The sequence below is a fragment of the Dermacentor andersoni genome, chromosome 5, assembly GCF_023375885.2.
Source record: "Dermacentor andersoni chromosome 5, qqDerAnde1_hic_scaffold, whole genome shotgun sequence".
In the NCBI taxonomy this organism is placed as follows: Eukaryota; Metazoa; Arthropoda; class Arachnida; order Ixodida; family Ixodidae; genus Dermacentor; species Dermacentor andersoni.
This window is the reverse complement of record NC_092818.1, coordinates 10065175-10353532: the sequence shown is the minus strand read 5'-3', so window position 1 is coordinate 10353532 and position 288358 is coordinate 10065175. Positions and strand designations below refer to the sequence as shown.

Genomic DNA, 288358 nt, shown 5'->3' with positions numbered 1-288358 from the left:
ACGTGTTTTTTCTGAAATTAACAGAAAGTGTCCGGGTGCGGTTTGGAAAGTAATAAATAGCGTCTTAGGTCGTGAAACTAAAAGCAAAATATTCAAATAGATAACTGATAATAATTGTGAACTTAGCGGTAAAGCGCTGGCTGACCACTTTAATAATAATTTTGTGAACGCAGGCCTGTAATACTCATTGAATGAATAAGGCAACTTCCGTTCACCACTGAATTTCCTGCGCAGGGCAATATCAGGTTTTTAGACTTGCGTTTGCTTTTCAAAGCTGAACATGGATGTTGGGTATATGAGCCCAGAGCTAATAAGCCACACTTGAGGTACAGTTCTGCATATTCAAAACTCATAAAAAGAAGTATCGTACGTTCTTTCTTGTCATGCACTCTCTCTAAGTCATGTGCTCACTTGCTGGATGAAGGCCTTAGTAAGCAGGTGGCTCATCTGGAAGCAGCGAACTATCCCAGACATATCATTATCTCGGTTGCTAAAAGCCTGCATCGTCGAAGGAAGCTAACTTCACGCATGAGCGATGAGGAGAGAGCGGATGACGAAAGAAAGAACAAAGCGACAAACGAATGGTGGCTGCAATTCCCTACTTTCATAAGGTTTCCCACAACCTAAAAAATTTACGCCAATGGTCTGGTGTAAACGTTGTTTTTACAGCTCCTGACAAACTCTTGAGGTTGAGTGTGTTGAGTTGTCCCATGAATAAACGAAAGCCAGGTTGCGCTACCACGCACAAGGATCCTTGTGTTACATGCACTCGTAACGTAGTGTATAAGATGCCACCTTCGTGTGGGAAGTACTACGTGGGCCAGACGGGCAGATGTTTAAACGTGCGTCTGGCGGAGCATAGTAATAAAGTGGAGAGCATCGCAATAGATGGGCATCTGGCTGCCCATTGTAGAAAATGTGACGTAAAGGTACCATGCTACCCTGTCTTAAAAGAAACTGTAGTTGTCTATCGCCACAGGAATAAGATAACGACGGAAATTGTCGAAGCAGCTGAGAGAGCTAGAGCTGGTAAAGATTGTGTTAGCACGCCGTCTATTCTTTTATCTAAGAAGGAGCTTGAATTTTTCGGCATAGTAGTCACATGACTGCTTTTCCTTTTCTTCCTTCCTTCAGTGTGTCTGTTGCAGTGGCTTCCCATTGAGTATATATATGCTTACCAGCTGCAATAAGTAATTTGTTGAAAGTTAGCGCTCGTCCCGTGTTCCTGCTTCGTCCTTGTGTCGTTCTTGCTCTATGTATCCCAGTTTACGACTGAACTACCAATACGCCCAAACTTCTTCCCTGCTAAATTGCTAATGCTATATTTATGGAACCAACAAATGAACATGAGGTGTTTACAAAAATAATGAATTTAAATAACAGCAAAGCATTAGATATCGATAATTTACAAATAAAAAAATTAAATTAGGGGGTTTTACGTGCCAAAACCACTTTCTGATTGTGAGGCACGCCATAGTGGAGGGCTCCGGGACTGTCGACCACCTGGGGTTCTTTAACGTGCACCTAAATCTAAGTACACGGGTGTTTTCGCATTTCGCCGCCATCAATTTACAAATCAAGCCAATGAAATACGTCATGGAACACTTGCCCTTCACTCGCGCGTTGGTTCACATATTCAATTTAGCAATAGAGTCGGCTACTTTCCCAGGTCGTATGAAACGCGCTAGAATATCGGTGTTATTCCAACACGGTGATGTAAATAAAGCCTCGAATTACCGGCCAATATCTGTACTACCAATTTTTTCCGAAGCACTAGAAAAAATGGCTGTGGCTTAGCTAAGGTTAAGCCCAGGATGCGAAGCATACTAGCCTTTATTTTAGTTGTTGAACCACTGTTTAGCCTGGTGAACTGCTGTTGCTTGGCTATATTTGGTTCGGCTAGACGAAGAAACAACTCATGCGTTACTCTGCTTCGCCTTCAAGAGTGCAACGCGACAGCGTTCCCGTCGACCCGCCAAGGGGTGTAAGACAATGGGCTACGGCGCAGCGACTACGCGCCCCGCATTGGACGCGGTGAGCGTCGAGCAACGCAGCGTTCGGCGCGGCAACGAAATGTGCGCCTGAGCAAGCGACGCACGCCTGAGCCTTAGAAACAGCTCGTTTCTAAGGCAACACCGCATTCACTAGAGGCGCTTTTGTACCGCTTTGAAGCATCGTACTCGTGGCTCAGTGGTAGCGTCTGCGTCTCACACTCCGGAGACCCGGGTTCGATTCCCACCCAGCCCATCTTGCAAGAGTTGAGCCAAAGCCACCTAGAAAATCAGTCTCTGTAGCGCGCCGCAACCTTCGCTTCTCATTCCAACGAGCAGCTCTGTCTCCAGGAGGCATCTCACCTCGTGAGTGTCTAGCATAGGCAAGCGCAGCTGCTTATATACCGCCGTGACGCCGCGAGCGACGGCGCGAGTTGGAGCCCCGTTTCTCCTCTGTCGTGACGTCACGGTGTCACGTGGTATTAAAGGCGACACCGCCGCGCCTGAGGAGCTGGGTTGAGCTCTCGTAATATGCTTCGCATAAAATTATTTCTACACGCCCAAAAAAATTTCTAGCCAAACATGACGTCATAACAAATTCGCAATTTGGCTTTAGAAAGGGAAGATCTACGAAGACAGCTCTTCTATCCTTGAAAGACAATATTGTGTTAGCTATAGACGATAGGAATTTCGCCCTCGAGATTTTCGTTGACTTCGGCAAGGTGTTTGATTGCCTCAATCATGACATTCTTATGTCTAAACTTCCGATGTATGGAGTTCGCGGCGGTCCCCTTGCCTTGGTGAAGTCATACTTGAAAAATAGGATTCAATGTGTATGTATCGATACTTTCCAATCTTCTTTCTTCTCAATTAAAAACGGGTGCCACAAAGAAGTGTTTTGGGCCCACTATTATTTAACTTATACGTTAATGACTTAGTAAATATTGATGCTACAGTTGATTTCTTTATATATGCAGATAGTAGCACTTGAGCCTTTACTGGAATGGATGCGAACGAACTAATTATTAGGTGTAATGCCCTGCTACGTAATCTGTCTGAGTGGTCACAGTTAAATGGAATCTGAACTAATCCTCTTAAGACGAAAGCTGTTCTTTTTAGAGCAAGAAATAAAAGTTTTGAACTGGAACATTCGATAACTTATTTAGATAATAATATTGTGCCAACCCAAATAAAATAATTGGTACACCTTTTTTCTTTCATTTAAATTGGGATGCTCATTTTAATCAACTTCGCAGTAAATTTTCCGCAGTAGCCGGGGTGCTGGATCGCTGTAGAGCTCTCATGCCGGTAAAAACCGAGTTAGAGATTTATCACGCAATGTTTACCTCCCCATTTATTTATTGTAGTTTAGTATGGGGGACCACAGCACAAACAAACGTAGATAAAATAATTACATTACAAAAGGCGCTCCTCCGGCACATTGCCAGTACTTACTGTGTGCGCATGTGAGGAGCGCATTCGGATTACGTTGTCTTTAGACACGCATTCAGAGAACGGCGTCTTGTAGACAATCAGTTCGGATGCCATGAACGGTCATAATTCACCCACGCGGTCAGTTTGAGTGGAGCTGCGGTACGCGGCGTTGAAGTCCTGGCTTACGAGACATTTGCGGGGTAGAGACGCCACCTAGGTTTGAAACGGCCTAGAAACGCCATCAGGGTTTGAGACGGCCTAGCGATAAATTGTGCAGGCATGGCATGTGTTGCTGAGGCCGTCACTGACTACTCAGAAATGAGAGTGGAACGGAGTTCTAGGAAGAAGGAAAACAGTTTTGTTTTCCAATATCTTTACTTTTAGGAGTAAGCCAAGCCCTTTGGGTTTCGGCTTAACAACCCTTTAATTCTCATTGACGATTGCATCTGTTGGACGGACCGACAGCCCTACCACCCTTTTTCTTTGTCTGTTTCAGCTATGATAATCGGGACGATATGTTATCCCTCAGACTGGGCTGAGATCAGGATTGCTGAAAGATCAGTGAGGCTCCGTACCATTTTCTTTAAAACGAGTCTGGGCTCTAACAGTCATTGAGACAGTCGAAGAGTGAAACTTTGTTTCTCAATTGTTCAAGTTGTAATGCATTTGTTTTATCTGCCATGTATATAGAAAAGCAAACCTGTACATATTTCTTGTACATCTGATCTCCATCGCTTCCTGTCTGCATTCGATCAACAATTCCCGATCATCGTCCGAGAAACTTGACGTTCTAACGGAGAAACGAGGACATCAGACCAACGAAACTTTACTCAAGGTGTGCGAGAACATTGTGCGCGCTCCCGAGTAGATTTGTGAGCGTTGGTGGCATCACGCTCGGTTTCCTGGAATCATCAGGAATAAAAACAACTGCCTCGAGGAAAGCATTGAATATTTACACTATTTTATAACGTATGGATCAGCGCGGATATGTACGTTAGAACAAGAAGTACTGAAATATTAGGATGAAGTTTTGGCTGTTTATTCATTAAAACTTCTTCATGGGTGAGTTGGTGCATACTTGATTTGGAAATTATAACAGCGCTAACACATGCATCCACAAAGGAACAAGGACGAGACAAGCGCTTGTGTCTCGTCCTTGTTCCTTTGTGGAAGCATGTGTTAGCGCTGCTATAATTTTCAAATCACATTTGCTGCATATATTTTGGATGTCTAATGTGAAGATCTGAAGAAAAACATTTTGTGATTTTGTTACGATGAATGCTGACATGAAATATGAGCTCCAACACAGTACCCGTGGTGGAACTGGCCCCTGGACTACAGCACTACATTGAACCCCGAAATGCTGGTTTGATAAATACCAGTAATTGGAAAGCGTTTACCTTTTGAATTTTTGGTATGTCGGCGCCACTGCGCAGTCTTGGGGGCCCTTTTTATCACGAGCACTATGTTTAAGCTAATTTTCAAAGCTACTCTACACATTTTTGGAGGGGAGTAAGCTTTTTTAACGTCTAACCACTCTTCCAAAGTTATCGGTTAGCTCAAGACGTGCCTGCATGTGTTTCTAATATCCAGTATGTTGTCACGGATTGATTTGCGAAAGAGCATTATCTTATCAGATTGCGCGCGTGAAGCGAATACTGGCGTTTGTTCTACATCACATTTGAGGACCCGAGATCGCGCTGCAATGAACAAGCATTCCAATCTGATGAACCGATGCCTTGATCCCCAGATCAGATTCAGAGGAAGCTCTACTTTGCGCGCAGCCATCGTTGTGCTTTCAGTGTTTTCTTTTCCAGCGCAAGCTCACCTTATAATGAGTTAAATTCGTGACTCACTCTTTTGGAAGTGCCTTGTTCTTCACACCACTACAACTTGACAGTATAGACATGCTATATCTTCATTGAGTGAATACTGGGAAATGGACTAGGCCTTTTTTTTGCGCGTGTGCGTTTACACTTTTACCTCAATAATTTATTTTTCATAGTTACTTTTTAATTTAGTAGGCTGTAAAAGACAGCTACCTTATATTAACAGGAAGTCTTAATAATAAAAAAAATTTAAATGCTTATTAGTCGGTTTTCACCTCTCGGTAAGGAATTTCAATAAAGATATCCGTACGATAATTAAAAGCCTGTCCGCTTGACAACGCTTCATCTGAGTTGCCCCTTTGCAAGCTGATATTGACTTGAAGGTGGTTCGTGTCGTGGGCCCTTGAAATATGTCCAACGGTCAAACACGGGTTATTCCGAACGTTTCACTTTACGAAGGCGCATTAACCTCCTGTTTTTCACTCCCGTTCGCAAACGCGCATAAGACGAAAGTGATGCGTGAAGAGCGTCGTTAGTCCAAACCCACGAGCTACCGTAACTTACCTCGCCTACATCGCTGTCCTTTAGGCTTAGACAAGATATGTATATCTTAAATCGACGCATCACGAATCCGAAAAGAGCTGCCCGCGACCAGCCTAGCTAGATTTCTTTCATTTCGTACTTAATCCTAGCGGCTAATAGTAGCTCACGGAGCAGAGCGCTAAGTTTGGAAGTGGCAAAGAAGGTGCTCTATACTGTCTCGTCACCCACCGAAAATTGCACGCCGCGCTGCTGGCCATTCCTACAAAACTGTATATGTGACGCACAGCCAGTTGCAACACAACATCATTGTTTTGCGATGGGGAAATCCAGGTGAGAGGCAGGGTGGTTACAGAAATGAAGATGCGCTGTTTTCTGCAGCGATTTAGCCATAATTCATTGAGAAAAGGAAGAGCAAGCATCGGTGGAAGCACGTCTCAGCACATTGGGAAAACAGCGGGGGACAAAGAGTCCGGGTGGCAGGCGATGTCGCAGTTTAGGGTCGAGGGAATGTAAATGCAAGTTGATGAAACCAGTTGAATTCCAGTGTGGATGTGTGATGTGGCGAGTAAAAGATTGGAGTGACCGCCAAGGCATCCGTCCTTTGCGGAAGTATCAGCACCCACCGTTCTAGGTAATAAACGTTTGCTGAAGACCAATCTTGGCAATTACTTATTCATCGGTCATACCTCGCCGCGTATTCGTTAGTGACAGGGCCTCATAGCGTAATGGTTAGCATGCCCAGCTCCAAAATGCAGAATGTTGCGAATACATGCGCTTGAATCCCGGTGGTTTGTTTGTGAAGACACCTTTCTGTGCTCTCTTGTGACGGCGAAGCTCAGAATGATGCGGCAACCTGACAACAATGGTCGCTGTCAGCGTAACAGAATAAGCGGGCGTATAAGGTCACACCCAAAGCCGAAAGTTTATTCAAAGAAAATACAGTATGCTCCTGTCGACAAAAAAAAAAAAAGATGAATAACGAGCGCCGTTGTCAAGAAAGACAGGACCACGTTTCTATCCCGGTGATGAGCGGAAATGTACATTGATGGCATGTCAACTAGCGTATAAATGATACTTCATTAAGGTCGTTACGTGTTTGTGTTATGTCTAGCACGAGCAAGTAGTGTAAGAGATAACACTGGAGAGAAAGCAGTGAGCGAAGTACGCGAGAAGTACTTCAGGATAGGCATATTGAATGTCAACGCCGTGTTGAAGTCGCCAGGAAGGCTTGAGTGGTAGCATACCGTTGGGCGTATTTGGTAGCTACAGCGATAGACACACACGTTGCGGAAATAAACAGAGGAAAGGCGTCCAGTGAGTTGGACGATCTTTTCGAGCTCTGGCATAGTTTGAAAAATGAATGTGGTAAAGTATAACGCAGAACATAGTATAAAAAATTATGGGGTTTTACGTGCCAAAACCACTTTCTGATTATGAGGCACGCCGTAGTCGAGGACTCCGGAAATTTTGACCACCTGGGGTTTTTTAACGTGCACCTAAATCTAAGTGCACGAGTGTTTTCGCATTTCGCCCACATTGAAATGCGACTGCCGGGGCCGGGATTCGATCCCGCGACCTCGTGCTCAGCAGCCCAACACCATAGCCACTGAGCAACCACTGCGTACACGCAAAATAGTGTATACCCACCCAAATGAATCAGCATGGTCCTACTTGCGCGACACGCCATGGTGGCCTGCCACGAGGACACCATGGAATTGCGGCGATGACAGTTGATATTGGGTGCTTGTTGGGTGCTTGTACCTTATGCTTGTTCAAGCAGACAAAGAAACAGGGTTTGTTGTTCTACCAAAGGGAATGTTCAATGAAAAAGCGCAAGTGGCAATCAATAAGAATTTTGAGCCCATTAAGAAGAGTGCCGTTAGGGTCAAGACCAAGTTTATTAACTTCTGCAGGGAATTAAATCTTGACAAACTTGCGAGGGATATTGCTAATAGCAGAGGTAGTAGCCTAAACGCATTTTTTACAGCCAAGACCCACAAACCAGATATTCCATTCCGGACTATCGTTAGTGAAGAAGGTTCGTGGCAAATTAACGTTAGTCGGTTTCTGCAAAAGCATCTCAAAACGCTTGCTTTGGATGATCCGTTCTTAACAAAGAAATCTACGGATGTCGCGCTGTTTCTTGAGAGCACAGACAGCATTGGCTTTGGTTTTTCCGTAGATGTACAGGACTTGTTTTATTCTGTGCCTCAAGATCAGCTTTTGTTGGCTGTTAGAGAATGCGTAGAAACAAACGGCGAAGTGTCATTCCGGAATTCAACAGGCTTGTCAGTAGATAATTTTATATCGTTATTGCAGTCTTACCTCAAATCTACTTTTATTGTTTATGACAACCTGCCTTTTTTGCAGCGCAACGGTATCTGCATTGGGTCCTGCGTGGCTCCAATTCTTTGCGATATTTTTTTAGCAAAGGTAGATAGATTTTTAGATAGGTCTTTTTTGGGGGGGTTCGTTTTAAAGGTTTTTAGATACGTAGATGACTTTTTAGTGCTTTTAAAAAAGCAGACGGCCTTCACCTACCTCTCTACAGTAGGTGAAGTTTTAAACGCATTTGACAAGCATGCACTTGGGCTAAATTTTACCCACGAACTACCTGACGCAAACGCCTTACAGTTTTTAGACCTGAGACTAACCTTTGATGAAGAGCACGTTTGCTGGGGCTACTTCCCTCGCGCAAAAAAGGACTTGCTGCCATATGATTCAGCGCATTCCAAAACTGTAAAAAGAGCTATAGCGTCGCACTGTTTGGAATCGTCTCTTCAGAAGTCGTGCCCGCACCTGATGCAGACAAGTTTTGAGAATCAGGCCAGCCGACTTGTGGCGGCGGGGTTCCCCCATTCGGTTTTGATTGCGGTGGCTGAGACCCTCTTCCAGAAGCTAAAACTGGGAACACGAGTAAAAGATGACCGTCGGAAGACCGACAAGCCTTTGGTTGTGCCGTACCTGCACAAAACTTCGCACAGTCTTAAGAAGGTAGCCAACAGGCATGGTGTTTCCGTTGTTTTTTCTGCACCCAACAAGCTGGCACAGTTGTGCCCACGCATCTGCAACTCTAAAAAAAGAGGTTGCCAGCTAAAACATGAGAAGCCGTTCATCAAGTGTGCCACAGGAGTGGTCTACGCCATTCCCTTGAAGTGTGGAAAGGCTTATGTCGGCCAAACCGGCCACTGCATTAATGAACGCTTGGGGGAACATGCCCGAATTTTAAGCAACTTAAAGGACAAGTACGCACATTTGGTCGCGCATGTAATTGGATGCACAGGATGCGAGGCTCGTTTGAGAGAGACAAAGATTCTCGGCAAAAGTGCCGACGCGACGGCGCGCGTCAGTTTGGAAGCGTTCTACATACACAAATATGGCAGCAAGTGCGTAAGCACCCCTTCTGTATCGCTTTTTGCGGCAGAGCTTAATTTTTTGGAAGCGGCTGCTTACTGATTTCATTGTATCTTAGTATCCCTCGCCTTTTGTTAGTGTTTGTCTACTTTTTTTTTCGTTTTCTTGTTTCTTCGCGTCTGAATGCGTTGAATGCTGGCACGTTCGTTCATCGATGCGCATCGTCATTTTCCCCGATTGTATCACTCCCTTCCCCCTTCACTTCTGCCTTTCCCCTTATATAAGGCACCCGTCTTCCGTTAATAAAAGTTAGTTGACAGTCAGCGCTTGTGTCCTGTCCCTTATACTTTGTGGTTGCATGTGTTTGCGCTGTAAACAGTTTTCTTGTCAAGTATGCACCAACTCGCCCAGAAAGAAGTTTTAATTTTAACTAAGATGTCCGAGGGACATTTCTGCGGTATAAGAGCACATCCCCCCCCCCCCCCCCCCCCCTTAGAACACAAGTAATCTTGCGAATAGGGGCATCATAAGATCGAGTACTACGACGCTTGTTGATCTTGTTCAAGATGACGTCAACGTTTCATTCAGCGTTTATTTCTGAGAAAATGAGTTCAAGTTACGTTTATTTGCATCAGTATGGAGGGCGTAATCAGGCAAAAATTGACAACATTTCATTAGTTGGTGCCTGAGCACTCTGCGTAGATTACGTACGACAGTGATAGAAAAGAAATACAACATTATTAAAGAGTATAATTCAGAAGCAAGCTGACGATTTATAGCAGTGTAATAAAAAGGAAGTAGTACCTCCACAGTATAGCTGTGGAGCGCGCAAATAATGAACAGGCTAAAAAACCGGTCTTGTAGGTGTGTAACTGGATAGACCGTTCGCGCCTTGGCAATAGGATAAGGTTGCTGCTGAAGGCAGAAAGTCTAGTGGGCAATTAAGTCGGCCTGTCGGCTCTCGTCACTTATAAATCCCGATAAGGATGCGTTGACGCCACGACGACAGGAGACTGTACGCCAACAAATAAATGCTTTTTTAAAGTGGAGCTTCCTTTGCTTCTTCCTTCGACTTTTCCACTGGTGCTGTTGCTGTCTTGCACGCCGTGTCGGAGGGAGGTTCAGAGCGTGCATATACATAGAAGGAGCGTCGAAAAGAAGTAAAGCGGCGCAAGAAACTCGTTTGGACCTTTCCATCGCGTCACATGCGCATAGTGCCCTCTGGAACGCCCTGGGTGTCGTCACATTAGTCTCTTGACAGCTGTAATTATCCGCGACTCCCCGCAATAAGCATTGCCAAAACTGCAGCGCTTATTCTGCCAAAACTGCAGCGCAACATGCAGGTCCTGAAGAGAGGTAGATAGAATGGTAAGAGAGGGGGCAGGGGGAAGAGGCGGAGAATGGGTAGAAACGGGTGTTGTATTTAGTTTCGTTATTCATTTGAGTTCTTTATTTCCCAGAGGCCGCGCTTTTATTCTTCATTACATATATATATATATATCTATATATATATATATATATATATATATGTATATATAAACGAGAAGACAGCGGGTTAACCGAGGGGCACGATTCTTATTAGTCATATTATGAGAAGCCAACAAGCACTGACACCAAGGACAACATAGGGGAAATTACTTGTGCTTAACAAATGGAATCTTGAAACGATAAGTTAATGGAAATTAAAGTGGATGAAAAAACAACTTGCCCCAGGTGGGAACCGAACCCACAATCTTCGCATTTCGCGTGCGATGCTCTACCAATTGAGCTACCGCGGCGCTGTTTTTCCATCCACTTCCTTGGTTATTTATGTGTACTAGTAGAACCCTGGGAGTGTTAGCCAGCGCCACCACTCACGGACCTTGGCGGCGGACTTGGAACGTCCTTGTTGCCGCAGGCGTCATGAGAACGTGATCTTTTTGGGTCAAGGCAACTGGTCAATAAACCCACATATGCTACCTTAAGGTACCAATGTTGCCGGATTCGAGACCCTCGTTATGTAATAAACGAGAAGAAAGGGGGTTAACCGAGGGGCACTATTTTTATTAGTCATATTATAAGAAGCCAGCAAGCACTGACACCAAGGACAACATAGGGGAAATTACTTGTGCTTAATAAATGGAATGTAGAAACGACAACTTAATGGAAATTAAAGTGGATGAAAAAACAACTTGCCGCAGGTGGGAACCGAACCCACAACCTTCGCGAAATGCGAAATATATATATATATATATATATATATATATATATGGTTTTACACGTTCAATAAACGGTTTTTTCCATCGGGACAGCTGGAGCCTGACTTCCACTTTCGGTCAGTACCACATTGGCGACGAGGATCGAGGATGTTGTGAACGTACCCCCAGCCCCGCTGCGCCATCCGGATTCGCCCACCATGAGCTTCACCGGGCTTGCTCCGCCACCGTTTTTCCTTCCGATGCCCGGCCGTCCGTCATTGCCATGGGAGCAGTGGGAGCAGATGTTCAACGTGTACTTGCTGGCATCCGGAGCCGCCGCATTCAAGCCGGAGCAACGCAAGGCCATTCTTTTGCATTGTTTGGGGGCGTAGGGCCAGCGTATTAATCAGACGCTACATGCAGGGACCAGCGCCGCAGCACCGGCAGCGCCAAGTGCAGCAGCACTGGCCGATCACAAGTCTGTCGTGGCCCCTCCTGACGAATACGACTCTGCACTCGCCGCATTACGGCACCAGTTTCCGACGTCATGCAACGTTATCGTCGAGCGTCATCGCTTTCACCGCCACAGCCAAAACACAGGGGCAGTCTCCCTTGAAACGAACGGATGGGTTTTCGGGCAAATAGAACGTTTCAAACGCACATTGAAAAATTTCTTTCGACTCTCACTCCTCGAAAGACGACCACTCCGGCAAGCTGTCACAGAATACCTTGCCATTTACTGCTGTACTCAGCACGCCACCACTGGTGTCGCCCCAGCAGTTCTGCTGCATGGTAGGATGCCCCGAACCAGGCTGGATGTCGTGGGTTTCTCAGCACCAGCATTTGCGGAAGACCCAGTCAAGGAGTTGGCGCGACTTCGTCAAAGGGTTCGGCGTCAACAGCAGAGGAGCAAGCACTACACGGACAAAAGGAGAGCCGCCAAGAAGAGGAAGATAGCCGTAGGCGATTTTGTCCGCATCAAAAAACAGTCCGTTCATTTCAAGGGAGAGTGCGCCTTTTCTTCACCAACTAAGTGATCGAGAGCAGGGGACCAGCTTCTTTCCAACTTGGAGACGGCCGTACGTGGAATGCATCCAAGCTTTCCAGGGTTCCGGAGAGGGGCACTTGGGAACCAGGCCAAGCTGCCACGCCGCAGCCGCGGTCTCCTGATGCGCTGCAGCCCACCACGCCACAGCTTCCTGATGTGCTGCAGTCCGCCACGCCGCAGCCGCGGTCCCCTGATGTGCTGCAACCTACCGTGCTACAGTCGCCTTCTCACAGGACGCAGGTGCGGTCTCCTGGCATACTACAGCAGTAGTCTACAAGCCCGTTGCCTTCGTCGCGAGTGCGACGTCCAACGCGGCCGATCCGAGAGCGCCGGCCACCGGCCTGGCTCCAAGATTATCAGACCGACTAGTTGGCGGTCTGACGTTGTGTACACAGTTTGTAAATATGTGTATATAAGTACAGTGTGCATGCCTTGGGGTTTTCCTTACTAATACTTACTAACAACTAATCACTAAATATAAGGGAGGGAGTATGTTGTATTTAGTTTCCTCATTCATTTGAGTTCTGTATTCCCCAGGGGGCGCTTCTGTTCTTCATTAAATATATATATTATAATACCGAGACCGACCAAGTTGTCCAGCGCTGTTTATTCCAAAAAAAGGCAACGCCCGCAGCTCACGCGCGAAGAAGTCGAAGAAGAGGGAAGATGATGATGGCTATGTACAAATGAAAACGACGAAGTACGTTAATAGTGCTTACACTAACTTCCCCCCGTCATGGAAGCGGCCAGCCTGGCCGCAGATTAGAGATTATCTAAACGGGGAGTGAAGGGCTTCATCCGCGACACCTGAACAATTTCGGCATTCCGGCGGCGCCGGTCAGTGACGGAGTGTACTGGGCGGACGAGATAGTTCACTGCAGATGTTTGCTGCACAACGGTGTATGGACCAATATAGCGTGGAAGGAACTTCTCACAGAGGCCTGGGGTTCGGACTGGAGTCCAAAGCAGGACTTGGTCTCCTGGGTGAAAACGTAGGTCACGGCGTTTGTTGTCGCAGTAACGCTTGCGTTCAGCTTGGGTAGCTTCTGTGCTTTGCCGGGCGATTTGACGGCAATGTGCAACTCGGGCAGCAAAATCTTCTGGAAACGACGCGTCAGGCGAAGAAGGTGCGAAAAATAGTTCTCTGTCGAATATGGTGGAAGGAGATCGTCCATACACAAGGAAGAAAGGGCTGTAGCCGGTAGTCCGTTGAATAGCAGTATTATATGCGAATGTCACAAAAGGAAGAATTTTATCCCAGTCAGTGTGGTCAGGACGGATGTACATGGCAATCATGTCAGACAGCGTACGGTGGAAGCGCTCAGTAAGGCCATTGGTTTGCGGATGATAAGTAGAAGTAGATTTGTGGACGGTATTAGTGGCTCGAAGAACTTCCTCGAGAACTTGTGAAATGAACGCCTTGCCACGGTCACTGAGAAGAACGCGAGGAGCCCCGTGGCGCAAGACGATGGCGCGCAAGAAAAAGTCGGCGACCTCAGAAGCGGTGCCGGATCGCAGAGGGGCAGTCTCGGCATATCTTGTTAAATGGTCGACTGAAGTGACAATCCAACGGTGACCGGAGGGTGTCAACGGCAAGGGACCATATATATCAATGCCAACAAATTCAAAAGGTGCGTCCGGGCAAGGGAGAGGTTGTAGTAAACCGGCAGGAGGGGATGTCGAGCGTTTGCGGTGCTGACATGACGCACAAGAGGCAATGTATTTGGCCACCGTTGTGGATAGGCCAGGCCAGAAGCAGCGGGTCTTTATGCGGTCGTAAGTCTTGTGGAAGCCTAAGTGGCCAGCCGATACATCGTCGTGAAGTGCCTCTAATACCCGCAAGCGAAGGCAGCGAGGTAGAACTGGGACCCACCGGTGACCTGTTGGGTGGTAAACGTAGCGGTGTAGCACGCCACCTTGAAGGCGGAATTGTCGAAGTTGGCGTCGCAAGCGGCTGTTGGGTGGTTCGGTGAACCCACTAAGGCAATCCATGAGAGCTCGACAGTAGGAGTCGGCCCGCTGAAGCGAGACGAAATCAGAGCGTGATGAAAGCGTAACTTGGTCCAGGGGCGTTATCGAGAGCTGGTGGGAGGCAAGCGTAGCATCGGAACGACGTGGTTGGGAAGACGACGGCGCGTTACCGGGAGAGAGTGAGAGTGGGCAGCGAGACAATGCGTCTGCATCATGATGGCGTTTTCCAGACTTGTATGTTATAGTGAAGTCATATTCCTGCAATCGCAGTATCCAGCGTCCTAAGCGTCCTGACATGTTTTTCATTGATGACAGCCAACACAGAGCATGATGGTCGGTGACGATGGTGAAGTGGCGGCCGTAAAGGTATGGGCGAAATTTCTGAATCGACCAAACGATAGCCAGGCACTCTTGCTCTGTAATGGTGTAGTTCCGCTCAGCTGGAGAAAGTGTTCGGCTGGCATATGCTATGACTTGCTCTTTAGATTCTGTATTACGTTGCAGAAGTACTGCGCCAATACCTTGTGAACTTGCGTCAGTATGGAGTATGGTGGGGGCACGATTATCGAAGTGGCGAAGCACTGGTCCAGAAGTAAGATGCCGCTTAAGAGCTTGAAAAGCCGACTCGCAGTCGCTAGTCCACGTGAAAGAGGCACCGGTAACCAGTATCTTGTGTAGAGGAGCTGCTATTGCTGCGAAGTTGCGTATAAATCTACGAAAATATGACGCCAAGCCGAGGAAACTACGTAGATCTTTCTGTTGCTGGGGGCGAGGAAACTGAAGAACGGCACTAATCTTTTCGGGGTCAGGCTGGATGCCAGCTTTTGAGACGACGTGACCCAATACTTTTATTGTTTTGCTTGCAAATTTGCATTTTTTTGTATTGATTTGGAGACCAGCATTCGCAAGGCACTTGAGAACTTCGTCTAATCGATGAAGATGTTGGCTGAAGTCAGACGAAAAGATGACAATATCGTCCAGATAACAGAGGCATGTCTTCCATTTTAGACCACGAAGGACGTTGTCTATCGTGCGCTCAAATGTGGCAGGAGCATTACAAAGGCCAAAAGGCATCACGTTAAATTCATAAAGGCCATCCGGTGTAGCGAATGCGGTCTTTTCTTTGTCAGTCTCGTTCATCGGAATTTGCCAATATCCTGACCGAAGATCAAGGCTGGAGAAATACTCCGCCCCTTGTAGTGTGTCCAAAGCGTCGTCAATTCGAGGTATTGGATATACGTCCTTGCGTGTGATCTTATTGAGCGCTCGATAATCCACGCAAAAGCGAACTGAGCGATCTTTTTTCTTTACCAGGACCACGGGAGACGCCCATGGGCTAGATGAAGGTCGTATTATCTTCCGCGCAAGCATGTCAGCAACCTGTTGTTCAATGACCTTTCGTTCGGACGGCGATACACGATAGGGGCGTCGTCGTATAATAGCGGAACCATCGGTTTCGATGCGGTGTGTAGCCGCAGGAGTTTGGCTCAACACAGGGGAACAGCTATCGAAACAGGCTTTGTGTTTTGCCAAGACCACCATTAGGGCTTCGGACTGCGCGGCTGTTAGGACAGAACCAAGAACGGCTGGAGGAGGGAAAGAATCATCCAAACCTGAGGTTGGGGCTGGCGATGAAAAAGGGCAAAGCGCGACTAGAGAGATAGGTTGAGTGTCGGCGAGGGTTGCCACAGTCATCCCTTTGGGCAGCATCACAGGATCTGGGGTCGTGTTGCAAGCAGACAGAAGGGCGCGGCCGCGTGAAAACCGGACGAGACAGGTGGCAATGAGAATTCCGCGAGAAGTACAGCGGGAAGAAGGGGCGACTAGGGCGTCTCCGTCGGCGATCTGACTGGATGTTACGGCTACAACGTCTTCGTGACCAGGACGCAGGACGTAGTCGGCAGCGATGGTCAGGTTCACGCATGAAAGTGAAGAGTTCGCAACAGGTTCAAGCTCTGTATCCGTGATGTGGACAACTTCCTCTCTACATGAAATGACGGCTGAAGCAGAATGTAGGAAGTCCCAACCCAGTATAAGTTCATGGATACACGTTGGAAGGATGATAAACTCGATGTGGTGGCGTATGCCGTCGATGAGAACACGAGCAGTACACTGTCCGTCAGGGTGAATGAATGCATTATTAGCACCACGCAAAATAGGTCCAACATAAGGCGTTTTTACTTTAGGGAGCCGCGAACACAGATCACTCCGAAGAACAGAAACGGCGGCACCGGTATCGATGAGAGCTGACGCGGGAACACCTTCGACAGTCACAGAAAGCATGTTGGCCGGGCGAACAGGAGGAATTTTTGAAGACCGATAAGAAGCAGTTTCCCCTCCAAAAACTGCAACAGTTAGTTTTCCGAGTGCTGGTCGACAAAATGGGAAGTGGGGCGAAGCGGTGATGTAGAGCGCCGGTAAGGGGATGGGGAACGACGTCTGGCCGAACGGGAACTATGAGGCAGATTGGGAGCAGCTGGTGGAGACGGAGAACGCTGTTGCGGGGACGAGTACGGTCCGGGATAGTAGTCGTCTGATCGGCGAGTGCGGTCTCTTTCGTGCTCAGCATAGCCTCGCCTTTCATCCTGCTGGCGCCGGCGACAGAAGCGAGATATATGGCCGCGTATACCGCAGTAAAAACAAACTGGACGAGGTGGACGCCACTGAGGGTACGATGGCGCAGCAAGTGCTCTGGTTCCCATCGAAGCCAAATGGTCATAGGAAGCGCCAGTAGGCACGGAAGGCACGGTAGGGGTGGGTAGCGAAACAACATCCGCGTAGGTAGGTGTGGAGCGCGCTACCGGAGCAAGATGCGTCATGGGTGTAGTCATCGCTGTCAACTCCTGCTTTACGATCTCGCGCAAGTCAAAGGCGGGGGTTGGGGCGCAGGCAGCTGGTGGACGCCTGAGGTCTTGTAGTTGAAGCTCTTCGCGGATGATGGTGCGGATAAGAGCACGTAGATCTGGAGAATGGGGAACCTGAGGATCGCTGCAGTCATGTGGAAGGCGAATAGACTGCAGCTCGTCGAGGCGTTGACACGTTGAAGTGATGTCTTGGACAGAAGCCGGATTTTGCACGATTAAGGCGTTGAATGCGACAGGCCCAATGCCTTTTAAGATGTGGCGAACGCGTTCGGCTTCCGTCATGCTAGGATTCGCACGGCGGCACAGAGCCAAGACATCCTCTATGTATGAGGTGTAAGACTCTTGGGGAAGTTGGCGCCGCGTTCCCAGCTTCTGTTTGGCGACTTCTGCACGGCCAGACGAGGAAGCGAAGATTTGCCGCAGCTTCGAGGTAAACGTGGACCAATCCGCAATGTCGGATTCGTGGTTGAAATACCACGTCTTTGCAACACCGGTCAAGTAGAAGGCGACGTGCCTCAATTTCTGGGTGTCGTTCCACTTGTTGCAAGAACTCACGCGGTCGTAGTGGTCGATTCAATCGTCTACGTCATCACCGCGGAGTCCCGCGAAGACAGGGGGATCGCGCTGAGGGCTCGTCACAGTCCAAGAGGGCGCCGCAGGCGGGGTCGTCGGTGTGGTAGGGTTAGAGGCGCCGGAAGGGCCGGGGTTGGAAGTGTCCATTGTTGTAGGGGTAGCTGGGTGCAGGCGGCGACCGGAACGGAGCTCCAGGGAGGACGGGAACGCGAGAGGACGTCGGGATCTTGACGTACCTCCACCACTTTATAATACCGAGACCGATCAAGTTGTCCAGCGCTGTTTATTCCAAAAAAAGGCAACGCCCGCAGCTCACGCGCGAAGAAGTCGAAGAAGAGGGAAGATGATGATGGCTATGTACAAATGAAAACGACCAAGTACGTTAATAGTGCTTACAATATATATATATATATATATATATATATATATATATATATATATATATATATATATATATATATATTGTTCTGAAGGCACTGGGCACTGGGCAGTGGGCATGGTGCTGGTGTGCTGGTGCAAGAGAAGAAGACGACGAGGAGTGCTTGCTTCCAGTTACGATATAGCGACGACCTGTTTAGGCCTAGCGCTACAACCTATAACTAGTGCTGCTAGGCGAACACCCCCGTTGCATTTGGTGGAGCTGCTGGGTTTCTCTTCGACATCCTGGAACTCCGCAGTCGAACGCTACCACCAGCTGGTGCAATGGATGAACCGGGACCGTCCCAGGCTGCTGCTCCCATGGCCCCCGCCATCGTCTGTTCTGGCGTCATCCGGCAGCGCGACCCGGCTATATTTAGCGGCACAGACGACCACGACGTGGAAGACTGGCCCGCCGAATATGACCGCGTAAGCGCCTATAACAAGTGGGACGACCGGGCCAAGCTCGCAAATGTCATCTTTTACTTGACCGACGTGGTAAACCTATGGTTCCGCAATCATGAAGCCGAATTTACCACCTGATCGGCTTTCACGACAACTTTGGCAGAGGACTTTGGCCGTCCCGCCTTTCGCCGGCTTCGCGCTGAGCAACGCTTGTGTGGTCGAGTTCAATGCCAGGAGGAGACCTTCACCAGAGACATTGAAGACGTGCTCTCGCTATGCAAGCGCGTCAACTCATCTACGGACGAAGCTGACAAGATCAAGCACGTCATGAAAGGCATCGATGACCATGCCTTCCAGATGCTCGTCGCGAAGAGTCCGGGGATGATTGCCGAGGTCGTACAGCTTTGTCAGCAGTACGACGAGCTGCGCAAGCAGCGTGCATCAACACGCGCTGCTCAGCAGGACACCGCGGATCTATCTCCGTTGGATTTCGGCCGCGACGCTGCCGACATCTCTGCTTTAATGCCTGAGATAAAGCAGTTCATACGTCAGGAAATCGCGCGCCAACTCTCTCTGGCGAACAGCACACCCTAGCCGTCGACAACCTTGGCTCCTTCGCTTCGCCACGTCATTCAGACGGCGTGGCAGCGTCATTCAGATGGCAGATGGCATCGCCGCGTCATTGCTGCGGCGCTGCCATCTGCCCCTCCTCCGCAGCCTGCAGATTGACCGCTAACGCACGCTGACGTTGTCGCCCGGCCTTACGCTCCTCCGGCTCCTGATGCCTATCGGGCCCCTGGCACCTTCCATGTGCCGCCGCCCCCTTCACGCCCAATTGTCGTCCCTTACTCGGCCTCTGGAGCCCCTGTCGTCAACCCGTGGCGTACACCTGACAACCAACCAATATCCTATTTCTGCCATTTTCCGGGCCACGTAGCACGATTCTGCCGCCGTCGCAGCCCCCGTTTACCTGACAGTGGGGGCGCCTCAAGCTACAGGCCTACTCGAATTCCGCGTCAGGACCCATCTAACCTTCCTCCGGACTCATCTTACAGTCGCCTCCCTTTCGATGCACGCCGGTCACCTTCCCCACGTCACCGATCCATTTCTCCGATAGCTCGCCGACCCAGCCCAGCCCGAGAGGAAAACTAACAGTCGCAGTTCCAGAGGCAAGAACTGCGTTCACGTCGAACATTTCAAGGCCTCATTCTGCCCCAGCGAACGAAATTGAACGGTTCGTGGACGGCGTCACCCTACACGCAGTTATCGACACCGGAGCCGCCGTTTCTATTATTAGTGAGAAGCTTTGCCGCAATTTGAACAAAGTGACCATTCCCCTTACCTATCTTTCTCTGCGTACGGCAACCTCTCATCGACTTCAGCCTTCAGCGTCGTGCACAGCTCGGGTTGTCATTCAAAGCGTTATGTATGTTATAGAATTTGTCGTCCTATCTCGTTCCTCACACGACGTTATTCTTGGATGGAATTTCCTATCTGTCAATCAAGCTCTTATCGACTGCGCTCGTGCCGAACGTACGTTATCAGTGCCGTCCTTCGACCCTGACGACCATTCTTCTCCTAAAGGTGTTGCCGCCTCTGACATCGATATCGGATCTTTCTCCGCCACTCTCGTTCCTGTGTCATGTAACTCTGCTGCGAACTCATCTGTACTGTTTACACCGTCGGCCACTTGTGCGCGCCGTCGGAACTTTCTGCTTCCGTTTGCTGTCGTCACTTTTTGCGACGGTTCTGCTGCCCTTTACGTGTGCAATCCGTCCGCCTGCCCATCATCCCTACTCCTCGGCTAGTGCCTGAGTACCGCTAAAGCTTTCGATAGCGTTCTCCCGGCCACCATGTTTGGTGATACGGCATCACTTCCGATTTGTGCCGTAGCTCCTCCCGCCGTGACCGATGCACCTGTAGACGTCTTCGCTCGTGCCGTCGATGCAGAACTCACACCTGCGCAGCACACCGAAATCATCAAGCTCCTCCGGCGTTTTCGTGCCTCATTTGACATTGGCCAACCATCCTTGGGCCGGGCGTCCGCAGTCGGTCACCGTATCGACACCGGCCAACAAACACCATTGCGCCAGCGTCCGTATCGTGTGTCGGCCGCTGAACGCCGTGTCATCGACCAGCACGTTGACGACATGCTGGAGCGTGGCATCATCCAGCCCTCTAACAGTCCCTGGGCATCTCCGGTTGTCCTTGTTAAAAAAAAAGATGGCTCCATCCGGTTATGCGTCGACTATCGCCGCCTTAACCGAATAACGCGTAATGATGTCTATCCTTTGCCGCGCATCGACGATGCCTTGGACAGTCTGCAGGGAGCGGAATTTTTTTCCTCGCTGGATCTACGCTCCCGGTACTGGCAAGTGACAATGGCAGAGGCCGATCGCCAAAAGACAGTCTTGTAACTCCTGATGGGCTATATGAATTCACCGTCATGGCGTTCGGCCTCTGCAACGCGCCTGCCACTTTCGAGCGAATGATGGAAAGCATTCTTCGAGGGCTGAAGTGGAAAACGTGCCTCTGTTATTTGGATGATATTGTGGTTTTTTTCCACCGACTTTGCGTCGCACCACAGCCGCCTCGAGCAAGTCCTTGCGTGCCTCCTGACTGCACGACTGCAACTTAATTTGAAGAAATGCCACTTCGGCGCTCGCACGCTTACTATTCTCGGCCATGTAGTTTCCAAAGACGGTATTCTCCCGGACCCCACGAAACTTAGCGCCCTAACCGAGTTCCCTAAGCCAATCACCATGAAAGAGCTTCGCAGTTTCATCGGCTTGTGCTCATATTTCCGGCGCTTCATCCGTAACTTTGCCTCTATCATCACCCCCTTGAAGCAGCTTCTCACCGGCAGTTCTGACCTCTCAGCCTAGTCCCCGGCGTGCCACGACGCATTCCAAGAACTGCGACGCGTTCTCGCTTCGCCTCCAGTACTCCCACACTTCGATCCCTCTGCTCCAACTGAGATCCATACGGACGCTAGTGGTGTCGGGCTCGGCGCTGTTCTTGCACAACGCAAGGATGGCTTCGAAGAGTACGTCGTCGCGTATGCCAGCCGCACCCTTACCAAAGCCGAGGCGAACTACTCGGTTACTGAGAAAGAATGTCTGGCCATCATTTGGGCTATCGGCAAATTTCGTCCTTATGTGTATGGGCGTCCATTTGACACCGTGACCGACCATCATGCCCTATGCTAGTTATCTTCACTAAAAGATCCAACTGATCGGCTTGCCCGTTGGGCATTGCGCCTACAAGAGTACGACATCTGCGTTGTTTATCGCTCAGGCCGAAAGCATTTAGACGCAGACGCTCTATCCCAGTCACCCGTGTCCTCTGGTCCTGTCCACTCGTCTATTTCCACCTGCGGTGCCTTCGCCCTCAACATTTCCGACATGCCATCAGAGCAGCGCAAAGACCCATGGATCTCTTCGCTTATTGACTTCCTGTCTAGCCAGTCGCCAGCACCGATCTCTCGGTCACTTCGCCGCCAAGCCGCGCACTTCATCATTCGGGATGACCTGCTGTACCGCCGCAACTACACTTCGAGCGGCCGCAAGTGGCTGCTTATTATACCCCGACGCCTCCGCTCCGACATCTGTGCCACGTTACACGATGACCCACAATGCGGCCACGCTGGTGTATTAAAGACATACTCTCGCCTCCAGCTTCGGTACTACAGGCGCGGTATGTACCGTTTCGTTCGTCAGTATGTCCGGTCATGCCACATATGTCAACGACGCAAGACGCCACCTCAACATTCCACCGGTCCCTTGCAACCTTTGCCATGCCCCGCGCGCGCTTTCGACCGCGTCGGCATTGACCTATACGGTCCGCTTCCCAACACTCCAAGCGGCAACCGCTGGGTTATTGTTGATATTGACCACCTCACGCGGTGCGCTGAAACTTCAGCCCTAGCATCTGCCACAGCAAAAGACGTCGCCAGTTTTATCCTACAAAACCTGATTTTACGCCATGGAGCACCTCGAGAATTACTGAGTGACCGCGGTCGCGCTTTCCTCTTTGACGTCCTTTCAGCATTGCTAAAGGAGTGTCGAATCATTCATCGCACTACCACAGCATGTCATCCTCAAACTAATGCGATGACAGAACGTTTCAACCACACCCTTGGTGACATATTGGCCATGTCTGCTTCATCTGACCACTCGAATTGGGATCGCATTCTACCTTTGTCACCTACGCTTACAATACCGCCACGCAAAACACCACTGGGTTCTCTCCTTTCTTTCTCCTTTACGGGCAGAAACCTTCATCCACTATCGACATGATTCTACCTTACCGGCCAGATGCTTCGGAGTGGACGACTGTTTCTAGAGCGGCTGCTTACCCCGAAGAATGTCGCAAGCTCGCTCGTTCATTCACATCCCAGGACTAGTGTCGCCAAAAGCTTCGCCACGATTCATCCACTACGGCTACGTGCTTTGCGCCTGGCTCGCTAGTCTGGTTGTGGGTGCCCTCTACTCCTCCAGGCCTTTCCTCCAAGCTGCTCTCAAAGTACCACGGTCCTTATCGGGTACTGAAACAAACATCCGCGGTCAACTACCTCATCGAGCCAATCGAAACGCCCTCCGACCAGCGTCGTCGGGGCCAGGAAATTGTCCACGTCTCCAGGCTCAAGCAATGCCATGACCCCCCGTGTTCTCCTGTCCTTAGGTCGCCAGGATGGCTACTCTTTCGGCGGGGAGTGATTGTACTGAAGGCACTGGGCAGTGGGCATGGTGCTTGAGTGCTGGTGCAAGAGAAGGCGACGAGGAGTGCTTGCTTCCAGTTACGATATAGCGACAACCTGTTTAGGTCTAGCGCTACAACCTATAGCTAGTGCTGCTAGGCGAACACCCCCGTTGCAATAAATATATATATATATATATTGTAAAGGAGATTTATTAGGGTTCGTAGCGACCGCCGGTTCTACGATGCACCGAGCAGTTCCCGAGCTAGAGCTTCTGCTGCGCGCTTGATGCTGCCGATGCTGCTGACCCAGTGCGCACGTTCGTTATCTTCCTTACAATGGCCCCGCGGAAATAAAGGAGCCATCCTGGCGACTTAGGTTTCTGGAAGGACGGTAGAATCGTGATACGGCTTGAGACGCTGAACGTGAACGACTTCGCAGTTACGACGTCGCATGTCGGATGGCGGCGTTAGCGGCTCAATCAGGTAATTCACGGGTGATGTTCTCTCGAGAACGCGGTATGGCCCGTCGTACTTCGGAAGGAGTTTTGAAGCGAGCCCAGGCGTGCGGTGTGGCACTAACAACTAGACGAGAGCGCCCGGGAGAAAAGTGGGAGTCGAGTTCTGGGCATCGTGAGCGGCTTTTTGGCGGTTCTAGTCGTCCGAGGTGAATCGGCGGGCCAGCTGGCGACATTCCTCGGCGTGTCTGGCGGCTTCCGAGATCAGCAGGCATTCGGATGGGTCTGGCCGGTAGGGCAGAATGGTGTCGATTGTGTGCGAAAGATGACGGCCGTAAAGAAGGTAAAAGGGTGAGAATCCGGTAGTGGCCTGAGTCGCGGTGTTGTAGGCATAGGTGACAAACGGAAGAACGAGGTCCCAATTAGAGTGATCTGGTGAAACATACATGGCGAGCGTGTCACCAAGAGTTCGATTAAAGCGTTCCATGGTACCGTTAGTCTGTGGGTGATAAGCAGTGCATTTACGATGAACAATAGCGCATTCAGCAAGCAGTCATTCGATGACTTCAGATAAGAAGGCGCGGCCTCTGTCGCTTAAAAGTTCACGTGGACCTCCATGACGAAGGAGAAAACGGTGAAGTATGAAATTGGCGACCTCTTGTTCTGTAGCATTTGGTAGAGCAGCGGTCTCCGCATAACGGGTTAAGTGGTCTACCGCAACGATTATCCACCTGTTGCCGGTAGGAGTCAAAGGAAGTGGCCCGTAGAGATCTATGCCCACGCGATCGAAGAGTTGGAATGGGCATTGCAGAGGCTGGAGTTCACCGGCGGAGTTGTGTGGTGGCGCTTTACGGCGTTGGCACTCACGACAAGAGCGGACGAACGTTCGAACGAAATTGTACATTCCCCGCCAGTAATAGCGGTGTCGAAGTCTTTCGTAGGTTTTGAAGACTCCCGCGTGGCCACACTGAGGGTCGACGTGGAACGAGGAGCAGAGCTCTGATCGCAAGGGTCTCGGAATGACGAGTAACCAGGTGCGTCCCTCTGGGGCATAGTTGCGTCAATATAGTAGCTGGTCTCGAATCGCAAAATGAGGAAGTTGGCGCCGAAGCGTACGTGACGCTGGAACTTTCGACGTATCCGAGAGAAGGTCGAGCAGAGATGCAGTCCAGGGATCATTACGCGGTGCAGCAGCGATAGTGTCAACTTCCAGAGAGGATAATGTACACTCGTAGGCGGAGTCGTCACGGGCCTTCGGGGGAAGCGGCGATCGGGATAGCGCGTCAGCATCAGAGTGCTTTCGCCCGGAACGGTAAACCACGCGGATGTCATATTCTTGGATTCGCAATGCCCAGCGGGCAAGGCGGCCGGATGGATCTTTGAGCGTTGACAGCCAACATAGTGCGTGGTGGTCGGTCACTACGTCAAACGATCGGCAGTATAAATATGGACGAAACTTGCCAAGCGCCAACACAATGGCCAAACACTCCTTTTCTATAACGCTGTAATTGGTTTCCGCCTTGGTTAACGTGCGACTCGCGTACGCGACGACGTATTCTGTGTGGCCAGGTTGACGCTGTGCCAACACAGCGCCAAGGCCTACACCGCTTGCATCGGTATGGATTTCGGTTGGCGCTTGAGGGTCAAAATGGCGAAGAATGGGTGGCGTCGTGAGAAGACGGCGCAAGGTTGCGAAGGCGTCATCACACTCTGGAGACCATGATGAGAGATCTCTAGCGCCACCAAGCATATGCGTGAGAGGCGATATAATTGACGCAAAGTTTCGAACGAATCGTCGGAAGTAGGAGCAGAGGCCGATAAAACTGCGTAGCTCTTTCATAGTGGTAGGTTTTGGGAACGCAGTAACAGCACGTAGCTTCTCGGGATCCGGGCGAATGCCCTCTTTTGACACGACATGGCCTAAAATTGTGAGCTGACGAACAGCAAATCTACACTTCGTCAGGTTAAGTTGCAACCCGGCGTTGGTCAAGCAAGTGAGTACGTGCTGGAGACGGAGCAGATGCGTTGCGAAATCAGGGGCGAACACCACATTATCGTCAAGATAGCAAAGACAGATTTTCCATTTGAGGCCACGTAGAACATTATCCATCATCCTTTCGAACGTAGTAGGAGCGTTGCAAAGTCCAAAAGGCATGACGGTGAATTCATACAAGCCGTCTGGTGTAACAAAGGCAGTTTTCGGGCGATCGGCCTCTGCCATCGGAACCTGCCAGTAGCCTGACCACAAATCCAGCGAAGAAAAGAACTCGGCTCCCTGTAAACAGTCCAGAGCATCATCGATGCGTGGTAATGGGTAGACGTCCTTCAGCGTGACCTTGTTCAAGCGTCGAAAATCAACACAGAAGCGGATGGAACCGTCTTTTTTGGGACGAGGACCACGGGAGAGACCCATGGGCTTTGGGAAGGTTGAGTGACGCCTCGACGGAGCATGTCATCGACCTGGTCTGCAATGACGCGACGTTCCGTAGCAGACACGCGATATGGTCTTTGTCGCAGCGGTGAGTGAGAGCCAGTGTCGATGTAATACTCCACCGTCGATGCGCGGCCAAGAGATGGTTGCGCAACGTCGAAAGAACGGCGGAAGTGCTGAAGGATTGCGACAAGTTGAGATCGCTGCGAAGGCGTCAGATCTTCGGCGATGAATGGGCTGAACACACCAGTGCATGTTGAGTCAGGTACGGAGAGGGCACTCAGTTCATGGACGGCAGTAGCAGCCGCTTCGTCGAGGACGGAGACAATTCGTGTTGAATCGACCGACTCGACGTAACCAAGGCATTCGCGACGGAGCAGTGATAGCGGCGATGAAAGATGATTGTAAATGGGCATCGTGCTGACACCGGCGGCAAAATCAAGAGCTGCAAAGGGAAAAGGAAGCGCTTTTCGGGTAACAAAGTGATGAGAGGGCATGAAGAAGGCCGTCCCGTCGGATATGATACTACAAAAGACTGGTACGAATGCTGAAGAGCGCGGAGGAATACAGGTGTCTTCTTTCACGACAATTTTAGCGGCAGGATGAGCATCGACGGAGGCCAGGTCACCAAGTTGGAAAAGTTCAATCTCAGCCCGAGTGCAATTGATGATGGCGTTGTGGCGTGAGGGAAAATCCCATCCTAGAATAACGGCGTGGGAGCACGATGAAAGAACTATGAATTCAATCGTGTACAAAACGTCCTGTATGGTCACAGGGGCAGTACAAGCAGCGGTAGGGCGAATGGATTGAGCACTTGCCGTTCGGAGCGACAATCCAGACAGAGACGTCGTCACTTTACAAAGCTAACGGCAAAATCTTGCATCCATAACTGAAATAGCGGCACCGGTATCGACGAGGGCGACTGTAGCGACATCTTCGATAAACACATCAATGACATTAGCAGGTAGAGGAGGAGGACTTCGGCATGTCGACACTTGCGCAGTTCTTGCCTCGGGAACTGCGTCGTGTAGTTTCCCTCTTCGTTAGAGACGGGCCGTCGACGCATAGGGGAAAGCGATCGGCGACGTGGGGACGGTGACCGGAGGTGTTCGAAGCGAGGACGGCGATCAGTCTGGGAGCGAGCTGGTGATGGGTCGAAGGATCCGTAAGGCGCAGGTGGATCAGGCGGCACATAGGGCGCGCGGCGATCGCCATCGAACGCCTGCGATCGGCGGCGGCAGAACCTTGCGACATGACCGGGATACCTACAGGCGAAGCATGTAGGGCAATTGTCCGGCGTGCGCCACGGGTTAGTGACGGCAGTGGTGGTCCAGGGGACGGGAGGGGGAGGGCGGTGCACAGGCTGCTGGAAGCGACGCACGGGCACAGTGCTAGGGGCCATTGCAGCAACCGTAGCATAAGTCAGTGGTGTAGTCACGACATCTTGCTGGTGAACAGCCGGCAGTGCTTCCGCGACCTCTTCATAGATCACGTTACGGAGATGAGACGGCAAAGTGCTGGCAGACTCCTCAGTAACGGACACCAGAGATAGCTGTCGTGCAACTTCTTCGCGGACGAAATTCTTGATTTGGGTTATCAGGGAGGCTTGTTCTGGGCCGGTGGTCAGGCTGCAGAGTGACGTCGCATTTGGTGTGGGATGTCGCCTTGTCAGAGCTCGCTGCTTACGCAACTCATCATAGCTCTGGCACAAGCTGATGACGTCGCCAAAAGTGCGTGGGTCCTTGGCCAGAAGCATCTGGAACGCGTCATCATCGATTCCCTTCATGACGTGCTTGATCTCTTCCGCTTCCGTCATGGCAGCGTTCACGCGCCTGTACAAATCTAGAACGTCTTCTATATAGCTAGTGAATGTCTCACCCGTGTCCTGTGCGCGTGTACGCAAACGCAGCTTGGCTCGGAGTTTCCTGACGGCGGGTCGATCAAATACTTCGGTAATCGAAGTCTTGAACACCGACCATGTTCGGATATCCCTCTCATGATTTCTGAACCAGAGACTGGCCACGCCCGCGAGATAGAATGATACGTAAGCCACTTTATCTGAGTCATTCCATTTGTTATGAACGCTCACCCGCTCGTAGGACGACAGCCACTCTTCAACGTCGTTGTCGTCGGTTCCGCTGAAGATGGGAGGCTCCCGTTGGCGAACGGTACCAGGGCAAGGGACGGGTGGCGGTGGAAGAGTCTGCTGGTCGGCGTCCGGCATGGCAGAGGGATAGCGTCCGAGAACGGAGTTCCAGGATGGTAGAGTGGAACGTTACCCAGCACGGCTCCACCACTTGTAAAGGAGATTTATTGGGGTTCGTAGCGACCGCCGGTTCTACGATGCACCGAGCAGTTGCCGAGCTCGAGCTCCTGCTGCGCGCTTGATGCTGCCGATGCTGCTGACCCAGTGCGCACGTTCGTTATCTTCCTTACAATATATATATATATATATATATTGTTACGTGTGGAAAGACACAGACGAAAGATGCTATTTACACGCTATTTACACTGGAGCCAGGCAGCCAGGCTGACACTCGCTGGTGCTGCCAAGGGCACCGACCAACTTCGTCGTTCTCGCGGCGGCTCGTCTCTTGAGCATCGCTCAATGATATCGTAATATTACCCCCCCGGCGGCAAAAGCACCGTCACGGAGCTGGTAAATATCCAAGGTGCATGGAGAGTTGTAGGGCTTGAGTCGGGCAACGTGGACTATGTCACTGGTTGTCACAGCGGAGGACGAAGTGGGCGTGGCTAGAACGATTTCATACGTGACATCGGTCACTTTGCGTATCACGCGATATGGGCCTGTGTAACAAGAAAGCAGTTTTTTCACAAAGCCGACTTTACGGGATGGTGACCAAAGCAATACGAGCGCGCCGGGCACAAAATGGACATCACGGTGACGGAGGTCGTAGCGTTGTTTCTGCTTGTCTTGAGACACGAGCACACGCAAGTTGGCGAGCATGGTCAGCATGGGCGATTGCATCACGGGCATCATCGCTAGTTGAAGCTGTGGCGGACGGAAGCACAGTCTCCAGTGGTAGCATCGGTTCGCGGCCATACAAGAGGTAAAAACGGGGAAAAGCCAGCAGTTTCGAGACGGGAGGAGTTGTATGCAAAGGTAATGTAAGGTAGAGCCAGGTCCCAGTCACGGTGGTCGTCTGAAACGTATTTGGATAGCATGTCTGTAAGGGTGCGGTTCAAACGCTCAGTGAGGGCGTTCGTTTGGGGGTGGTAGGAGGTGGTAAATTTATGCTGTATTGAGCAGGCACGCATGATGTCGTCAATGACTTTGGCCAAAAAGGTGCGGCCGTGGTCTGTAAGCAATTGACGCGGAGTACCATGAATCAGAATGATATCATGCAGGAGGAAGTCCGCAACATCAGTTGCGCAACTGGTCGGAAGAGCACGGGTTACGGCGTAGCGGATCGCGTAGTCCGCGCGACTGCAATCCACTTGTTTGCTGATGTGGATTCCGGAAATGGGCCGAGAAAGTCCAAGCCGACAGGATGGAAGGGTTTGGCAGGGATGTCGAGCGGCTGCAGGTAACCAGCGGGGAGCTGGGAAGGCTTGTTGCGTCGTTGGCAAAGTTCACAAGCGGCGACGTAATGTCGCACGGAACGGGCAAGGCCCGGCCAGAAAAAACGGCGACGTACATGGTCATAGGTTCGAGATACGCCGAGGTGTCCTGCCGTTGGTGCGTCGTGAAGCTCTTCTAGAGCGGTGGAACGGAGGTGTTTAGGTATTACAAGCAGGAACTCAGAGCCGTCCGGATGAAGGTTGCGACGGTACAGAGTACCGTCGCGGAGGACGAAGAGGCGTAGAGCAGCATCGGCCGGAGAGTGTTCAAAACGGTCGATGAGTGCTCTGATGTAGGCGTCATGGCGTTGCTCGTCGGCGAAATGAAGCAGCTGCGATACAGAGAATACGCAAGAAGCATTGGCAGTATTGGAGGCGTCAGAGTCGTCAACAGGGTAACGAGACAAACTGTCAGCGTCTTGGTGCAGGCGGCCAGACTTGTACACCACGGAATATGAATATTCCTGTAGCCTCAAAGCCCATCGACCAAGCCGGCCTGTAGGATCTTTTAGCGATGAGAGCCAGCAGAGAGCACGACGGCCAGTGACTACGGAAAAAGGGCGACCGTAAAGGTAAGGACGGAACTTCGCAACCGCCCAGACAACAGCAAGGCATTCGCGTTCCGTAATGGAATAGTTGCGCTCCGATGGTGCTAGGAGGCGGCTCGCATAAGCAATAACGCGATCCTTGCTACGCTGACGCTGGGCTATGACGGCACCTACGCCATGACCGCTGGCATCTGTACGTAATTCTGTAGGGGCGACAGGGTCGAAGTGGGCGAGAATGGGTGGTGAGATTAGAAGAGTGACGAGACGAGAGAAGGCGGCGGGTTCTGCAGTACCCCACGAGAATTGTACGCCTTTCTTCAAAAGATTAGTTAGGGGCCTAGCATTTGTCGCAAAACCTCGAACAAAACGACGAAAGTACGAGCACAATCCTACAAAACTTCAAACGTCTGCGGCTGTCTTCGGAACCGGAAACTCGGACAGCGCGAATTTTGTCGGGATCAGGCTGTACTCCGGAAGCGTCAACGAGATGGCCCAGAAGAGTAATTTGTCGGTGGCCAAAACGACATTTGGACGAGTTAAGTTGCAGCTTCGCCTTTCGAAATACATCAAGTATAGTTGTTAGACGCTCAAGGTGAGTGTCGAACGTTGCCGAGAAGACGATGACGTCGTCGAGGTAGCAGAGGCATGTGGACCATTTGAAACCTTGGAGCAAGGAGTCCATCATACGCTCAAGGGTGGCAGGGGCATTGCATAAGCCAAGCGGCATTACTTTAAATTGGTATAGGCCATCAGGTGTGATGAACCCAGTTTTTTCTATGTCCATATCGTCAACAGCAATCTGCAAATATCCCGAACGAAGATCGATAGACGAGAAATAGCTGGAACCGTGCAGGCAATCAAGGGCGTCGTCTATACGTGGGAGCCGGTAGACGTCCTTCTTTGTAATGCTGTTCAGATGACCGTAGTCTACACAGAAGCACCACGTGCCCTCCACATGCCGATGATAGGCACAGTACCGCCATCCGCAACGCGGACGACGCGTGCCGACGCTGAGGTGAGGAGCTTGTTCAGTCGTCGTCGGAAAGCAACTCATGATAGAAAGATGTGCTCCTGTATCGATGAGTGCCGTGACAGAATAGCCGTCAACGTCAACGTCAAAAAGGTTTCGGTTAGTAGGTAACGTGAGCAGAGGATTTGAGGGCAGGGTCGACAACGCAGCTTCACCTCTAGAAGCTGCAGTGCCTAGTTTTCCGGCTGGGTCCGGGAGGCGATAGGCAGCGAAGAGAAGTGGCGGGGTTGGGGCGAACGAGACCGGTGGCGTCGAGGTGAGGGCGAGCGGCTGTAGCGAAGGTTCGGAGCAGGGGCATCAGCGGTAGTGGGTTCAGGGCGGGTGGCATAGGGTACAGAAGGTCCAAAGGTGCGGGAACAAGTGGCGGCGTAAGCCCGAGGAGGTGGTGGCCATCGGTTTCGGCAGTGACGGGCGACGTGGCCGATGCGACAGCAGTGGAAGCAGATCGGCCTGTCATCAGCGGTACGCCATTCGGACGGGTTGCGGCGAGATGTGGCAGAAAAGGACTGCCGGGGACGAGCAGGGCCGCTAGATAACTGGGGAACGCTGGGTCGAGACGTGGAACACACGGTGTTCAGACCCATGTTTTCAAATTCCTGTCTGACGACAGCCTGAATCATCGCAATGGTGGTTGCTGGCGGATCGGGAGGCGCTGTGGAGAAGGCTGGCGAACAGACGGCCTCGAGTTCGTGGCGAACAATACGGGTGACGTCGTCGCAGGTGGTGGTCTGACGCGGTCCACCCTCACAAGTCCACATAGCAGCAGTGTTGGGTAGCTGCGCAATGTGGTGGGAGATACGGCGGCTCTTAGCCTGTTCAAGGCGACGGCATTCTTTTATAATGGCGTCGATAGTCGAGACGTTGCCGAAAACAAGCAGATTGAAAGCGTCGTCGGCGATGCCTTTTAGCACATGTGCCACTTTATCTGGTTCGACATATTATCGTCAGCTTTACGGCACAGAGCCAAAACGTCGAGGATGTAGGAAACGTACGGTATGCCGACCACTTCGGAGTTCCGTGGTGAGGACAGGGATCGCTGACCTCCTCCAGAAATGTTACGTGTGGAAAGACACAGACGAAAGACGCTATTTACACGCTATTTACATCGGAGCCAGGCAGCCAGGCTGACACTCGCTCGTGCCAAGGGCACCGACCAACTTCGTCGTTCTCGCTGTTGCTCGTCTCTTGAGCATCGCTCAATGATATCGTAATAATATATCTGTATATATATATATATATATATATATATATATATATATATATATATATATATATATATATATATATATGGTTGTATACGATGAATAAACGGTTTTTTACATCAGGACGGCTGGAGCCTGACTTCCACTTTCGCTCAATACCCAATACCACACCGGGGTATTCGCGAAACGAGTGAATACCCCGTCGGGTATTCACTCGTATTCACTCTCCTTGCCATTCTTCGCTTGCAGTTCTCATACGGGGCGGAGGGACGGGACAGGGAAAAGACGACGTGAGAAGAAAACGAAACTCTACTATTATAGACACGACAGCGGTTGTGGGTAAACTGAAGACACGGTACTGTACGTTTGTGCTATTTCTAAACAATAAACATCATGCAAATTTATCAAGTGGACAACTGACACAGGGCGTGCAGACCCAAAGCCGCAATTCATTACTGTAGGCTATAGGTGGTACCACTGAAGTGGTCACACGTGAAATCAACACTTATGTGCCCGCCGTGGTAGCTTGACGGCTGTGGCATTGCTCGAGGTCCCGGGTTCGATCGCCGCCGCGGCAGCCTGATTTCGACGGGAGCTAAATGCAAAAACAGTCCTGCACTTTGATATGGAAGTATGCCGCTACGGCGTGCCTCATAATTCTATTGTGTTTTGTCACGCAGAGTACCATAATTCTGCCAACGCATCTGCCTCGATGCGATGTGCCATGTGAAGCAATGAGAAAGCTCAACCCTTCCAGAGGCTACAAATAATGGAGCGCAACCACGCCTCAAGCAAACACAGCTCGCTCTATGTTGCGTACTACATAGACAATGAGCAGTAGTGCAGGCAAGGTAACATTTGCCATCAACTCGGTACTCTTGTGTTGCACTATGCGCTGAAGAATGAATGAATGAATGAATGTGTATTGTTTAGTGGCGCAAGGGCCAGGTATGGCCAAAGAGCGCCATGACTGATAATGTTGTGTTAAGCGCTGATTTGTGAGTTGCGATGGTGGGATGTAACATGGCTGTAAAGTGGCCTAAAATCAAACCTTATCATAGAAGCGGAAAATGATATATAGTATAAAATTATGATAGTTATACATATAGTCTATGGATATAGTACGCGTCATAAGTGATCATGAAGCTAAAATGCAAGAATATGGAATAAGCACCTATGCCTCCGGGAGGCCTTTGAGCCCAAAGGCTGGGAGGCAGGTGCTTTCTTTAATGCAGTTACCGCAGCAGAAACCTCAGTTAAGAGGCCGTGCTACGGATTTCCTGGTGATATGACATGAAAACTGCGTACATCTTTTAAAAATTTGAACAACGATTGATATTTAAAGAAAGGTTCTATACCTATGAACATTTGAGGATGGAGTGGAATTCGCTGCCGATGTGGTAGCGGAAAATGGTTTTTCCTATTTGTGTCTAATTCCCTGCATTCCATCAGGATGTGAAGCACGGTTAGTGGCCCACCACATTTATCACACGTGGGTGGATCGCCGCCGGACAAGAGGTATGCGTGTGTGCTGTATGTGTGTCCTATCCTGAGTCTGCAAAGTGTTATTTCTGTATGGCGGTTCTTTGATACTGGCGGCCAGTTGCCAAGATAAGGCTTGATAACATGTAATTTATTTGCTGTTTCTTTATCCCATAAGCGCTGCCAGAAATCTCTTAGCTTTTTTCTTATTGAGGGCTTGACGTCCAATACAGGGATATTCGTGGAAGTGTCTGCAGCGTTCGCGTGGACGGATGTGGCTAGCTGGTCAGCTAACACGTTTCCCTCAATCTCTCGGTGCCCCGGCACCCAGCATATGACGATATGCTGCTTAGACTCATAGGTGTTTAGCAATGCTGAGTAAAGAGAAATAATTACAGGGTTTTGACGTTTCTTGACAGTTTTCAAAGCATTTACCACGCTCAAAGAGTCTGTGTATATAACTGCCTTTGGGATATTAAATTCTTTAATGTGTTTAACAGCGGCCAATATCGCGTAGGCCTCTGCTGTGAAAATACTTGTGTTGGGGTGCAGAACACCAGCATCCGAAAAGGATGGACCGACCGCTGCGTAAGATACGCCAGAATTACACTTCGATGCGTCTGTAAAGAATTCAGGAGAAGAGTATTTGTGTTGTAATTCGAGGAAATACATTCGTATATGCGCGACAGGTGCGCGCTTTGTAACAGCTACGAAAGATATATCACAGTCTATTGGTTGCGACTGCCACGGCGGGGGCCGTATAGCTGGGGACATAAGGTGGTATTCAAGCAGTGGAACCCTTGTTTCTTCAGCCATGTCTCTGACACGCAGTGAGAAAGGCTTTGCCACTGTGGGCCGGTTGCGAAAAAGTTGACAACTGGACAAATCGTTTATGGTGGAAAACGCGGGCTGCTGACTGTTTGCGTTCACTCTCAGAAAATACATGAAAGACGAATATGCTCTCTGCAGATGAAGTGACCACTCATCCGATTCAACATAAAGGCTTTCCACTGGGCTTGTTCCAAAGGCGCCTGTGGACAAGCGAATGCCTAAGTGGTGGACAGGGTCTCGCATCTTCAGAGCAGTTGGAGTAGCCGACTGGTAAACTATGGCTCCATAGTCTAGTCGTGTGCGTATGAGGCTTTTATACAAGTTCATGAGACATTTTCTATCACTGCCCCAGGTTGTGCGTGAGAGCACCTTTAAGATATTCATTGTTTGCATGCACTTGTTTTTAAGATATTTTATGTGCTGTACAAAGGCTAGTTTCGCGTCTAAAATTATGCCTAAGAATTTATGTTCCCTGTTTAGGGCAGACGCTCACCATGCAACACAATTTCAGGACCGGGGTGCAGGTCTCTTTTTCTAGAGAAAATGACACAGCTGCTTTTTTGTGGGTTCAGTCTGAACCCGTTCTCATCAGCCCATTTGGAGACCCTGTTAAGACCAAGCTGGACCTGTGGCTCACAGACTGCAAGAGAACTTGATTGAAAACCTATCTGCAGATCGTCAACATAAGTTGAATAGAAGATGTTATGTGGTATGTGTAGACGAAGAGAATTCATTTTTACTATAAAGAGCGTGCAGCTGAGCACCCCACCTTGCGGCACTCCAGTTTCCTGTACAAATTTTTGTGACAGAACATTGCCCACTCGAACACGGAATGTCCGATTCGACAGATAACTTTCGATAACATTGAACATATTTCCGTGTATACCTAACTGTGACAGGTCTCTCAATATCCCAAACCGCCACGTTGTATCATAGGCTTTCTCCATATCTAAGAATACTGATAAGAAAAACTGCTTATGGACAAAAGCTTCACGGATACGTGCCTCGATACGTATTACATGGTCAGTGGTGGATCGACCCTCCCGAAACCCGCACTGGTATGGGTCCAGCAATTTGTTTGATTCTAGGATGTGTAGTAGGCGACAGTTAACCATTTTTTTCGAATACTTTGCAGAGGCAACTTGTTAATGCTATAGGTCTGTAACTTGATACAGAGGAAGGATCCTTTCCGTGCTTCAGTATTGGAATTATAATAGCCTCCTTCCAAGCAGAGGGGATCTCGCCGGAATACCATATAGCGTTGTAAAAGGAAAGGAGGGTTTTCTGTGTTTCGGATGGTAGTTGTTTTAACATCTCATATATTACGTGGTCTGAACCTCGGGCGGATGTATTACAGCAGTTCAGTGCTGCCTGCAGTTCTGCTATGCAGAATGGTTCATTGTACGGCACACTTTTTGCACATTTCCTTTCTAGCTTTTGCTTCTCTATTCGTGTTTTGTACTTCAGGAATGTTTCGGTGTAGTGTGAGGAGCTGGATACGTGTTCAAAGTGTGTGCCAAGAAAGTTGGCTTGATCTTCCAGGCTTTCTCCGTGGCTATTTACTAAAGGCAGGGAATACGTTTGTTGTCCATTAACTTTTTTCACTCTATTCCATACTTTTCTCTCATCTGTGTACGAGTTGATGCTTGATATAAACTTCGCCCAACTTTCTCGTCTTGCTTGTCGGCGCGTTCTCCTTGCCAGGGATTTGACATGTTTAAAGTTTTCCAGGTTTTCAGCTGTTGAAGAATCGAGAAATATCGCCCACGCTTTGTTCTGGTTCCTCCGTGCTTGCCTGCATGCATCGTTCCACCAGGGAACACGCCGTTTGGAACCTATGCCGCTCGCTTGAGTAATACATTTACACGCGGCATCAAGTATAAAAGCTGTAAAATATGCAACAGCGTCATCTATGGTTATACCGGACATCTCAGACCAGGTCATGTGTGTAAGAGTTCGGTACTGTTCCCAATCGGCTGAGTCAACCTTCCACCGAGGGACCTGCGGGGGAAGTTGATATTGTTTCGGCGTAATTACACACTAAGAAAAAAAGGAGTACCTCTTACTCTTTTCGGAGAGTCTGGACTCGCCACGTATACGACACACTTTGTGGGAGACACCCGAACTCTCTTTCGGAAGAGAGTCCCGAGACTATCTGTGCTCGATACAAGGTGGTTACGTGACTCCAAACCCAATAGTCATGCACACTCTCTTGTAGTAGTCTCCTAACCCTCTCAAAAGGGTTACACGACTAGTGCTGAGGGAGTCCGTTAACTATTCTGCATGAGTCAGACGACTCAAGATAAAGGGTCACATGACCACTGCTGAAGGATTAGGGTAACTATTCTTGATGAGTCTGATGACTCCAGCAGTGTGTGTCAAGTTACCCTTAGTGCGTGGTGCAGGACTCTTGCAGATAGAGTAAAATAACTAATCCATGTAAGTCGTTTGACTCTCGGATGGCAGTGTCGAGCCGCTTTTAAAAATGTGTCGCCAACTTTTGCTGTAAGTACACACGACTACGGCTAGTTCTCAAGATGACTACTGTAAAAAGACAACATATAATAAAGAACCCATAGCAAACTTGCCAAAAAGGACATGGCAGGTTAGCAACAAAACGTTAACATTTCATCACCCTTTGTCGTCTTCTGGAAAATTCAAATGCATTAGTCAGCACAGAATCACCATGAAAGCAAGACAGTTCTCATTACTATTAAACTGGAATCAATAGCCAACCATGCAAAACAGTCTTAAACATCCAATATGTAGCCTGCAGGTGCATATGCATGACACTGCAATGCAACTCAGAACCATAATGAGACCTCAAAATATTATGTAACTCATGTAGAAGTCCAATTCCGCACTGCTTAAGTCTCTAATGTCAAAACATTTATCAGTTAAACCTATTTCACTGTTCTTTGAGACGTGTTCTTATTTAGAACTTACGACTTAACATTTTAAGCAAGTAAGCTACACATAACAAATAAAAAAGGCTGCACTATGTACAAAGGAGACCCAGATAATCAAGTGCAATAAAAACAATATTCCAACTTAGATTACATAATCTATGCGTTATACTATGCTTGCTGAAAACAACTGGTTGGCAATTGATAATCCAATCTAACAGTAAAAACAGCTGTCTTACCTTACGGTACTCTTGTTTGCACTTTTCCCCCACAACTTGTGCGCGTTAGCGTCAGTTGAAAATTGATCTGAAAAATACCACATTAAAAAGTTGTGCATCAATTTTATTCTGTCATACAACATGCAACAGTGCATAAAAGCTTCACAACAGATAATATTACAAAAATAAGTACAGCAACATTTATACTAATTGTTTATTTATGTTGACAAACATACTTTTCCAAGACGAAGCATGATAGATGACAGACAATTTCACAGATTGCAAAAACCACTAATACAAAACTTGCCATAATGCAAACACGCTGACAAAATATGTAGCACAGGTAGCTGTATTTTCTTACGGCAAAGATAGCACATGAATAATGCGGACAAGGGAGGAAGCAGAACACATAAACAAACTATAGCCAGCTGCATGCACGCAGCTGTAACAATACACATGGCGCACCCAGATCCAAAAGAAATAAAGAGGAAGATGTGAGGAAGGCTTTTTTTACTCATCACAAGTTATCCTGTAAGAGCATATGCACTGGCTGTAATCTACCCTCAGCACATACGTAAATAAGTTACATTAGGTGCCACATTTACAAATCCCTCATATGATGTTCTTGTGATTGTCCTTATTCCGATTTTTAACTTGGAAAGCATGACTGAGTTACGTAAAGCCTCCCAACGGCTTGGCACATATACAGAAAGAAGTGTTTCTATAAACACTGGAGGTCACGGAAGGATGACTGACACATACCACTTTTAATTCTTTTGTCTTTGTTTTTATGATTATCTACCACAGTAGTCTTTTGTAGAGTGAAACACATCCAGATAATACACTGTAGGCAACAAAGTGTGAATACCTCTTCTTGATTTCTACCTTTCTCTGGTGTCCCGCTAAGGTAAGATTGGTGCAAAAAATTGTCTTCCCAATGTATGCGTTCCCACAAAATAAAACAGGAGCAGATGATAAGCCACATTAATGGTGTGCGAAATAAAACATCTGTTCTTAACTTACCACTGCCATTCCAATCTAGTGCGATTTTCTGCTTTGTTGTGTACTCTAGCACAGGTGCTACGCAGTTCACTTGGTGCCCAAAGCAACTCTCACACCATAGCAGGATGTCAATTTTTGGTTTTCAAATTCTAAGCGAAACTCTGGTGATGGGGGACAACTGCAAACTTATAGTTTTGCTTTGTATCTTCATTATGTTGTAGAGCAGGGTGGAAAGCAAGAACAGATATTCATAATTTGGGTTCCCACTGTGCATTGCATGGATATATTTCAATGAATGATAAAACTATTTGGTAGATAAACATGAAAGATAAGAGAATTAAGCTCGAAGTCTACCATATTAGTAACTGGGAATATTATGTGTAATTGAAATTTTGCGATTCCCAGTGAAGAAACAGTTTTGACAATATGTGCCAAGGCAACTAAGTCACTCATGCTCACAAAGGAAACAAAATAAAAACAAGCAAGATTACAAGAAGTTCGAACTTGCAACCTGAGGTGAGACACCTCACATGACTGATTTATGTATTTACCGAGCATAAGTTACATCTGGCGCATAATCTGCTTTTACAAGATGACAAACAATAAGTTACTCTTGCTTTCTCTCTGGGGCATTTGGATCTTCTGAACACCTGCACATTGTGTGGCACAGCTGCGTGGATGTAGCTGGGCACAGGTGTTATTCAGCATCAATCTGTTTTTATGGTCCTGTACTATTATTGTTGTAATATATAATTAGCAAATAGCCAAACTATTGGGTTGATCAGCTCCATTTTAAACAAAACATACTGACAGATTTCCCTGTTTATCGCTAACAAAGAGATGGGTACATCATTTCAGATTCCAAGAAACAGCTGTGGAACAGAACAAATGCTGAAGACAGAAAATCTACAGACCATTACCTTTTTTATTAAATGCCATGTACTAGCCCTTTCTGCAATTAATACCATTATTACCAAAAATTGTAGCCTGAAAAAATAACTGGGAAATATTAACAAGAAAGTGCGCATAAAAATATTTTGCCACTATGTCGGACATAACTAAAAAACACCAGCTATACAAAAACCAATGACAATTCAAATCTACATAAAACTCCCTATGAATGGCAGTATATTCAAACCTCTAGTACAAATAATTAAAAAAAGTTGTTTCGAGAAGCATTTCCCTTAATAAGTGGGTGTTAGTGTTTCCACAAAAGGGTTAGAAAATGCCTTCAGGCATACCATAGGGAGTTTTATAAATAGCACATGCACGCATCTGCCTAAAAAGCCCCACGCCCTGCTTGTATTCCTTAGTCATTTTTCTGCATTCTGTTGTGTCATCGTTTGGATCCCTTAACACTGAGTGCGCAAAGCCAAAAAACAGCCTATTAATACACTGAATTTTTAGCCTGTAAAGGGGTTGTGTGGCAATGGGGGCAGCCAACTCAAGTGTGAGAACAAACAAATATTTGTTCTCGCGTTAGTGAAACCAGTCAAAATATAATCTCACAAATTTGGAAATGAATGCACAAAGAACCTTGCTGATTGTCACATTATTGTCCCGAACAAGATCTTTTGGTGTTTACAATTCCTAGTTTAATTCACTTTCCTCTAGTAAATGGGCTCTGACCTAGAATACTCAGTGTAGGAGACTAACCCAGACCTGGAAGCCAATGTTTAAATCTGAAATAAAGACATTCATCCCCCAACCACATGGCACTGCTTCGTCATCAGAAGCATGCATCCATGGACATATAGTCCGTAAAATTATTTATACATGATCTGTAGCGTTAATCTTGCATTAACAAATTCTGAAAATTAGGAAATACATCTGCTATTTAAAGCACTGCTGTAAACCTGTGTGTTTGAGAAATGCAATATTCAAAAGGTGTAATACAACCAATGAGTGCATGAAACCTATGCTGTCTTTGACATTCGTCAGTGTGGCAAATAAGCACTGAGAAATGCCAAGGGTATCATAGCTTTTATGTCTCAAACCTTGTATGTGAGTACCACTGGTATCTTTGCAGCGAAAAAAAGTCACATTATTACCAGACTTATGAGTGAAACCCATGTTTCTCTAGTTTAATATTTTCTTTCTTGTGCTCTTATATTCTTGAGTTTTTCCAAAATGATGGGTGCTTGAAATAAGTACTCTATATTGCTCTTAAATTTATCCTGCACCAGAGCCCGTGTTATGTCAAATTTCCTGAACACATTGCAGCGCTGTAGGTTATCAAAGGACGGAAAAATACCGTAAGTTTGCATTTTAGCCTTCTGTACAACAAGAATTAAGAACCTATCAATTACATCAACAAGTACAAAAGAACTATGAGAAACGGGGCATAAAGACAGGTATACATTGTAATAGCAGGAGTTGATGGTCAGAACTCTTGGAGAAAGGAACTATTAAAAACTAGGTACTAAAGAAACATATGAATTATAATAATAGAAATATTTGCAAAGAATTTGAAGAGACAAATAGAATGTCTGTTCAAATCACTCCACCCCAACATTCATCCATGGTTCGATAAGTGATCGATAAGATAAGAAACAGCTGGTGATGCTGTTTGGATAGATGGAACACGTAGAGGGGTCACCAAGTGTTGCGCGATGGTTGCACAGCAGGTTTCCTTGATCTCCGGACTCACTCAACAGTGATGCGTTGAGCCTGGTTATACGTGGTTCGCAAGAGGCCTGGCCCGAGTATGTGGCATGGCTTGGGTAAAATTTCAAGGCAACCTGAAAAACACAGATCCAAATATATAAGCACCAAAATATTCTGCACCATAGGGCAAATCTGAAGTTTACCATCTGCACATAGCAGATGATGAAAACAGACACAAGTCACCAGACTCAAGGTATATAAATGTGCAAAAGTGTAAATGAATGTGAAAAGCTGCTTGTAGGATGAAATCCTTCATTTTGTCTTTTCTAGATCAATTATAGTATCTTAACATAAAATCAAGTGTACACGACCCTCCCTATTTGTGTCAGTAGGCTATTCCATGCCAGCTGTTCCAACCTGGCATATGGCCACTTGGAATTTCCTTTTGAAAACTGGGGGCCCTTCAATATAGAACAAATCTCAATTTCACACAATACTTAAAGCAAAAAAAAATTTACTGGAGTAAACACTATGTCACATTTTGTGTAACGCACCAATATGCATCATAAAATGGCATAGCCAAAAAAATTGGTTCCTTCGTTAAGAAGGCCAAATTTTTAATGACAATGAAGAGAGGCCTTACACCAAAAACTTAACTGCTTATTAGCCACTGCTCACTTTATTATGGCCGATTAAAAATGGACCAAATGGCTTATTAACTTTATTTTCACAAAAGTGACCTAGAGCAAAAGCAGTAAATTTATGTAATCCATGTGTTTAGGACTTGTGCTGTGAGCAAGAACTGGTTTCAGAACGATAAAATATGCAGCAGAGCAGAGAGAGGAGGATGAACTTGGAAAAAAAGTCAGTTTTGGTGTACGTTTATCGGCCTACTTACCATTGAGGCAGCCCTAGTAAATTTATGCCAAATACCGTGTATGAGAGTACACTGTATTGTTTTTAAATTGGTAAAGCTTTATCAAAGTAGTTTTTGTGTTACGCAAGAAAACAATTTTACATTGGTCTCTTATAGTTTCAAAATTTGCATCGCGTTTCGTCTAATACACACAGCCTCTTGGAAGCTAAGACAAAATGCATAGACTTGAGCATCCCTGCACAGACAGAAGGGAGTCTAAACTGCTTCGAAGTTACTTCTTTCATTGCTGAGTGGCTACAAGCCACTTCACTCAAGAAGACGCCGCTTAATTACAGGTATTTACCTGAATATTTCTGTCTGCTGTCAGCCTGCTTGGCATCATCACTAAGGCTGCCAACTCCCTAGTGGACGTGGTCGGGACATGGTGGTGGCAGGATGCAGTGGCAGAAGCCGCCAAAGGCTTTTAACTCCCTAGTGGACGTAGTCGGGACAGGGTGGTGGTAGGACGCAGGGGTAGGAGCCGCCAGAGTGTACCTGCAACAAATTTGCACAAATGTTCTTAGTTCTACCACGTCACGATTTACAATAAAAATTTAGCTGTCTGTGTAACATGCCTACCAATACAAATAAAGGCAAACAGTTAGGTCCTACTACACAACTAGAACCCCGCCAAAAAGGAAACGGTACTTAAAGGGACACTAACGTGAAACAATAAATCAATTTAGACTAATGAAGCATTGTTTGAGAACCCTGCAGGCAGTCATTTCAAAAAATAGTTTGATTATTAGATGAGAAAATGAAGGCCCAAGTATCAGTATTTGAATTTCGTGCCGAAACCCCAGCGCCGGTACGTCAGCGTGACGTCAGGGATTCTAAAGTATGTTTTCGCATTTGGGCTGTGTTGGCTGAATAAATGTTCCCGAAACTTCCCATGTTTGTTATTTGGTTCCTTTAGAACACAATGTAGTCAATCTGTACCGCTATATAATTAGTAGGCCCTAGAAGATGCCATCAAAATCCAAGACATCACAGCCCCCAGGTGCGGGAACTTAAGTAGGCGTCTACACCCGTATTTAGTTCCTGCGCTTTTCGTGGCTTGCCAAACGTCTTATCGTTGTAAGAGTGGTGTTTTTGGTGTTGTAGAATGGTAATTCACTGATGCAGAAGAAATTATTTTTCACTTTAGTGTCCCTTTAAGTTTATGAAAATCCAAACAATGAAAAAAAAATGTGCAACCGATTTGTGCATGGAAGCTCGGTTGAAACTTGAGCTCATACCATCAAGTGACCTGCTAGTCAACTGCAAGCCTGCCACCTTAAAATGTTATTGTAAATTTCTTTACATGCATTATGTAAGCTGCATTAATACAAGTACAAAATCTCTTAACATAAGTAAATCACCAAGCTAATTCAATTAACGAATTCCAGTGGTCATTAATGCAACAAAGTGCAAGCTCGGAATGAAGCTGGCCAAACTGGGTAGTGAAAAATAACAATGTGGTTCTCTACATCTTGTTTTTCTGGCTTTCACTCTAGCGTTGGAATATACAAGAATTTTGACATTCCTGATATTTCACCCTGCTAATCTCTATTCTATAATGCATAATACTTGAGCAAGAGCAATACTGCTTTCTTTTAACCGTAAATAGTGGTAGAACAAGAAAATTCACTGGACCCAACGTTTTGAGAAAAATCTCTTTGTCGAAACATTGGCTCCAGCGATGCTCCTTGTTCTACGGCTCTTCATCACGTCAAGTCTCTGTCTTCCTGTGTACCTCTGTACTTTCAATGTTATGTCAATTGTAATTGTAATAATTGTAATTGTAATAATTGTAATAGCAGATCATTAGTAAATGTAGCTGATGAGGAATTTGGGCTTGTTGGTAGATAACGACAGAGTAACTGCGCAACATAGAGATACGGACAAAGGAGGCTTGTGTGTGTTGTCTTCTCCAGCCATGTCTCCCCTTTGGGCGATTACTCTGTCTCAATGTAAAACAATTACCCTTTGCACAATAATACTAAAATGCATAAAGGCAGGAAAGTGGACACAAAAATTACAACAGATAGCATCATATGCTAATGAGAATTGCAAAAGTGCCTGCTACAATTTGTCTCACCCATAACGTGCTGGATAAGATGGCGACTTCTGGCTGTTGCCATTTCTTGAATACCTAAAATAAAATACATATCAGAATTATAAAAATACACAGGACAACAACAGTAGCCGAGGACATATCGCATTGTTTAGTACAAGAAGGTAAACTAATCTCTGATACACGGCAGACGAAATTTCCTTTATTAAGTTAGTAGAAAAATATACCACACTTCATTTCATTCAATACTGTCAGCATTTCTTGGTACAAGAAAAAAGGTATTTCTGCATGGAAGCAGCAAAATAATAAATGGCCTTCTACATTTACAAAATATGCTGCAGCGACTAAGCTAACTACAGCTGTATACACTTAAAATTGTTGTATGCACATTACAATAGCCAAGACAGGATAAACTTGGGTTCATATGCAGCTCACTGGAAGGTACAACTTTGCAATCAACTCATTTCTGCTTGGCAAATATACGCACTAACATAAAACTACAAATAAGAGGATCCTTTTTTTTCATAAAACGCCGGACTCAATATAAAAAACCCAGTAGCAATATTAAAATTTCACCACATAACACAGCCAGGTTTTGTAAGCCTAGTAGGATTTACTATATAAATGCTGCAGCAAGTTCATGCTTTTAAATATTTACAACTGTGAAAATAAAGATTACGTAAAAATAATACATTATATATATAGGCTTAAATTGTAAGTTAATGTGTTTTCTACTTACAGCCAAATGCACATAAAATTTGTTCAGTTTCAGCGCTTTTAAAGCGGTGTGTCTGTTCGCTTGAGCAGGCAGCCGCTTTACCGCTCTTAAAATATCTGTGCTCCCACATCGCCTGACACTGCCATACAGCGTTGTTGCGCTTTCATTATTTGCCGTAATATACCCAAAGCGCTAGTAAATCTTCAGAATACACAAGCTGTCTTTTCGACTACCTGTCTTCGCCAGCGAGAGTCACACTGGTGCGAGTATTGTATCTACACTTCAAGTTACGCAGTACTTGATATTCTACGGATTTTTCGATGCGACAGGCCACTCGTCACTAGAGTCGTTAAGAACGGTGTTTCTCCTGGCAGTACAGCTTTGCAATAATCTCAGATGCTCTCCTGAGGCTTCCGTCTGCCAGTAGTATTTTCGCATACATACGCGCACGCATGCCTAAGAAACGTCTGTGAACTGCCAAGAGAAACGTGGCGCGAAATGTAGCCATACCGGAAGGGCCGAGTACGCGCCGTTTGCAAACTCGGAACAAAGCTGATATCCTTACCTGAGACGTTAAGAGAAATATGGCACAGGTCACTCCCCGCTGGTAGTCGTTCGTATGCATCTGGTCGTCTCTGTCCTTTGCGATCTCCCATATCACAATGAAAGATGCAGTGCAAACCGCAGCACTTCGGGCGCTTGTGACGGTCCGGCGAGCTGCACTTGCTCGATGTCGGCAAAGACGAAATCGGCGACACGCTGCTGCTGGCGGCGGTCCCCCTCGTCGCAATCCCACAGCACGGACAGAAGCTCCCACCATAACTTGCCGCAACGCCTGGTTGCAGTCGCCCCTAACGCAGCGATTTCAGAACCACTCAACCGCAACGTACTCGCGCGTGATGCAGCGCAACTGTAAAATGGCGTCATGCTATTGACGGCTTCGGCTTTGGATCATTTTCTATCTGCACAACGGAGCAAAACAGTTGCGCTTGTTTCGGTTTTGTTTCCTCGCGTTGAGATAAATCTGTTTTGCTCACTGATAATTTTACGTCACTTAAGTAATGTTCATGAATGAAACAGCCATGAATTTAACACGCGTCTTGAAATACCCGCTACGTTCACTTGGCAGAAGCAAAATTTGCTCGTCCGAGTGTGGTTGCGTTTGAAATATCTATCGTTGGGCTGTCGGAGCGTGCTCGAAGTGTGAAGACGCGGCGTAATTGTCCTTAATTTGCTTAGCTATTACGGTGCGGCTGCCCTTGATTTCTGTCGAGTGCAGTTTGCTCTGATGTAAGGTAGAACTACAAAGCCGCCCATGTTACTGAATGGTCTAGTGCACCTGAAGCTGCCAGAACTCCGGTATTTCCTCCACAAGTTCTTGCGACTGTGTGCCGCTGTCACCAAATGCGAGCGTATTCATTTGGCGGCGATTTAGCAACACATTTTCTAGAACTATAGTTCACCGCTCTATCACGACATGGAGAAGCAGCGTGGTTGGTACTTAGTAACATTTTCTATTTATTGCGAATTTTGCGATAGCAATTATGTGGACACAACCGCCGAAATATATCTGTCGGTGTTGCCGTGAGCTTACGTATATAGTCAAGTGCGATAAGATCCTATCCTGCACCGTTGGCTGTGCGCGTTAAAGGAAGTGTACGAGGGTGAGCCGAGACGTATAGTGCGTGGATGGGTGTCGCAAGTATCTATAGGTGGTCACGTGATAAAACGCGCGCAAGCCGGGGAAAGGAGGCGCTGGTTTAGCAAGCTCCTCCTCCGGCCGTTGCTCTAGCCCGGTCTGACGCCACTCTCGCTCTGTCTTGGCGATAATTTCCGATGGGTGCAAAGCGGGGGGAGGGGGGGTGGAGAGGGAAAGGCGCTTTTATAGCGCCATTTCAAGTTTCGGAGACGCTTTGAAGTACGAGGCAGCAGAAGCGTTCTGTCCGCTCTGTTCGCGCCCTTCATCCCGCCGACGCTGTGACAGCGAGTGTTCGCGGTCATTGAGTGAGATTTGTTCATGTTTGCACGTGCGCGCGTGACCCCGTGCTTGCTAATTTACGGAGTAAGCGATTGTTTACTGCACATTATTCAGGCGATGAAACTACGAACCTTCGTTCGTGCAGTTGTTCGTGCAGTGGTTCATGCAGCATTGGGGGGAAACTGCTGCATTTTTGTTTTTACATTTCTAGGGGGTTCAAAAGCAGTGCTGCGTACGCTAATGTTTGTTTCTGGTCGCGGAACGCAACGCACTGCGGTAGCCCAGTGGTTTTGGTGTTGCGCTGCTGAGCTCGAGGTCACGGGTCCAATCAAACCGCAGCAGTCGCATTCCAATGGGGGCAGAATGCGAAAAGTGCATTCCGTGCACTTTAAATAACCCGAACTGCTGAAAATAAATCTGCAGTTTTCCATTACCGTGCGCCTCATAACAAGATCTTGATTTTGGAACCTAAATCCTCAAAATTTAATTTTACGTAGCGCAATTACATATACAATTGACACGGTTGAGTGCGCCTCCTGAACTTGTTATCTCGTTGCAGTGCTCTCTTTAGTAGCCAATGCTTTTTTTTTAGATTTACTTATGGTCAGAATCCAGTGTGACAAATCCGGGTCTTCCTTAGTATAGAAGCCAGCTATCACTTAACCGTGTGAGATATTAACAAACATGTTCAAGGAAAATCGATATTTGGAGTTCGATGTAATTGCAGAACATGACAAGTTCGAAAGAATGATACACCGCATTACAACCAGGACAGGAACCCGAGGGCCTGCCTACAACAGAAGACGTTATCTGGTATTTCTTCTCCTGCATTTTATTCTTTCTCTCGCCAGACTCATCTCGAATATCAGAGGAGTCGCGATCTTCCACGACGACTCTTCGCGTGCTATTAAGAATCAAACGACCCATACACAAATGTTGACTCTTGTTTTGTGACTCTACCCGCGCGAAAATGGGTCTTCGTAAGAAAAAAGAGAGTCAAGTTGCCGTGACTCACTTTTTACTCTCTTTTTTCTTAGAGTGTAGGATTATTAGGAAGTGGTCACTCCCATACGGGTTCTTAAGCACATTCCATTTAAAATAGGGTAAAAGCGTCGGCGATAAAATGCTAAGATCTATGGCAGAGTATGACTTGTTGGGCAGGTTAAAATATGTGGGCTCCTTTGTGTTCAAGACACATGTTCCAGAGGAAAAAAGCACCTGTTCAATGACGCGACCTCACGCATCACAGCGTGAATCGCCCCACAAAGTACTGTGTGCATTAATATCACCAAGAATAAAATAGGGGTCCGGGAGCTCATCTATTAATGACTCTAAGTCGCGTCTGTGAAGGTGATAATGTGGTGGTATATGCAGAGAACAGATTGTAATGAGTTTATTTAAAAGCACGGCTCGAACGGCCACGGCCTCAAGGGCCGTTTGGAGCTTTAAATGCTGACACGCTACGCTTCTGTCAGCAATAATGGCTACACCGCCAGATGATGCGACAGCATCCTCGCGGTCTTTGCGAAACGTAACATACTTTCGGAGAAAGTTTGTGTGTTTAGGTTTTAAGTGTGTTTCCTGTAAACACAGCACTTTTGGATTGTGTTTTTGGATGAGTTCCTGCACATCATCAAGGTTTCTAAGGAGACCTCGGATGTTCCATTGAATTATCTGTGTATCCATGTTGGTAGTAAATATGTGCTGTGCGTACAGAAACAGAGGTAGTTATTATGGAAATTGCAGAGATTAAATTACAGAGCCCTTTCGAGGCCCCGTTATCGGGGTTTCGCCCTTTCTGGAGCGTTCGAGGGAGCCTCGCCGCTCCTTAGGCGTTTGGTGCGCCTTCAGGACAGGTGTAGTGTCCATTGCCTCTAGTGAGGCTCCGGACACGTGCTCTTGCGAGCGAGAGGTTACCAGAGAGAGTCCCGCCTTGGAGGGCAAGACCCCTGCGCCCACCAACCCGGAGGTCGACGGGGCTCCCTGAGGGATTTGACTGCGCCGGCTGTTGCCAGCGCTGGAAGTGGCCGGGGAGGTTGGGGCAGCCTCGGCTGCACCCACCTTCGGGGTCTGCTGTGTTGGCGTAGCAGCGCCAGCTGCAGCCGCTGGGGGGAGGGGGGGGGGCGGATGGCGTCACTGCCGCCTCACTGGGTATGGGTCGGTCAGCCGCCGGAGACCGTTGTGGCGCTGCCCCCTGACGCGCCACGTCGGCAAAAGTGTGCTTTTGCAGGAAGGATACCCGCCTGCGTGCCTCTTTGAAACTTATGTTTTCTTTTACTTTGATTGTAACTATTTCCTTTTCTTTCTTCCAAGATGGGCACGACCGCGAGTATGCAGCGGGCTCGCCTTCACAGTTTACGCAGTGGAGAGGGTTTTCACAAGATTCAGAAGTGTGCTCATTAGCACTGCATTTAGCGCAGGTTTGGCGGCCTCGGCAGCTCTGTGAGCTGTGACCGAAACGCTGGCATTTGAAGCAACGCAGGGGATTTGGAACAGATGGGCGGACACGGAGCTTGATATACCCGGCCTCGATGGACTCGGGCAGGACACTTGTGCCAAAAGTAAGTATCAGGTGTTTGGTCTGTATTTCCTTATTATCCTGCCTCATCTTAATTCGCTTAACATTGATGACATTCTGCTCACTGAAGCCCTCCAAAAGCTCAGCCTCGGTCAGCTCCAAGAGATCATCATCGGAGACTACGCCACGGGTTGTATTCATAGTACGATGCGGAGTTACTGTTACTTTGGCGTCGCCAAATGATACTAGATTGGCTAGCTTTTCATATTGCTTCAGGTTGCGGAGCTCCAAGAGGAGATCACCGCTTGCCATTCTGGATGCTTTGTAACCTGTACCAAAAACTTGGGTCAGAGACTTGGACACGAGGAATGGAGAGATTGTTCGCACGGGTTTGCCCGGTGTTTCGGAGTGCACTACATGGAAACGAGGAAAAGTTTCTTTTTGACGGGCAAAAAATTCGAAGACATCATCGGTGCGCCCCCTCTTCTGGGAGCGATCAGGTAGTGGTGGAAAGGAAGTAGCCATAAAAGATTGTAGTTTCGGCAGTAACGCCAGCCACCCACCGTGGAGTCCTACAAGGGGACGCTGCAGGGCGTGTGAAACACGGCCTGCAAACGCCAGCTGTACATTACCACTATAACCAAATATGAAATAACCTAGGTGGGCTATTCACACAAGGTTAACCCTTGCTGCCTGAAAAAATTGGAAGTAAACGGAAGCTAGGAGAAGACAGGAAAGATGAAAAGTAAGAGAAAGACGAAGATTGGAGGGAGAGAAAGACAGGTAAAGGCAACTACCGATTTCCCCCGGGTGGATCAGTCCGGGGGTGCCGTCTATATGAAGCAGAGGCCAAAGGGGTGTGTTGCCTCCGCCGGGGGCCTTTAAAGGTCCAAACACCCAGCATCAGCTCAACCCCCAGGATCCCCCTTTCCCCAGACACGGCTAGGCCGCGCACGGCTACACGCGGGAGGGTCCAACCCTCGTGTGCTCGGGTATGTGGTGTCGCAACACGCCAAACGCCTGCTGACGCAGACGCCCCTGCGGGGCGCTGAAGAAATCACACATTCGCAGTCAGCATTACCACTAATTAACGTCAATGAAAAGGAACAACACAGAAAGCTTCGTTACATCGATTCGCGCAGTGCGTGGAATGCACATAATTCTTTAGAATATATGAATTGATATGCTTAAGAATGGCTCTCATTAATGCAATATTTTCATTTGCAGTGAGCAAAAGCGGCTATCATGTCCGTGGTAGAATTGATTTAAACGGATTAAAGCCCATGCCCGTTATTGCCAACTTCCGCAGGATCGTTGTCGTCAAAATGGGATACAAGTGACAGGGAAATCAGGATGTTGATGAATGGCAAGAAGGCAGAAGCTTGCACAAGAGCTCAGGTATAATAAAATGACTTTTTATGCAGCGTGTTCAGGGGGCCATGTTATGGTTTCACCGTCTATTGAAAATGCGGGCATAGTGGGAAATGTGAAACCGCTGGAAAGAAGAGAATTAGCTTAAATATAAAAGATGACCTAAAATAAGAAACCATAACGTAGATAGGAAGGAGTTAAGTTGGCTGACATAATCAGCCTTGTATGCACTGAACGCAGCCACATTGGAAACCGGCAACCACATGCATGACACTCGCGCAGCTTGTTTTCTTTCGCAACCGGCGTTTGTTTGTGTTCTTAGAATGGCCCCACTCGTAGAGACACGGACCACTGCGCGATTTTGCCTCGGCGCCCAAGATATATGGAAACTTTGCGCACAAGCGCATCCAACCAAAGACCAAGCGGCCGCCTTGCCGCGCGCATGTCGCTCAACGGTAATGACCCTAAATTTAGGGACATTAGATCAGCGAGATATAGGCGCGTTCTAGCCAGGGGTCGCGGTGGGGGAGACAGTGTTTACGCCTCCGAGCGTGCATATGTAACGAGAGAACTGGCGGCCACGCCGCGTGAGGGTACGATTGTGCGGCATTAAAGGGTTAGAGGCTCGCGGGGCGATTTACGTGTTTGCAGGACCTGCCAGTGCACCGTGTGGGCTGCACCAAGGTGCGTGGACAACACGCAAGAGGGCCACTGGCGTTCGTTTGTGTCATGTTGATCTTTGTGTTCCGAAAACCGGAGTAGTAAAGGGGGGCGGGCCCAGTGCATTGATGATGGTCCCGCCTACGATAAAATGAAGCTTATTGGTCGAATGAGAGCAAGGAGGCCTGCAGAGCGTGCAGAGAGTAGAGGGGGAGGCGAGCGAGCCGAAAATCAGCCGCCGCTAGTCGATGTATGCGGCTTTGTCCTAAAAACCATGTATTTCTAGGTTGGCCTCACTGAGTGCAATGTGTCGCCGGACGGCAGCGATCACTCCTTGAAGATTCGTCTGCCTACAAGACCTGGCGAAGAAGAAACCTAACTGGTGGCTAAATTTTGGCACAAATAAATTCACTGTTGAAGCAGTTCAGCTAAAACCCGATGGTGCGAAATAAGCCGAGAATGTCGGCAAATGTTGATGAGAGGTCAAGTACGTAGGTCCTGTGGCCGACGCCAGCGCCCGGAAGCTGTCAGGCGACTGCACGTATAAGCGACATGCCTGGTCGTCAGTCGTTACAGGGTGATTCAGGTCAGAAACATTGGACGCAGACTCCAACACACCAAATACAGTGCACTCTACGGTGTCATTCTTTGACGGCTGGTACCTATTCTCGGGCAGTGAGGATGGGAACAAATTGTCTCACGTGCCGACTGTCACCTTCCTCGAACTGCCAACGTTCCTTACCCGCCGTAACTGCTTAGTTTTTATTGGATTATGCTGCTAATCCCCAGGTCGCGGGATCGAATCCCAGCCACGGCAGCCGTATTTGGATGGGTGTGAAATGCGAAAACACCCGTGTACATAGGGTTAGGCGCTCGTTAAAGAACCCCAAGTGGTGCGAATTATTCCGGAATCCTGCAGTACGGCGTGCCTCATAATGAGATCGTGGTTTTGGCACGTAAAAACCCAGAATTTATTACGTAACATTTGTTAAGGATGTCATTGGCAGTCGCGCAACTCTTGAATACAAGTAAATACCAGGAGTTGTGCGCGAGGTCCTTGAGTATTTGCGTAGCCTTTATGGCGTTCGATACCTGCTAGTCTACATTGGGGCTATATTATAAAAGTGTAACGGCACGATGGTAGACAATATGGAGAACAGACAAAGCCCGCATATATTACTGCACAATAACTTTAAATAGCGGTCTTCCTTCCGGCATGTGCATAACCGTGACAAGAGACTGCTTTGGGAACTAAGTGCAAGCACTCTATATGTCATACCCAAGATTGTACCTGGCCCGGTGACCAGTAAATGGCGCGAAATATTTCGAGCAGTTTCGGCCATAGCATGCTAACGGACGACGACACAGACACAGCTTGCTCAATTCTTGTGTCGTGACCTTAGCGCCAAGGGGCAAAACCAACATATCCATGTGTCTTAATACTTAAGAGGAAGCTTTAGCTCGGTTGCTCCTATCTAAACACATGTAAAAGGAGAATTCGTTTTTCTCGGCAACCACTGCACCAAATTTGACGAGGTTTGTTGCGTTTGAAATAAAGACTTAACATCTAGTGACTGTTTGTTTTGAATTCTTGATTGAGCTTCTTAATTCTTTATTAAAAATTCGCAAAAGTCGAAAATTTTCAGAATACGAAACTGTCATGTTTAGAACTCTGTAACTCAGAAACGATAACCGATAATACATTTCCGTGAATTGTATCTACTAGTGCATCTAAAGCGGACAAAATTCATATGCTATACATAACTCTGCAGAAATTTAGTAATATGGAAATACAGCTTTTGCAGAACCTTTGTAAACAACGTAACGAATTCATTACATATTACATTCATTACATTGTATTACATTACAAATTACATATTGAATTTGTCCGCTTGCAATGGTAAGAGATGCCGTTTACAGAACTGCGATATCTTTTTTTGATGCTGAGTTATGATTTTGTAAACCTCGTTCTTCTATTTATTTCGAACTTTCGAATTTTTGAAAAATCTAACAAAATTCATGAACTAAATCGAAATTCCGCTTCCAACAGTCATTAGAATTTAATTTTGTCCCTCAAATGCAACAAATTTCATTAAAATCCGTGCAGGGGTTATCTCAGAAAAATGTTTTTGCGTTTTACATGCATTTGAATAGGCCGCGTCGGAGTTGGGCCCGAGCTAAAACTTCCTCTTAAGCAGATCTCGATATGGAGCTGATGCGATAGCCCATGAGTGCGGATATCAAAGCTGCTAGGGAAATAATTCGGGGCGCCTTAACGAAATCGATAGGTCAAAATCACGGTGTAGTGAAAATCAAAAGCCGTCCACGACGGCGTCTCTCGTAGACGCTGTGCGATGTTCGGACGGTAAGAATGTGTGCCGACTGAAGAAAGACTGCCATGGAGTGCTTCTCACGGTTAGCCTAGCTTGTTTACTCCATAACATCAAAAAGAAAAAAAGTGAAAGAATAAAATGAACCGTATCAAAAGCCCAGAATCAATCAGCGTTCGTGGCGACTAAACGCTCTTAGGATGATAAGTCATTTCCAGGCAACGAGCGGCTACGGTTCATCAAGAACACTCATAACGCCGGCGGGACAAACATTGTGGCGAAGTTAAATGCGTTGTGATAGCTTTCAATTATTTTATTTTTGATTGGTTAACGCAATCACCGCGTTAACGCGGGAAGATTGAAAAGTTGAAGGTCCGTACGCCAAGTGGTGGCACTCACTAAAGGCGTCTGCAATCTAAGGATATCTGATGCACAACATCTGAAGTGAATTCGGTGTATTTGGTGCAGTGATTAGTATGCAATTGCAAGCGCTCTGGTGCATGTTTTGAGGGTTACACACTGCTGACAATTTACAAGGCACTGGAAAAAACTAGACTAACATTTTGTCGGTTTGCGATGTCATGCAATGTCATACTAATCACCGGAAGAATTACACCGAATGCGCTTCAGACGTTGTGTATCAGAGACCCTTTATGGACGCGTTTATATGGGACAAACCGGCCAGTGCTTCAATGACAGCAGAGCACAATAATTACGTTAGAAACGGATACGGTAGTCACTTCGCCGAACACTGCAAAAAGTGCGCATGCACACTCATGTTTAGTGACGCAACTTTCCTGAGGAAAGAAAACAAAAACAGAAAGCGATATTGTTGAAGCATATTTGATAAGAAAATCAGGCGACAAATGGGTCAGCTGTCCGTCCTTGGTTTTGCAAGAAAAAGAAGTGGCATTTTTTCAAGATATCAAGGCTGTGGGATTCTCATCCATGCTCTTGGGACAAAGGAACGACAACACAGTAGCGCAAACAATCACAAGGGCATTTATTGCACCTCTCATAGATCAATGCCTGCTAGCCGAGTTGCTACCCACAAAACATACCGATGGGCGCGCGACAAATCTAGGAAGTCCGAGTCACCGCGACCGGATAACGAGCGAACATGTTTGCCCCATGCTGGATCCAAACGCCTGGTCGTTCGCGCGTACGGTCACAAGAACGGCGGCGCGTTCGCACGAGGCCTCACGAGACGGTCTTGCAGAAGTATGGATCGGCGCGCGCGCGGCACGTCCGCGCTGCTTGCCGTGCCCGAAACAAAGAGGAAGCGCCTTCTCCGTACCGCGCCTAAGTAACCCCGCCGTGGGGCGGCGTCAGCAGCTCAATACTCGCTCCATCTATCCTAGTGGGCTTCAACCACACCGACCACCACGGGCCCCAGGCCACTCGGCGAAGCTGGAAAACAAGAGACGGGAGCTATGCGGGAAAACAACGTATCAAGGGATGCGTGAGAGTTGCGCATCCCCCCAACTTTAAATCCCTACATATTTCGGCGGAACATGTCACACGGTCTAACATCAATGCGTGCTTCGCGAACAAGGTAGTACATGCAACAGTGGCCGCGCCGAGGAAATATCCACACGCTGTCCATAACATACGTGCCGACATTGCCCTTGGGTACACACCGCTAGCCTACTGGACCCGGCAGCAGCTCTGCAGACTCGACGGCACGATTCCAGGCCAGGAGTCCGGAAACGGCGACACAGTAGTCGGCACGAGTCGGTCGGTCGGTCAGTGCTTTAAAGCGACAGCGTTAAGGAGCTCGTGTCGCAGAACAGCCGGTGTTGTCGGTGTCGCCGTCCGCACCGTTGGTCGTGAGCGAAAAATCCCGGCAGGCAACTCATAAATAAAAACAACTTGCAACATGGGCTGCGTGGCAATCGAGCCAGGGTCTCCGGAGTGTGAGGAGGAGACGCTACCACTCAGCCACGAGTTCGATGCTCCAAAGCGGTACAAAAGCGCCTCTACTGAATGCGGTGTTGTCTTAGAAACGTGCCGTAGAAAGTTATACTGTGGTGTATATCGGTAATTATGAGCATGTCTCTTCCAGAAGTTGCAGTTACACGAGTAACGAAGTACGTTTCCGCTACATTTCTTCTGCGCTATCCGCGCACGCAGAGCCATCTTGCAGCAAACACAGAGATCCCCTCCTCTCAATGTACGGCGCTGCCCCGACAGGTGGCACGCCACGCGCGCATTGGGGCTGTGCGGGGACCGGTGCGAGGCGCGTCGCCGCCCCGACTCCCTCTCCCCTGACGACGCTTCGCCGTGCTCTCTCACGGGTTGCAGAATGAAGCGTCCTTCCTTTCTTTAGATCACTATCTATATATCTCTCTGCCCGTGCCGATCACGACGTTTGGCTGGCGTGGATCGTTTCCCCCTCCGAGACACCGAGTTCTTTGGTTCGTTCCCCTTGCTCAGGCGCACGTTTCGTTGCCGCGCCGAACGCTGCGTTGCTCGACGCTCACCGCGTGATTGGTGGGTGCAAAGTCCGATGCGGGGCGCCTCGTAAGTGATCGCTGCGCCGTAGCGCATTGTCTTACACCACTTGGCGGGTCGACGGGAACGCTGTCCCGTTTAACTCTTGAAGGCGAAGCTGAAGCGTCCTCCAATTTTTATTTTCACCAACCAAAAACATCTTTGAAATAGGGGAGACGGCGAAAAAGCTGCGGATACTGCATGCAGCTTGACTAAGCACCGTCCACTGTGTAGGAGCAATGACAGGGTAAATATACAAGCAAAAAGAGAATTATGCAAGCAAAAAGTGAATAATTAAAGAAACAGGGTAAACACACAAGCGAAAGCAAATAATTACTATACACCAGTACGAAAAATAGTACTTATAGGATCATTTTTGCACATAATAAAGCAAGAGAAGACGAATTGGCATCGTACTTCTATGCTTAGTGAAAACAATGATATTGTCACGTGGTGGTGACGGTGAAGAACACAGTAGCAATACCGTGAAAGACAAAGCTAACTTTTTTTGGGCGAACCGGTGCCCACAATAAAGGCTACACTTATAGCACAACGATAGCGGCGAACATGGTCGGCGATCGTCGAAAATCTGATCAACGGGTCAAGCCCGTCGGCTTTTGTACATCAATCGTCGAGCGTTCCAGACTAATCGTTGGGACCCGCGTGCCTTCCACACAGTTCTACACCATTCGCGTCAGGTGATGAAATCAGATAACATAAGGTTCGGCGACAACAGACAGCCGATAGAAGCATCGATAACTTTCCAGAAACTTCGGATACATGCAGGCGCGTCCCGCGCTGTGCGATAACATTTGTCAGGCGGCGAAACGTGGCCGCCCGATAAAGATAAGTCGTTGTGATGTGAACCTCTCCTCTTGTTCATTGTGTCTTTGACTGGTTTTTTCGTTCAAAGTACACGTGTCATTACCTCCCTCTTAAAAAGCACCGACCCGATGCTGCAAACAAACGAAAGTAATAAAGAAAAGCACTCGTAGCAAACAAATCAACAAAATAAGGAAGTTCGTCAGCGTCCATAAAATGGTTTAAGGCGCACCATGTGGACCACTTCAGATCGTGCGCGGCGCCGCTGTGAATGCGAAATGCCGTCTGGCACCATTTCAAGTCAAGTGCGCCAATACATCGGATGACCTTCTGGGTCCGAAATAGCGTCGCAGTAGTCTTTCACTGAGTCCTCGTCGGCGTATCGGGGTCCATACCCAAACACGGTCGCCGGGCTGGTCGTCGGAGGTTGTAGCGTCGGCTGCCGGTACGCTGCTGGTTTTCGATCCGTAGGCGGGCGAGCTGTCGGGCTTTTTAGGCGCGCTGGAGGTAGCTAGCGACGTCAAGATTCTCCTCGTCAGTGACTTGCGGCAGTATGGCGTCGAGCGTCGTCGTCGGTTTCCTGCCGTAAACCAACTTGAACGGCGTGATCTGTGTTGTTTCTTGCACCGCCGTGTTGTAAGCGAAGGTTACATACGGCAGGACGGCGTCCCACGTCTTGTGCTCGACGTCGACGTACATTGCTAGCATGTCGGCGAGGGTCTTGTTCAGGCGCTCCATGAGATCATTCGTTTGCGGATGGTATGCAGTTGTCCTCCTGTGGCATGTCCGGCTGTATTGCAGAAAGGCTTGGGTGAGCTCTGCTGTAAAAGCCGTTCCTCTGTCGGTGATGAGGACTTCTGTGGGGCACCATGTCGGAGCAGGATGTTCTCGACGAAAAAGTTTGCCAGTTCGGCTGCGCTGCCTTTTGGTAGAGCTTTAGTTTCAGCGAAGCGGGTGTGAGAGTCTGTAGCCACGACGATCCACTTATTCCCGGATGTTGATGTCGGAAACGGCCCCAACAAATCCTCCGAATCTGCTGGAATGGTCGGCGAGGAGGTTCGATCGGCTGTAGTAATCCTGCTGGCCTTGTCGGTGGTGTCTTGCGTCGCTGACAGTCTCGGCATGTCTTGACGTAACGGGTGATGTCGGCGGTCAGACGCGGCCAGTAATACCTTTCCTGTATCCTCGACAGCGTCCGGGAGAATCCGAGGTGGCCAGCGGCTGGATCGTCGTGTAGGGCGTGCAGTTTTTCTGGACGTAGTGCTGATGGTACAACAAGAAGGTAGCTGGCGCGGGCTGGTGAGAAGTTCTTCTTTACGAGCAGGTTGTTTTGTAGCGTGAACGAAGACAACCCGCGCTTAAATGCCTTAGGGACAACGTCGGTGTTCCCTTCCAAATACTCGACGAGGCCTTTTAGCTCCGGGTCTGCTCGTTGCTGTTTAGTGAAGTCTTCCGCGCTTATTATTCCAAGGAAGGCGTCGTCGTCCTCGTCGTCTTGCGGCGGGGCATCGATGGGGGCGCGTGATAGGCAGTCGGTGTCAGCGTGTTTTCTCCGGACTTCTGCACAATACCTTCAGTGAACTAAGAGAAGCACTACTATGCTCTCAGGCACGCAGGTTGATGCAGACCCCCACGGGAAGGGTGCTCCTGCGAAGATATGGCGGCGGCAACATGATCCAAGAGATCGAACGTACCGAGGCCATTCCGGACAAGTATCGCAGTACACTGCGAGTCGCACCGACACCCAAGAATATGGACCGGAACCTGCACAAGGCGCGTAGAGAAGCAAGAGCGGAGTACGTTCAGAGAACCTTGGCGAACAAGGACAACACAAGGTATACGAACGCGGCAACGTTCGTGAAAGACGGAAGACACAACAGCAGAGCAGTGGCGTCGGTGGTTAATTCCGACCTCAAGGAGATCACCAGCGCATCACTACAGGACTGCACGGTAGTCGAGGCCGAAGAGGCAGCTGTGGGTCTGGCAGCACTGGAGGGCTATCGATATGGCAGGTCCCTAACAATAATAACAGACCCTCAAGCAGCATGCCGTAATTATACAAACGGCAGAATTGGGCGCAGAGCACGCCACATACTCTGCTCATGCGACCCGGGAAACAAAATTCAGCATACCATAATCTGGGTACCAGGGTACACTGGCATAACAGGGAACCAAGAGGCGGATAGGATAGTTCGAGGGCATACCAACCGGGCGTCCGACACATCCAGCCTTGAGGAACCCGAGTCAGTACCCATGGGCTACTCAGATATTTTAAATTATTATAAAGGGGTCAGACTGAAGTACCCACCCCCGGATAAGGATCTAAGCAGAGAGGATGCTGTTGCATGGCGACAACTGCAGACGGGTACTTTCCCGAATCTAAACCTTCTGAATAAAATTTTCCCTACACAATATGAGGCTAAGTGCACATGGTGCGGAGAGAAACGAGATCTGTACCACATATCATGGGCCTGTCAAAATATTGAGTCCCCAACTATCTATAAAATTAAAAACTCGAGTGCGGAACAGTGGGAGAGTATGCTTTCCAGCGTAAGCTTGAACGGCCAAAAGCGCCTAGTAGAGCGAGCTCGCGGGTTGGCCATACTCAGTGGAGCCTTGGACTAGGGCACCAACCCTGTGATTGCAGACAGAAGAATCCATCAGAAGATGGAAGAGGCAGTCTGAAGCCGCGATCTCTTTTCTAGAACCCAATAAATATTTTCCGATCCGATTCCGGACTTGTATATTACGGTGACGTCATGTTCTTGCAGTGTGAGGCTCCACCGCGCCAGCCGTCCTGAAGGGTCCTTTAAGTTAGCTACCTAACACAATGCGTGATGGTCGTTGACGACTTTGAATGGCCTGCCATAGAGGTAAGGGCGGAATTTTGCTGTAGGCCAAATGATGGCGAGGCATTCCTTTTCAGTCGTAGAATATTTGCCTTCCGCTTTTGACAGCGACCGGCTAGCATAAGATATCACCCGTTCAAGTCCGTCTTTCCTCTGGACTAAGACGGCACCGAGGCCTAAGCAACTGGCGTCAGTGTGGATTTCGGTATCGGCGTCTTCGTCGTAGTGTGCAAGTGCCGGCGGCGGCTGCATGCGTCGTTTGAGTTCTTGAAATGCGCCGGCCTGTGGCGTTTCCCACTTGAACTCGACATAACATTTGGTTAGATGTGTTAGCGGCTCCGCGATACGTGAAAAGTCCTTGACAAAGCGCCTGTAGTAGGCGCAGATGCTAAGGAATCTACGCACTGCCTTCTTGTCGATTGGCTGCGGGAACTTTGCGATGGCAGCTGTCTTCTGGGGGTCGGGGCCTACTCCAGATTTGCTGATGACGTGGCCTAGGAAAGAAGCTCATCGTAAGCGAAGCGGCACTTTGCCGGCTTCAGAGTGAGCCCTGATGACTTGACGGCCTCTAATACTGTCGAAAGCCGGCTAAGGTGATCGTCGAAATTTCCGGCGAAGACAACGACGTCATCCAAATAAACAAGACACGTCTGCCACTTCAATCCTGCTAACACCGTGTCCATGACGCGCTGAAACGTTGCAGGCGCCGAGCACAGTCCGAATGGCATGAGCTCGAACTCGTAGAGGCCGTCTGGAGTGATGAAGGTGGTCTTTTCGCGCTCTCTCTCGTCGACTTCTATTGGCCAGTAGCCAAACTCGAGGTCCATCGACGAGAAGTATTTAGCGTTGCAGAGCCTATCCAATGTGTCCTCTATCCGTGGAAGGGGGTACACGTCCTTCTTGGTGATCTTGTTCAGTCGACGATAATCGACGCAGAAGCTTAGGGTTCCATCCTTTTTCTTCACCAGGACTACAGGAGATGCCCACGGGCTTTTCGACGGCTGGATGATGTCATCGTGCAGCATTTCGTCGACTTGTTGCCCAATGGCTTCACGTTCTCGCGTCGAACCTAGGTAAGGGCTCCGGCGGAGTGGTGGAGCGCACTCTTCGGTTATTATTGTGATGCTTTGCAGCTGGTGTTTGTCGAATCCTCGATGACGTGCAAAAGCAGTCCTTGTATCGTCGAAGAAGACTTTTGATCTGTTGCTGCTTAGTCATTGGAAGACTTGGATTTACGTGCAAGTCTCGTTCGGGGACTATGCTCATCGGGGTAGACGCCGCAGAATACGAGAGGGCAAAGGCATTGCTGGTTTCCACAATTTCCTCGATGTACGCGATTGTCGTGCCCTTGTTGATGTACTTGATCTCTTGGCTGAAGCTGGTTAGCATAACTTCCGCTTTCCCTCCGTGGAGTCGAGCGATCCCTCTTGCGACGCAAATGTGACGGTCGAGCAGTAGATGTTGGTCGCCTTCGATAAGGCCTTCTACGTCGGCAGGTGTTTCGGTACCGACGGAAATAATAATGCTGGAGCGCCGCGGATGCTCACTTGATCTTCGAGTACACTCAAGGTATGGTGACTACGAGAAATCTCCGGCGGTATCGCTTGATCTTCCGACAGCGTTATCGATTTCGACTTCAGGTCTATGATTGCGCCGTGTTGGTTCAGGAAGTCCATGCCGAGAATGCCGTCTCATGAACACTGTTGGAGGATAACGAAGGTGGCAGGGTAAGTCCGGTCATGAAAGGCAATTGTTGCCGTGCAGATTCCAGTCGGCGTAATGAGGTGTCCTCCTGCGGTTCGAATTTGAGGGTCTTCCCATGGAGTCTTAACTTTTTTCAACTGGGCGGCGATGTCTCCACTTATGACGGAGTAATCGGCCTCTGTGTCGACTTAGGCGGTAACCCCGTGGCCGTCGAGAAGCACGTCGAGGTCAGTGGTTCTTTGTCTGGCGTTGCCACATGCGGAGCATAAAGCAGCACGCGTGTGCTTAGCACGTTTTGGCAGAAAGGCCACGTGCACGCGCTGCCAAAAGCTACATGTGTATGCTTAGAACGTGGTTTGTTAGAACACAACGTGCGCGTGCTACCAAAAGCTGCATGTGCATGCTTAAGAAGTAGTTTGGCAGAAAACCATGTGCGCTCACTGAGAAGAGCAGCATGGGCGTGCTTAGCACGTGGTTTGGCAGAAAAGAACGTGCGCGCGCTACCAAAAGCTGCATGTGCATGCTTAACAAGTGGTTTGACAAAAAACGTGTGGAGCATCAAGCAGCATGCCGGTGCTTAAGCACGTTTTGGCAGAAAGGCCACGTGCACGCGCTGCCAAAAGCTACATGTGCATGCTTAGCACGTGGTTTAGTAGAACACAACGTGCGCGTGGTAACAAAACTGGATGTGCATGCTTAAGGGGTGGTTTGGCAGAAAACCAGGCGCGCGCGCTGAAAAGAGCAGCATGGGCGTGCTTAAGCCCGTGGTTTGGCAGAAATCCACGTGCGCGCTCTGCCAAAAGCCGCATGTGCATGCTTAGCACGTTGTTTGGCAGAATACAACGTGCGTGCGCTACCAAGTGCTGCATGTGCGTGCTTAGCATGTGGTTTGGCAGAAAACCACCTGCGGAGCATATAGCAGCATGCCTGTGCTTAAGCACGTGGTTTGGCAGAAATCCACGTGCGCGCTCTGCCAAAAGCTGCATGTTCATGCTCAGCACGTGGTTTGGCAGGAAACCACGTGCGGAGTAGAAAGCAGCATGTGTGCTTAGCACGTTTTGACAGAAAGGCCGCGTGCGAGCGCTGCCACAAGCTTTATGTGCATGCTTAGCACGTGGTTTGGCAGAGCACAACGTGCGCGCGCTACCAAAAGGTGCATGTGCATGCTTAACAAGTGGTTCGACAGAAAACGTGCGGAGCATAAAGCAGCATGGGCGTGCTTAAGCACGTGGTTTGGCAGAAAATAACGCGCGCGCTATTTCAAGCTTAGTTTACAGCAGGCTGCTTTAGGTCGGACTTGGACGGTTGAAGACAAAATAATCCAGCAACAGTGCGCTGCAGCCGAGGTGTGAGCGCCGGCGCACGTGAAAGCTTCTGTGCAGTGGTTGCATGCCTTTTTTTTCCAACCAACGCTAAGCAACGGGTTGGCTTGTCAGCGCGTGCCGAAGCGTGCCAAGGCATGCCAATAGTTGGGTCTTTACACTATTAAAGAAGCTTTCTTTGCGTCTTCGGTCGACTTTCCCACTGTTGCTGCTGCTCTGGCTGTCTTGCACGCCGCATGGAGGAGTGGTTCAGATCGTGTATATGTATGCCAGGAGCGTGACAGAGAGGAAAGGCGACGCGAGAAACTCATTTCGCACTTTCCGCCCCGTCGAATGTGCACAATGACCTCTGGAGCTCCCTGGGCGTCTCCGCAATAGCCTATTGACGGCCGTAATTATCCATGACACCCGCAAAGGCATTGCAGAAACAGCAGCTCTTACCTTTCTACTAACGTGCAACCAGCCAGAGGGGAAGTATATAGAATGAAGGGGAAGAGGGGGAGTGGGTGCAGAGAATCGGAAGAACCGACGCAGCCGCGAAACGAGTGAATAACAGCCTTGGGATTCTTCGCTGGCAACTCGCATACATGAGGGGAGGCTGACAGAGGGTAGGCGACGTGACAAGGCGAGAAAGCACTACTACTAGGAGGCCTCGATACGCGCGCCCCCGAGCCACCCTAACTACTACAATAAGGACATTGGTTGCGGACAAACTGAATAAATTTAAGTTAAAGTACGGTACGTTTCTGCAATTTCTATGTTTGTAAGCTGCCCCGGAACACGTGTACGTGCATAGAAACTAAAGTTGTTTGCAACGCTGACGCCAGTTTTGCTTCCACTGTAGTATACTATGGTTGTCGAGCATGTTCCGCGTGACCTGATGTCCATTTAACTGCGTTCAGAAGGTCCCCACCTTTCCATTACTTCCGTGCTAACAATACACAGAGCCCTGTTGCACGCCTTGCAGTGCGCCAAAAAGGGTTCTTTTTATTACATGCGCGTCAGAAAGGCTTTGCGTATTACCAACTAAAACAGTATGAGCGCACTGCCTTCAAGACAGATGTCGTTTATCTAGGGGGCGCCGCTTTTTCGCCCCCTTTTTCTTTTATTGACCTGTTTGCAAACTGCATGAACACAGGGATTAGGGTGACATCGGCCATGTTCTGATGCAAGAGTGCCGGCTCCTGCAATCGCTGAAGCTAAGAAGCGGTGATCTGAACTGGTACATGAGAGGGAGACCACTTCCAGTAACGCCGACAGATGATAACTCCGGCTGCCGCAGAATAGTTCAAATGTCAGCATTGTGCGAACAGTTACGGTAATGGTGGCGAGGGATGTCCCCTTCCCCCACCATAACAACAATTCTTCATCACCAGGAATGCACCAAAACTCAAGGACGACGAGCGGAAGCTGTCCACACAAAGGTCGGGGTATGCGGACGACGCCGCCGGAAAGCGCTCCTACTCTCTGTGTATGGTCTGCTTCTCTTCTCGCGAGCACGGAAGGTTGCCTTCTTCACTTTCGAAGGACTTTTCTTTTCTAATGTCCCACGAGCCGGCCGAATGGTTTTGGCCACTCGTCGGTGAGTCGAAGCATGCGAGCAAAGCCGTTGCAACACTTGTCATCAGTATGTGCAGTGCTCGGGCACCAGAATACAGATGTGATAAATAGCCGAGATTGTCTGTCTGTGCTACGACGTACGAAGTGCAGTCGGCAACTCTCCAGGACATGAAGTTACGTGATGAAATCGGGATTGTGAAACCTTTAGCAACCGAAATACAGGCTGGTTGTAACAATTCATGACGGTGCTGACAGCATTCATGTTCTTTTATTCTCATTTTATTCTCTTTTATATGTGTGATACTGCTTGTCACTTCATGACCCATGTAAGTTGGAACAAATGTTTCCAACGACAGGTACGAGGGGCTTTCAATAAATATTTCGCCTGACTAACTTCTATATATAGCAGGATGCTCAAACTGCGCATGGGTAATGACATAAGTTACTATAGGTCACGTGCCAATGCGCAACTCTGAACTAATAAGGGTCTTTCTTTTACAGGTGCTGAAGTGGTGTGAGGTGTGATAATGGATGCAGTGGAATACAGAACAGTCATCAAGTTCCTGTACTTGAAAAGCCCCACTCCAATGGAGACGTTCCATGAGATAAAAGAGGTTTACGGGGAGGATTCCACATCATATGGTTTAGTGAAGAACTGGCATCGTCAATTCAAATGTGGTTGGACCGATTGCAGAGCGACCCCTCTCCGCTATCGATGAACACATCATCCAGCAAGTGGAGACTGCCATTTTGGAAAATCACCGCGTAACCGTTCGAGACTTAGCCCAAAATGTCAAGATTAGTGTGGGGTCCGTGGAAAAAATCATTCAGGACCATCTTCATTTGCGTAAGATATCCGCTCACTGGGTTCCCCAGCTGCTCATCATCATCATCAGCAGTAGCAGCAGCAGCAGCAGCAGCCTGGTTACGCCCACTGCAGGGCAAAGGCCTCTCCCATACTACTCCAACTACCCCGGTCATGTACTAATTGTGGCCTTATCTTCCCAGCAAACTTCTTAATCTCATCCGCCCACCTAACTTCCTGCCGCCCCCTGCTAAGCTTCCCTTCCCTTGGAATCTAGTCCGTAACCCTTAATGACCATCGGTTATGTTCCCTCCTCATTACATGTCCTGCCCATGCGCATTTCGTTTTCTTGATTTCAACTAAGATGTCATTAACTCGCGTTTGTTCCCTAACCCAATCTGCTCTTTTCTTATCCCTTAATCTTACACCCATCATTCTTCTTTCCATAGCTCGTTGCGTCGTCCACAATTTAAGTAGAACCCTTTTCGTAAGCCTCCAGGTTTCTGCCCCGTATGTGAGGACTGGTAAGACACAACTGTTATACACTTTTCTCTTGAGGGATAATGGTGACCTGCAGTTCATGATCTGAGAATGTCTGCCAAACGCACCCCAGCCCATTCTTATTCTTCTAATTATTTCAGCCTCATGATCCGGATCCGCGGGCACTACCTGCCCTAAGTAGATGTACTCCCTTACTACTTCCAGTGCCTTGCTACTTATCGTAAACTGCTGTTCTCTACCGAGACTGTTAAACATTACTTTAGTTTCTCGTAGATTAATTATTAGACCCACCTTTCTGCTTTTCCTCTCCAGATCAGTGAGCCTGCACTGCAATTGGTCCCCTGAGTTACTAAGCAAGGCAATATCATAAGCGAATCGCAAGTTACTAAGGTATTCTTCATAAACTCTTATCCCCAATTCTTTCCAAACGAGGTCTCTGAATACCTCCTGTAAACATGCTGTGAATAGCATTGGAGAGATCGTATCTCCCTGCCTGACTCCTTTCTTTATTGGGATTTCGCTGCTTTGTTTGTGGAGGACTACGGTGGCTGTGGAGCCGCTATAGACATCTTTAAGTATGTTTACATACGGCTCGTCTACACCCTGATTCCGTAATGCCTCCATGACTGCTGAGGTTTCGACTGAATCAAACGCTTTCTCGTAATCAAATAATGTTATATATAATGGTTGGTTATATTCCGCACATTTCTCTATCACCTGATTGATATTGTGAATATGGTCTATTATCTAGCAGCCTTTACGGAATCCTGCCTGGTCCTTTGGTTGACAGAAGTCTAAGGTGTTCCTGATTCTATTTGCGATTACCTTAGTAAATACTTTGTGGGCAACGGACAGTAAGCTGATCGGTCTATAATTTTTCAAGTCTTTGGCGTCCCCTTTCTTATGGATTAGGATTATGTTAGCGTTCTTCCAAGATTCCGGTACGATCGAGGTCATGAGGCATTGCGTATACAGGGCGGCCAGTTTTTCTAGAACAATCTTTCCAACATCCTTCAACAAATCTGCTGTTACCTGATTCTCCCCAGCTGCCTTCCCCCTTTGCATAGCTCCCAAGGCTTTCCTTACTTCTTCCGGCATTACTTGTAGGATTTAGAATTCCTCTAGACTATTCTCTCTTCCATTATTGTCGTGGGTTCCACTCGTACTGTATAAATCTCTATAGAACTTCTCAGCCATTTGAACTATCTCATCCATATTAGTAATGATATTGCCGACTTTGTCTCTTAACGCATACATCTGATTCTTGCCAATTCCTAGTTTCTTCTTCTCTGCTTTTAGGCTTCCTCCGTTCCTGAGAGCTAGTTCAATTCTATCTATATTATACTTCCTTATGTCAGCTGTCTTACGCTTGTTGATTAACTTGGAAAGTTCTGCCAGTTCTATTCTAGCTGTAGGGTTAGAGGCTTTCATACATTGGCGTTTCTTGATGAGATCTTTCGTCTCCTGCGATAGCTTACTGGTATCCTGTCTAACAGAGTTACCGCCGACTTCTATTGCACACTCCTGAATGATGCCCACAAGACTGTCGTTCATTGCTTCAACACTAAGGTGCTCTTCCTGAGTTAAAGCCGAATACCTGTTCTGTAGCTTGATCTGGAATTCCTCTATTTTCCCTCTTACCGCTAAATCATTGATCGGCTTCTTATGTACCAGTTTCTTCCGTTCCCTCCTCAAGTCTAGGCTAATTCGAGTTCTTACCATCCTGTGGTCACTGCAGCGCACCTTACCGAGCACGTCCACGTCTTGTATGATGCCAGGGTTAGCGCAGAGTATGAGGTCTATTTCATTTTTAGTCTCGCCGTTCGGGCTGCTTCACGTCCACTTTCGGCTATCCCGCTTGCGGAAGAAGGTATTCATTATCCGCATATTATTCTGTTCCGCAAACTCTAATAATAACTCTCCCCTGCTATTCCTAGTGCCTATGCCATATTCCCCCACTGCCTTGCCTCCAGCCTGCTTCTTGCCTACCTTGGCATTGAAATCGCCCATCAGTATTGTGTATATTGTTTTCACTCTACCCATCGCCGATTCCACGTCTTCATAGAAGCTTTCGACTTCCTGGTCATCATGACTGGATGTAGGGGCGTAGACCTGTATAACCTTCATTTTGTACCTCTTATTAAGTTTCAGAACAAGACATGCCACCCTCTCGGTAATGCTATAGAGCTCGTGTACGTTACCAGCTATATTCTTATTAATCAGGAATCCGACTCCTAGTTCTCGTCTCTCCGCTAAGCCCCGGTAGCACAGGACGTGCCCGCTTCTGAGCACTGTATATGCTTCTTTTGGCCTCCTAACTTCACTGAGCCCTATTATATCCCATTTACTGCCCTCTAATTCTTCCAATAGCACTGCTAGACTCGCCTCACTAGATAACGTTCTAGCGTTAAACGTTGCCAGGTTCATATTCCAATGGCGGCCTGTCGCAGGTCTGACCGCCGCCGTGGTCAGTTGCTTCGCAGCTGCTGGGGACTGAGGGCCGGGGTTTGATTGTTGTGTTCATTCAGGAGGTTGTGGCCAAGTATTGCACTAGGGTGGCCAATCCTGCTCTGGTGAGGGAGTGCGTTACCGGTTCTGGTCACCGGGATCAGGCCACACTCCAGGCCTGTTTATACAATTTTATCAACACGCTAATTTTTTTTTTTAATCTGGTGGAAAATTGCGCGGCACCGGGATTCGAGCCACGGACCTCTTGCACGCGAGGCGGGTGTTCTACCTCTACGCCACCGCTGCACCCCCATTATGCAATATCAGTCATTAACTCTCACAGCCAGGTCGCTGCGGCCACCTCCATTCCTGGCTTTTCTTCGGAGGGGGCGGAGGAGGCCGCCATAGCCATGGCCCTCACAATCCCAAGTTAATCAGTGATCGTTAGCGACTCTAAAGCAGACATACATAACTTCTGAGTGGGCAGGGTCTCTAAGCCAGCTCTTTCCTACTCTTGGCCGATCCTTTCCATCAAACTGGAATTAATCTGCACTGCCGCGCATGCGGGCCTTGCCGGAAAGGAGTCGGCTCAAGCAAGTGCCCGAGGATTTACAGTCCGGGCTCAGGCATCACATGTTTCATTTCATTTCATTTCATTTATTTTAACCTTAAAGGTAATTTATTTTCACCTTAAAGGTGAGGTCCAACATGTGCTGGACCTCACCACGGAGGGGGCGCCGTTTATCTCAAGGGATCGGCTTATTACCTACCACGACATCTGCACACACTACCGATTAGACCGCTTAACCTTTCCGTCACTAGTGGTCAAATCCCCTTGCAGGTGTGAAGTTCTGTGGCGACAGCTGCAAACTCGCACCTTTCCCTCCCCTTACCCCCTCCACCACATTCATCCTTCCATTTATCGTTCTCCTTCTTGCAAATTCTGCGTCTCTCCCAAAGCAGACTTAAACCACAACATGTGGGGGTGCCCAAAGCACCCTTTCACCCCTTTCCTTAAGCAATTATTATCTAGTGAAGAGCAGTGGGAGGATCCCTTGCGCAGCTCGAAGCCCAACCTTCAGGAGGCCATCATGGAGTGGGCTGAGAGGGTAGAGGAGGCCTACTTCAAGTAGTTCCTCCCCTACCCTTTATTCCGTTGCCCGCTTTCCTTTAATGAGGAATAAAGTTTTTCATCATCATCTGTTATTGTTCGTTCCCATCACATTTGAAACACTTCAGAAACCTTGTTTTTAGGCACTCGATTTGCCAGGCGGCTGTAGTAATTCGCGGAAAACACGAGACAGCACCTTCTCCGAGAACAAGAATGAAATCGGAACGTAAGCGTGGCATATCTGGGGCGTAGTACACAGTCGCTGCATAATGCTGTCCCAACTGTCACCTCCTGCCCATCCACCTACTCACCCGTCCCATCCCCTTTTCTTTCGAATGATATTTTGCCATCTAGGCCACAAGGGAGAAGAGAATAGGTCGATGCTGCATTCCCTTCCGGCAGCACCTTTGTTATGTCGCATGCCTTTCTCGCGGTTTTATGGAAACTGCCAGTTGCGCCGAGAGTTCAGGCGACCTGAAGAGCGCCGGCCCCCTAGAAGTGCTCCCTCTCTCCTCCACTCTCCCTGAGGGCGCACTTTTCGTCGAGATAGCAGTGCGTTGCGCTACGCAACAGAATATGCGCTACGGTGCCGATAATGCAACTGCCTAACGCTGAAGCCGGGCGGCAGCAACCGTTGGACTGCCGGTCTTAGGACCAAATATCGTTTCCAACGGCTTGTGTTCAGTCAGTAAAGTGAACGGCCTTGCATAGACGTAATAATGAGTCAGTAAAGCGAAAGGTTGCACTTTGAGAGTCTGCTGACCATCGGCGCACTGTATTCTTGTTCTGGTTGCGTGCGATAAGGAGGTTGGGAGAAGCAACCCGGAAAATGAACCGGCATTCTGCAATTGTGGCAGATCGGTCGGTTGTCTGCAGTGCGCCAAGAGTTTGCGCATTGCGAGTGTGGCCCGAAAAGTGGCGTCGCTGGCATCTGAATTGCTGGTTGAAGGTTCAATACGAATAGCGGACGTGGCTTGTGATGGCATTCGCATACATCAGTGACGCCAGGAGTGTGGAGCTGACGCTAGGAGGGGGCGCGTGGCATACCCACAAGATATGATTGGTGCTCGGCCGGTCGCCGAAGTGTATCAGGGATCTTCTGGTGACCGTGGAGAAGTTGAAGGCGGGCTGGGGTTGTAAGGGTGCCTCTGTGTGCTTCACGGATGATAGTGCCTTGTTGATGTATGATATTGACACGTGTACTTATCTTTATCGGGCGACCACGTTTCGGTGCCGACCAAAATAACAATGCTGGAGCGAGGCGGGATGCTCACTTGATCTTCGAGCACACTCAAGGCGTGGTGACTACGAGGGCTCTCCGGCGGTATCGCTTGATCTTCCGACAGCGTTATTGACTTCGACTTCAGGTCGATGATTGCGCCGTGTTGGTTCAGGAAGTCCATGCCGAGAATGACGTCTCGTGAACACTATTGCAGGATAACGAAGGTGGCAGGGTAAGTCCGGTCATTAATGGTAATTCTTGCCGTGCAGATTCCACTCGGCGTGATGAGGTGTCCTCCAGCGGTCATTGTGTGATTGATCCCCCGCCGCAAGACGACGAGGCCGACGGCGCCTTCCTTGGGATAATATGCGCGGAAGACTTCACTAAACAGCAACGAGCTGACCCGGAGCTAAAAGGTCTCGTCGAGTATTTGGAAGGGAACACCGACGTTGTCCCTAGGGCATTTAAGCGCGGGTTGTCTTCGTTCACGCTACAAAACAACCTGCTCGTGAAGAACTTCTCACCAGTCCGCGCCAGCTACCTTCTTGTTGTACCGTCAGCGCTGCGTCCAGAAATACTGCACGCCCTACACGACGATCCAACCGCTGGGCACCTCGGATTCTCCCGGACGCTGTCGAGAATACAGGAAATGTATTACTGGCCGCGTCTGACCGCCGACGTCACCCGCTACGTCAAGACATGCCGAGACTGTCAACGACGCAAGACACCACCGACAAGGCCAGCAGGATTACTACAGCCGATCGAACCTCCCCGCCGACCATTCCAGCAGATTGGGATGGATTTGTTGGGGCCGTTTCCGATATCAACTTCCGGGAATAAGTGGATCGTCGTGGCGACAGACTATCTCACCCGTTTTGCTGAAACTAAAGCTCTACCAAAAGGCAGCGCTGCCGAAGTGGCGAAATTTTTCGTCTAGAACATCCTGCTGCGACATGGTGCCCCAGAAGTCCTCATCACCGACAGAGGAACGGCTTTTACAGCAGAGCTCACCCAATCCATTCTGCAGTACAGCCAGACAAGCCACAGGGGGACAACTGCCTACCATCCGCAGACGAATGGTCTTACGGAGCGCCTGAACAAGACCCTCGCCGACATGCTAGCAATGTAGGTCGACGTCGAACACAAGACATGGGACGCGGTCCTGCCGTACGTAACCTTTGCGTACAACACGGCGGTGCAAGAAACAACAATGGTCACGCCGTTTAAGCTGGTTTACGGCAGGAATTCGACGACGACGCTTGACGCCATGCTGCCGCACGTAACTGACGAAGAGAATGTTGACGTCGCTAGCTATCTCCAGCGCGCCGAAGAAGCCCGACAGCTCGCCCGCCTGCGAATCAAGAGCCAGCAGAGGACCGACAGCCGACACTACAACCTCCGACGACGCTTCGTCGAGTACCAGCCTGGCGACCGTGTTTGGGTCTGGACCCCGATACGCCGACGAGGACTCAGTGAGAAACTACTCCGACGCTATTTCGGACCCTACAAGGTTATCCGACGTATTGGCGCTCTGGACTACGAGGTCGTGCCAGACGGCATTTCGCATTCACAGCGGCGCCGCGCACGATCTGAACCACGTGGTGCGCCTTAAACCCTTTTACGGACGCAGACGAACTTCGTCATTTTTGTTCTTTTCTTTGCTACGAGTGCTCTTGTTTATTACCTTCGTTTGTTTGCAGCATCGGGTCGATGCTTTTTAAGAGGGGGGTATTGACACGTGTACTTATCTTTATCGGGCGACCACGTTTCGCCGCCTAACAAATGTAATCGCACAGCGCAGGACGCGCCTGCATGTATCCGAAGTTTCTGGAAAGTTATCGATGGTTCTATCCGGCTGTCTGTTGTCGCCGAACGTTGTGTTATCTGATTTCATCGCGTGACGCGAATGGTGTAGAACTTTGTGGGAGGCATGCGGGTCCGAATGATTAGTCTGGAACATTCGACGACTGCCGTATAAAAGCCGACGCGCTTGACCCGCTGATCAGATTTTCGACGATCGCCGACTGTGTTCGCCGCTCTAGTTGTGCTATAAGTGTAGCCTGTTTTGTGGGCACAGGTTCGCCCAATAAAATCTAGTTTTGTCGTTCACAGTATTGCTACTGTGTTCTTTGAAGTGACGACCACGTGACAATATGGCGGTTTAGGGCAGGGAATAAGCGGCATGAACGCTTGCATGGCTCGAGGGAAGGTAAGGCTGTGGTGCTCGTCTGCGTAAATCCAGGGATGAAGGGAGCCCGAAAAGAATTTCTAGAACGAACAGCTTAGCCCTTTCATCACCCGGCATACGCTGGCGACCTGGCATCCAGATGATTTCAGCTTTGTGACTGTAGGTCGCGTTGTATTTGTTGAGCGATGTCATGTGGGGGTGAGTTATGTATGAGACGCGGGCAAGGTTGCCCTGGAGTCCATGAATATGATGGCTACCGAGGTAGTGAATGCTGAAGGAGCGTGGGTGATGGCTGTGGCTATGGAGGGCGATTCTGCCGTGCATAGGTCCATGGAAGGAATAATGGCTGTGTGGATGGCATGCGAATGTTGATCGGTTACAGCTATGGCCGTATGTGTCCCAGACGTGCTGGTATCTGTGTAAAGATAATATCGGTGTGGATTGCGGGCAGTGTAGCGGATGTAGTATGCAGTACGTTGAGTGTGTCGGGTTGTATTTAGTAGTGGATGCATGTGCCGAGGCAGTGGTGATATGTAAAGTTGTGAGCGAGTAGCAGTGGGGAAAGTAGCTTCGCATGGAGAGGGGTGGGTGCAACAAGGCGGCTTAGTTGCGTCGGAATGTGCCGTTCCTGTCGTGTGAGAAGGCGGATTTCCTGACGGCGTCTGTAGATGGCCACAAGTTCATGAACCGTGTCGTGACAGCCCATTTCGCACAGGCGCTGGTTGCTGGCATTAAGGGGAAGCCCCATAGCCAACTTGGTGCCTTTACGTATCAAGGCGTCCCACTTGGTTTTCTGCTGCTGTGTAAGTCAAGGGTACGGGATTTGATAGCTGAGGCGGGATAATAATAGGGCACCGCAGAGTCTGAACATATCCATTTCGTTCAGCCCACGAGAAAAATTGAAAATACGACGGAGTATGCCGAGAACTTGCTCGCCCTGTTTTAGGTGATTGACAGTTGTAGAGCCACCACCACCTTGCTGGATGTGGAGTCCCAAAAGGCGAGTAGCTTTAGGCTGTGGTATAGGGAGGCCGTTATGTTCGAGTTTTATGCGTGGCGGTTGCGATCGCTGGTTATGGACTAGTAGTAGTTCTGTTTTGGTGGAGGAACATCTCAAGCCGATGTGAGTGGCATCGCTATGTATGCTGCTTAGAACATGTTGCATGGTGCCTGGTATTTGTCCTGCCAAGCCGCGATTCATCCAAAGGGTGATATTATCGGCGTATATAGTTTAGTGTAAATCTGGGATGGTATTTACTAAGGTAACCGCAAATAGAATCAGGAACACCTTAGATTTTTGTCAACTAAAGGACCAGGCAGGATTTCGTAAAGGCTACTCAACAATAGACCACATTCACACTATCAATCAGGTAATATGCTAATATGCGGAATATGACCGACCCTTATATATAGCTTTCATTGATTAGAAGAAAGCGTTTGATTCATTCGAAACCTCAGCAGTCATGCAGGCTTTACGGAATCAGGGTGTAGACAAGCCGTATGTAAAAATACTGAAAGATACTTATAGCGGCTCCACAGCCACCGTAGTCCTCCACAAAGAAAGCAAAAAAATCACAATAAAAAAAGGCGTCAGGCAGGGAGATACGATCTCGCCAATGCTATTCACAGCGTGTTTACAGGAAGTATTCAGAGACCTGGATTGGGAAGAACTGGGGATAAGAGTTAATGGAGAATACCTTAGTAACTTGCGATTCGCTGATGATATTGCCTTCCTTAGTAACTCAGGGGATCATTTGCAAAGCATGCTAAATGACTTGGAGAGGCAAAGCAGAAGGGTGGGTCTAAAATGAATCTGCAGAAAACTGAAGTAATGTTTAACAGTCTCGGAAGAGAACAGCAGCTTACGATTGGTAGCGAGGCACTGGAAGCGGTAATGCTATACACCTACTGACCGCGCATCCGGATCATGAGACTTAAATAATCAGAAGAATAAGAATGGGCTGGGGTGCGTTTGGCAGCCATTCTCAGATCATGAACAGCAGGTTACCATTATCCCTCAGGAGGAAAGCGTATAACAGCTGTGTCTTACCATTACTCACCTACGGGGCAGAAACGTGGAGGCTTACGAATATGGTTTTACTTAAATTGATGACTACGCAACGAGCTATAGAAAGAATGATAAGTGTAACGTTAAGGGATAAGAAAAGAGCAGATTGGGTGATGGAACAAACGCGAGTTGATGAGATCTTAGTTAAAATCAAGAAAAAAATGGGCATAGGCAGGACATGTAATGAGGAGGGAAGAAAACCGATGGTCATTAAGGCTTACGGACTAGATTCCAAGAGAAAAGAAGCGTAGCAGGGGGCGGCAGAAAGTTAGGTGGGTGGATGCTATTAAGAAGTTTGCAGGGACAACATGGCCACAATTAGTACATGACTGGGGTAGTTGGAGAAGTATGGGAGAGGCCTTTGCCTTGCAGTGGGCATAACCAGGTTTGGTGATGATGATGAAGAAGTCTGGAATGGAGACCAGCGCTCGATGTATGCGGCACATGGCGACGTTGAAAAGAGTGGGCGACAGTACAGAGCGCTGTGGAATCCCACGTTGGGGATGGTCGTAGTTTGGGGATGTGACGCCGCCTAAGCTCAGACAGTATGTGCGCCTGCGAAGAAAGCAACGGACGTAGTTGTATAGCCTGATTACACAGTTCGTTGCTTGGCGCTCCTCTAACATGCTGGCATGATGGACGCTATCAAAAGCCTTTTGGAGGTCGACTGCAAGAATTACCTTCAGTTAAGTGGTGCTGAGGGTGGCGAATATTGCTACCTTGAGTTGGAGAAGTGCGTCCTGGGTTGAAATGTGTTGTCTGTACCTACGAAGGGATTGTGGGCGGGGTTGCGCAGTGTTCAGGTGTTTGTGAATTCGGCGGAGGATTACTCACTCCAAAACCTTTCCCGCGCAAGAAGTTAGAGAAATGGGCCAAAGATTGTCAATGATATGCGGTTTGCCCGGCTTGGGGATGAAGGTGATTGTGGCCGTCTTCCATTCTCTAGGTAAAGTACCGGAATGCCAAGCACTATTCATCAGTTCAAGTAAGTTCTCGTAATCTTGGTCGGCTAGGTTGCGAAGTTGGTGCAGAGTGAGATTGTCGAGGCCCGAGGCCGTGTTTACATGGGTTTGTGCCACAGGCTGTGTGAGTTAGGCTAACGTGATGTCCACAACCAGGGAGGTGTCGTTAGGTTAGTATAGTCAGTGTAGTATTTGTACGCAGGTTACGTGGGAGTGGCGATATATTATGCCCGTAGGACACGGTAAAGGTGGTCTGGAGATGTGTATTTGTCCAGAATTTTGCTTACGGTGGGGCGCGCGGCGGTTTTAGTTTGACAGGATTAGGTAGTCCACGGACTAGATGCCACGCCGATGCAAGGTGCAGGGTGTAGTTGAATTTATTTCAAACTTCATCATTGAGGAAGGACACGCGTTTATGCTGGCGGCGGTTGCACTTGTTTCATTTCCACCTGCGAATAAGGCCTTGACGGGCCTCCCAAAGGTGGAGAAGATGGGCGTCCGCGGCCGCCGCATCCTCTGATTGCTTTAGGGCGGGGGTATGAAGCTGACTGCGATGATGCATTTGTTGCATCCAAGTGTCATAGTCGGTAGGGGTGGAAAGATTGTCTAAGTTGCAGTCCTTAAGAAATTTATTCCAGTCAGTACGTGAATAGAGGCAGACATATCCTCTATAGTTGGGAGCCTGGAGGGTGATCTTAATAAGTCTATGATCACTGCTGAACGCGTCGTGCATATTGGTCCATGCGGCCTTGGTTGGAACATTGAGGAGGGTGAGATCTTGTGCAGTGTCCCATCGCACAGAGTTTCCGTGAAGGGTGGGTGAGTCGGGATCGTCAAGAAGGATGAGTCGTTCTTCCTGGATGCCGGTTAAAATTTTGGTGCCTTTGTCACTATTTTTGTTGTATCCCCATGCTGTGTGAGGTGCACTGAAATCTCAGGCGATGAGGTGAGTGAAGATTCGTGAGGATCGGAGACATGTCGTTGCTTCAAGGGATTGAAGGCATTCTTTTGGTGGGCTGGCTCGCTGGGAGGATCACGTCCAGGGGAAATGGCGCTCTTGGCTCGTTGGCTGGGAACTGGCATTTAGCGATCAAATCCACACAGCGCCCGAGCAGCGACAAGGGAAGCCCACAACCCCTTCCGAGATATGCCAAGTAATCATACCCTCTGCCATAACTAATTCCGAGATTAGAACCAGCGAACGCTAGAAGGGCAGCCATAGAGGAGTACCGCGCAAACGACCCTAAACAAAGTTGAAATGGTAGCGTGCCTAACGTTATCATAAATTTGGTTTAAATCATGTCTCAAAGAAGGCGCAACTCTCAAAGCTCAGGCAATGGACAAACAAAGGGAGATCATCTAGAACACAACAATACAGTCAAATTCTGAGCCGAATGCGACACTATAGAACTTAAAAGTAATGCGTTGCTCATAACTAACAAAAATGCATCGCGGACTTATTACATACAACAAGAAAACAACCCATGGATGAGCCTAGTTCTACAATTACTTCTTAATGCGCGCTCGATTTGGTCGCCGACTCACAGACTTTGGGCCACGCAGAGCACAAGGGATGGAAGACCTAGATTGCCCTCTACCGTCATCTGCCACTCCGTGTGCTCGCGGCTAGCCGTCTCGTCCCCGGGGTGGAGGAGGCCCTATACGCGGGAACAGTATCCATTCTCCCTTCGTCCTCGAACTCGCGGCGCATTCGACCTCAGTGACTGTTCTACTCGCCCGGTTCGGAATCGCATGTCTCAGCCGAGTTGAACATTTCAGCCGCACCCTTACTCGCTGAGATGCGCCCTCTCCTGTCGTAATCTGCCTGTCGCGACGCATCCGTTTGCTGAATCACCACAATGAAACCTTTTCGGCTCTGCGCGATGGCCTGTTTCTCTGTTTCACGCACTGCAATGTGCCGTCTTCCGCAAGTTTTTGTTGCACCGAACACTTAGCTATTTTGGCCCTGTGCCGTCTGAACCAATTTTTCGCTGCCAGGTGGCAACTGAATGTTCCGCTAGAACCCCCGAGCATCGGGTTCCTGCCCTGCCTGGCCGCCATGGCATTCTCTTCTTTTGGCGATTCCAGAACGTAGCTCAAGTTCGGTGGTACGAGGAAAGATTTCAGCGCCTCCTTTATCTTGTTACGGCTACTGAGACAAACCTCGTCTCCGCAAGGAACGCCTTTCCGGATCGCCACTGCCTGTACTTCGCTCTCCATTTTCAGCAATGCCAAAGAGTCACTCAAGTGCTGAGGCACGAGCAAGGTGTCCAGCCCTGCACTGACCCTGATAGGGTTGCTGGAACAAACCTCGTCTCCACTCGGAAGTTTCTCGAATGTCATTGGCAGTTCTATCCGTCATCTGTTGCCAGCCAACTTCGCGTGATCTGAATGTATGCGCGCCGCGAGTGGTGCAGTACTTTCTGGAGGTCATGCAGACGATTCAGTCAATAAATAAATAAATAAATAAATAAATAAATAAATAAATAAATAAATAAATAAATAAATAAACAAATAAATAAATGAATTAATTAATGAAGTTTATTTTTCGCGCTATGTACAAGAATAAAAAGCGGGGTAGGAGAAAGAAGCTGCACTTTCGCAGCTTGACAAAGCTCCAGCCACCAGTACACAGCAGTGGTAGCGCGTGGAGAAGAAAAAATTCTTATACAACGTATAAAATATAGTAAAAACCCAAGTAAGCATACGATATTGTCACGTGGTCGTGACGTTAAGAACACAGTGGCGATACTGTGAAAGGCAAAACTAGATTTTATTGGGCGAACCTGTGCCCACAAAACAGGCTACACTTATAGCACAACGAAAGCGGCGAACACAGTCGGCGATCGTCGGAAATCTGATCAGCGGGTCAAGCGCGTCGGCTTTTATACAGAATCGTCGAATGTTCCAGACTAATCGTTGGGACCCGCGTGCCTTGCACAAAGTTCTACACCATTCGCGTCAGGCAAATAAATCAGATAACACAAGGTTCCGCGACAACAGACTGCGGATAGAAGCATCGATAACTTTCCAGAAACTTCGGATACATGCAAGCGCGTCCCGCGCTGTGCGATAAGATTTGTTAGACGGCGAAACGTGGTCGCCCGATAAATATAAGTACACGTGTCAATACCCCCCTCTTAAAAAGCATCGTCCCGATGCTACAAATATAAGAGCGAAACACAAAAGGACACTTATTAAACATAATTAACAAAACAACGAAAAGAAACCAAGTCCAAAGGTCAGTTACGCGAAGTCCCAAAGTTAGTCAACGCTGGTGGTACGGCTTGAGTCGCACAACGTGGACAACTTCAGGTCTTGAGCGGCGTCGCTGTGACAGCGAAATGCCGTCTGGCACGACCTCATAGTCTAGTGCGCCAATACGTCGGATGACCTTGTAGGGTCCGAAATAGCGTCGCAGCAGCTTCTCACTGAGTCCTCGCCGGCGTATCGGGGTCCATACCCAAACACGGTCGCCGGGCTGGTACTCGACGAAGCGTCGTCGGAGGTTGTAGTGTCGGCTGTCGGTCCTCTGCTTGTTCTTGATCCGCAGGCGGGCGAGCTGTCGGGCTTCTTCGGCGCGCTGGAGATAGCTAGCGACATCAAGATTTTCCTCGTCAGTGACGTGCGGCAGCATGGCGTCGAGCGTCGTCGTCGGATTCCTGCCGTAAACCAGCTTAAACGGCGTGATCTGTGTTGTTTCTTGCACCACCGTGTTGTAAGCGAATGTTACGTACGGCAGGACGGCATCCCAGGTCTTGTGTTCGACGTCGACGTACATTGCTAGCATGTCGGCGAGGGTCTTGTTCAGGCGCTCCGTGAGACCATTCGTCTGCGGATGGTAGGCAGTTGTCCTCCTGTGACTTGTCTGGCTGTACTGCAGAATGGCTTGGGTGAGCTCTGCTGTAAAAGCCGTTCCTCTGTCGGTGATGAGGATTTCTGGGGCACCATGTCGCAGCAGGATGTTCTCGACGAAAAATTTCGCCACTTCGGCTGCGCTGCCTTTCGGTAGAGCTTTAGTTTCAGCAAAGCGGGTGAGATAGTCCGTCGCCACGACGATCCACTTATTCCCGGATGTTGACGTCGGAAACGGCCCCAACAAATCCATCCCAATCTGCTGGAATGGTCGACGAGTAGGTACGATCGGCTGTAGTAACCCTGCTGGCCTTGTCGGTGGTGTCTTGCGCCGCTGACAGTCTCGGCATGTTTTGACGTAACGGGCGACGTCGGCGGTCAGACGCGGCCAGTAATACCTTTCCTGTATCCTCGACAGCGTCCGGGAGAATCCGAGGTGCCCAGCGGTTGGGTCGTCGTGTAGGGCGTGCAGTACTTCTGGACGCAGCGCTGACGGTACAACAAGAAGGTAGCTGGCGCGGACTGGTGAGAAGTTCTTCTTCACCAGCAGGTTGTTATGTAGCGTGAACGAAGACAACCCGCGCTTAAATGCCCTAGGGACAACGTCGGTGTTCCCTTCCAAGTATTCGACGAGGCCTTTTAACTCCGGGTCTGCTCGCTGCTGTTTAGTGAAGTCTTCCGCGCTTATTATTCCAAGGAAGGCGTCGTCGTCCTCGTCGTCTTGCGGCGGGGGATCGATGGGGGCACGTGATAAGCAGTCGGCGTCGGAGTGTTTTCTTCCGGACTTGTATATTACCGTGACGTCATATTCTTGTAGTCTGAGGTTCCACCGGGCCAGCCGTCCTGAAGGGTCCTTTAAGTTAGCTAACCAACACAACGCGTGATGGTCGCTGACGACTTTGAATGGCCTGCCATAGAGGTAAGGGCGGAATTTTGCTGTAGCCCAAATGATAGCGAGGCATTCCTTTTCAGTCGTAGAATAATTGCCTTCCGCTTTTGACAACGACCGGCTAGCGTAAGCTATCACGCGTTCATGACCATCTTTTCTCTGGACTAGCACGGCACCGAGGCCTAGGCTACTGGCGTCAGTGTGGATTTCGGTATCGGCGTGCTCGTCGAAGTGCGCAAGTACGGGCGGCGACTGCATGCGTCGTTTGAGTTCTTGAAATGCGTCGGCCTGCGGCGTTTCCCACTTGAACTCGACGTCACATTTAGTTAGCTGTGTCAGTGGCTCAGCGATACGTGAAAAGTCCTTGACAAAGCGCCTATAGTAGGCACACATGCCAAGGAATCTGCGCACTGCCTTCTTGTCGATTGGCTGCGGGAACTTTGCGATGGCAGCTGTCTTCTGTGGGTCGGGGCGTACTCCTTATTTGCTGATCACGTGGCCTAGGAACAAAAGCTCATCGTAAGCGAAGCGGCACTTTTCCGACTTCAGAGTGAGCCCTGATGACTTGATGGCCTCTAATACCGTCGCAAGCCGCTTAAGGTGATCGTCGAAATTTCCGGCGAAGACAACGACGTCATCCAAGTAAACAAGACACGTCTGCCACTTCAATCCTGCTAACACCGTGTCCATCACGCGCTGGAACGTTGCAGGCGCCGAGCACAGTCCAAATGGCATAACCTTGAATTCATAGAGGCCGTCTGGCGTGATGAAGGCGGTCTTTTCGCGATCCCTTTCGTCGACTTCTATTTGCCAGTAGCCAGACTTGAGGTCCATCGATGAGAAGTATTTAGCATTGCAGAGCCGATCCAATGCGTCGTCTATCCGTGGGAGGGGGTATACGTCTTTCTTCGTGATTTTGTTCAGTCGACGATAATCGACGCAGAAACGTAGGGTTCCGTCCTTTTTCTTCACTAAAACAACCGGAGACGCCCACGGGCTTTTCGACGGCTGGATGATGTCGTCGCGCAGCATTTCATCGACTTGTTGTCGTATAGCTTCGCGTTCTCGCGTCGAAACTCGGTAAGGGCTCTGGCGTAGTGGTCGAGCGCACTCTTCGGTTATTATGCGATGCTTTGCGACTGGTGTTTGTCGAATCCTCGATGACGTCGAAAAGCAGTCTTTGTATCGTCGAAGCAGACTTCTGAGCTGTTGCTGCTTAATCACGGGGAGACTTGGATTTATGTCGAAGTCTGGCTCGGGAACCACGGTCGTCGGGGTAGATGCAACAGAATCCGAGATGACAAAGGCATCGCTGGTTTCCTGAATTTCCTCGATGTATGCGATCGCCGTGCCCTTGTTGATGTGCTTGAACTCCTGGCTGAAGTTTGTCAGCAACACTTTCGTGTTTCCTCCGTGCAGTCGAGCGATCCCTCTTGCGACGCAAATTTCACGGTCGAGCAGCAAACGTTGGTCGCCTTCGATGACGCCTTCTACGTCAGTGGGTGTTTCGGTGCCGACCGAAATAACAATGCTGGAGCGAGGCGGGATGCTCACTTGATCTTCGAGCACACTCAAGGCGTGGTGACTACGAGGGCTCTCCGGCGGTATCGCTTGATCTTCCGACAGCGTTATTGACTTCGACTTCAGGTCGATGATTGCGCCGTGTTGGTTCAGGAAGTCCATGCCGAGAATGACGTCTCGTGAACACTGTTGGAGGATAACGAAGGTGGCAGGGTAAGTCCGGTCATGAATGGTAATTCTTGCCGTGCAGATCCCACTCGGCGTGATGAGGTGTCCTCCAGCGGTCCGAATTAACGGGCCTTCCCATGCAGTCTTAACTTTCTTCAATTGGGCTGCGATGGGTCCACTCATGACGGAGTAATCGGCTCCTGTGTCTACTAAGGCGGTAACTGCGTGGCCGTCGAGAAGCACGTCGAGGTCGGTGGTTCTTTGTCTTGCGTTACAGTTAGGCCTCAGCGTCGGATCACGGCTGCGTCGAGTTGACCTGTGGTTGGTACGTGGCGTCGTCAAGTGGTCTTTCGTCGGCGTGTTCTTTCCTGCCAGACTTCGTCGGGACGGCGGTGTGACGTCGTTGTTATGTCGTCGAGGTAGTCTTTTCGGCGTCTTCGTCGGCGGCGGAGGATCTTCGTCAGTTCGACGAACAGCAACCGCACCTCCATCGGTTGCTGCTTTTAGTTTTCCGGATATGGGCTGACGGACCGACCCCGGGCTGGGCCAGTGTATGGTCGGCGCTGTGGCGACAGGTAGCGGCCTGGTGACGGCGAACGGGACGGTCGTCGAGGGCTCCACTGAGTAGCGGCGAGGTAGTCGGCGATGTCACGAGGGCGTTGACCTTCCCGAGGGCGCGGTGCGTCGACGGCGAACCCTCGCAATCCCAGGTCGCGGTATGGGCATCGGCGGTACACATGGCCGGCTTCTCCGCAGTGATAGCAGAGCGGGCGGTGGTCGGGGGCTCGCCAAATGTCCGTCTTCCTCGCGTAGGTACGCTGGGCGACGGGTGGGCGTGCTGGCGGCGGCGGCGGCGGACGACGGAATTGCGTCGTTGCAGGGCCCTGGCGTGGTCGCGGAGGGGGACCTTGACGGCGTGCGACGGCGGCGTATGTCATCGCTTCTGGATGGGGCTGCGGTAATTGTGGTTGCAGCTCGGGAACTCCAAGCGATCGGTGCACCTCTTCTTTGACGATGTCGGCGATCGAAGCCACTTGGGGCTGCGACGAAGGCAGGATCTTGCGCAGTTCTTCGCGCACAATGGCCCTGATGGTCTCCTGAAGGTCGCCGGAATCCAGTCCTTGGATGGCGTACTGCGGCGTGAGCCCCTGGCGGTTATATTGCCGGGTGCGCATCTCCAGGGTTTTCTCGATCGTCGATGCCTCTGCCGAAAACTCAGCTACGGTCTTCGGCGGGTTACGAATAAGTCCTGCGAAAAGTTCTTGCTTGACGCCCCGCATCAGGAAGCGGACTTTTTTCTCTTCTGACATTTCCGGGTCGGCGTGCCGGAAAAGACGGGCCATCTCTTCCGTGAAGATCGCGATCGTCTCGTTTGGCAGCTGCACTCTGGTTTCTAGTAGTGCTTGGGCTCGCTCTTTTCGCACGACGCTTGTAAACGTTTGCAAGAAGCCGCTTCGGAACAGGTCCCACGTCGTTAAGGTGGCTTCTCGATTCTCGAACCAGGTCCTGGCGGCGTCTTCCAGTGCGAAATAGACATGCCGCAGCTTGTCGTCGCTGTCCCAACTGTTAAACCTAGCGACCCTCTCATACGTCTCGAGCCAGGTTTCCGGGTCCTCAAATGTTGATCCGCGGAACGTCGGAGGTTCCCTGGGCTGCTGCAGCACGATGGGGGACGCTGGGGCTGCCATTGGGGTTGCCTTGTCCACAATCTTCTTGGTCTTCTCAGGCAGAAGTCCGTGCTCCGGGGGCAGCTGTTGAAGACGGCGGCTTCCTCGATGCTCCGGGACTACGTTGGTGTTCTCTTTGGGGTCCGGGCTTGGATCACGGCTTGTCGGGGGCGTCCGGTACATGAACGAAAAGCACCTCCACCAGATGTCACGTGGTGGTGACGTTAAGAACACAGTGGCGATACTGTGAAAGGCAAAACTAGATTTTATTGGGCGAACCTGTGCCCACAAAACAGGCTACACTTATAGCACAACGAAAGCGGCGAACACAGTCGGCGATCGTCGGAAATCTGATCAGCGGGTCAAGCGCGTCGGCTTTTATACAGAATCGTCGAATGTTCCAGACTAATCGTTGGGACCCGCGTGCCTTCCACAAAGTTCTACACCATTCGCGTCAGGCAAATAAATCAGATAACACAAGGTTCCGCGACAACAGACTGCGGATAGAAGCATCGATAACTTTCCAGAAACTTCGGATACATGCAAGCGCGTCCCGCGCTGTGCGATAAGATTTGTTAGACGGCGAAACGTGGTCGCCCGATAAATATAAGTACACGTGTCAATATAGTCCAGCGGCAGTAGTTCATTATAAGCATTGATTTGAGCATATCGAATAAAATGCACAAGGCTTGCGCTTCGCCAATGCAATAATAAAAGGGTAAAAAAAGATATGCAGCAACTGCCGAAAATCAAACGCCGCGCACAAAAGAGATACCATAATACATGACACAAGCCTGCGGTCACTCGATTGAAATATACAAACGTGCAAGCAAACAAACAAATACGACTCGCAGGAAGAAGGCAGCAACATAAACCATGTACAGTAGACTCTCGTTAATTCAAACTCGAAGGGACCCCAGGATTTTGTTTGAATTACCAGGAAGTTTGAATTATCGGAAGTTCTCGCATATATGACTCTGAGCAAGATTACAGCGCACATTACAATTAATTATCCACTTAAATCATATTTTAAACATTTCGCTCTTTAATTACACAGTAAAAACAGAGCAGAGGTGGGATCCAGAACAAGTTTAATGGAAATCTGTGGCTGACTAGACCGTTTGAAGAAATCATGAATTATTGATTATTTTTTCTTTACATGTGCATTAAGAACAAAGTTCTCTATTCTATTAAGAGCAGCCAGTTGTTCTGGAGAATTTTCTTCTACAGTCAGAAATTTGCGGACCTCGGCAAGGTAGTGGAAGGCCTGTGCTGCTGTCACAGAGGATTGCTCTTCTGATTCCTCTTCACTTTCGCTGCTGTACTGTGCTGGCAGCACCTCGGCCACCAAGTCGTCCAGGCTGTCTTCCCTGCACACGCAGAGGTTATCATCGGCAGCCGCAAATTCACTGAGGTCAGCAGCTATGTTGTGTGCTTGGAGTGCAGAAAGCACTAGCCTTGCTTCATCGCTCTCCATTTGGAGGCAGTCTTCACCTTCATTTCGAGCGCAGTCAGGCAAGGTATCACTGGTGTGGCCTGGTATGCGGAAGGCATGCTGGAAGCAGTTCCGTATCGTTGCCGACGTTACTGCACTCCATGCGTCAGCTAGCATTCCCACAGACGACAGCAGTGTTACGCTGTACGACATGGAATTATCCATGCATATTAGCATCCTCTTAAGGAGTAGCTTTCTGTAGTTTATCTTCAGACATTTGATTACCCCCTGATCCAGAGGCTGGAGGACAGCTGTTGTGTTTGGAGGGAGGAATTCAAGACGAATTGCCTCCAGCCCCTCCACGTCACCGTGAGCGGGACAATTATCCACTATCATCAGCACTTTTCTTTTATCGTGCTTAAACCGCACGTCAAGTTTCCGCAGCCAATCCTCAAACAAAGATTGCGTCATCCATGCACGTGTATTTGCTGCATAAGAAACGGGAAGAGTTCGGACGCCTTTAAAGCATCTCGGACGCTTCGATTTGCCAACAACGAAAAGTTCGAGCTTGTGACTACCATCCATATTGGCACAAACCATGACTGTGAGCCGCTCCTTGCTCAGCTTTCCGCCGGTGCAACGTTCCCCCTTGCGACACAATGTTTGCTGAGGAAGGCACTTGAAGAACAGTCCCATTTCGTCAGCATTATAAATGTCAGCCGGGGAGTATTCAAGCAGTAGGCTCTCAAGACGCGTCTGCTGCCAGTCGGTAGTAACCACCTCATCGACCGCTGCCGCTTCTCCACTTACTGTTTTGAAAGTGAGGCCATGTCGCTCCTTGAATCGCGACACCCATCCATCACTACACTTGAAGTCTTCAATTCCAAAGCGCAAAGACAGTTGTTCGGCCTTCTCTCGCAGGATTGGTGCACTTACTGGTAGACTGCAGCTCCGAGCGCGCTTCAGCCAAAGAAAAACTGCCTTCTCAAGCTCCGGATGCGCCGCCTCCCTAAGCCTTTTTCTGTCGGGAGCGAAATGGCCTGCGTTGTTTCGCAGCTTGTCTTTCGCTTTCACAATCGTTGTCAGCGTACTTTTTGTGATTCCATACTTCAATGCCACAGAAGTCTTCTTCGCCCCAGCCTCAACTTCTTCTATGGCTGCCAATTTTTCTTTCACAGAAAGGGTTCGGTACTTCCCCCGCGGAGACATAATGCTACCAACGCGGGCGACCGACCAGGGAAAGAAAAGCGCGAGCGGTCACGTGATTCGGAATCGGCCGATGCTACTCCCGTCACTTTTGCACCTTTTTTTTTCCTTTTCTCGTGCTCTTTGTTTTTACGTCAGGTTTTACGTCAGTTTCGAGCGTTTTGACAAACGCAGGTGGACAGTCGTCACTTCCACAAGTTTTGAGGGTTATGTGTTTTAATTTCGAACTTCCTGCTTTGAACTGGCTAGCAAGCATGCTAGCAAGCCACGGAAAGTTGAGCAACAATGTGCCCTTCGGGAGGCTTTTGTTTCGATCATTTGTTTATTAGGCTCTTGTTCGCTTTCTTTTATTTTTTTAGGCCATAGTGCGCTTATTTTAACATTTTCCGCTGTTGTGGTGTTATAAGAAGTCAGATTTTTCACCAGTGGTAGCAACGATAGCCGATAATTTTCCGGTATGGACAAGCAAAAAGTACGAATTAACCGAATTGCGGTGTTTGAATTAAGCGGCCTTAAAATACATTGAAAACATGGAGAACCAACCAAAAGTTTGACCTTTGTTTGAATTAACCGAAAGTACGAATTATTAGAGTTTGAATTATCGCGAGTCTACTGATTTACAAACCTTTGAAATATTAAGCAGCCGGAACATTTTTTTCAACAGTCACATAAGCGCGCACGTTGTAACAAAAGAAGAGTTGACTGCGTGCTGATCAAGTCGATCACATGAACAATTCAAAAATAGTTTTACGAGATAGGGTTAAAACGTCGATGTGTCTTTGATCCATGTAAGTTAGTGCTGAGGGTAATATGTGCCGAATTTTTTTCTGTTCCGTGGGTTGTGCGCGACAAAGGTATGTGCCATGGCGATCTGTAGCAGAAAGGATACACATTGCTAGGTTCTATAAGATTAGCATGTTCTAGAAGCGTAAAAAGTTTTCCCTGGATGGTACTTTTGTAACTGCACAAAAGTCTGAATATGCATATATTTTGAGCCTTCATTATCGCGTGTTTTTGAAAGAGTGGTGCGGTGTGTTGTAGATGAGGTACGTTGTAGATAAGCGCGCTGGAACCTTCGGCGAGTCATGTATAAAAGCCGAGGCGCTTAAAGCCGAATTTGGAATCAGAATTTGGAAGATCGCCTACTGTGTCCGCAGCTATCGTTGTCTTTTGAGTGTCACTTGCTTTTAGGGGCATAAGTTCGCCAAATAAAAAGTTAATTTGGTCATTCACAGATTTGCTACATTGTTCTTGACCGTCACCACAATCTTACAATAAGTTTTCAAAAAAAAATTAATTGTAAGGTTGCACCTGCCACAACCACGATCTGATTATGAGGCATACCGCAGTGGGGGATTCCGGAATAATTTCCCTACATGGGATCCTTAACGTGCAACCAATGCACGGCACATGGGCGTTCTTGTACTTTACCTTCATCATATGTGGCCGCGGTGGCCGGGATTTCATTCCGCGAACTCGTGCTTAGCAGCGCAAAGCCGTAGCCGCCAAGGCGAGTTCACCACGATGGGTGCTCTGCATCTGCGGCAAACTCGACGATGGAAACTATTGAATCTAGCTGACCGAGTTCCTTCGAGCTCCGGCCTAAAGTGTTCCTTAAGTACGTGGACGGCTGCTTTTGCGTGCTGAAGAAAGGCGATGGTCAACGTTTTCTTGCCCATCAATAGAGTATGGAGCTTTCTATAAAATTCACCGTAGAAGAAGCCGGGGGAAGGATTCCTTTCTTCGACAACACCACTACGCCCTCAGACATTAGCCTAAAGTTTACCATCTACAGTAAGCCGACGCATTTTGCGAGGTACCTAAGCTTCCATTCCATGCACGTATCTTCTCGCAAGCGTTTAGTCTTTACGTCACTCGGGCTAGGGACACTTGCCCTACGGCTTTACATTTGAAGGAGGAGGTGGAGGTAGGCTACTGCATAATTTATTTATTGATTTACAAATGCTCCTGTAACAGCAGGAGCGGGTAAGTACATTAACACAATGTGCAATCAACATGTCACCAACATACCAGCGACGCTGTGGTATCTTTTACTTTGAATCCCTTGAATATTGTTCCCTCTCGAGCTCACTTAGATAGCTTCAAATTTTTTTCTTGCCTTTTACCATTGAATTGTCGAACAGGCTACATACTAATCTCCGAGAATTGCCACTTGAGCGTTTTGTAGACGAAGTTCGTTTACATGTGACATGTTGATTGTATGTTATCTTGATGTACTTACCCACTCCTGCTATGTCTCAATTTTGAGACAGCAGTATTTGTAAATAAATAAATAAGTAATAAATAATAACAAATAAATCGTCGCATCTATGTATATATAGGCATTATTATTATTATTATTATTATTATTATTATTATTATTATTATTATTATTATTATTATTATAAGCAGGAGGCTGTCCGTTTCCCTCCCGTAGAAGCCCATGTATTGATAGCAGACGGGAATTACACACTATTTACAAGTTCACTTGGAACTACATATTTACGAAAAGTAGATGAAACTCTGCGTAATGTTAGAGTCGTCTTAGCGGCTAATTGTGATACTATTTGTTTCGGGATAGCTTCGATAAAAGAAGAGTTACAGCCGTTTTCTGTAACTATGCTCCCTCCGTAGACGGGCATGTATTGACAGCAGGCGGGAATTCTGCAGCGTGTTCAACTTCAATGTGAATTAACTCATTCTGACAAGTAAAAGAAACTCGGCTTAACGACAGAGTCTTCTTGGTGACTAATTGCAGTACAATTTTTTCCAAGATATCTACATTACATAGGGAGCTGCAGAGCATTCGCGACAGAAAAAGATTTTTTTCGTGTAGACGCGATTCGCACACGGACGGCGGACATCGACCACCGCCGGATGCTGTTGGCTGCAAAACGCTTATGTGGCAGGTCTCAGAGATAGCCAATCCGCAATTTAAGGGAGAGATTGCTAAGCCATATCCATCGGAAGGGAACAACATGCAAATGGTCAGCTCTTCGGTTTCCACGCGCTGAGGAGCTCACACAGGCACGTCGACGCAAACAGAAGCACGTAGAATTTTGTGCAACATGCTAACCCTTTCCCGCGTGCGTCTATGTGCCAACTGCTCAAGCGATAACTGGCCAGCATGCATCGCGATCATATCGATTAGAAATAAAAATCACCACCCGAGCCCTCAATTGATGATTGTTAAATTATCACGGTGAAATGACGATAACAGCGTTACGACGACGACAAGAGAACAATGGGATGACGTCGAGTGTATGACGACAATGGCGCGACCACAACGGCATGACAACGATGGTATAACGAATTCATGATAGCAACTGTGTGAGGACGACGTAAGCTATGTTCGTACGCCGTGTTCGTTTGTTCGCGGAACATTTGAGAGCGCTGCAATCACGGCATTCAAGCAGACATGTCACGGGGTATGTTTTTTATTTATTTCGCGGGCATCTGCAGTAAGCGGAAAGACACCAATACCTCATAAATACAAAGTTAGAAACTGTTTAATCGGGCGTTTTGCCGAGCGCTCTACAACTATCTAATTGGAATTTTTCGCCTAACTTCGCAGCTTCTGAAGTTGGTCAATCAATCTTGATTAATTATGTAATTAAGCAGAATACAAGAATAGTGTGATTTACTCCACACGATAGTCAGCATATGCACTTGGTCGCGTCGTCTTAGAGTGCATCGACATACTTTTAAACGCTGGCTAAAATTACCAGGGATACCCTGTATATAGGCGATTTTTGTAGCTACTGGGGGCTCATTGTGAACACGGGATCGGTAGAAATCTCGAAATAATAAGCTTTATGTTTCGGACATTGCTCAATAACTTGCGATACTTACGAAGCAGAAACCTGAGGTAATTTTTTACGCCTCACGAAATTCCCGATCGTGTGTTACACCATCTCAATAACTCCAAATATACTATCTTTTGCAAACTGACACATTTTCTCATTACTATCAGCCGCTTTATAGTCAGTCAGAATGTTAGCACCATTTCTTGAGTTCCTTTTCAGCCGTCGGCTTCTGATTGGGCCAAATCTCCGTAGTGGGTAAGCGCCCAGTTGAGGAGCGAGCAAGAGGACGAAGAAGGCACCGCGGGGCGCAGCAGAGCCGACGGAGCTCAAGGTAAGTGCCCTTTCATCGTGGCCTCGCCCCCGAGGATTTCGCACATAGGCCGGCAGTGAGCCCTCACTGAGCTGTTCGCGTCAGCCGGGTAGACGCCATTCTATGGCTGCACAACACTCGTGCTTGCTCCGTCGCTACTCATGAAGGCGGCTGCCACTGCTTGGCCGTATATAACTCCCAACGCGGTTCGAGCCAGCTTCTGACAGTGTTCAGTGAGGGACTAGTGCAGCGAAGACAGAAGGAGTCTGGACTAGTCGGAGGCACGGATTCGGGACTATTAACAACCTGTTTGACCTTGGCACGCACGTAATCATAATCTGAACCAGTCATCATAAGTAGAAGAAGAAAAGGTTTACCAGAGATGCAACCTTACAAAGAATAAGGTTATAAACAAGGGCCGACAAAGAAAAACTACACGAGCACAAGTAAGTGTTGTCGAGGCACAAAGACTCTGCAGGAGAAAGCTTTCATTCACGAGTCCGGTGCCATGCGCGTCCTGACGCCGTCTGTGATGGTGCACAAGCTAGATTCATTATTTAGCCGCTAATCGTTAAGCTTTTTACACGTGTCTGTGCTGTTATATATTCCTGTTTCTGACAATAAGTTCGTTCCTAGTCTACGCTCGTGTCGTGTCTCGTTCTCGTCCCTTGTTTCTCACACTATCACTATGGAATACCAACTCGCGCAGCCTTGAGTACTGCATCCTGTTTGCTTCACTGGGCTACCACCTCCAGTCCGGCAATTTCCTAATAAAGTATACGTTACATTGACCTTCATCGTTGGTCTGCGACGTTAATTGTCCGACATAGCGAAACGAGAGATGCAAGGTCATGAATACTACGTGCAAGCTCCTTATGCGATGCAAACCTGCAAGCTGTGGGATGTCTTGGCCTTCTTTTAGCTTCGCTGAGCGCCGTCACAAAACTAGCTGCGCAGCCTTGTCGTTTGTTGAGTGTTTGTGCATCGCCCAATAATAGCGGGCCTTCGAGCACCCGGTCGCGGACTTCGCATGGTACAGTGTATAAGCTTATACACTCTACCATGGATTCTAACCAACTAGTCCGCCAACGTGTTTTAACCAAGGACTTTTTCAACAACAAAGATAAGGAATGGATGCCTATTGTCAACTTATTTCAATAGCGTGCCTATAGGAAAAGGAAAACAATGTTTCTCGCGGCGTCATCGCTCTGCGTACACTCTAAGAATTCCGGGGAAAACGGGAGCGCCCAGAAAGGGCGCTTTCGTCCCTCAAGGGAGTAACTGCATGGATGTGCGTGCCGTGTGCAAATTTTGGAGAGTAAGTGTTTAGTCCCTGGTCGGAAAGAGAGCAACGGGAGGACGAACGGCAACAGTTACTCCCCATGCTCTCCGCTGTTTTCCCCCGTGTCGTGCACTGATGCGGCAAAAACTGTATTGTCTATAAATCGTGAATAGTTCCAAGTTCGTGCACTGTCTATTGAACTACATGCAAAGCAGCACTTTGCCTCTTCGTGAGAAAATTGCGTGAAATTTAAAGTTGGAATGTGAAGAGCCATGCCCTTCGTGCGCACACCATAAGTGAGCGATACACATTAAACGCGCAAGTCATTGATAGACTGCCAGATTTTGCTGGTCAGTAGTACCTAAGTTCCTTCCATTCCAATGAGATTACGAACTTAACTGAAGTGATGCGTAGCTCAAACGGGACACACTAAGCGACCGAGCAATTGTCCGTCTCTGTCGTCTTAGGTGCCCCATTTGAGCTCGCTACGCGTTTACATCGCCCAGTGCCTCAGTTTAAAGCACCCTAAGAATACTCGGGCAGATTTCTTTTCGCACTCGCTTATGGTTACAAGTACACTCAATGCTATCAAAACGAAATCTCAAATCGAAGAGAAATAATCTAGCAGGAATTCGTCGAACATTACACATACATATTCAGCCTTAATACTCCGAACACTGACTACTTCAGAACAGAATTATTATCGCTGATGCCGAGATTAGACGATGACCTTGCGCACGCTCTAGAAGCCAGTATTACGGCTGAGGAAATTGAATCAGCGATTCTGGAGCTTAGTTCAAACAAGTCGCCTGGGCCAGACGGTCTCGGTTCATCTCTATATAAAGCCTTTAGAACAGAAATGGCAGTCGCACTTGAAAGGCTGATTAGCGAATTCTATGAAATGAAAGCAAGTCCTCCATCCTTCCGAGCGTCCCACGTAGTACTAATTCCTAAAACGAATGATCCGATTAAGCTACAGTCTGTTGAATCATACCGTCCCATCAGTCCAACAAACGTGGACTATAAGATATTCATGAAGATTTTAGCTCGACGCCTTCAAAGTGTTATTAAGTCACTTGTAGGGCCACGTCAGACATGCGGCATAAAAGGCAGGTCAATCTTTACCAATGTTCACACAGCTAGAACTGTCCTTGAATGCTGTGACGGAATGTATGGGCGCGTGGCCATGTTGCAATTAGATCTGCACAGGGCGTTCGATAAAGTCGTACACGAAGTTCTGTTCTCGATCCTAGACCATATCACTGTTGGAACTGTTATTATATAAGGTGTTAAAATGATGTACAATGGTTGTATAGCGAAGCTGATAATTAATAGGCAGTTAAGTGATGGTATTCCTGTGCAGTCGTCTGTGATACAAGGCTGCCCTTTATCTCGCCTGCTTTTCGCTCTCTACCTCGACCCCTTTTGTTTGCGGCTGCTGAAGAGCCCAAACATCCGGGGTTACACTTTTCATAAAACTGAAGTTCGAGATTTAGCATATGCTGATGATGTAGCAGTGTTTTGTACGGACCATGACAGTGTTAAAGCAGTTGTACAAGAGGCTTAAAATTTTGTACTGCAAGTGGAAGTGCTATTAACTGGAACAAGTGTCTTGGTTTTTGGCATGGGAATTGGCAATACAAGCCTGAGACTTTTTGTAACATGCAATGGGTGGTAACTCCAGGCACCTACCTAGATGTCCCCCTCGAACATTATCGAGATAGCAAAGAATATTGGGACAACAAAGTAGTGTGAATGAAAACCCAGACCGGCAAATGGGGAGGGCATAAATTTTCAATGTTTGCAAGAGCCACCGTGTGTAATTTGTTTTTAATCACTAAACGCTTTCATGTGATGCAAGCGTTATGTCTAACCGCTAATATCCGCTAATATCCTTGATCTCATTTTTACTACTACACCTGATCTGGTTTCCAAACTTACATATATCCCTGGTTTAAGTGACCACTTGATTATTCATTTCACTTTGCGTGCCCATGTTTCTACTAAAAAGAGCTTTAAGGTTGTTCGCGATTACAAGCACGCCGATACGGCTTCTATCACGGCAGAAATGGAATCATTCACAGCCGATTACATCCCCGGTTTTGACGAACGCTCAGTTGAGGATAACTGGCAACTTTTCAAAAATAAACTACTATCTTTAATTGACAATTATATACCTCAACGAAAGATACCCTCAGACACTAGATCACCATGGTTCAACAACTCCCTTAAACGCCTGCGCAACAAAAAGAAACGGTTATTCCGCCGGGCTAAGCAATCAAATCTCCCCGCTCATTGGTCAACGTACAGTCAAGTGGAAGCTGAGTACATCCAAATGTCTAGTAAAGCTAAAACTACCTCCTTGAATGTTACACTGCCCTCGTTTCTTCAAACGAGTCCGCGCAAGTTTTGGAGTGTTGTTAATGGCAGTAAAACAAACATTGTACTCTTAACTTACCCTGATGGCACCAGTGTTCCACCTAATCGATGTTGCAGCGTTTTGAATGAGGCATTTGTCTGTTTCCCTAATGCCAATATCATCGTCGATTTACCGAGTGCACCAAGTTCAAACTTCCCTGTGATGGATCCCATAATAATTGACTGGGTTGGTATTAGCCGGCTAATAAATAATCTGCAGATTTCGTCTGCCAGTGGGCCTGATAGTATTATTTCAAAAATATTGAAATGTACTGAGGTGTTTTCATCTGTTATTCTTTCTAAAATTTTTGCGCAGTCGTTGCAGTATTCTTTGGTCCCGCGTGACTGGAAGAAAGGAAAGGTGGTTCCAGTCCCAAAATCAGGCAATGCGCATGCTCCCGAGAACTACCGTCCCATTTCATTGACAAGCATCTCATGCAAACTTTTGGAACACATCATTTACTCTCACCTTGTTGAATTTTGGGAAACCAATTCATGTTTTCATTCCTGTCAACATGGCTTCAGAAAAATGTACTCGTGCGAAACCCAACTAGCTTGCTTTACTAATGATCTTTTTGCGGCATCTGACAATAACTTTGACGTTGACTGTATTTTCTCGGACTATGCTAAAGCCTTTGATACCGTAACACACGATCTACTAAACCTTAAACTCGATCAGCTTAACATTGATCCTTTAGTATTAGCCTGGATTAAGGACTTCCTTTCCAATCGAACTCAGTACGTAACTGCCAATAACGCTTCCTCTGCTTTTTCATCAGTTACATCAGGGGTCCCGCAGGGATCCGTCCTCGGGCCTCTGCTCTTTCTAATTTATATTAACGATCTCCCTGATTGCGTGAAATCGTCTTCAATTAACCTATTTGCTGATGACTGCGTAATATATCATAGGATTAGTGACCCCGCCGATTCCACTAAACTACAAGAAGACCTTAACAATTTATCTAAATGGTGCAATGCGTGGAACATGAAACTAAACGTAAATAAATGTAAATATATGCGCATATCACGCCGCTCTAACAATACTGACACGCGCATGTATTTTCTGAATAGCGCTCCTCTCAGTCAAGTTAATTTTTACAAGTATCTCGGCCTTTACATCACTCACGATCTATCATGGCACAAGCATGTTGAATTTATAACTTCTAACGCTAATCGCACGCTAGGCTACCTACGCAGAAACTTTTACGCCGTTCCTGCATCTTTAAAACTGACGCTTTACAAAACACTCGTTCGATCAAAATTAGAGTATGCCTCGGCCATCTGGGATCCCCCTCAAATATCACTAACCCTCTCCCTCGAAGCCATTCAGAACCGCGCGTGCCGCTTTATTCTATCTAATTACTCTCGTCATGCTAGCGTAACACTCATGAAGCAAACCCTTACTATACCGGAACTTTCAGTACGTCGTGCATACAGTCGCCTCTGCCTTTTCCACAAGATTTACCACAACCCGGTATTAAAAGCCCGGTATTAAAAGCAAAACTTCTTACTCGTCCTTCCTACTTTTCATCCCGCAGCGATCACCTTCATAAAGTTTTCGTGCCATCTTGTCGCACGAACGCGTACTATTACTCTATTTTACCTCGCACCTACAATGACTGGAACCACCTCCCCGCATCGGTCGCTACTATTGTAGACTCATCGGGGTTCAAGACTGCTGTTTTCTATGCCATCTAACAAATGTTTTATTCATTCATCTGCATTCTTTTTTCTATGTATATGTACCACTCCTTTCTGTAGCGCCTACGGGCCTTGAAAGTAATTAAAATAAAAAAAAATAAAAAAATAACGAGGATGTCTGTGCGAAAGCTGCATAGAGTATTTGCGATGTTTATTTGGGCCTCAACATGGGAACGTACAAGTCGTAGTAATTTGCTCTATAGAGTGTTGAATGGGGGGCGGGGGTTGTAACATTTGTTCCTCAAACAGATTGTAAGCAGGTTTCTTTTTTTGCGTGATCAAAAGGATGCTTTTCTGAGAACAATGATTCAAGCTAGACTGCGCGATTCATTGCCTGATTATGTAGTGTTGTCCATGTATACGGGGCCAATGCCTTTAAGTGCTTTTTTGCGTGAAGTGGTCGCGTCTTTCCCAATACTAAAAGCAAGATTTTCTAGTGAATATCTGGCCGCTGTTACTAGTAAGAAGTTGTACAAAGATGTTGTTGATGTATTCTTGCCTGTACCGTTGTATCGTGCAGTATTTGTTTTAGGTTCAGAACGAGATGTTCTTAAGAGAGTTAAACGAATGCCGGTAAGAGCTTCTGTTAAATCTTTCTTTTTTTCAACTACATACAGGCACTCTCCCAGTGAAACCGTGGCTGCAAAGCAAAGGCATTTTTGTACCTTGGTCTGTGAATTGCTTTATATGCAAAAAATCGGAGACGATTGAGCATATTTTTTTGGACTGTCATGATGCAGTGTTTTTGGGGGATATTCTAAAACGTAGCCTTAAAAAGGAATTGCCGTTAAGTGCTTTCGGGATACGCTTCCAGCCATGTGCGGAACCAGAGGGAGTGCCTGTCGATCTGTTAATGCTTCTGTGCATGCACAGTGTGTGGCGAACGCGTATGGATATTAGACATGAGAGCATTGTTCAGACCCCAGCACATGAATACTTCATTGAAAGTGTGTTATATATACGCGAATTTTTCTGTGCACAGAGTGATCCTCCTGATTGGCTAAGTGCTTTGGACAAAGTGACTAGCCTACATCGTTGTTATCACACCACACTGATCCGGCATTGACTAGTTGTTTTTTATGGCCATGTAATACTCACATTGTATTTTCTTTTGCCAAGCCGGTAATAAAAGAAAAAAATCTGCCGTGGTGCAGTGGTTAGAGTAGCGGACTTAGGAGCGCGACGACGTGAGTTCGAATCCTACTTTCGGGCACATTTCTTTTTCTTTTTTTTCTGCTCAGTAATCATCTTTATTAGGGTATATATCCCTAATTTCATTCATTCAACCTTTGCGGAGCATCGGAAATAATGACCGTTACCCCCTTGAGGAGCATCGGAAAAGAGCGACTGTTAGTCCTCGGAGGAGTAACGGCATGGGGAGTAACAGTTCATCCCCTCGCACTTACCCCCTCAAGGGAGGAATGGTTGTGGCAGATCAGTTGCTCCCCTAAAGGAGTAACCTCAGTACCCCATTTCCTCCTTTTCTTCTTAGAGTGTATATCCTATGAGCTGTGTGTTTGCCTCGAAGTAATTAAAATTAAATGTTTGGGCTTTATGGGGAGAACCACAAGCGTATTACTCCGTGCCTACCAGAAGCTTAAGAAATTAAAGCATATTGGGGCTACTAATGACACAGTAGTAGCACTAATGTGTGTTCACTTCTTCGGCTCCTGGCAGGAACTTGGTAACAAGCTTATAACTGAAGACTTGTGCTATACCTGTAGCGAATACCTGTAGCTTACGTCCGTGACCTCATGTTTCCCACCGTGGGGGTCATTGGTCCCTGCTCGAACTGAAGCGGCTGTCCGACAGAGGCCCCACCACTGCCAATTCGCAAACCTGATTTTACTCTTCGATAGAGCCAGTCGACTTTCCGTTCTCAACCTATCAAAATGTGTAGTGTTTGCGTCCGCTAAACCAATCTCCCAACAAGTGCTGACTCGGACGTGATGTCTTATAGAGGTGTCGCCTACCGGTCGACACACGTGAGGAGGTACCTGAAACCTTGGCAGGACGGAAGGGGCCCCACCAAGTCTAAGTGCACGTGATCGAAACCGCCTCACCCCTGAACGCGTGTGCCGGGTCACTTTCACGACTTGACAGGCTTGGCAGCTTCTTGCCAAACCTCATGCTATTCTGTGCGCAATTTCTACAGCCCCATACCGACCTACTGCGTCGCGACTAAAAACAAAGTCTGTATTTCACTGGTCCTCGGAGCACCAAGACTACTTCCAGAAAGCCAAAATGCGGTTGGCGACTGCAGTGTTGCTGATTATCCGGTTCCCGACGCGCCAACATGCCTTATTGTAGAGGCATCGACCACGACAGTGGGTGCACTACTGCAGCAGCACGGTGGCACAGACTTGAGGCCGCTGTGCTTCTCAAAATGCCTCAAACCTACAGAAGCTCGATACAGCACCTTCGGGAGGGAGTTGTTGGTCATCTATAGTGCGCTGTCAAGCATGTATGTTTTGGTTTTTTGTAGGCTGTATCTTTTACATTCTGACCGAACATAAGCCGTTAATCTTCGTTTTTAAGAACAGCTCCTCGTACTCAGAATGTGGCCTGCGGCAACTTTCTTTGTCTCCGAATATTCTACGGGTATCCGCCATATCTCTGGAACCGAAAATCAAGCAGGTGACGCCCTGTTGCGGATTGGCGTTGTGCGTACTGGCCTAGTGAATTTCTAAGCTCCAGCGTCCGCCCAGCAAAGCAACCCCGAGCTGCGCCAATTGCGGGAAAAAGGCTCGTCCTTATAGCTATACGAGGTGCTGCTTCCCTAGACATCAACATTTGTCATGTGTGACACATCGCCCCCGAGGCAGCTCCTCGCCCGTTCGTACTCCATCACCTTCGGCGGCCAATATTCGATTCACTGCACGGTCTAAGCCATCCCGGCATCAGAGCGAAACAGAGGCTTATCGCAAACTGCTTCATTTGGCCAGGGATCAACAAAAATGTTCGTAGCTGGGCAAGAAGCTGCCAAGCTTGGAAAACCGTGAAAGTGACCCAGCACACGCGTTCAGCGGTGCAGCTGTTTCGATCACCAGGGAGCCGTTTCGATCACGTGCATTCAGACTTGGTAGCGTCTCTTTCATCCTGCCAAGGTTTCAGGTACATCCTCACGGGTGTCAACCTGCACTCAAGGTGGCCTGAGGCGACGCCTCTACAAGACACCACAGCCGAAACAGTGGCGGAAGCATTTGTTGCTACGTGGGTGTCACGGTGCGGTTGCCCTTTGCGCATAACAGACTGAGGCAGCCAATTCCAAAGCTCTCTTTTTCTGCCCTGGCGAGGCTGCTCTGCACGCGCCTTGATAACACCCTGGCTTACCACCCTCAGAGCAACGGCATGGTAGAGCGTCTCCACCTACAACTGAAGACGCCATTGACCGCCACTCTCGACAGAGAGCACTGAGTGGAAAGGCTGCCTCTAGTACTACTCGAGCTGCGAACAACAATCAAAGATGACCTCGGAGTCAGTGAAGCCGAAGTACTCTATGGGTCAGCTATCCGCGTTCCTGGCCAGTTTCTCGGCACCCAGCAAGGCACTCCGCCAGCGGCCGCGAAGCACTTAGGCTACATTCCTGGTTCGACCAGCTTCGACCTACACCTCCACGTATCGGCCGCGCGTAGCCAGTGCTTAGTTTCCCTACAATGGACACAAGAACGCACGTCTTTCTGCGACGTGACTCTATCAAGCAACCATTGACTCCTTCCTATGAAGGCTCTTTTCGTTTGCTTGCGCTTCAGAGAAAACCTAGAAGGTTGATGTTCGCGGCTAAGAAGAGACTGTCTTGCGACCGCGGGAAACCAGCCTAACTTGAACATTTACTCTTCATTCCTTCCGACATTAACACCTAAGCCTCCGGCATTCTAGGGGGGGGGGGGGGGGTGGCTAGTAGTGACTGTCCGTCACTTCGTGTTCCCCGCTGTCGGGGTCATTGCCCCCTGTTCGAACCGAAGCGTGTTGTGAAGTCGGGGGTCCGTGCGGCCAACCAAGGCTCTAAAGATTGTGCCATGCCAGGTACCGGGAGCAAGAAGGGTTCCGAGCAAAGTTGAAGAGAATGAAAAAAAAAGGTTATATTAAAAAAAGTGCATGGTTGAGTATTATAATATGGCTCCAACTATCGGAGCAAACTATGGTAGCGTATTTCTATGTCCGAGCGTCGCCCTATGCATGTCCGAGAGTCTCCGTTTTCAGTTTTCCGGATCTGCGTTTTATGCCCTCTTCTTCCCTCTTTCCCTCGTTGAGGGAATTTACTGGCCAACCACAACGCCGAATCGTTTAACACCTCCATCGCCCCTCACTGTCGTCAGCGTGCTGCTTGGATGTTGTCCTCTACGAGCGGCTCGCGGTGCTCGCGGTGCTCATGTCCTCTGTGAGCTACTCGTGTACGTGGTGCACCTCTCTCTAACGTGTGACAATAGGAGGCAACCACCTGTCGCCAATGCTTTCCCCCGGGACGGACTCTTTCATCGATAATTGTCGGACACTTCGGGACGGTCACGAGGCGGACGTTGCTATCTTCCAGCGAAGTGAATGATGAGGCGTGAACATCAACCGTAAATACTGCGTGTCGTAGCCTCTTCGTGGTGTTCAAGAGGGCGTCGTTGCTGTCTTGAAGTGAAGTGAATAATGAGACGTGAACATCAACCGTGACAACTGGATGTCGCTGGTGGGGCATCCCCGCTCTGAAGGACCGCCAGGCACAACAAGCGGCTGTCCGGCAGAGGCACCACCGTTGCCACTCGGCAAAGATGCTTTCCGCTGTCAACCTGTCAAAACGTGTATTACTTCGCTAATCCGAGCTCCGAAAATACCCCTATCGTGCGGGAGAAGCTACGTTGGTCAGACGAGGCGCTGCGTCAACGATTGAGTGATGGAACATGTGCTTACTTTGAAGAATACGGAGAGCGCGCATTTAGGCGTGCATGGGCCCTATAAAGTAAAACTATTCCAATATGTTTTTATTTCAATCTACTGACGTCAAATCGGCGTAACCGCCGATGCAAGCATCGGATAGTCACCGGCAGAGTTGTTTTAACAGACCAATCAAACGCTCTCCCCGTTCATAGGCCGTCACTTTTGTTTGCTTAAAAAACGAATAACGTTGCCTACACTGAGCGGCTTGTCTTATCTAATTGGCTCACAAGAGGCGAGAAGCACGCTCAAGTGGAGAGGGACTCGATGGGGCCGAGCCATTGCACTTAAAATCGATAACCGGCTGAAGAGGGTGGCGCCGGCGTCTGCAATTGGTCCTTTCTCTTACTTAGCTTGCGGTGGCTCGTCGACAATCGCGGCGGCATGCAACGGAGGCTTAAGAATGAAGCTAAAACGGATCCAAAGCAAAGAAGAGTTGGCAGAACGAGGTCGTAAACGTACCGAAAGTGCTCGAAAACGTTATACGGCCACGCAAAATGTTTTGACACGCAAATAAAGCCATGCTCACCTGCAGGTGCAAGTAGCCAGTGCCTGAGCGATCGGCGGCAGCCATCTTTTATTCCTTTCGGAACAGGGTACTCTGCGGCTATACAAAAGAAAATTCAGTTTTGTTCGGCATATTAATGCATCTTTAGCGCGTACACGTCACTTTGACGCGGTGAGTTTTTGCGGTTTTGTGACGTCCCGTGACAGGCAGATGAAGTGCGTTCAGCCCAGACACTCTTGACCAATAGCCGAGGGCTAATGGCGAAAAGGCGCCGATTCAGAAATAACTGTTTCTTTTGTTCGGTCAAATCGTGCATAATTCGTGTGTACACGTCATATCAGATGGGGAGCTCTCGCGGTTTTCGTGATGTCGCGTGACATAAAGGTGAAGTAGGGGTGGTCCGAAAATGCTTTTGACCAATAGCGGAGGGCTGATTGCAGAATTGAAAAAGAAAAGTTTGGAATAGTTTTACGTTATAGCGCCCTATGTGACCTCTTGCGGATGTGAGCCACGCTTTGCGGATAGGAATACTGCGATAAAAAAGTAGCTCTCGAGATCATGAACCTGTTTTCCATCAAAGAACTGGTTGTAAGCCGCGCCACGGGCGGCGACAAAACAAACCCAAAAACACAGCGCGGGCCATCTTGGCAACGGGCATGCGTCTCGACGAGCTTGTTTGGCGCACTTAAATAATGGCTGTCAACAGTTGACACAGAGCGGGATCTTGCATGCAAGCTGAGTAAACACTATGCCGGCAACCCTAACTACCGCAGAGCTCGGGGAACGGAGAGGACCACCAGCGCCACAGTAGTGGTCGCGCATGACAGTATATATATTATAATACCGAGACCGATCAAGTTGTCCAGCGCTGTTTATTCCAAAAAAGGCAACGCCCGCAGCTCACGCGCGAAGAAGTCGAAGAAGAGGGAAGATGATGATGGCTATGTACAAATGAAAACGACGAAGTACGTTAATAGTGCTTACACTAACTTCCCCCCGTCATGGAAGCGGCCAGCCTGGCCGCAGATTAGAGATTATCTAAACGGGGAGTGAAGGGCTTCATCCGCGACACGTGAACAATTTCGGCATTCCGGCGGCGCCGGTCAGTGACGGAGTGTACTGGGCGGAAGAGATAGTTCACTGCAGATGTTTGCTGCACAACGGTGTATGGACCAATGTAGCGTGGAAGGAACTTCTCACAGAGGCCTGGGGTGCGGACTGGAGTCCAAAGCAGGACTTGGTCTCCTGGGTGAAAACGTAGGTCACGGCGTTTGTTGTCGCAGTAACGCTTGCGCTCAGCTTGGGTAGCTTCTGTGCTTTGCCGGGCGATTTGACGGCAATGTGCAACTCGGGCAGCAAAATCTTCTGGAAGCGACGCGTCAGGCGAAGAAGGTGCGAAAAATAGTTCTCTGTCGAATATGGTGGAAGGAGATCGTCCATACACAAGGAAGAAAGGGCTGTAGCCGGTAGTCCGTTGAATAGCAGTATTATATGCGAATGTCACAAAAGGAAGAATTTTATCCCAGTCAGTGTGGTCAGGACGGATGTACATGGCAATCATGTCAGACAGCGTACGGTGGAAGCGCTCAGTAAGGCCATTGGTTTGCGGATGATAAGTAGAAGTAGATTTGTGGGCGGTATTAGTGGCTCGAAGAACTTCCTCGAGAACTTGTGAAATGAACGCCTTGCCACGGTCACTGAGAAGAACGCGAGGAGCCCCGTGGCGCAAGACGATGGCGCGCAAGAAAAAGTCGGCGACCTCAGAAGCGGTGCCGGATCGCAGAGGGGCAGTCTCGGCATATCTTGTTAAATGGTCGACCGAAGTGACAATCCAACGGTGACCGGAGGGTGTCAACGGCAAGGGACCATATAAATCAATGCCAACAAATTCAAAAGGTGCGTCCGGGCAAGGGAGAGGTTGTAGTAAACCGGCAGGAGGGGATGTCGAGCGTTTGCGGTGCTGACATGATGCACAAGAGGCAATGTATTTGGCCACCGTTGTGGATAGGCCAGGCCAGAAGCAGCGGGTCTTTATGCGGTCGTAAGTCTTGTGGAAGCCTAAGTGGCCAGCCGATACATCGTCGTGAAGTGCCTCTAATACCCGCAAGCGAAGGCAGCGAGGTAGAACTGGGACCCACCGGTGACCTGTTGGGTGGTAAACGTAGCGGTGTAGCACGCCACCTTGAAGGCGGAATTGTCGAAGTTGGCGTCGCAAGCGGCTGTTGGGTGGTTCGGTGAACCCACTAAGGCGATCCATGAGAGCTCGACAGTAGGAGTCGGCCCGCTGAAGCGAGACGAAATCAGAGCGTGATGAAAGCGTAACTTGGTCCAGGGGCGTTATCGAGAGCTGCTGGGAGGCAAGCGTAGCATCGGAACGACGTGGATGGGAAGACGACGGCGCGTTACCGGGAGAGAGTGAGAGTGGGCAGCGAGACAATGCGTCTGCATCATGATGGCGTTTTCCAGACTTGTATGTTATAGTCAAGTCATATTCCTGCAATCGCAGTATCCAGCGTCCTAAGCGCCCTGACATGTTTTTCATTGATGACAGCCAACACAGAGCATGATGGTCGGTGACGATGGTGAAGTGGCGGCCGTAAAGGTATGGGCGAAATTTCTGAATCGACCAAACGATAGCCAGGCACTCTTGCTCTGTGATGGTGTAGTTCCGCTCAGCTGGAGAAAGTGTTCGGCTGGCATATGCTATGACTTGCTCTTTAGATTCTGTATTACGTTGCAGAAGTACTGCGTCAATACCTTGTGCGCTTGCGTCAGTATGGAGTATGGTGGGGGCACGATTATCGAAGTGGCGAAGCACTGGTCCAGAAGTAAGATGCCGCTTAAGAGCTTGAAAAGCCGACTCGCAGTCGCTAGTCCACGTGAAAGAGGCACCGGTAACCAGTAGCTTGTGTAGAGGAGCTGCTATTGCGGCGAAGTTGCGTATAAATCTACGAAAATATGACGCCAAGCCGAGGAAACTACGTAGATCTTTCTGTTGCTGGGGGCGAGGAAACTGAAGAACCGCACTAATCTTTTCGGGGTCAGGCTGGATGCCAGCTTTTGAGACGACGTGACCCAATACTTTTATTGTTTTGCTTGCAAATTTGCATTTTTTTGTATTGATTTGGAGACCAGCATTCGCAAGGCACTTGAGAACTTCGTCTAATCGATGAAGATGTTGGCTGAAGTCAGACGAAAAGATGACAATATCGTCCAGATAACAGAGGCATGTCTTCCATTTTAGACCACGAAGGACGTTGTCTATCATGCGCTCAAATGTGGCAGGAGCATTACAAAGGCCAAAAGGCATCACGTTAAATTCATAAAGGCCATCCGGTGTAGCGAATGCGGTCTTTTCTTTGTCAGTCTCGTTCATCGGAATTTGCCAATATCCTGACCGAAGATCAAGGCTGGAGAAATACTCCGCCCCTTGTAGTGTGTCCAAAGCGTCGTCAATTCGAGGTATTGGATATACGTCCTTGCGTGTGATCTTATTGAGCGCTCGATAATCCACGCAAAAGCGAACTGAGCCATCTTTTTTCTTTACCAGGACCACGGGAGACGCCCATGGGCTAGATTTATTTATTTATTTATTTATTTCACAATAACCCTAAAGGCCCTCTAGGGAGGGTATTACTTGAAGGTCGTATTATCTTCCGCGCAAGCATGTCAGCAACCTGTTGTTCAATGACCTTTCGTTCGGACGGCGATACACGATAGGGGCGTCGTCGTATAATAGCGGAACCATCGGTTTCGATGCGGTGTGTAGCCGCAGGAGTTTGGCTCAACACAGGGGAACAGCTATCGAAACAGGCTTTGTGTTTTGCCAAGACCACCATTAGGGCTTCGGACTGCGCGGCTGTTAGGTCAGAACCAAGAACGGCTGGAGGAGGGAAAGAATCATCAAGTTGTCCAGCGCTGTTTATTCCAAAAAAGGCAACGCCCGCAGCTCACGCGCGAAGAAGTCGAAGAAGAGGGAAGATGATGATGGCTATGTACAAATGAAAACGACGAAGTACGTTAATAGTGCTTACAATATATATATATATATATATATATTGTAACGTGGTAGTGACGTTAAAGAACACAGTAGCAATACTGTGAAAGACAAAACTAGCTTTTATTGGGCGAACCTGTGCCCACAAAGATAGGATACACTTAAAGCACAACGATAGCGGCGAATACAGTCAGCGATCGTCGAAAATCTGATCAGCGGGTGAAGCGCGCCGGCTTTTATAGATCAGTCGTCGAATTTTCCAGAGTAACCGCTGGGACCCGCGTGCCTTCCACAAAGTTCTACAATATTCGCGTCGCGCATACCTGCAATCAGATTACACAAGTTGCGGGGAAAGACAGCGGATGGAAACATCGATAACATTCCAGAAACTTCTTTCACATGCAGGCGCATCCTGCGCTGTGCGATAACATTTGTTAGGTGGTGAGAAGTGGTCGCCCGATAAAGATAAAGAAGTACACGTGTCATTACCCCCCTCTTAAAAAGCATCGTCCCGATTCTATAAATATAAGAGAGCGAAACACAAAAGGACACTTATTAAACAAAAGTGACAAAACAATGAAAAGAAACAAAGTCCAAAGGTCAGTTGCGCGAAGTCCCAAAGTTCATTAACGCTGGTAGTACGGCTTGAGTCGCACAACGTGGACTATTTCAGGTAGTGAGCGACGCCGCTCTGACAGCGAAATGCCGTCTGGCACGACCTCATAGTCCAGTGCGCCAATATGTCGGATGATCTTGCACGGTCCGAAATAGCGACGCAAAAGCTTCTCGCTCAGTCCTCGTCGGCGTGTAAGGTCAAAACCCAAACACGGTCACTGGGCTGGTACTCGACGAAGCATCGTCGGTGGTTGTAGTGTCGGCTGTCGGTACGCTGCTGGTTCTTGATCCGTAGGCGGGCGAGCTGCCGGGCTTCTTCGGCGCCCTGGAGATAGGTCGCGACGTAAAGATTCTCTTCGTCGGTGACGTGCGGAAGCATGGCGTCGAGCGTCGTTCTCGGGTTCCTGCCGTAAACCAGTTTAAACGGCGTGATCTGTGTTGTTTCTTGCACCGCCGTGTTGTAAGCAAAGATTATGTACGGCAGGACCGCGTCCCACGTCTTGTGCTCGACGTCGACGTACATTGCTAGCATGTCGGCGAGGGTCTTGTTCAGTTGCTCTGTAAGACCATTCGTCTGCGGGTGGTAGGCAGTTGTCCTCCTGTGGCTTGTATGGCTGTAGTGCAGAATGGCTTGAGTGAGCTCTGCTGTAAACGCTGCTCCTCTGTCGGTGGTGAGGACTTCTGGGGCACCATGTCGCAGCAGAATGTTCCCGACAAAAAATTGCGCCACTTCGGCTGCGCTGCCTTTCGGCAGAGCTTTATGGTATCTTCGACTGGTTGCCTCCGTCCCCCGAAGCAGAGTTGGGCAGATCCGGCGTTCCCCGAGCTCAGAGGTAGAGGACAAGCGCTCAAGCCGAACGTGCTACTCGCTCTCGGAGGAGGAAATGGCAGATGTGAAACCACGTGACTACTGCCAACGTCCAATGTTTCGCCTATAGACAAGAACGGCACCGAGAGCGGCGCTGCTGCGCCGGCGTTGAGAGCGCCGCATGCGAAGCAAAATTCTATTAGCGGGTGGTACCCTCTCCCATCTCTCGTTCGCGCCGCCTTGATTGCCTCCTGCACTGCGCGTGTTTGGGCACGTTTCGCGCCGCGCGCGGTGTGTGCCTACGTGTGTGCGCGTGAAGGGCGGTGTACAGTCTGTTTCACATTTAGGCGAAAACTCGGAGCGCATTGCATCGCGATGCGGCGAGCGCTTGAGTCAGGAGGCGGCAGCAGCTCGCGCAGGTGCTCAAGGGGCGGGATCTTGAACGGCGTCGTCTGCAACGGCGGCGCGCGCTGGCCGCATTAAATGTTCTACTATCAGTTGCAAGGCGCCGATCTCATCGTTACGGCATGAAATGAGCCGGTATTCTTTAATATGCGTTGTGCGACGCCAACTGATATGCCTCGAAGGTAAGTTCATCGCTACAGGGCAGTCATAGACGACGTACTGATTCCATACATTCTTGACGGCCCGTTTCTGGAAGGCGACTATATATTCTAACGCGATAGGTCGCCGATCCACACTATCGTGTGGTGCAACAACTGCTAGAAGAGCGCACAGTCACTCTCTTGGAGTGGCCGCTTCAATCCCCGGGCGCCAACATCATTTAAAATGTCTGGGGCTCGTTGAAAGTATCGCTGGCGCACCATCCCTCTATCAGTCGCCCGAGGATAGGCTTCGATCCACCATCGTCAGCGACTGAGACGTGCTGCGAATGAACACATCCCTGATCAAGTCATTCTTCACTTCACTGCCTTCCAGGATGAGCGCTGTCATCGCTGCTGCTGGGGACATGACGAGATACTAACTGAAGTTCCGTGCGTGACGTGTCCAATTCCCCGCCGGCGGGCAGAGTCTGTCTGGTGTAGCGAAAGATTGTCGAGAAAAATCATTTCCAGCTCATTGTCTGAACCTAAAACATTCATTTAGTCGTATCCGTTTGTTTCATCGTGTTCGACTCCCATAATTATCATTGTTGAGTGCTTTGTTTTCCTTTCGAGTCAAACAAAGACTGAACACGTTGCGCGCACATCTTAGTGCGTCTTGTCGCTGCTTATTACGGTAGCACACACAGTGAAGAAATATACGTGCACTGCCCCTGACAGTAGCACGCTTCCTGACAATGCGGCCAGCGCGTGCCGCCGTAGCAGACGACGCAGATCACGACTCCGCCCCTCGAGCGTCTGCGACTGCTCGAGCTGCTGCCACCGCGCGACTCCATTGCTTGCCGCATCGCGATGCAATACGTTCCGAGTTTTCCCCTAAGTGTGAAACAGACTGTACACGCTTCTATTTGCCTTTAAGAAGATCGGTACGCTTGACGATTATTTTTATGGCTGCAATGCGGCGAAAGGGCAGCGTCTGCTTAACCATGTAAGTGACGCTGAGCAGGTGATTGGAAATGACATCGTATGTACCGCCGGAAAAATCGTCAGCACATACGATCGATGCGGCACATACATACGGCACATACGAGTTAAAGTCATTTTTGCAGTTTCTCACAATATGTTTGCTACAAATCCGTGTTGTCTCTGATGACGACAACGGTCTTCCATCGACACTGTGCGGAAATAAACAAAATATATCGATGACTTAAATGATACTGCGCGACAAAAAACGACACGGACGTGAGAGACGACACACCAAGCGCATGTCGTCGACACACCAAGCGCTTGGTGTGTCGTCTCTCACGTCCGTGTCGTTTTTTGTCGCGCAATATCATTTAAGTAATGGATTACCAACTTGCCCGGAATGCTGCTCTCAAAAATATATCGCTGCATAGCACAAGTACGACATGCGAACACAACTTTAACTAGTGCGTCCCCTACAATATGGAATAGAAGCAGCAGTGTAGACAGCTTGGCCATTTTTTAACAGTGCTCAAGAGACGGAAGTTGAAAGTATTAGTAATCATTCCTGCTTCAGCAATGCCGGCGCGACCAAGACGCGGGCGTGTATCGTCCAGCAACTCGATCGATCGGTGCAGTGGTGAAGCCGGAATGAACTCTGGTCATGCTCAATGCATCGTGCACATATTCAACTTCGGCCACTGCTAGCGCATACAACAGAAGTGGTTTCCATTCTTGGGCAGCGCACACATAAACGAAACACGAGAAAGAAGTCAAGACAAGCGCTCGTCGAACAACTTAATGTTTTTATATGAATAAAAGGATTATGTACCGAGTAATTAATAAATTCATGTGGGTTACATATAAAAACCGTCATACACTCAGGAGTGATCAATGAACGAGCTCGCTTCGTTTTCCAGTTGTTTACTTCGCTCGGCGCACCGTAGTAATCCATGTGTGTCGTCTGCTTATTTCGTACCATTTTCTTGTGAATCGGCAGAATTTCACTGGTGGCATCAACCCTTTCGTGTTTACATTGCTGTCGTGACAGTTAACAACACAATAATAATTTCCGGTCATCCGAAGAGGCGCCGTCGCAAACAAGAGACGTTTCGCGCGCAGCGCGAACTGAACGCGGGCGCGACCGCTAAGGGAAGCGGCGGCGGAAACCTACACCCGTTGGAGATGAAATCGTTCCGCCAGGGGAGAAACGAGCGCTCGCGTCTAGGATGAAACTTGGCGTGCGGTCGTCCATCAAAGGCTCCCGGCGCTGCCGAGAAAACCGGCGGACGCGCCTGCGGCACGAGCGTTTGTCGAGATGCCAGCATGCAGCGGCATAGGTTGCCTAGGTTACGGTGGGCCGTCGCCAACAGCAGCGACGCGGCGCTGCGATGACGCCTCAATCTCGACGACTGCTCCGACGACAGGGCTCGGAGCGCCTCCGAGCGCTCGAAGATGGAGGAGAGCAATCGAGAAGAACCAGCCGAACGCAGGGCGCGCATCCTCTTTTAACCAGCCGAAGACAACGCCGCTCGCGAGAGCGCTCCAGAGTGCTCAGAGGCGACCAGCCGAAGATGGCAATAGTTTCAGCGAAGCGGGTGAGATAGTCCGTCGCCACGACGATCAACTTATTTCCGGATGTTGACGCCGGAAACGGTCCCAGCAAATCCATCCCGATCTGCTGAAATGGTCGGCAAGGAGGTTTGATCGGCTGTAGTAATCCTGCTGGCCTTGTCGGTGGTGTCTTGCGTCGCTGACAGTCTCGGCATGTCTTGACGTAATGGGCGACGTCGGCGGTGAGACACGGCCAGTAATACCTTTCCTTTTTCCTCGACAGCGTTTCGGGAGAATCCGAGATGCCCAGTGATTGGATCGTCATGTAGGGCGTACAGTACTTCTGGACGCAGCGCTGACGGAACAACAAGAAGGTAGCTGGCGCGGACTGGTGAGAAGTTCTTTACGAGCAGGTTGTTTTAACGCGACAGCGTTAAGGAGCTCGTGTCGCAGAAAAGCCGGTGTCGTCGGTGTCGGCGTCGGCGGCGTTGGCCGTGAGAGATAAATCCCAGCAGGCCCTTCATGAATAAAAAAACGACTTGCAAGACGGGCTGGGTGGGAATCGAACCGGAGTGTGAGACGGAGACGTTACCACTGAGCCACGAGTTTTTTTTTTTTCTTTATTCACAAAATGACATACATACATAAAAACCCGTTGGGCTACTTGGACCAACGTGACAAGCTAAAATTTCTTGAAATTCACTAATTCATCAAGAATACCCAACCAGTCAGGCGGATCTGCCTGTGCACGATATATCTCACGTATGAAGATAATGCTTTCAACGAAGTTTTCTCGTGCTGAGCGCGCATTCACATCGGCGTGCGTTACCGCCATCCGTGTCTTCCAAAGACTATGGAGGCCCAGGAGCATTATCATGTCGTACGGAAAGCCCTGATGGCTGTCTACCGGCAGGAAACGTATACCCTGTGCTGTTATCGGCAGTTCCTTTTTAAGAGTTCTTTGTAAGACGTCCCAATAAAAAATTGCATCCCAGCACTCAATGAAAGCGTGCTCAATGGTCTCCGGCTTGTTACATAGCGCACAGTTTGTCGTCCATGGTACAAATATTCCTTTGTCGGCTATCCATGTTTTGACCGGAAGGGTAGATGTATGCAATTTAAAGAAGAACGACTTTACGCTTGCTTTCACTGGCATCCTTTTAACTCTTTTTAAAACATCTTGTCCTGGGCCTCCATAGTATTTTATTCGGTACATTGGCACTGGCATCATAACTTCAACTAAATCCTTGTAAAGTTTCTTTCTTGTTACTGTGCTCAGGTACTGAAGGGAAAACCGAGCTTTTAATATTCGAAGGGAGTCGACTACCTCTCGCAAGTAGCCTTTAAGCCGATAGTGTACAGGCTGTGCACTAGACACAATAAATTAAGGCAAAACGCTTTTCAAACGGATCTGGATCATCGTACGCAAGAATGAATCACTTTGATCTCGTAAGAAGACAAAACGAGAAACAATCTGTCGTAAGAACAAATGCGACAAGCCACGAGTTCGATGCTTCAAAGCGGTACAAAAGCGCCTCTAGTGAACGCGGTGTTGCCTTAGAAACGAGCTGTTTCTAAGGCTCAGGCGTGCGTCGCTTGCTCAGGCGCACATTTCGTTGTCGCGCCGAACGCTGCGTTGCTCGACGCTCACCGCGTCCGATGCGGGGCACGTAGTCGCTGCACCGTAGCCCATTGTCTTACACCCCTTGGCGGGTCGACGGGAACGCTGTCGCGTTCCACTCTTGAAGGCGAAGCTTAAGAGGAAGCTTTAGCTCGGGCCCAACTCCGACGCGGCCTATTCAAATACATGTAAAAACGCAAAAACGTTTTTCTGAGATAACCCCTGGACCGATTTCAATGAAATTTGTTGTAATTGAGAGGGAAAGCTAAATTCTAGTGACTGTTGGAAGCGGAATTTTGATTTAGGGCTTAAATTTTGTTCAAAAGATTTTCAACAATTCAGAAGTTTGAAAAAAATAGAAGCGCGAAGTTTACAAATTTATAGCTCTGCATCAAAAAAAGATATAGTGGTTCTGTAAACGGAATCTGTTAGATCATTCAAAGCGGACAAATTTGATATGGCATTTTGCATCTTACGTGAATTTGTTCCGTTGTTTACGAGGGTTCTGCAAAAGTTGTAGTTATATATTAATAAATTTTTTGAGATTCATGTGTAAGATGTCAAATTTGTCCGCTTTAGATGTGCTATCAGATAAAATTCACAGAATTGCGATATCGTTTTTTCTTGCTGAGTTACGGAGTTGTAAACTTAATAGTTTCGTTTTCTGAAAATTTGCGATTTTTGCCAATTTTTAATAAAAAATTGACAACCTAAATCATAAATTCGAAACCAACAGTCACTAGAATTTAAGTCTTTCTTTTAAATGCGCCAAACCCCGTCAAATTTTGTACAGTGGTTGCCGAGAAAAACGAATTCTCCTTTTACATGTATTTAGATAGGAGCGCGCGAACTAAAGCTTCCTCTTAAGCGTCCTCCAATTTTTTGTAATGTGAACGAAGACAATCCGCGCTTAAATGTCCTAGGTACTACGTCGGTGTTCCCTTCCAAATACTCGACGAGGCCTTTTAGCTCCGGGTCTGCTGGTTGCTGTTTAGTGGTCTTCTGCGCTTAATATTCCGAGGAAGGCGTCGTCATCCTCGTCGTCTTCCGGCGGTGTATCGATGGCGGCGCGTGATAAAGATAAAGAAGTACATCTGTCATATATATATATATATATATATATGTATATATATTGTCACGAAATGACAATTGCATATGTACCCGGCGTCGGCGAGACACAGTTGTACAAGATGGCGTGCCAAAACTCAAGCCGGCGTCCTCAGCCTCTACTTCTTCAGCGCCCGCCTTTTGCCGACCGCGCGTTCCGCTCACTTCTTTCTCAGCGCTGGATCGTCACACCTAGCGGCATTATTCCCCCACCGAAAAGAAAAGCATCGACGCGACGCTTACTAAACTAGAAAGTGGAAGTGTGGAAGTAGTTTGAGATCGGCTTGGCCCCGGCTCAACGCACGAAATACGGTTTGAGGCGAATAACATGCACTATCTCTGAGTGGTGCTGTCTACGCCGAGGCGACGCGGCACCATCGGGAACGACCTCATAGTTCACTAACGCAGCGTGTCACTTTGTAGAGCGCAAAGTATCTACTAAGCAGACTTTCAGTCGACCCCTGGCGACGGATTGGAGTCCACACCCAGACTTGGTCACTTGGCTGGTGCTCGACTTGCCGATGTCGAAGGTTGTAGCGTCTTGCATCTGTACTCTGCTGCTTCTTGATGTGTATGCGCGCGAGTTGACGAGCTTCCTCTGCGCGTTGAGTAAGTTGCTGGGCCTCGGAAGTAAGTGATGCGTCGGTGTCGTGTGGAAGCAGGGGCCGTATTCTGTAGCGGTTCCTTTGGGAACCGGTTCCTTTGGGCTGTTGCCATTGGTCGGCGTTTCGTTGTCGTCATCCCTGGTGGGCGGGACGACAAATTTTGATGACGTCACACAGGTTGCCAATCTTCTGGAAAGGAACCGGTTCCCTGCTAGGAGAGGAACCGCGGAGAAGTGGTTCTCTCGAGGGTCGCGCGCGGGGGCGAGCATGATGTCGAGGGTTGCTAGGGCAACCGTGGCTGCCGGCTAACCTCGCGCCAGCTGACGAGCCGGCACCTAGACGAGACGAGACAGAGACGGCAATGGCGGCTCCTTTGGTTGTGTTGCTGGGGGGTGCCGAAAGACAACGACGCGACGAGAGGCAACGACGCGACGCGTTCGGCATGGCCGAAGAAGAGTTTCGAAGGCATTTTAGGCTCTCCAAAGACATAGTGTGACGTCTTTGCGATGAGCCGGAAGGACATCTCGGACCTCAAAGATTTCGTGGTGTCGACACTACGATGAAAGTGCTGTGCGCGCTGCGGTTTTTTGCCACCGGGAGCTTTCAACAGTGCGTCGGGAATGAAGAAGCGATTGCACTGTCGCAGCCTTCGGTCAGCCGGATCATTACAGCCGTCGCCAAGGCCATTACGGTTGTGGGCAAAGAAAAAGGATGGGTTAGATTCCCATCCACGGCGCAACAGAAAGCCGCCGTCAAGGAAGGCTTTCTTAGCCGTGGAAAAATTCCAGGAGTTCTAGGATGTGTGGACGGGAGTCTGATAGCCATCGTTCGCCCTAAGAAGCTCGGCCCCGGCGAAACGGAATCGTACTGGAGCCGTAAAGGGTATTACGCCCTCAACTGCATGGTCGTGAGTATTGTTCATTGACAAATATTTTCGATATGTGATTGCGCGAGTGCACGTTGTAAAAAACTTCGTTTCGTTATTTTTCATCAATTGCCGGTAATACTTGCGTTCCTATTCGAGAAAGTAGTGTTTGTGTTGTATGTGTAATGACGACTTTGATCTTGGCAATAGAAACCGGCCGCACTTTTTCAGTGCTCTCTAATCACAGTTGAATAGCCTTTTCGATGCTACAATGTAAACACATTACGCGCGACTTAAACCGGAATAGACGCCGTAGCAGTGAAGGGAGTCTTCGTCTGCGAGCGATCCTAACAGAAGACGAGCCCTTGTGATTCTTATTCGACGTAAAACTAAAGCATTGTGGCCAACAGACTGTAAACGTGAAAAGGAGCATCCCATCAATGAAAATGGTGTGAGGGAGAATGAGAATGTGTGGACACCCATTTGCTCTAGCTGTTAATACGGCACATGCTGCCACTTCCGCATTCTTTCGCTTGTAATAGGCACTTTGTCTGGAAAAACAAGAAAAAAACACAGGTGGCACTCTCTAGCAGAATCTTGTACAATATGGACGGAAGAAACCAAAGGAATTATTTTGCACATTGTGTTGTGACCGCACGCCATACATGAGCACATGTACACATGCCAACATTGCATTTGTAGGTTAAGATGACATTGTTTTCATGCTGATGATTAGTTCAACTGCCTACTGCGTATGTTGATATCTCCTTTTCTGTAATTGTGTTGGCTGACTGAACAGTAACTGATTGGCAAGTAGTGTTGTAAGCAAAAGTTTGTGCCAGATATTTGTTGCAGTGGCATTGACACCTTCTCTTTGCTTTCTCTTACGAGGTGTGTGATGCAAAGCTGAATATCCTGGCAATTGACCCACGGTTTCCGGGATCGTGCCACGATTATTTCGTTTGGAGGCATTCTGCATTTCGCCGCCGCCTCACTCGTGGCCTGTTACTTCATGGAGAAGTCTTGCTTGGTAAGTGCACCTAAAGTAGCAGTGCTTCTTCCACATGCAAAACATACACAGTCAAATAGTTTTGCATCCTAGCAAGCTTTAAGAAAGCGTGATTTGCTAGAAATGTGTTGTGAATGCAGCAGTACCTAATGAACCTGCAGCGACTATCGAGAGAAACATGTCTCTCTTAGAAGGCAGATATTTTTACCAGCATGTATACAACAGCTGACATGTTATTCTGTTTATTTACTTATTAATTTCAATACACTGAATGCCACGTGGAGCGTTACAGGCAGGGGTGTAATTCTACAGAACACGTCGAAATGGCAGTTTTCAAGTATGATGGAAAAGGGTTGTTGACAATGGACTCGGGTAGCTGGTTCCTGGTCACTGTCCTTGGAATGAAGGAATAAGCGTGTGCGTGAAACTTTCGGCATCGACGTTAGTGATCGGTGTAGTATATATTGTAGAATAGTGCAAGTTGCGCTATTTTTCTTTGTGTCACAATGTCTGCAATTTTTTTTGTTGCAGCGACATGTGGTGCTGGAGTGATTAGAAAGGATCAAACGGGTAGCTCGAGTTCGGGTACCTTCACGAGAAGAGGTACGAAAAGTAGAGTAAGGATCCCAGATACTGGCAGCATATTCGAGAGTAGACCTTAGAAGTGTTTTATAAAATAACACTTCTGAAGAGAGAAGAGCTAATTAGTTTTAGTGGAGGATGTACATTTAGGGAGAAGCAAATGGGATGAGCGGAGCAGAAAACCACGAGTATGAAATAAATATTACATGTCCAACTTAACCCGAGAATGAGATTTGCAGCCGAGACAACAGGTGAAATTGGGCTTTTCTTTAAAATGAGTCGAACTTTCTTTACAACTTTCTGTGAAGGTCAATGTTCGATAGATATTGCAACAATAAATCCAAGACCCGCTGCTGTTGTAAAAGGGCCCTGGCGTAGACTGTGTTCTTGCATTGTGCCTTAATGTATCCACGTTCGTTCACTGACGTGCAACACTTTACAGGGGACTCTGGGTACCCGCTAGAGCCATGGATCATGACTCCTGTGCCTGGTCACCCAAATCGCCTCACGGCAGAGGGGCGCTATAATGAGGCACATGCATCAATGCGAAATGCCGTTGAGCGGTGCATAGGAGTCGTCAAGAGCCGCTTCCGATGCCTGCAGAGGTATCGGGTGCTCCACTACTCGCCTCAGAAAGCAGCCACTATTGTTGCAGCTTGTGCAGCGCTGCATGACCTCTGCCTTGCAGCAGGCGTGCCTCTGCCAGACGACCCAGGTGACGACGGTGCACATGATGACAGCGCACAGGAGCCAGCCCAGGCACAAGTGCCGCTTCAAGTACAGGTGCCACCGCAGGCGCACCCTGTACAGCCTTCTCGAGCTTTGTTTCAAAGAGGCCGTGCGGTGCGTGAATCCATAGTTGGTGTGTTTCGGCTGCCCAGAAATTTGCGCATTGCCTACCTGCAAAGTGTGCGCCGGCGCATTCGCTGGCAAATGAGGTGGAGACATGTGCTGGTGTAACATGTTTTATTTTTATTTTCATAAAAGTAAATAGGCCGTGCACTTCAACATAACACATTGCGTGTGCTCACATGTGGCTAATCAAAGTATGCTGCATACTGCAGTAGTGAAAAGCACATGATTTGTCTTTGTTGAGCATGACAGATACACATGCAGTGACAAATAACCATGTGCCATTATGTTACTCCTTTGCTTTGTTCACTGTGCTTTTGAATATTGTCTCGCCAGGGAATTTTCTTTAAATAAAGGTTATTTCCAAGGTGAATGGCAACCAAGCTTGCATTGTTGAATATTGCTTTGCAATGCCTATTTTACTGTGCAGTATGCATTGTTCCAAAGCTGAAGATGTCTGTTCATGTGTGACACACAAGAGCAGCATGAGTTACACAGCAACTGAAATGTCGTCAGCAATCTGTATAGTACATATTGAAACGTATAGCAACAAACGAGACATGTCAAGCACTTATTGGAGCAGGATTTCTTTAAATAGCAGACACTCATGCTTACTACTGCTTTGTTTAAACTCAAGAGTTGCTTCAACATTGCATTTCTTGCACACATGATTTCACATAATGCTCGTAATTGCTGCTTAACAAGGTGCAACAATATAAACAAAATCATGACAATGAAACATTTCTTTATTTATTCATTTTATTCATTGGGTACCTGCTTTGCCATTCAGGCATTACAGCAGGGAGGGTACAACTCATATAAATGAACACTCAGAATTACACTCATAAAGCATGGAAGAAATCGTCATTTGAACAAATACAGACAGTGTCAGGTGGTAGAGTATTCCAGTCTCTTATAGTACGAACATAGAAAGAGTAGCGGAAAGCGTCGCTTTTAACCCTCTATTGCATGGCGTCCCATATTTGGCACATACCGGTTACCATTCTTTTTCGCGTGTGTGAGATTCCCAGTTGAGAATGTGATACCGTCAGAGTAAATCTCGTAGTTATGCGCACTTATTATGGGCAAGTGCTGCCATCTCTTGAGTGATACGCAAAACAGAGGTGAAGTAGATTTTGGGATGCGACGTGAAACTCGGAGGGGGCAAACACGAGCAATTGGTTTTTTTTTTCTCTAAGAAGTTCGACCGCAGAAACGTAGAAAAATTATTTTGGCATATTTTTTGGCCTCGCCAATTCAAGGCAGTTACTAGTTTTCTCAATTTTGCCTGCAACTACAGCAGAGAAACCGAAATCGGTGTGTGCCATTTTTGGCACAGTATGAACTTGAAATACAAAATATGGTAACGTGCTGCCATCTGTTTAATAGCCCGAAGCTGCAGGTCACTCTATCACAAGATGTAATTTTGACGATCGGTACGGTGAGGGCGAATTGTCTACCAAACAGCCGCCTGAAAAGTGAAAAGGAACTGAAATGTAAAGGAAGTGGTGCTTCAGAGGCACTCACAAGCGCGATAGATGACGTAGAGTTATCGTGTGTGCGTTGATACGACAACCGCGCTGTGACATTTCTGTCGAGCTTTGTTGGGAGAGATCCAGTCCAAAAGGCTCAGCGCTGGTTTACCTCCGCCAAGGTGTTTCGCGAAATTGATTGCCCCAGCGTAGTAAATGTCCATAACAGGCACATGGGTGGTGTCGACCTGCTGGACTCTCTGTTTGGACTTTACTGCATACATATCAGATGTCGAAGAAATGGCACTTTCGAATTTTTACGCCTATGCTAGACTTATCGGTACTAACAGCATGGGTATTGTACAGGAGGGTGCAGGAGCAGCTTAGGAGGAGACAAGTACTACCGCTGGCTCAATTAAAAGCAAAAATTGCAGAATGCCTTACCTCGCATAACAAGTGCCTACCCAACTAGTGACCAGGAAGGACTTCTAGTCAGGACATCGAATTCCATGTTCAAGTCAAAAAAGCACAGGGACCAGCGGCCGCAATGCCACCCAAAGACGACCGATCTGACCAAGTCAGCCACTGGCCAGAATTTGACGAGAAGAAACAAAGATGTAAGCGGCCACCTTTCACAAACAGGTCGTTGGTAAGATAGAAGAAGTGAAACATTCATCTGTGCCTGAACGCAGCAAACAACTGTTTCATTTCATTCCCCACATCACATTAAAAGGCCACCGTCCGTGAAGCTTTGTTTTCCGCCCATGGCAGCAAGAGCGCTCAGCCATCGTCATGGTGTGCCATATTTGGCACAAAGCTTTATCTTTATTATTACAGTCATGTTTGTTCATTCAATCAATAATGAAAGCTGAAAAAATGACTTTCATAATTCATGCAATAGAGGGTCGAAAGGAATCTCACATATTTTTAATTTGTGATCTCGTCTTTTAGAAACATATGTGGGCGGCTGAAAATACAATTACCTGGCTATCCCCGTATTAGAGTGGTATATGTTATGAAGAAATTTTAATCTGAGATTTCGGCGACGGTGTTCAAGATGCCAATTTAATGCTTTTTTGCTTTCTGTCATGCTAAGCATCCTGTCATAATTGCCAAGGACAAACCGAACTGCCCTGTTCTGCACTTTTTCTAGTTTATCTACAAGTTCTGTAGCATATGGATCCCAGCAAACGCACGCATACTCCAGTGTACTGCGCACATGTGTGAAATACAGTTGCTCCCTAAGTTTCCGTGGCAAGCTACTAAAGTTACGTTTCAAAAAAATCTAATGCTCCGACAGCCTTGTTCCTAACATGAGTAACGTGTCTGTTCCACCTTAGATCAGCAGAAAAAAATACATCTAAGTATTTATATTCTGACACTTGTTCAAGAGTAGCATTATTTATAGTGTTACGATTGCTGTCGTATGAGCTCTTCCAGGTAAAGGTGACGTGGACACTCTTTTTCTCATTCAGTGACATTTTCCATTTTTCACACCATATGGCAATCAAATCCAAATCGTGTTGTAGTGCTTGTTGGTCAGATTCGCTGTTGATGACCCTATATACTATACAGTCATCTGCAAACATTGTAAATATTTAATTTTATTTATTTATTTACATGTACCTTACAGGCCTTCGAGAAGGTATAGTGTAAATGGGGAAATACGGTAACATATTAGTATGGAATCGGGAAAGAAATAAACTGCAGCATAATGAAAGGAGTACGCACAGAACATGGAAAATTATTACATTAGCAAATACAATATGTAGAGCAATAACAATAAGTGGTAAACAACAACATAATAGCATAATAACATTGTACACATTTTTGCATGTTATACAGTAGTAAGTATTGTAAAGAAATTGGGACCACTGAAATTTCTTAACTTGTAGAAAAAATGCAAGAAAATTACAAAAGACATGACGTGTTTAGACGGTTGAAACGGCATATTGATCGTTTAGCAGATTGCGAAATGCAGTGTGTTTATATTGGCATGCAATGGTATCTGGTAGTGCGTTCCATAAACGGACCGCACGGGGCAAAGTTGAAAAATTAAAAGCGTGTGTTGCCATAAATCGCGACAGCGCGTCGACTTGGCGTTGACCTATTGAAACCCATGCGCTGATGTTCACCTCTTCGTCGGGCTCGAAGAACGGCGGGCAGACTCCGATGGCGCTCGCCCTTCCAACTAGGGAGAGGACGCGCCCTCGCGGTCCGGGCAGGCTGCCTCCTCCGGTTCCTCTGTGATTAACACGTTTGTTAGAATATAGTGCGCAAAAGCTCCGTCAACGAGTGTGCTTACCTGCTTTCGGCGTGCAAGGCGGCTGCATCACGGCGGGCGTTATACACATCTTTCTTCCACACGCCGCGCCATTGGGCTGCAGTTTTCACTGCCGGGCCCTCAGCATTCAGCAAGGCAGTCACTGGCTGCCAGAGCTCCTCCTTGCGCGCCGCCGTCAGCTGTTGACCCAGCACACACGACGCCTTCGCAAGGTAGGGGTGCTCTTCAACAAATGACACCAGTATATCGCGCGGCCTCGCTCAAACATGAGGACCCAGTTTCGGATTCGGCGCGCAAACTGGCAAGTCCAAAACGTAAACAAAGCGAGGCAACTTGTTTGCATAACGTATGGCACACCACCTAGCGACTAAATAAGAAAACAACACAAATAAAATTACAACTCCCAGTAGCGGTCTGCGCCGCAAGCTCACATTTATTACTGAAAATATATTTGCAAGTGTTCTATACAAACCAACGTTTTTTTATCAAACCAGCAACATCCTTCAATTGCTATACCGTCCCCTAAGTACAAACAAAAATGATGACGTGATCTTCCGGCAGACCGCCGCTCGTTGATTGGTTCCCCTCACGCCGCCCCGTTCCACTCTTTCTCCGAGTGACGTAATCCAGACGTAACAGCCAAAGGGAACCGGTTCCCAAAGGAACCGCTACAGAATACGGCCCCAGAGCTTCTAGCGTGGTCATGACCTCGCGCCCGTAGGCAAGACAGAACGGTGTGAATCGGGTGACTTCCTGAATAGCGGTGTTGTACGCGAATGTAACGTAGGGGCAGGACTTGGTCCCATGTTTTATGCTGGACGTCTACATATATAGACAGCATGTCAGCAATGGTTTTCTTTAGCCGTTCCGTCAGTCCATTGGTCTGCGGATGATATGCAGTTGCCTTGTGATGCTGCGTGCAGCTCCGCTCGAATATGTCCTCTGCCAGTTGGGCTGTAAAGGCAGTTTCTCTGTCGCTGATGACATGTGATGGGCACCAAGTCTGAGGACTATGTGATCGATAAAGAACTGGGCAACTTCGTAGGCCTTGGCACGTTGTACAGCTTTCGTCTCGGCGTAGCGTGTTAGATAGTCTGTGACGACTATAACCCAGTTGTTTCCGCTGGCGGACAAGGGAAAGGGTGCCAGAAGATCCATGACGATTTGATCAAAGGGCGCGCTAGATGGTGCGATGGGTTGGAGTAACCCCCCGGGTTTCCAAGACGGCGATTTCCAGAGTTGACGCTCACGGCAGCTTTGCACGTAACGCTTCATTGTGGTAGAAAGTCTGGGCCAGTAGATCGTCTGGCGTACTCTTGCAAGAGAATTTGAAAATTCCAAGTGTCCAGACGTGGGCTCATCATGGCAGGCTAGGAGAATGTCATCACGGATGGCGGCAGGTACGACCAATAGATACTATTTGTCGCTGACACTCGAGTTTTTCTTGTAGATGACACCCTTTCGAAGGCAGAAGGCCGAGAGACTGCGAGAAATATGTCGTGAGAATGTAACATTCTTACCTTCTACGTGATCGATGAGAAGGCGTATTCCGGCGTCCTCGCGCTGCCATATGATCAGGTCAGATGCGATGAGGGCCCCAAAAAATGCGCCGCCTTCGTCCATGTCCTTATCGCAAGTTTTGGCGGGAGCTCGCGACAACGTGTCCTCATCTTCGTGTTTGCGGCCCGAGAGAGAGAGAGAGAGAATAAACATGTTTATTCGGTGAATGAAGCTTTGGAGAGTCGTCCTCATTCCAGAATGCCTTGAGCTCGGGCCGCGTCCTGGGCCCTCGCAATCAGCCGTTGCTGATCCTCGAGGTCGGAGCTGGCCAAGGCTCTTTCCCAAAGCTCGTTAGTGGGGTAAGGGTTCGGAGGATTTAATGGTGCCGCTCTGCAACCCCCTACTATGTGCCTGAGGGACCCGGGCTCTGCGCAGAAGCGGCGTTGAGGAGAAAATTTTGTAGGGTCTATGAGGTGATTTCTGGTTGGGCGGGGGAATGTATTAACTTGTAGAGCTCGGAGGAATCGCTCCTGCTCTCTAGGTAGTGACTTGTGTGGGGGTGCATATGTGCTGCGGTTTAGCTTGTAGTGTTGTGTGATGTCTTGGTAAGAGACTAGAGGGTGCATGCGCTCGGGTTCAGATTCCTCGGCGTCGGCTCGGTGGATCAGACGTCGAGCCACGTGGTTAGCGACCTCGTTGCCAGGAATGCCTTGATGAGCTCGCGTTCGGATGATCATGACTGATCTCGTTGGCGGCTTTTGATTGATGATCCGGAGCGTAGTGGCATGAATTCTGCCGCTAGCAAAGTTGCGGCACGCCTGTTGGGAGTCGGTCACTATGACTTCAACCTCTGTTTGGGAGAGCGCGAGGGCTATGGCCCGATTAAATTGTAGACGATGGCAACATCGAACTCCTGCAGACGAAGATGCACTCCTTCTCGCAGGTTGACTAGTTGATTTCGGTGTGTGAAAGGGTGCGACTGGCGGAAGCGATCACTCGCTGAACGATATATATATATATATATATATATATATATATACATATATAGATAGATATTGTAAGCACTATTAACGTACTTCGTCGTTTTCATTTGTACATAGCCATGATCATCTACCCTCTTCTTCTACTTCTTCGCGCGTGAGCTGGGGCCGTTGCCTTTTTTGGAATAAACAGCGCTGAACAACTTGATCGGTCTCGGTATTATAAAGTGGTGGAGCTACGTAAATACCCCGACGTCCTCTCGCGTTCTCGTCCTCCCTTGAGCTCCGTTCCGGTCGCCGCCTGCACCCAGCTACCCCTACAACAATGGACACTTCCAACCCCGGCCCTTCCGGTGCCTCTAACCCTACCACACAGACGACCCCGCCTGCGGCGCCCTCTTGGACTGTGACGAGCCCTCAACGCGATCCCCCTGTCTTTGTAGGACTCCGCGGTGATGACGTCGACGATTGGATCGACCACTGCGACCGCGTGAGTTCTTGCAACAAGTGGAACGACACCCAGAAATTGAGGCACGTCGCCTTCTACTTGACCGGTGTTGCAAAGACGTGGTATTTCAACCACAAATGCGACATCGCGGATTGGTCCATGTTTACCTCGAAGCTGCGGCAAATCTTCGCTTCCTCGTCTGGCCGTGCAGAAGTCGCCAAACAGAAGCTGTGAACGCGCCGCCAACTTCCCCAAGGGTCTTTCACCTCATATATAGAGGATGTCTTGGCTCTGTGCCGCCGTGCGAATCCTAGCATGACGAAGCCGAACGCGTTCGCCACATTTTAAAAGGCATTGGGCCTGTCTCGTTCAACGCCTTAATCATGCAAAATCCGGCTTCTGTCCAAGACATCACTTCAACGTGTCAACGCCTCGACGAGCTGCAGTCTATTCGTCTTCCACATGACAGCAGCGATCCCCAGGTTCCCTATTCTCCAGATCTACGTGCTCTTATTCGCACCATCATTCGCGAAGAGCTTCAACTAGAAGACCTAAGGCGTCCACCTGCTGCATGCGCCCCAACCTCCACCTTCGACTTGCTCGAGGTCGTAAAGCAGTAGTTGAACGCCATGACTACACCCACGACGCATCTTGCTCCGGTAGCGCGCTCCACACCTACCTACGCGGATGTTGTTTCGCTACCCACCCCTACCGTGACTTCCGTGCCTACTGGTGTTTCCTATGACCATTTGGCTTCGATGGGAACCAGAGCACTTGCTGCACCATCATACCCTCAGTGGCGTCCACCTCGTCCGGTTTGTTTTTACTGCGGTATACGCGGCCATATATCTCGCTTCTGCTGCCGTCGCCAGCAGGATGAAAGACGAGGCTATGCTGAGCACGAAAGAGACCGCACTCGCCGATCAGACGACTACTATCCCGCACCGTACTCGTTCCCTCAACACCGTTCTCCGTCTCCTACAGCTGCTCCCAATCTGCCTCATAGTTCCCGTTCGGCCAGACGTCGTTCTCCATCGCCTTACGGGCGCTCTACATCACCGCTTCGCCCCACTTCCCATTTTGTCGACCAGCACTCGCAAAACTAGCTGTTGCAGTTTTTGGAGGGGAAACTGCTTCTTATCGGTCTTCAAAAATTCCTCCTGTTCGCCCGGCCAACATACTTTCTGTGACTGTCGAAGGTGTTCCGCGTCAGCTCTCATCGATACCGGTGCCGCCGTTTCTGTTCTTCGAAGTGATCTGTGTTCCCGGCTCCGTAAAGTAAAAACGTCTTATCTTGGACCTATTTTGCGTGGTGCTAATAATGCATTCATTCACCCCGACGGACAATGTACTGCTCGTGTTCTCATCGACGGCATACGCCACCACATCGAATTTATCATCCTTCCAACGTGTATCCATGAACTTAGACTGGGTTGGGACTTCCTACATTCTGCTTCAGCCGTCATTTCATGCAGAGAGAAAGTTGTCCACATCACGGATACAGAGCTTGAACCTGTTGCGGACTCATCACTTTCATGCGTGAACTTGGCCATCGCTGCATACTACGTCCTGCGTCCTGGTCACGAAGACGTTGTAGCCGTAACATCCAGTCAGATCGCCGACGGAGACGCCCTAGTCGCCCCTTCTTCCCTCTGTACTTCTTGCGGAATTCTCATTGCCACCTGTCTCGTCCCGTTTTCACGCGGCCGCGCCCTTCTGTCTGCTTGCAACACGACCCCAGATCCTGCGATGCTGCCCAAAGGGATGACTGTGGCAACCCTCGCCGACACTCAACCTATCTCTCTAGTCGCGCTTTGCCCTTCTTCATCGCCAGCACCAACCTCAGGTTTGGATTATTCTTTCCCTCCTCCAGCCGTTCTTGGTTCCGACCTAACAGCCCCGCAGCCCGAAGCCTTAATGGTGGTCTTGGCAAAACACAAAGCCTGTTTCGATAGCTGTTCCCCTGTGTTGAGCCAAACTCCTGCGGCTACACACCGCATCGAAACCGATGGTTCCACTATAATGCGACGACGCCCCTATCGTGTATCGCCGCCCGAACGAAAGGTCATTGAACAACAGGTTGCTGACTCGCTTGCGCGGAAAATACGACCTTCATCTAGCCCATGGGCTTCTCTCGTGGTCCTGGTAAAGAAAAACGATGGCTCCCTTTGCTTTTGCGTGGATTATCGAGCGCTCAATAAGATCACACGCAGGTACGTATATCCAATACCTCGAATTGACGACGCTTTGGACACACTACAAGGGGCGGAGTATTTCTCCAGCCTTGATCTTCGATTAGGATATTGGCAAATTCCGATGAACGAGACTGACAAAGAAAAAAACCGCATTCGCTACACCGGATGGCCTTTATGAATTTAACGTGATGCCTTTTGGCCTTTGTAATGCTCCTGCCACATTTGAGCGGATGATAGACAACGTACTTCGTGGTCTAAAATGGAAGAGATGCCTCTGTTATCTGGACGATATTGTCATCTTTTCGTCTGACTTCAGCGAACATCTTCATCGATTAGACGAAATTCTCAAGTGCCTTGCGGATGCTGGTCTCCAGATCAATACAAAAAATGCAAATTTTCAAGCAAGATGATAAACGTATTGGGTCACGTCGTCTCAAACGATGGCATCCAGCCTGACCCCGAAAACATTAGTGCCATTCTCGAGTTTCCTCGCCCCCAGCAACAGAAAGATCTACGTAGTTTCCTCGCATTGGCGTCATATTTTCGTAGATTTATACGCAACTTCGCAGCGATAGCAGCTCCTCTACACAAGCTACTGGTTACCGGTGCCTCTTTCACGTGGACTAGCGACCGCGAGTCGGCTTTTCAAGCTCTAAAGTGGCATCTTACTTCCAGACCAGTGCTTCGCCACTTCGATAATCGAGCCCCCACCATACTCCATACTGAGGCAAGCGCACAAGGTATTGGCGCAGTACTTCTGCAACGTAATACAGCATCTAAAGAGCAAGTCATAGCATATGCCAGCCGAACACTTTCTTCAGCTGAGTGGAACTACACCATTGCAGAGCAAGAATGCCTGGCTATCGTTTGGTCGATTCAGAAATTTCGCCCGTACCTTTACGGCCGCCACTTCACCATCGTCACCGACCATCATGCTCTGTGTTGGCTGTCATCAATAAAAAACATGTCCGGACGCTTTGGACGCTGGATACTCCGCTTGCAGGAATATGACTTCACTATAACGTACAAGTCTGGAAAACACCATCATGATGCAGACGCATTGTCTCGCTGCCCACTCTCACTCTCTCCCGGTAACGCGCCGTCGTCTTCCCAACCACGTCGTTCCGATGCTACGCCTGCCTCACACCAACTCTCGATAACGCTCCTGGACCAAGTTACGCTTTCATCACGCTCTGATTTTGTCTCGCTTCAGTGGGCCGACTCCTACTGTCGAGCTCTCATGTATCGCCTAAGTGGGCTCGCCGAACCGCCCAACAGCCGCTTGCGACGCCAATTTCGACAATTCCGCCTTCAAGGTGGCGTACTACACCGCTACGTTTACCACCCAACAGGTCACCGGTGGGTCCCAGTTCTACCTCGCTGCCTTCGCTTGCGGGTATTAGAGGCACTTCGCGACGACGTATCGGCTGGCCACTTAGGTTTCCACAAGACTTACGACCGCATAAAAACCCGCTGCTTCTGGCCTGGCCTATCCACAACGGTGGCCAAATACATTGCTTCTTGTGCATCATGTCAGCACCGCAAACGCTCGACGTCCTCTCCTGCCGGTTTACTACAACCTCTCTCTTGCCCGGACGCACCTTTTGAATTTGTTGGCATTGATTTATATGGTCCCTAGTCGTTGACACCCTCCGGTCACCGTTGGAGTGTCACTTCGGTCGACCATTTAACAAGATATGCCGAGACTGCCCCTCTGCGATCCGGCACCGCTTCTGAGGTCGCCGACTTTTTCTTGCGCGCCATCGTATTGCGCCACGGGGCTCCTCGCGTTCTTCTCAGTGACCGTGGCAAGGCGTTCATTTCACAAATTCTCGAGGAAGTTCTTCGGGCACTAATACCGTCCACAAATCTACTTCTACTTATCATCCGCAAACCAATGGCCTTACTGAGCGCTTCCACCGTACGCTGTCTGACATGATTTCCATGTACATCCGTCCTGACGACACTGACTGGGATAAAATTCTTTCTTTTGTGACATTCGCATTTAATACTGCTTTTCAACGGACTACCGGCTACAGCCCTTTCTTCCTTGTGTATGGACGATCTCCTTCCACCATATTCGACAGAGAACTCTTTTTGGCACCTTCTTCGCCTAACGCGTCGCTTCCAGAAGATTTTTGCTGCCCGAGTTGCACATTGCCGTCAAAACGCCCGGCAAAGCACAGAAGCTACCCAAGCTGAGCGCAAGCGTTACTGTGACAACAAACGCCAAGACCTACGTTTTCACCCTGGAGACCAAGTCCTGCTTTCGACTCCAGTTCCGCACCCCAGGCCTCTGTGAGAAGTTCCTTCCACGCTACATTGGCCCATACACCTTTGTGCAGCAACCATCTGCAGTGAATAATCTCGTCCGCCCAGTACACTCCGTCACTGACCGGCGCCGCCGGAATGCCGAAATTGTTCACGTCTCGCGGATGAAGCCCTTCACTCCCCGTTTAGATAATCTCTAATCTGCGGCCAGACTGGCCGCTTCCATGACGGGGGGAAGTTAGTGTAAGCACTATTAACGTACTTCGTCGTTTTCATTTGTACATAGCCATCAACATCTTCCCTGTTCTTCTACTTCTTCGCACGTGAGCTGGGGCCGTTGCCTTTTTTGAAATAAACAGTGCTGGACAACTTGATCGGTCTCGGTATTATATATATTGACACGTGAACTCGTTTATCTTTTACGGGTGAGCGCTTTTAGCGTCTAAGAAATGTTATCGCTCAGCGCAGGGTACGCGTCTGCCTGTATTCGAAGTTTCTAGAATGTTATCGGTGCTTCTGTACGCTGTCTGTTGTCGCCGAACCTTCTGTAATCTGATTGCATGTATGCGCAACGAGAATGGTGTACAACTTTGTGGAAGGCACGCGTGTCCCAGCGGTTACTCTTGAACATTCGACGACTGATCTATAAAAGCCGATGCGCTTGACCCGCTTGTCAGGCTTTGACGATTGCCGACTGTGTTCGCCGTTGTCGCCGTTCTTTAAGTGTTGCCTGTTTTTGTGGGTACAGGTTCGCCCAATAAATGTTATAATTTCGTCTTTCACGGTATTGCTACTGTGTTCTTTATACGTCTCTCCACGTGACATCTGGTGGAGGTGATTTTCGTTCATGTACCGGACGCCCCCGACAAGCCGTCATATAAGCCAGGACCGCAAAGAGAACACCAACGTAGTCCCGGACCATCGAACAAGACGCTGTCTTCGACAGCTGCCCCCCGAGCACAGACTTCTACCTGAGAAGACCAAGAAGATTGTGGCCAAGGCAACCACAACGGCAGTCCCGGTGTCGTCCATCGTATTTCAACAGCACAGAGACCCCCCTAGCTTCCGTGGAGCTACGTCGGAGGATCCGGAAACCTTGCTCGAAACCTTCGAAAGGATCTCGAACTTCAACAACTGGACCTCTAAGGATAAACTACGACATGTGTACTCCTCCTTGGAAGATGCCGCGAGGACTTGGTTCAAGAACCGGGAGTCCACCCTTACAACATGGGACCTGTCGCGCAGCAACTTCCTGAGGACGTTCACGAGCGTTGTCCCTAAAGAAAGGGCCGAAGTTCTGCTGGAAACCCGAGGCCAACTACCCAATGAGACCATCGCCATCTTCACGGAAGAAATGACCCGCCTTTTCCGGCACGCTGACCCGGCAATGCCCGAAGACAAAAAAGTGCGTTTCTTGATGCGAGGCGTAAGGCAAGAAATTTTCGCCGGGCTGATCCGAAACCCACCGAAGACCGTAGCCAAGTTCTTGACAGAGGCAACGACGATTGAGAAAACTTTAGAAATGCACACTAGGCCATACAACCGCCAAGTGCTCACGCCTCAGTGCACCATGAAAACCACTGGGTTTCGGTGATCTCCAAGAGACCATCAGGGCCATTGTGCGCGAAGAACTGCGCAAGGTCTTGCCTTTCGCAACCTCAAGTGGCCTTAATCGCTGACATCGTGAAAGATGAGGTTCAGCGATCGCTTGGAGTTCCTGAGGTGCAACCTCGATTACTGCAGCCCCAGCCAGAAGCGATGACCTACGCCGCCGTCGCACGCCGTCAAGGTCTTCCTCCGCGACCGCGCCAGGGCCCCGTAACGCCCCAATTCCTTCGTCCACCGCCGCCGCCGGCACGCCACCTGTCGCCCAGCGCACCTACACTAGGCAGATGGACATTTGGCGCGCCCCGACCACTATCCGCTCTGCTACCACTGCGGCGAAGCGGGCTATGTGTACCGCCGATGCCCATACCGCGACCTGGGATTGCGAGGCTTCGCCGTCAACACAACGTGCCCGAGGGAAGGTGAACGCCGTCGTGAGATCGCCGACTACCTCGCCGCTACTCAGTGGAGCCATCGACGACCGTCCCGTTCGCTGTCACCAGGCCGCTACCTGTCGCCGCAGCGCCGTCCATACACTGGCCCAGCCTGGGGCCGGTCCGTGAGCCCATATCCGGAAAACTAAAAGCAGCAACCGATGGAGGCGCGGTTGCTGTTCATCGAACTGACGAAGATGCTTCGCCGCCCACGAAGACTACGAAGAGACTACGTCGACGACATAAGGACACGCCGTCGCCCCGAGGAAGTCTGGAAGCAAAGAATACGCAGACGAAACACCACCTCACGATGCCACGTACCAGCCACAGGTCAACGCGACGCAGCCGTGATCCGACGCCAAGGCCTAACTGCAACGCAAGACAAAGAACCACCTACCTCGACGTGCTTCTCGACGGCCACGCAGTCACCGCCTCAGTAGACACAGGAGCTGATTACTCCGTCATGAGTGGACCCATCGAAGCCCAGTTGAAGAAAGTTAAGACTGCATGGGAAGGCCCGTCCATTCGGTCCGCTTGAGGACACCTCGTAACGCCGACTGGAATCTGCATGGCAAGAATTACCATTCATGACCGGACTTACCCTGGCACCTTCGTTACCCTCCAACAGTGTTCACGAGACGTCATTCCCAGCATTCACTTCCTGAACCAACACGGTGCAATCATCGACCTGAAGTCGAAGTCAATAACGCTGTCGGAAGATGAACCTATACCGCCGAAGAGCCCTCGAAGTCACCACGCCTTGAGTGTGCTCGAAGATCAAGTGAGCATCCCGCCTCGCTCCAGCATTGTTATTTCGGTCGGCACCGAAACACCCGCTGACGCAGAAGGCGGCACCGAAGGCGACCAGCGTCTACTGCTCGACCGTGAAATTTGCGTCGCAAAAGCAATCGCTCGACTGCGCGGAGGAAGCACGAGTGTTGCTGATAAACTTCAAGCAGGAGTTCAAGCACATCAACAAGGGCACGACGATCGCATACATCGAGGAAATTCTGGAGACTAGCAATGCGTTTGTCCCCTCGGATTCCACGGCATCAACCTCGACGACCGCAGTTCCCGAGCCAGACTTCGACATAAATCCAAGTCTCCCCGTGATTAAGCAGCAAAAGCTCAGGAGTCTGCTTCGACGATGCAAAGACGGCTTTTCGACGTCATCGAGAATTCGACTAACACCAGTCGCAAAGCATTGCATAATAGCCGAAGAGGGTGCTCGACTACTCCGCCAAAGCCCTTACCGAGTTTCGACGCGATAACGTGAAGCTATAAGACAACAAGTCGACGAAATGCTGCGCGACGACATCATCCAGCAGCCGAAAAGCCCGCGGGCGTCTCATGTTATCTTAGTGAAGAAAAAGGACGGAACCCTACGTTTCTGCATCGATTATCGTCGACTGAACAAGATCACGAAGCACGTATACCCCCTCGCATGGATAGACGACGAATTGGATCGTCTCTGCAACATTAAATATTTCTCGCCAATGGACCTCAAGTCTGGCTACTGGGAAATAGAAGTCGATGACAGGAATCGCGAAAAGACCCCCTTAATCACGCCAGACGTCCTCTATTAGTTCAGTTTTATGCCATTTGGACTGTGCTTGGCGCCTGCAAAGTTCTAGCGCGTGATGGACACGGTTTTAGAGGGATTGAAGTGGCAGACCTGTCTTGTTTACTTGGGTGACGCCGTCGTCCTCGCCCGAAATTTCGACGATCACCTTACGCGGCTTGCGACAGTACTAGAGGCCATCAAGTCATCAGGGCTTACGCTGAAGCCGGAAAAGTGCGGCTTTGCTTACGATGAGCTTCTGGTTGTAGGCCACGTCATTAGCAATCTGGAGTCCGCCCCGCCCGCTGAAGAGAGCTGCCATCGCAAGGTTCCAGCAGCCCATCGAGATGAAGGCAGTGCGCAGATTCCTTGGCAAGTGTGCCTACTATAGGCGCTTTATGAAGAACTTTTCACGCATCAGGGAGTCGCTAACACAACTTACCAAATGTGATGTTGAATTCAAGTGGGAAGCGCCGTAGGCCGACGCGTTTCAAGAACTCAAACGATGCATGCAGTGGCCGTCGGTACTTTCACGCTTCGCCGAGGACGCCGATAGCGAAATCCCCACTGACGCCAGTAGCCTGGGCCTCGCTACCGTCATAGTCCAGAGGAAAGACGGACTTGAACGGGTGATGTCTTATGCTAGCCGATATCTACAGATATCTTATGTGAAGCCTCAGACTGCAAGAATACGACGTCAGGGTAAACTACAAGTCCGGACGAAAACACTCTGACGCCGACTGCCTATCACGCGCCCCCCATCGATCCCCCGCCGCAAGATGACGAGGACGACGACGCCTTCCTTGGAATAATAAGCGCGGAAGATTTTACTAAAAAGCAACGAGCAGACCCGGGAGTAATAAGCGCGGAAGATTTCTCTAAAAAGCAACGAGCAGACCCGGAGCTAAAAGGCCTTGTCGAGTATTTAGAAGGGAACACCGACGTTGCCATTAGGGCATTTAAGCGCGGATTGTCTTCGTTCACGCTACGAAACTACCTGCTCTTGAAGAAGAACTTCTCACCAGTTCGCGCCAACAACTTTCTTGTTCCCTTAGTCCTGAGTCCAGAAGTACTGCACGCCCTACATGATGATCCAACCCCTGAGTACCTCGGATTCTCCCGGACACTGTCGAGGATACAGGAAAGGTATTACTGGCCGCGTCTGTCCGCGGTCGTCGCCCGTTACGTCAAGACATGCCCAGACTGTCAGCGACGCAAGACACCACCGACAAGGCCAGCAGGATTACTACAGCAAATCGAACCTCCTTGCCGGCCATTTCAGCAGATCGGGATGGATTTGTTGGGACCGTTTCCGACGTCAACATCTGGAAATAAGTTGATCATCGTGGCGACGGACTACCTCACCCGCTTAGCTGAAACTTAAGCTCTACCAAAAGGAAGCGCAGCTGAGGTGGCGAAATTTGTCGTCGAGATTATCCTGCTGCGACATGGTGCCCCAGAAGTCCTCATCCCCGACAGAGGAACGGCCTTTACAGCAGAGCTCACCCAATCCATTCTGCAATACAGCCAGACAAGGCACAGCAGGACAACTGTGCCCCGACTAGCACCCGCAGACGAATGGTCTCATGGAGCGGCTGAACAAAACCCTCGCCGACATGCTAGCAATGTACGTCGACGTCGAGCACAAGACCTGGGACGTTGTCCTGTCGTACGTAACCTTTGCTTACAACACGGCGGTGCAAGAAACAACACAGATTACGCCGTTCAAGCTGGTTTACGGCAGGAATCCGACGACTACTCTGGACGCCATGCTGCCATACGTCTGCGACGAAGAGAATCTTGACGTTGCCACCTATCTCCAGCCTGCCGAAGAAGCCAGACAGCTCGGCCGCCTGCGGATCAAGAACCAACAGAGGACCCACTGCCGACACTTCAACCTTCGACGACGCTACGTCGAGTACCAGCCCGGCAACCGTGTTTGGGTTTGAACCCCTATATGCCGACGAGGACTGAGCGAGAAGCTTCTACGCTGCTATTTCATACCATACAAGATCATCCAAAGCATTGGCGCACTCGACTATGAGGTGGTGCCAGACGGCATTTCGCTATCATTGCGGCGCCGCTCACGACCTGAAGTAGTCCATGTTGTGTGACTTAAGCCGTTCCACCAGCGCTAACGAACTTTGGGGACGTCGCATCACTGAACTTTGGACTTTTTTTGAATTGTGCCACCTTGGGCTTTGTTTTTTTTTATTGTTTTCTTATATTGTTTATGAAGTGACCTTTTGTGTGGCAGTCTCCCGTTATGTTTGTAGTATCGGGCGATGCCTTTTGAGAGGGGGGACTTGACACGTGGATTCGTTTATCTTTTACGGGTGAGCGCATTTAACGTCTAACAAATGTTATCGCTCAGCGCAGGCTACGCGTCTACATGTATCCGAAGTTTCTAGAATGTTATCGATGCTTGTATCCGCTGTCTTTTGTCACCGAACCATGTGTATTCTGATTGCATGTATGCGCGACGCGAATGGTGTAGAACTTTGTGGAAGGCGCACGGGTCCCAGCGGTTGCTCTGGAACATTCGACCACTGATCTATAAAAGCCGATGCGCTTGACCCGCTGATGAGATTTTGACGATCGCTGACTGTGTTCGCCGTTGTGCCGTTCTTTAGGTGTAGCCTGTTTTTGTGGGCACAGGTTCGCCCAGTAAAAGTGTTTCGTCTTTCACAGTATTGCTACTGTGTTCGTCATACATCACTCCAAGTGACAATATATATATATATATATATATATATATATATATATATATATATATATATATATATATATATGTACAGGCACGTACCCAGGATATTTTTTCGGGGGGGGGGGCAGCCCAAGGTAAGTTTTCTATGCAAATGAGGGGGGCGAGGTACCTTTATTGTACTAATGTGAATAATGCCCACAACTCGCCATAAAGACCCGTAAACCCGCAAAATAGAATTGAAATACCGTGTATCTCACAGGTACGCCGGTGAGATACCCCTCTCCTTCACTTGGCAAAAAAACCTCCCATTAAATGGACTCGCGCATGGCAGATTCGATGGAAGAACATTGCCAAGAACAAATAAACAAGCGGAAATGTGATTTAATGATTTCTCATAGCGTTTTTTAATTAGCTCTGGAAGAATTATAGAGGAATATATATATTTGCCGAACAATCACAGTTATTTTGGATCCCTCGTTTTCCGCTCTACCAAGTGCCAAAACCGACTCGTGTTGTTAATTGGGAGGTTGCGTAACGATGCATGGTCACCAGTCCCGTACAACCTCGTAGAGCACAGGCCGCAGCGATTCTAGACGTACTGCGCCCACGGCGGAAGGTTAGAAAAACATCCACATTAGCACAGCAGAGAAGTGACCGCGTCAGGCGGCTCGACTCATAACTGTAGAATCTTCACTCAAAACACACGGAATTATTCTCCGTTCTCCGCTACAGGTGGCGTTTTCTCTACTTCCTTCTTAAAATAAAAGGATATTGATTCATAACTATTTTCACAAACAACAGTCATATTTGTTAATTTACGATTTTTCTTCCTGTTTGGCTGTTGCCTTGGCTCTCTCCATTAGTAGATCGCCTAATTTCTCAACTCCTTGTGACTCTTGTTTGCTGTTGCCAATTTCGCACAAAAAGTGCTGTACAGTTATGAAAAAGCCAGACGAGGTGACGGGTGATATATTGCTTATAGGTTTAATGGTTATTACGGGGTCTGATGATGGGCGCAGTCTCGCATTATTTTGTTTTCGACCTTATCTAACCCACATCGCGGGTATATGGTTCCGAAGATCTGCCAGCGTAGCGGCGAGCCGTCACTCGAGCAAATAGTGAAGCAAATGGAAAATTTAAACGTAAATAGCATTTTCTCCGGCCACAACTCGTTGCACGAGCATACAGACCAGCTGACTGCAAACCGAATCCCGTTTCTGCCCCTGGATCAATGTAAACAAATAAAGTTGAATTAACGAAGCAACAACGGTGCGCGTGATCGTTGAATAGATGGTGATACAAAAATTGTATTGGACATTACAAATAAAATAAAATAATATAATTAAAACACTAAACTACGCCCTGCCTGCTGCAATAGATGGTAAAAACTGAACTCTTCTTGCATTAATCGCGCGGGCACGGAATCGATGAGAAATCTGGTTTCACACCCCAGGAGATGTCGATAACAACCGCCATACAAAGGAGTGAAAAGATTGACAACCATACCACTCTGTGAATGGCAGCGAAAGCTGGCGACAGTCAAAGCTCTCAGACGAAAAGCAAAATGTTTCACCTCCGCCGCGGTTCGGCCTGAAGATAGCGCAACACCGGGCTGATCCCTGGCGGAAGTGATACCGCGTTAAGCACTCCCCATACGTGGGCCGACCCCCACGGTGATGCAATACCGGGCCCACCCGCTGCGGAGGCGAAGTAGGCGCTAAGCGCTCCCCATACGTGGATCCATCCCGAAGGTAGTGCAAGGCCGTGCCGGTCCGCGGCGGAGGTGAAGCAGGCGTTAAGCACTTCCAATACGTGGGCCCATCCCGAAGATCGCCAAAGGCGCGTTAGATGTTCCCGAACCAACATGAGTATGTGCTATTGAGCTCGGACCCTTTCTGCACTATTAATAGGATCCCCTTATATATATATCACCCTTTCTGCCCACATGATGATTTTTTCTGGTGACGGACTGCGCAGAAATTACAGAAGTTAGTCATTTACTGCTTTTGCTGTAAAAGGTAGCAAAATGATGACTACCGAGTAGACTCAGTTGTCGGCGCTTTAGGAATGTGTGTGAGGGGTGGTGGCGTGGGCGAATAGGGGGGGGCAGGGTATGCCACTTAATTTGGGGGGGGGGCGGGCCCCCCCGAGCTCCCCTTGGGTACGTGCCCGTGTATATATATATATATATATATACCAAGCAAAGATGAAGCAAATTTTACAACATGTACGTGCGCCCGTACATATGCTGCATGTTAGACTACTCAACGAAAGAAAGTTGACAACAACATTTCTTGAGCATATCAACGCTTTCTTGAACGCAGAAGGATGTTAAATGAAAAGGAAACATGGTATCCGTCTGGTTACGGATGTGATGTTTCGCTTTCACTTAATCTCGCCACTTATCATTGAGGAGAGACTTTCCTTGAGGTGGAGGGTCGTCGTCTTGATGTGAGTGCACGTGTACCCTGCATGGTAGAAAGGACACGAAATTAACAAATTTTTTCAATCAACCACAGAAATACACACTTTTTCACTTGATGCAGTACGATTTCGAAATGCTATAGGTAGTTCTGCGAAAAGTTTGAGATGTCCGTTCACACAAAGTTGTTGAGGAACACTGTGTGGCCTTTGGTTGCAGCAGTAACGACAGCACGCACCAATTGCTCCTCGCTGTACAAACATGCCACGTACATCAGCTGTGGTGTACGTACATGTCAGGGATTACTTCGGCTGTGTCGTTTTCCACTCGAGAAACGGCAGCAGTATCCGTATATTGTTAGCAATAATTGAAAAATATTCTCACTAGCTGACTACTTGGCGTGCAACTGAGTATGGGAGTGATCGTGTACGGGCAACCGAATGCGTCCCGAAGTCATGGGCAAGTGGCAGTCGTTATAGAATATTTGCATCAGCTACCGGCATAGTTCTCGTACGTTTCAAGCCCACTACTTCATGCCTGTGTTGGACTCCGGTACGATGGCATATATCCCAATGAAGCTATACACCACACCATGTCTAATGCTATTTATCATTTACACTAGAGCGCTTCTTTCAGAGGGAGGGCACAAGCTGAAAAACAAAAGTATAAAACCGCGATAAACAATACTTCCATAAAAATTGAATAAATAAACATGGCGATTGCTATTCCATCTCATTCAATCATAATAAGCGTCGTCTGATACACGTCCGATTTTTTGATGTATTCCTCACTGATTGTGTAGCGTCAATCGGTCGCCATAGGTGAACAAACAGATGAACTATGTAAATCCGGTGCACAGCTCCTAGTTTTAATACATGGTGAAGTGGAACGACACACTGGTCCCGTGAGTGAATTATGGTGCACTCATAGGCGCATGCTGAGGCACCGGCCAGTCTGCATGGCCTACGTAGATTTGACCAAATATACACATGATCAAAAGAATGGACTACACTACCCCTGGCAGACACGAGCGAAATTTTGGGTATCTTTAACTAAGCAAACCTCCACTGCACGGGTGCATTTCTCAATTCATTTGTGGACTACTATGCACATATATTTCCAGCAAAAAAGAAGCACATAAGATATTTATTTACTTACTTATTTATTTATTTATTTATTTATTTATATACAGTACCCTCTGGACCCAGAAGGGTGTTACAGAGGGGGTGGGTACAATAACAGAAAAAATACAACGCGTTCAAACAATTAGTATTTAGGTGACAAACTCAAAACATAATCAGTTATTGCAACCTTGAAAGATGCCTCCTCGATGCAGACGATGGAGGGGGGGGGGGGGGGTAGGCGGTTCCACTCGGCACTGGGTTTTGGCAGAAATGAATCAGAGAAAACATTTGTGCGACGGAAAGGAATGAACACTTTACCCGGTGATCAAGACGTGATGACATGTACGAAGGCTCTGAAATGAAGTTTTGTTTAAGCGAGTTATTTTGGTGAAAGATTTTTTGAAAAAGGCAGAGACGGGAAATTTTATTCGGATCTGCAAATTAATAACGCCAAGGTTTGACTTCATTAAAGAAACGCTAGCTGTGCGGGAACAATTTGAAAGGATGAAACGTGCTGACCTGTTTTGAATTGACTTAATGGTATCCGCTAATCTTTTTTCACCAGGGTCCCAGACAGATAACGCATACTCTAGCTTCGGTCTAATTAGTGTTTTGCAGAGCAGTAACTTCAAATGGGGTGGGGCTATAGAAAAAATTCCTGTGAATGTAGTGAAGAGATGTGTTTGCATTGTTCGTGACATGTTCGATCTGCGCATGCCACGAAAGGTTACTGTTTAGCTGGATTCCAAGATATTTATCGGAAGTCACGTGCTCAAGGTTGGTTTCATTGATAATATAGCCGAAAGGAGTTGGTGAGTTCGAGCGACGCGAGACAGACCTAATTTTGCATTTAGTCGGATTTAAGAACATTAGCCATTGTGAGCACCACTTTGACATATTATCTAGATCTTTCTGAAGCATAAAGTTATCATGCTGATTAGTCATTTCACGGTATAGAACCCAATCGACGGCAAAAAGTTTAATAGAACTATTAACTACGGCAGGTAAGTCGTTTATATAAATTAGGAATAATAACGGTCCCAAGACGGAGCCTTGAGGAACACCTCACTTCACGGCGCAGTGTGGGGATGCGGAATTGCTAGCTGTTACAAACTGGGTACGGTGGTTGAGAAAACATTCTATCCATTTCAGAATATTAGGGTCAATATTAAGAGTACTGAGCTTAAGAAGCAGCAAGTAATGAGATACCTTGTCAAACGCTTTCGCAAAATCTAGAAAGATACAGTCAATGACTTTGCCCTTGTCTAAAGAGGAAGAAATGTGTATAAACAATATTAGTTGTGTTTCGCAGGAGTGGTTTTTGCGAAAAACATGCAGAGATGAAGTGCAGAAAGAGTTGGATTAAAGAAATGACACAAGATTGGAAAATATTACGTGTTCAAAGATTTTACAAGGCACGCGGGTAAGTGAAATGGGTCTGCAATTCAGAGGAGAATGCGGGTTACCTGATTTCAACAGAGGGACCACCTTCCCCACCTTTCAGTCAGCGGGCAAAGTTGAGCACTCAATAGATTGTGTGAAAAGGTACATAAAAATATCTAGGAGTAGACAGAAGTATTCCTCAAAAATTTCGAATTAATTTCGTCGGCACCACAGGAAGACAATAGTTTTAAATCTTGAATTAACTTCAATATCCCCGCAAAATCGAAAACAAGTGAATCCATGGGAAAAAAATCTTTGCGCATATGTGGCACTGTATCAACACAGCAAACAGAAAATGATTTCGCGAAAGTATCATTTAGGACATTGCAACATTGTGCATTGCTCATGGTGTTACCATCTATATCTGAAAGAGATATGTTATTTTTCGTTTTTATTTGAACAGTGCTCCAAAATTTAGATGGATTTGTAGAAAGAAGTGAGGGTAGATAGGTATTAGAAAAACGTCGTTCGCTTCTTTTAATGCGGTACGATAAGCATGCAGCGGATTAGAATAATCATTCCAACGAGTAGATGTTCGACTGCGTTTTGCAAGACGGAAAAGGCGTTTTTTTGTTTCACAGTCTTTTTACTCGCGTGGAAAACCAAGGAGTGCGTTTCTTTCCGGAAAGTCTGCGCAGTGGTACATATTTAGCGACAAGGGATGTAGCTTTGTTTTTAAACAAGTTCCAATTTTCGTCCACAATACGGCTGGAAAATTCTGGTATACAGTCGTTAATGAATACTGCAAACTCATTATTAATGGCAGTGTAATCACCGTTCGCATAATCTCTAATAAATTTTGGACTGTTCTCAAATCTAACGGGCCCTGTTACAAAAAAAAAATGTAAAAGAAAACACAGTGATTGCTTAGTCCGGGGAAACAACTTAAAGAATGTACTAAGTTTGGTTCAGTGACAAGAATGAAGTCTAGAGTGTTAGATGAAGTAGTGCCAGTTCTAGTAGGCCTAGAAACAAGTTGCGCAAGGTTAAAGTTTAGGCACAATTAAGGAAAGATTGACTTTCGCCGGACGTACCGACAACGAAGGGCGGTACCGAAGTCCACCTTATTTGGGGGAAATTAAGATCGCCTAAAAGAAATAACGGCGAGTGAGGAAATTCTGAGACAAGAAAATTCAGTACCATGCAGTTCATCGCAAAAAGTAGGTGGTGCACTTCGCGGCCGATAACACGCACAAAGCAGTGTGTTTTGGTGGTTCATAACAACACGAACACAAACCAATGCTAAAGACCACCACCGCCTAAAGGCACTATATTGTCGGCGACGGCCATTAAAACACCTCCGCCTGGTTTTAGGTTGCGGTCATGACGGTGAACAACGTAATTCCTGTCACAGTGGAACAGCTCTTCGCTAAGAAATTAACCACGTCAGCGGCACACGAATAAAAAATAGATGCTAAAGCTTCACGTTTATTAACTGCACTTCGCACATTCGATTATAAAAAAGAGAAATTGTGAAAAGGTTGGCTGCATGGCTGGTGCCTAATTTCTGTTAAGAAAAAGACGCGTCAGAATGGCGGTTAGTAGCAGTGGACGATAATTCAGCAGTGCAGGGAACATTACCCAATTGAAGTTCACAGACACTGTCGTTATCAGGGGAGTAAATATAACATTTTTGTCGATATATAGCTTGTTGTACTTCACAGTGAAAAATTGACCACTTTCTTTGCCAAATTCGTACAGTTTAGTTCTGACAGCTCCAGTTGCCTTAAAAAAATCTTCACTTACGGAAACACATTGTCTTTACCTTACTTTTAGAAGAAAGAATCGTTTCCCTTAGCTTAGACAATAAAATTTTGACAATATTGGGCCTGGACTTGTTGGGGACAAAACGGCCAAGTCTGTGTGCCCTGGAAATGCGGTCATCGCTTTTATTTAGGTTCATGCTTTTTACCGAGCAAATTTTATCTTCTGACTGCGCCTTAAGTTTCCGCAGCGCCATCTGCTACCCCCATGAAATATTAAGCTTTCGCGAGGTGAACGGTCTTCAAATTATTTGAGCCGTTGGTTCACTATGGATACTTGCGGCGCGAGGCGTTCACCCTGTTGGTCTTCAGATGATCGAATGCGTTGTTCAACTGCCGAGAGCCTGTTGTCGATATCGGCTATTTGTTGCTTCATGGAATATTAAGCCTCCTTGACTTCACTCGAGGCACTCATCACTTCTTCGTGTTTGGAATCAAATTTATCGTGTAGCGATTTATAAAGCTGTAGCAACTCCTTGTTAAACAGGTTAGGATCTTCTTTAGGGGGTCCAGGGTTTAGCTCTACGTTGCCGGACATGAATAACAACTTGGAAACAAGAACACATTCATGCTCTAATTGGAACAATGCTTGTGTGCCTGGAAGCACTATATGGAAGACAGTTCAAATGGGTAAGGCCTCGAGGCAAGCGAGGTTTGCTTGGTTAAAGATACCATCAAATTTTCCCAGTGTATATCAGAGGCAGTGTACTGCATTCCTATCACATGTGGTCAAATGTACATATGGCAGGCTGGCTGGTGCCTAAATATGTACCTATGAGATCACCATATTTCACTCAGAAGACCAGTATGCTCGTCCAACCTCGCCATGCATTGCCGCAATAGGGCTTCAGGACGGATTAGGATCGTTTATATGTTTTCACCCATGGTTCAGAATTGGCAAGAGAAATCAGTCAGGCATACCACATAAATAACAATACCTGTGAGCCAGCCCCCATTATCAGTGCATGAAGAAATTCTTCCTTTCTAGATGCCGAGGGATAGAAATTAATCTGTGCCTATTTATTTACTTTTTTTATGCAATCACCATTTATCCCTTTGTATTACAACTTCTGCCTTCCCTCACAAATTACCTTGTGCACAATACAAGCGCACATCCAGTGCTATTTTTTAATCCTTCCATCAACTTAGACAGTTCTTAGCCGAGGTCATGCTGTATGGTCTCTCTTCCCTCCCTGTGTAAATTTTGTCCTGAGAAGTTACATGGACTGACCGGCAAACTCAAACGGACATAGAAGTTTCACCTAGTGGACACGGCTGGTTGTTGCAAGTGCACAAACACAGTTACGGGTATCTGGTGGCATATGTGGTGTGTGCAAACAAGCTTTGACATTGTTGCAGTAGGCATGGACTCAGAACTGCTACAATGCCTACCTGCATGAAAGAGGGTTGCTTGCAAAGAATGTAAAGAAATTGAGAGAAAACACAGCAAGATTAACAGAAAACACCTCACTACTGAAGTAACTGCAGCACTATGAATACTGACCTTTCAATTTCATTTCAGGAAATTCGAGCTCATAAAATGTGTATTTGCCACTCACAGTTCATCTGAGAACAAGATAAAAATAATTGTAAATATTGTCACGTGGTGGTGACGTTAAGAACACAGGGGCAATACTGTGAAAGGCAAAACTAGATTTTATTGGGCGAACCTGTGCCCACAAAACAGGCTACACTTATAGCACAACGAAAGCGGCGAACACAGTCGGCGATCGTCAAAAATCTGATCAGCGGGTCAAGCGCGTCGGCTTTTATACAACAGTCGTCGAATGTTCCAGACTAATCGTTGGGACCCGCATGCCTTCCACAAAGTTCTACAACATTCGAGTCACGCGATGAAATCAGATAACACAAGGTTCGGCGACAACAGACAGCGGATAGAAGCATCGATAACTTTCCAGAAACTTCGGATGGAGACGCGTCCCGCGCTGTGCGATAACATTTGTTAGGCGGCGAAACGTGGTTGCCCGTCAAATATAAGTACACGTGTCAATACCCCCCTCTTAAAAAAGCATCGACCCGATGCTGGATACAAATGAAAGCAATAATGAAAAACACCCGTAGCAAAGAAAACAAAAATAAGGAAGTTCGTCAGCGTCCGTAAAAGGGTTTCAGACGCACCATGTGGACCACTTCAGATCGTGTGCGGCGCCGCTGTGAATGCGAAATTTCGTCTGGCACGACCTCATAGTCCAGTGCGCCAATACGTCGGATGATCTTGTACAGTCCGAAATAGCGACGCAAAAGCTTCTCGCTCAGTCCTCGTCGGCGTATAGGGGTCCAAACCCAAACACGGTCACCGGGCTGGTACTCCACGAAGCGTCGTCGGAGGTTGTAGTGTCGGCTGTCGGTCCTCTGCTGGCTCTTGATTCGCAGGCGGGCGAGCTGTCGGGCTTCTTCGGCGCGCTGGAGATAGCTAGCGACGTCAACATTCTCTTCGTCAGTTACGTGCGGCAGCATGGCGTCAAGCGTCGTCGTCGGGTTCCTGCCGTAAACAAGCTTAAACGGCGTGATCGGTGTTGTTTCTTGCACCGCCGTGTTGTACGCAAAGGTTACGTACGGTAGGACCGCGTCCCACGTCTTCTGTTCGACGTCGACGTACATTGCTAGCATGTCGGCGAGGGTCTTGTTCAGGCGCTCCGTGAGACCATTCGTCTGCGGATGGTAGGCAGTTGTCCTCCTGTGGCTTGTCTGGCTGTACTGCAGAATGGCTTGGGTGAGCTCTGCTGTAAAAGCCGTTCCTCTTTCGGTGATGAGGACTTCTGGGGCACCATGTCGCAGCAGGATGTTCTCGACGAAAAATTTCGCCACTTCGGCTGCGCTGCCTTTTGGTAGAGCTTTAGTTTCAGCAAAGCGCGTGAGATAGTCCGTCGCCACGACGATCAACTTATTCCCGGATGTTGATATCGGAAACGGCCCCAACAAATCCATCCCAATCTGCTGGAATGGTCGGCGAGGAGGTTCGATCGGCTGTAGTAATCCTGCTGGCCTATTCGGTGGTGTCTTGCGTCGTTGAGAGTCTCGGCATATCTTGACGTAACGGGCGACGTCGGCGGTCAGACGCGGCCAGTAATACCTTTCCTGTATTCTCGACAACATCCGGGAGAATCCGAAGTGCCCAGCGGTTGGATCGTCGTGTAGGGCGTGCAGTATTTCTGGACGCAGCGCTGACGGTACAACAAGAACGTAGCTGGCGCGGACTGGTGAGAAGTTCTTCTTCACGAGCAGGTTGTTTTGTAGCCTGAACGACGACAACCCGCGCTTAAATGCCCTAGAGACAACGTCGGGGTTCCCTTCCAAATACTCGACGAGGCCTTTTAGCTCCGGGTCTGCTCGTTGCTGTTTAGTGAAGTCTTCCGCGCTTATTATCCTAAAGAAGGCGTCGTCGTCCTCGTCGTCTTGCGGCGGGGGATCGATGGGGGCGCGCGATAAGCAGTCGGCGTCGGAGTGTTTTCTTCCGGACTTGTATATTACCGTGGCGTCATATTCTTGTAGTCTGAGGCTTCACCGCGCCAGCCGTCCTGAAGGGTCCTTTAAGTTAGCTAGCCAACACAATGCGTGATGGTCACTGACGACTTTGAATGGCCTGCCATAGAGGTAAGGGCGGAATTTAGCTATAGCCCTAATGATGGCGAGGCATTCCTTTTCAGTCGTAGAATAGTTGCTTTCCGCTTTTGACAGCGACCGGCTAGCATACGATATCACCCTTTCAAGTCCTTCTTTCCTCTGAACTAGGACGGCACCGAGGCCTAGGCTACTGGCGTCAGTGTGGATTTCGGTATCGGCGTCCTCGTCGAAGTGTGCAAGTACCGGCGGCGACTGCATGCGTCGTTTGAGTTCTTGAAATGCCTTGGCCTGCGGCGTTTCCCACTTGAACGCGACATCACATTTGGTTAGATGTGTTAGCGGCTCCGCGATGCGTGAGAAGTCCTTGACAAAGCGCCTATAGTAGGCACACATGCCAAGGAATCTACGCACTGCCTTCTTGTCGGTTGGCTGCGGGAACTTTGCGATGGCAGCTGTCTTCTGTGGGTCGGGGCGTACTCCTTATTTGCTGATCACGTGGCCTAGGAACAAAAGCTCATCGTAAGCGAAGCGGCACTTTTCCGGCTTCAGAGTGAGCCCTGATGACTTGATGGCTTCTAACACTGTCGCAAGCCGCCTAAGGTGATCGTCGAAATTTCCGGCGAAGACAACGACGTCATCCAGGTAAACAAGGCACGTCTGCCACTTCAGTCCGGCTAACACCGTGTCCATGACGCGCTGAAACGTTGCAGGCGCCGAGCACAATCCGAATGGCATGACCTTGAACTCGTAGAAGCCGTCTGGCGTGATGAAGGCAGTCTTTTCGCGATCTCTCTCGTCGACTTCTATTTGCCAGTAGCCAGACTTGAGGTCCATCGACGAGAAGTATTTAGGGTTGCAGAGCCGATCCAATGCGTCGTCTATCCGTGGAAGGGGGTGCACATCTTTCTTCGTGATCTTGTTCAGTCCACGATAATCGACGCAGAAGCGTAGGGTTCCGTCCTTTTTCTTCACCAGGACTACAGGAGAGGCCCACGGGCTTTTCGACGGCTCGATGATGTCGTCGCGCAGCATTTCGTCAACTTGTTGCCTAATAGCTTCACGTTCTCGCGTCGAAACTCGGTAAGGGCTCTGGCGGAGAGGTCGAGCGCTCTCTTCGGTTATTATGCGATGTTTTGCAACTGGTGTTTGTCGAATCCTCGATGACGTCGAAAAGCAGTCTTTGTATCGTCGGAGAAGACTTCTGATCTGTTGCTGCTTACTCGTGGGGAGACTTGGATTTATGTCGAAGTCTGGTTCGGTTACTAAGGTCGTCGGGGTAGATGCGGCAGAATCCGAGAGGACAAACGCATTGCTGTTTTCCAGAATTTCCTCGATGTATGCGATCGTCGTGCCCTTGTTGATGTGCTTGAACTCCTGGCTGAAGTTTGTCAGCAACACTTTCGCGTTTCCTCCGTGCAGTCTAGCGATCCCTCTTGCGACGCAAATTTCACGGTCTAGCAGTAGACGTTGGTCGCCTTCGATGACGCCTTCTACGTCAGCGGGTGTTTCGGTGCCGACCGAAATAACAATGCTGGAGCGAGGCGGCATGCTCACTTGATGTTCGAGCACACTCAAGGCGTGGTGACTACGAGGGCTCTCCGACGGTATCGCATGATCTTCCGACAACGTTATTGACTTCGACTTCAGGTCGATGACTGCGCCGTGTTGGTTGAGGAAGTCCATGCCGAGAATGACGTCTCGTGAACACTGTTGGAGGATAACGAAGGTGACAGGGTAAGTCCGGTCGTGAATGGTAATTCTTGCCGTGCACATTCCTGTCGGCGTAATCAGGTGTCCTCCAGCGGTCCGAATTTGAGGGCCTTCCCATGCAGTCTTAACCTTCTTCAACTGGACGGCGATGTGTCCACTCATGACTGAGTAGTTGGCGCCTGTGTCGACTAAGGCGGTGACTGCGTGGCCGTCTAGAAGCACGTCGAGGTCGGTGGTTCTTTGTCTTGCGTTGCAGTTGGGTCTTGGCGTCGGATCACGGCTGAGTCGTGTTGAACTGAAGCTGGTACATCGCGTCGTCAAGTCGTCTTTCGTCGGTTCAGTCTTGGCTTCCTGGCTTCCTCGGGACGGCGGCGTGTCGTTATTATGTCGTCGAGATGGTTTCTTCGGCGCCTTCGTCGGCGGCCGAGGATCTTCGTCAGTTCGACGAACAGCAACCGCACCTCCATCGGTTGCTGTTTTTAGTTTTCCGGATATGGGCTCGCTGACCGGCCCCGGGCTGGGCCAGTGTATGGTCGGCGCTGCGGCGACAGGTAGCGGCCTGGTGATGGCGAACGCGACGGTCGTCGAGAGCTCGACTGAGTAGCGGCGAGGTAGTCGGCGATGTCACGTGGGCGTTCTCCAAGCTGTGGACGCGGCGCGTTGACGGCGAACCCTCTCAGTCCCAAGTCGCGGTATGGGCATCGGCGATACACATGGCCGGCTTCTCCGCAGTGATAGGAGAGCGGGCGGTGGTCGGGGGCTCGCCAAATGTCCGTCTTCCTCGCGTAGGTGCGCTGGGCGACGGGTGGGCGTGCTGGCGGCGGCGGACGACGGAATTGCGGCGTTACAGGGCCCTGGTGTTGTCGCGGAGGGGGACCTTGACGGCGGGCGACGGCGGCGTAGGTCATCGCTTCCGGCTGAGGTTGCGGTGATCGTGGTTGCACCTCAGGGACTCCAAGCGATCGCTGAACCTCTTCTTTGACGATTTCAGCGATCGGATCCACTTGGGACTGCGTCCTTGGGTAGAACTTCTGCAGCTCCTCCCGTACCACCGCTCTGATAGTCTCGCGTAGATCGTCGGTAGCCAGTGATTGAACCCAGGCGTAGTTTGTATAGTTCGTGCGGCGATCGAATTGCCGATTTCGGATCTCGAGTGTCTTCTCAATGTTCGTCGCCTCACGAAGAAACTCTTCGACGGTCTTCGGTGGGCTTCTTACCATCCCGGCGAAAAGTTCCTCCTTTACACCACGCATCAGTAAGCGGACTTTCTTCTCCTCAGCCATATCCGGGTCGGCGTGGCGGAACAGACGGCTCCATTCCTCAGTGAAGACCACATTGGTTCGCAAGGGACTCACCTTCATTGAGGACGAGTTGGACAACATTAAAATTGAATAAGCTCTCATCGAAGTCGTTACGGGCAAAAAAACAGCACCTTTCTGCTTAACGTCTACAGTAGCCCTTCACACTGGAAGCAAAAATTCAAGACTCTCCTTCACTGAGCCAGCACTGTGGCGGAGACTCATAGGCTCGTCGCCTGCGGGGACTTCAACGTGGCGCAGCCGGCATGGGGATATAAAAGCAATTGGCCAAGGGGCGAGACCTGTTCCAAGACACAATAGAGCTGGGCGTCACCCTCATCACAGACCCGACTGATCTTACGAGGATTGGGAACTCTGTGTCCAGGTACACGACGCCGGTCCTCACGTTCGTGAAGAACGACGAGAAAAGAAATATCTCCTGGCGCAACACGGGGTTTGAGCTCGGCAGCGAGCACTACATCGTAGAGGTCATCATACTGGAGGAGGTCAAGGCCTCAAAGGACACCAAAAACATAATTTTATGGATTGGGATGCCTTTCGTAGCATGTTACCAACGGAGGTGGAGGAAATCGAGAACATAGAAGAATGGTCAGCCCAAATCACGGGGAAGATCAAAGAGGCGACTAAGATCATAGAAACGGATGAGCAGGTCGACAAGGTGGACAGCCGCCTGGCGCACTTAATCGAAGCAAAGCAATCTATCCTAAACAGGTGAAAGAAGCAAAGACTAAATCGGCGCCTAAGGAAGAAGGAGGCGGAGCTGAATCGCGCCATGGAAGTCCATTGTCGGGTGCTCTGCACGCAACAGTGGAACGAAATCTGTAGCGCTGCTGACGAGCAGGTGCATTGCGACAAGACTTGAAATTTGATGCGACATCTGCTCGACGAAACTAAAACAAAATCTCACCAACGCGACCGCCTCGCAAAGGTTATTCACAGAGCAGTCAACGAAAAGGGGGAACCCGAAGTAATCAGACGCATAGACAGCAAGTACCTCCTGGTTACACCCCCGGCAAGGCATCCCAAGTACGACGGTCAAGCCAACGAGAAGCATGACCGCAACATCAGCGTCGAGGAGGTGCGAGCGGCCCTGCACGAACTAAACTGCAAGTCGGCGGCCGGCCCGGATCACATCTCGAACAGAGCGCTCAAGAACCTCAACGATGCGGCCATCAAGAACCTCACCGGTTATTACAACAAGTGCTGGAGGGTGGGGTCACTGCTCCAGCAGTGTAAGACTGCCAAGCCCATCCTCATCCCCAAACCAGGCAAGCCGCCGAACATGGACAACCTCCGGCCCATCTCGCTCACGCCTTGCATGGAAAAAGTGTTGGAGCACGTCCTCATGTATAGGTGCCAGGGCTACCTGGAGGAGTCGGGACAATACCCCACCACGATCATCGGGTTTCGGCGTTCCCTCGGCACCCAAGACGCGATGATTTTGTTGAAGAAAGATATCATTGACGATGACACCCTAACGACGCGATCGAAGACCAGCTAAACGGTTCCGGTTTCATCTGCTCACCCAGCAAGTCAGAACTGCTGGTGTTACCACCGAAGTACGACAGACGTAACAAGAGCGAACCGAGGCATTACGAGGCCATCAAGATCGTGACGAGGAATGGCCAAGTGATCCCGCAGGTCGACAAAATCCGGGTGCTCGGCATGATTATAGACAAGCGACGGGGCATTGGCGAGACCATTTCCCGCCTTACAGCCAAGATTACCAACGCAATACATCTCATCAGACGAGTCGCCAACCGCAAGGCCGGAATGAAGCAGGAAAGCTTGATTCGGCTTGTGCACTCCTTCGTAATCAGCCACGTCACCTACGTTGCAGCCTTCCACAACTTGATGTAGTGCGAAAAGAATAAGATGAACGCCCTGATACGCCGAGCTTACAAGGCGGCGCTCAGACTATTCGAGGGTACGAACACCAACAAGCTCCCGAGCCTGCGGGTACACAATACCGTCGAGAAAATTGCGGACGCGCAACGGCCCGCCCAGCTGGAGTGGCTCTCTGTGACCGAAGCCGGCAGGCGCATGCTTCAATACTTGGGCTCCACGCCTGGGGCGAAAAAGGCGAGTGGCGGCGTTCCTGTCCCGGATGGGACCCGGCGTCGGATTAAGGTAGACCTCATCCCGGGAAACACGAACCAGGAGTTTAACAAGGAGAGAAGAGCGGCGAGGGCCAAGGCCCTCATCGACTTTCACGCCAAGGACGAGCACGCAAGGTTCGTGGATGCGGCAGAATACCAGGGATAGAGCGCGGCGTTCGTAGCTACCGTCATTGAGGCGTCGTCCGGCGCGACGAGGGCAGCGGCAAGCTTACGGGTCCGAGAGGCGTGTCAGGTGCAGGAGGGGGCCATTGCCCTGGCCATTGCCGACACCGGATGCCAAACGGTGTCGTGTAATTCGCGAAATGCAGTGCGGAATTATGCCAAGGGCAAAGTGTGTGGTGAGGTTGTGCGCGTTCTGTGCTCGGCTGACCTGCAACGAGAGAATAGGTATGCTAAAATCAAGTGGTTCCCGGCGCACGCGGGCAACGATGCGTGGAAGAAGCACAATAACCACAACGAGACGAAACACGCAGTAGGGTGAGCGCTAACCAACCGCGCCGCTGCAACCAACCGTCCAACGTGGTGTAGTGCCAAGGACCGCATGACGACATTCAACGAACTTCACTGTCTTTCAAGAGCCGCCGAGACCTGCTGGACGGCCCAGGTTTGGATTTCGTGGTCGTAACATCCCGCCGCAGCCGCGAGTCGCGGCGGAATCGTCATACTTGTCGAAGCTTCGTCGGGGAACTTAGTGCAATCCCATATGATGTGCGTCAGGGTGGCCCTCTCCCGCTGGCACACGGGGCACACATCGCTCACATATACTTTCGGGTACATATGATTCATTAGCACTGGAGTGGGTAAGGAACCAGTTTCTAATTGTCTGAACAGCACCGCCTCCGCTCGGCTCAGCCCCGAGTGCGGTGGTGGGAAAGTCCTTCGAGCCAGGCGTTGAAAGGCCGAACGCCAGCGGGAGTAACACGCGCTGGAGTTGAGTAGAGACCACCCGCTGAGAAGACGTCAGGGCCGGGTCGCAGCGTCATTTAGTCATGGTGTCGTTGTTCAGGCGACTAAATAAAGTTGTTTCTCTCTCTCCCTAGCAGAAAGCAGCTCGGCTGTGTGTCGCAGTTAATTTCGCGTGTACTGAATCTTACCATGATAACGTCGTGATACTTTGTCGGACTCTGAGCATGATTGCAATTGATTTCGTTACATTTTCGGATAATTTCGAGGCACGCTCTCTGCGCATGTCGTGAAGCAGTTAGGCAAAAGAAGTTCGGCCGCGGGGACATATGACGTATGCTGAATATTTGTGTGACAAGTTTGTGACACTTTTATGACCCTGCAACAGCATATACCTTGTTTTGATTCTGACGCTTGTCTAGTACGCGACGAGCGATGGCTATGACTGATAACAGAGGAGTGTGTTGCTTGCGCCAAAACGCGCAAAAGGTGACGCCGAGAATATCAAATACCAGGAACTTGTAACTCGAAAATTCTGTCTTCAGAACGACTGAAAATAGGCTTTGCACCCACGATTTGTCGTGAGTGCCAGTAGAAGGAATTGTACTAGCGTCTATCACTGTCTGGTAGAGAGCGTGTGTTGTGGCCAGCTCGGTGCACGCAGCGTAACATCGCGTCGGCTAAGGCCAAGTAGTTTATAAAACGCGCAGTCGACCATGTATTTGTGATCCTAAAGTGCAGGAAATAAGGCCCGCAATGGGATAATGCTTGGAAACTTGATGTTTTCTTTATGTGAGCCACGTATTTTCTACGCCATGTTTATCTAAAAGTGAACCGCTTTGTTTGTGATGCCGCCCATTCACCATTTTCGCACGCTTCGCACCTACACGCAGCATACCTATGAGGTGTTAATAACCGAAGTGACACTTGCTCGCAATTAATTTTTTCCAGCTGAGACCGTCCGTTGGAGCTTCGCACGGGAAGTGCTGCTGCTTACCTGGTGCCAAAACGTTGGAAGAGCGTACAAAAATCCCGGAAAGAGCCTTTATATAGAGCAAAATAAAAATTTCCTTATTTCGGAAGGCGTCATGCGCCTACTTTATGAAATTGCACGTAGCACAGATTCAGTGCCAGGGTTGTAAAGACCGTTCGCAATCATTTTTGCTTAGTACTAAAACGATTCCGCACCACCACCGCGCGTGGTTGAGCAGCAGAAGCCAAAAGGAAAACAAAGGCCGCGCCGATCAGCGCAGCTGGCTTAACGCGTTCCAGCAAGCGCTGAAAACGCGCACGTGTAGAAGCGAAACCGGGTGTGTGGTTCAGGTATTAAGGCCGGCAGCTTGGAGAGCAACAGTCGATTCGGTTGCTGGGCTCTCTGGAGTGCCCGCTCTTAAATTTTTTTCTATAGGATTACAAGGCTTGCCGCCGCATCTACACCATGACCGCGGCGTCGCGTTCTACTTCATGACAAATGCGGCAGGCGGTTTCTGCTCGTCTCTGGAGCTGGGCTAGAAAGCTTTTGTTCGTCTACTTCGACTCGTTCAATGTAAACACGCGCAAAATGTCTTGAAGAAGGTTTACAATGCAAAATAGTCGTTCGAGAATATCGGCCCTGAATAGAACCAGAGTCCTTCCATGTTTTTCTGGTCACGAAACTCCGCCGTCACGCTATGGGAGAGGTTCATATGCGGCCCAAAGGTGCCGCGACGCGGCGCCACTGTGCCACAGAGGGCATCGTTCGCGCACCGAAACGCGTGCGCAGTGCGAGGCGAGCCGAGTGATCGGGTGCGTTCTGTGCATGTGCCGCGCTATTTTTCGAGTGCTGGGCTGTTCAGCTGAAGTGGCGGGGTGGGACAACGATGCCGAACACGTGTTGCAAGTAACAGCTGAAGGAGTAGAATGGTGGTATCTCTAACAAGCCATTTGAAAAAAAAAAAATGGAAAGACTCTGATAGAACTTACCTTTGGTTTTCGTCTTACAGTACTTATATTCACCCCTAGAAAGCGTTTGCCAAGCAGATCTTGATGGGTGAGGGATTTTGCTGTTGAAATCTGGCTTGTGCGGCTTCGTCAACTGCAGGTTACATGCTTTGTGCGCGTTGGCTGCTCTGCGGCGCACTTTCCTGCTACTGCGCGGTGCACGCATGTGCTTTGAAAGCTGGGACACGTAAGATTTGTTCGGCTTTCCTGTACTCAGCGTTGTTGATTGCCTAATCATCGCTTGTGCTCGCGTGCTTATTCGAGCACCTGACGGCCACCTAACGCATCGGTATTCTTGCAACAGCTCAAATCACGAGCGCAACAGGGAGAACTCATGCCGAGAGAGACGCCCGTCAACTCGCAGATGAAGAGCGAGCAATGCGTCTGGCTTTCTAGGCGCAACTGAGAAATCAACTATTGCGTACGGTTCTTCAATATTCGCCATATCCGCATCGCTACCGCTTTGCCGCCAGGTGCACGCATCCTCGGCCTAGGCGCCATTTAATAGCTGCTAATAACAAAATTAAGCAATTACCAGCCCTGCGGCTTTCCAAATATCATTTTGTCAGTAGACGCTAGGTATCTATGGTACAAGAGAAATTTCGTTGCAGTTGGCCTTGAAGCGGTGAATCGTTGAACTGCGCTTCACTTTCGAAGACGGCATAGCTACCCATCCAGCCACCGTGATGTGGTTCGCAAAGCTAGCACACAAGATGCGAGATGGACTCTTGAAAGAGATGATTTCGGATGAACATCTAGCAAAGATTGGTTATTCGCACGAATAGCGCGTTCCGAACGAATTTCAATCCGCTCTATTCTCGGCACGATTGTTTAACCATCGTAGCACTTTTCCCTAAAGACACGACCAGTACTCCAAATACCCCTGATGTTTGCAGGATGCGTGTGGCCTCGCTGCTGTTCGTGCTGCTGGCGCTTACCGCGCGAGCCCATGGACGCCAAGACGCCGGTGAGCAATGGCTGCGTGCTCCTCCGCCACATGCGTCTGCAGCGCCCTTCTCGCAGGGCGTGGCGTGGTGCCAGGAGCGATCATCGTGGACGTGCGCCACGGGCTGTTGCTGCCACAGGGCCGCTCGCGTGAGGAGCTGGAGCCGGTGATACGCGACAGCCTGCGCATTCTCGACCTCTACCTTCACGAAACCGCCGGTTCTAAGCCGCCATTTAGGCTCAAGCGAAGCGCTGACGACAAGCACCTCCTGTCGGCAAAGCCCATGGGCCCCTCTCTGGGCAGGCCCAAACGTAGCGCTACCGCACGAAACGTCCGACTACCGGGCTGGGTCAAGACCAGGCCGAAGCGCAGCCCCCACTACGCGCTGAACGCATTCGCAATCAACCCCAAGCCAGTGAACGAGTCGGGCGGCTACTACACGCTCTTCGCGCGAGTCTCTGAGGCTGCGCTGCAGGATTTAATGGCGCGACAGCCGCTTGCCGGCAAGCCGCAGCCCGCCCGACACCGTGAGCCGTCTAACCGCTACTCGGGCGAACTGTTCGAGTACGTGGCGAACGGCACGGCCAGCCGGCCGGCACTGGCGTCACCGAAACAGGTGAGCCATTGTCCACGGCCGCGACCACAGCTCACAACTGGCCGTCCGGTCATTAGAGCACCAGTAGAACGAAAAATATGGAGTACATTTAAAATTGCAAAGAAATCATCGGGTTGGTTGTATCGGGGTGCAACCACACTGGGTTGCGCGGAACGCCGTGTGCTTGCTGCTAAGAGAGTATGGGCAATAGGGCAGGGCTGGGCAATAGTACTTTGTAATTGCAACGTGATACAATACAATATACTCGGGCAAGAAGTATTTGAGATACACATTTGAGATATTACCGTAATTATTCTATCCTATGCGGTAATTCCGTTTTTACCTTAAGATACTTGGATACCTTTGAGACGATAAGCAAAACGAGACAAAGTGATCGTGCTCGTCATCTTGAATTTCAATCTCCTACCATCCCCCTGTTTTCCTTCGGTACATTCGGAAATTCCTTCTTATACATGTGCATAATGTAGCAGCAAAGGCATATGCAGAAAAATGTTTGCTTGGAAATTTCCTAACTGCAACCAACCTTCTTGCATTCGAGCAAAATGTCTGTAAATATCTAAACATTTGTGTGTTTCTTGCTCAAAGTTTAATATTGTCACGTGGTGGCGACGTTCAACACAGTAGCGATACTGTGAAAGACAAAACTAACTTTTATTGGGCGAACCTGTGCCCAGAAGACAGGCTACACTTATAGCACAACAATAGCGGCGAAGATGGTCGGCAATCGTCGTAACTCTGATCAGCGGGTCAAGCGCGTCGGCTTTTATAGATCAGTCGTCGAATGTTCCAGAGTAACCGCTGGGACCCGCGTGCCTTCCACAAAGTTCTACACTATTCGCGTCGCGCATACATGAAATCAGATTACACAAGTTGCGGGGAAGGACAGCGGATAGAACCATCGATAACATTCCAAAAACTTCTTTTACATGCAGGCGCGTCCTGCGCTTTGCGATAACAATTGTTAGATGGTGAGGAGTTGTCGCCCGATAAAGATAGAGAAGTAGACGTCTCATTACCCCCTCTTAAAAAGCATCGGCCCGATGCTGCAAACAAACGAAAGTAATAAAGAAAAGCACTCATAGCAAAGAAAACAAGAAAATAAGAAAGTTCGTCAGCGTCCGTAGAAGGGTTTAAGGCGCACCACGTGGACCACTTCAGATCGTAAGCGGCTCCGCTGTGGTAGCGAAATGCCATCTGGCACGACCTCATAGGCTAGTGCGCCAATACGTCGGATGATCTTATAGGGTCCGAAATAGCGACGCAAAAGCTTCTCGCTCAGTCCTCGTCAGCGTATAGGGGTCCAAACCCAAACACGGCCACCGGGCTGGTACTCGACGAAGCGTTGTCGGAGGTTGTAGTGTCGGCTGTCGGTACGCTGCTGGTTCTTTATCCGTAGGCGGGCGAGCTGTCGGGCTTCTTCGGCGCGCTGGAGGTAGGTCGCGACGTCAAGATTCTCTTCATCGGTGATGTGCGGCAGCATGGCGTCGAGCGTCGTCGTCGGGTTCCGGCCGTGAACCAACCTAAACGGTGCGACCTCTGTTGTTTCTTGCACCGCCGTGTTGTAAGCAAAGGTGACGTACGGCAGGACCGCGTCCCACGTCTTGTGCTCGACGTCAACGTACATTGCTAGCATGTCGGCGAGCGTCTTGTTCAGGCACTCCGTGAGACCATTCATCCGCGGGTGGTAGGCAGTTGTCCTCCTGTGGGTTGTATGGCTGTACTGCAGAATGGCTGGGGTGAGCTCTGCTGTAAACGCTGTCCCTCTGTCGGTGATGAGGACTTCTGGGGCACCATGTCGCAGCAGAATATTCTCTATGAAAAACTTCGCCACTTCGGCTGCGCTGCCTTTTCGTAGAGCTTTACTTTCAGCGAAGCGGGTGAGATAGTCCGTCGCCACGACGATCCACTTATTTCCGGATGTTGACGCCGGAAACGGTCCCCACAAATCCATCCAGATCTGCTGAAATGGTCGGCACGGAGGTTTGACCGGCTGTAGTAGTCCCGCTGGCCTTGTCGGTGGGGTCTTGCGTCGCTGACAGTCTCGGCGTGTCTTGACGTCACGGGCGGCGTCGGCGGTCAGACGCAGCCAGTAATACCTTTCCTGTATCTTCGACAGCGTTCGGGAGAATCCAAGGTCCCCAGCGGTTGGATCATCATGTAGGGCGCACAGTACTTCTGGACGCAGCGCTGACGGAACAACAAGAAGGTAGCCGGCGCGGACTGGTGAGAAGTTCTCCTTTACGAGCAGGTTGTTTTGTAATGTGAACGAGGACAATACGCGCTTAAATGCCCTAGGTACTACGTCGGTGTTCCCTTCTAAATACTCGACGAGGCCTTTTGGCCGCGGGTCTGCTCGTTGCTGTTTAGTGAAGTCTTCTGCGCCTATTATTTCGAGGAAGGCGTCGTCATCCTCGTCGTCTTCCGGTGGGGGATCGATGGGGGCGCGTGATAGGCAGTCGGCGTATGAGTGTTTTAGTCCGGACTTGTAGACTACCGTGACGTCATATTCTTGCAGCCTCAGGCTCCACCTCGCCAGCTGTCCTGAAGGTCCTTTAAGTTAGCTAGCCAACAGAACGCGTGATGGTCGCTGACGACTTTGAATGGCCCGCCATATAGGTAAGGGCCGAATTTTGCTGTAGCCCAAATGATGGCGAGGCATTCCTTTTCAGTTGTAGAATAATTGCATTCCGCTTTTGACAGCGACCGGCTAGCATAAGATATCACCCGTTCATGTCCGTCTTTCTTCTGGACTATGACGGCACCGAGGCCTAGGCTACTGGCGTCAGTGGGGATTTCGGTATCGGCGTCTTCGTCGAAATGCGCAAGTACCGGCGGTGAATGTATGCGTCGTTTTAGTTCTTTAAATGCGTCGGCCTGCGGCGTTTGCCACTTGAACTCGACATCAGATTCGGTTAGATGCGTTAGTGGCTCAGCGATACGTGAAAAGTCCTTGACAAAGCGCCTGTAGTAGGCACACATGCCAAGGAATCTACGCACTGCCTTCTTTTCGATGGGCTGCGGGAACCTTGCGATGGCAGCTGTTTACTGCGGGTCGGGGCGTACTCCGGATTTGCTGATGACGTGGCCTAGGAACAGAACCTCATCGTAAGCTAAGCGGCACTTTTCTGGCTTCAGAGTGAGTCCTGATGAGTTGATGTCCTCTAGTACTGTCGCAAGCCGCCTAAGGTGATCATCGAAATTTCCGGCGAAGACGACGACGTCATCCAAGTAAACAAGACAGGTCTGCCATTTCAATCCTGCTAACACTGTGTCCATGACGCACTGGAACGTTGCAGGCGCCGAGCACAGTCCAAATGGCATGACCTTGAACTCGTAAAGGCCGTCTGGCGTGATGAAGGCAGTCTTTTCGCGATCTCTCTCGTCGACTTGTATTTGCCAGTAGCCAGACTTGAGGTCCATCGACGAGAAGTATTTAGCGTTGCAGAGCCGATCCAATGCGTCGTCTATCCGTGGAAGGGGGTATACGTCTCTCTTAGTGATCTTGTTTAGTCGGCGATAATCGACGCAGAAACGTAGGGTTCCGTCCTTTTTCTTCACCAGGAGAACAGGAGATGCCCACGGGCTTTTCGACGGCTTGATGATGTCGTCGCAGAGCATTTCGTCGACTTGTTGCCTAATAGCATGATGTTCTCGTGTGGAAACTCGGCAAGGGCTCTGGCGGAGTGGTTGAGCGCACTCTTCGGTTATTATGCGATGCTTTGGAACTGGTGTTTGTCGAATCCTCGATGACGTCGAAAAGCAGTCCTTCTATCGTCGGAGAAGACTTCTGAGCTGTTTCTGCTTGCTGATGGGGAGGCTTGGATTTACGTCGAAGTCTGGTTCGGGAACTATGGTCGTCGGGGTAGATGCGGCAGAACCGGAGAGAATAAACGCATTACTGGTTTCCAGAATTTCCTCGATGTACGCGACCGTAGTGCCCTTGTTGATTTGTTTGACCTCCTGGCTGAAATGTGTCAGCCAGGATCTGTCATCAAATTTGTCATCACTGGGACGGCCGTCGAGGGCTCCACTGAGTAGCGGCGAGGTAGTCGGCGTTGTCACGAGGGCGTTCAGCTACCCGAGGGCGCGGTGCGTTGACGGTGAACCCTCGCAATCCCAGGTCGCGGTATGGGCATCGGCGATACACATGGCCGGCTTCCCCGCAGTGATAGCAGAGCGGGCGGTGGCCACGAGCACGCCAAACGTCTGTCTTCCTCGGGTAGTTGCGCTGGGCGACGGGTGGGCGTGCTGGCGGCGGCGGCGGTGGTCGACGGAATTGCGGCGGTACAGGGCCCTGGCGCGGTCGTGGAGGGGAACCTTGACGTCGGGCGACTTCTTGACTTCTGGCTGGGGCTGCGATGATTGTGGTTGTACCTCCGGAACTCCAAGCGATCGCTGGACTTCTTCTTTGACAATTTCGGCGATTGAGGCCACTTGAGGTTGCGATGAAGGGAATATTCTTTTAAGCTCCTCTCATACGACTGCCCGGATGGTCTCGCGCAGGTCGTCGGTTGCCATTGATTGAACTCCGGCGTAGCTTGTTGGCTTGGTGCGTCGGTCTTATTGCCGGTTCCGCAATTCGAGTGTCTTCTGGATGCTTGTCGCCTCACGAAGAAACTCGTCGACGGTCTTCGGTGGGCTTCTTACCATTCCGGCGAAAGTTCCTCCTTTACACCACGCATCAGTAGGCGGACTTTCTTCTCCTCGGACATTTCCGAGTTGGCGTGGTGGAACAGACGGCTCCATTCCTCAGTGAAGATCGCGATCGTCTCATTCGGCAGCTGCGCTCTGGTCTCCAGTAGAGCTTGGGCTCGCTCTTTTCGCACGACGCTTGTAAATGTTTGCTGGAAGCCGCGTCGGAACAGGTCCCACGTCGCCAAAGTGGCTTCTCGATTCTCGAACCACCTCCCTGCGGCGTCCTCCAATTTGACATAGACATGTCGCAGCTTTTCGTCGTTGCCCAGCTGTTAAACGTTGCGACCATCTCATACGTTTCCAGCCAGCTTGCCGGGTCCTCATATGTGGAACCACGGAACGTCGGTGGTTTCCTGGGCTGCTGCAGCACGATGGGGGACGCTGGGGCTGCCATTGGGGTTGCCTTGGCCACAATCTTCTTGGTCTTTTAAGGTAGAAGAGCACTGTTAAAGACGGCGGCTTGCTCGATGGTCCGGGACCACGTTTGTGTTCTCTTTGCGGTCCGGGCTTGGATCACGGCTTGTCGGGGGCGTCCGGTACATGAACAAAAGCACCTCCACCAGATGTCACGTGGTGGTAACGTTGAAAAACAACCGGAAAGCGATACTGTGAAGAACTTTTATTGGGCGAACCTGTGCCCACAAGACAGGCTCCACACGCCGACCGTGTTCGCCGCTATCGTTGTGCGAACACGGTCTGCGATCGTCGAAAATCTGATCAGCGGGTCAAGCGCGTCGGCTTTTATAGATCAGTCGTCGAATGTTCCAGAGTAACCACTGGGACCCGCGTGCCTTCCACAAAGTTCTACACTATTCGCGTCGCGCATGCATGCAATCAGATTACACAAGTTGCGGGGAAAGACAGCGGATGGAACCATCGATAACATTCCAGAAACTTCTTTTGCATGCAGGCGCGTCCTGCGCTTTGCGGTAACATTTTTTAGGTGGGGAGAAGTTGTCGCCCGATAAAGATAAAGAAGTACACGTGTCAATATTTTCATTCCGAAGCAGCTTATTGGCGGTACTTTAGTCGGTTAACATGAAAACACTTTATGGGCTTGTTGCAGCTCGAGGTGGCGTTAGGCCAAGGGATCCCCCAAGCCCGTCCCGTCGTAGGAATGAGAAAAAAGGGTTTAATTGACATTGGTGACACGGCTCCAGTTACGGAAGCCCGCTCCATGCAGGAGCAAGTTAAACGTCCCACTTCACGCCAGGGCACATCGGTCCTGCTGCACGAGAAGTCCTCGCTTTTAATGCCGTAGTCTTCGCTAGGCGAGTGGACTTGGAGAATCTGAAGACTGTATAGCAGGACAATCGCAATCACCGAGCCGGCTGCGATATCACGCCCATGCTTTCGCAACGCTCCGCAGCATCCTCCTCTCCGAAGCCTCCACTGACCCGAAGGTTAGAATAGAGGACGGGATAACAACCTAGGAATCCACGGTCAGCGCCGCCCTTAGGTAGCACTTAAGGTTGGTTGCTTTCACCATAAGTTAGGCTGTCAGATAGTGTTGGGTGTGGGTCCTTTTTGTGGACACCGTCAGCAGTCGGTGTCTGCGCTGCGTTGACTACTTAAGGTAGGCGCTGACACCGAGCGCACTCTTCGGTTATTATGCGATGCTTTGGAACTGGTGTTTGTCGAATCCTCGATGTCGTCGAAAAGCAGTCCTTGTATCGTCGGAGAATACTTCTGAGCTGTTGCTGCTTGCTGATGGGGAGACTTGGATTTACGTCGAAGTCTGGTTCGCGAACTATGGTCGTCAGGCTAGATGCGGCAGAACCGCATCTGTGCTTCGGGGCAAACATCTAATTAACGCCTCTGGCGGTGTTCAGTCGTAACACCCTATGCTGTCAGCAGTTTTTGCTTGTCACTTTTGTAATTGGTGGGAGTCACTGCACTGCTAACCGACCAGCTAGTGAGTCGCCATCTAATTCCAAGAACGTCAATAAAAATGGCGCAAATGCCACTGTGGAGTTTTACCTTGTCCATAAACGTATTACGTCTCACTGAAGTGACTAGTGCAAGAGTGAACACGGGACACTAAAAACGCAACAAGGACAAGCGTAATCTTCCAACGGGTGTTTATTCCTAAAAAGTATATATATATATTCATGGTGCGGCCATGGTGCGCTCTTATTTATTTGTCATGACCATGTTGCCTTGCACTATCGTAACTGAATATGATCAAGTGCGCGAGAGTAAATTACACACCTTTTTGTAATAAACACCACTTGGACGTTTGCGCTTGCCCTTGTCGCCTTTACAGTGTCTCTTGTCCACTCTTGCGCTAGCCACGTCAGCATGGAATACCAACTAGCCCCGTCTCACACCTTGCTTCAGTTACCAGTTACGCATGTAACGTGGTCTAACAAAATTTTAAAAAATCACGAGCACGGTACTCCATAATGCGAAATTTGAGCGGATCTGTATACGTGTTTTCATTTCGCGATATATTGGCTGGCTCGGACAATCCGACTCGCTGGGCACGTTGCGAACGGTGCGAACTGGGGCGAGATCGTCTCGCTAATCGGCAGATCGCGAGAGGGCAGGGAGATCGCGAGAGGACGCGCCGAGCTGAGACGGACGCGCCGAGATGGCGCTATGTGCTAGGTGCTACGCGACGCACGTGACACGCATATCCTGCGCCGTCGAGACACTGCAGGAGAGCGTCGCTGCACATGGTTCGCTTTTTTGCATTGATTCCTCTGTGTACACGTGCGGTCTCTTCGATGTCATAAGCCAATGTTAAAAAAAAAATTAAATTATGGGGTTTTACGTGCCAAAACCACTTTCTGATTATGAGGCACGCCGTAGTGGAGGACTCCGGAAATTTCGACCGCCTGGGGTTCTTTAACATGCACATAAATCTAAGTACAGGGGTGTTTTCGCATTTCGCCCCCATCGAAATGTGACCGCCGTGGCCGGGATTCGATCCCGTGACCTCGTGCTCAGAAGCCTAACACCATAGCCACTGAGCAACCACGGCGGGTGTGAGCCAATGTTGTGTGCCAAACTGTAGAGGAAACTACGACAACGGGCGAAAGGTCAGGCTATTTGGTTTCCCAAGTGATCCCGAACGAAGGAAATAATGGCAGCGGGCAGTGCGACGGGACGATGTCGTCGTTGGAAAACTGAAAGATCCGCCTGTAAGTGTTGTCTCGCTTTTCAATTTGTGCAGTGATGATTTATATAAACAATGTACAATGAAAGTGTATTAGTGAAAACTACGATATTCCATTGTTATATAAATACGTTTTCAAGTGACCATTTATTTGCACGTGTAAACTATGTGGGCTCGCGTGCGTTTAAATTATGGGGTTTTACGTGCCAAAACCACTTTCTGATTATGAGGCACGCCGTAGTGGAGGACTGCGGAAATTTCGACCACCTGGGGTTCTTTAACGCGCACCTAAATCTAAGTACACGGGTATTTTCGCATTTCGCCCCCATCGAAATGCGGCCGCCGTGGCCGAGATTCGATTCCGCGACCTCGTGCTCAGCAGCCCAACACCATAGCCACTCAGCAACCGCGGTGGGTTCGCGTGTGTTCGCGATGGTGTGTGTATATTCATTCGTTGAATGGCTAATGGTTCAGTACAATGCGCTTTTCAGAGAGCTCGCGCTTAGATTTGTAAGCGTATGTCACATTTTTGCAGGCGTCAAGGTGTGTTCATAATATGACGGCGCTGGTTGTTTCGCAGGTTTGTGAACGGCATTTCAAGCCAAAGCGCCTACGTACAACATCAAAATACACGGACTGTGACGGAAAGACCATCGAGGTTCAAATGAAGCTCACCCGGCTCACGCCTGATCCCATTTCAACAATATTTCCTGACTGCCTGCAATATATTTCGGATTCTCGCCAGTCGAGAGAAGACCCTGATACAAAGCGAACACGTGTGGAGAACGAAGAGCTTCAAAGGGCCTTAAAGCAGTCATCTTTAGCGCACGAGAACGAGGAACGAGAAAACAAAGTTAACAGCCTCTAAGACATCAGTTCACGCCTGCACAAGCTAGGAGAGGAAATGTTTTGTACAGTGTTACCTTCCGACAGCTGCATGATCTTTGCTCACATCAAAGTGACAACAGATGCTCCCGATATTTTGGTGTCAGTTACTGTGTCGTCGGATGTGTCTGTGCGTGTGAATTGGAGAGGGGCTCGTCTTACATCTGACAAATGTTTTGATATCCCGGATCATATTCACGATTTCCGCGTGCTTATTCAGCTCTTGGCTAATGTCGAGGACCACTGCACTAAAGAAGAACCACAACAAGTGGACAAAGGAAAGGCTGCATTGAAATTGGTGACCTCACTTCGTGATGACATTTCAAGTGGAGACCTTCTGGACAACGAAAAGGTGGGCGCTGCGACTTCCTCAAAGAGCAGTGTCATCTCCTCATGAAGAGGAATAATGCTGTTTGGTACTCTGCGGAACTTTTGGTCTTGTGTAGCATTTTGTACACTATTTCACCGCATGGCTGTAAGTTTTTGAGGAGCAGTGCAAAGTTAGTGTTGCCGCATACTGAAACAATCAAGTGTGTCTGTGGTGCATATGATGTTAGACCTTTAAAGGAGCAAAATGAAGCGGGCTTCCTAAGAAATATGAAAAGGAGGGCAAGTCTGCTGAAAGCTCATGAAAGAAATGCGATATTAATGGTAGATGAAATACACTTACAGCAGTTCTTTGAATGCAAGGGTGGCAGCATAATAGGGGTTGCTGCGAACTGTTCTGAACCTGCTAAGACAGCGCATGTATTTATGGTGCAGTTTCTCCTCTCACCATTCAAAGGTGTTGCACACATCCTTCCAGTGTCAAAAATTACTGCCGAGGAACTGCATGAAACTGTAAAAAAAGTAGTCTTCAGGCTTGAAGAATCGAACCTTCATATTGTTGCATTCATCACAGACAATAATTCCATTAACCGGAAGATAATGGCTATGTTCAGTGAGGCCCAGAAGCTCGAAATTGTTTACCCCCATCCAGCTAATCCGCAGCAGCCACTCTTTCATATTGCTGACTCTGTGCATTTGCTGAAATGTATCAGGAACAATTGGCTAAACCAAAAAAATCCTGACAAATGTCTATATTACCCACCTTTTCCCTATGAAACCACAGAAAGTAAGACAATGGAGGGTGCTTCACTCACATCATTCGGAGAGCTTCATGAGGCTGAGCCAACTAATACTGTGAAAGTGGCTTTTGGGCTAACGTATAAAACCTTAAATTCCACAAATATTGAGAGGCAGAACGTTAAACTTGCTCTGCAAATTTTTAACTATTTTTTTCATCTGCTTTGAGGATAAGAGGTGAAACCCTCCATCTGACACTTGCAGAGGGTATTGCAGATTTCATCGATCTAATTGTGCGATGGTGGAGCATCATCAACGTCAAGACTCCCCAAAAGGGACACAGAGTGAGAGACGTGTGGCAAGAGCCAGTAGGTGAAATCAATGGTGAGCAGCTGCAGTTCCTCGATACATTTGTTACCTGGCTCGATGACTGGAAAAGTAGGTGTGTGCATAGATGTTCGTTGACAATGAAGACCCACTCAGCCCTCCGACTTTCCGCATACGCCTTGATCAAGGTGCCAAGATATTTTTTGGAGGAGCTCAGTTTCACGTACGTTCTCCTTGGAAAATTTCATACCGATCCCCTCGAAGCTAGGTTCGGAAAGTGTCGGAAGCTGTGTGGGTCCCATTACAATGTGTCAATCACACAGGTACTTGAAGCTGAGGCAAAAATCCGCCTCCAGAACACACTGATCTTGCGAGATATGCCAGCATCCACCGACACTTGCAAAGAGACGTGTGCGGAAATGCTGATTGACAAATATAACATAAAGCTAAGAACTTGTGACCTAAAGAAGCCCCGGGAAGACATGCCGGCATTGGTGTACATCGCTGGCTACTCAGTGCATGCTGCTTTGAAGTACTAGCCTTGCAATGACTGCTGTGATTAATTCACAAAAACTGAGAGCTTGAACGCAGTGAGCATGTGCTGATAGATAATATGAGTAGAGGCAGCTTGAAATTTCTACAGCCATGTGTTGTTCATGTCGTGCTGTGCACCAAGGTTCTGCTAGAACATATTACAGGCAAGGAATATGAGAATATGTTTCATGCAGAGAGTAATCAGAGAGCTGCATTTCTAAGTGTGATGAAGTATTGGCTCTGTGACAGTGAAGACTTTTACACTTGTGCAACTGGTCACAGTCAAAAGTCAATGTTAACCCTTTCGGCCCTGGTGTCCTAAATATATCCTTAATCCAGCAGTAAACACTCTGCTGAAGAATTACGCAGCCTTCAAGAACGACAAGATAAACAAAGAAAACAATAATGAGAAAAAGAGAAAGTTGATTACCCTCAAGTGAATATGATGTGTGCTGTTTTCGCAAATGTGTATGCATACAATATATGAACTGTGTGTTATGTTGTCTTGACATCTCTGGAAATTTTTAAAATTATTGAGCAATGTGAAATTCGACAGATTTTTCTTATTAAGCTAGTGAGGTTGATGTATATCATATTTTATTGATATGAGTGTTGTGTGTTCGAATGTCATTCTGTGATAGTGGAAATCAATGCCAAATAAAATGTGGGATATGGATTGTACAGCTATCTGTGACAGGCTGAAAAAAGAAAGATGTTTTTTCCGGCGCACCGTCTTTCTAAACCCAAATTCTGTAGTGCATTTTGTTTTATGGGGCCCATTGTCAGCGTTGCTCCAAATGCCGAAGTTGACGTGGAAAGAACTTGTCTCAGTTCCTTAAATCACGTCATTGCTAAATTTATACTGGATGCAAATAAATTCCGGAGGTATACCCTCGAACATGATGCAGTCTTGTGCTTTTTATTTCTTTCGATGGTACCTCAAGCGGAGGCGGACGGGCTGAGTTTGGTGACGTCACGGGAGGAGTGCCGAGGCCTTCTCCTAATCTAGGCGTTTCTGACACAACCCGTTGGCCACGCGAATCACGGACGCCGTAGTAGAGGCCTTTGTCGGACGCCTTAGGGACGCGTTGCCGGCGCTCGTGTGTCTTGAAGGTGGTCTCCGACGTGGCTTAAGTGCGCGGCCGCACGGGCCTCATCTTTAAAGCGATCGGCGATGTTTGCAGAGTGCGCGTACCGCGGGTAGTTTCGTGTGTGCTGTGCTTTCGACGTTTCGTACGCGTTGAAGCGACATATGCGCGGAGATCAAAAATTGGAGGACGCTTAAGCTTCGCCTTCAAGAGTGGAACGCGACAGCGTTTCCTTCGACCCGCCAAGGGGTGTAAGACAATGGGCTACGGCGCAGCGATCACTTACGAGGCGCCCCGCATAGGACGCGGTGAGCGTCGAGCAACGCAGCGTTCGGCGCGGCAACGAAACGTGCGTCTGAGCAAGCGGAACGAACCAAAGAACTCGGTGTCTCGCAGGGGGAAACGATGCACGCCAGCACCCGTGAGGGAGCAAGGAGAAACGTCGTCAGGGGAGAGGGAGTCCGGGCCGCGACGCGCCTCGCACCTGTCCCCGCACAACCCCAATGCGTGCGTGGCGCGCCACCTGTCGGGGCAGCGCCGTACATTGGGAGGAGGGGGTCTTCTGTGTTTGCCGCAAGATGGCTCTGCGTGTGCGGAAAGCGCAGAAGAAATGTAGCGGAAAAGCACTTCGCTACTCGTGTAACTGCGACTTCTGTAAATTACATGTTCATAATTACCGATATACACAGCAGTATAACTTTCTACGGCTCGTTTCTAAGGCAACACCGCATTCACTAGAGGCGCTTTTGTACCGCTTTGAAGCATCGAACTCGTGGCTTGGCTAACGAAGTGGAAGGACGTGCTATCATGTGCTCCCTTGTAGGGGCGGTTTCAGCGGCCCGTGTGGGCCGTGGTATCAGGTGTACTGAAAAGCCGGCTGAAGACTACCAGGTTGTTCTGCCTCATCTGCCCACAGGTTCTTCTGTTTTAAACACCGTTTTTTTGCATGCCGATGTGAAAGCCAGGCCATATCGAGTGGAGCATGTCCGAGATAGCCTTGCACGTCTTTCGTTGCTGCCGGAAGTGGTTGCCCTCGGGGCATACCAAATGAATCACCTGCGGGCAGTGACGTTTAAGGACGAGGAAGGCAAGAGGAAGATATTAGAAGCTGAAGCGTTCAACGTTAAAGACCACCGCTGCATGGTCATCGACCCGCGCGACCGAGGTGTCCGACTGAAGCTATACTGGCTGCTTCATGGCGTACCGGACGAAGACGTGCGAGTGGCTTTGGCGCCGTTTGGAAAAGTGACGGAAATTAGCAGAGACAAGTGGAAGGTCAAGGGCTGCATTGACAAAGGATCAACCACCCGCTCGGTGACGCTGAAATTAAATGTGGGCCTCACTGTGGACGACCTACCACACCAACTGCGTGTTGCTGAGGATATGGCGCTCGTCTTCGTTCCTGGCAGAGCGCCGCTCTGCCTCCGATGCCGTGGCATCGGACACATCCGGCGAGAGTGCCGCGTTCCACGATGTGGGGTCTGTCGTCGCTTCGGCCACGATGATTCCCAATGTGTGCGCTCTTATGCCAGCGTTACAGGCCCACTCCAAAGGGACGTAGTATCCGAACACATGATGGACGCCGCAGATGCCGAAGAAGCTAGCAGGGAGGACAACGACGTGGCGAAGACTCCTGCAAAGCCCCTTGAACCCTCCCCAGTAGCTGTCCAGGAAGCGAACCTGGGGGGTGAGCCCTTGGCTGCAGCCCCGGAAACGAAGCCAGCGACTGCAACATGCGACGCAGGTTGTGAAGGCAGCAAGCGCGTCATCGTCACTGCCGCAAGAAGTCGGCCAGGAAGCAACAGACGTCGAGATGCTTATGACCGGAAGCATCGCTGCAAAGCGTGCTCACGAAGACACTGGCAATACAGGAATAACTACTGCGTCAGGCACCGGCGAACCTCCAACGAAGGCATCGACTACGCGGCGGTCTATGCTTAAATCGAAGCCGAACGTGCTGCCTGGCAGTAGGGTGGCCCCTAAAACGCCTCCGCCCTAGCGGAGGACCCGTTCCAGTAGCCTTCAACGATGACCACAAGAACCCCACAGCTTCGATGTGAGTAGGACGCTTGGCCAAGCAACCCCATGAGATGGCGTCTAACTTTAAATCTAGCCTACGCGTTGCGACATTGAATGTGCGAGGAATGTGTTCGCGCAGGCGGCAGTGCCAGATTAGTCGCATGCTTTTAGAGAATGATGTTGACCTTCTGACTGTACAAGAAACAAAAATTGAGAGTGAGGAGCAAACAGAACAGATGGTTCAAGTTTTTCGATCTAGATACAGTGTATGTGTGTGCCATGCTGTTGGACGGTCAGGAGGCTGCGTCATTTTTATTCGCAATAGCATATCGGTTGTAGAAAAAGTGTCCACCTGCGAAAATGGGAGACTTGTCGCATGTGATTTTATTTTTGCTGGTCTACTGTGGCGCGCTGTGTGCACCTACGCACCGAACAAAATTCATGAACGCGAAATTTTTTTTTAAGTACGCTGAAGGATTTTTGAAAGCAGAACGACATGTTGTGTTTCTTGGGGATTTCAACTGCGTCTGTACAGCTGAAGATAAAACGACGAGCCTCAAAGTACGCGATAGAAGCGCTGAGCTGTTGAACGCGATAGTAATTGAGAGAGAGCTTGAGGACATTGGTTATGCAATGACGCGAGATGGCCAAGCACGGTATACGCACTTTCAAGGTGATTCCCATGCGAGGCTTGATAGAATATACGTACCGGCGAAGTTTGTACCACTGTGTTCCTCTTATGGAACACAATATCTCAGTTTTAGCGATCATAGTTTGGTCTCGATTACGATTGGCGAAAAACGAAAGAGTGTCAAGTTTAATTGGTTCCTGTGGAAGTTCAATGAAAAACTGCTGCAAGATGAATTGTTTGTCACGAGAGCCAAGGAGTATCTTTCAAATGCCCTGCATGCGGAAACCAACTGTTTCATATCAGTGTGGGAGCAGTTTAAATGCGACATTAAAATTGCTGCCATCGATAGAGCATGCGATAGACCATGCAATTTATACTATGGGCCTAAATAAACTCGCCCACATCTCTGTCCTTATTAGGTCTTTCCCCGAGGTTTCTGGGATTTCATCAGAGTTCACAACGGCCCCAAAGGTGTGAACCAGATGTCAGATAAGCTTGTACGGATGCTGAGCAGGAGCGTAGCCAAGAGGGGGGCGGGGTGTTTAGGCTTTTGGTTGATGTAAAGCTGAGCGCTGTATACCACCTCTCTCCTCTTCCTTCCGGCATATTTTTTTTCTCCCATGCTATTTGCACGTCGCATCGATTTATTAAAATGTAAAAACGAAAATAAGAAGAGTCGGTTTGTTGACAAAACTGGTTCCTCTTCTAAAAACAGATGATGGGACTAAGCCGAAGTTATTGTTGCGCCTCCGTTCTTTTGTTCCAATGCTCAGGATCGAGAAAAATTAAATTATTGGGTTTTACGTGCCAAAAAGATCCCCATAAGACTCACAGCCGCCTCGCTAAAAGCTTCGCTCTGTTGATTTTGACTTCTACGGTGCTATTTCACTGCAGGTTTTAAACATACTTTCAATCTCTTGCTTATCGTGTCTGTGTATGGGTCCTTACGCTGGCGCTTTAGAGATGAGCTCAAAGAAACGACCCAAGTTTATTTTTTTTTTTAATGAGGTATCTGGCGAAGTTCTTGTCTGGAAACAAAAATGGAAGAAGAGCGATGTTCAGCCCGCCTCCGCGGTACAGGTAGCTTCGATTTTCCTTGCCTATCCCATTAAAGCTTTCAAAACATTCACCGTTTGGTGCGCAGATTCTGGCCGCTTTGCCCGTCAGCACCGCAGAAGCGCAACGTTCGTTTGCAACGCTCGCAACCTTCAAGTCTTATCTAAGAAGTACAACGTCGCAAGAGCGGTTGCTGAGGCGTGCATTTCTTGACATTTACCGGGATGTTGTTGTTAGTCTAGAAACTGTCGTTTCGCATCTGTTCGTCGACCACTGACGGCTTCGGCTGAATATGTAGCCTGAACACTAGCTGAGAGACTCCTTTCCTACTTTTTGTGTATTCCGATGCGCAACTGAACGGAGAATTTTATGTAATGTTGAGGTTGTAGAGGAACTCAAGGAAGATTCATGTATTGCCGCCACCATATTTTAATAGCGCTCTTTTTCCTCGGCCGACAGTTCAGCGTTGAATTCGAAACAGTGACCTTATTTTTGTGTTTCAGTAATTGTCTTTTGGTGAGAAAATAAATGTCATTTACAAATCAAGTGCTTAGAATCCTTTTGCACTCGTATTTTTATGTAGATATTAAAGGGAACGAAACAACTAACCCTTTGGCTTTATTCAAAGCAGAAAAACGACTAAGATATACTTTGAGTTCAGGCTCTCTCTATTTTAATTTTTTTTTTTACCGGCGGCGCATAACACCCCCAGAAAATTATTTCTGGCTAGGCCACTGGGGGGCACTTAAGATGTTTCAGAAGTTGCCACAAGCTGCAGCGTCCATATACGCTTCACGTCCTGGAGACAACGCACCCAAACAGAGAGTGTTTGTGGCTCTGTGGATGGCAAGCCCTACAAAGTTGTTTGTCTTGAGGCAGGAATTCAGGCCATGTCGTATCGCACGGTTAAAGAACGACGTAACAACAAAGCAAGCCAGGGGCTTGATGGCCACATTGAAGAGGGGCTCCGACGCACCTAACGAGGGAAACACTTCGGTTGCGGTAATACATACCCGCCTAGACGCCGGGCGTGCCATCGCCGTGGCTGACGCAGGTGACGACGCGTCTGTTCTGCGTTTGCCAGCACTGGTAGAACTTGGTACATCCTCCGTCGGCACAGAAATGTTCATGTTGGTAGGTGTGGCAGAACAATACTGAGACACTGTCGGCACTGCGTTTACGGTAGCCATTAGTGGTGACGCTGTCGAGCACAGTTGGCAAATCGCTTTTGCGCACGAAGCCAACGCACCTTGTCGACCGCGGGGCCGAGCGACGCAAGCTGGGAGTCAAGCCTAACTCCCTATTCTGATTCTCAGAGGGGCCGGGGTTCCCCTCTACGCCTTGAGTGCGGCTGATGACCACTCGAGGAGGGGTCGAGAGGTGTCTCGATACCGTACACTGCAAAAAACCGAGAATACCAGGTAATAATTCCCCCAAAACGGCCAAACGAGAGCTCAGTGGAACGCTGGCGGTGCTCAGCGTTCCAATGGCTTGGCTCAGCCTCCACATTTAAAAAGGGGCGGTGGTTGACATGACTAACAGATCATCCACAGAAAAGTATTGAACCGGAGATTGCCATGCATCTCCCAAACACACTGACGCGGATACGAAGTCACACGCAACGTTTCTGCGCACGCTCGTTTATTTCTAACTGCCCCAACAAGTGGAGGAGAAACGGTTCTTTTCGCCCACTATAGGAGTTTAATGCATGGCTGCACTAGCAAACACGCCGGCGGATGGCAGCATTTGTTGCTGGGAGACACCTGCTGATGAACCCCTCCTTCGGTACCACCAAGCGCATTCGAAATCCATAGCATGAGCACCGCATGCATAATGCGAAGTACTCTATTTGCACAACTCTGACGCGCACCTTTTTTGAATAATAGGTGCTTTCAAATTTGAATGTGCTTTACAATCGTAGCTAATTCTATTCAAAATAGAAAAGCAAACCGATTCTCACTAAAAAAAAACAATGCAAGGTAGCTGGCCGTACTGCCATTGAGACATCGCTCGAACAGATCGCAGGGTGGTTCCATTGTGCGGGCAATGCCCTCCCGAAGACGACAGCTGCACTAGCTTCCAGATATGTTGCATTTCTAATGCGGTAAATGAAACTGCAGATGACTTTCTTTGGTTGGTAGACAGCAAAAAGGAGGTGTCGTTAGACACTGACAGGGACTAGCCGCTAAGGTTCAGCTGTGTGCGTGTCTGTGTGCGTTTGTATGTTCCATAACATCGTTTCACCACGGTACGCATCGACTCAGGTTTCGTTATTTCTGCGCATTAGAAGCGTCACGAAGTTTGTTTTTTTAATATTTGGGCGGTAATAGAACTGCGCTTTGTAATCGGTGGCGCGGTATAATCGAGCAAATACGGTATATTGATTCGGCCGCCACAAGCGGCAACTTGCCTATCCGTTCACTTTATTATGCATTTTATTTATCATTTCTACGTTTCAAGTGTAACATAACAGCTAATTTCCACACATCCTTTCTATGACTTCATTACCTATAATCTTCATGTGATTACAACTAACAAGAAGCCGAGCTACTCGGGCTCCTCTCATTCGCTTATTGTAAGAATGAGCCTCAAGATAGTTTTGAGAAGGAATTAGTTCGCCATTTAGTAACATCAAGCCGTGACAGACAGAAGGAGCAGTTGTTGGACACAGGGCGCCAGCTTTTGCTTCTTTCTACAACAGAACTACATCTAAATGTTTTATGGGGCTGTCTGCGCTGATTCAATAGACGTCACATCGAGGAGTTTGTAGAAATAAAAAATCCGGGACTTAAGCGCTATGGGAACCCAAGTAAAGGACGGACTACCATTGCCGATGCGCTGTAACACTGAAAACTTCTGATTTTGGATTTGCTTCCACCGATGATCCCAAAAAATTCTGACAACTTCGCGCTTCCACACCAGTCTATACCCAGTTTCATCCCAAAATTACTAGAGGGGGAGAGAGAGACAAAAGGGGAGGAAAGACAGGGAGGTTAGCCAGTGAAAGTACCGGCTGGCTACTCTGTGTACTAGAAGGATGATGATGATGATGATGATGATGATGATGATGATGATGATGGTGTATAGGGTTTTGTGGCGCAAGGGCCAGTCATGGCCAAAGAGCGCCAAGCAATGATGTTAGGTACTCGGTGAGGGAAATAACAACAAAGGTTATGGTGGCTGTCTATGACGAGATAGCATGGCTGTATGGATGCATACGACCAGAAGCAAGATATGAACATGTTAACATAATGACAATGGCTTGTGAGGCGTGCTGTTAACCTGAAAGTTATACCATGAAGGTGTGAAATACTAAAAACTTATACATGCCAGTAGCACTACTGCCTCAATGAGGTCCTTAAGTGAAAGGGCCCGGAGGCAAGCGCTATACAAAGCGCTGCTTTCGCAGCAGGAGCCTCTGATTAGAGGCCGTCAGCAGCAAGGAACATATCCGAGTGTAAAGGGATCTGCTGTCGGTAGGCTAGAGGGAAGTCCTTTTTCCTTCGATGTTACGCTTCCCGACACCCCAGCAGAACATGGACGGTCATTGTCTCGCCCCATTCACAGCAGGTTGGAACTTCGCTACCCGTCAATAGATAAGAGTGTGTGCAATAGGTATGCCCTATCCTAAGGCGGCAGAAAGTGACTTCGGTTCACAGTGTTTTTGTTATTGGTGCGCGATTTGCTAAGTGTGGCTTAATTAAATGGAGTTTATTGGAAGTTTCAGCGTCCCACACCTGTTGCCAATGCATTCTAAGATTTTTGCGCAAAAATAGTTTTAGGTCTGAAGGTAGGATACCTATGGAAAAGTTGCCAGCTTTTGTTGTAACGCATCTGGCAATTTCATGTGCAAGGACGTTGCCCTCGATGCCTTTGTGCCCAGGCACCCGAAATACTCTGTTTATTAGTCGAATATAATTTGCACAGGAGTGAATATAGCTTAGTGAGTATGGGGTTCTTGGGGTTCTTGAATGACATCAAAGCTTTTACGACAGACAGGGAGTCTGTAAATGCAATGGCTTTCTGTAGCTTTTTTTTCTTCATTTGTTGAACAGCAGAGAGTATTGGGTACGCCTCTGCGGTGAAGATTCTTGTTTCCAGGTGCGTAACGTTGAATTCGGAGAACAATGAGCCGACAGCTGCATACGAAACGCCAGCGTGCGACTTCGAAGCATCAGTGTACAATTCCATGTACGGGTACTTGTGCTGGAGTTCTAACAAATGCATTCTTATGTGTGCCTCTGGAGCATGTTTTGTAACCTTTACGAACGATGTATCGCATTCTCTGTGCTGCCACTGCCATGGCGGCAATGGCTTCGCTGGGACCATGAAGTTTTGTACAAGCATCGGAACGTCGATTTCCTCAAAAAGTTTTCTAACGCGCAGAGAAAATGGTTCTCTTGCTGCAGGTCGATTATCAAACAGCTTTGCAGATGTGAGGTCGTTTATGGTTTCGTAACATGGATGGTCGCGGTTCGCGTTAACTTTCAGAAAGTAAAGGAAACTGCAGTATGGCCTCTGAACATGAAGCGACCACTCGTTGGCTTCAACGTAGAGACTCTCTACAGCACTCGTCCTGAAAGCACCGGTAGCCAGGCGGATACCTAGATAGCGAATAGGGTCAAGAATCTTTAAGGCGCTTGGAGTGGCAGACTGGTAAACCCCTGTAGTCTAGGCGTGTACGTATAAGGCTTTTCCATACATTCATGAGGCATTTCCTGTCACTGCTCCATGTTGCATGTGACAAGATTTTCAGAATGTATATTGTTTTTAGGCATTTGCGCTTAAGATATCTTAGGTGCGGAATAAAAGTTAATTTTTCATCCAGAATAATGCCCAGTAATTTGTGTTCTGTGTTTACAGGTATGCGCTCTCCATTTAAGTGTATATTGGGATCTGCGGTTTGTCCTCTCTCTCGTGTGAATAAAACACGAGTTTTTATTGGGATTTATTTTAAAGCCATTTTCTCTGGCCCATTTAGACATTTTGTTCAGTCCAATTTGGGTGTGTTGTTCACAGATTGCGAGATTACATGACTTGAAACCCATCTGTACGTCATCTACATATAGGGCGTTGAACACGCCGTGTGGTATTGCTGAACGCAAAGAGTGCATTTTTATGATGAAAAGCGTAAAGCTGAGTACGCCTCCTAGCGGCACTCCAGTTTCCTGTGTATGTGGTCTGGACAGAGCAGTCCCAACTCTAACACGGAACATGCAATTTGATAAGTAGCTTTGAAATATGCTACGCATATTTCCGCGAATACCAGTTTCTGAAAAATCTCGCAATATTCCAAATCGCCACGTTGTATCATATGCTTTTTCCATGTCGAGGAAGACAGACAGGAAAAGCTCTTTGTGTATAAAAGTGTCGCGAATATTTGCTTGTATGCGAACAAGATTGTCTGTTGTAGAACGCGCTTCTCTAAAGCCGCACTCATAAGGACCGAGCAGTTTGTTTTCTTCAAGGAAATGTAAAAGCCTGCGGTTTATAATTTTTTTTATAAAGTTTGCAAAGACAACTGGTTAAAGCAATGGGACGGTAACTTTCCACTGAGAATAGATCTTTACCTTGTTTTAGAATGGGTACTACGATGGCTTCTCTCCATAACAGTGGAAAGTACCCCGTTGCCCAAATAGTGTTAAAGAGGGACAACAGAGCCATTTGAGCGTCAGAGTTAAGATGCCTCATCATCTCATACATAATAGGGTCGGCTCCAGGAGCAGAGCTTTGACAAGTGTTTAATGATGCTCTGAATTCTGTAACACTGAATGGACGGTTGTAAGGTTCGTTTTCACCACGCTTTCTATTGAATGGCTTGCTTTCTGCAGATTGTTTTAATTTAAGAAAAGGCTCCGAGTAATGTTCGGAGCGGAACACATGCTCGAAATGCTGTCGAAGGGCGTTAACCTGGTCTCCAAAATTATTGCCTTGGACATCGACTAAAGGCAGGAGGCAAGGTTGCTGGCCTACTAATCTTTTTTCAAGCGATTCCATACTTTACCTTCTTGTTTTTAGGAGTTAATGCCGGTGACGTATTTTTCCCAGCTTTCACTTTTAGCAGTGCGCCGTGTTCGTCTTCCTTGGGACTTTATGTGCTTTAAGTTAATGAAGTTCTCTGTGGTCGGAGACTGGCGCAGCCTGTCCCAAGCCTTATTCTGTTTTTTTTTTTCGTGCATTCCTGCAATCCTCGTTCCACCAGGGCACTCGCCTATTCTTCGGAGCCCCATTCGTTTGTGTGATGTACTCCAATGCGGCGTCAATCATAAAAGCGGTAAAATAAGCAACGGCATAGTTTATATTAAAATCGCTGAGAGCGTTTGGAAGTATACACGTCATCGTCTTAAATTTTTTCCCAGTCTGCAGACACAATCTTCCATCGAGGGGCGTGTGGTCAAGGACCATCTTCTTTTGTACCTTTGAGGCACACAGGAAAATGATCACTGCCATATGGATTCGAAATACCAACCCATCCTAAACAGGGTACTAAGGTCGGGGATTCTACACTTAAGTTTATGGAACTGTATGTTTTACGTGCAAGGCTGCAAAATGTTGGTTGTTTACTATTTACCACGCAAGCTCCTGAAGAAAACAGGATTTGTTTTATTATTCAGCCTCTTGCATCGCATCGAGAATCTCGCCAAAGAGTATTGTGTGCATTGAAATCCCCAACCAATATGTATGGATCTGGCAGGGCGTCTATTAATCCCTGAAGTTCTGTTCTGTGGAGCCGAAAGTTAGGCGGTATGTAGAGAGAACAAATGCTAATTAGTTTTCCAAAGAGTAAGGCCCGAACCGCAACTGCCTCAAGAGGTGTTCGAAGTTCTAGAGCACGGCATGCAACGGACTTATCAGCTATTATTGCTACACCACCGAACGAGGTGTTTACGTCGTCACTGTCCTTGCGGAAAATGGCGAATTGCGACAGAAAACCTGACTGTGTTGGTTTTAGGTATGTCTCTTGTACACACAGCACCTTGGGATTATATTGGCATTGGAATATAAAGCCAGTATTGGCATACTGGCATTAGTGTCTACGGGCGTTGAAACTGGTGCGGATCAGCTAGCGTCATTGAGAAAATAAACGAAATAAGGGAGGCCCTGTCGTCTCATTTTTTGTAACCGGGAGTGCTACCATCTTGATGTGATATATCCTTTTGCATCTGGAATAAATTTGGCGAAGCAGATAGGCCGGAGATTCGAACTTCAATTCCGACGAGCCGGCGACAGTCCGCGCTGCTGACGCGCGTCAGAAAGAAACCTATGAAACGTCTGTAACAGTTTTGTAATGAAGCAGACGCACCACTGTGTTTCTCCACGGCATTTTGAAGAATACGACGAAGAACCAAGCACTCATTGCGCGAGAGCTTGTGTGGCTCGCTAAACTCATAGCTCAGTGGCAAAAAATAATTTTCAAGCTATTACGCTACACTTCAAACGAAGCTTGGCTCGAGAACGGAATTTGCTTCGAGAAAGGCTCGGGAAGAAAACTTCTTATCTCACTTTTTGGAGGCCGAGAGCAGCAAGCTGCTTCACTGCCGTGGTTGCTAAGGAAACGACGATGTTTGGACCAGCATTTCTAGTGCACATTTGCGAATACAGCACGTTACTTTAGAAACACACTCTGAAACACAACCCGGCTGGTCGGGGTCTCTCTTAAGCTTTTTTAGGAGCATACGGTAATGGCATGCATTGCATAGTTTTGTGTAAATTTGAGCCCGCTGGCTTTCAACGGACTTGCGACTTAGCAGAATGACCAGTTTCTTAACGGTATACTATCTTCTAAATATAACAATTTCCAGAGCTTACGCATGTAACTTTGCGGTGCTTGAAAAGTATATGTTGCTTCGAATATGAAAGAAAAAAACTTACGCGCAAGAAATAACCCCTGAAGAACGTGTGAACCATCAGCACGAAGCTAGGGCAAACTTATGTACTAAGTAAAGTACTAGCCATCATTCCCATGGTATCAGAACGATCGCAGCGCTCCCTGTAATATTTTTTTAGAAATTATTACAGCCTCTACCACCCCTCTTGACAAATGTAGGCTTTTCAGCAAGCAAACGCCAAGTGCAAACTCGTCGACGGGAGTCTTGAACTGCAAAGTTGCCCTCCTCCTAGTTAACGCAGTGGCTCTCGTCCCGTGGCACAATTTTTGCCGGGAGAGTGAGACTTTCTTTGCTAGGTGGTTATCGTTGGCAAGACCAGGTGGATCACTTCATGTGGCAATATCCTTAAGGGGAGGGTTGACCTACTTGATAGTGATAAATTCATAAATAGAGGTGATGTCCCTCAGGCATCATTCCGCACATGCCAGTAGCTGCAAAAAGTTATGTCGCCATCAGATGCTTGTCCTGCTGCGCGCCGCTCCGAACGGAAGACCAGTTTTGTCAAGGCGCGTCTATATATGCTAATTTGCTCTTGAGAAGAGCGTCCTGGTTCAACGGCACTCGCGATGCGGCATTGATTATGGCGCGAGTGTTGACGTACTTGGTAGTGATGAATTCAGAAGTAGGGGTGATGTCCCCTACGCAGAGGTCATTGCGCTCATGCCATATCTGCAAAAGAGAATAATAATAAAGCGGCTGTTCCATGCGTGTCGTGTAGTGCACCGCTGCGGAACTGAAGACCAAGTTTGTGGACGTGCATCGATATGTGGCAGTTTGCTCTTGTCAAGAGCGCCATGGTCCTACGACACTTGCCACGCGGCAATATTTTTGGCGGGAGTGTTTACGCACTTGGTAGTAATGAATTCAGGAATAGAAGTGATGTTCCCCACGCAGAGATCATTATGCAAATGCAATATCTGCTCAAAATAGAGGGGCCATGAAATGCTTGTCGTGTAACGCGCCGATGCGGAACTTAAGACCAAGTTTGTAGACGTACATGTATATGTGACAATTTGCTCTCGCCCCGCGGCAATGTTTTTGGCCGGAGTCTTCACGTAGTTGGTAGTTCATAAATTCAGAAATAGAGGTGATGTCTTGCAAGTAGAGATCCTTCCACACTTACCATATCTGCACAAAATAACGCGGCTATGAAATGTTTGTCGTGTAGCGCGCCTCTGCCAAACTGAAGACCAAGCTTGTAGAAGTGCGTCTATATGTGGGACTTTGGTCTTGTCCAGAGCGCACTGGTCGCAAGGCTCTCGCCACGTGGCAGTGTTTTTGGCGGAAGTGTTCAAGGACTTTGGCGCTGATGAATTCAGAAATACAGGTGATATCTCCGACGTGGAGATCATTGCACATATGCCATATCTACACAAAATAAAGCGGCTATCAAATGCTTGTCGTGAAGTGCGCCGCTGCACAACTGAAGACCAAGTTGGTCGACGTGCATCTACATGTGGCAATTTGCTCTTGTGAAGAGCGTCCTGCTCCTACTGATCTCGCCAGGCAGCAATGTTTTGGCGGCAGTGTTCACGTACGTGGTAGATGGGGAATTCAGAAGAAGAGGGGATGTCCCCCACGCAATGATCATTCCACATAACCATATCTGCACGTAATGAAGCGGCTATTAAATTTTTGTCGTGTAGCGGGCCGCTGCCGAACTGAAGACCAGTTATGTCAACGTGCGTCTATGTCAGGAATTTCAGCGCTCCAGAAAAGGAGAGAGACACAATTGAAATGTGTTAAAGAACATATACTTCTAATGAAAAAATCACGAAAGAAAAGAAAAGCAGCAAACTACCTTGACACACTCTAAACACTACACACACTCCGAAAACTAGCTATACACATAAAAAGCAAACAAGCCCTCAACTATATATTGTTCCTCCGCTCGACTAACGAGCGCGACGTCACGAGCTAACGAACGTTCTGACAGTCGCCAGTCGTGTCGGACTCCGGCCCAGCATGGCAAAGGACGTTGGCCTGCGTGGTTCCGACGCAGCGTGGGCGTTGAGCTCCGACGAGAGCGATGGGGTTGTAGTCTTCCGCAGAGATCCGCGTGGCACAAGGACGCGGTCTGGGCCAGTCGGCCGTTGTGCCGCTGACGTGGCCAGGCGATTGACTTTGTGGCACGGGACAGCAACCAGTTGCAGCAGCGTGGTGTTGGACCGGGGCCGGGGAACACAGCCACGGCGACGCAGTCGAGCCTCAGGAGCTGGAGTTGTCGCTGGTCAACTCACAAACGTTCCCTCTGCTGTCCGTGGTCCTCGAAGCTGCTGCCTCCCGTCTCCAGAGCACAGCTGGAGATGCCACTGTTTTGGTCCTGGACCACGTCAGCAATGCCAGCTCATCTCCGCCTGTGTCTCCTTTTCATTAATTTCTTCGTCTTTCGCACTTCACGTGCTTCTCGCCTGTGAATCCCTCCTACACGTCTTGCCGGTGACTCATGACATAGGCGCCCATTTCAAGAGTTTTTTGTACAAGAAACTGCTCATCGCACGCTGTCACACCAGGTTGGAAATAAACGATCACAATGCCACTCCATATGTCCACTGTCCATACATCACCTCACGGCACGAAACGACTATTCTCTTCACTGCACTTAAACGCAACTCTCTGCACGGCAAAAATAACATTTACACTGTTTGTTGTCTTGTGAATTAACGTCCGAAGCCAAGTAACTCTACTCAAAAAGTCTGCACCCACGTTTCCTCTCCCTTTAATGTATTCGACTTGAAAACAGTACTCTTGCAAAGTGAGGCTCCACCTCATTACTCTTCTGTTCATTAACTTCGCCTTACTCAATAATTATGTCCCCACTCGCCCTTTTGGCACACATCACTAGACCTTACGTATCTCTCCACGTCATTCTGCATTCCGCGCCAAAGGAACTCTCCTGTAATCCTTGCTGAGGGGCTTTTTACACCCTGGTGACCAGCCATGACACAATCGTGTCCTAATCACTTCACTGTCTTCCTAAAGGTCTTAGGCAGAATGAGCTGCTGAGCTTCTATGCCCGAGCTGAACACGCATCTGTCACGATCCACCCCGGGTCGTGAACAAGGGAGGGCTTCTCAGCGTGGTGGTGCTGAAAGATTACTGACCGGCGAGCTGCCGTGCTCGTCGGTGTTTATTGTGGCTCGGGTGACCACTGTTGCCTGCCGAGCTATAGCAGGCCGCCGAGCTTGGCGGGTGAACCAAGATTATGTCCGAGGGGGCGTCACCTACTTGCTACAACCCCTCACCCCCAGTTTGTTTGTTAAAATAAAAAACAAACGTACAAGTTCAAACAAATGTCCAAGTTCAACAACGTCCAAGTTCAAGTTAAACTCGTGAAACAAACGTCCAAGTTCACACTATGAGGCTCTGCCTCTACCCTTGCTGGGTCGACAGTGCCTGCTACCCAGGCGAGTAACGGTCTGGTGGCCTCCGCCGTCGAGTACTCCGCCTGGGCACCAGTGTTGACGGGTCGGGTGTGGCAACGCCGGGTGCTGCCTGGGCCAGCCTCGCTCCATCCGGAGGGTCCGTAGTGGTCGGCCTCGTGAGTGGTGCCGAGCTAGACACCGGTCCAACGGGTGCCGCACCACTGGCTACGGTTGCCGCCTCCGAGGTAGGTGGTACTCCGCTAGAAGCGACTGGTGCTGCCGCTAGTCCTCCTGCGGGCTGGAACTCAGTGGCAGTCGAGGGTGCTGGCCAGGTCCCGAGGCGAGGTCTGACATGGTGGGCGTGTCTGTGCCACATGGCCCCATCTGGCATGCGGACAAGCAGCGATGAGGCGCTGGCAGGAGACACCACCTGTCCGGCAGACCAGGGTGGGCCAGGACGGAAGTTCCTGGCGACAACTGGAGCTCCCGGCTCTGGCAAATGCCCGGGACGGCACCCTTGGTCAGCAGCCAGCTTCTGCTTCAGCTTCTGCGTCTCTGATTGAGCCTTGTGCAGCTTGCGCTTGCTGCGGGAGACCTCGCTCTTGAGCTGCCTGTTGCGGCTCTGCAGGCTCGTTATAATGTGCCGCATCTCCCGGTTGATTGGCTGAGCCTGCTCGCTGGACACCGACGACGCCTCAAACTCAGTGCGTAGATTCTCGTACTCTCGACGAATCTGCACGATGTTGTCCTCGAGGCGAATGACCTCCGAGCGAAGCTTCTTCTGGACAATGAGCTCCTCGCTTTCCATCTGCTCAATGTGGCGAAGGTGTGAGTTTTTGGCTGTCGACAGCAAGGAGCGACACTCGTCCAGCTGAGTCTTGAGTTGCATGCTCTCGTTGTACAGCACGGAGAACTGGCTCTGCAGGCCCTTGTACTCTGCTGTGCTCACCACCAGGCTCTTGGGCAGCGACCGCAGCTCTATCCGCAGCCGCTCCACCGTCTTCAGGGCCTCCTTGTGGTCAAGCTGGAGCTGCTCTAGCTCCAACAGCCGTGCCGATGAGAGCTCCCTCTGTTCCTCGAGCTGGCTCTGCAGGTCCTCCAAGCGCAGGGAGGCTGCTCCGCCACCACCGCCACAGCCCCCAAAATCCACATGTAGGCGGGACCAGGGTCTCTGTGGGAACGGCCAGGGGGTGCTTTCCACATTACGCGAGGCTCGCTGATGCACCTGGCAGATTTGGCAGCTCTGCATCACATGCAAGCTGGCTTCCGGGTACTCTGGCAGACGAATGCCCAGTACATGAATCCAGTTTCGGCCCAGCAGCGTCGGCGACGACCCCTTCGTTAAGTAAAGGGGAAGGGTTGCTTCCCTGTCGCCAAAACGAACGCTGACCTGTGCCTGACCCTGGACCTGGGAGAGTTGCCCGGAGGAGCTGCGCAGCATCACGCCCGAAGCCTCGACGGACACGCCGGGGAAAGTCCGCTTGAAGAGCTTCCCGGCCATTACAGACACGCTGGCCCCCGTGTCCAGCTCCATGGAAATGGGGTGCCCGCATATTTCGACGGTCAGCATGTATGGCGGCACAGACGACGGTACAAAGCTTGTGTGCCACATGTCGAAAATCGGCGGGTCCTCGGCCACGACGTGGAGCCTGGCCGCGGAAGAGCTTGAGCTTGCTGCCGCATGCCTCCGCCGCGTACCCTTGCGACGGCTACCCTGGCCGCGGGCTTGTGTTGTACCTGGGCTTGAATCCGGCTGCTGCTTGCTGTTCGTCCTCCCACTTCGGCATACACGTGCCAGGTGCCCAGTTTTCCCGCACGTAAAGCATTGTGCTTGAGAGAACTGGCACTGTGAAGGGGAGTGGGCACCACCACAGCGACCGCAGGTACTGCCCTTTGTCGCGAACTTGTTGACCGCCGCTTCCGTCGACGGTGAGCCAGTCGCACGGGAAATCTCGCCGGCGTCCTTGGCGGCAGCTTCCATTGCCAGCGCTGCCTTCACGGCGTCGTCCAGCGACGGGTCGGGAAGCTCCAGGAGTCGCGTCTGCATGGCGGGGTTGTTGATTCCGCAGACGAAACGGTCCCGGAGCAGCGAGTCCAGTTGGTCCCCGAAGGCGCAGGCACTCGCTAACCCTCGTAGCGCAGCAACGAATTGTCCCAGGGTCTCTCCTTCCCGGCGGCTCCGGTTGTTGAAGCGGAAACGCTCCATGAGTGTGGACGGTGCTGGGTTAAAATGCGAGCGCAGTATGGCAAGCAGCTCACCCAGCGTCTTAACGTGCGGCGTGGCTGGCTTCAGAAGGTCGAGCAAGAGGCTGAAGACGCGGGTCCCGCAGCTGGCTAGGAAAATGTCCCGCTGTTTGGCCTCGGGTGTGTCGTTTGCCCGGAAGAACACGTGGACTTGCTCCTCGTAAATTTGCCAGGCGGACCCATCTCCCTCGAACGGCTCGAGCCTTCCGTACAGCGGCATGGCGACAGCAACGGGGGGCGGTGTTTCGCCGCTCGCGGCGACGTGGGACGCTCCGTAGGTACTCGTCGCCAGCTTCTTCGCCAGAGTCACGAGGATCCCATCCTCGTCGCCAGTGTCACGATCCACCCCGGGTCGTGAACAAGGGAGGGCTTCTCAGCGTGGTGGTGCTGAAAGATTACTGACCGGCGAGCTGCCGTGCTCGTCGGTGTTTATTGTGGCTCGGGTGACCACTGTTGCCTGCCGAGCTATAGCAGGCCGCCGAGCTTGGCGGGTGAACCAAGATTATGTCCGAGGGGGCGTCACCTACTTGCTACAGCATCTTCTATATAAAAGACCATTGTGCATAAGAAGCTCAAACGTAATGCGGTTTCTTTTCCTCTTCACTAATTCTCGTATCTCCTTGTGGCACGATCTGACCGACCCGTGTATGTCTTGCTCCTCCATGAAATCAGCGCGCGTCACTCTTAACCACTGAATTGCAGGTACCTTCAAGGCTGCCATGGGTGCCTTGCTCTGGGTTTGGGCTCTGGTCTGTAGAGTGTACGATATAACTGGACGGCATACCCCAGTTACCACTTCTCGTGAATTATGGATGTACAGCTATTGCTTGCTCACTTTATGACGTGGTTGTTCACCAGTTATTCATCTCTCTTAACTGCGATCGCTGTACTTCTCTTCCAGCTCCAATCTGGATCATACCCTCTCCGTACTCCAGAAAAATTCCCTAGAATTAGATCGTATAATGGCTCTTCAAGGCATTTTGCCTTAGACCACGTGGTATAATGCGGCGTGGAGACTTGGATACAGGCTTCAGGTAGGTACCTCACTGTGTGGTCAGCCAAGGTAACTTGCCTCAGCACTCCTGTCAGATCTTCATGGCGTACCAAGCTCCTCTTTAATAAAACTCTATTTGTGCAGCTATCTCTTAGCACCGTTGCCCATTGTCCATGAACCTCTCTTTCTACGGCAGGTAGAGCTTGTTCCTTTGGGTCTCCTTACCGCTTTTCTCCCGGTACCTGTTGGCCCTCTTGAACCTGGTTCACCTCTACACAGTTCGGTTGCGAGTCGGTTTCTCCGCATTTGCCTATTACGCATGCTGTTTTTTGTGATGTGCCACACCTACACTCATTCGCACGGTGCCCTTTTCTATTGCATAATTGACACACTATTTGTTGGTGGGAGCGGCTGTTCCCTACGTGACAGTTAACGGCGCGATGCCCGGTACGATTACAGAAGAAACACCTTAACTGGGGTGGGCGCCTGGTTTCCTGAATTTCGTATGTTTCCTCGTCTACTTAATTTCTGGCTAGGTCCTTTTTCACACTTCCTAGGTTTCTCAGCCCCTGTGCAACCAAAAATTCATCAGCATGTTCGGCCAGATCATTGACTGAATCCAAGTTTCTCTCTTTTAGAAAGACACCCAGATTATGGCTACAGCAAGCTATGAATTGCTCACTGACCATGCAATCACGAACCCCCGCATAAGTATTCGCGACATCGGCCATGTCTACCCACCGGTCAAAATAATTTCAAGTAGCTTTCTCATGTCTGCGTCTTCCGGCTTGCTGTTTCGGAATTATAGCTCGCGAAATCCTTCCGCTGTAAGTTGGAGTCTTTGTGTAGTGCCCTCTTAACCTTGTCATAGTCTAGGGAGTCGGAGGCGGTCATCCTCCCAAAGATACTCAGTGCCTCGCCTACCACGGGTGTGGCCCATTCGCTCCAGTCCCTGCCTTGTCGGAGGGCTATCTTGTCGAACCAGTGGAAGTATTGATCCAAGTCGTTACGTTTTTCATCGAATTGTGCCGTTAGCTTACGCCTAGAGAATTTGTTGGCTTTTGGGGACTGCAAGCAGGAGGACACTGATGCCAAAGTCTCGTCACCGCGGTGACCCTCTCTTGCTTGTGCCAATCTGAGTATGAGTTCTCAAATTTCCTTCTCCCTAGCATGCACTTCTCGCGCTTCCGCACGTTCGGCCTCGCGTTCTTTTTGGACGTTCTCTCTGTGTTTCTCAATAAATCTCACGGCTTCGTCCTTCGAATAATCCAACTCTTTCACTAAGGCTTGAATCTTGTCCCAGTCAAGTCAAGTCAAGTGAAGTTTATTTACAAGATGCACAAAGTACACTTTCGAGGCCACCCTGGCAAGAAAGCTGTAAACATACAGGTTGACGAGTCCAAGGGGCCACCATCAGCCGACATCAGCATCGCACACATCCGTAATACAATCAACAAGCTTTCGTAAGTAGCTTCATAAATACAACACGTGGTATATATCCACTTCCCTGGGGACGAATATATCTACATACACGTATACACATTACGAGCGCATTGAAATTCGGGTAAATAACATTAGCGCCAGGGGAATATATACTGTTACACTTTTAAAATGAACATTATTAAAAGAAATAATTAAAAGGAACTTAAGCAACAGTAAAGAATGTGCACCTGCAACTTAGACGAACTGAAATGAATATACGTATGATGAGTTCATTCTGAACAGATATGGAATTCAACTAGTTTACAAATTTCAAACAGTTAGGTGAAATTTATCAAAGACAAAGATATCGCGCAATAGCATGCGTGATAGAACCGTATCTACATTTACGTACTTCTGCAGTTGATTTAATTGCGCGGGTACGTTGTATGTCAGGGTTTGAATAAAGTAATTTGTTCAATAGTGCCTGATCATCCATTTTTGCTAATCTTCGTGTTGCACGGGTGCTGGGTCATTCTACGAAGACTGACACATTCTTTAGGAATTGTATGGCTTTTTTTTTCTGCAACTTGTAATTGGTGTAGGAGACGGCATGCGCACAGTGCTTTGACGTTAATTATTCTGCTTTCTTGAAATAACGATTTTGTAGGATGTATATAGTGAATATTGTGAATACAACGAATAGCTTTTCTTTTTCGAGCAGCAACAGCCTGTTAATGTTACGCTGTGTAGTCGCAGCCAATACTAAGGTGCAATATATTCCACCGAAAAAAGGGAATCCATTTCCGGATAAAAAAAATTTGTGATGTGGCAGGAAAAATCAATCCGGGCACGCTCGTCAATTGTTACAAATTGCAGCGCTCCATAAATGGACAGAGACACAATTCAAATACGTTAAAGAACATTTATATAGAAGACGAAAAACAACGAAAACAAACAAACAGCAAACTACCCTGACACACTATAGACACTATACACATACGAGACACTCCAAAATGAGCTATACACATCAAAAACAAATAAGCTCTCAAAAACATATTTCCTCTGCTCGACTAACCAACACGACGTCATGAGCAAACGAACGTTCTGACTGTCGCCAGTCGTGTCGGACTCCGGCCCGACGAGGCAAAGGACTTTGGCCTGCGTGGTTCCGATGTAGCGTGGGTGTTGAGCTCCGACAAGAGTGACGAGGTTGTAGTCTTCCGCAGAGAATCGCGTGGCACAGGACGCGGTCTGGGCCAGTCGGCCGTTGTGCCGCTGACGTGCCCAGGAGATTGCCTTCGTGGCATGGGACAGCGACCGGTTACGGCAGCGTGGGGTTGGACCGAGGCCACGGAATACAGCCATGTCGATACAGACGAGGCTCAGGAGTTCTGGCTGGCCAACTCACGAACGTCCCTTCTCTGGTCCGTGGTTGCCCGAAGCTGCTGCCTCCCGTCTGCAGAGCACAGCTGGAGATACCACTGTCTTGCTTTTTGCCCTATCTCCAAACATCTGGCAGTTGTTGAATAGAGCTGAATTGAATTGAATCTTCGCCTGCGTCTCTTTTTTCTTAATTTCTTCTTCTTTCGCACTTCGCGTGCTTTTCGCCTGCGGGTCCCTTCTCCGTTTCGTCGACCTGCATCTTCGTCTTTTTCACATTGTCATACAGGTCTTGCCAGTGATTCATAGCAGTCTATATGTGGCTATTTGCTCTTGTCAAGAGCGAACTGATCCTACGAGTCCACACGGCAATTTTTTTGGCGGGAGTGTTCTTATGCTTGATAGTTTATGAACAGACAAATAGAGGTGGTGTCCGCCTCGCCGAAATCATTCCACACATGCCACATCTGCACAAAATAAAGCGGCTACGAAATGCTTGTCGTGTAGAGTGCCGCTGCGCAACAGGTGACAGGTTTGTCGACGTGCATCTATATGTGGCAATTTGCTCTTTTCAACATCGCACTGGTCCTACGACTCCCGCTACTCGGCAATGCTCTTGGCAGGAGCATTCTTATGCTTTAGAGTTCATGAATTGAGATATACAGCTGGTTTCCCCCATGCCGAAATCATTCCACACATGCCACTTCTGCACAAAATAAGCCGGCTATCAAATGCTTGTCGTGTAGCGCGCGGTTGCGGAACTGTAGACCAGGTTGGTCGGTGTAGCAGAGCTGCCAGCAACGCGGTATTGTGACCTGTGACGTCACGCTGCGGTTCCATCGTCCCATCGGCAATAAACGTCGTTCTTCACCGACAACCGGCCTGCTTACTTGGCGGCAGCGGTCCCTAGTCGGCACGTCGACGCCGGCGCCCTTCTTCCACCGCCGAAGCCCTTGCACACATCAGGCCACGCTTGGCTTGGATGGAAAACTTGGGAGAGCGAGGTTACCTTATTTTAAAGCGAAAGCTTTACTGGCCGATAACTTGCGATTTCGCCGTGGCGGTGCTCTGAAGAGGCACATGACGTCACAACGCTCGCCTCACCGCGGATATTTCTCTCTCTCTCTCGCTCCCTAGTCACTACTGCGCATGCGCCACTAGTAGCACCGAGCCACAGGTGTTCCGCCGCCGCCGTTTGGTATGACGTCACACCGCGTTCCTCGTCGTTGCGCTCCCCTCCGCTCGCTTCGCCAGCTGCATCGCATGCCTGATAACATGTCGGAGGACTGAAAAGGAGAGCTCGCGTGCGCCGCAACCACAGTTGAGGCGGCAGTATGGACGGCGACCATTCTGATAAGCCGGAGGAGGCCTTCAATCGACATCGGAACGAGATGAAGACGAAACGAATCGCCCAGGAAGCAGACGAACAGCGCGCCGAATGACTGGCTAAACGCCGCAACATAGCTATACAACCAGGCTAACCTGGACTTGCAATCAAGATTACCCTAGGCTAACCATGATATGCCCTAGCTTTCGCTACGTATATCCTCGCATAGCCGAGCTAAGCTACTGCCATCTTTTTCTACTACCACTTATCTGAGCAAGCAGGGCAAAGATATGCAGGCAGCCACGTTGCTAGTATCGATAGGTGAGGAGGCTAGAAAGGCGTACAGCACGCTCAGGTTTGAAGCAACAGCAGACAAAAACGACGTCGACATCTTCTTAGAGAAATTTGAGGATTTCTACAAGCCTGAAACGAATCTAACCTTTCAGGAATTCAGTTTCGGATCAAGAAACCAGATTATGGGGTTTTACGTGCCAAAACCACTTTCTGATTATGAGGCACGCCGTAGTGGAGGACTCCGGAAATTTCGACCACCTGGGGATCTTTAACGTGCACCTAAATCTAAGTACACGGGTGGTTTCGCATTTAGCCTCCATCGAAATGCGGCCGCCATGGCCGGGATTCGATCCCGCGACCTCGTGCTCAGCAGCCCAACACCATAGCCACTGAGCAACCACGGCGGGTGTCAAGAAACCAAAAGGAGGGTGATAACTTCAGTGAATGATTGACCGGACTGTGTATACTAGCTAAAAACTGCGAATCTCGAGCGCTAGAAGATCGCTTGCTGCGCAGCCGCATTATTGTGGGCATTCGAAACAAAAATTTGCAGCGAAGGTTGACCGATGAACACCCTTCGTATCAGAACACTGTCAATATCTGTCGCGCCGATGAGCAAGCGAAAGAGCAGTTTCGCGAGATAAGCGAAGCAGCCGCAACCACTCAGGAAACGAGAGTTCATGCAGTAGCAAGCAACAGAAACGTCTGCAATAAATGCGGCTGCCAGACACATCGCAGCAGAATATGTCCTGCGAACGGGAAGACTTGGAAAAAGTGCGGCAGGCTGAACAATTTTGCCCAAGCATGGAAGACGCCGCCGCCATCACGAGACGCGGTGCAGAGACGCAGAGATTCGCATGAGCTGCTTCTAGGAGCAGACGAGTACTATTTTTTGGAAACTTTAACGGTGCATACCATAACAGACAACTGGAATGCGACGGTTCATATTGAAGGCACAACAGTGGCGTGTAAATAAGACTCCGGCGCAAACTCCTGCGTTATTTCGAAAGGAGACATTGAGACGCTACCAGATAAGCGAACAGAATCCTGCGGGGTCACACTTAGGGCGTTTTTTGTACGCAAAACTGCATCGCATCAAAAATTGCGGCTGTTACTTTCAGCGAACAACAAATCTCGGGAAGAAACATTTTTCATTGTAGAGCAGAACGTGCCGGTAACAATGAGCGGCTCAGCGGCGGAACGTTTGGGGTTCATGAGCCGCTTGTGCAACATTGAATACGAACATACTTACTCCCCAGCGCAGCCTTTTGCAGAAGTGTTCAAAGGGCTCGGCCAGCTATGGGACTTCGAGTACAAAACGAAGCTGAAGGCCGGGGCCGCGGGTATCGTCGTGCCAGCTAGAAGAGTCGCTGTGGCCTGTCAAAACAAGGTTAAGGCGCAATTACAGCGCATGGAAGACCAAGGAGTAATAACAAAGGTGACCGAACCTACGGAATAGTCTAGCCCCATGATCACAGTGGTGAAAAAGGACTAAGTACGCATTTGCCTGGATCCAGCAGAGCTAAACAAGTCACTGTTACGCGAGAACTATCCTATGCCAACAATAGAGGACATAGTTCCACGAATTTCCGTGGCTTTCTTTTCTACATTAGAAGCGGCATCTGGATTTTGGCAGATTAAACTGCATGAGTCAAGCTCAAAACTCTGGACTATGAGAACGCCGTATGGTCGCTATCGATTTCTTCGAATGCCGTTTGGCATCACCTCGGCCCCAGAGATTTTCCAAGCAGCAATGCAGCACCTGTGTAGCGGTAGTCATGGGCGACATATTGCTCTCTGGAAGGACTAAAGAAGCGCACGAATACCACTTGAAACTCTTGTTGACACGCTGTCAAGCACACAATCTCAGACTGAACCTCAAGAAATGCGCATTTTTGCAGCCCCGTGTGCATTACTTGGGTTACATATTCAGTGGAGAGGGCCTGCGAGTAGACCCGCAACGAGTGCACGACATACTACAAATGCCAGCACCGAAGAACAGTGAGGAGCTGCAAGTGTTTGTTAGTATGATTAATGTCGTACAGCCATTCATTCCAGGCATGTCTGACGTTGCTGCACTGCTGCGAACCTTACTGCGGAATGACATTCCATGAATATGTACCGAACAGCAGGAAAAAAGTTTCCAAAAGTTGCGGCAGTCCTTGGCGCAAGCACCTGTGCTTATTACCTCGACCTGAAAAAAAGATGCCGCCCTCTCAGTCGACGCGAGCCAACTGGCTGTTGGCGCGGTGCTTCTTCAAGAAGGCCGCCCTGTAGCTTTTTCGTCTCGGTCACTCACGGACACATAACAGCGTTATGCATAAATTGAAAAAGAAATGCTCGCAATTCTGCACGGTCGCACGAAATTACACGATACATTTACGGCCAGCCAGAAGTAACGGTTGAAACCAATCATCGCCCTTTGGTGTCGATTTTCAAGAAGCAGCTGCACCAGTGCCCCCTTCGTTTAGAACGCATGAGGTTGACCTTGCAGCGCTATCCCATCAACGTTATCTACAAACCGGGCAAGGAGCTATTTCTTGCGGATGCATTGTCACGGTTTCCTCGCAAAGTGTGCATGACTGAAGAGACCGAACAGTTTCAAGTAAATGTGCTCGATTTTGTTTCTGCTTCCAAAGCACGCATCGAAGACCTCCTTGCAGCAACCGATTGCGGACCAACCCTGCTCAGCTACGAGGATATGCGGAAACAAGCTGGCCGGACGATAAACGCAATATCCCGGAAGACATGGGCCCCTACTGGTCATACCGCGAGGACGTACAGACCCAGGATGGCCTACTGTTCCGCAGCAATAAGGTAATCGTACCACTCTGAAAGAGAGCAGAAATATTGAGCCTCCTTCACGCCGCACATTCGGGAGCAGACCAAATCAAAGAACAAGCGAGAAGCGTTATGTTCTGGCCCAGCTGTAGAGCAAGTAAGATCTGCCAAACGCATTAATCACGGAACCCGAAGATGCCACTTTTGTGTAACAAAGTGTCTAGTTTACCCTAGGAAACTGTAGGAATGGACTTGTTCTCTTAGGGCGGCCCACAGTTTTTCATAATCATAGACTTCTATTCCTTCTTTTTTGAGATACGTGAATTACAAAACGTCACTGCAAAGCTGCTGAAATCATGATGCGGGTAGAGTTTTGCTGTTCATGGACTTCCATTAAAGCTGTGCAGTGATAACGGCCCACCGTTCTGCAGCGCGGAATTCAAAAAGTTTCTGAGCACATTAGGTATTGCACACGCAACTTCGATCCCGTAGAAGAGTACGCATTTGGGCCGGCTGGTTCATGATTACGAGCAATAAAAAAACAGCGCTAAACAACAGGACGAATAAAGGGACACAGACCACAGCACTGACTAACAACCAAAGTGTTTTTATTGTTTTGACCAGCATTGCTGAAAGCCTCGCAGCAAGCCCTAAAGAAAAGCAGTCGGCAGCTGCTCAATCTGAGAATCGCTCAAGGCAAATGGTCGGTTATACCACATGTGCACCAGGTTGCACATAATCTCAAAAAGGTTGTCAGCAGGGTAGGGGTGAGGTTGCTGTTCACTGCCAAAAAAGTTAGGTAGCCTGTGCCATCACGTCAATCAGGTAACCGAGAACAACAAAAAAAGTTGTAGAATGCAGCACAAACAGAGGTTTGTTGGTGAATGTTCTGACTGTGTGGTGTATAAGATTCCCCTTTCATGCAAGCGTTTTTATATCGGCCAAACGGGGCAGTGCATCAATGAACGCATGCGCGAGCACTCAAACAGTTCAAAAATGAGCTAAATATAGTCAGTTATCACTGCATTGCAATGAATGCGGCTGCAAGCCGTCATTCAAAGATGTAACCTACCTGTCAAAATACCGCGATGACCACGTACGCCTTATTTCCGAACCTTTCCACATTCATGTTAGCGGCGATTCATGTGTAAGCCTTCCCTCTATTTCTCTCCTTCCGAAGGAGATTGCCTTCCTATCACATTAATTGTAATCCCCCCCCCCACCCGCGCATGCAAAATTCTGTTGATTCTGTGGTTTCAGATAGCGGCGGAGTATATATATGCTGACTGAAAGAATAAAGACACTGGTTGTTAGTCAGCGCTGTTTTCTGCGTTCCTTCACTCGTGCTGTTGTTTAGCGCTGTCTTTTGTTGCTCGTGTTCGATCCCGTATTACCGCTTTAACGGATGGCTGAAAGGGCTGTCAAAGATGCTAAGAAACTACTAAAGAAGTGCTCGGATAGGACACCCGACTTCCAAGTGGCTTTACTTGGGTGGCGCAATACCGCCAGAGATCAGGTGCTGAGGTCCCCTGCGCAGAGACTCATGGGATGACAGACGAGAACCCTGCCCCCAGTACCCACACCGCACCTGGTGCCAAAGACGGTGCCATGAAAAGCCGTTCACCGCCGTCTGAGGAAAATTCGTCAGCGCTAGAAAATCTACTGCAACCGCCGCTCCAGACAGCTGCCCCCCTTATCGCAGGGGCAACACGTAACAACGTGCGAAACTCTTCACCGGACCTGGGCACCTGCTGTCTTCCTAAGCCAAGCGGAAGCACCACGTTCAGCGATTCTGAAAACGGAAGACGGCCGAGAGATCGAGCGGACCCGAGAGCATCTACGCGACGTGGCCCGACAACCATACGATCTTCTATAGCCTGATGTCCCAGACGTCGAGCCACCTTTACCAGAGCTACGACGAAGCCCGCGGCAACGTCGGAAGCCCTGTCTGTGCTTACTGTCTGAGAGACGTTGAACTAATTGCTTATATAAAAAAGGGAAGATATAGCAGAGCTGTCACCAACGCTGCATCATGACCTGTGACGTCACGCTCCTGTTCCCATATATACCAGCGTCCCATCGGCACTAAACGTTCTTCTTCACTGACAACCGGCTTGCTTACAGTCGGATACGTCTATATGTCACAATTTGCTCTTATCCAGAGCGTCCTGCTCCTTTGGCTCTCGCCACGCGGCAATGTGCTTGGCGGAAGTCTTCACGTACTTGTTAGCTGATCAATTCAGAAATACAGGTGATGTCCCCCATTCAGAGTTCATTCCACGAATACCACATCTGCACAAAATAAAGCGGCTATGAAATTCTTGTCGTGCAGCGCGCCGCTGCGCAACTGAAGACGAAGCTTTTAGACGTGCATCTATATGTGGCAATTTGCACTTGTGAAGAGTGGCAATGTTTCTGGCGGGAGTGTTTACGTACTTGGTAGTGATGAATGCAGAAATAGAAGTGATGTCCCCCACTCAGAGATCACTCCACACATGCCTTAATTGCACAAAATAAAGGGGCTCATTGTAGCGCGGGTCGACATTTTGGCAAGTTGGCGCAGGTTGAAGATCTTGAAGGGGCAGCACAAGGCACCTAATGAGAACGAAAAACATACGGCAGCGCTGATCCACATTTGGGCAAGTTTGTACTGGTTGAACATATTGAATGGGCAGCGCAAGACGACTAATACAAAAAGAACGAAAGACGCAGGGCAGCGCTGATCTACATTTGGGCCCATTGGTACTGGTATAAAAACCTGAAGGGGCAGCGCAATACGACTAAGACAAAAAGAATGAGACATAGGGCAGCCCTGATTGTGATTTGGACAAGTTTGTATTGGTATAACATCTTGAATAGGCAGTGCAAAACGACTAAGACAAGAAGAACAAAAGAGAGAGGGCAATCCAGATCGACATTTGTGCATGTTTTTGCAGTTTGAACATTTTGAATGGGCAGCGCAATAAGACTAAGCCAAAAGGCATGAAAGACACAGGGAAGTACTGACTGACATTTGTGCAAGTTGGTACTTGTTGAACATCTCGAAGGGGCAGCGCAAGACGACTAAGATAAAAAGAACGAAAGACAAAGGGCAGACCTGATTGACACTTGGGTGACTTGGCAAAGGTTGAACACCTTGAAGGGGCAGCGCAAGACGCCTTAGAAGAAACGAACGGAAGACACAAGGCAGCGCTGACCGACATTAGGGCAAGTTGGTAATGGTTTAACATCTTCAAGGGGCAGCGCAAGACGGCTAGGACAAAAAGAACGAAAGACACAGGGGAGCGCTGATCGATGTTTGGGGCACGATGGTACTGGTTTAATAACTTGAAGGGGAAGCGCAAGACGAATAAGACACAACCAATGACACAGGGCAGCGCTGATCGGCATATGGACAATTTGGTAATTGTTGAACATCCTCAAGGGGCAGTTCAAGATGACTGAGAGAAAAAGAACGAGACACAGAAAAGTTCTAATCTACATTTGGGCAAGTTGCTGCTGGTTTATGATCTTGAAGAGGCAGTGCAAGAAGACGAAGAAAAAAGAACAAAAAGAGAGGACAGCGCGGATTGACATTCGGACAAGTTTATGCAGGTTGACCTTCTTGAAGGGGGCAGCGGAAGACGCCTAGAAGAAAAAGAACAACAGACACACTGCAGCGCTGATCGAAATTTGGGCAAGTTTGTACATGTTTAGGAAAGTGAAGGGACAGCACAAGACGACTAAGTCAAAAAGAACGAAATACATAGGGCAACGCTGATCGTCATTTGGGCAAGTGGGCACAGGAAGAACATCTTGAATGTGCAGCGCAAGACTACTAAGACAAGAAGAACGAAAGACACATAGCAGCGCTAATCAACATTTGGAAAAGTTGGTACTTGTTTAACATCTTGAAGGGGCAGCGTAAGACGAATAAGACATTATGCGGCGCTGCTATATATTTGGGCAAGTTGGTACTATAAACGGAAGACGACTAAGACCAATATAACTCAAAGGGGGCAGCACGGATCGAAATTTGGGCAAGCTTGTGCAGGGTGAACTTTTTGAAGGGGCCGCGCAAGACGGCTGAAGGGGCAGCGCAAGCCGACTGAAGGGGTAGCGCAAGACGACCGAGTCAGAAGAACGAGACATAGATAAGCGCTGATGGACATTTTTGCAATTTGGTACATATTGAAAATCTTCAATGGGCAGCGCAAGACGACTAAGACAAGAAGGAAGGAAGACACAGGGCATCACTGATCGACATTTGGGCATGTTCGTACTGGTTTAACATCTTGAAGGGGCAGCGCAAGACGGCTAAGACAAAAAGAACGAAAGACAAAGGGCAGAGCTGATCGACATTTGGGCGACTTGGCAAAGGTTGAACACCTTGAAGGGCAAGCGCAAGACGCCTAAGAAGAAAGGAACGGAAGACACAAGGCAGCGCTGACCGACATTAGGGCAAGTTGGTAATGGTTGAACATCTTCAAGGGGCAGCGCAAGAAGGCTAGGACAAAAAGAACGAAAGAGACAGGGCAGTGCGGGTCGACGTTTGAGCAAGTTGGTACTGGTTTAAAAGCTTGAAGTAGAAGCGCAAGACAACTAAGACAAAAAGAACCAATTACACAGGGCAGTGCTGATCGGCATTTGGGTAATTTGGTACAGGTTGAACGTCTTCAAGGGGCAGTGCAAGACGATTGAAATAAAGGGCAATGCTGATCTACGTTTGGGCAAGTTGGTACCGGTATGATATTTTGAAGGGGCAACGCAAGACGAAGATAGAAAGAACGAAACGGATAGGGCAGCGCGGATCGATATTTGGACAACATTATGCAGGTTGAACTACTTGAAGGGGCAGTGGAAGACGGCTAGGACAAACAGAACGACAGACGCATAGCAGCGCTGATTGACATTTGGGTAAGTTGGTACAGGTTTAGGAAATTGAAGAGACAGCACAAGACGACTAAGGCAAAAAGAACGAAAGTGGGCAATGCGGATCGACATTTGCGCAAGTTTGTGCAGTTTGTACGTTTTGAATGGGCAGCGCAAGACATGCGCAGCACTGATCTACACTTGGGAAAGTTGGTACTGGTTCTCTATTTTGAAAGGGCAACGCTAAACGACTAAGACAAAAAGAACGAAAGGAAGTGGGCAGCGCGGATTGACATTTAGGCACGTTGTGCAGGTTGAGATTCTCGAAGGGGCAGCGCAAGTCTACGAAGACAAAAAGAACGACAGACACACGGCAGCGATGATCGTCATTTGGGCTTGTTGATACTGGTTGAAAATCTTGAAGGGGCAGCGAAAGACAACATGGTCAAAAAGAACGAGAAACAGGTAAGCGCTGATCTAAATTTAAGCTAGTTCGCAAGTGTTGAACACCTTAAAGGGGCAGCGCAAGACGAGTAAGAAAAAAGAACGGAAAAGAGAGGGCAGCGCTGATTGACATGAGGGCAAGTTGGTACTGATTGCATATCTTGAAGCGGCAGTGCAACGCAACTAAGACAAAAATAAAGACATAGGGCAGCGCAGATCGACATTTGGGTAAGTGGACACAGGTTGAAGATCTTGAACTGGTAGCGCAAGACTACTAAGAAGAACGAAAGAAACATAGCAGCGCTAATCGACCTTTGGCAAATTGGTACTAGTTTAACATCTTGAAAAGGCAGCGCAAGACGACTAAGACATCGGGCAGCGCTGATCTACATTTGGGAAAGTTGGTATTGGTTTAATATTTTGAAAGGGCAACGCAAAACGACTAATACAAAAAGAACGAAAGGAAGAGGGCAGCGTGGAACGACATTTGGGCACGTTGTGCAGGTTGAGGTTCTTGAAGGGGCAGCGCCAGTCGACTAAGGCAGTGCTCACCTACATTTGGGCAAAGTCCTCATCATCATTAGCCTGGCTACGCCCACTGCAGGGCAAAGGCCTCTCCCATACTTTTCCGACTACCCCGGTCATGTGCTAAATGTGCCATGTTGTGCCTACAAGCTTCTTAATCTCATCCGCCCACCTAACTTCCTGCCGCCCGGTGCGACGCTTCCTTTCCCTTCTAATCCAGTCCGTAACCTTTAGTGACCATCGGTTATCTTCACTCCTGATTACATGCCCTGCCCATGCCCATTTCATTTTTTTTATTTCAGCTTAGATGTCGTTAACACGCGTTTATTTCCTCACCCAATCTGCTCTCTTCTTATCCCCTTAACGTTACACCGATTATTCTTGTTTCCATAGCTCGTTGTGTCGTCCTCAATTTAAGTAGAAACCTTCTCGTAAGCTTCCAGGTTTCTCCCGCGTAGGTGGGTACGGGTAAGACACAGCTGTTATACTTTTTTCTCTTGAGTGGTAATGGCGACCTGCTGTTCATTATCTGAGAATGACTGCCAAACGCACCTCAACCCATTCTTATTCTGATTATTTCAGTCTCATGATCCGGAACCGCGGTCACTATCTGCCCTAAGTAAATGTATTCCCTTACCCCTTCCAGCGCCTCGCTACCTATCGTAAACTGCTGTTCTCTTCCGACACTGTTGAACATTAGTTTTCTGCAGATTAATTTTTAGACCCACCCTTGCGCTCTGCCTCTCTAGGTCTGTTAGCATGAATTGCAATAAGTCCCCCGAGTTACTAACCAAGGAAATATCGTCAGCGAATCACAATTTACTAAGGTATTCTCTATTAACTGTTGTCCCCAATGCTTCCCAATCCAGGTCTCTGAACACATCCTGTGAACACGCTTTGAATAGCATTGGAGAGATCGTACCTCCCTGCCTGACGCCTTTCTTTATATGGATTTTGTTGCTTTCTTTATGGACGACTACGGTGGCTGTGTAGCCGCTATAGTTATTTTTCAGTATTTTTACATACGGCTAGTCTACACGCTGATTCCGTAATGCATCCATGACTGCTGAGGCTTCAACTGAATCAAACGCTTTCGCCTAATCAATGAAAGCTATACATAAGGGTTGGTTATATTCCGCACACTTCTCTATCACCTAATTGGTTGTGTGAATATGGTGTATTGTTGAGTAGCTTTTGCGAAATCCTGCCTGGTCCCTTGGTCGACAGAAGTTTAAGGTTTTCCTGATTCTATTTGCGATTACCTTAGTAAATACCTTCTAGGGAACGGACAGTAAGCTGATCGGTCTATAATTTTTCAGTCTTTCGCGTCCCCTTTCTTATGGATTAGGATTATGTTAGCATTCTTCCAAGATTCCGGTACTCTTGATGTCATGAGGCAGTGCGTATACAGGGTGGCCAGTGTTTGTAGAACAATCTGCCACCATCCTTTAAAAAATCTGTGGTTAACTGATCCTCCCCAGCTGCCTTCCCCAGTTGCATAGGTCGAAATGTTTTCTTTACTTCTTCCGGCGTTACTTGTGGGATGTCAAATTCTTCTATACTATTCCGCCTTCCATTATTCTCGTGGGTGCCAGTGGTACTGTGTAAATCTCCATTGAACTTCTGAGCCCTTTGAACTATCTTATCCATATTAGTAATGATATTTCCGCTTTTGCTTCTTAGCGCATACATCTGATCCTTGCCTATTCCTAGTTTTTTCTTCACTGCTTTAAGCTTCCACCGTTCCTGAGAGCATGCTCAATTTCATCCATATTATGCTTCCTTATGTCAGCTATCTTAGGCTTGTTTATTAACTTGAAAAGTTCTGCCAGTTATATTCTTGCTGTAGGGTTAAAGGGTTTCATACATTGGCGTTTCTTAATCAGATCTTTCGTCTCCTGCGATAGCTTAGCGTTATCCTGTCTAACAAAGTTACCACCGACTTCTGTTCCAGACTCCTTATTGATGCCCATAAGATTGTCGTTCATTGCTTCAACACTAAGATCTTCTTCCTGTGTTAATGTCTAATACCTGTTCTGTAGCTTGATCCGGAATTCCTCTATTTTCCCTCTTACCGCTAACTCATTGATCAGTCTGTTATCTACCAGTTTTTTCCGTGCCCTCCTCAAGACTAGGCTAATTCGATTTCTTACAATCCTATGGTCACTGCAGCGTACCTTGCCGAGCACGTCCACATCTTGTATGATGCCAGGGTTAGCGCAGAGTATGAGGTCTATTTCATTTCTAGTATCGCCATTCGGGCCTCCTCCACGTCCACTTCTGGTTATCCCTCTTGTGGAAGAAGGTATTCATTATCCGTAAATTATTCCGTCCTGCAAACCCTACTAATATCCCTCCCCTGCTATTCCCAGAACCTATATTCTTCCACTAACTTGTCTCCAGCCTGCTTTTTTGCTACCCTGGCATTGAAGTCGCTCATCAGTATTGTGTATTTTGTTTTGAATTTACCCATCCCTGATTCCACGTCGTCATAGAAGCTTTTGACTGGCTGGTCACCACGACTGGATGTAGGCGCGTAGACCTGTGCGACCTTCAATTTGTGGAAGGTCGTATTTGTACCTCTTACTACCTTACCTCAATTTGTACCTCTTATGAAGTTTCACAACAAAGCAAGATGGTACTCGTTTAATAACTTTAAGGGGCAAAGCAAGACGACTAAGAGAAAAATACCGAAAAAGAGAGCGAAGCGCGGATTGACATTTGGACAAGTTTATGCAGGTTGAACTTCTTAAAAGGGCAGCGGAAGACGGCTACGACAAAAAGAACGACAGACAAATGACAGCGCTGATCGACATTTGGGCAAGTTGGTACTGGTTTAGAAACTAAAGGGGCAGCGCAAGACAAATAAAAAAAACGCACGACACAGGGAAGCGCTGAGCGACATTTGGGCAAGTTGGTACTGGTTGAACATATTGAAGGGGAAGCTCAAGACGGCTAAGACAAAAAGAACTAGAGACACAGGATAGTGTTGATTGACATTTGGGCAAGTTGGTACTGGTTTAATATTTTGAAGGGCCAGGACAAGAGGACTAAGACAAGAAGAACGAAAAAGAGAGACAGCGCGGATCGAAATTTTGGCAGGTTGGTGCAGGTTGAACATCTTGAAGGGGAAGACGCCTAACAAGAAAAGAACGAAAGACGCAGGGCAGTGCTGATTCACCTTTGGGCAATTTGGTACTCGTTGAACATCTTCAAGAGGCAGTGAAAGATGACTGAGACGGAAAGAACGAGACACAGAGAAGGGGTGATGGACATTCGGTCAAGTTGGCACGACATTTGGGCAGTTGGTACTGGTTTAGCATCTTGAAGGGGCAGCGCAAAGCGACTAACAAAAAGAACGAAAGACATAGCCAGCGCCAATCGACATTTAGGCAAGTTGGTGCAGGTTGAGCATCTTGAAGGGGCAGCGCAAGGCGCATGATAAGGAAGGAACGAAAAAGAGCGGGCAACGCGGATCGACATTTGGGCAAGTTGGTAGTGGTTGAACTTCTTGAAGGGGAAGCGCAAGATGGCTTGGACAAAAAAAAAAAAAAACGAAAGACACCGGGCAGCGCTGATCGACGTTTTGGGCAAGTAGGTACTGGTTTAAAATCTTGAAGGAGCAGTGAGAGACAACTGAGACATAAAGAAGCAGACACCGGGGAGCCCTCATCGAGATATGGGCAAGATGGTGCTGGTTGAAACTCTTGAAGGGTCAGCGCAAGGCGACTTAGACAAAAAGAACGAATGACAAAGGGCAGCGCTGACAGATATTTGTGCAGGTTGTACTGGTTGAATATCTTGAATGACCAGCGTAAGACGACTAAGACAAGAACAACGAAAGACGCATGGCAACGCTAATCGACATTTGGACAAGTTGGTACTGGTCTTACATCTTGAAGGAGCAGCGCAATATGACAAACCCACAAGGAATAAAATACATACGGCGGCGCTGGTCGAGTTTTTGGCCACGTTGGTGCTCGTTTAACATCTTGAATGGGCAGCGCAAGACGACTAAGATAAGAACGAAATACACAGGGCAGCACTGATAAGCCGTTCGGGCAAGGTGATCCTTGTTTAAATATTGGAAGGGCAGCGCAAGACCACTGAGACAAAAAGAACGACACAGACGGAAGTGTGTGGTCGACATTTCGGCAAGTTGGTACTGGTTTAACATCTTAGAGGGACAGGGCAAGACGACTAAGACAAAAAGAATCAAAGACATTGCCAAGCGCTGATTAATATTTGGTCAAGTTGGTACCGGTTTAAAAACTTGGAGCGGCAACGCAAGATGACTAAGACAAAAAGAATGAAAGACACAGGGCAGCGCTGACCGACATATGGGCAAGTTGGTACTGGCTTAGCATCTTCAAGTGGCAGCGCATGACGACTAAGACAAAAAGAACGAAAGACACACGGTAGCACTGATCGACATTTCGGCAAGTTCGTACTGGTTGAACATCTTCAAGGGGCAGCACAAGACGACTAAGACAAAAATAACGAAATAGAGAGGGCAGCGCTGATCGACATCTGGGCAAGTTTGTCGATGACTGTCAATTTGTCGACTAACTTGGGTATTAATGTTTAGTAGATCTAACGCTAGGAGTATTAGCCAGCGGCATTCAGAGGCATGGTCGGCGGATGTGGAACACTCCTTTTGCGCAATGGCGTCACGTATAACGTGATCTTAGAAGAGCAGACACGTGGCTAATAAACCGTCGCATGCCACCTAATGACATCACGACTTCCAGATTTCAGACCCTCGCTATGAATAAAAGAGAAAAGAAAGGGAACCAAGGGGCCCGATTTTGTGAACTACAACCTTATAAAGCCAACAGACAATGAAGCAAGGAAAGCATCCGGGAAATTAGCTGTTATTGAAATTTGAAGGTAGAAAATAATGAAGAAAAGAAGAAATGAAAGTGGATGAAAAGGTAACTTGTCGCCGGTAGGAGCCAAACCCAAAACCTCCGTATTACACGTGTGCTGCACTACCAGTTGTGCTACGGCGACGGGAATCAATTTGTCCACTAACTTGGGTATTTGTTTATTAGATGTAGCCTTAGGAGCGTAAGCCAGCGCCACTAAGAGCCTTGGTACGCAGACGTGGAACATCATTTTAATTGGTACTGCAGCGCACGCGTAAAGCGGACGTTGTGGGCTCGGCTCCCACCGGCCACAGCTGATTTCCCCGTTGCTTTCTTTGGCTTTATTGTCTTTTGGCTTTAACTGGTTATTATATACGTTTTGTGACTTGCATGTAAGAATTGTTTTTTACGTATAGTTATATAGAAAGGCGTTCCTGTACACACCTACTTCTCCTGTCTTATGGCTATTGCTTTTTCTTTCTGCAGTGCTAAAAATTTCAATAAATGATGACACATTTTGGCGGTGAATTTAGTTGTTCGGGGAAGTAAAGGGAGGCAGGCGCGCTGTCAGGCTTTTATGTTTTTTTGCCACTCCCCTGGGCACCTGTTGATTTTTTATTTCCTGGTCTCCTGAAATGAACAACTGCCACCCGGAAGGTAAGAAACGGCGGTGCTTTTATGCAGTGGGCGAGACGCGGGAGAAGCCGGGAGTACAAACTGACTCTGTTCTGAAGCTATTGGGGTGTCCACAGGCAGGGAGGTCCTCTCCGACGTCAGACGAAGCATCGTTCAGCTTAGAGCAGGTCTTCTGTGCAAGTCGAATGAAACATGACACGCTTTTGGGAAGCAGGGTGCACAGATGTAAAATTAAAGAGCCGTCCTGTGTTCGTACTCTTACGATGTACGTTGAACGACAAGGCGATTCCCTTCATGCTTCACAAGCGCGTCCACAAATGGAACCGAGATCTCTAAGGGAGAATTTTTGGGGGAACTAAAGTCGATGGGACGACGTTGCATGTATTCCATAGATAGATCTGCAATGTTACGGAAATTCAGGCCCCCTAGGTAGTACCATGAACTTCCTTGTAGGCTACTTGTTGAAACATGAAGTGCTATTAAGGCAGAATCATAGTAACCTCACCAGGTCGGGTATATCTGTCGTGCTCCTTTGCGGTACCGTATTGTCAGACTAGAGTTTTTTCAGATACATTTACAGCTAAGTCGGCTATTACACGGGTAAAATTGAACGGAGATCAAAAGAAGCCAGAATGTCGCTGTTGTCATTCACAATATCCCGTAAATATTTAATGCATTATCAATATCTCTCTTGTAGTGTGAGTGGACCCCCGCACTATTACAATTGCCTCCTCAAACCAAGTGCAAGATGTGCTCGACCTTTGATGCAAATGAGCATCTCAAGAAGCGCAATGATGTCTAGGTGTGCAGTTCAAAGCTTTTAATTCAGGATGTGCCATATTCGATGACTATCGAAACCGCCGTTTCATTCTTTTTACTAGTTGCTTTTCTAGGCTTGACAATTTTTGGAATCGGCTTATTAAGATGGCTGCATACGCACCAAAAAGCTGAGTAGACTCAGAGAAGAATGGTTCGCATCAAAATAACTTCCGCGTAAAATAGACGTCTATTCTCCGCTTTGTTCTTCCTATTTGTCGCCGTATCCATAACCTCGTAAGAGCTGCGCCGCGCGTCTAAAATAAAATTTTCTCACATTCAAAAACCAAGAACATTATTCATATATTTCCGTGCAGTTCTGCATGCATCTGACTTCATATACACAATGAATATTTTACTTAATTGTCTCCATTTAATTTTGAAAGTATCGATGCTGCAAATAACGTACAAGGGATCTTGCAGTTCTGAGTTTTTGTGCTTTTGTGTCTTCCATGTGGCGTGCACAGGTTAATGCGGTGACAAATATTTTATAGCTGAGAAACATAAGGAATGTCGAGTGATGCAGCTGAGCGTCCTGCGAGTGAGCTTGAAGGAAACCAGCACTGCAAATTCAAATAAAAGTTTTAGTTTTTCACTGTCTTTGTGTTAAACAAAGGTTTCTTTGTGAGCTTTGCCGCTCATGCTACTGGGTGCTACTGCCGCTGTCTTGCCGAATAGCTCTCGCACAGAAATCGGTATTTATACAGCCACACCCGCAACAGATATGTGTCGGTGATCAACTGTGTTCACTACGCATTTGCACAAGGAAACAAACAATGGTACCTACACATTTGCTTTCGAAAAAATTCACGGCGTCAAGCGCGTAAGTGCTTAACTAAATCGAAAATTTCAGTATGCATATTGCCGCGCCTGTACCCTGATAAAGGAGAGGGGATTGCGAGTATGCGTGACCGTTTTTGTCAAGTGAAGTGAAGAAGTCGCGGTTTTGCTCCTAATAAAAAGGCGACCTGCTGTTGTGTGCCTCCCAAATTGTGCTCTACAATTAGTAAAGGCAAGGCGCAGAAGACCAGGACTCAAGAAGAAGAGCACAAACGACAGGACCGGCGCCGGTTCTGTCGCATGTGTTCTTCTTGAGTCCTGGTCTTTTGCGCCTTGGCTTTACTAATTCAAACATGAACCAACTAGCCCAAGCAAAAGTTTTACCTGTGCTCTACAAGCCGTGATTTTAACATCGCGACACTCGTGGAGGTGCTGGAACCTGCAAACCCATGCCAGCAACCCCTATTCGTAGCCGTGCACCCAGTCCCGAAGCTTCTCCTCTCATCACGACTCCAGTCCACTGTTGCAGTCGGCGCCTGCTCGGAGTGAACCCGGACTTCCCTCCCGCGGCGACTCCCACCAGCATGGCTACATCGGCGCTTCTCCCTCCTTCACCGACGGTGCCTATCCTTTCCCAGGTGACTCTTCGGTGACAACTTCGCGCCGCCGACATCTTCCACGGTGATGCTTTTGAAGATGTCTAGGACTAGCTTGACCAGTACGAACGCGTCGCTCTTGCAAATCACTGGAACCAACAACAAAAACTCACGCATGCTTGCTTCGCGCTAGAAAATAGTGCTCGCACATGTTACGCGAACCGGCAAGCGAGCTTCAAAACGTTCGGCAATTTTTGTCGTCAGCTCCTCGACACATTGTCGAGCACGGACCTACGAGATTACGCGCAACAACTTATTGAAGCTCGGGTTCAGAAACCCCAAAAAACCATCGCCATGCATGCGGAAGTACGTGGTGCGCGGCTGACCGTTGACCACCCTGCTTCCACTGAGGTGAACCAGGCCACATTGCCCGTTACTGCCCCCATCCAGATTCCGGAGCCGGCTCCTTTTTCGCCTGCCGCTTCTCTGCACATCGACGACCATCGCGCCCCGAGCAGTGATAAGCTGTCGTCCAGCCAAGCAGCTTCACCACATTGTCGCTGGCAGTCCCCGTCACCTGTGCGTTACACTTCCCCAAATCGCCAGAGTTTCACCACCAACGTTAGCAGCGGTGGTCGCTTCCCTAGTCTGCGTCGATGAATCTAGCGGTAGCGACGTCCAGGGGAAGGTTGCCCTGTGTCGCGATGCCAAAAACACCACCCGCGCTCTCCACAACGACGATACGAAATACTAACGCCGACGAAAACGACGATGAGTACTCACGCCGAGGACGTTGTCCGTCCCGACCTTAGCATTCTTCTCGATGGACATCACGTCATCGCACTTGCTGACACTGGTGCAGACCTCTCCATTGTGTGGCAAGAGCTGGCCGACCGCATTAAGAAAGTGAGGACGCCATGGACAGCGCCCCACTTAAGAAGTGCCGGGCGTCAGCTAATGACACCAAGGGGAACATACACCGCCCGAATCCACATAGGTAATTCCAGCTTCGTTGCCGCTTTCGTGATGCTCCCCAACTGCTTCAAGGACCTCATCTTGGGGATGGATAACCTACGAGATCACCGCGCAGTCATAAACAATCTGGAAAGTATGAACGATGAATGACGGGCAACATGAGCGCTTGTGCATCGACGACGATGTGACTATTCAGCCGCAATCCTGCCGCCTTGTATCTGTATCAGGCAAGCAGCCCCACCACGGGGGTTTGATCGTGGAGCAAATTGTTGCACTCTTGATCCCACAAGACGTTTCTATTGCTACAGGCGTACTCGACAAGACTCATGGGCATGCGGAAATTCTTCTCAGGAAATTCAGCAATGAACACCGTCACATACAGAAGGGTACCGCAATTGCGTACTGCGATGTCATCACCCAAGTAAAAGATTGTTTCGCTGTACGAGAAACGACCCTCCAGCCCTTGATGCCTTTGTCGACGTCAGCTCCATCCTGTCGCCTGCCGAGCGGCAGCGCCTATTGGAGCTGATACACCAGTTCGAAGATTGCTTTCCGACTACGTCTAAGATCAAGCAAACCCCTCTGACCAAGCACCGTATCTTCACGGATGATATTACTCGGCCGATTCGATAGCATCTCTACCGTGTAGCTCCAAAGGAACGTTTCTTCCAAGATTCCGGTACGCTCGAGGTCATGAGGCATTGCGTATACAGGGTGGCCAGTTTCTGTAGAACAATGTGCCCGCCATCCTTCAAGAAATCTGCTGTTACCTGATTCTCCCAGCTGCCTTCCCTCTTGGCATAGCTCCCAAGTCGTTCTTTACTTCTTCCGGCGTTACCTGTGGGATTTCGAATTCCTCTAGGCTATTCTCTCTTCCATTATCGTCGTGGGTGCCATTGGCACTGTATAAATCTCTGTAGAACTCCTCAGACACTTGAACTATCTCATCCATATTAGTAATGATATTGCCGCCTTTGTCTCTTAACGCATACATCTGATTCTCGCCAATTCCTAGTTTATTCTTCACAGCTTTTAGGCTTCCTCCGTTCCTGAGAGCATGTTCAATTCTATCCATATTATACTTCCTTATGTCAGCTGTCTTACGATTGTTGATTAACTTCGAAAGTTCTGCCAGTTCTATTCTAGCTGTAGGGTTAGAGGCTTTCATACATTGGCGTTTCTTGTTCAGATCTTTCTTCTCCTGCGATAGCTTACTGGTATCCTGTCTAACGGAGTTACCACCGACTTCTATTGCACACTCCTTAATGATGCCCACAAGATTGTCGTTCATTGCTTCAACACTAAGGTCCTCTTCCTGAGTCAAAGCCGAATACCTGTTCTGTAGCTTGATCCGGAATTCCTCTATTTTCCCTCTTACCGCTAACTCATTGATCGACTTCTTATGTACCAGTTGCTTCCGTTCCCTCCTCAGGTCTAGGCTAATTCGAGTTCTTACCATCCTATGGTCACTGCAGCGCACCTTACCGAGCACGTCCACATCTTGTATGATGCCAGGGTTAGCGAAGAGTATGAGGTCTATTTCACTTCTAGTCTCGCCGTTTGGGCTCCTCCACGTCCATTTTTGGCTATCTCGTTTGCGGAAGACGGTATTCATTATCCGCATATTATTCTGTTCCGCAAACTCTACTAATAACTCTCCCCTGCTATTCCTAGTGCCTATGCCATATTCCCCACTGCCTTGTCTCCAGCCTGCCTCTTGCCTACCTTGGCATTGAAGTCGCCCATCAGTATAGTGTATTTTGTTTTCACTCTACCCATCGCCGATTCCACGTCTTCACAGAAGCTTTCGACTTCCTGGTCATCATGACTGGATGTAGGGGCGTAGACCTGTACAACCTTCATTTTCTACCTCCTATTAAGCTTCACAACAAGACCTGCCACCCTCTCGTTAATGCTATAGAGTTCCTGTATGTTACCAGCTATTTTCTTATTAATCAGGAATCCGACTCCTAGTTCTCGTCTCTCCGCTAAGCCCCGGTAGCACAGGACGTGCCCGCTTTTCAGCACTGTATCTCCTTCTTTTGCCCTCCTAACTTCACTGAGCCCTATTAAATCCCATTTACTGCCCTCTAATTCCTCCAATAGCTCTGCTAGACTCGCCTCACTAGATAACGTTCTAGCGTTAAACGTTGCCAGGTTCATATTCCAATGGCGGCCTGTCCGGAGCCAGGGATTCTTAGCACCCTCTGCTGCGTTGCAGGTCTGACCGCCGCCATGGTCAGATCCTTCGCAGCTGCTGGGGACTGAGGGCCGGGGTTGTTGTGTTCCTATAGAAGGTTGTGGCCAAGTACTGCACCAGGGTGGCCAATCGTGCTCTGGTGAGGGAGTGCGTTACCGGTTCTGGTCACCGGGATCAGGCCGCACTCCAGGCCTGTTTATGCAATTTCATCAACACGCGGATTTCTTTTTTTTAATCCGGTGGAAAATTGCGCGGCACAGGGATTCGAACCACGGACCTCTTGCACGCGAGGCGGGTGTTCTACCTCTACGCCACCGCTGCACTCACGCACCGCTGCAAGTATTTACTAAAGTAATCGCGAATAGAATCAGGAACACCTCAGACTTCTGTCAACCAAAGGACCAGGCAGGATTTCGTAAACGCTACTCAACAATAGACCATATTCACACTATCAATCAGGTGATAGAGAAATGTGCGGAATATAACGAACCCTTATTATAGGTTTAATTGATTACGAGAAGGTCTTTGATTCAGTCGAATCCTCAGGAGTCATTACGGAATCAGAGTGTAGACGAGCCGTATGTAAAGATACTGAATGATATCTATAGCGGCTCCACAGCCACCGTAGTCCTCCATAAAGAAAGCAACAAAATCCCAATAAAAAAAGGCGCCAGGAAGGGAGACACGATCTCTCCAATGCTATTCACAGCGTGTTTACAGGAGGTATTCATAGACCTGGACTGCGAAGATTTGGGGATAAGAGTCAATGGAAAATACCTTAATAACTTGCGATTCCCTGGTGATATTGCCTTGTTTATTAACTCAGGGGACCAATTGCAATGCATGCTCACTGACCTGGAGAGGCAGAGCAGAAGGGTGGGTCTAAAAATTAATCTGCAGGAAACTAAAGTAATGTTTAACAGTTTCGGAAGAGAACAGCAGTTTTCGATTGGGAGCGAGGCACTGGAAGTGGTAAGGGAATACATCTACTTAGGACAGGTAGTGACCGCGGATCCGGCTCATGAGATTGAAATAATCAGAAGAATAAGAATGGGCTGGGGTTTGTTTTGCATGCATAATTAGATCATGAACAGCAGGTTGCCTTTATCCCTCAAGAGAAAAGTGTATAACAGCTATGTCTTACCAGTACTCACGTGCGGGGCAGAAACCTGGAGGCTTACTAAAAGGGCTGTACATAAATTGAGGACGACGCAACGAGCTATGGAAAACGAATGATGAGTGGAGCGTTAAGGGATAAGAAAACAGTAGAATGGGTGAGGGAACAAACGCGAGTTAATGACATAAAAGTTGAAATCAAGAAAAAGAAATGGGTATGGGCAGGACATGTAATGAGGAGGGAAGATAACCGATGGTCATTAAGAATTGCGGAATTGATTCCAAGGGAAGGGAAGCCTAGCAGGGGGCGGCAAAAAGTTAGGTGGGCGGATGAGATTAAGAAGTTTGCAAGACAACCTGACCACAATTAGCAGATGACCGCGGTAGCTGCAGAAGTTGGGAGAGGCTTTTGCCCTGCAGTGTGCGTAGCCAGGCTGATGATGATTATGATTAGATGACGCGCTATGCGGAGACGAAAGCTACACAGCGGGGCACAGCAGCCAAGGCAGTTCATTTTCATCGAAAACGTCGCCCTTAGGCATGGCGCCACAAAAGTGGTAATCACGAATAGAGGAATTGACTTTACTGCTGAAATCCTTCACTCGGTTCTCAGACTCAGTGGTACAAGCCACCGAAAAACAACCGCATACCATCCCGGGACGAACCGACTAACCGAGCGTTTTAATGAGACCCGCGCAGACACGCTATGCATGTATGTTGACGTGGAGCATAAGAACTGGGATCAGATTTTGCCTTACGTAACCTTCGCCTACAATACTACTGGACAAGAAACTACTGGAATGACACCATTCAGCTTGGTCCAGGGTCGCAAAGCCATGACGACGCTCGATGCCATGCTACCGCACGGGTTTGACGACATACCTTCCGACGTTGACGAATTTAATCCGGACGCCGAAGAAGCCAGACAGCTTGCCCACGTACGTATCTGCATTCAGCAAGACCAAAATGCCAAAAGACGATCTTCGACACAGGTGTGTTTTCTATGGTCCCGGCGACAAAGTGTGGATTTTCATATCCGTGCGCCCTCGTGGGCTTTCCGAAAAGCTCCTAAGACGGTACTTTAGGCTGTGCAGAGTGATCCGCCACCAGAGCGACGTAAATTACGCGGTAGTTCCTGACAGTGAAAATAGCTCCCGTCGTCGCAAGCACGTACCCGAAGTAGTACATCTGGTACGGATGAAGCCGCACTTACCGAACTAACTTTTGATTTCTGTTTTTTTTTTCTTTTTGCGTGTGGTACTATGAGCCGTTGTACACAGCCCTCATACGCTTAAATTGCGCATCGGGACGATGCTGCCATAGGGGGGCCGCAAATGCCCCGCCTGTACTCCGATAAAGAAGAGAATGCGAGTATGCGTGAGTGTTTTTGTCAAGGCGCAGTGAAGAATTCGTGGTTGGGCTCGGTATGGGCCCGTTGTGCCTACCGAATAGTGCTCTAGGAGCCCTGGTCTTGACGTCGCCACAATATTTTGCGAGGCTCGCTCTGGTTCTCGCCAAGTAAGTTGAAATGCGCAAGTTGGGATTGTGCAATTCTGAAAAATCGCCTGTCCTGTTACATGTTACCTGTGACTCTGACCTGGACAAGGTGCGTTAGATCACCTGCTATTAGATACTCGACACTACTTATGCCATGGTGCCCACCGATGTAACGGCTTAAAAACAATCGAAGGGCCTATGTTCTTGGTGTTCTGCATATTTTTGAAGAAAGTTGGCGGCGTGTTTCTTCAGACAACCACACACATATCCTGAACCATACGGTTTTGTACCTAGCAAATGAGCCTGATAGTGTCTTTATGCATCTGAGCGCTAAACTACTGCTGGAAACACAACCTTCAATTATGAACATCAGGTGCCTTTTCACCGATATGGTATACTTTACAGTCTATAGTACCTAAGTGTTGCACTCGTTCATTCATCCCTGCCACAGTGTTGCTATTGAGGGCGTCAGCTTCATGCAAATTAAATTTCCCCCTAATACTTTCTTGAGCAGTTGACCTTGCATGCGTAGCATTTTATTAATCTCTATGCTAACAGCACTGGTTCTACAGTGCAATGGCTGTCTTTTGTTTTTGCTAAGAATTAAGCTTCAAAATGGCTGTGAAGTGTACTAGTCCCTCTGAAATAACTACGATTTTTACAGATCAGCGTCTATCGACTCCGACTGTCCTGCATTTGAACATACAGTCAGCCCGTTCTAAGGCAGGCGAATTGCAGAACTTTTTTGGAGGAATTTAAGCTTAAATATTCTGTCATTATGTTAACCGAAACTTGGTATTGCAACGATACTGATATTGTGCACATTGATGGGTATAATGTGGCGCTACCTAAGTAGAGAAACTAGCGGTGGCGGTGTATGCACTTATGTGGAAACAAGTATCAGCTATTAGTATATTGATGAATGGCATCGATGTTGTGTAGACGTTGAAGTTCTGCGTTTAAAATTCGTAATCTCTCTTTTCACTGTTGTGTATGGACCTCTTCAGGGTAGCATTAACAATTTTTCTTATTATTTTCAGATGAATTCTTTAGGTTTGTTAATCATACCAATAATACAGTAGTATTCGGAGGTGATCTGAACATTGACATGCTTATAAATACAAGCAAATAAACTAATCTGTCCAATCTGCTTCTTCCGTGTGGCCTTTCACACGTTATAACTACAGCTACTACAGCAAACCTGATACATCTATTTATACCAAATTCTGCTAACCCACTACACCATGGCCCGATAAGTATCACTATTAGTGATTACTTGCCAATTTGCCTGATTACTACGGTTGTAATTATACAGAGGCACCCAGTGAAACCAGACATTTTGAAGACATTACATACACAATCTTGTTCTTGCTTTCGTGAAGAAATAATCTCATTGAGCTGGGATGACATACTCTCCTGTTCATCAGCTCATAACGCCTACGACCGTTTGATTAGGATCTTGCGCATAGTATACAAAAATCATTTGCCTTACAGGAACGTCAGAAAACCTAAACACGCCAGCAAACTATGGATCTCCTCTAAGCTAATCAAAATGATAAAAGACAAGAATAGGCTGTATCATGTGTTTCTGAATTGCCGTGACTCAGATGCGTTGAAGGAGTTTAAAAAATACCGAAATAACCTGACTAAACTGGAAAAACAAGCTAAGTGTGACTATTACTACTGCATGTTTGATGGTATCGTTCAAGCAAAACAGATTTGGAATAGGCTGAATTCTCTTATATCAAGGCGACCCGTCAGTACCATTAAAGAGCTCAAGGTGGGTAATGAGGTTCCTAAATATAAAGTGCTAGCCAACCAATTTAATGATTACTTTGTATCTCTAGTTGAAAGCACTTATGATCGAGATGCCATGATGTATTTGCCCAGTCCCCTTACACATTCTTTGTATCTTATGAGGCTGATGACATTGAAGTATTTAATGTGTTAAAAAACTTTAGGCGCACAAGAAGTGAGGATGTGCACGGATTAAAAATACAACCAATTTATTTTGGTATTGACCTGCCTGCCTCACTCACAATTACATCTTTTTAATCTTTGGCATTTTTTCTCAACAGATGAAAATTGCAAGGGTAACTGGGGTGCACAAAGGCGGAGAAAGACTTAATTTAAGTAACTATATACCAATCTCAATTCTTCCATCTTTTTCTAAAGGTTTATAAAGATTATTCTGTTTTAACACCATGTCAATATGGCTTTAGATCAGGCTTCTCGACTGAAGCTGCTCTTCTTGCGCAAAAAGAACTGATTTTGAAAAATACAGAGACAAGGAAACTAACATTGGCAGTACTCCTTGATTTCTCAAAAGCATTCGAAAGAACCATGGAACATTACTGGAAAAATTGAATTGTTATAGTACACGTGGCATTGTTCTGGATGTAATAAGAAGTTACATAAAAAACAGAAGACAATACGCAGTAGTAAACAGAAAATTATATTCGTTTAAACCTATTAAGCAGGGTGTGCCTCAAGGTAGCATATTGGGGCCACTTCTATTTGTCATTTTGTAGCATAGCCATGGCGTGCTCGCATTAACGCCCGACCATGTGAAGCATCAGCGTAGTCAGTAGAACAAAATGAACGTTTATTCAAAGGTGTAGAGCGTATTTATAGGTAGCCGAGTGGCAGGAAGGAGCACGTGTTAGTAGTGATAGTCGGAACTCTGAAGGATCGCTAGATGAGGCGATAAAAGGTGCGCGCACTTCGAAAACACACATGAAGTTGCAACATTCCTTCCTCCTCAGAAATGAAAGCGTTGCACAGGCTTGCGTTCTCTCGTTGAACGTCTCAGAGTTTGTTGGGCGACACCTGTATTCAACGGGGCCACTGGGATATCTGGTGCCGCAAAATCTGGAGAACGGGTGCCATTTGGAATGCGCCGAGCAGTTATGCCTTCATCCGCGTTCACCCTTTCTTGAGGCTGTAGTTGTGTTGCTTGCTCTGGCTCGCTGCGATATGTGGTGGTTGTAGTTACTGTTGGTTTATCGCCTGGTGCTTCTTGTCGCGGGCGGATCTGGTCTACGTGCCGCTTTATGACCCCGTCCGATGTTTCCACGGTCACCATTCTCTCTCCAGATGTCGCCTTTACATGGCCGGGCGTCCACTTGCTCCCCGCACCGTAATTGCGGGCATGCACATCACTCCCAGGAGGGTATTTGATAGCCCAAAAGAAGCTCTGCTGGGGATTTACCCGATTTTCCCGGAGTCCTCCTGTAGTTAAAAAGCAACCGTACTAGGTTCTCTTCCAGTTTTCCTTTCCTCATTTTTCGAAGGCCATCTTTTATAGTTCGCACTGCCCTTTCCGCCGCACCATTAGACTGGGGATGGTATGGAGCGCATCGAAGGTGCACAATGTTGTTGTTTGCCACGAACAACGCGAAGTCTTCACTGGCAAACGGGGTCCCGTTGCCAGAAACGATCGTGCGTGGTATTCCAAACCGGCTGAATATGCCACGTAGACAGTTAATGGTAGTCTGCGTTGAGGCATGCGACAAAGGTATTGCTTCGAGCCATTTGGTGTGTGCGTCAAGTACTGCGAGTATCATTTTCCACAGATCGGACCCGCGTAGTCAATGTGAATACGGGACCACCTTTCGCCTGTTTCAGGCCAGTTGACGACGGGAGCTGCAGTTGGCATCGGCAGATTTTGTACACAGTACTGGCACTGAGCAGACAGGTCTTCAATATTTTTGTCGAGGCCTGGCCACCAGAACAAAGAACGCGCGACAGATTTCATTGCCGGTGAACCCTGGTGCGTTTCATGTAGAAGATGCAGCACTCGCTCCCTAGCTTCGGTCGGTATTATAACCTTATTACCCCAGTGCACCAGTTCATTTGCTACGGATAGTTCCAGCTTACGGTCAAAAAACGGCAGTACGGCCCGGGCCATTCCGTTTGCGTCTCTGGGCCACCCATGTAATATGTACCGTTTGACCTCGACCAGGACAGGGTCGCAAGACGTTAATGCCTTCAGCTCACGCGTTGTTATGGCGCCATTGGTCAGCTGGTTTAGCGACAGCACATATTCGGGTGGCTCAGCGTCGTCGTCAGATTCCGGAGATCGCTGCGGAAGTCGGCTCAGGGCGTCGGCGTTCAGCATCTGTCGTCCTGGTGCGTACTGTAGTCGGTAGCGGTAGGCCCCCAGGGGGAGTGCCCAACGTTGTATCCGTGCGGCGGCCATTGTGGGCGTATGCTTGTCCGATCTCAGCAGGCCCAACAACGGCTGGTGGTCAGTCACCAAGGTCAATTCCCGACCTGGAAGGTAGTCATGGAATTTCGTGACGCCGAATACCAGTGCCAGTGCCTGTCGCTCCAGCTGCGAATAGTTACGCTCCGCCTGCGCTAATGTTCGCGAACGGAAACCGATGGGCCTGTGAACGTTGCCGGTCGTGTGAAACAAGACACCTCCCAGACCGTACGGAGACACGTCACATTCAAGTTTAAGTTCCTTCGAAGGGTCGAAATGAACAAGAACCTTGGCTGTTTTAAGGCGTTGCTTGGCACGATCAAACGCGAGCTCTTGAGGCTGTTTCCATTGCCAACGTGCGTTCTTTTCAAGCAGTTCATACAATGAACCAAGTGTGGTTGACATGTGCGGAAGAAACCTGGCGTAAAAAGTAATCATACCCAAAAACGAACGTAGCTCGCTGACATTACAGGGGCTCGGTGCCTGCATGATAGCGTCAAGGTTTTTTTCTGTCGGATGAAGCCCATCATGATCGATCCGATGGCCTAGATAAGTTACTGCTGGGCTGCGAAAGTTGCATTTATCGAACCTTAGCTTTACACCGCCTCTCGGAAGCGCTCTAAGACGTTTTTCAGCCTTTCGCCGCCATCACTCACTTTTTCGGAAATGAGCACATCGTCAAGATAAGCCTGTGCTCCTGCAAGGCCATCCAATACCTCATCTATTTTTCTTTGAATATCGCGGGCGCAGAGGCTATACCGAAAGGAAGTCGACTGTAGCAAAATAGCCCTTTTGGCGTATTAATGACGGAAACTTCGCGTTATCGTCCAGCGCCACTTGGTTGTATGCATCCCGTAAATCCAGAGTGCTGAAATAGTCCCCATCGTGTAACTGGGCAAACATATCCTCAATGATTGACAATGGGTATTGCTCAGTTGCGCACGCTGGATTTACTGTGGCCTTAAAATCGCCGCAAATTCTTACTGCACCGTCTTTCTTAAGCACTACGACTATGGGCGTTGCCCAGTCAGAGTGTGCCACCGGCGACAGCACTCCCAGAGAAACTAAACGGTCTAGTTCGAGTGACACTCGCTCGCGTAGCGCGTATGGAATGGGTCTGGCCTTACAGAACTTGGGTACGGCGCCTTCCTTCATGTGCAGGCTGGCTGGATGACCCTTGATTAGCCCCAGTTCCTCGGAGAACACGTCGTGGTAGTCATTGAATATGCTGTTCACGCTGGATTCGCTTGATTCCTTTGTTGCCGCTGAGTCCTCTAGAAAACGAATCACCGGAGCACCTGCGCTGTTCAGCTGCTGGATTAAATCGCGACCGCAGAGGCTTGGTCCCGCACAGTCCAACACGGTCAGCGCACACTTCACTGTCACCCCCTTATGACAAACCTGGAGCGCAAGCTCCCCAAGTACTGGAAGGCGTCCTGTGTAGCAGGATAAATTGAGACCGGCCGGTTTCAGTTTCGGCCATTGCTCACGGTGCTTATAATACAGTTGACGCGGGATGACACAAACGGGCGACCCGGTATCGACTTCCATGCTCAGCTGCACACCGCACCAAGCAAACGTCCGGCGAATCGGCGGTTCCAGACAGCTTTTTCGTTGCGATACCAAAGTCCAAATGTGGGCGGCTTCGTGTTCCTCGTCTGCCGAGGCTTCCGTCCCCAAAAGGGTGTTAGTTTGTGCCGTCCTTGCCGTGCCTTGTTCTCGAGCCCCGCAACTTCGACATTTCCTTGCAAGGTGACCCCGTCGTCCACAGCGGTAACAGCGAGCGTGAGACCAGGGCCAACATGTGTCATTATGTTTCGTACTACCGCACCTTGCGCATTCTTGACGTGCGGCAACCATCCTCTCATCCACCAGAGTTTCTTTCTGATACGTCTGTACTTTTAACATGGGTGTCGTTGCCACTCCGATCATCTGTTTTACATCACTATCCGCAGCCTCAGCTGCCAGGGCCATCGCTTCAGCGTCTTGTAGCGTTAATTCCCGCTTTGCCAGTAGCTGCTTCTACAGGGCACCTGACCGTATACCACAAACAATGCGATCTCGTAGCATGCAATCCAAAGCACTGCCACAATTGCAATTGTCAGCTATGCGGCGAATGTCTACCAGGAATTCATTAATCCGCTCGACCTCCGCTTGACAACGACTGAAGAACTTGTAGCTTTCGGTGATTTCGTGTCTCTTGGGACTGTAGTGCTCACTCAAAACTTCGACGACTTCTTCATACTTCAATAAAACTTGGTGCTGGGCTAGTTGGTGATGCATTCTTTAAAACTGATGGTAGCGCGTGATACGTCAACGCATTTGGCTTGCGCGGAGCCACCTTCCCTGCTAGCACTTGGATTGTATGCGTATTTAACGCAGCAACAAGCAATGCTCTTTTCCTAGTCGAGTCTTCAATCGCATTCGCTTCAAAGTATGCTTCTACATTAATAAGGTACGGCTTCCACTTATCTTTGCCTTCTTCGAAGTCCGGAAGTAGGTGAGTCATGATGGCCTTGGTTTCTCGGTTCTGGTTAATGGAAAAATTATTATTGGAAAAATTGAATTGTTATAGTACACGTGACATTGTTCTGGATGTAATAAGAAGTTACATAAAAAACAGAAGACAATACGCAGTAGTAAATAGAAAATTATATTTGTTTAAACCTATTAAGCAGGGTGTGCCTCAAGGTAGCATATTGGGGCCACTTATATTTGCAATTTTGTAGCATAGCCATGGCGTGCTCGCAGTAACGCCAGACCAGTGAAGCATCAGCGTAGTCAGTAGAACAAAATGAACGCTTATTAAAAGGTGTAGAGCGTATTTATAGGTAGCCGAGTGGCAGGAAGATAGGAAGGAGCACGTGTTAGTAGTGATAGTCGGAACTCTGAAGGATCGCTAGATGAGGCGATAAAAGGTGCTCGCACTTCGAAAACACACGTGAAGCTGCAACACATTTATATAAATGACACTGTGAACATGGATGATTGGAATAACTATATTATTTGCGCAGATAACACTATTTTATTCTTTTAGGGAACTTAGGACCATTACCTCTTGAATTGGGAAAATGAAATACTCGCCAAAATATATAACTGGTCGGTAAAAAGTCCACGCCTTGCGATCTCACTCAGTGCCTCGCACTGAATGACAGGAAAATAGAACTTTCCGGTGCAGCAAAAACACTGGGTGTTATCTTTCATTCATGAACTGATGCAATGCGACCACTATACTGCTTACCTACGAAATAAACTAAGTAAAACGTTAGTTATGTTGCGCAGCTGCAAGAGGTTGCTACCAACACCACAGAAACTTATGGTTTATAACGCACTATTTGCTTCTCACCTGCGTTATTGTAACCTCGTCTGGTCAAATAGCACTAAGTGGTCGTTAGGGAATTTCGTTTTACTTCAAAAGAATGCCTTGCGTGCTATTTCAGACTTGCCTTATCATGCACATACGCATTATGTATTCTGGAAGTTTAAGATTTTAGGAGCAGACCACATTTCGCTGTATCAACTTATTTGTTCTTTTAAACCTCACATGATTAAGCGTAGTAATCATATCACAAACATGGAGATCTTGCAACAGAAACTTGCTTTTCGTTTAAATCGATATACTGAACATTGGGCAGTTCCACGCCCACGCACTAATTATGGCCTTTAAGCACTCTCGTATTATCTTCCCTCAACACTTAACAAATACAATCTAAGTGATGTAAGCATACGCCATATATCCAAGAACACATGACTGCGAAAATGTCTGTGCATGTTAACTTTTTTTGTTTGTCACTGCCTGTTTTTTGTTTGTTTGTCTGTCATTATTACTTTACAGTTTCAAAGTTGACCTTGCTGTGTTTGACACACACACACGCACACGCGCACGCGCACGCACGCACGCACGCACACACGTATATATATTGTTCAGCTGCGTTATGATTCGATTGATTAGACGCTCAGACAGCAGAACACGTAGCGAGAGGACACAGAGCTTCGGCAACAGAGACACAAGGATTCCAACCAATACGTTGTCGTCGTCTTTCTCGAAGCAGTGCCTGCCGCGCGTTCTTCTCCAGTACAATTGCCTCCCCGGAGAAGAGGAGCCGTCTCGGCGACCTACGGCAAGATAGCACAGGTGGATCAAAGTACGGCTTGAGCCGCTGAACGTGCACGATTTCGAGCTCTCTGCGGCGCTTATCGGAAGGCGGCTCAAGGGGTTCTACCAAGTAGTTCACAGGAGACGTCTGACTGACGACACGGTAGGGACCTTGGTACTTGGAAACAACCTTTGGTGAAAGTCCAGTGCTGGTAGCGGGAACCCAAAGCCAGACTAGTGAGTCAGGGGCATAGGGTGCCAGAGAGGAAGGAATATCCCGAAGGTGCTGCTGATCTGCCGAAGTAAATGTGCGGGCGAGCTTTTGGCACTCTTCCGCGTGTACAGCAGCTTCGGACAGGGTAGTAGCCTCCGTTGTCAGGGCGATACGGAAGGATGGTGTCCATTGCGCAGAAAGGCTTGCGTCCGTAAAGAAGAAAGAACTGGGAAAATCCTGTAGTGGTCTGTGTGGCGGTATTATAAGCGTACGTCACGAAGGGGAGAATTCGGTCATAATTGGTTTGGTCAGATGCGACGTACATGGCTAACATATCGCCAAGAGTGCGGTTAAAGCGGTCAGTCATGCCATTAGTTTGCGGGTGGTACGCAGTAGTAGTACGGTGAATTACGTTGCATTCCTTGAGCAGGGCTTCTATAACATCAGACAGAAAGACGCGGCCTCTGTCGCTCAGCAACTCTCTGGGGGCAACATGGCGAAGTATGATGTTACGCAGAAGGAACCCGGCAACATCCCGCGCAGATGCGTTGGGCAGAGGCGAAGTTTCCGCGTAACGCGTGAGATGGTCTATCGCCACTATCACCCAGCGGTTGCCATCTGAGGTACCCGGAAGGGGCCCATAAAGATCAACTCCGACCCGGTCAAACGCCCGTCCTGGGCAAGGCAAGGGTTGCAGTGGAGCAGCTAAGGCATGAGGGGTATTCTTGCGGCGTTGGCATGCGAGGCAGGAGCGGACATATTGGCGGACGAAACGGTACATCCCGCGCCAGTAATAACGAATTCGCAGGCGCGCGTAAGTTTTTAGTACTCCTGCATTTGCGCATTGCGGGTCATCGTGAAGCGCTGCACATGTGTCCGAACGTAGATGCCGAGGAACCACGAGTAACCATTTGCGCCCGTCCGAGAGGTAGTTACGGTGGTATAGGAGCCCGTGACGAACAGCGAAGTGGTGTGCTTGGCGACACAACGCACGTCCAGTAGAAGGCGCTGATGGGTCTGACAGAAAAGCCAGCATAGCAACAATCCATGGATCCTTCTGCTGCTCCGAAAGCATATCCGTGGCGGTGAGGGAGGACTCGCATATTCATACTTTCTGATAACTGGACTGGCCTGACACTGGGGAGCGAGACAAGGCATCCGCGTCCGAATGTTTACGGCCTGAGCGGTACAGCACTCGAATATCATACTCTTGGAGGCGAAGCGCCCATCGAGCGAGGCGACCTGAAGGATATTTCAAGGACGACAGCCAGCAGAGTGCATGGTGGTCCGTGATGACGTCGAACGGGCGACCGTAGAGGTAAGCACGGAACTTATTTATGGCCCAAATGATAGCCAGGCATTCTTTTTCTGTAACGGAATAGTTTGCTTCCGCTTTCGTGAGTGCGCGGCCAGCGAAGGCAACAACGTATTCATCGAAGCCAGTCTTTCGTAGTGCAAGAACAGCGCCAATGCCGACGCCACTGGCATCCTTGTGTATTTCTGTCTGTGCGCTTGGGTCAATATGTCGAAGTATGGGGGGGTGAGGTTAGAAGACGTCGCAGCGTCGTGAATGCGGCATCGCAAGCTGGCGGCCAAGCCAAGAGGTCGTGGTTACCCGCGAGAAGCTGCGTGAAAGGCGCTATTATGGTGGCGAAGTTGCGGATGAAACGACAAAAATAGGAGCATAATCCGATGAACCTGCGGAGTTCTTTTGTGGTCTTTGGTCTTGGAAATTCGGCAACGGCTTGGAGTTTGGTTGGATCTGGGAGCACACCATCTTTCGAAACAACGTGGCCAAGGATGACTAGCTGCCGGGTGGCGAAGCGACACTTCTTCAAGTTGAGCTGGAGTCCAGCATCGGCAAGGTTAGTGAGCACGCGTTTGAGTCGGAACAGGTGAGAAGAAAAGTCGGGGAAAAGATGACAATGGCATCGAGATAACAAAGGCATGTCTGCAATTTGAGGCCCCGGAGTATGTTATCCATCATTCTTTCTAAATTTGCAGGCGCATTACAGAGGCCAAAGGGCATCACGGTAAATTCATATAAGCCGTCAGGCGTAACAAATGCCGTTTTGGGACGGCCTGCATCAGCCACCGGGACCTGCCAATAACCGGATCTCAAGTCTAAGGACGAAAATAATTCAGCGCCTTGGAGGCAGTCCAGTGCGTCGTCGATACGGGGAAGAGGATATACATCTTTCCGTGTTATCTTGTTGAGTCGTCGATAGTCCACACAAAAACGAATTGTTCCATCTTTCTTTTTGACCACCACCGTGTGTCACGACGCTCCGTCGTGGACACACGGTATGGACGTTGGCGTAGCGGCGCGTGGCTGCCGGTGTCAATGTGATGAACGACTGTGGAGGTACGGCCTAAACATTGTTTCTGGAGGTCGAAAGAAGATCGAAATCGGTTAAGAAGGTCGACGATCGGCGTGCGCTGACTCGGAGTGAGGTTGGGGTCAATAGACGGAGCAAACTCTCGCTGGCGGAGGCGCAGAAACAGGGAGAGTCATGGCGTCAACGTGAAGAGGATTCGAGTCATCAGGTACATCGTAGACAGAGCTCGTGTCGAATTCATCAGCAAAACCGAGGCACTCGCCATGATGTAAGCTTGATGGACACGAAAACGGATTCGAAACGTAAAGTGCACTGGAGCCCTGGCAAAAGGGAAGGAGGGCAAAGGGAAGCAAGAAGGGATGACGGCGTGCAGCAAGTTGAGATGGCGTGAAAAGAACTGTGGAATCGCAGAAAGCAGCACAGGAAACGGCTACAAGGGTGGAAGAGAAAGGAGGGATACCAGTGGCGGCGGCAACGAACACTCGAGCAGAAGGTGGAGGCAAAACTTCAGAAAGACTGCCGCAGAATGGAGTCAGCGCAAGTTCTGCACGGGTAAAATCAATAATAGCGTGATGAGATGAGAGGAAGTCCCATTCTAGAATGATGGCGTGAGAGCAGCGCCGAAGAACAACAAATTCAATTTAGTATAAACTGTCTTGTATGGCGACACGAACGGTACATGTTCCTAAGGGCTCAACAGGATCAGCGCTTGCTGTGCGTAGCGAAATGGCAGAACGCGGCATGGCGACTTTTCGGAGCGTACGGCGAAGCTGGTCAGCAATGACGGACACTGCGGCACCATGTCGACAAGCGCGTGAACGGCGATACCTTCGGCAAAAACTTCAATGACGTTCGTTGGAAATAAACGAGGGCTTGAGCAGTTCGAAGAGGCCGCAGTTCTTGCCCCCGAAACTGCGCCTTTTAGTTTTCCTCCACAGCCGGAGGGCGGCGGACGATGGGGGACAGGGAACGTCGACGGGGAGATGGAGACCGACGAGTGTTGAAGCTTTGGGGAACATGAGATGAAGGAGCGAAGTGCGGAACTGGTGGTGAATAGCGGGACTGAGAGCCAGGAGCATTCCCTTGAAGTCTCGCAGTATCGGGAGGATACCAACCTCGTCGGCGGCAGAACCGTGCGACGTGTCCAGCAAAGCCACACGCGAAGCATCTCGGCCGATTGTCTTGGGTACGCCACGGATTATGAACAGGGGGTCTGGTTAGCGGAGCACAGTTTGGAGCTGGGCGTAGGGTCTGCGGAGGCGCGCAGAAGCCGCTTCTGGGCATGTAGTTCGCAGCTGCAGAAGGCGAGGCGTAGAGGCCGCTTGTGGGCTTGTAATGCGCAACTTCAGGCTGAGGTCTTGGCCTGACCACGACGGCAGCGTAAGTTAGCGGGACTGTCGCTGAAGGTGGCTGATTAGCGAGAGGTAGTGCGTCGCTGACTTGTTCATGGATGACGCGTCGCAGTTCCGGGGACAAAGAGGACTCAGACAACTGGGTAGCAGGCAGCAGTGACAGCTGGCGCGTGACTTCTTCGTGAACAAATTGCTTGATTTGGTCGAGGAACGAAGAGTGAGTGGAAGCAGCACTAGAACTGTCAGTTAAAGCCGAAATCGTGTCGTCCGGCGCGACAGCTCGGCGCGTGGTAAGGCGTTGTTTGCGGAGCTCATCGTAGCTCTGGCACAGTGTAATGACCTCGTCGATCGTTTGAGGATCTTTCGCCAAGAGCATTTGAAAGGCGTCATCTTCTATGCCCTTCACCACATTCTTGATCTTTTCAGGGTCGGGCATGGCGGGATTAATGCGCCGGCAAAGGTCAACTACGTCTTCAATCTAGCTGGTGAAGTTTTCACCTTTTTGCTGAGCGCGACCACGCAAGCGTTGTTCTGCACGAAGCTTGCGCACAGCAGGGCGACCACAGACTTCTTTGAAACAATGGGTAAATGCTGTCCAGGTGGAAAGGTTGGATTCATGATTCCGGAACCAGAGATTCGCGACTCCAGAAAGATAGAAGATGACGTTAGTCAATTTAGCTTTGTCATCCCACTTGTTATGCCCACTCACGCGATCGTATGACGACAGCCAATCCTCCACGTCATGGTCGTCGTCGCCGTTGAAGACCGGAGGATCTCGTTGGCGGAGAGCACCGGAGCAGACGACAGGCGATGCCATGGGAGGATCGGGCTGCGCAGCGTCCTGAGGCATAGCAGAAATGGTAGGGAGTGTCCGGCTGCGGAGTTCTAGGTTTGGGAAGGGCCCCGCACGTCCACCAAATGTTAAGATGCGTTATAGTTTGATTGATTAGACGCTCAGATAGCAGAGCACGTAGCGAGAGGACACAGAGCTTTGGCAACACAGACACAAGGCTTCCAACCAAAACGTTGTCGTCGTCTTTCTTGAAGCTGTGCCCCTCCCGCGCGTTCTTCTCCAGTACAATATATATATATATATATATATATATATATATATATATATATATATATATATATATATATATATATATATATATATATATATATATTTATACATAGAGTGTATTTAAACCTTGCCACTTGTATGAAAAGCGACTATGTTGCCATGTTGCTTCCTATTGTTCACGGGGAGGTGGGACCAGTTAAGCTGCCGTTATGCACCTTTTATCCTGCCATCCCTACCGCTTGTATACATCAGTGTACTTATGTGGTAAATAGACTTAAAGCTTCAATCTACAAAGTGGGCCGATCTCGGAGACAGTGTGATGCATGTTTGTGTGGGTCATGTGGCTCGCGTGGTGGCGCTCTCGGGGTCTTATCGTCTTCGCGGGCGCGCATATGCTATATGCACAAAAACGCAATGCATAAGATTAACAGTTCTGTAGCATTTCATTACCCGCTCCACAAAAGAGTTGTGTCGCATAGGCTCCAACATGTGATGTATGTACTGAAACATTGCGGATTCAACACTTCTTGCTCATTCACGACTTGTTAGAAATTCGGAATGATGAGAAACATACCTCAGAAAGGGCTTCCTCAACCTGTGCCACTATTGCAAACACATGTGGGTTACTCTGAACAATAACAACATGTCTGAAAATTCTGTCTGTTCTGTAAAGGTAAACTCACAAGCGAAACGAAGCCCCTCACTATATTCCATAAACACATTAGGTAATGGTTTCGCAGCTATTGCAATGTGGGCCTGGGATTAGGTTAAGTGCCAACGCCGAGCATAAGCAAAAAGAACAGGAAATGTTGCACATAGGGTAAGAACACTCAAGTGTTTTTGCGCGTCAGCTAGATAAGCAGCAGTCACTAGTTTAGCAATTGAATGGCGATTGTTGTCGCTAACTTGTCTTACTGCTCGGCGGCCAGCTCCCTGCCCACTGGAAGGGCCCCTTCGGTAGGCCAAGCGTTGAGCTTTGCAGTCTCCGTTGATGGATGTCAATGAGGCCATGATAAAGGGTTTACGCACCAGTCCACGGGTCAATGCTGGCGGCACAAGTGAAATGACCTGTTTGCAGAATAACAAAACATTCGTCATGATACTGCTTGGCGGCCAGCTGACGTGCACGTGCTAACTGACGGTTTCTTAAGTGCTGTGTCATCAAAAATTACAAAGGGGAAGGTGGCTGCGATCTCAAGTAATGCACGTATCTGTTATTTCTCAGGCACTTTCGTTTTTCTTGTGGCCAACTAATGCAGGCTCCGCTCGTGCTTCCGGCGCGAAAAAAGGACGAAACGAAGCAGGACAAACCCGAGGCTGCACGCGAAGGGGTCAAGTGCATCTACCGCAAGAATTCTGTCCTCTGCTACCAGTCTCCGTGAGCCTCGCCGAAACTCGCCCTGTTTACGAGCCTCATGTCCTGGCGCAGTGTGCTTTGCAGGGCGCCATCTGTGAGCTGTGGCCATTCGTGCTGGTTACACGAAAAGACAAAAAAGCTTGCGTTTCAAATCCGATGTGCTTGCTTCTGTTTCACTGAATAAGCCAGCCGGCCAAAGTTTTCACTAAATCATGCAGGCATCCGTACAGACAGCCGCGAATAGGCGCCTGCTGTAGACCTGGCATGGCTTGTGTTGCTTACAGCTATCATTCCAGCTGACTCACGTGAAAACCACCTGCTGAGCCTGACGCATTGTCTTAGAAAGTATTCTCAGCTTGTTCACGAGCACATATAGAGCGCATACATTGCCCGCTGAACACACAATGTTTAATACGCGCTTGTAAGCAGCAATAATGCGGGAAGAAAGTTAAGCTGGGCTAACTTTGTAATCCATGATGAACAGCTCTGCAGACTGAAGTTCGTCAAGGCTTATGTGCAGTTCACCACTGTGGTGGTGTATGAAGTCCTCCTCACTTGTGGAAACTGTGAAGTGGGGCACAGTGACTGCTGCACAAACGACGAAATGAGGAAGCATGCTAACATGCCTGCAGGAGAATCTTTATGCACTGTAATTCCTGTACTTGGCCGCCGAGAGCTAATGGTGTAAGGATCCTGAGCAGTGCCAACTGGTATAACCTATTCTGGAATAATCAATTCATGCTATGTCTTAACAAATGCCAAAATGTTCGGTTGCAATTATCGGTGATATATATATCTGCGAGCCCTCATGAAATTCGAACATTTCTATACACATTGTTTACGTATCTTTAAAGATGAGAAGAGAAATACCAAACGCCGTGTCCGTTGCCTACATTGTCGTTTGCACGCGAAGGTTGGTATCCTCATCAATTAAGCAGTGCAGAACAGACTTGGCTTAAAAGTATATTGGTCAGTGTAAAAGTATTTAACAAAGCCAGTAAAAAGTATAAAAGTATATTGGTCAGGGGGGGGGGGGGGTTAAAATGCAAGTTGCATCATGATCTTCAGCTCCAATAGCCGCTGTCGCCCAAAATAAGTTACAATAACATCAGTTACTTTCCACTAAACGCCCAACTGAGGCAACCCTATTGTAAACAAAGAAACATCATTAGAAAGAAAAAAAAAGACCCTGAAGAACTTGGCCAGACTAACTCAGCAGAGCCTAAAGTGTGCGCTTAGATTCTCGACAGCTGGCGCCCACATGCGTCGAGGCCTGCTCTCAGCAATTAAGCTTAGATTATGTGACATTATATGACGAACCGGTCGAGAATTTCAGCGTGAAAAACCGTTTCCGATTACAGGGAGAGAGAATGCAGAGTCTATTGTGCGCGTGGTTTATAGCTGCAATCAGTGACAAACGACCCATTGCCCTCCATTACAGTAGGCACGCCGGCGCAGAAAATTCTTCTACCAGTTTTAATAAGTTTAACGCCTGATGCAGGAAGGAGGCGTTAACTAAGGAGTAGGCAACAAGGAGGTAATAACTGAATAATACGATCTTTGACAGGATTATCTGCAGACAGTATAGAATACCCCTTTACCAAATAGGACGACTACACATTAGAATTTATACCGCTGCTCCACACACAAGCTAATGTAGGAGCAGCCTTCCAAATACCAAACGAAAAGAATCACATAATAACAAGTAGACAATACAAATTACCAACCCACAAGAACACTTTAGGAGCTCAAGTAGCAATTCTGAAAGGTACCACATCTACGAAAGCAGTACAGCAGTCATATAATTACGAACTATTTACAAATAGCTTGTCTGCCCTTTAAGCTAATTAAAACCATGTATACAGCAATCACTTAGGCCAACAAACCAAAAAGCAGTTAGTAACAGTAAACTAAAATTAAATTGGGATACATTAAAGGACTCAATATCAATTATGGAAATAATTGAGCTTAGCGAAATAGGCAGCAAAACAGTAAAAGAAATTACACAAAAATTCATTAAAAAGGACCTTTGGGGCGATTGTAGTAACGCATAAATAGAACATCTGCGCATAGCAATGTATTAAAACTAGAAAACAAATACCCGACCATTTTCTAAGCAATTTCTGCATCAGCGATGCAGCGGTGGCGTAGAGGTAGAACACCCGCCTCGCGTGCAAGAGGTCCGTGGTTCGAATCCCGGTGCCGCGCAATTTTCCACCGGATTAAAAAAAGAATCCGCGTGTTGATAAAATTGCATAAACAGGCCTGGAGTGTGGCCTGATCCCGGTGACCAGAACCGGTAACGCACTCCCTCACCAGAGCAGGATTGGCCACCCTGGTGCAGTACTTGGCCACAACCTCCTATATGAACACAACAATCAAACCCCGGCCCTCAGTCACCAGCAGCTGCGAAGCAACTGACCACGGCGGCGGTCAGACCTGCGACGCTGCAAAAGGTGCTAAGAATCCCTGGCTCCGGACAGGCCGCCATTGGAATATGATCTAGTGAGGCGAGTCTAGTAGTGCTATTGGAGGAATTAGAGGGCAGTAAATGGGATATAATAGGGCTCAGTGAAGTTAGGAGGCCTAAAGAAGCATATACAGTGCTAAAAAGCGGGCTCGTCCTGTGCTACCGAGGCTTAGCGGAGAGACGAGAACTAGGAGTCGGATTCCTGATTAATAAGAACATAGCTGGTAACATACAGGAATTCTATAGCATTAACGAGAGGGTGGCAGGTCTTGTTGTTAAGCTTAATAAGAGGTACAAAATGAAGGTTATACAGGTCTACGCCCCTACATCCAGTCATGATGACCAGGAAGTCGAAAGCTTCTATGAAGACGTGGAATCGGTGATGGGTAAAGTCAAAACAAAATACAGTATACTGATGGGCGACTTCAATGCCAAGGTAGGCAAGAAGCAGACTGGAGACAAGGCAGTGGGGGAATATGGCATCGCAGGAGACGAAAGATCTGAACAAGAAACGCCAATGTATGAAAGCCTCTAACCCTACAGCTAGAATAGAACTGGCAGAACTTTCGAAGTTAATCAACAAGCGTAAGACAGCTGACATAAGGAAGTGTAATATGGATAGAATTGAACATGCTCTCAGGAACGGAGGAAGCCTAAAAGCAGTGAAGAAATTAGGTATTGGCAAGAATCAGATGTATGCGTTAAGAGACAAAGCCGGCAATATTATTACTAATATGGATGAGATAGTTCAAGTGCCTGAGGAGTTCTATAGAGATTTATACAGTACCAGTGGCACCCACGACGATCATGGAAGAGAGAATAGTCTAGAGGAATTCGAAATCCCACAAGTAACACCGGAAGCAGTAAAGAAAGCCTTGGGAGCTATGCAAAGGGGGAAGGCAGCTGGGGAGGATCAGGTAACAGCAGATTTGTTGAAGGATGGTGGGCAGATTGTTCTAGAGAAACTGGCCACCCTGTATACGCAATGCCTCAGGACTTCGAGCGTACCGGAATCTTGGACAAACGCGAATATAATCCTAATCCATAAGAAAGGGCTCAGACTTGAAAAATTATAGACCGATCAGTTTACTGTCCGTTGCCTACAAAGTATTTAATAAGGTAATTGCAAATAGAATGAGGAACACCTTAGATTTCCGTCAACCAAAGGACCAGGCAGGATTCCGTAAAGCCTACTCAACAATAGACCATATTCACACTATCAATCAGGTGATAGAAAAATGTGCGGAATATAACCAACCTTTATATATAGCTTTCATTGATTACGAGAAAGCGTTTGATTCAGTCGAAACCTCAGCAGTCATGGAGGCATTGCGGAATCAGGGTGTACGTGGGCTTGGCAGCACTCCGACAATGCGGTTCACTGACGCCGGACGCCTTTTCGCATTACAGGTGCTCACAGGCTTCTGCTTCACCGTAGGCACCTGCTGTTCTCCTGGTGCCGTCACGGGGCCTGCGGGCACGCCCGGCTTACGGTGTGTTGGCTTGCGGGATACTCTTACCTGGCGGAGCATCCTCGATCGTCTGCCCGGGAATGCCAATGCCGACCGACGCTCAGCGCCGCCTCACGTCTACAGTCAGCTGTATGCCTTCGTGCGTGGTGTAGGCTCGCCCTACCCTCAGCGCGCTGGTGTTACAGACGAGCCAACCTCGTCTACCCTCCAGTGCTCCGAAAACGATGCAAGCGCCGTTGACTACTGCGCCGCACCGCCCCTGAACGGAAATTCATCGCATCTATCGTCTTCATACAACTTTACCTCAGCCGACGCATCGAAACAGACATCAACCTTCACGCATAAAACACGTCACCCCCTCGCTCTCATCAGTGGGCTTGGCAGAACTCCGACAATGCGGTTCACTGACGCCGGACGCCTTTTCGCATTACAGGTGCTCACAGGCTTCTGCTTCACCGTAGGCACCTGCTGTTCTCCTGGTGCCGTCACGGGGCCTGCGGGCACGCCCGGCTTACGGTGTGTTGGCTTGCGGGATACTCTTACCTGGCGGAGCATCCTCGATCGTCTGCCCGGGAATGCCAATGCCGACCGACGCTCAGCGCCGCCTCACGTCTACAGTCAGCTGTATGCCTTCGTGCGTGGTGTAGGCTCGCCCTACCCTCAGCGCGCTGGTGTTACAGACGAGCCAACCTCGTCTACCCTCCAGTGCTCCGAAAACGATGCAAGCGCCGTTGACTACTGCGCCGCACCGCCCCTGAACGGAAATTCATCGCATCTATCGTCTTCATACAACTTTGCCTCAGCCGACGCATCGAAACAGACATCAACCTTCACGCATAAAACACGTCACCCCCTCGCTCTCATCAGTGGGCTTGGCAGCACTCCGACAATGCGGTTCACTGACGCCGGACGCCTTTTCGCATTACAGGTAACAACCAATTACGCTATTTATGCGCGTCGTTCCCGCTATGCCGCTTTGCTAGTGCTGCCAAGCCCAGGCTGCTGCATTACCATTGTTCGCGACTGCACGTCTGTCATCTTACAACTTCTTGCTCTCTCTGGCGACATAGAATTAAATCCCGGCCCTAACACCCGTTCCACTTCAACGCAGGCATCCTGTGACATAATGGCTGCATTGGAGGAAATAAACTCAGGTCAGGCATCTCTTCTAAGTGAAATGAAATCAATTCGAAATAAGCTATCTCAGAACGACAAAATTTTTGACGACATTAAAAGGCGACTAACAAAAATTGAAGGTGATGTTTCCGCCATAACTGCACTAAAAACCGAAGTTAATTGCATCAGGACAGTGGTCGATACAAACACTAAAGCCATTTCCGACATTTCATCAAGACTAAACGATTCAGAAGATAGAGCTCGTCGTTCTAACCTTGTGTTTTTTGGGGTATCTGATACTGAGCGTGAAACGTGGCAAGAATCGGAGAAGAAAATTGTGGAACTTTGTGCTTCTAACCTTATTATCAAGTTGGATCCCTTCGATATTGAGCGCGCTCATAGAATTGGCAGATACAGCTCTAATAGAAACAGACCCATAATTATCAAATTAGCTCATTTCAAAGTAAAACAACACATTCTTTCAAATGCTAAACAACTTAGAGGGTCCAGCTACAGCATATCGGAAGACTACTCAGCTAACACTCGGCATGCACGTAAACAACTAATCGAGTTCGGCAAGTCGCAACAGAAACCTTTCAAACTCCGGTACGACAAACTAATCGTGGATAACAGAAGTTACAAGTATGATAACACTACAAACAGAGTTATATCAACTTCATAGCTACCATCACGCACTATCGCAAAACCATATAGCATCCCTGTATCATTCGTTTATACTAACATTAGAAGCTTATTGCCCAAACGCGAAGCACTCTGTAGCCTTATCGATTCTGCTGATTGTAAGCTTCTTGTACTAACAGAAACGTGGCTGAATTCTACCGTCGATAACACAGAGCTTAATTCTTTCCTTCCTGATTTTGACATATTTAGGCGGGATCGTGTAGGCAAACGCGGAGGAGGTGTTCTGATAGCTGCCCATCGCAGCCTTTGTTGCTCCATTATCAATATCACCTCACCTCTAGAAATCTTATTCGTATTGTGCAGTTCTTCATACCTACAAACTATTATCGGTGTATGCTATCGACCCCCCGATGCAGATGCTTCCTTCACTATTCACTTCCACGAGGCACTGCAAACTGTTACGAAATCATTTAATCATGCGCAACTACTCCTCTTAGGTGACTTTAACTTTCCTGATATAACATGGTCCGAACCAGCCATAACACTGTCTAAAAATAACCTTGAATGTAATTTTCTTAACACATGCCTCACCTTTGGTTTGACGCAGCTAGTGTCTGCCCCAACGCGGAAAAACGAACAGTGCTCTAACATACTCGACCTTATCTTAACATCCCATCCCGACAGTGTTTCTTCTATAACACATCTACCAGAACTAAGTGATCACTCGGTACTACATGCAGAATTATCCTGGCAGCTACCTCATTGCAAAAAATCAAAAAAGAAAATAACACTCTACGATAAAGGTGATTACATCAGCATCAACAATGCACTAACCGAGTTTTACAACTGGTTCATTATAGATTTCCCGAAGCGCACAGTAGACGCCAACTGGACGCTTTTTAAAAATAAAATGATCGAACTCACTACGACTTACATACCAACCATCATTTTAACAGAGCGACCTTCGTCCCCATGGTTCAACAACACATTAAAACGACTAAACAATAAAAAGAAAAGATTGTTTCGTAAAGCCAAGCGTTCCAATACCGCTCCGGCCTGGGAAAAATATTACGTCACTGAAAAGGAGTTTGACTCCTTAGCCGCAACAGCTAAACGAACCTTCTACTCAACTACACTCCCTAACATGCTGCAAAACAATCCCAAACAATTCTGGAAATACATTAACCCAAATAACCGTAAACCATTACTATTATATGATAACGATAATAACCGTGTCCCAGACCATAAAGTATCTGAAGTACTAAACTCTGTCTTCTCTTCCGTGTTCACTTCTGAACCTAACACTGACCTCCCAGACTGTCCTTACCTCAACAACCCAACGATGCCTGACATAATAATCGAAGCCCATGGTATCACCAAGCTAATCGAGTCCCTCAAATTAACATCCTCAGCCGGCATCGACGGCATCAATTCCAAAATGCTTAAGAACACCGCGCACATCTCTAGTGTATTTTTGTGTCATATCTTTCAGCAATCATTATCATCTGGAGTGGTGCCGCAAGACTGGAAAATAGGTAAGATAATTCCAGTACCAAAAAAAGGATCATCATCATCGTGCCACAATTACCGTCCAATTTCCCTCATCAGTGTTTGTTCTAAACTAATGGAGCATATAATTTATTCTCATATTGTAAACTTCCTAACATCCGCTAATTTCTTTAATCCAAATCAACACGGTTTTCAGAAAGGCATGTCCTGCGAGACTCAACTAGCCCTATTCGTTAATGACATCAGCTCGCATCTTGATCAAAACATACCCATAGACGCCCTCTTCCTAGATTTCCAAAAAGCTTTCGACAAGGTTCCTCATGAACGGCTCTTTCTAAAACTATCATGCCTTAATCTTAACCCTCGTGTTCTCCAATGGATACGCAACTTTCTCACTAACCGTCAACAGTTCGTTTACGCTAACCAATGCTCGTCTACCTTATCACCCGTTATCTCTGGCGTGCCACAAGGCACAGTCCTGGGACCACTACTCTTCTTAATATACATTAACGACTTACCTATAGGCTGTTCTTCCAAAATTCGTTTATTTGCCGATGACTGTGTAATCTATCGTCCTATTACTAACGACGCTGATTCTCGCGCCCTCCAGTCCGACCTTAACGTCATTGAAACTTGGTGTAACAATTGGCTAATGTCCCTCAACGTCAAAAAAACATCACTACTTACTTTCCATCGTCGCCAATCATTTATGTCAGCTAATTACACTATCGCCGGTTCGGAAATATGTGCTGTGACTTCATATAAATACCTAGGCGTTAACTTGTCCAATAACCTCAGTTGGTCCTCACCCATTTGCAACATTAGCAATGATGCCAATCGTGTACTAAGCTACCTGCGCCGTAATCTACGTCTTGTCCCGCACTCAGTAAAACTACTCGCATACTTAACAATCGTTCGACCCAAACTAGAATACGCATGCTCAGTATGGGACCCACACCAATCTAACCTGGCAACAGCACTAGAATCCATACAGAATCGTGCAGCAAGGTTCATTCATTCTGACTACTCTTACCACACTAGCGTTACTAAACTCAAATCATCTCTGAAACTTCCAACCCTCGAGCAGCGCCGCAAAACAGCAAGACTGTGCCTCTTTTACAAATTTTATCACTCACTACTTCATCAGACCGACATCACGCCTGCGCATCGCACTTCATCCCGTCATGGCCATTCAAAGGCTGTTTATCCCCCTCCAGCTCGCACCTCCGCTCATCTTAACTCTTTCTTCATTCAAACAGCGAAAGACTGGAATCATCTACCTTCTGAAGCGGTGCACCACTCCAGTCATTCATCGTTCAAGGCATTTATTGAAAATATTATGTAAATATGCCCACCCCTCATGTAAAACCCCAAATGGGGTATTTGAGGTACCAATAAATAAATAAATAAATAAATAGACGAGCCGTATGTAAAAATACTGAAAGATATCTATATAGGCTCCACAGCCACCCTAGTCCTTCATAAAGAAAGCAACAAAATCCCAATAAAGAAAGGCGTCAGGCAGGGAGATACGATCTCTCCGATGCTATTCACAGCGTGTTTACAGGAGATATTCAGAGACCTGGATTGGAAAGAATTGGGGATAAGAGTTAATGGAGAATACCTTAGTAACTTGCGATTCACTGATGATATTGCTTGCTTTGTAACTCAGGGGACCAACGGCAATGCATGCTCACTGACCTGGGGAGGAAAAGCCGAAGGGTGGGTCTAAAAATTAATCTGCAGAAAACTAAAGTAATGCTTAACAGTCTCGGAAGGGAACAGCAGTTTACAATAGGTAGTGAGGCACTGGAAGTGGTAAGGGAATAGATCTACTTAGGACAGGTAGTGACTGCGGATCCGGATCATGAGACTGAAATAATCAGAAGAATAAGAATGGGCTGGGGTGCGTTTGGCAGGCATTCTCAGATCATGAACAGCAGGTTGCCGTAATCCCTCAAGAGAAAAGTTTATAACAGCTGTGTCTTACCAGTACTCACGTACGGGGCAGAAACCTGGAGGCTTACGAAAAGGGTTCTACTTGAATTAAGGACGACGCAACGAGCTATGGAAAGAAGAATGATAGGGGTAACGTTAAGGGATAAGAAAAGAGCAGATTGGGTGAGGGAACAAACGCGAGTTAATGATATCTTAGTTGAAATCAAGAAAAAGAAATGGGCATGGGCGGGACACGTAATGAGGAGGGAAGATAACCGATGGTCATTAAGAGTTACGGAATGGATTCCAAGGGAAGGAAAGCGTAGTAGAGGGCGGCAGAAAGTTAGGTGGGCGGATGAGATAAAGAAATTTGCAGGGACAACATGGCCACAATTAGTACATGACCGGGGTAGTTGGAGAAGTATGGGAGAGGCCTTTGCCCTGCAGTGGGCATAACCAGGCTGATGATGATGATGATGATGATGATGATGATGATTCTATACATCTGCAGCAATTTCAGGTCATGGCCGTTTACCTTACTAAGGCGAAAGATTAAAACAAAAAACCAATTGCATGCAAGTGCGATGCACATGCCGAATCATTTGATCACTTTTTGAGAATGTTTTCCAATCCGAAAGAATAAAACTGGAAGGAATACTCGCGAAAAACTAAAAGAAAACAATCAATCATAAAAAAGAACAACCCAGATATTCGGAAAATGATGGAGAAAATCAACCAAAACATTCCACGATGTTAAAATAAACGGAGACGTAACTATTGACATATTACTAAGCTCTTGAATACTTAAGCAGTTGATTCTCCTTGCTGGAAAACTGAGCGCGGAGTCTACTTTTGGTGCCCAAGACGACTAAAAGCATTTCACGACATACATGAATAAACAAACAAAAACAAGCATACGAAAACACAAGCAAGCCCCAAGAGAAGCAAATTTGTTCATGCTGGCCGAGTGCACTAACCTGGTCGTGGCCACATAACCTTCACGCCAGCTCTTCGGCCAGGCTCTCAACTACTAATGTATGCCTTAATAAAGTTTACTTCCCTCTCTCTGTTTCTCGTCAAGAATGAAGAGGAAATTTCGCATGTTTATTTTTTTTTCTTCAATAAATTCCGATGCTGCGGCTGGTCCGCTCCCATGGATGGGGCGCTGATGATGATAGGGACTACACTTCCTCTTCCCCTTCCCTTTCCACTCTATAGTTACGCTTTTATGTTGGGATGGATTTTTCAGAAGACGCGACATCCCACAAACTAATAAGGAAGTATACCGGCCTGACCCGCGGCGGAAGTGAAGCAGGCGTTAAGCACTCCCCAATCTTGGACCAATCCCTAAGGTAGTGCAATGGTGGGCCGACCCGCGATGAGGTGAAGCAGGTGCTAAGCACACCCCATAGGTGGGCCGATCCCGAAAATAGTGCAATGGCGGACCGACCCGCGGCGAGGGGAAGCAGGTGCTAAGCACTCCCCACACGAGGACCGATCCCGTAGGTAGTGCAATGCCGCGCCGCCCTGAGGCGGAGGTGAAGCAGGCATTAAGCACTCCCCATACGTGGGCCGACCCGAAGGTAATGCAATAGCGGCCTGACTCGCGGCGGAGGTGAAGCATGCGTTAAGCACTCCCCCCACGTGGGCCGATCCCGAAGGTGTGCAATGCCTGACCGACCCGCGGTGGAGGGGAAACACGCCTTAAGCACTCCCCACACCTGGGCCGATACCAAAGATAGTGCGATGCCGGGCCGACCCGCAGCGGTAGTGAAGTAGCCTTTACCCATCCCCATACGTGGGGCGATGCCCAAAGTAGTGCAATGCCGGGCCGACCCACGGCGGAGGTGAAGCAGGCATTAAGCACTCCCCATACGTGGGGTGATCTCGAAGGTCGTGTAAAGCCGGGCCGACCCGTGGCGGAAGTGAAACAGGCATTAAGCACTCCCCATACGGGGCCGATACCAAATGTAGTGCGATGCCGGGCAGACCCGCGGCTGAGTTAAAGCAGCCATTAAGCACACCCCATACGTGGGCCGATCCAGAAGATAGTGCAATACTGGCCTGACACGCGGCGGAGGTGAAGCAGGCATTAAGCACCCCCTATACGTGGGCCGATCCCGAAGTTCGTGCAATGCAGGGCTGACCTGAGGTAAGCGAAGTAGGCATTAGGCTCTCCCTTACGTGGGCCGAATCCGAAGCTGGTGCAATACCGGCCTGACCAGCGGCGGAGGTGAAGAAGGCATTAAGCACACCCCATACGTGGGCCGATCCCGAAGATAGTGATAAAAGACATTGTCTTTGCCACAATTTAACACATGCAAAAGGAAGACAGATATAGACAACAAGGGCGGCACTTCCAACTAGTTTAATTTGGGCTGTGACCCATGAATATATATACACATACACGCATGCGCTGCCTGTTCACAAATCTACGTTACCCAGCAGTCAAACAATCTATTTTCCGTTTTGTAGAGCACGGTTCATGTATAGCTAATGTAATTTGTACCTTTCTTTTTTATGTAGTAAGCTTCCATTAGCTCACGTGCTGTTTGAAATCTACTTCTGCCAAGAATCCTAATCTCAGAAGAGCGTGGTTTTCACATGCAGGCCTTGCTGTGCGTAGGCAAATGTGCCACGCCATCTTTCATTAGATTTATTTTGTGTTCCCCGGCTCGTTCATTTATGTAACGTCCTGTCTGTTCTATGTAGGACTTGCCGCACTCAAGAGAAATTTCATACACCACGTCCGTAGCGCATCTCCCGTAGGACGTGCTATGTTTCTTCCCGCAGCCTTGCGAACCGGTCTCCTCTCGAGTGGTTCTCCAACAGACTCGACCCAGTTTGACGGGAGCAGAAAAGGCAATGGGTACACCATACCGGCCTGCCACCTTCTTGAGGTTATGGGAGACCTTGTCAACATACGGCATCAGTGCCGGTCTTACGGTTCTGGCTCTTTCTTTCTCCCTTGTAGCGCTGGTACCTTTAACCTTCCGTAAAAGGCTTTCGGTGACTTAGGTCATAAACGAGTCAAAAAATTAAAATTAAATTATGGGGCTTTACGTGCCAAAACCACTTTCTAATTATGAGGCACGCCGTAGTGGAGGACTCCGGAAATTTCGACCACCTGGGGTTCTTTAACGTGCACCTATATCTAAATACACGGGTGTTTTCGCATTTCGCCCCCATCGAAATGCGGCCGCCGTGGCCGGGATTCGATCCCGCGACCTCGTGCTCAGCAGCCTAACACCATAGCCACTGAGCAACCACGGCGGGTACAAACGAGTCAGGGGACCATGCTGCTATAGGTCGCTTAATCTGATTATTGAACGAGGCCTGCATCGTGTGTGTACACGACTTTCCGAGGGCAGACTCCAGGCAGAGTATAGCAATTCCACGCTTGACAATTTTGGACGGGCATGAATTATACGGCAGCAACCATTTTTGGCACGTGGTGTTTTGTTTAGTGTGGTAAATTGCGGGCAAAATACATGGCTTTTAGCAAGCACCAATTAGGCCAACAAGCCGTTCTGTTGCAACATATTTCTAGTACAGCCGGCCTGTCTTCTTATGCGCGTTTTCCGAACTCGTTTCCTAGCGTCGACACAATCTGCAGTTATATCATCCAAGCGACATGCCATGCAAGATACATCAGATTCTTTGTGAAGAAAGGACTGACGCCTTGTGAAGTGAGTGCCCTCTTTGGTCATGTTGCACCATTCAGAGGACACAGTAACCGCCTGCGCAAGATATTACGTACTGAACTTTGGAGACAAATACGTTTGCTTATTGATTGGCATCGCATAGTATACTGCTTGGCTAGCGGAGAGGAAGCTGAAGACGTCTAGACGCGTCATCCATCATATGACGGAGTACTGGTGGGACCAAGCCCTAGGATAGCTCCGCAAAGCCTATGGTTGAACGAAGACAACTCTAGCAACGAACAACCTGGTGCTGCTGGGAAATGCCAGCATTCCTGAAGATGCCACAAATCTTCTTATGAAAGGTCCTAAATATGGCATTGAGCCCGGAATTCCTGTGCATGAACTATCTTCGTTTAACAGAATTATGGCTAGGAAAGCTCCCCAGCAGGTCAAAGAAAGAAGTTTACTTGATGGTGTGGACAGTCTAGAAAAACTGTTTCAGGGTGTAGGTCAAGTCGGGATGCTGCTGTTATGCGGAAGACTTACGTTTTGCAGAGATCATAACTTAGTTATTTTGAAAGCAGACAAAGAGGGGTGTCTTGTGGTACTTCCTAGAGGAATGTACAATGAGAAAGCCGCAGATACTATAAGCAAAAATTTTGTACGGATTCGGAAATCTGAATCAAAGGTAAAGAGTGAAGTTGTCAGGCTATGTAAGGCGTTCAACTTGGACAAGTTGGCCAAAGATACTAACGATCTGATAGCTATTGCGCTAAACGTATTTTTCAGTGCAAGGACGCACAAGCCCAATATGCCGTTTAGGAGCATCGTGAGCGAACGTGGCACGTGGCAGTTGTTACTTAGTAGGCACATTCTAAAGGTGCTAAAAACTGTTCAAGTCAATGACCCTTTCTCGACAGGCTATTCTAATCAAATCAAATCAAAGTGTATTTCATCTCTCAACAAAGAGAGAAAGGGGGATGGCGGGAAAAAGCTGCATTACTACAGCTTTACTAAGCCCGGCCCCCTATGGCACAATTAGACAGTGTGCAGCAGTAGTATAGGTACATAACATAAGTCAAGGCACTTTACAGGAAATGTGAAGAAAAAAAAATGGTAACGTGGACGTACAGGCAGTATTTTTCTTGTGCAGAAGAAAAGAATGAAGAAAAGAGGTATATACGAAATAATTTAAGAAAATAAGGTGTGACAATGCAGCTGAAGAATGAAAACAAAATTGAATACATCACATGCATCAAACTCAATATACATAGACGACCTACGCATATGGGCATACATACACATATACATACACTAAACTAATGTATACCAATACCAATGTACGTACTAATAAGTATACAATAATCAAATACAAGTGCAGGAATCACACAGCGGCATTTTGCGAGAGGAAATGAGTGAAAAAAGAACGAGTAGACATAGTATCCGGGTTTAACCCACCTGTAGTTAGAGTGTTTAGTAGATCAGCTATGCGGTAGGACACAGATTGCTGTCCATAATTTGTACGACAAAAGCTTGTTAACCAAATGTCGGCATGTCTCGAGTTATAGCGAATTTCGCGAAGACTCAGGTTAAACAAATTTACATAATCAACATTTCCCCTTCTCAACGTTGTTCTGTACAGGCTTGCTAGACGAAATGAATAAATGCATTCAACCAGCATTATTTTGTATTCGTAAAAATATTTAGACGTGTGTTCTTTGGAGGAAAGATTAGCTACAGCACGAATTGCTCGTTTTTGACATAATTTTAGCTTAGCGATATATTGTTTTGATGTCGTTGCCCAGACTAGGTGACAGTAATTTAGTGTACAAAGAAAAAGTGAGTTATATACAGTTCGTTTCACAGTGGTAGGCAAGACATGTCGGTGTCTATGTAACAGTCCCGTTATTTTGTTTAGCTTTCCGCAAAGAGATTCCCCATGTTTGTTCCAAATCAGATTTTCTGAAAATATAACTCCTAGTGTTTTAACGTCATTTAAGATTTTAATTTCTTCACTTTTTAAGTACAACCTGTCTTCAAGATTTAGGGTCTTATGCTTTGGGCGAAACATGATCGCTGGCGTTTTTTTAACACTAATTCTTAAATAGTTTCTATCACACCAATTTGCGATATCCTGGAGGACAATGTTTGCATAATTGACGAGAGTGTCCGGATTTGTGCCCCTGAAAAACATGGTGGTCTCGTCTCCATAGCCTATCCATTTGATATTTTCAGCAATCGAAAAAAGATCATTCATGTAAACAATGAAAGGAAGTGGTCCGAGAATGCCCCCTTGTGGCACACCATGTGGGATAGGTTTTATTTTTGAGTTTGAATGATTATGGCAAATATACTGACATCGATGTTGCAGATACGAAGACAAAAGTTCGTTTGCGTGACCACCTACTCCGTGTTGTTCAAGCTTAGCTAAAAGTGTAATATGATGAACAGTATCGAATGCTTTCGTGAAATCTAAATATATTTATTCATCAGCGATGTGAGTGAGTTTCAAGTTTATTCATCAGCGATGTTAGTTTTACAAAGAATTGTATACAGAATTAGCACTACACAGGGAGTCCCAAAGTTAAAAACTGTCAGGGGGACTCCCATACACCTACACTAGTTCTTTTCAATCAAACGCTGTAGCTATAAATTCTTTTTGTGTTAGTAAAGCCAATTCCGTTGATTTGCCTTTGAGAAAACCATACTGTGATGTCGAGATGAGCGAGTGTTGGTCTAAGAAACCATACAATTGCTTCTGTAGGATTTTTTCTAAGCCCTTTGAAAACACAGGCAAAATGGAAATCGGTCTAATATTATTGGGGTCGTTTTTATTTCCACCTTTGTGGATTGCTACCACTTTTGCAATCTGCATCCCCTTCGGAAAACAGCTCTTTTCTAAGCATAAGTTGTAGATTTCAACTAAAATGGGCGCAATTATGTCTATAACAAATTTGAGTGGCCTAACTTGCACATCATTTACATCACGTGAATTGAATGTTTTAAGCTATAAAACGCATTTTTAACTTCATTTTCACTTGAGGGAAAGAACATCATGCTACCAGAAAATCGTGCTGTTTTATGAATCGAGGGTATGCCGGTTCTTTTGCAACTTGTAGGCTCTCCAACAGCTATGAAATTATCATTCAAAACATTTGAAAGATCTGCTCCGCGGACAACGCGGTCGTTCACAAGCATGCTGTTAACATTAGAAACATTGGTCCGTTTTATAAGACTGTTTAGTCGCTTCAAGAACAGAGCAGAGTTGCTCACCACATAGTTAAAATAGGCTTGCTAATACTCTTTTTCCGCTGCATTATTTTAGCGTTGGGCTTATTTATAAACACCTTGAAGGCCTTAAATTTGTCAATGTCTTTGGTGTTCAGAAATTCCCAGTACATGCGGTTCTTCAGATTTATCTGCTTGTAAAGGGAAGTTCTTATCCAAGGTTTTTGAGATTTTTTACATTTTCTGGTTACAATATCCGGAAAATATTTTTATATATAGTGTTAAAATGCACAATGAACGCTTCGTACATGCTATCTGCGTCGGTACACGATAGAACGTGACTCCAATCCTGAATCTGAACTTCCATTCGAAAAGAATGAAGGGAACGATGTGTAATATCCTGCGTATGCACATGGCTGCTACGTTCACGCTTTTCTTCATTTCCATCAGAAATAAAAGCAAAGACAGGAAAATGGTCGCTAATATCGCACATAAGTGTTCCACTTGACACAATTTCACAGTCTGCATTTGTGGTAAACAGATCAAGTAGACTCGATGTTCTATCAGTGATGCGGGTTGGTTCATTTATAACATCTTTAAATCCACTAGATGTGAGAATCGACTGAAAATCACTACTAATGCTGGAAACAGATAGCAAATCTATGTTCAGGTCACCGCTGAGAAATAGTACTATTTGTTTTGGGACACGAATTCTAATATTTCCTAAAAAAATCTAGAAAAAGTTGACACTGAGCGTTAGGAGGCCGGTAAACCACTGAATTAATCCTGGAGCCGTTTTGCACAGCTAATATTTCAAAATTGTCCTTTCAGACAGAGAATTCCTTCAGAACTTGCACGTCGTGAGCGCGACTAACCAACAGCAACATGCCACTACCTCGGCGTGGCGGACGGTTTAGTACGAAGGTTTCATAACCAGTACGCGTAAACGGAACGTCTTGTCGGGAGTACCAAGTTTCAGAGACCATTACGATCGCGCATTGAGATGGAGGAAGGCTGGCGAGTTCTTGTTTCGCAGTGTTTTTAGGTTTTTCGGCGCAACAGCCATCTTGGCGCAACAAAAAAATAAGATGTAAGCTTGGGATTGGAAGAGATTGCTCTGATAGGCTTATCACGGCTGTTGAGCATTGTTTGGCATGAGCTGTACGGTATCGAGGCAGTCAGCCGAAGCACAGGGGAGCCATCTTCTCGACGTGCGAAGACTTTTCGGTCTTTGGTCCATACGTGCTTCCACCCCACCTGCCTCTTTTTTTGCTGTTGCAGCACCGAGTATCTGCTTGCTTTTTCGGGTGAGATGCTCGTTTCTGTACACGGCACTCGTTTGCCCTTGCCCCAGCACAGCGGTCGTGACCCGCATTTTCTTTGCTTTCGCAAGGACTGCCTTACGCTTTTCTCGCCTCACGAACCGCACGACAATGTTTTTTTTTTCATTTCCCTTTGTGGTTGGTACCTTGTGACACACATCAATGTCACTTTCGGTCACAGCGTCACCGATAAACTCAGCCAACTTCGCGACGGCTTCAAATGGCTCATAGTCTGCAGGGACGCCCTTAATTTCAATGTTGTTTGTTCGAGAATAGCGTTCGAGATTTTCGATTCGGTCAGTTAGCCTGCGGTTTTCCTCCTGAAGAGCTTGGTTGCTAGTTTTCAGTGACTTAATTTCTTTCATCACTTCTTTGACTTCCCTGTGACATTCAGCAACTGCATCACAGGTATCGCTACAATACTGAACACCTTTCTTAAGCGCTTTGAATTCAGCAAGAACTACCTCTCTGAAATTAAACAACTCTTGTCGTGAACTGTCGAGGTCGTCTGTATCCTCGCGCTTTCCCTTCGAGGGCGGTATTTCTTAAAAAATGGAAGCAGGTAACAGACCTGAAAACTGGTAACATACACACACAATTAAGCAACGACAAGTACAACAGCTGTGTTCGGCAGCGATGCGAAAGAAAATAGGCGTGAAAAACAGGTACAGAAAACTTTGCTTACCTGCAAAAAGCAGGAAAGTCAATGCGCGTGAAAGGGTCGCACCACTGCTGAACTAAGCGTCTGCGGCTGCAGCAGGGTCTAATTGATCCAGGTGGGGGGTGGGGGGGGGGATGTTGGCGCATGCTCGGTAGCTGGTCCAGGCTGATAGCAGTCGGCGATGACAATCTCTTTCTTGGAAGATTAGGATCCACTCCTTCGCAGTGCAGTCTTGTCCAGAGCTGAAAAGAAGCTTTCGATGCAGCCTCCGGCCACCGTGTAGTCAAGCTGCAAAAAGCAGGAAAGTCAATGCGCGTGACCGTGTCGCACCACTGCCGAACTAAGTCACAAGGCATAGTGCAGTTTCTACGAAACAAACAATCCATAGACAATGCGTTTTTTGTGGATGTTGACGATCTATTTTATTCAATTCCACATGATGCACTTTTTGTTGCGGTAAAGATGTGCATAGAAGAAAGCGGCATCACAGCTTTTCAAATGCAGCCGGTGTTAGGTTTGAGGACCTTTTAACATTATTGGAAGCCTATCTTAATGGTACCTTTATTTGCTTGGACAAACAGCTTTTCTTGCAAGAACGCGGCATTTGCATTGGTTCGTGTATTGCGCCGCTGCTGCGCAACATATTCTTATCTAGAGTGGGAATGGAAGCACTGCAGCCGCCAACATGCTTCAAACACATTTTCGTTTTTGGATGCAGATATTCATCGGATTCGCTGCGTGGGAGAACCTGATCGGCGTCGCCCATGCACAGGCGCTGGCTATTCCGGCAGCAAATGTTGGAGTTACCAGCTCGCCCGACCGGTCGACTGAGGACCCGTTCCACTGTGAGGCCACTGAGGCCTTCTTTCATGCAAGCAAACCATGCCTCACCGAAGCGCTGTCATTTCCGGCTGCCAAATCGACAGACGCATCATCGCCGGGGCGCCTTAAAAGTAGCTGGAACGGCTGGCGCCACTTCAAGGGAATGGAAGCACTGCAGCCGCCAACATGCTTCAAACACATTTTTTTGTTTTAACGCGACAGCATTAAGGAACTCGTGTCGCTGAAAAGCCGGTGTCGTCGGCGTCGGTGTCGGCGGCGTTGGCCGTGAGCGATAAATCCCGGGAGGCACTTCATGAATAAAAAACAACTTGCAAGATGGGCTGGGTGGGAATCGAACCAGGGTCTTCGGAGAGTCAGATGGAGACGCTACCACTCAGCCACGAGTTCGATGCTTCAAAGCGGTACAAAAGCGCCTCTAGTGAATGCGGTGTCGCCTTAGATACGAGCCGTAGAAAGTTATACTGCAATGTATATCGGTAATTATGAACATGTAACGTACAGAAGTCGCAGTTACACGAGTAGCGAAGTGCGTTTCCGCTACATTTCTTCTGCGCTTTCCGCACGCGCAGAGCCATCTTGCGGCAAACACAGAAGACCCCCTCCTCTCAATGTACTGCGCTGCCCGACAGGTGGCGCGCCACGCGCGCATTGGGGCTGTGCGGGGACCAGTGCGAGGCGCGTCGCGGCCCGGACACCCTCTCCCCTGACGACGCTTCGCCGTGCTCCCTCACAGGTTGCAGAATCAAGCGTCCGTCCTTTCTTTAGATCACTATCTGTCTATCTCTCTGCCCGTGCTGATCACGACGTTTGGCTGGCGTACATCGTTTCGCCCTCCGAGACACCGAGTTCTTTGGTTCGTTCGGCTTGCTCAGGCGCATGTTTTGTTGCCGCGCCGAACGCTGCGTTGCTCGACGCTCACAGCTTGATTGGTGGGTGAAAAGTCCGATGCGGGGTGCCTCGTTAGTGATCGCTGCGCTGTAGCGCATTGTCTTACACCCTTTGGCGGGTCGACGGGAACGCTCTCGCGCTCCACTCTTGAAGGCGAAGCTTAAGCGTCCTCCTATTTTTTGGATGCAGGTGACAACAGCACCTCAACTTTTCTGTAAAAAGTCAAACAATATTTGGCTGCTAGTGCTTCCAGGCCCACAAGTATTGTTCCAATTAGCATTTGAATGTGTTGTTGTTTCCAAGTAGTTATTTATGTCCGGCAACGTAGAGCTAAACCCTGGACCCCCTAAAGAATATCCTAACCTGTTTAACAAGGAGTTGCTACAGCTTGTTAAATCGCTACACGACAAATCTGATTCTAAACACGAAGAAGTAATGACTGCCTTGAGTGAATTCAAAGAGGCTCAATATTCAATGGAGCAACGAATAGCCGATATCGACAACAGGCTCTCGGCAGTTGACAAATGCATTCGAACATCTGAAGGCCAACAGGGTGAAAGCCTCGTGCCGCAAGTGGTCGTATTGAACCAATGGCTCAACGAATTTGAAGACCGTTCACGTCGCGCAAACTTAATATTTCATGGGGTAGCAGATAGCGCTGCGCAAACTTGGGCGCAGTCAGAAGAGAAAATTTGCTCGGTTTTAAATTTAGCATTAGGCATGAACCTAAATAAAAGCGATGACCGCATTTCCAGAGCACACAGACTTCGCCGTTTTATCCCCAACAAGTCCAGGCCAATTATTGTCAAATTTTTATCGTCTAAGCTAAGGGAAACGATTATTTCTTCTAAAAATAAGCTAAAGACAACTGGTGTTACCGTAAGTGAAGATTTTTGTAAGGCAACTAGAGCTGTCAGAACTAAACTGTACGACTTTGTCAAAGAAAGCGGTCAATTTTTCACTGTGAAATACAACAACCTATATATCGACAAAAAAATGTTATATTTACCCTCCTGATAACGACAGTATCTGTGAACTTCAATTGGGCAATGTTCCCTCCACTGCTAAATTATCCTCCACTGCTACTAACAACCATTCTGACGCGTCTTTTTCTTAACAGAAATTAGGCACCGGCCACGCAGCCAACCTTGTCGTGATTTCTCTTTTTTATTATCGAATGTGCGAAGTGCAGTTAATAAACGTGACGCTCTAGCATCTATTTTTGATTCATGTGCCGCTGACGTGGTTGTATTGACGGAGACTTGGTTGACCGATGAAATTCTTAGCGAAGAGCTGTTCCACTGTGACAAGAATTACGTTGTTCACCGTCATGACCGCAACCTAAAATCAGGCGGTGGTGCTTTAATTGCCGTCGCCGACAATATAGTGTCTTATAGGATTCCACTTGCGTCGTCTTTAGAATTCGTTTGTACCCGCCGTGGTTGCTCAGTGGCTATGGTGTTGGACTGCTGGGCACGAGGTCGCGGGATCGAATCCCGGCCATGGCGGCCGCATTTCGATGGGGGCGAAGTGCGAAAACACCCGTGTACTTAGATTTAGGTGCACGTTAAAGATCCCCAGGTGGTCGAAATTTCCGGAGCCCTCCACTACGGCGTGCCTCATAATCAGAAAGTGGTTTTGGCACGTAAAACCCCATAATTTATTAATTTTAAGAATTGGTTTGTGTGCGTATTGTCATAAACCACCAAAACACATTGCTTTGTGAGTGTTATCGGCCGCCAAGTGCACCATCTACTTTTTGCGATGAACTGCATGACACTGTGAATTTTCTTGTCAAGATTTCCACATTCACCGTTTAGGCAATTTTAATTTCCCCAAAATAAGGTGGACTTCGGTATCGCCATTTGTTGTCGGTACGTCCATAGAAAGTCAATCTTTCCTTAACTTGTGCCTGAACTTTATTTTTACGCAACTTGTTTCTACGCCAACTAGAGCTTGCACTACTTCATCTAACACTCTAGACTTGATCCTTGTCACAGAACCAAACTTAGTACATTCTTTAACTTGTTTCCCAGGACTAAGCGATCACTGTCTTCTGTATTTTTTTGTAACAGGCCACGTTAGATGTGAGAAGAACAATGCAAAATTTATTAGAGATTATGCGAGTGGGGATTACACTGCAATTAATAATGAGCTTGCAGTATTCATTGATGGCTGTATACCAGAGTTTTTCAGCCGTACCGTTGAAGAAAATTGGAACTTGTTTAAAAACAAAGCCGCGTCCCTTGTCGCTAAATATGTGCCACTGTGCAGACTTTCCGGAAAGAAGCGCTCTCCTTGGTCTTCCACGAAACTAACAAGACTTCCAAACAAGAAAAAACGCCTTTTCCGTGTTGCAAAACGCAGTCGAACATCCACTCGTTGGAATGATTATTCTAGTGCGCTGCATGCTTATCGTACCGCATTAAAAGAAGCGAAAGATGTTTTTTTTAATACCTATCTACCTTCACTCCTTTCTACAAATCCGTCAAAATTTTGGCGCACTGTTCAAATAAAAAAGAAAGATATCATATCTCTTACAGATACGGATGGTAACACCATGAGCAATGCAGAATGTTGCAATGTCCAAAATGACACTTTCGCGAAATCTTTTTCTATTTGCTGTGTTGATACAGTGCCGCACATGCGCAAAGATTTTTTTCCCATGGATTCACTTGTTTTCGATTTTGCGGGGATATTGAAGTTAATTCAAGATTTAAAACTATTGTCTTCCTTTGGTGCCGACGAAATTAATTCGAAATTTTTGAGGAATACTTCTGTCTACTCCTAGATATTTTTATGTACCTTTTCACACAATCTATTGAGTGCTCAACTTTGCCCGCTGACTGAAAGGTGGGGAAGGTGGTCCCTCTGTTGAAATCAGGTAACCCGCATTCTCCTCTGAATTGCAGACCCATTTCACTTACCCGCGTGCCTTGTAAAATCTTTGAACACGTAATATTTTCCAATCTTGTGTCATTTCTTTAATCCAACTCTTTCTGCACTTCATCTCAGCATGTTTTTCGCAAAAACCACTCTTGCGAAACACAACTAATATTGTTTATACACATTTCTTCCTCTTTAGACAAGGGCAAAGTCATTGACTGTATCTTTCTAGATTTTGCGAAAGCGTTTGACAAGGTATCTCATTACTTGCTGCTTCTTAAACTCAGTACTCTTAATATTGACCCTAATATTCTGAAATGGATAGAATGTTTTCTCAACCACCGTAACCAGTTTGTAACAGCTAGCAATTCCGCATCCCCACACTGCGCCGTGAAGTGAGGTGTTCCTCAAGGCTCCATCTTGGGACCGTTATTATTCCTAATTTATATAAACGACTTACCTGCCGTAGTTAATAGTTCTATTAAACTTTTTGCCGTCGATTGGGTTCTATACCGTGAAATGACTAATCAGCATGATAACTTTATGCTTCAGAAAGATCTAGATAACATGTCAAAGTGGTGCTCACAATGGCTAATGTTCTTAAATCCGACTAAATGCAAAATTAGGTCTGTCTCGCGTCGCTCGAACTCACCAACTCCTTTCGGCTATATTATCAATGAAACCAACCTTGAGCACGTGACTTCCGATAAATATCTTGGAATCCAGCTAAACAGTAACCTTTCGTGGCATGCGCACATCGAACATGTCACGAACAATGCAAACGCATCTCTTCACTACATTCCCAGGAATTTTTTCTATAGCCCCACCCCATTTGAAGTTACTGCTCTACAAAACGCTAATTAGACCGAAGCTAGAGTATGCGTCATCTGTCTGGGACCCTGGTCAAAAAACACTAGCAGATACCATTGAGTCAGTTCAGAACAGGTCAGCACGTTTCATCCTTTCTAATTATTCCCGCACATCTAGCGTGTTCATCCCTTTCTGTCGCACAAATGCTTTATCTGGCTCATTTCTGCCGAAAACCAGTGCCGAAGGGAACCGCCTTCCCCCCTCCATCGCTTGCATCGAGGAGGCATCATCTTTCAAGACTGCAATAACCGATTATGTTTTGAATTTATCACCTTAATACTAATAATTGTTTGAGCATGTATTTTTTATTATTAATATTGTACCCGCCCCCTCTGTAACACCCTTCTGGGCCCTGAGGGTACTGTAAATAAATAAAATAAATCTAGTGTTGACCTCCTGGTGGATGACGCTTTTAAACGGGACAGCACTTTAAACATGTTAAAAGATGCAGTGGTGGCGTAGAGATAGAACACCCTCCTCGCGTGCGAGAGGTCCGTGGTTCAAATCCCGGTGCCGCGCAATTTCGTCCTCAATTTAAGTAGAACCCTTTTCGTAAGCCCCCAGGTTTCTGCCCTGCAGGTGAGTACCGGTAAGACACAGCTATTATACACTTTTCTCTTGCGGGATAATGGCAACCTGCTGTTCATGATCTGAGTATGCCTGCAAACGCACCCAAGCACATTCTCATTCTTCTGATTATTTCCGTCTTATGACCCGGATCCGCGGAACCTACCTGCCCTAAGTAGATGTATTCCCTTACCACTTCCAGTGCCTCGCTGCCTATTGTAAATTGCTGTTCTCGTGCGAGACTGTTAAACATCATTTTAGTTTTCTGCAGATTAATTTTAGACCCACTCTTCTACTTTGGATCTCCAGGTCAGTGAGCATGCATTGCAGTTGGTCCCCTGAGTTACTAAGCAAGGCAATATCATCAGCGAATCGCAAGTTACTAAGGTATCCTCCATTAACTCTTATCCCCAATTCTTCCGAATCCAGGTCTCTGAACAGTTCCTGTAAACACGTTGTGAATAGCATTGGAGAGAACTTATCTCCCTGCCTGACGCCTTTCTTTATTGGGATTTTGTTGCTTCCTTTATGGAAGACTATGTGGCTGTGGAGCGGCTATAGATATGCCTCCATGACTGCTGAGGTTTCGACTGAATCAAACGCTTCCTCGTAATCAATGAAAGCTATATATAAGGGTTGGTTATATTCCGCACATTTCTCTATCACCTGATTGATAGTGTGAATATGGCCTATTGTTGAGTATCCTTTGCGGAATTCTGCCTGGTCCTTTGCTTGATAGAAGTCTAACGTGTTCCTGATTCTATTTGCGATTACCTTAGTAAATAGTTTGTTGGCAACTGACAGTAAGCTGATCGGTCTATAACTTTTCAAGTCTTTGACATCCCCTTTCTTATGGATTAGGATCATGTCAGCGTTCATCCAAGATTCCGGTACGCTCGAGGTCATGAGGCCTTGCGTATACAGGGTGGCCAGTTTCTCTAGAACAAACTGCCCACCTAACTTAAACAAACCTGCTGTTACCTGATCCTCCCTAGCTGCCTTCCCCCTTTGCATATCTCCCAAGGCTTTTTTTTACTTATTCCGGCGTTACTTGAGGGGTTTCCAATTCCTCTAGACTATTCTCTCTTCCAATATCGTCGTGGGTGCCACTGGTACTGTATAAATCTCTACAGAATTCTTCAGCCACTTGAACTCTCTCATCCATATTAGTAATGATATTGCCGGCTTTCTGTCTTAACGCATACATCTGATTCTTGCCAATTCCTAGTTTATTCTTCACTGCTTTTAGGCTTCCTCTGTTCCTGAGAGCATGTTCAATTCTATCCATATTACACTTCCTTATGTCAGCTGTCTTACGCTTGTTGATTAACTTCGAAAGTTCTGCCAGTTCTGTATCAGCTGTAGGGTTAGAGCTTTTCATACATTGGCGCTTCTTGATCAGATCTTTCGTCTCCTGCGATAGCTTACTGGTATCCTGTCTAACGGAGTTACCACCGACTTCTATTGCACACTCCTTAATGATTCCCACAATATTGTCTTTCATTACTTCAACGCTAAGGTCCTCTTCCTGAGTTTAAGCAGAATACCTGTTCTGTAGCTTGATCTGCAATTCCCCTATTTTCCCTGTGACCGCTAACTCATTGGCTGGCTTCTTATGTACCAGTTTCTTCTTTTCTCTCCTCAGGTCTCGGCTAATTCGAGTTCTTACCATCCTATGGTCACTGCAGCGCCCCTTTGCCGAGCACGTCCACATCTTGTATGATGCCAGGGTTAGCGCAGAGTATGAAGTCTATTTCATTTCTAGTCTCGCCATTCGGGCTCCTCCACGTCCACTTTCGGCTATCTCGCTTGCGGAAGAAGGTATTCATTGTCCGCATATTATTCCGTTCCGCAAAATCTACTAATAACTCTCCCCTGCTATTCCTAGTGCCTATGCCATATTCCCCCGCTGTCTCCAGCCTGCTTCTTGCCCACCTTGGCATTGAAGTCGCTTATCAGTATGGTGTATTTTGTTTTCACTCTACCCATCGCCGATTCCACGTCTTCATAGAAGCTTTCGACTTCCTGGTCATCATGACTGGATGTAGGGGCGTAGATTTGTACGACCTTCATTTTGGACCTTTTATTAAGTTTCACAACAAGACCTGTCACCCTCTCGTTAATGCTATAGAATTCCTGTATGTTAACAGCTATATTCTTATTAATCAGAAATCGGACTCCTAGTCCTCGTCTCTCCGCTAAGGCCCGGTAGCAAAGGACGTGACCGCTTTTTAGCACCGTACAGTGGTGATCAATATGAAGGTGATCGCTCGAGCGGCGACCGAGGAAAGGAGCCGCGCCACGTTGCGTCATCACACTCCGTGCGAGGGGAACATCAGACTAGCTTCCCTCTCTCTTTTCGCTGTTCCTTGAGCTGATGTCACTCCCTTCTAGCAAGTCGCAAATATCGTTGTTTCTTTTACGCGTCAGCAGACATACGCACGCGTCGTAATCTTGTTTATACTGCTAGACCGGACGCAATCAATTGGAAGTTAATCATGCGAGCGTCAAACTTTGCTAGAAAAAGCCGCCTTGCGCGGCATTTTTTTATCTTTCAGGAATAAAGTTACGCTAGCTTCCGTTGCACTCAGGCTCTTTCACAAAGAGCGGGCAGTCTTCACAGTAACGATAGCGTCAGGTTTCACTTTTTTCTTTAATTCCTCATTTTCACGGCACGCTGCCGCATCCATTAGCTCAGCGAGGGCAGCACATTTTGAAGCTCCCAGCTGATCGAAATTATTAACGCAAAAGCGATACATGAGTAATCGGCAGGAGAAAGCGGTGGACGTGGCTGCGCCCAGAAAAAAAAAAAAAAAAAGACACCGAAAACCACCCGAGGTAGTCGGTCATAGGAATGGAAAGGTGCTTTCTCTAGCCCATTGTTTACGTGGGCTCCGATACTTCGCTATAGGGGATAACTGCACCCCTGAATTTCCTTTAGCAATAGAGTGAATGGAGGAAAATCAAGAAAATGAAGGCATGATCTATGTCATTCTTGGGAGGGCGGGGGTGATAATTCAATACTCACGATTGGGATTATTTAACTCAACCAATTAAAGATCAGATACTGATCTTTGGCATCTTGAATCAGCACTTTCACATTAACAGCACGAAAATAGTCTCAAGTGCCCCCGTATCATTCCGGTGCCCTTTACTACGCAGTGTCTCCGTCCTTTTCTTCACTCCCTTCTGTACCAGGGGTGACTTCCACTGCGCCTTCATTTTCCTGAAACTACAATACCACAATATTATAATACTATCAAGTCTTTCGGTGTTTAACACTGCCGTTCGTTTCTACTCTTTGCCTGCAGCCGCAGAAGTTGCTATTAAAGAGTCAAATTGAATTCAGGCATAACATTGATCAATATTTTATTCACTGCAGAAAAAAGAATAATTTTCAGCATGCTGCACGTATCCATAACATGCAACATAAACTGTTGATAAAGCCCGCTTCAGACATGCATTGACTTTCTATCAATACTTGATAGGGCGCCCTCCTTTCCTTTGGAGGTCTTCAATTCTCCTGGGTAAAGATGCATAGAGTGACTCTGCTATGGCCGGGTCTCCTCGAATGCGATTTCATTCACCTTCTACCGCTTGCCACAATGTTTCTGGACTCCCTGTGTCCGGATGCATGCGAGCAAGGTTAGCTTTTATGGTCCCCCAAATGTTTTCAATTATGTTGAGGTCCGGACTCCGCGGTGGCCACTCCAGCTGTTCAGGTACTCCTGCACTACTAATGCAGTGTGTACAGAGCACCCATCATGTTGAAAATAAAAGAAGCCGTCCGGGAAAGGTCCATTAATAGCATATGGGAGAAGAATGCTGTTACAGATTTCTATGTAAACTTCAGCTGTCAGCCTCCCCGGAATGCGGTACAGCAGGCCACGTCCTGCGTAGCTGATGGCACCCCACACGTTCACAGAGACACGTCCGCTGGCAGCAAAGTTCAGGACGTTGTCCTCATCGTGCCTTCGGGAAAAGAGAACGAAAAAATCAATTTTGAAATGCGCAACAAGCATGCGCATTCATATCTTACCATTTTACCTGGACCCGGAGACCCTCCAGACGCAGAGGCGCTGATTCCAGCAAGTGGAGAATGTGGACTCGTCGCTGAATATAACTTGCTGCCATTGGTGCGACGTACAGTTTCTGTGACGGTTGGCAAATTCTAACCGTTTCTGAAGGTGAGTTGCTGTAAGGAGGGGCTTCCTTGCGGTTACGTGACTCTTCAGTCCTGCCTCATGAAGTCGCTTTTGAATAGTGGGCCGACTAACATCAACGTCGAGCTGCTCAGCATTTTTTTTTTTTTTTTTTTTTGCTGTTGTGAAGGGGTCTTGGACGGCTGCAGCTACGATGAGATGGTCTTGATCTTCAGTCGTTTTCCTGGGCCTGCGACGATCAGGGGCATCCGCTACACGATTCTCTCTGAAATAGGTATTGAAGGTAGGGTTTACAGTTTTCTGTGGACGGCCTACTACGGCAGCAATTCTTCCCTGAAAGAAGCCTGCCTTTTCTAGACCGATTATTTCGCTCCTTTCCTTAGCAGTTAACCGCCGTGGCATATTGGGAGCGACTGAAGGCAGGAACAAAAGAAACGGCATTTATTTGTCACGAAGAGGCTCTGATAAGTCTGAAATGCTCGCCGGAAGCTGGACACTGTGGACGCCTGGTGACATTTTCTTTCTATGCATTACCAATCCGGTGCATCTGGGCCGTAGAAACAGTGACAGTGTTATCAAAACCTGTGACGGCAGAAAGACCCGTCCCTGCTATATCGGAAAAATGAAAAAAAATTATATACAGTGCAGATAAACCGGAGCCCAGAAAACAAACACGGGAAAAAGGTGGCGACGTAGTGATAGGGGTGACAGTTGTAGCCCGGAAGAGCTTACGAGGGAAAGAGGGCAACGCAATCTTTATCGCCGCAGTTCCGATGTCGGCCGCTATGCAGCTGGAAAGGCCCGCCGGTCGATGCTCGCGCGATCACCTTCATATCGATCGCGACTGTACATGGTTCTTTTGGCCTCCTAACTTCACTGACCCCTATTATATCCCATTTACTGTCCTCTAATTCCTCCAATAGCCCTGCGAAACTCGCCTCACTAGATAACGTTCTAGCGTTAAGCGTTGCCAGGTTCAGATTAAAATGGCGGCCTGTCCAGATCGAGGGATTTTTAGCACCCTCTGCTGCGTCACAGTTCTTACCGCCGCCGTAGTCAGTTGCTTTGCAGCTGCTGTGAACTGACGGCCCGGGTTTGATGGTTGTATTCATATAGGCGGTTGTGGCCAGGTACTGCACCAGGGTGGCCAATCCTGCTCTGGTGAGCGAATGCGTTGCCGGTTCTGGTGACCGGGATCAGGCCGCACTCCAGGCCTTGTTTACGCAATTTTATCAACACGCGGATTTGTTTTAATCCGGCGGGAAACTGCGCGCCACCGGGATTCGAACCATGATGCTCTTGCAAACGAGGCGGATGCTCTACCTCTAAGCCACCGCTGCACCAAGGTATCCCATAACCTCAAGAAGGTAGCAAGCCGGTATGGTGTACCCATTGCCTTTTCTGCCCCCGTCAAACTGGCTCGACTCTGTTGAAGAACCAATCACGAGGAGACCGGTTCGCAAGGCTGCGGGAAGAAACATAGCACGTCCTATGGGACATGCACCACGGGCGTGGACTATGAAATTCCCCTTGACTGCGGCAAGTCCTACATAGGACAGACTGGACGCTGCATAAATTAACGAGCCAGGGAACACGAACTAAATCACATTAAAGATGGCATGGCAGATTTGCCTGCGCACTGCAAGGCCTGCATGTGCAAACCACGCTTTTCTAAGATTACGACTCTTGGCAGAAGTAGATTTTAAACAGCACGTTAGCTGTTAGAGCACGTTAGATACATCTATCGTGCTCTACAAATCGGAAATTTGATTGTTTGACCACTGGGTAACGTAAATTTGTGAACAGGCAGTGCATGCGTGTATGTGTATATATATTCCTGGGTGACAGCCCAAATTAAACCAGTTGGAAGTGCCGCCCGTGTTGCCTATACGTGTCTTCCTTTTGCGTGTGTTGTATTGCGGCAAAAGACACGCTTTTTAGCAAGCACCAACCAGACCAACAAGCACTTCTGTTGCAAGATAGTGATACCGGACAGGAACCCGTGACGGAGGTGAAGCAGGTGCTACTACCTCCCCGCACGTGGGCCAATCTTTAAGGTAGCGCAAAGCCGGGCCGAGCCGCTGCGGTAGTGACGTAACCGTTAACCACTCCCCATACGTGACCCGATGCCGCAAATAGTGAAATACCGGCCTGACCCCCGGCGGAGGTGAAGCAGGCGTTAAGCACTCCCCACACGTGGGCCTATACCGAAGATAGTGCAATGGCTGCCTGACCCGCGACAGAGGTAAAGCAGGCATAAAGCACTCCCCATACGTCGGCCGATCCCGAATGTCGTGCAAAGCCGGGCCGACTCGCGGCGGAAGTGAAACAGGCATTGGGCACTCCCCATACGTGGGCCGATACCGAAGACAGTGGAATACGGGTCTGACCCACGGCGGAGGTCAAGCAGGCGTTAAGCACTCACTACGCGTGGGAGATCCCGAACATAGTGCAATGCCGGGCCGACCAGCGGCGGAGATGAAGCAGGCATTAGGCACACCTCATACATGGGGCGATTCCGGAAATAATGATACCATCCTGAGCTGCGGCGGAGGTGAAGCAGGCGTTTAGCACTCCCCACACGTGGGTCGATACCTAAGGTACTGCAATGCTGGGGCGACCCGCGGCAGTGGTGAAACAGGCGTTAAGCACTCCCCATACGTGGGCCAATCCCGAAAGTAGTGCAATGCCGGGCCGACCCGCGGCGGAGGCGAAGCAGGCGTTGGGCGCTCCCAATACGTGGTCCCATCGCGAAGGTAGTGCAATGCCGCACCAACCCGCGGCGGAGGGGAAGCGGGCATTAAGCGCTCCGCATAGATGGGCCGATCACGAAGTTAGTGCAGTACCGGCCGGACCCGCGGCGAAGGTGGAGCAAGCGTTAAGCACTCCTCACATCTGGGCCGATCCCGAAGGTAGTGCAATAGATGGCCGACTGGCGGCGAGGTGAAGCAGGTGCTACGCACTCCCCATACGTGGGCCGATCTTTAAGGTGGTGAAATACCGGCCTAACCCGCGGCGGAGGAGAAGCAGGCGCTAAGCACTCCCAGCACGTGGGCCAATCCCTAAGGTAGTGCAATGCTGGGCCGACCTGCGGCGGAGGTGCAACAGGAATTAGTCACTCCCCATACGTGGGCCAATCCCGAAAATAGAGTAATGTCGGGTCGGCTTGCGGCGGAGGTGAAAAAGGCATTAAGCACTCCACATTCGTTGGCCGACCCCGAAGGTCGTGCAATGCCGGGCAGACCAGCGGCGGAAGTGAAGCAGGCATTAAGCACTCCCCATACGTGGGCCGATAACGAAGACATTGCAATACGGGTCTGACCCGCGGCGCACGTAAAGCAGCCGTTAAGCACTCCCTAGAGGTGGGGAGATCCCTAAGGTAGTGCAATGCCGGCCCGACCCGCGGCGGAGGTGAAGATGGCTTTAGTCACACCCCATACGTGGGCCGATTCTGAAGATAGTGATACCGTCCTGACCCGCGGCGGAGCTGAAGCAAGCGTTTAGCCCTCGCCACACGTGGGCCGAACCATAAGGTAGTGCAACGCTCGGCCGACTCGCGGCAGAGGTGAAACAGGCGTTAAGCATTCCCGATACGTGGGCCGATCCCGAAGGGGTGCAATGCCTGGGCGACCTGCGACGGAGGGGAAACACGCGTTAAACATTCCCCACACGTGGGCCGATCGCAAAGATGGTGTAATGTCGGGCCGACCCCATTCGAGGTGAAGCAGGTGCTATGCACTCCCCACCGGCAGGCCGATCTTTAAGGTATTGCAATGTCGGGCCGACCCGCTGCGGAGGTGAAGTAGCCGTTAGTCACTCCCCATACGTGGCCCGATCCCGAAGGTAGTGCAATACCGGGCCAAGCCGCGGTGGAGGTGAAGCAGGCATTATTATTATTATTATTATTAATAATATTGTTACGTAGGAAGACGCAGACGAAAAGCTATGTACAAGTATATTTACAAGAAAATACGCTGCGCTTGCCCAAGAGGCAACAGCCCGCGCCAGCTTCTAATCGTCGTCGTCGTCTTACTGCTCGGCTCTTCGTCATTGGAAATACTATCCCGTAGCACTACCCCCGGCGGCAAAAGCGCCGTCCCGGAGCGACTAAAGGCCGGAGTCTGTAGCAACGTAGTAGGTCTTGAGCCTACTGACGTGCACGACATCACTAGATGCCAGAGTAGATGACGAGGTTGAGCTCACAGGAGCAATTTCGTACGTCACAGGCGTCACCTGGCGCAGCACGCGGTAGGGCCCTGTGTATCGCGAAAGGAGCCTTTCTGAAAGTCCGACGTGACGAGAGGGCGACCACAGGAGCACGAGTGCACCAGGCGAAAACTGCACATCACGGTGGCGGGCGTTGTACCGATGCTGCTGCGTGGTTTGCGAGTCCGTCAGTCGAGCACGGGCAAGCTGGCGTGCATGGTCGGCGAGGGCGATGGCGTCGCGCGCATATTCGGTTGGTTGGTGAGATCGCAGCAGTTGGAAGTACCGTGTCAAGGGGCAAGGTCGGTTCGCGACCGTAGAGTAGACAAAATGGAGAAAATCCGGCGGTGTCGTGCCGGGAAGAATTATAAGCAAATGTGACGTAAGGAAGGGCAACGTCCCAGTCGTGGTGGTCCTTTGAAACGTACTTGGACAGCATGTCAGTAAGAGTACGGTTTAACCGCTCTGTCAGGCCATTGATTTGAGGATGGTATGAGGTAATCAGCTTGTGTTGAATAGAGCAGGAACGCACAATGTCGGTGATAAATTTAGAGAGGAAGTTACGACCACGGTCAGTAAGCAGCTGTCGCGGGGCGCCATGCACTAAGATAATGTCACGCAAGAGAAAGTCCGCGACGTCAGTTGCGCAACTGGTAGGGAGAGCCCGCGTGATAGCGTATCGGGTGGCGTAATCAGTTGCGACGGCTACCCATTTGTTCCCAGAGGATGACGTGGGAAAGGGACCGAGGAGGTCTAATCCAAGACGAAAGAACGGTTCCACAGGGATGGTGATCGGCTGGAGATGACCGGATGGTAGCACCTGATGAGTTTTCCGACGCTGGCAGGGATCACAGGCAGCAACATAGCGTCGGATGGAGCGAGCGAGACCAGGCCAATAGAAGCGGCGGCGGACACGGTCGTACGTGCGGGTTACCCCAATATGTCCACCAGTGGGGGCGTCATGCATCTCAAAGAGCACAGTCTCTCGTAGATGTTTTGGCACGACAAGAAGAAGATCAGGGCTATCAGGGAGGAAGTTCCTTCGGTACAGAATGCCGCCCTGTAGGACATATGGGCGAACGGATGCGTTGGTAGGTGTAGAGCGCAGACGCTCGATGAGTACTCGCAGCGATAGGTCTCGGTACTGCTCATCGGCGATGTTAGCGAATGCAGACACAGAGAAAACGCCTTTGGCGGTACTACTATAGGCGTCGTCAGGCTCGTCTACCGGTAAGCGAGACAGGCAGTCAGCGTCCTTGTGTAGTCGGCCAGATTTGTAGGTGACAGAGAACGAATATTCTTGGAGGCGTAAGGCCCAGCGACCAAGTCTTCCTGTAAGGTCTTTCAATGAGCATAACCAGCAAAGCGCGAGATGGTCTGTGACAACGGAAATGGTTCGGCTATATAAGTATGGGCGGAACATCGCAACCGCCCAAACTAGGGCCAGACACTCACGCTCAGGGATGGAATAGTTGCGCTGCGCGGGCGAGAGCAGCCTGCTGGCGTAAGCGATAACACGGTCGTGGCCACGCTGGCGTTGTGCCACTACTGCGCCAATGCCGTGACCGCTGGCATCAGTACGGACTTCGGTAGGCGCAGAAGGATCGAAATGGGCCAGAACGGGAGGCGTTGTGAGAATGTCGATTAGATGTGAGAATGCAGAGGCCTCGTTATCGCCCCACTGGAAAGGGGCGTCTTTTTTCAAAAGGTCGGTTATGGGTCGTGCTATGGCGGCGAAGTTTCTCACGAAACGGCGGAAGTACGAATAAAGGCCGATGAAGCTGCGCACATACTTGACACACTTTGGAACAGGGAAGTGCGCAACAGCATGAATCTTGCCTGGGTCCGGTTGCACTCCGTTCGCGTCAACGAGATGTCCAAGGACGGTAATGTGGCGACAGCCGAATTGGCATTTCGATGCGTTGAGTTGCAGACCGGCTCGCCGAAAAACTTCCAGGACTGCTGAGAGGCGCTCGAGGTGCGTAGCGAATGTTGGGGAGAATACTATAACGTCGTCCAAGTACCACAGGCACGTGGACCATTTGAAACCGTGAAGAAGGGAGTCCATCATGCGTTCAAAGTGGCAGGAGCGTTACATAGACTGAACGGCATCACTTTGAATTGATAAAGACCGTCGGGTGTTACAAAGGCAGTGTTCTCGCGGTCGAGATCGTCCACAGCAATCTGCCAATAGCCGGAGCGAAGGTCAATAGAGGAGAAATAGCGAGCACCACGGAGGCAATCAAGGGCGTCATCAATCTGAGGTAGAGGATACACATCCTTTTCGGTAACTCTGTTACGGTGCCGATAATCCACGCAAAAGCGTCTTGAGCCATCCTTCTTTTTTACCAGCACAACAGGTGATGCCCATGGACTACATGAAGGTTCAATACTGTTCTTGGCAAGCATTTTGCGAACTTCGGTGTGAATAACTTGACGCTCAGCCGGTGATACTCGATACGGGCGGCGATGAATAGGAGGGGCATCGCCGGTATTAATGTGATGTTTGACAGCTGTTGTTTGGGCCAAAGGACGATCATTAAAGTCAAAAAAATCTTGGTAGGAAATGAGAACGCGGTAGAGCGCACGAGCGTGCTCGGAAGGCATGTCGGGTGCAATCATTTTTTGTAAGTTGGCGATGGTACAAGTTGCCGACTGCGACGGTAGAGGAGGATCGGCTGAATTGTCCACTACTGAAATCGATGCTACAGAGTGATCCTCGAATGAGAAAAGTTGGGCCAGAGACATCCCGCATGGCAGCATTTGTGTCGTCAAGCCAAAATTGACCACTGGCAGGCAGACGCAATTCGCCGCAATAGATAAAACTGTGTGAGGTACTGTCAACCCGTGTGTAAGGAGGACGTCTTGCATGGGAGCCGCTATGTAGTGACCGTCGGGGATTGGTGGGGATGACACGAAGTCAACGTAAGTCAGTGCCGAAGGTGGCAAGCGAACGAAGTCGACGGAACTGAGGCGAGTAGGCTGTTGTTCAGCGGGATCCAGAACAGGCAGGTCGAAGCGGAGAGTACTGGCAGAGCAATCGATGAGAGCAGAATGTGCGGAGAGGAAGTCTAAGCCGAGGATGATGTCGTGGGGACAGTGAGCGATGACTGTGAATAGCCCGATTGTTGAGCGATCGGCGAAGGAGACGCGGGTGGTACACATACCAATTACAGGGGCTGTTCCGCCATCGGCGACACGGACAACAAGCGTCGTGGCGGGCGTGATAATTTTCTTGAGCCGGTTACGAAGGTCAGCGCTCTTTACAGACAAATGCGCCCCAGTGTCTCTGAGTGCAGACACAGAAAGACCGTCGACTTGCACGTCAAGAAGGTTCAGATGAGTGGGCAACGTCAGTAGAGGATTTGGCGGCGTAGGGAGCAATGCAGCGTCACCTCGAGGCGCTGCATCGTCTAGTTTTCCAGCTGGGAGCGGCGTCCGAAGGGAGTCGGCGAATAGGAGCGACGGGGCTGGGGAGAGCGAGACTGTCGTCGTTGGGGCAAAGGCGAAAGAGAATAGGAGTGGTTCGGTGCAGGAGAATCAGCGGCGGCGTTATCGGAGCGTGCGGCATAGGGACGAGAAGGGCCGCCTGGGGGGCGAGAGTAGGCACTATAAGTAGGCCGGGTCGGGGAACTCCAGCGACTGGGACAATACCGAGAAATGTGCCCGATTCGATGGCAGTGGAAACAAATGGGCTTGTCGTCAGCAGTGCGCCATTCAGATGGGTTGCGGGAACGTGGTGTGTAAGAAGATGCGGGACGGGGCGGAATCGAAGCAGCCGGGCGGGTATCAGGACGATGGGCCGAGCAGATGGTGTGAAGACCCATGTTTTCGAACTCTTGGCGGACAACTGCCTGGATCAGTGAGACCGTGACTGCAGATGTGTTGGTGGGACTAGAGTCGAAGGCAGCCGGATAGGCGGCCTCGATCTCACGCCGGACGATCCTGGTAACATCGGCAGTGTTGTTGGGATCGAGGAGGGTCGGCACAGGAAGATGTCGCATGGGTGTTGGGCAGACGGGCAAAATGCTGGTCAATACTTGGCTTTTAGCGAGTTCCAGTTGGCGGTACTCTTGTATAACGGCATCCACCGTCGCTGCGTTGTTACAAACGAGCAAGTTGCAGGCGTCATCGGCAATGCCTTTGAGGATGTGGGCAACCTTGTCGGACTCAGTCATGTGGGTGTCAACTTTGCGGCACAGAGCCAAGACGTCCTGAATGTACGTGACATAGGGCTCTGTTGACGTCTGCACACGGCCGGAAAGCGCCTTCTGCGCGACAAGTTGGTGATTTGGTGATTGGTGATTGGTGATTTGGTGAAGACCCTACAGGAAGACTTGGTCGCTGGGCCTTACGCCTCCAAGAATATTCGTTCTCTGTCACCTACAAATCTGGCCGACTACACAAGCTCGGGATCTCTCCCATGGCACCAGCGGTGGCTTCTGTCGCTAATATGGTTCGGGAGGAAGTTCGAGAGGCCTTTTCGTCGCCCGACTGGCAGGTGGTACCGCGACGATCAACCTACGCGGAAGCTGTCTGTCGTCGACCTCCCGCCACTTCGATGCTGCTGACACCGTCGACCACTACGACGCAGCCATCACCACCACCCCCGACGCCCTATATTCGACAGTCACAGCCACCGCCAACTATGCCGTATCGTCGCCAGTCGATCGCTGCGCGTCGTTTCTACGGCGAATCCCCTGCCGGCTACCCGCTTCGAAAGACCGAGCTGTGGCGCACCGCTGACCGCCGGCCGCTATGCTTTCATTGCGGTGAAGCAGGACATGTTTACCGCGCGTGCCACTACCGCGCGGCTGGGTATGCAAGATTTCCCAACTGCAATTACCCTGTGTCTGATGCTGCACGTAGCTGCGACGGAAATTCTACAAACTTTCGGCCAGAAGGTTCAACGACGCCTCGATCGCGTTCCCCTTCTCCGGCTCGTTACACCCCACCGACCCGTCGCGATTTTTCTAACGCCTCTAGGGGCAGGTCCCCTAGCCCGCGCCGGGGCAACTAGACGCAGCGACCTCCGGGGGTGAGGTTGCAAACCGGCTAGATATCCAAGAGCCCCCATGCCCGACGATCGACGACTCTACAACTCCGACGACTCCAACCACACCCCCTGTAACCGACACCGTCAGCGCCGATCTTGTCGTTTGCATTGACGGCCACCAAGTGGCCGCTCTCGTCGACACTGGTTTGCATTTTTCGATAATAAGTAAAAAGCTGGCCGATAGGCTGAGAAAAGTGAAGACGCCGTGGACCGGGCCCAAGATCAGAACTGCCGGCGGCCAGTTGATGACGCCGACTGGAAAATGCACAGCCAGGATAGTAATCGCCGGTGCAACCTTTGTCGCTACCCTCGTCACTCTCTTTGAGTGTTGTAAGGAACTTATATTGGGGATGGATTTCTTGAGAGAGTACGGTGCAGTGATTAATGTCCGTGACCTCGTCGTCACATTTTCTACAAGCTCAGACGACGTCGACCCCGCGGAACACCAGCGACCCCGCTTACGTATCGCCGAAGACGACGTCACGCTTCCGCCGCGAAGCTGTTCCCTCGTATCTGTAATCTGCGACAACTTGAACACCGGGACTGGCGTCGCTGAACACATCGACGCACTGGTACTGAGTCAAGGGGTTTCCATCACTAGGGCCGTAATTAACGTACACGACGGACATGCTGAACTCCTGCTAACGATTTTTACCAGGGAACGTCGGCACATTGTTAAAGGCACGGCTGTTGCTTACTTCGACGAATTTACTTCAATACAGGACTATCTCTCAGTGGAGCAAGCGACGTCCACCGCGGTTATGCCTGCCCCTGTGGTTGACATCAGTCCCACCTTATCGGGAGCGGAACGCAACAGCCTTCTTGAGCTCATCGATGTGCTTAAGAGCTGCTTCGCATCCACGTCACGAGTTAGCCAGACGCCGCTCACTAAGCACCGTATTGTCACCGAAGCCGACGCCAGACCAATTCGGCAGAATCCTTATCGTGTAGCACCTAAAGAGCGCGAGGCAATACAAACACAAGTGAAGACCATGCTTGAGGACAGAGTTATTCGGCCCTCTAAGAGTCCTTGGGCATCGCCTGTCGTATTGGTGAAAAAGAAGGACGGCAGCCTGCGCTTCTGCGTCGACTATCGAAAACTCAACCAGATCGCAAAGAAAGACGTTTATCCGCTACCGCGTATCGACAATTCACGCACATTACTTTTCGTCGATGGATATGAAAAGCGGCTACTGGCAAATAGAAGTTGATGAGAGAGATCGTGAGAAGACCGCTTTTGTGACGCCCGATGGACTTCATGAATTTCAGGTGCTCCCCTTCGGTTTGTGTTCTGCGCCGGCAACGTTTCAACGACTAATGGACACGGTACTCTCAGGTCTCAAATGGCAAACCTGTCTGGTGTACCTCGACGACGTGATTGTTTTCTCCGTCACGTTCGAGGAACACTTACGGAGACTAAAGGCGGTCTTTGAAGCAATACGCTCAGCCGGTCTAACTTTGAAACCTGAAAAGTGCCATTTTGGTTTTTAAGAACTTAAATTTCTCGGTCACGTTGTTAGTCGTGAAGGTGTCCGACCTTACCCTGATAAAATCTCTGCCATCGCTAATTTCCCAACGCCATCAGACAAAAAGCAGTGCGACGTTTTCTGGGCCTTTCCGCCTACTACCGACGGTTTATCGCGGAATTTTCGCGTATCGCATGGCCATTGACGCATCTTACCAGAGAAGATGTCCCCTTTGTGTGGGGTGAAGACCAGCAACGGGCTTTTGATGACCTACGGCAACGGCTGCAGACGCCTCCCGGGCTCGCACACTTTGATTAAGACGTCCCTACGATTTTTCATACCGACGCTAGTAATGTCGGTCTTGGCGCAGTGCTTGCACAGCGGCAGGACGGCGCCAAAAGAGTGATTGCTTACGCCAGCAGGACGCTATCAAGGACGGAGGCTAACTACTCTACTACAGAAAAAGAATGTCTCGCACTGGTGTGGGCCGTCCTGAAATTTCGGTCATATTTGTATGGTCGGAGTTTCACCGTTGTCAGTGATCATCATGCACTTTGCTGGCTGACTAATTTAAAAGATCCAGCTGGTCGGCTTGCGCGCTGGAGCCTTCGGCTCTAAGAGTTCGACTGCACTGGTGTATACAAATCGGGGAAACGACACGCCGACGCCGACTGCCTTTCTCGGTCTCCTGTTGAGACTGCCCTGCACGACGATGATGACGTGGCTTTTCTAGGCGTGCTAGATACAGTGGCTGTTTCACGCCAGCAACGCGAGGCCGCAGAACTTGTTTCTCTTTTCAGTTACTTAGAGGGAAGAACAAACAGCGTGCCGAGGTTATTCGCCAGAGGGCTGCCTTCATTCTGCTTACGCCACGATGTTCTCTATAAAAAGAACTTTTCACCTAGGGGCAGCAGCTACCTACTCGTCATTCCCGCATCTCTTCGCGACGAAGTCCTACATGCCTGTCACAACGAGCCGACCGCTGGCCACTTAGGCTACACTCGGACATTGGCAAGAATTAGGCTAAAGTACTATTGGCCGAGACTTGCGTCGATCGTGAAACGTTACACACAGAGATGCCTGGATTGCCAGCGCCGCAAAGCCCTACCCGGCAAGCCAACTGGACTGCTGCATCCTGTTCAGATACCGCAAGTGCCGTTCGAACAAATTGGCATGGACATTTTAGGTCCGTTTCCACTGTCTACTGCCGCAAATAGATGGATAATCGTCGTCACGGATTATCTTACTCGATACGCCGAAACAGGTGCTATCCGACATGGAACAGCAGCCGAAGCAGCGCGATTTTTCGTCGAAGCCGTCGTTTTAAGGCATGGCGCTCCCGCAGCGGTCATAAAAGAAAGAGGATCTGCGGTCACGGCTGCGCTTCTGGATACCGTGTTGCGACTAAGTGGTACCACTCACCGAAAGACCACGGCTTATCATCCCCAAACCAATGGGCTGACAGAACGTATGAATAAGACTCTGGCAGACATGATGAGTATGTACCGTAATTTCGCGATTCTAAGCACCCCCCCTCTATTTTCGCGAAAAAGTTAGGAAAAACGTTTGCATGCGAATCTAAGCACCCCCCTATTTGTTAGGAAGTGCGCGTAGCCAAGGCCACCAAACGCGCTTGCTCACTCTGAAATCATTGCTCGGTGTACCTGCAGGCACGCGGTCGATGCTTCTGTTGGACGCGTTTCACGGCCGTCTGACCCCGGCGGTAACGCCAAAGCTTCGGAACATCAATAGCAACGTGGTTGTGATTCCGGGTGGCATGACGCCTGTGCTGCAACCCCTCGACGTTTCAGTCAACAAGCCCTTCAAAGCCAGTCTCCGACAGGAGTACGAAGAGTGGGTGCGATACCCTGACCGGAAGAAGACACCGACGGAAAAGCTGCAGAAAGCGTCCCCACCAACCATCGCAAAGTGCATTTCGGACGTGTGGAAGAGGGTCCAAGTGGATGTTGTGGTCAAATCATTTAAGAAGTGCTCGATCACAAATAACTTCGACGAAATCGAAGACGACCTGCTATGGGATATCGAGAGCCGCGGTTCAAGTGGTGCGACGAACTCGAGTGGCAGTGATAGTGACTGAGCATACTGCCTAAGCAGTGGGTTCACTGTCTGCACCGGTTTAACTTTTGAATGTTTGCAAAATAAAATGTTATTTCTCGCACCCATCTCGTCGTGATATCGAAGCGAAAAGAGGGAAGGGAGGTCATTCCAGGTTTTCCGAATTTAAGCACCCCCCCTCACTTTGGGCATCGCGATCGTGAAAAAAAGGGGGTGCTTAGAATCGAGTAGATACGGTACATCGACGTCGACCACAAGAACTCGGACGAGATTTTACCATATGTTAGATTTGCGTATAACACGGCTCGCCAAGAGACAACACGCGTGACGCCTTTCAACCTCGTTTACGGACGCGAAGTAACAACAATGTTGGACGCAATGCTGCCACACGAGTGCGGTGACGACGAGACTGGTGCCGAGGAGTTTACGCAACGCGCAGAGGAAGCCAGGCAGCTTGCGCGTTTGCGAATCAACGAACAACAGGAATACGATGCCCGACCCTACAATCTTCGGCACAGACCCGTCACATACAACGTCGGTGACCAGGTGTGGGTCTGGACTCCGATTCGGCGGCGGGGGCTGTCTGAAAACCTCCTGCGAAGATACGTCGGCCCGTACACAGTTCTGCGCCGCATCAGCGATGTGAATTATGAAGTTGTCCCCGACAGCCATAACTGCTCCAAACGCCGGCGGCATCTGCCCGAGGTTGTGCACGTGCTTCGTATGAAGCCATACATTTCCTCATGACTTTGCACTGTCTGTGCACAGCCTTCGACGGTTGGTGCATCCGGACAATGCTCTTTTTCAAAGGGGGGGGGGGGGGGGGGCAAATGACACATCCGATATAGTCGCCGCGGCTATGTGCCAGGCGATGAGAACGACGCTGAAGTAGCGCGCGAGTGGAATAACAGAGACGACAACGACGTCGCGTTGACTGCCCTGATAAAGTGCTTTCATACGTCCTCTACGCCGGCTTTCCCGTCTCCTACTAGGCTGCGACACTAAGTACCTACTGAATGCAGCTACCGCGGAGCAGTATGATCGCTCTAGCCAGAGTCCGTGTCAAACTCCCAATAGTACCGACTGTGCTTCTGTGCAGGACTTGCCAACTCCATCACCACATTATATTTATTTATTTATTTATTTATTTATTTATTTATTTGATAAATACTGCCAGCCTTCAGAGAAGGCCGTGGGAAGGTGTGGACAGTACATATGAGGAAATGATCAAAAATAAGAAGACGAGAACACATTACACAAGGCTCACACCACGCACTGAAAAGCAACGAAAGACCAATAGTTTGCAAGTCGCTTGCATGCAAACCCGTGCTACAGATATAAAATTGAGCACTGATATATTGACACCCTGCTTGACACGGAAAAATTAGATAAGAACACGGACCATTCAAGCTGCCCATGCACGTCGCACGATATGACAAACTGCTTTAATTCATCACTTATCGAAGCATATTGCGGGAGAACCATAGCATATGTCGCGAGATAATAAGTGTTGCTGAAAATCGAAGGCTGATAGAAGAATTATAAAGCACTTAAGAATGACTGTATGGTGGGTTTCTCGACAATGTGTGCACTGAGCCGGTTCCATTCTCGGATAATTCACGGAAAAAATTAATTACTGAAGCAATCGGTTCTGCAGGCGAATTCTTTAATTTTTGCGAGTGATTTCCTCGTGTGGACCGACGAGTCACCTGTTGAATGTACAATTCCTTACTGATACACAGATTATCATGACATATTAAATACATATATTTCAACCTATCACGATAAAGTCTTAGTTGAAGTGTTTCTAAATTAGCTCTTTCTAGCAGCTGAGTCGGAGATGTGTGCCAGCTGTACGAATTAAAGACGATTCTTATTAATTTTCTTTGGACACTTTCGAGTTTTCTTATAATAACTTCAGTAAATGGGTCCCATAAGACGGTAGCATATTCAAGAATCGGCCTAATAAATGTTTCATAGCCAGTAATTTTATTTATTCTGTCGACTGACGTAGGGAGCGTTTCAGATATCCAAGCTTCTTCATGGCCTTTTTTGTATGTAGTTAATATGTGTGTTCCACCTGAGATCACACGTGATCATGACACCCAAGTATTTATAACTCTCATCTGAAGAAAGACTGCGGCCATTTATTGAATATTGGAAGAGTAGGGCAATCTGTTTTCTTGTTATTGTCATTGATGCGTTTTTCTTCTCATTTACCTTTACTTGCCACTCAGAACACCAACGATCTATTTTAGATAGAGATGAATTTAGAAGAGCCGGGTCATTCGGACACTGAATTACGTTATACAATATACAATCGTCAGCAAACAACTTAGTTTTCACTGGTATGTCCTGAGTAATGTCAATAATAAAAATTAAAAAGAACAGTGGTCCCAGGATGGAACCCTGTGGTATGCCTGATAAAACTGGGGCCAGACTGGAACTAATGCTGTTAATGGAAACACTCTGCTGTCGCAATGAAAGATATGCTACTATCCAGGATAAGCAATATTAGCCCTTGTTATCCAGGATAAGCAATATAATAGCCCTTGTTATAAGGGTGTTGAAGTACGGCATGCTGTAAGTGGGTACACATGCACTTCATTGTATGTTTCGTAAGTCTAGAGTCAGGCTAGCACACAGAAATGTTATGTACGGTGTGCATACAATAGGTAATGTGTTTCCAAACGCATGGCATAGCAACTTTGAGAGAAAGCACATAATCACGTGTGAGTGTTCTGAGTGAAATTGTCCCATTTACCACAGATACAGGAAGAGTGACTACAGGGAGGGTCATTTATTCTAGCCACCTGAACAATATTTAGACCTTGCACTATGCCTTGCATCTGGTGACAAGTCTTGTGGTCGTTCTTCACTGAAGAACAGTCTTATTCAAACCAATGTTCCAGGGCGCAGGCGAGACTGGTGATGCCTTTGTGTAGCTCCATTCCAATGCCCTAAGGCGAGCCATCATAGATGAAGCCATTTCTTCATTGATCGCTGCAGCCATCTGCGTGTTTTCTACCTGCAAAATGATTTGTTGATATTTAATGTCAGGAAAAGTACACGAAACATGACAAGCAGCGCTTCCCTGCATCATTCACTTTATTATTTCAAGATCACATGAAGACCAGGATGAAGAAAACAACCACAGATAGTGCTTACTTCCAAGAAACTGTTATTTCGAAATTTCTCACTGCGGAAGGTTCTACGCCCTTCAACATTCATTGCCATCTGAAAGCACTTTACGGGGATGCCTTTGTTGAAGTCAGCATTGTGCGGAGGTGGGCAAGCACTGTGAAACATCAAAATCCAGCCGCATCAAACGTCTCGGATCAGCACCGCACTGGACGGCCCACAACGGCTTCTGATGAGGATCATCAACATCAGGCAGACGAGTCAATCGCAGGATCAAGCAACACCAGATTCTGCCACATCATGAATGCAGGAGAAACAGGCTACACAATTATATGAGGCCAATTCAGAAACGATTGCCTCCAAGCCCACTACTTTGCCAATATTACTGCAAACATTTTGAACTCTGTATCATTGATGCACTTATATTAATGCCATCGAATGTCGCCTCACCTTCCTATCTCTTCTCGTTCCAGAGTAATCGAGCAATTCATGGCATCCAGTGGTGACGTCCAGTTGAAACAGCAGGCTGTAATTGAATTTCTGACTGCGGAAGGTTGTGCGCATACCAACATTCATCGCCATCTGACTGCAGTTTACGGGGATGCCTGTGTTGACGTCAGCACTGTGCTGAGGTGGGCAAGGACTGTGAAAGACCAAAATACTGCCGCATCAAATCTTTAGGATCAGCACCAATATGGACGGCCCACGATGGCTTCTGATGAGGGTCATGAACATCAGGCAGATAAGTTGACTCGGGTCAATCGCAGGATCAAGGAACACCAGATTGCAACAACACTCGCCATTTTCATTGGCTCAGTGAACCACATCATTAAAGACCTGCGTTACAAGAAGACTTGCGCTTGTTGGGTACCACGGGAATTGACGACTGACATGAAAAAGTTGAAGCACAGCCAACAAGTTCAAATCTTCTTGTAACCCAGGAGGTTCTTAATTATGTGGTACGCTGAACCAATGGAAATGGCGAGTGTTGTTGCAATCTGGTGTTGCTTGATCCTGCGATTGACTCGTCTGCCTGATGTTGATGATCCTCATCAGAAGCCGTTGTGGGCCGTCCAGTTCCGTGCTGATCCTAGACGTTTGATGCGGCTGGATTTTGATGTTTCACAGTGCTTGTCCACCCTCGCACAATGCTGACTTCAACAAAGGCATCCCAGTAAAGTGCTTTCAGATGGCAATGAATGTTGAAGGGCGTAGAACCTTCCGCAGTGATAAATTCAATTACAGCCCGCTGTTTCAAGCGGACATCACCACTGGATGCCATGCATTGATCGATTACTTTGGAACGCGAAGAGATAGGAAGATGGGGCAAGTGACATTCTATAACTTAAACATCAGTGCATTAATGATAAAGAGCCAAAATGTTTGCAGTACTACTGGCAAAATAGTGTGTTTTGAGGCATTACTTCCTTAACCGCCCTCATATTACAGCAATAACGCTGGGCAGTTTGCTTTCGTGTGTGACATCTGACCCAAAACTACAATTTAGAATGTGCACAAATAAAGATGCTCGTGTTGAGCCCAATAAATAGCTTACACATATATCAATCCTTTCTTATGCAATAAGTTTACAATGAGAAGCCACATCATCTCACTGCAACTTTTCCCTACAAGCAAGTTATATTGAAAATAAGGTGCAGCCATATGCTTCGCTATGCATTGCAGGGTAACCATCAAGAGGTACTTTGACATTAATGCCTTGTTCCCAAAACCAATAGTTTAAATGCCAACCATTATTTCACAGGAAGTGGTGGCCCCAAGGCAAAAACAATTTTGCAGGGTTTACGTGCCAAAACAATGACCTTACATTCATCGGTTAATATAACACATGGCATTGTTGTTTTGCTTGCCTCCAGAGGAATATACATTGCTAATAGGAGTAGAAATTAGCATTTTCACAGAAGCTTGCTCCTTTAACAATAAGAGGCACAAACAATGCTGTTCTTCAGACTTCCCAGGCAAACAATGCCAGCATCACTATACTTACTATCACAAACAATGCAAGCATCAATATACTAAGCATCACTAAGCTGACCTTTATTTTTTTCTTAATCTTTGACCTACACAGTGGCTGGTAACAACCCCTCTCTCAGAACTATTTGGCATCTTTACTAGAAGCCCTACCTACACCTTTTAACATCATCTTCGACATCTCCACTAAGCAAGCACATAATCCTGCTGGTATTTTTATTACAGAGGTTTTCACTAAAGATCTTCCAAGCAAGAACTCTTTAGCATCTGATCATTTAGATGGTTGGAACTGCAACAACACAGTAAATGCACCATGCTTAACAGAAGTTTAGCTATTTCAATCAAAGCACAGTTAAAGCCTTTCATGTATGAAGTTTGTCATCTGCTTGCTTTCACTTGATCTTGCTGGTTATCTGATTGTGAGTTGCATTAAGATCAAACATTCTAATGGCCAGTGTCTTTCATCTGCGAAGCCCAGAAAACTTTAGCGCACTTGTCAGTGTTGTTACGGCATTCTCAAATGTGCTGATTAGGCTGCTGGCTGTTGAGCACTGTAGTAGCATTGTACAGAGTGATCATTTTTAAGTTTTACGGAATTTTTCAGAGTTTCCTGTGGCAGATGGCACAATTCTTTTCCTTGAGCTAGATTATTTGAAGAGGTGGACATCAATAGCATGAGAAATCGAAACACACGTTCGACTAATTAAAATAATTCACTATTGACTTCGTAACTAATTATTTTACTGCGCATATTGCAATTTACGAATTGTAGCCAGTGAGCTTGGAAGACGTGTGCACTTGAACTTCCAGGATGACACCAGTTTAGGAATATTTCTCTGATAAAGAACACTACACAAGGGTGTTCCATTTACTGTATAAAAGCACATTTCGTTAAAAAAGTAAGTGGAACAACAGTGCATATTTACGGCAAGTTTGATGGTGCATATCTCCAAACTGGCGTCATTCTGGAAATCAATTCCAAGTCGATGCATCTTCTAATCTCACTGGCTATGATTCGTCAATTACAATATGTGCCTCATATATCTGGTGGAACTGGCAAACACTCCCAGAGTTCTACTAGGAAACATAAATACCGAAGAAAGTGGATGGGGAAAAGGCGCCTATAGTAGTTCAATTGGTAAAGCATCGCACGCGTAATGCGAAGACGTGGGTTCGTTCCCCACCTGTGGCAAGTTGTTTTTTCATCCACTTTCATTTTCATTAATTTATAATTTCTTTATTTCATTTATTAATCACAAGTAATTTACCCTAAGTTGTCCTTGGTGTTAGTGTTTGCTGGCTTCTTAGGATAAGATTAATAAACATCGGCCCCTCGGTTAAGCCACTTTCTTTTTGTTTATATGTGCCATGAAATAATTAATTGAAAAGCTAATTCATAGATTTTCGTTAATTAGTGGAACATGTGTTTCGATTTCTCGTGCAAGATATGTCTGCCTGTTTGAATATTCCTGCTCAAGGACTAGAATTATGCTATATGCAACAGGCTATATTTAAAAATTCTACGAAACTTAAAATCATCACCCTGTATAAAGACATTGGGAATTTTAATACAAGCTTCCGTGAACCTTATTAAATCAGCAAATGGCCAGTGTAACCAGCTTGATTATCCTGGAAATCTTTTGTAGCTTATAAGCATAGAGCATTTCACTTACACGTTTAGGAATGCGAAATTTTCTTGAAATCAGCCCTTTCTTTTTAACAGCTAGCATCCCTGCCAGTTTGGTTAGACATAATGTTGCATGACTTCAATAGTACAGCAAAATCAGATTTTCTTTTAGCTCCCAGTGTCTAGTGATGTATTTTTACCAGTGTCTTTAGCAGCTGAGATAACTAATGTTCCTGCAGGTAAATATCAGAAAACATTGCGATAACTGCCAAGTAAATGCATGTGCTCTACCTCCAGCCAGGTTTGTTCTCCATATCAGGCCAGCATGCAACTTGTACAAGAGGCACCTTTCGCATGCATGAAGATATTTTATGAGGTTATGGTGGTGTCAAAACATGACATCAACCATAATGCCTTAAACTATTATATGAAACACTTACTTGTACAAAGATAGAAAAGGCACCAATTTTGAATTTATCGCATTCGGTTTACAGTACCATAGTAGAAATGGCTCAACTAGTACAGGTACGCAAACGGGCTAGTTGGCATTGGTCGATGACGTTCGACAATGTGAACTCGACAAAGGATGGAGAAAGAGGCGATAGCATTTGTCTCCATTTCTCGCCACTTTCGACGTCCTTTGTACAAGTCCGCACTGTTGAACATCATGGGTCAACTAGTACAGCCTGAAAAAAAAATATCATGAAAGAAAACTTGGCTCTCAACCTCGACAATTCTGCCTGTCAGGTATTATGGTTTCTTCAGAACTTATTTCTTTATACAAAGTCAGACCCATCAAGTAAAGCTTACTGAAAGAAATGAACAATATCAACACCTCTCAAGGCACATGCATCAAAGGAGATAGAGCATCATACACATTACCTTTAAGTGCAAAAGTATTATTTTTCTTAGGCAAACTGCATTTCTAGCTTCTTAAAGCCTATATATTCATTTGTCACAGCTATGGGAAAATCACAAGGTGGAAAAAGAAGTGTTGGTGCAATTTCAACATTTATGTACAACAACAAAAGGTAAAGCACAGGAAGTGTCACTGCTCCTCTGTCTAAATGACACTCAGTTTCATTTGTCATGTCCACTCCCATCCTGATGGCAGCAGAAACAGGAAGAGAGCAGCGTGGTTCAGAAAGCAGACGAAGGAGCTGATATCCTAGCTGACATAAAGAGTAAAGAAGGGAGCTGGTCAGGCCATGTAGTGCAGACTTGAGACATCATTAACTAGCGCGAAAAAGACAACGGACGACAGCTAGAAGCACAAAGGACAGAGCTCTAGGCTTCAACTGAAATTTTGGCTACACAGAAACATAGGATTCAGGGGATGCTACTCGATGGATGGAAGCAACATTCATCTTTCCCTTTCCCTGTCTGACAAAGGAGGTATCGGAGCAAATTGATGGATAGGTACATTTCAAGATACGAACACTCTTTTTGGTGAGAGCCAGGGAAGGGGTGCTTACACACCCATCACCCACTTTTTGATGCAAAGTGCTTCGAATATTTTCATGTCGACCTGCCTCTAGAGCCACGTGGGCAGATGAGCGCTTTAAAACTGCACAGTGCATGAGCACCTACAGCAATGATTGGCCAGATGGTCACCAACCACTGACAGCTGCCCTATCTTGGTTCTCCGAAGCAGTCTTTTAAACACCAACCTGTTTGGCTTGAGGGAACATAGGGTTGCTTTCAGTGCCTTAGTGGCTGGTGGCCACCTGGCCAATTATCGCCATACGTGCTCATGCACCGAGCAGTTTCAAAGCAATCGCGCGCTCAGGCAGCTCCAGAAGCAGGTTCATAGGGAAATATACGAACCACTTTGCATCAAGAAAGTGGGGAACATGTGTGTGAGCAGCCGTCCCTGGCTCTTACCAAGTGCGTTCGTATGTGAAATTAACCTGTTCATCAATTTGTTCCGGTAGCTCCTGTGTTGTTTCCGTCGGTCGACATTCTGTGCATCCCATGTCTCTGTGCAGCAAAAATTTCAGTTAGTCTAGAGTTCTGTCTCATGTGCTTCTTGATGTTGTCGTCTTTTTCACGCTAGTTATTGATGTCTCCAGTCTGCAATGAGCACCAACTAGCCCAAGTGCCTTCTTCAACCATGTAATGCATAGGGCAGATAACCGGTGGCACATTCGAGCTACAGAACAGATGTCAAGGGAGAGAAGGGTAGACAAGGACGGTAGAGAATTAGACTGTATGATGAAGTCAAAAATTTTGCAGGCTTCACTTCGAATCAGCTAGCGCAAGACAGAGGTAATTGGAGCTCACTGGGAGAGGTCTTCATCCTCCAGTGGAGAAAATATGTAGGCCAATTGTGATAAAAAAAGTATACAAATAGCGCAACCACGCGTTCATCCGCAACGGCACGAAAGCTTCTAGAACAAACGAGTACAACTGAAAACGAAGGATAACCACATAGTCGAGATGGTTGTGGTTCTTTTGTATTAGTTCTAGCGATAAAAGCACAAGCATTGCTGTTGTGTCGGCAGCGGCAGGCAAGTGGGGGCCCACGCCCAGCGAACGCGCGGCGAGCGCCGACGCAGAGAAGGATGACACGGAGCTAACTGCTCCTGATAAAAACCGGAACGAAGACTGAGCCGGCTCGCGGCCGTTTATTACCAAAAAGGACTTCACACGCCAGATGACACCTCCTGATTGGTCCAAGCTCGTCACATGACAAAAGGGGGGTGCGCCATCTAGCTAGACTACTACGAAAAATAAATGTATGATAACACGGAGATCTGGCAGGGGGAGACACTATACCACATCATCCCCCCTGGAAACAAAGTAAGCATACAGTGAAACGCGCACACAAGATGCGCACTTATGTCCAAAGACAAACTCAGTTCGTTCCCCCCCACGTTCACACACACGCGCACCAGTCGCACACAAGGCACGCACTTAAGTCCACAACAAATTCAGTTCGTTCCCGCCCAAGTCCACACGCGCACCAGACTTGGGGCACCAAAACACAGGCAGTCACTCAAAACAAAATTTGACAAGGAACACGGCACAAGACTCACTGCACCAAAACAAGGAACACATTTTATACCTGTGTGAACGAAACATGTGAACTGTCTCCTAAATGTCGCAGCGAGGCCCCTAGCCGTGGCATTTCGAAGACGGCAATACGCTCTACATTCAAGAAACATAATCATCGAGCCACGGAGGCCGTTTTCTGTCACGATGAGGACGTGTGCGTACCTCAGAAGAACTTTGGGGGTTGCGATGCGTATCGGTCGACTTTGAAGACCCAGTCATCCCACTACTATTTCCCTCCCCCTGGTTAGACAATTGAATGTGGGTGTCACTCAAAGCTGGAGAGGGTTGCCCAGGAAGCTCCTCTCGACGTCCCAACCAGTCCTGGGAGGCTACCGATTCCCCGACGGAATCAGAGACGACTGCTGACTGTGTAGACTCGGAAGTGATACAGTCAGACGAATACCTAACTGAAGCTTATGACTATGAAAGGACGATGTCACGACGGACGAGTAAACGGAATGACTATCAAAGTTTGAATATGAGTACAAAAAGTCTCCATCACTTGTACACAATGTACTATCTGCTGAATCCTTTATCACTAGGGTTAACTTAGACACATGCCACGTCTTCCCATCACTGAGTAGAAAAGTAGAGGGTCCTATCTGGGCCTTAACTGTACGAGGTTTACTGTACTTAAAAAATCCATTCCTGTTAAATCTTATTCTGACGGTGTCTCCCACCTTGATACGAGTTGCCTGAGCCCCTCTACGTTTGTCTACGTACTGTTTAGTCTGCCACTGTTTCTGCAAGACCCTTTCTTGAACTTGAGGGACCAGACTGTCCTGTTCCCGTAGATCTACACAGAGCCGCATGGTTCCATCCTTCTTGCGCACCACCACGAGTGGAGACACCCACTCGGAAGCCTCGACGCGCTCGATGACGTCGCAGTCCTCGAGACGTCGCAATTCATTTGTGACCTGGTCACGGAGAGCCAGGGGTAGTCGGCGCAACTTTGAAGATACTGGTTTCGCATCTTGCTGCCGATGAATTCGGTGCACAAAGTTGTTGACGAGACCCAACTCGTCACTGAAGAGGTGATCAAAACCCGGAGGCACACCTGTGGGGCTCTGTACTGAAGGAAGCGATGGTAGACATGTCAGCGACGTGCCATAGATCTGTATGCCCAAGCGTTGGATGGCGTCTAAACCCAGCAGTGATGTTCCTGTAGTGACGGAGCATGACCTTTGGAAAAACTGGACAGTGGTTTGAAACAGGCCTTGAATGTCCATGCGTTGCTTGGAGAAATTTCTCAAGTCCACTGTTGTTTGTGACAGCCTGTGCTGTCGACCAAAGTGATTTCTAAAATCTTCGGCCGTCATGAATGACACAGACGCTCCCGTATGCACCAGCAGTCGCATGGAGACGCCGTTAACTACGACCAGAACTTTCATTTTTCATTTCTTTTTCACGTTCGGTGTCCGTAGGCTCCGCCTGGAGTACACATACTACGCTCGCATCCAACACACCTTGCGCTGTCCTTTAAAGAAATTACGCGAAAATTACTACCGCAATGACGCACCACAAAAATGCGACGCTGAACGTGACTACGTACACCCGTGAGCAAAAGTATACGGACCACGGGAGCGTGTGCCAAACTAGAGTCACTGGAAAAAATTTCAGACTACCGCATTCGTTTTCCCCGCGCCGCCGACGCGTTCATTGGCCCAACCGTACCATGTGACTTTGGGGTGCCATATACCTTCCAAGCGCCGGGCGGGCCGGCTGAGTTATAGCGCAGGCAGCGCAGGTTCCCTACGTTTTTTTTTTTTTTTTTTTTTGCGTGCGTGCGTGTGTGCGTGCGCGTGTGTGTGTGTGTGTGTGTTTTGATTGTCGCGCTCGCATTTGACTGCAAGGAAATCATGCCTGGCCTTCGGGTGCAGCAACCGAACTGAGTCTGGAAAGACTTTTTTCTAGATTCCGACCGGGATAAATGACCGAGAGCGTCGTTCTGCGTGGTTACACAGAATCGGCCGGGAGAACTTCAAGCCTACAGAAAACACCCGCGTGTGCGAGGTATAAGTACACCTTGCTTGTGCTTTTCGGCACTGTTTTAGAAGATAGTTAGGCGAAGTGCACGCGGTGTTAGCGATGCTACGAAAATAGGAGTTCATTTCAGGGATCGTTCGCGTCTTGCACGCTTGACGCGGGTACAAGTGTACGCGTTTGTTGCTCAACACACGTGGTTATTCCGTGCTCGTGGCACGCGAAGGCACACTTGTCGCGCGAGAATTCCGCGTCCTCACGTTCACCAGGTACTCGCATTTCTCCGCGCACGTGAGCGCGCTCTCGCCTCGAGTCACTCGACCCATATGGCACTTGTTTTCCGCAGATCGTGAGGATCACAGTCAATAAAAACATGGTCAATACGAGGCCCATAATACTTCCTTTCTTCCACTTATCCTTTGCTCATTTATACATACGCATTTCGAGCTTGAAACCAATGGCCAGGTGATATTCACGACACAGCTTGTAAGCCGAGCACATGCAATGAACTGAAGTCAGCATACATATTATGTTTTATGTTGAAATGCTATGGCGCATACCCAAATAATGTTGTTCTTGATGCATAACAAGAAATACAAAACTACAGAACACCCAGTAGCTTTAGTTTCACTCTGTCATTATGCATGTTACATAAGCCGCTCTAAAAGCACAAGAAGTTCATACATCGCCTATGTAACTTAGAAAAAGAAGTGCTGCGTCACGAGCGGGCGTTCCTGCTTTTTTTTTTTTTTACACACGCAGCAAATCTTGGCAGTCTAAGAAAACAGTCATAAATAAGTTGAGAAGAGTAGCCGCTCATGAACGCACTAGACAGCCGCCTTCATAAATCGCAATGTAGCAAAGTGACTCTATGCCAAACTGCATCGACGCGCCGTCTACCGATGCGGTGCCTGCTGTCGAGAGGGCCGCTAGAGCAGCGGTGCGCATGCGCGTCCCATCATATCTGCTGGCCTGACATGTAGCTTTGCCTGCTCGTAGACTGAACGTCCACTGGGCGTCGTTTTCGCTGTTCCGTCGCATCTGGGCCATTGTTTTACGCAGCGGCTGCGGCTGGGCTGGCACGCGCGTCCGCCGCGCTTCGCTTCCAGTCTTTCTTCGGGGGAATTATCGCACGCCGCACTGCCTTCTCTGACGCCTTTAGATGACTCGCACAAAGTGGCCTTCTGCGGCTTTGTGTTATCTCAAACTGTTCCAATGCTTGATGCCACAGGCAGAAGCAAGGTTTTGCAATCGGTGTCCGCCGTCGCGTTAAGAAGTAGAACTGAGCTGCAGGGGCTACTATGCTCCACAAGCAGCAGGATGCTAAAAGGAGAAATTTTTATTTATTTTTTTTATTTATTTATTCAATACTGCCGGCCGCCTTTTGGTAGCCAGGGCAGGAGTGGGTACATGACGTTTTCCATATTAACGGTCCATCAAGAAAACAACAGTAACAATTACGACAGAGAACCACATAGGCAGACAGAAGATTACTGCGAAGCAAAGCAAACAAAACAAGATGCAAGCGCGTTACATTCAAATCCAAAAAAAGAAAAAGAAAAGAAAACGAGCTCACAAAGGTTATTGGCTAGAACTGACTGCTGAAAAAAATGCATCGGGTGATGATAAGGTGGCCACATCGTAGGGCAACTTGTTCCAGTCTGCTATCGTTCTTGTAAAGAACGACAGCTTGTATGTGTTGGTTCTGCACTGAGGCATCATAATTGTTTTGTCGTGTTTGTGTCGAGTCTGTCGGGTTCTGTTGTAGTGCATGTAAGTGTGGAAGTCTAATTTGGTATGATTATAAATGATTGCAAATAGCATCTTCAGACGGTGCATTTTTCGACGAGATTCCAAGGTAGGAAGACCGGAGCGGCTAAGAAGATCAGATATCGATACCTGTCTTCCGTAGGCGTGGTGTATAAATCGCAGTGCCTTTCTCTGAACCCCCTCGATACTTTTTACATTCGTTTTAGTGTGCGGATCCCAGATCACGTCAGCATATTCCAGTAGGGGAATTAGCGGCACCTTACTGCCTTTATTTCTTCAAACCCTTCAACAAGGCTTGAACAAGAATTGCACGCGAGGGTGCCACTACAGACAGCAGCGGCAACGCTGAAACATGCGCGAGAATATAAAATCAGGCGCAGCTGTGCGGTGCACGCTGCCATGAAGTTCCAATTACGGCTGCCACCTTGCGAATCGAGTCGAGGTTACGGACCTGAATCACTGGTCGGGGTGACCATCGACAGACTGCCGTCTTGAGGGCACTTAGGACGAGCCAACGTGTTGCTGTTATTTTCGGAGATTATAATTTTCACAACTGTATGCATGATTTCACTACGCTGTCAATTTTCCATAGGCGGCGATGAAGCCTCGAAGGTGCCGTGGTATCCACTCGTAACGCGATGTCATGAGGAGATCCCGACCAGTGATTCAGGTCCGTAACCTCGACCCGATTCGCAAGGTGCCAGCCGTATTGGAACTTCACGGCAACGTGACAGCAGGCACCGCGTCGGTAGACGGCGCGTCGATGCAGCTAGGCACGCGCTCCCGTGGTCCGTATACTTTTGCTCACGGGTGTACGTACCCTTTATATAAGCAGTCAATGCGTCTTGCAAAAGGCTATCGGTTTGAAGGCGGAGCGCTGTCACGATGTGTACTCTGGGCACGGCATTTCGTTTACGTAGTGGATGGACGATGTTGACGATGGATTCCGCCGAAAAAGAAAGTCCACTTCATCACTGTTCAGGCCGAATGGAAGATGTTTCGTCGTTGGCCACGAATGATGGCCGTCGTAGGCATAGTAAACACACTGTCACAAAGAAACAACGATGTCGTAGGCCGCTACCGCCTTTCTTTCTCACGCATAATCGCGTCGCCTCCAGTCCGGACGCTCCCTTCGCGTCGATGAGCACAAAAGTACACGGAAACAACGAGGTGGTGCAACCTAAACGTAGCGAAAAACAATCTAATTTCTCGCAACTTCAACACTGTCACGGAGAACACACACATGTGCACCCGGCGGCCCGCCGCGAGACTCAGCAGCGATCGCGGCGACACCCGTCGGTGGAAGTTATTGGAATTACGGTTTCGTTTTTAAGGCATAAAAACATATATTCTTTTAAACTACGTGTGTGTATTACTTTCGAGGCTATTTATTTTACGCTACCTCTAAGCAATTATTATATTATTATTATTATTATTATTATTATTATTATTATTATTATTATTATTATTATTATTATTATTATTAACAAGAGAGGCAGATCCCACGCACTGTGGGAATCGACATAAGCGCAGCTTGCTGATCTATTTGCGTTCACTGAATATATTTGGCGACGATGTTGACGGCCTACCACAGTCGTGATGTGATGTTGAATGTTATAATACAGAAAGACGTGCTTGCTCGACGCGCTGTTGCGCGCCAAATTTCGTAGCTTACGTGAAAGTTAACGCTCTAATTACCTTACACGAGCGATGCATCGCATCTAGGCCGAAGCGTTGATTTGCTGGACAGCCATTTGCGTGTTGTCGTCTTGACGCTGCGGTGCTTTATTGCGGCTTTGCGTCTCTGCATGCCATGAGTCAGTGATCCACGTGTACAAAACTGCGCGGTGCTTACTTTTTAGAAATAGCTGAAACATTCCCTTTCATACCTTGAAGTAAAATTATTACTGTTTGCCCGCAACTGTTGTCATGTTTAGTGGTAGTGTTCCTTTTATTGGGGAGACCCCAAACGAAGCATGCTTTGTGTTTGTAGGGTGTGAGACCGGGCTAGTTGGTATTCCATGCTGAAGTGACTAGCGCTGGAGTGGACACGGGGCACAAATGGGCGACCCCGGCGACAGCGCCCTTACCTTCTCCGGCGATCATCCCATGTATGCGAGCTGCCACGTGCGAAAAGTGGCATTATTTACCCAGTTCGTCTGGGTATTGGTTTTAAACATTCTCTTGTCTCGTCGTTAGTCTTCCAGATGGCATTGTGTCGATGACCAGGGTGTTTCAGTGGGCATTATGACGGCCAAAGAGGTCCAGAGAGTATTGTAGCGATGCCCACGAAGTTCTCGCTAAAAGGGCTCGCACACGCCTTCCCCGAGTCCCTCTCATGTACATTATGCACGCTCTCAAACCACCCACCGACGCGGCTGGCAAGGCAGTGACTGCAGCAGCAGCAGAATTGGAAATTATAAGGGAGGAGGCATAGAAAGCTTCGCTTTAAAATCTGGCAGAACGCCTCTGTGCACACTGTAACCTGTCATCCAGAGCTCTGGTGTTTTGACAGAGTTCAATTTCATTCTACAAAGTATTTCTTTCCCGTATGCAGCCCGTGCACCTCTCCTACCCGTCTCGCGACGGGAGACGGGCGAGTCTCGCGCAGGTCTGCATATGCCAAGACATCGCGAACGTACTTTGCAGGTGGGCAGTCGCGCGCACAGTTGAAAAATGCCTCGCCACTGTTCCGTGAACAAAGATGGGTCTGCAAATGCCCCGCCAATTTCTGGAATCTCATTCTATCTATAATGATTGGCTTAATGTCCTATCCATGCAGGCAATAATACTGCATACAATTTGGGAGGGGAAATATTTGAGTAAATAGCGCTGTTAGTCTGTGTGGTAAATACTGTATGCATCGCAAATTGTACGTTGGCTCTCTGTACTTTCTCACACTTTACTCCCTTTCTTTCTGAGCACTCCGTTCTGGAGGCTGTTTGTAAGCCAGTAGAACTTTCCTTTCCTATACAACTACAAACTTAATAGTTTCTTATTGTACAGCCAGCTTCGTAAATTGACGCAGACGCGAAGCCATGAGTGTTTTGCACGGCTCTTTCTGTAGAGGCTGCTTGATCAAAGCATTGTAGTGGGTGAGAAGGCTCAAGTTTGCCTACGAAGCTACCTTGTTTTTAAATGTCAGAGAAGCAGAATGAATTGGGGTTATTGATTCCGCGAATTGGGGTTATTATTACCACAGAGCTCCTGGTGTCCGGTCCGCTACGCCCGATTTCTACTACTGCTGATCAACAGGTGCCAAACCTCACCAATGAGCCTCTTTCTACTGACTAGCGCCAGGAAACAAGACTCTAAGAACCGACTCACTTGTTTCCTGTTAGTTTGGCTTCAAATAATCATGTTCCAACCCACAAAGTGTGCTTCGAGATGACGAATGAGACGGCTTCTCGTTGCGGCAACACAGAAGTACAAACGACCCCGCAGCAAGAGGTATGTTGCGAGATTCTCCGAAGTGACCCTGCTAAGTGGCCGGAGTGAGTGACAGCTTTCGGAGTGTATGCATTCAGAAAGGGCCATTGTATTTTCAAGATCGCGCAGAAAATTTTCCGTCTTCCGAAAGGCAATACAAAACTCAGAAACGCGATATTTCACCTCATCTTCTCGTGCGAAAGGCTGTAAATGGGTAGGCGTACGAGCGACACTGGTTAATGCATTCGGAGTCCAAAGGTTCCGTTTACTGTTTCATGTGCAAACTATTTTCGGTTTCAAGCAACCCCAGTGCTTTCACCATGCACGGTTTTCTGATTTGAAAAGAGCAGAAGAAAAGGTTTGCGCACGTGAAAATAGGGTCGAGCACCGGAACTACGTGGAAGCATGGCTCGCCCGCTCTAACTCGAGCAGCACAATTGACAAGGAGCTGGTGAAGCATCTTGTCACTGAGACCGCTTACTGGACAGAGGTGTTGAAGCGCCTTTGTCATTGTAGTTAAGCTTCTAGCTGAGCGCCACCTAGCGTTTAGGGGCAGTGAGGAGATTTTTGGTTCACCGAGATATGGCAATTACATGGGAGTGCTTGAGGCCATTGCCAAGTTTGATCCCTTCCTAAAGGAGCGCATCAAACGCTAAGGGAACAAAGGAAAAGGTCACCCATCGTATCTGTCAAAAACCACTTGTGATGAATTTATGGAGCATATGGCAAAGGCTGTGAAGGAACGTCTAGTTGACGAAGTGAAATGCGCAAAATACTTCTCTTTAATTGTTGATTCAACTCCAGACCTTACTCACGTTGATGAGCTATCAGTTATTTAACGATACTATTTGAATGGGAAAGTGTACGAACGCTTTCTTATATTTGTTTCAAGTGAATCGCATACCGGCTTGTATTTTTTCGATACCGTGACGTCCCTCTTGACGACCAATGGCATCTCAATTAATGATTGTAGAGGTTAAGCTTATGATAATGCGAGTAATATGTCAGGAAAATACAAATGAATGCAAGTTCAAATCAAACACCTGAACGAATTGGCAGTCTACGTCCCGTGTGCTGGTAATTCAATGAACTTAGTTGGCGCGTGTAGCGTTGACAGTTGCCTTGAGGCAGTCAAATTTTTCACTGTAATTCAGTGACTGTAAGTGTTCTTTGCTGCCTCACCTATACGATGGAGGTATCGTTTGGACAGCATGGGCGGAACTGGCCAGCAGCTTGCTTTGAAAAGTTTCTCCGAGACCAGGTGGTCAAGACACGCTGAATCATGTAAGGCCATTCTGAAAATTTTCAATGCAGTGTTGTGTGGCCTTGAAGGTATATCAAAGAACGAGGAAGAGAACGGTGACACAAGGAACGAAGCGCACTTGCTCTTCAAGAAAATGACAAAACTAGAGACTGCATTCATGGCTATTTTCTGGAGTGAAATCTTGGTGCGCTTTGACAAAACGAGCGTAGCACTTCAGAAACCAGGCCTAGACATTTCAACTGCTGTAGACCTGCTGAGCTCTCTAGAAGGCTTGGTAATTCTTTGCGACCTCTCTTTGATACCTTCGAAGAGAGAGCACGCACGCTAAGTACCAATCAATTTTATCAGTCTTGGTCTTGGCAAACTTCCGCAGCATACATAACAAAGTAGATGCACTCAAAGCTATAGCACATACCTGCTCAGCTGATATCGTGGGCACGGAAACGTGGCTAACCGAAGACGTTGCATGTCACGACATCGCGCTTCCATCATCGTTCGTTTTATTTAGGAAAGATAGGGCTGATTCTCGACGAGGAGGAGGAGTGCTCATTGCGATTAACAAAGACTTTCATGCATCTCTTACCCCTTGGTCATAAGTTTTGCATTATTGGCGCCTGTTATAGGCCACCAAGTAGCCAACCTGAATTCATTGATCTGTTAAATGACGCTATCGAGCAGATCCTTGTTAGGCACCCGAATTGCCTCCTATATTTAGCTGGCGACTTTAATTTTCCCGTGATTAACTGGACGACGCTAACTGTTGGCTCCGATAATAACCGACAGGAGAACATTAACTTTCTTCATTTACTTCAATATCACCAGCTCACCCAAATTGTTCACGAGCCCACTCGCGATAAACACATCCTGGACCTTATCCTAACAACCCATCCTGAGCTCTCAGACATCCACGTCTTGGAAGAAATAAGTGACTACAAAGTTGTGCACTGTTCTCTTCTACTTCCATGGACCGACAAAACAAAAACCAGGAAGCTTATCTACAACTACGCACGTGCGGATGTTGAAAAAATGAACCTGTTGCTGGAAACTTTCACAAACAGCTTTCAGGCCAATTTTCATAACCGTACGACTAATGAAAATTGGAAGTTGTTTCATGACAAACTAAAAGAAATTGAAGATTCCTGCGTGCCAAAACTAATGATAAGTACGCGTACCAACGATCCTTGGTTCACTACAGATGTCAACAGGGCACTAAATAGGAAAAAAAAGAGCATTTAGTAAAGCGGTTCGAACAAAGGAAGCTACAGACTGCGAAAACTATAAAAGCATTTCCAAAATAGCTGAACAACTAATTTCTGAAGCCAAAAACAAATATTTTAATTTTACACTTCCTAGTTTGATAAAAACCAACCCTAAGAAATTCTGGAACACTGTTAATCCTAAAACCGCTAGTACGGTTCCTGTTCTTTTGGACGCCCACGGCAGCACTACCTATCGAACAGTATGCAGAACAATTCAATAGCCACTTCTCACAAGTTTTTACGAACGAATTGCCCATTTACAATCCACTGCTGCTTCCTGAGGCCGATATACAGATTCCATTTTCACCCATTCACATATCTGCGCTTGGCGTGGCTCGTGCAATTGAACGCCTACCTCACTACACTAGCCCAGGACCCGATAGTATCAACGTGAAACTCTTAAAGATTACCTGCCAACACACAGCTTTCCTGCTATCTCTCATTTTCCAACAGTCACTCGATACGATATGTGTGCCAGAAGATTGGAGATCCGCTTATGTAATGCCGGTATTTAAAGCTGGTGACAGATCCGATCCTAATAATTACAGGCCAATTTCACTAACATCGATATGTTGCAAGGTACTCGAACACACATTATACACTAACATTATGACTCATATTAACCAGAACAACTTGCTTCATAACAACCAACATGGCTTCCGCAAACATTTATCGTGTCAGACGCAGTTATTTGAGTTAATAACGGACCTTCATCAAGCAATCGACTCTTCCTTCTACATTGACTCCATCTTTATTGATTTCTCTAAAGCCTTTGATCGCGTGCCTCATAACCGCCTGATGATAAAGATACGCAACCTGCAGCTGGACGAACGTACTACGCAGTGGATCAACGCATTTCTAACAAACCGCTTTCAGTCAGTTAAGGTAGGGAGCTTCTTATCAAGACGTACAGGTGTTGCTTCAGGAGTACCCCAGGGTTCGGTTTTTGTCTTGTGGAATTTGCTACATGTGCAATTTTCCAGATCCTGCTCCTAGCCATTTTTTCTCTTAATAACTTGTACCTGGCTTCTTAACTTGCTTATTTCTGTCTTCAGCCGTTTATAACCTGTGTTGTATATTTATAAATTGTAAATTGTAGTTTTATAAGTTGTATAGTAGTGTGTATATTATAAGAATCCCCCCCTATGTAATGCCCGCATGGGCCTTTAGGGTACTGAAATAAATAAATAAATAAATTTTATCAGGATGAGGGCAAACGCATCGTTTTGAGTAAGCACCTGGAGGGAAAAAGTGATAGTGCGCTACAAGGTAGGAAAAAGTTTATCGTAGAGGCCTACAATGTTGTACTTGACAGCCTAGGCTCTGCTTTGCGAGTGCAAAATGCTGCCTACGCTGAACTCTGCGAAAGGTTCGGATTCTTAAAATTGCGGACAGAAGTTGCGAGCGAGGCGTCTCTGGCACAGCAGGCTCCGAAGTTGGTGAAAACTTACAAAAATGATTTGGAGCCAGCACTTTCCGCTGAAATCGTTCAGTTTGCGAACTTTCAGCACAACTCTGTGGACCACGACACTAGTCCCCTGGGAATAATGAAGTTGCTGTATGAAAAAAGCTCATTGATGTGTTTCCGAACCTTTCTATTGCTTTGCGAATGTACTTAAGCATACCCGTGGCAAACGGTGAGACCGAACAATCGTTTTCCAAGTTGTCGCGGATAAAAAATCGCCTTCGTTCGAGCCACCTTAACGACAAGGTGAACTCGCTTGCTATCATGTCCACTGAAAGTGACCTCTTCCGCGATCTATCCTTCGAACAGACTATATCTGATTTCCCCAAAGCGAAGGCGCGAAAGATGCTACTTTAGAAGAGGACTGTTTGCGCTATACATGAATAGTTCCAATAAGTTCGTTGTGTTCACATTGCCAATTAAACGTTGATGAGTGTAATTCGAGATATGCAAATTTTCGTTGTTCATCTCATGTTTGTTCTTCTTGTGATATTTAGCGTGCTTAAAAACAACTGTATTTTTGTTGTTTTTGATAGCGCCACATGTATTTTGTGTCGTCCTTGCTTGTCTTACCTTTAACGAAAATATTTGCAAATGATGTTTTGTAATTACAGTTGGTAATTTTCATCTCTATTCTAGTCAATTTTATGGTGTTTGTATTGCCTTAAGTATTGTATATACCTATTGCATATTTATAGAGTAATGTGTATAACGATTACTGCACTCTGATGCTTGGATTTTAATAAAGAATGTTTTGGATACAACCATGCGTCTCCTCACGGGATTAAACGTAGTGATGCAAACAAAGCCTAGCTTCAGAAGGATCGACATCTGAGCTCTGTTGTCTTTTCTACGTTCTTGTTCGTCTTGAGTGCTCTAAA

At 48.4% G+C, this 288358-nt stretch overlaps 4 protein-coding genes and 1 long non-coding RNA gene across 5 annotated transcripts; 3 read left to right on the top strand and 2 right to left on the bottom strand.

The window, feature by feature from the left end:
* Positions 1–38095: 38095 nt before the first annotated feature.
* Positions 38096–46167, bottom strand: LOC126530129 (uncharacterized). The gene is made up of 4 exons (XR_007599361.2): positions 45857–46167; positions 44598–44651; positions 42822–43012; positions 38096–41735 (listed from the first exon to the last, which is right to left on the bottom strand). It is a non-coding gene; the product is annotated as an uncharacterized lncRNA (long non-coding RNA).
* A 44860-nt stretch (positions 46168–91027) lies between these two features.
* Positions 91028–225621, top strand: LOC129384590 (uncharacterized). The gene is made up of 4 exons (XM_055070107.1): positions 91028–91081; positions 153756–153826; positions 153883–154421; positions 225373–225621. The coding sequence occupies exons 2-4, from the start codon at positions 153757–153759 to the stop codon at positions 225493–225495; spliced, it is 732 nt and encodes a 243-aa protein (XP_054926082.1). The 5' UTR covers positions 91028–91081; position 153756; the 3' UTR covers positions 225496–225621.
* LOC129384589 (putative nuclease HARBI1) lies at positions 113788–117406 on the top strand. Its single transcript, XM_055070106.1, has 3 exons — positions 113788–114632; positions 115482–115620; positions 116624–117406. Exons 1-3 carry the CDS (start codon positions 114285–114287, stop codon positions 117139–117141), a joined length of 1005 nt encoding a protein of 334 aa, XP_054926081.1. The 5' UTR covers positions 113788–114284; the 3' UTR covers positions 117142–117406.
* Positions 166922–168144, top strand: LOC140218317 (uncharacterized). Its single transcript, XM_072288069.1, has one exon. The coding sequence runs from the start codon at positions 166944–166946 to the stop codon at positions 168075–168077; it is 1134 nt and encodes a 377-aa protein (XP_072144170.1). The 5' UTR covers positions 166922–166943; the 3' UTR covers positions 168078–168144.
* LOC140218380 (uncharacterized) lies at positions 213604–217558 on the bottom strand. The gene is made up of 4 exons (XM_072288104.1): positions 217528–217558; positions 216177–216716; positions 214970–215093; positions 213604–214051 (listed from the first exon to the last, which is right to left on the bottom strand). Exons 1-4 carry the CDS (start codon positions 217556–217558, stop codon positions 213604–213606), a joined length of 1143 nt encoding a protein of 380 aa, XP_072144205.1.
* Positions 225622–288358: the final 62737 nt, after the last annotated feature.

Coding starts and splice junctions, on each gene's coding strand:
- LOC129384590 (XM_055070107.1), top strand. CDS start 153,757: ATGCGTGTGGCCTCGCTGCTGTTCGTGCTGCTGGCGCTTACCGCGCGA. Junction 153,827..153,882: donor CCATGGACGCCAAGACGCCG/GTGAGCAATGGC, acceptor CCCTTCTCGCAG/GGCGTGGCGTGGTGCCAGGA. Junction 154,422..225,372: donor CACTGGCGTCACCGAAACAG/GTGAGCCATTGT, acceptor CAACTAATGCAG/GCTCCGCTCGTGCTTCCGGC.
- LOC140218380 (XM_072288104.1), bottom strand. CDS start 217,558: ATGACTCACCTACTTCCGGACTTCGAAGAAG. Junction 216,717..217,527: donor ACTTCCGGACTTCGAAGAAG/GCAAAGATAAGT, acceptor TGGGGACGGAAG/CCTCGGCAGACGAGGAACAC. Junction 214,052..214,969: donor CGACTACAGTACGCACCAGG/ACGACAGATGCT, acceptor GGAAAATCGGGT/AAATCCCCAGCAGAGCTTCT.
- LOC129384589 (XM_055070106.1), top strand. CDS start 114,285: ATGAAAGTGCTGTGCGCGCTGCGGTTTTTTGCCACCGGGAGCTTTCAA. Junction 114,633..115,481: donor ACGCCCTCAACTGCATGGTC/GTGAGTATTGTT, acceptor TTCTCTTACGAG/GTGTGTGATGCAAAGCTGAA. Junction 115,621..116,623: donor TCATGGAGAAGTCTTGCTTG/GTAAGTGCACCT, acceptor AACACTTTACAG/GGGACTCTGGGTACCCGCTA.
- LOC140218317 (XM_072288069.1), top strand. CDS start 166,944: ATGTGCTCCCTTGTAGGGGCGGTTTCAGCGGCCCGTGTGGGCCGTGGT.